This window comes from Mangifera indica, chromosome 1 (assembly GCF_011075055.1).
Source record: "Mangifera indica cultivar Alphonso chromosome 1, CATAS_Mindica_2.1, whole genome shotgun sequence".
Taxonomy (NCBI): Eukaryota; Viridiplantae; Streptophyta; class Magnoliopsida; order Sapindales; family Anacardiaceae; genus Mangifera; species Mangifera indica.
In genome coordinates, this window is record NC_058137.1 from 26453586 (window position 1) to 26721557 (window position 267972).

Consider the following 267972-nt stretch of genomic DNA (forward strand, 5'->3'; position numbering starts at 1 on the left):
AACGGAACCGGAGAGGTCGCCGGAGATTTCAAAACCAAACCCTAGGGTAAAACTGCAATTTTTTAAAACTTAGGCAGAGGAAAAATTTCAGTTTTTAAAGTTTAGGGGGGCAAAAGGAGATAAAATTTTCAAGCGTTAGGGTTTGGTTAAATCTAACCGGCCATGGGTGGGTATTTGGTATTTCCATAGTTAAAAGGGGGACTTTTGAAAATACATCAAACCTTGGGTGGGAAATAGTCGTTTGGCCCCCAAAACATTAAAATCTTCGATTTAGGTTCCAACAAACAAACACTTAACACTGCGCATTCAAAATTCTTATAGCTTCAGGATCTTTGCTCTCTTTAATTCATAATTTCCACAATTCCAAGAAAAAGAAAGGGTTTTATCAATTTCGATGCAGATTAAGAGGGGACTTGACAGATACCCGGCACCAAATTGCTTTAATTCACAAACCTAACTCATCACAATGTGTGGCAATATAGCACACAACTACGATGGTGACTAGACAATTCCCTCTAGCCCCACCTCTTAACCTCCACAAAACGCATCACATAAGACATCCTCCCAAGAATCATCACCCATTATTTCACTTTTCAAGCAGGCAGCCCAACCTCACAAGACTATTACATTAACAAATCAATAATACACACATAATAGACCCATTTCATTACTATCCAACTGAACTTCAAATTACAACTATTTATCATTCATCCAACCATCTGGGTCGGCTTCGTCTCCCCAGATTTTTTTTTTCTTTTGACAAAAAAAAAAAGTAATTATATGTATAATTTTTTTTTTAATTTCTTTGTTCATTTTCAAAATAACTTTCGTTTTGGTTTTTTTTTTTTTGGCCATGTCATATTCTCCAGTCTAGTCGGACCTCGTCCGGCCCTGTGAAATGCTGACTAGGCTTTCGGAATGATACGATGTGGCTACTCACCATGAAGGCAGTTACACGCTTCGAAACCGTGATATCTTCCATTTTTAGTTCTTGTAATCGCCGGACATATTCTGGTACGTGTAGTAGATCCCACACGATGCCGATGCCACCGGGCTTCAAAACCCTGACCATTTCTCCTAAAACTCTCATTCTCTCGGCCGCGGCTTCCACCGTCCGGTGGCCATACTCCTTCCCCACCGTGTGGAAGAACACAGCCGACACCACCACGTCAAAATAATTATCCCCAAATGGCAAACTCCTCACGTCTCCTTCCCTGCATGTCACGTATTCTTGTACACCTATTTTCCACATCATATTAACTATGTTACTTGATTTATAATATAAATCTGTAATTTAATTTTAAAAAATTCCATTTTTGGAAAAGGATGATAATAAATTCTGGGAATTTTAAGAAAGTGAACAAGTAGTAACCAGAAAGGTTTCGAAACCCAAGATCAGAAAAAATCTGATTCTTATGGACAATACAAATCACAAATTGATGCTTTCAACTTAAAATATATGTTTTCACTATAATCTATAACTTCAAATTCTATTTTTATTCTGTGACAAATCCATAAAAAGAAAAGAAATAAATTTTGGAGAGGAAATATTGCAACGATATGTAACTTTTATTTCATCATGAATTTACTAATGTAAGAGGTTTCCATGAAAAGAGTTTAATTTAATTTTTAACTGATAATTTATTTAGAATTTAAAAACTACCTTCTATATTAGCTGTACGCAGAGTGGAGAGGCTGGTGCGTTTAGAGCGGTCCAATCCGACGACCCGACCCGAACTCCCAGTCTTCTTAAGCTGAGTGGCTACCGTATTCAGTAAAATCCCCCTCCCACAGCCAATATCAAGCGCCATCTTCACCGTTGACCAATCGTTGACCGAGCCGACCATGCGCTGGGCCATATCATAATGCAACGGAACAGCGGAATAGAAGAAATTCCCCGCCGCGAAGAACAAACACACCGCCGATAAAGCCAAGACCGCGCCACCGAAACCGGCGGCAAAACGCGCCGCGCCGAGGCTAAGATAGGAGTGAAACATCACGCATATCGGCTCGAAATAGACAAGGAAAAGAACCGATAACGCCGAGAACAAAATCGCGTGACACAACAAAAACACTAACGTCTGCCACTGCTCCATCCCGTAGATTGCATAGATCTGCCTCCACTCTCGATTGCTAGTCGTCGACGTCGTTTTACTCCCCATTCTAGTCTAATATTTAGAAAGCTAAAACATCCAAAGTCAGTGAATCATATTCACTTCATATTTTCATCAATTGCTCAACCAAGCATACATAAATATAATCCACTTACCAGATCCAACGCGTACACTGAAATTAATGCGGTATCGTTTGGTTTGAGTAGACGGATAGTGAAGAACAAGTGAACAACTGAATCAATCGTTTTGGCCAATGAAATAATAATAATGTGTCAGAGAGGCTTTCGTAACAAAAGAAGAAGTAAGAAGAAGATGATATCGATGACGATCTAGTAATCGCAGAGGCAGAGTGCTGTCAGTGCCATTTCACGCGCTTCTACGTCGTTGCGTTGTGTATTTTTGTTCTTGCTTTTCAAATTTTTATAAAAGGAAGTGTTATTGAGGCAAGGCAGCTAACTTTAGAGTGTCGAGGTTGTTTAGTGTGTACGGAGAGGAAATTTGGTTAAATAAGGTAGGGATAAAATTGTCAATATTGAAATTCTAGTTAAAAGTGAGATCGTAACCGGCTTGTTTGTTTGGTAGGCATTTTATACCATAAATTTATATATGAATATTATTAATTATATAATTAGATATATTAAATAATTTTAAATTAAAAATAATATAATATATAATTTTATAATAACATATTTTATTTAATTATACATTCATAATTGTTATATATAATATTTCTTTAATTTATATTTTACAGAAAAACATTTTTAATGGATGAGATTTTATTCTTTTATTTTTTAATCAGATCTATCATATACATTATTTATTAAAAAAATAATATATATATATATATATATATATATATATATATTTTAAATCATTGATACAAATTGATATTCAAATAAATGTTAGTCAGTAGAATGAAATTTGGGTTTTGACTAAGGTGAAGGAAGTACAAATTCAATATCAATTTAACTTGGGCACCGTCACATTTGACTTAGTTTAAATAAATAAAATATTAAACGACACTATAGAGTATCTTAATATCTATCCTAAAAATTAATGTCCCGGCGGGTGAATTTGAAAATTAACAAAATATTCTAACATAATTTGATTTTAAATTATAATTTTATCAAAAATATTTACCTTGAACATAATCTATTAAATGAACAAAATGATACCATTAAACCCAAACTTTATTATTGTAAAGTTTAATTGATCTGTTTTGATTACAACTTTATTATATTGTCTATTACTTAGAAAGATTTTAAATAAAAAATATATATAGCTTAATTAATTTACATACATTCACATATATGTGTAATAAAATTATTTAAATTTATAAATATAACAAAGATAATTAAGAAGCACATCAATTAAACATTATATTACACAAAACATAATTTAGTGTCAATGCATGCATATTTTGAATTGATAAATAAATTATACAATATATATTAATTTGCAAAACAAAAAATTATCTTATTTTATTAAATATTTAGATCATGTTTAGGTTATAAAAGATTAATTTAAACATGACCTAATTTGCAAACGGGATAACTTAAATATGACCCAATTTATAATTATTTAAAAAAAATCAGCATTAATATAATTTTGTGTGTATTGTGTTTGGTTAATATATCAAAATAATTAAATTATTTATATATGATAAAAATAAATATCCTGAAAATATTGCCAAAAATGTAAACAATATAATTATAAACTAAAAATAAAAATAAAATTTGAGATGTTAAATAAATAAACAAATCTCGTAAAAGCGAAAAAAAAAAATAGAGGGCTGATAATCAATCTCCGCAAACAACGGAGTAAGATAATTATGCCGTACAGTTGGGCAGTGGACCCCATTGATTTTGAATTAATTGAAAAGACTTTTACGTAGAGATTTTTTTGAGCCACCACTTAAACACTTCACCGTCACCGTCGCCATCACAATGCCATCGCTCATGGCTGGGCTGTCGCCCCTTGACATTAAAGCCAGCAAAGAATTTTCTTTAAATGACCGAACTACCCTTCCTTTTTGTCAAGTTGTGTACTTGTGTGCTCGGTGTGGGCTTACGTATATAAATGTGCTTGGATTTTTCAACATTGAACGACAAACTTACCACTATTGTTAGTGGCCAAGTACATAATAGGAGACAATCTTTTCAACCCAACGTAACGTTAGTTCATATTTTTCTTTTATTTATATTCAATAAAATGTATGTATAAATGGGAGATATTTTGACTAAATACAGTAATACATCATGTAATTGATCTTATCCACACACTATATCGTGTTATGATCCACTAATTAGTAGCCTTACAAGTTGTGTTGGCCAGTGGCATGCAATGCTTGGGCAAAGGTACGATTTAAACCTAAAAATTGTGTCTCCACTAGTCAACTTATTGTGCTTTTATTATTTCCTTTTACTCTTATTGATCGAGCATATCTTACTCTAAGACTTTAGTATCATCTATAATTTTACGGGTTATGCCTTTATAAATCGAGTTACTATTAAGTAAGTCGATCATCTTTTAACATATTCAATTTTGCTCATCATAATTTATATCATTTGGGTATAATATGACATCATTACTTGTTGACAATTTTTATATAAAATATTTTTAATTAATTTAATTTATTTTTATTAATTATCCGGGAGTTTAAAATATCAACTTCCAATGAGTTTATTATGATAACAAATTTTGGTTTAAAATATCAAAATTTTTTTCTTATTTATTAATGAGAAAAGTGACAAATTATATTATAAATTATTTTTTACAAATTAAAATTTAATAAAGAAGTTATTCTATTTTATAACTTCAGGGAAATTTTTATAAATTAATCAACTTTTTAAAAAGATTAATATCATTATTGTAAAGAATTTTTTATTTAAAAAAAAAAAGCGCTTCTACGCGTAGGTAAATATATTTATATAATAAAAAGAATATATAAAAATACATAAAGATAAAATTAACAAAACAAGTGAAGGTGAGTTGGCCTGATTTGATTGGGTGATATGTCATGAGATGACTTTAGAGTCACATGGCGCGTCACAAACAAAACAAAAGGGAATTAATAGGATAGGAGGAAGTTGGTAATAGAAAATAGAAAGAATTCCATATCCAAAAATCAAGATTTTTAAATGGAGGTGGGAGTGGGACCGTCAATGGGTCCCAGTTTGTAGAAACGCGGGAACCCAACCGAGCGAAAGTGACGGGTCGAGGAAGGCACGAACTCCGCCTTTTTATTTCTTTATTTTTGATATTGATGACAACGTCACCGACTCTCTGCCCACCGTGAGACCCGACCCATATCATCTACTTGACAATGGTGATGGTAGTTTTGCTCCAAATTTAAGATTTTCGATCCTCTATATTCTTTACAGAGAGGAAATTTTTTGATAAGAAGAGGGATGATAACGAAGACAGAAATAAAAAATATCTTTAAAATTAAAGATAGAAGTGCAAGTGTTTTCTTTGTTATTTTATATTAATATTTTTATTTAAAATATTAACATATTTTTATAATTTTAAATTATTTATATTTTTATAATTTATTTATATTTTTGTTGTATATATTAAAATAATTAATATATATTATTAGTGATATTTAAAATAATAAGTTAATTTTAATTTTAGTTAATTTTATTATTTAAAATGTTTATCTTATACTTGGAGAGTAAAAAGAAGAGATTATTTTCCACAAGTATGGGAATAGGGAAGGATTTGTTCACATAGGTAGGGGATGAAAAAAACAAAAAGAATCATTTTTATTCCTGTAATAAAAACAAATAAGAGACAAAAATTAATATCCTTTATAGGGACAAGAATGGGGAATGAGGTATTTAGCCCCGTTCCTCCCCATTTTCATTCTTATCTGACATAACTTTTTAATCTATTTTAAGATAATCATCAGTTTAGTAAAAAAGTTGGTTTAAGTTAATAGAGTCAAATTAAGTTACCGTTTACTAAATATTTAAAATAATTTTAATTTATTTAATTATTAAAATTATTTATGACACATATATTAATACATTCATAAGGTTCGAGTTTTAGTCACGTAGTGCTTCTGAACTCGAACAATAGATGAGACTCAAACACCATGGTTAAAAAAAAATTGTTTATTTTTAAATTGATGTTATTCCAACTATCAAATTTTCGAATTACAAAATTAACTATCGAATTTTCGAATTATAAAATTAATTGATAATTTAAAAAATGGCGAGTTTTTAATTGTTGAGAGGAAGAAACGATTACCGTTTTGTTTACAATTTTCAAACCAAGACTCAAAGTTGGACCATCACTTTACAAAGCCTTAGCGGCAACTTTATTCCATTTTGTTTTTCTTCCCTTCATGATTTCACCAACTTGAGAATTTCGAAAACGCTAATTAATTATTTTACTAATTGATCATGATATTACAAAAGTAACCCCCTATCATTTTATGGTAAATAATAGGCATAAACATTGTTTAGTGTCGGCACAACTCTCAACTCATGTTATCAATAGTCATTTTAACCTAACCCAATGTATGGAGGTGGGTTCCATCCGAGTTAATCTAATTCTAATATTCGGTTTGACTCAAATAAACATTAATTTAATAATTTAATTTAAGATTAATTTATTTATCTCTTTAGTGATATTAGCGCTTTCACTGTTCAGACTCCCTTTTCTTCTTATGTGATGCTCCCTTGTCGTAGACTTACCATGCTTTATGTCTGCGACGTTTTCGTTAAACTTTTATCAATAAAATTTTGATGGTACTTTATACAAATTTATTTAAATTGAATATTATAAATTTGATTTGAATTTGAGTTGACCCTATACTTGTTTTCGATCAAACTTTGAGGATTTATGACAACTTTGAATAAAATGGCGAAAAAAACATTGAAATATTATAACAAAGTCCATGAATATGGACAATCAACAATGTATAAACAATTGCCAAGTTGAGAAAGTCCAAACAAAACCAAATTCTAAAGTATTATTATCTAAAACATAAAATGGTCAATCTTAATATCAAGTGGGCAAATTTATATAACATTTTTGTTGAATTAGATTGTTATGCCGATGAAATTTCTTCTCAATCGAACTTATAAGCACGACATTCATAAGGGTTATTAATGACTATCAAATCATCATTACTTTAGCCGGTGGCTCAAAGAAGAAGTTTCACACATGATATAATCTCTTTTAGAAGTCACAAACAAGAAATAAGGACGCTTTAGAAGAAGTCTCACATATGATACAATCTCTTTCGTGGGAATTTTGATAGGAACTCAAGAGAAGTAACCTTAGGAGTCTTCTCTTTATCTACAAGTCCTTGTCTTGCTTCTTTTTTACTATCCATCCCTTACATAGGGCGAGCTTAGGTTATTTTACGAGTTTCGTTTTAAACCCTTATATTTTTTAATATTTTTTTGTTTAATAAAAAAAGGAATAAGGAGACCAAACTTGTTATGACTCCTACAATTCATCCAACAATAATTAATAATTTTCTATCGTAAAGTATTACTCTCTTCAATTTCAACAATTGTAATTAAAATGTAATTGTTCTTCGATTATATCAAGATCACGACGACATATATAAAATCACTAATTTTCATATTTTATAAGGTAATTATACATATAACCTTAATCATTATAAATTTTTAACGGTAAAATGATTGGAGAGAGGGATTATAAACATTCAATCACCACTTTTGCATTACAACTTGTAATATCATTCATTGTTTCCACTATTTAAATAATAACATTATCGTAAATATAGATTCTTAGCATCTTTTTTATATTTTTTACATCGAATTCCACCAGAATTTGAAATGGTTTTCATTTGTGCAAACTTTCACACCAATTCAGTTTCATCATGTACATTTACCCATCCCCATTATTATTGCAGTATTAACCCTAACACTGACTTCAATGAGCAATGAGTCAGTCTCTTGATTCAATGAAAGAGATTCTAATTCACTATTATTTATGAAAGTTTTGAATTTGCCTGCACGTATTAATTTTTCAACCCTTGTCCAGCTGTGGGTATGCAGACAAATGGTCCTGGTTTTGGCTTCCTAGCCTCCGCCTTTTATTTTTTGTTGTTATTATTATTATTTTATATTTTTGTTTCATGTTTTAGGCTTACAGCTGTAATTTTTTATTTTGTTTTTCTGTGATGAAGAATCTTACGTATGCTTAATGTGCTGTGATTGGCTGAGTAGTCCATTCATTGGCCTAATCCTTTCTTAATAAAAAATTAAGATATAAAATTTCTTAACAGAAAAAAAAAAATTAAAACAGATATAATTCTACAAATATCATCTGAAATTGTTTTGAGACTAAAGGGAAGAGTTATGTGTCCTATTGTCTGCAGGATATGATCACTAGAAGGACTTTTCAAAAAGTCCTCTAGGTTGAAGCAACCCAGTTTTCAAAATCGCTTCATATCCAAAAAGGGCAACGTCCCTTTTGTCAAATGACATGTTTAAAGCCTTTTTTCTTTTTTCTTTTCAAACAAAGATAAGTGTCATCAACTCCAGAAGTCTATTCTTGAAATGGGGTACAGAGAGTGGAAAATGTGCAGAATGTTTAGACTGTTAAACATGCTAACAAGATGTTCAAGGGGAAAATTGAAAGTTAAAGTGCTGCAGTTTCACTGATGCAAAACTTAGAACATAATTTAATGACAACTATTCATCACAGTGAATACTAAACTGAGAGTTTTTTTCATACTCAAAAAGCAAGACCAGAGTTTTGTATAGGCTGAGCACCATATATAAAATAGAGCAAGATTTACCAGTTATTATGATTTGTGCCGATATGATGAAACTCAATCTGAGAAACAAAAACGTCTTACTTTTATTTTTTCAATAAATAAAGATTATATTAGCGAGAAACAGGGAGTCCTAAAAGGGGATTCGGGGAAAATCTAAGCCCACCTTGCCTAAAAGGGAAGGGCAACAAACAAACCAAAGGAGGCCTGACCTGCATGAATACATCCTAAGTAAGGCTAAGGAAGATAGTACTTAATCTGACAGCACCGTATATAGAGAAATAAAATTTTCTTATGACTCTTCCATAGAAGTTACGACTAAAAACTTTACACCAGCCAGATGCAGCAAAAGTAATGCTGGATATGCATCTATGAAAAATATCCATGAAGAGATCATCATAATTGCAATGTTGCTTTCAAAATATAAATGATACTTACTACAAAATTCAGATGACACTCAGGTGCTTCTATTGTTCCTGTGCAAAATAATATTTTGGCAGCAGTTTGTATCCCTGAACTATTGAGTCAACTTAACCCAGCACTCCAAAATTATATGGATCAATACTGAAATGAGTTTATGACCTTAGTCTGACAACCATTCAAGAAAATTCGGTTCCCCTGAAAAGGTTTGAAGAATTCCAAGTAAATAAAGGATTTTGAAAAATATTAATAAATCAATGAGAAATTTGAGACAAATATACTTTAAAAATCCTAATATCTGCCAAGAAAGTGACATTATATGAGTTTCAAATCCTTTGATCTGCCTGCATATTCCAAATTTCCACAAGTTATTTAAGTTTCCAGCAAATTAACTTAGAATTTTCTCATTTCTCAAACTACAAATTAATGAACCCAATTTTTTCAGCTTAGTTAAAAAATACTATGAACCAATAAACTAATCAAATTTGTTCAATGGGTTTAAGCTATGGTAAATATATGATAAGACAATAGAATTTGACGTATGCAAAACACTAATTGCTAATATAATCTTACCTTGCCAAATGTACTGAAATACTGCCACATCAGTGTATGAGCATGATAACGAAAGTTTCATAGATTAGAAGCTTCCCAACTGGCATAAACAGCCCCAATTATTTTCTCATGAAGTATGGCACCGCAACAAGCAAGAATGCCTCGATCAAGACCTTCTATATACAACCCCCGGGAGAAATCTAGGGAATGCCCCCCTGCATCAGTTACTACACCACCAGCCTCTTCTACGATGATAACACCAGCAGCATGATCCCATATTTTCTCTTTGTACCCTGACCTTGCAAACTTCATGAAAATCTCAGCATCTCCACAAGCAATGGCTGCATATTTGACCATACTATGGACACGCATAGGTTGAGTTCTGCCGTTACAGAGCAAAAGGAAAAGTATGAGGAGCAAATTAGAATACAACTTCAGCAAACTAGACAACTTCCAAGACCTCCTACTGCAAGAGGTAAAGGCATCTTAAGAGATTGCATCATTCCAGAAATCAAGCCCTACTGTTAATTATAACTTGGGAAAACAATGACTAATAGCATCATAATTACAGCTGGAAACATTCTACTATATATATTGTCAGACGCCTTTTATCAGTGATAGCATCTTACCAAGAAACTACCTCAGAGCAAGGCAGGGCAATTTAGTTCAACATAAACTTCTTTTACTCTGTGAATAGTCCACTTCACAGATCTTGCTCAAATGACAATTATCTGAAATTCCTCCACAACCTAAGCTTCACTTTCTGTAGATTTTGTAACTTCTGTTACAAAGGAAATTGCATATCCTTCATAACCAGAACTTCTAATTTTTTTATTTTACTTCAATATATCCTCACACATAGAGATTTCTTCTTTTCATACCCATTAAGTAAAGAGATAGATAATTTATCTTTTTTCTAGTATGATTCTATAGCTAAGGAAACTAGTGATTGAAGCGTTAATCTTTGTTTAGTATTTCTTTTATTCTGTCCTCCCAGTGCTCATGCTAACTCAATGTTTGACAAAACCACGCTTTTAGCTTTGTAAGTAAATTAAAACCATGTGAACAGAGAGCTAAATTAAGAATTAAAACATTCGGTAACTGTGAGAAGAGTTTTAACAAACCTGAGTCCCATGGTCTGAGTTACTCCTGCTGTAAAGGAATGGTTTGAATTTGCCCTCTCCACTGGTTCACAAACTGTTGCTAGGGCTGGATCAACACAAGGAGAAACCCTGATTTGTCTAGCAGAATTTGGCCACTCAAGCTTTTTGTCTCCATGGATTAAAGGCTGCATCCAAGCCTCACCAGTACCTTTCCTTGCATACATCACACATCCTTTTTCCCGTGTCTCAGATGTTGATAGAGATGGTGTTGAAATAGTTTGGTTATGCTTATGAAGATAATTTAGCAACTCCTTCTTCAGAGGGTAATTAGGGCAACCAAGAACTCCAAGTACCACTTTACCATCCTCAATCAAGGCTAGAGCAATAGCATATTGATCTCCACGTACAAAACCCAATGTTCCATCAACAGGATCAAGCACCCAATGTCTTCCTGTAGGGCCTCCAGATGAATTGCATCTGTTGATGGCTTCAAGAATCTGTGAAGTCCCAAGGGCTCCATCAGGAGTCCAAAGACCATATTTTGGTGCTTCAGCTAAGCATTCGTTTACAGCCTTCACAACAGCAGCCAACAAACCTTCTGAATCAGCCTTCGAGAGGGTTTGGACATCTTCTTCAGCAACGATAGACACATTTTCAGAACCAAAGGTTTCTGAAAGTATCAAGCTAACAGTTGCCTGGACACTCCAATCTGTTCTCGCAGGGTAGCAAGTAATTAGCTAGTTTAGTGAAATGACAGTTACCCCATGGATAAAAGCAATACATCAAAATGAATCAACACAAGCACCTTTTACATAGAAATTTTCACTCATGACTCAGAAGAGTAACCAATAAAAACCTGCAAGGACAGTGCTAATAAATATGGTCATGGGGAAAGGAAAGCCAGGAGGATCCAATCTTCAAGTTAATGACTTAAGGATCACACATGGAATGCTAGAAACCCTCTATAGACCCTATTCTTTCACAGATTTAGAATCAGACAAGAGAGTACCACCCTTAATGCTACATGTCTCATCCCCCTACATTGGAATGTAAGAAAAGCAGTAATATATTAAGTATTGAATAATCTCGTTATCCTTTCAATTATATAACAAACATTACAAAAGTTTATGCACAAAGCTACAAACATGGTATGGGCAAGTGTGTTAAGTTGGCTTTTATTATTTCCACCTTGCAAGTGTGTCTGTGCCTCTGTGATTATTTCCACCATGTATAATTACACCGCAGGTTGAATTTGGTAAAAAGAAAATGAACATGTTCTCCCAGGTAATGTTTGATTGAAAATAACCACAGCCCCAACACAATAAACTGTGCAAACAAAATGAGACAAGAACCATTCCCACAAGATTTAAGAACACCAGCAATTGAAACAATCTGGCAATTTTAGCAGGACCAGTTTACTCCCAAATCTCAAAGACAATTTTTGGACTCCTTAAAATCGCACATCTTATACATTCTTTCCATGCTACAGATTAGTTTCTATTTTCCAACCAAGCTATCTCAAACTACATTGAACTCAATTTCTCTTCCCTTAAAATATTCACTTATGAATCTTCTATTTCAGCATTTCTTCCTTTATAAAAAAAATAACCGGAAATATCATTAATAACACGCATCAGAAAAGAGATTCTTACGAGTTCTACATCACATCATAAAGAAAAAAACTGAAGGCTTTAAGCATTATAGTCACCGATTCAAAGGACAACATTGGACGAATTCAATTCAAACAAAGACTAGAGATATGCAATTCAAGAAACTAAACACTCCCAACTTGTTCACAAACGCCAAAGATTGCTAAAAGAATATGGGAAAATTAAACCCAAGGAAAAGTTATGCAGCTTTATTTTAATGTCATCTGGTTTGTTTCTTTTCAAAAATACTTTAGCGCTAAATCATAATCATTCCTCTTCGATCCTGCATTTTCTCAAAACGAAACAGACAGACGAAAAAGCAAAACAAATGCAACCCAAACCGTTACGGAACACTTAATCAAAACACACAGAGCCCATCTGGGAAATTAAAAAGAAAAATTGCCCAAAAACAAAGCAAAATGGTCGAATTGAAAATCAAAATCCACAAACCTGCAACAGTAACAGGAGAATCATCATCCTTAGACTTTACATGACCACCACCACCACTATCAGAAACCAACTTCTGTTGCAGTCTTTGGCACAGTGAACACACCATGATCACAACTCTCACCGCCACTTCTAACTCTTCAGCGTACTTATCATCCTTCCCCATTACAAAACCAGTCTCGAAAACAAACAAACACACACAACCAAACCCAGATTGGAAAAAAAAAAACCTTCTTTTAAGACACCACCTCAGAAATCGCCAAAAATCCCAGAATAAACTCTCCTACATTACTGGAATGGAATCTGATGTTTATAATGTTTGTTTTTTTCAGTTTTTTTTTTTCTAATTTTCTTCGCATTAGGTTGTCAACGCTGATTGCGTGTAAAGTCAATTGAGATGTACTAGCGATTTGTTTGTTAAAATTTCTGAAAGAAGTAAGGTAAAGCACGAAAGCGTGGCGAACTTTGTTCCCGTGGACTCTTTTTCGCTTTCATGGCTAAACTTTTTTGACTGCACATTTGGGAACTTTGTTTTGTCCACCCAGATTCTGCCACGTCATCTTCTAGATCGATGTAGGGTCCATCCGATTTTCATTGGTAATAGACTCGAGTATTTAATTTCGTTTGGATTGAGCCACTGAGAGATTGTCCCATATAAATTGTGATGTTCCCAAATTTTGGTGCATAAATGTATAAATATCATATGAGATTATGTAATTAAAATTATATAATGATATATTATTTATGTATTAATTTTTAAATATTTATAATATAGTTTGTCTCAAAAAACCATCTTGTTTTATTTTTTAATTTTTTATTAATAATAAAATTATGTGTATTCATTTTTTATACATAAAAATATATACTTATATATATTATTATATGATTAAATAATTTTGAATTAAAAATAAAATAATATCTAATTATATAATAATATATATAAGTGTATAGATAATTATATACTCAAAATAAATACATATAATACTATTCTTTTTTCACACTAAATTAAATATTGTTATAAAAACTATTAATATAAAGATAAAATAATAATTTTATCGTCCATTTTGAAAAGAAATAACTGTCTTATGATAAGATTCAAACGATTTAAAGATGAAAATTTAACCTTAGAAAATGTTTTAAAAACTCACGAATTAATAACTAAAATATTTTTGATACCTTGTATATTTTGAAAATGATTAAAGTCAATAGTTTGTAATATGAGATTTACATTTATAATTTATTATATTTTATTCAATTTTTTAGGGTATAATTATTATTTTTGAAACTGTTGGAAGGTTTAAAAACACTTTCAAACTTTTTTGAATTTCCAAATCCCTTCAAAATTTTTATTAACACTACTAATATTTTTTAAAATTATAGTTTACCCTAAAATATAGAATTATACCATATTAATATCCTTATTTATATAAAGAGAGGAAGAAAATGTGAGGATAAAATAAAAGATAAATAAATGAGTTAGTATATAATTTGATTGTTTAAACTATTTATTATTATGTTATGTTAATCTAGATTATATTATAATTTTAAAAAATAAAATGATAATTTCATTTTATAATGTTATTTTTCGTAAATCAAGATAGATTTTAATTTTAGATGAAATAATGTTATTTATGTCAATTAGAGGTGGAAAAGTATTTTACGATCAAAACTCGAGTGGTAAAATATAATTCACTCTTTTTCTAATCAAACTGACCAAACTTTTCGATTTATCTATTAAATAGACTAAATTTATATTTTGTCACTCAAAAATATACTTAATCTCTAATACCATTAAAAATTAATAAATTTTTTTAAAAATTTTGGTTCACAAATGATGATTAAGATAATTTTAAACTAATATACAGTATTTGTAGTTGATTGATTTTTATTAATTGAAAATTTTAAATTTTCTATTTTGTAATCAATTATTTTTATTTATGTTAAATCTTGTTTCATTTTATTTTTTTAATTGTATTTTTTTAATTTAAATTCTTTTAATTAAAATGATTTTTCATTGAAATCCAAAAGACATTATATTTTACTATTAACCATGAGCTCCGTGCTACGCCCAAATAATAAGAAATTTTCAAACTTTCAACTTTAAAAAAAAAAAAATCTCACTATAAAAAACTAAACAACAAATTGATCCTGAGTTTTGTTTATTATGGGAAAATTTTGTTTATCATGAATAAGGTTATATTCGAACCGAATAGAATTTGAACTTGATTCGGTTTACATATATAGCTAAGATCAGGTTCAAACTCGAGTTCGTGAAAGCCAAGTTTTAACTCAATTAAAATTCGATTCGACTTATTTTTTATTATTAAAATGATATTATTTTAATACATATTAGTCGAAATGACTTTGTTTTGTATTAAAATTTTTAATTAAAAAATTTGATAAGTAGCTCGAGCTCGACTGAGCTCTTGTATAACTGACTTATTTCAGATTCGATTGAGTCAAATTAGAGCTCGAATGAGCTCAGTTTGAGTCCAACCTTAATCATGAACGTATTTTATGATTTTTTGTGAAAATATATTTGAGAAAAAAATATAATTTTATGTTTTTGTAGCCCATAAATGATAACTTCAACACACACAAATGTACATGGCATTAAAAAAATGTCCACGTCAACATTATATTAAATAAATAAATAATATTAATTTAAAATTATTCAATATACATATCAAATATATATTTATTTATATATTTAAAATAAATATATATAATTTTATTTTAAAAAAATCAATTTATTAATACTTAATGCCATTCGAACGCTAGTAATAATTCATCGTCTTTAATATAGCATAATAAAGATTTGACCTTTTTAATAAAAAAATTAAAAAGTTTGATAATTTCAATTAAAAAATCCAAAAGTTAGTTAACGGTAGTTAATTATCCTGGGGTGATGTAACTTTAAATGAATGAACATGAAATTAATCAATGGAATTTATATACGAGTAGTATATGTATATTTAATTTTGAGTATTTAATTAAATATTTATATAATATATTATTATATAATTAAATATTATTTTATTTTTAATTTAAAATTATTAAATTATATGATAATATATTATCTAAACACTTAATTATGTATTTAAAATTAGATATATATAATTTTATAAGTAATACTATGAGCATCTATTTTAAATATACAAATAAATATATATTTATATATGTTATTACGTGATTAAGTATTATTTTATTTTTAATTCAAAATCATACAATCATACAATCACACAATAATATATATCAAATATATACTTACGTAGACACACAAAGCTTTATTATAATTTTATTGTTTCTATGTATGTCATATGAAAATGATAGTAATGTAGAGAAAAATAAATAAGAAAAAAAATATGTAAGCAACATAATTTTATTGAATTAAAATATATTATAAAATTATGTGTATATATTTTTAAATATATAATTTGAATAAAATAATATATCATTATATGATTGATTGATTTTGAATTTATAATAAAGTAACATTAAATTATATAATAATATATAATTTATGTACTTAATATATATATATATATATATATATATATATATATATATATATATATATATATATATATATATAATATTGATTTAAAATATAAAAAACGCTACTTTACATTTTAGAGTAATATTTATACATATATATGTATTTTAAATATATAATTAAATACATCAATTATATAATTAAATATTATTTTATTATTACTTTAAAATAATTTAATCTATTTATTTGATTATATAATTAAAAACGCTCGTTTACGAAATTTTATTTGTACACTTTGCCCCGAGTTAAAAGCGCGAAGGGAAAGATGAAATGACCATCTGGCTACCACATTTATGTAATGCCTGCCATGCCAACCAGCCCAATTGATGTGTGCCATTTTGCAATTGGCATTGGGAAAAGCACTATTCCCACCCAACTTTTAACTCATTGTCAAGGGATACCATACTTGATGAAAAACTCAAATATTTATCCATCTCCAAACCGTCATTAAGTTTTCTATTAAATAGAAAGATAAAATCATCATTTTACTGTTTATATTCCAGTTATATAATTTTATCATATATTTTTTTTCTGATTTTAAAAATAAACTTTTACCGTCATCCCTGAACTTTGAAAAGTGATTTACCCCCCCAATCCTTAATTTTTTTTTTCACTTTTTCTCCGACCACCAGTGACAACGTAGCTGAAAGGAGAGTGACAACCATCGTCTAGATTTGGACGATGCTCGTTGACCTTCACTGGACGACCCTCGTCGTCTATTCTCTAGACGATGCTTGCCATCTAAAGATTTGGACGTTTCTCGTCATTCAGATTTGGATGATAGTCATCTTTTTTGGATGACAATCATTGTCCAGAGGTCATTGTCGTCCAGAGATGGTCGACCTCTGGACGAAAACTTTTTCACTATCGTCAGAAAAAGTGACTACATTTCAGGGGGAAAAAGTGAATTTTTTAAAACTTAATTCAATGACAAATATTAGTTTTTCAAATAAAAAAGAGAAAAATGAGTTAAAATTTTAATTATTTAATATTATTGATAAAATGAAGAATTTACCCCTTAACCTTAACAGAAAATATATGAGTAGATCCAAACAGATTAAACTTTAGGTGAATATTTAGGCTTTTCATCAGGGATGGGTATACTTTTGAGATAAGAGTAAAACTTGGGTGGGAAATAGTCTTTTCCCATTGGCATTTGACAAAGTCTCCAATTCACGATTTATTATCAATTGGTCACTGTCTGACATAACGTGTGGCACACTTGAATATTTGGTACTTGGTACTGCCACTCTTCAAGGACATTTTTAACCAAATATTTGAAAATTTAATCACAATTATTCTTCTTCATTAATTACTTGATTAATCACAATTAGTCATTCATTTTGATTTGTGAATTATCATAACATGTTATGGTAGTTCTCGTGTACACGTCGCAACCATCCACACCATTAAAATGATATACTTAGCAGGTTTCCTGCTCAAAATACATGGAAAAAAAACCCTAATAACACGTGGCAGTCATCAGATGGTTTACAGCTCGATCAACCCTGAGCATGATCATACCCAACTGTTATAAATATCTCAATAATACTGTGTGGATAATTTTGTATATAATATTATTTTTAATTTTTAATTATTTAATTTTATAATAATATTTTATTATTTATACATATAAATTATACGTATAACACTACTTTTCCATTAAGGCTACAAGTTCTGTGTAGGTTAACCGAGGACTTACTAAAATTACGAAGCGAAGGGGTGGTGGCTGAAGTAGTCTCTCTCTGTGGAAATGGTTTGTTTATGCTTTTTGGTGGACCAAAAGAGGAAGATTAGCAGCAGCAAGCCGGCGGCCGGAACATGTTCACGTTGCCGGAGTGGAGTCAGCGTAGCCGACATGAAAACCGTCACTCGGTTTTGTTATCTTCCCTTCTACAGCAAGTCCTGGAAAGCTATCATCTGTACGTTCTGTGGAGCTTTTCTCAAGTCTTACAGATGATAACAAAAAAGATTCAAGTACGTTCAGCTTTAGCCTTTCTTTCGTCGACTAGAAAAATAGTTTCAAGACCGACAAAAACAGTCAAAATGACCGAAGGTAGTGATTAGTTTAATTACAATTATTATTATTTCTTAATTTAGATTATGGCTATTAATTATGTCTAAATTTACTAACTGAATTGATGTTTTAGTCGTGAAGTTCTTCTGTGACATTAATTATTGGCAGTTTCATCATTAGAACCGTATGTTTAATATCTTCTGATTTCAATTTTCATGATTTTTTTTTAATGTAAAATGATATTTTTGTTTGTTCATCTTTAACATATCCACATATTAAGCGTGACTTTATGAGTTTAATTTTTATATAAAAATAATAATATGATATTATATAATTAGATAATAAAAAATTAAAAATAAAATAATATTTAATTATATAATAATGTAATGATATTTATATATTATTTAATTTTCCAAGGTGTGAACTAAAAGAAAGATAGAGATTGTCGTGCTTTTATTTATGAGAATATAATTTGTTTTAGGAATTACAATAGTCACACTAGCGAGGATTGGAGAGAGAACCAATTTATGAGGATTGAAGTGCAAAATTAAAACTCATCGTGTTAGCGACAAAATTCTCGATGAGGAGGTTCGTAGGAAAGATTTGGACGAGACGACATTGAATGCTTTAAATGTTGAACCAAGATGTAGGGCTAAGATAAAAATTCAAATAAATGCAAAGATGTAGTATTGGTATCATGGCAATAAAGGGCCATTTACATAGGAATTGCAAAGCGCCAAAGAAACAGAATAACAATAGTGATGGTACCACTGATATAAATGAATGGGTACAAGTTGCTTTCCTCTTTCTTTTTTTAAAATAATATCATGTATATTTATTTTAGATATATAAATATGTATATATTTATATATATTATGATATAATTAAATATTATTTAAAATAATTTAATCATATGATGATATATATAAATGTATATATATTTATAAACTCAAAAGAGGTATATATTTCATCTTCTAAAATTTCAGATTCATTTTTAGAGATAAGATTTGACTTTCGTCTCAGAATGATTCTAAAGCTCTTGAGTTTAACCGTGTTGCTGCTCTGCCTCAAAGAGAAAATAGAGACAGCCGCAGCGTGATGGCATCATTCGAAACTCCATTAATCTTGAAAGTGTCACCAATCTATAAAAATCTTGATAGATACGCATGTAGTTTTTTTGTCCCTGCTCCTCCAAACTAATTCTGCTGGATCATTTAGATGATTGCCGGCTTCATCTCGAATTTATTTGGTATCACAATAGGTCTGACAATACTTGAAAACCCATCATGACCTCTGGGTACAACATAGTCTTAAAGTGTTATCTTATTGATAATGTTTAGCTGGTTATTTTCCACATCTATGAGCACGTTGTCTTCTTCCTCTTCTTCTTACTTGCGCCTTCGTAGACATTGAATGGTTCTTTTAATTTTGGCCAAATGACTATTTCCCACGCAAGGCTTAGTAAAAGGACAATTCTCATCTATTAATTTTAAAAAACTCAAATACTCACACTTATCAATTAAAATATATTGTTGAAATTAAGGGTACGATAGTTATTTAGCTAAAAAAAATTAAAAAACTAAAAAATTATCACATTTCGTCCCTCTAGATTTAAAAACTAACATTTCCCCCCACTCAGGGTTTGAAAATTCGCTATTCCCCCCTAGGAAATTTTTTTCCAACTTATTTCGATGAGTAGAGCTGGCCTTCCCTATTAATCTTCCGTCGATGGCCAAAGAAGAAGGTTAATGAATCTCAACTATGAGTAGAAGCATTTCCTCGACGTCGTCATCACGCTATTCATCTCCCTAGAGACGTCGAGCGATTGTCTCCCCGGTGTCTCTTTCATTGCATGATTTGTCTCCTTGACGTCTCTTTCATCACATGATTCATCTCCCTAGCGTCGTCATCGTACGATTCATCTCTCCAATGTCTCTTTCGTCAACATTTGGTCTCCCCAGCATTGTTCATCATTGATCATCATTAGGGTTGAAACCCACTCGTGGGTTTTGAAGTTGTTAGTAGGGATGGCAATGGGGAGGGGCGGGGAGGGGATATCAATCCCCGTCCCCGTCCCCGTAGGGGATATCAATCCCCGTCCCCGCCCCGTCCCCGTTGCAGGGATAAAAAATAATCCCCGTCCCCTCCCCGCGAAGGAAAATCCCCTCCCCATCCCCTCCCCATCCCCGCCCCGCCCCGCCCCGCCCCGTCCCCGCGGGGAAAAATCCCCTCCCCATACCCATAAATATAAATTTTAATTCTTTTATATATTTCAATAAATAAAATAAATCATATTTTTTCAAAATATCACTTGCTACAAGAGCTATAAAATATTCTTTGTTATTTTAGTTCAAATATAAAGTTTTCATAAAATCTAACAATATGCAATAATTAATCTCTTCATTAGTAGCTCTTCATGTATGTGATTTAGGGTAATTTTATAATAACATTAAACTTAACACTTTTCATTGATTTTATTAAGTTTATAATTTATTATTTTTTGTGTGTAAAACCTAGTGGATTGACTAACTAAGTTTTGAAGTTGAAATAAAATTAATTTGGTGCATTTACATTTTATGATAATGAAATTCTAGGTTTTTTTTAATATATTAGATTAATAGTTTAGAAATTAGTAAAAGCTAATAATTGATAATTCAAAAATTAGTAAAATTAAAGTTATAGTTTTAATAAATTATAATGTAAAATTTTCTAGAAATTATTAAATTAATATATTAGATTTAGGGGGTGGGGAGGGGAGGGGCGGGGAGGGGAGGGCGGGGCGGGGCGGGGACACATGTATCCCCGTCCCCGATTACGAGGATTTTTTTTGTCCCCATCCCCGCCCCTTTCCCCGTTTTTATCGGGGAATCCCCTCTCCGTTAGGGTCGGGGCCCCTAAAGTCGGGCCCAAATTGCCATCCCTAGTTGTTAGTTATCAACGATGGAAATCAACGACGTTTGGAGGGAGAGTGCTGGGAAGAAGAGATTGACGGAGACGAAGACGACGATAGAGAAGCTTGCTAGAAGAAATTGTAAAAAAATTCCAAACCCTAGGGGGGAATGGCGAATTTTCAAACCTTGGGTGGGGGGAAATATTGGTTTTTAAACCTAGGGGGCGAAATGTGATAATTTTTTAGTTTTTCAAATATTTTAATTTAAATGACCATTTTACCCTTAATTTCAATAGTGAATTTTAACATATGAGTAGGTATTTGGAATTTTAAAAGTTAACGGGTGGTAATCGTCATTTCACTAAACCTTTGGGGGGGGGGGGGGGGGGGGGGAGAAATAGTCCTTCGGCCTTTAATTTTTTTCTTTTCCGCTGATGGGCTTAGTGACTCATGGGCCTTAGATTAAGGAGTTTAATTACATACCATTGCACTCCTTGGAATTCTAGAGAATTATGTTACTATGAATCAAAGAAAGATGTAACCAGCTGATGGAGAAGCTTTAAACATTGTAGGTACGAGTGATATTAGGTTGAGGATGACAAACAAATCCCTGTGAAAAATTCGAGATAGTTAGCATGTACCAAGATTGATGTGAAATATGATGTTAATAGGGCAACTTGATGATCAAGGGCATAATGTGTTGTATATGGGTTGCAAGAAAATCACTAAAGGAGCCATGGTGGCTTCTCATAGGAAAAAAATTGAAACTCTCTACATATAACTTTTAGTTAGAAGATATTCAATTGCAGTCATACATACTATCGTTACTTTAAGTTTGTAATATTATAGAGGTGCATACAAAGGTGAAAAAAATTGAAAGAATTTCAACAAAAAAAAAAAACTATGAAAGTTTAGTCAAATGATCACAATTTGTTTGAAAGTTGTATCTTTGGTAAATAGAGAAGGGTGACTCTTTCCACAATGGAAAGAGAATCAATGGCGAAGGAATTGGAGTTGGTTAATACAAACATGTGGGGACTTGTTCTTATGTTTTCCTTCGGAGGCTCTAAATACTTATGTAATGTTTATTGATGATGTGAGTAGAAAAGTACGACTATTTTGACACATCCAAAAGAAAACCATGGTCAAAATGGGACAAATTTAAGGATAAAATGTTGACGCTATGAGGAGATTACATTCATAAAAAGTTCAAAAAATATTATTTCAATAAGCGGGCTAAGATAGAAAAAGACAGACAAAACTATTCCAGTTTGTAACTTCTCAATAGAATAGTGTTATTAAGAGAATAAATAGAATTGTAGATGAGTGTGCGTAGGGTTAGATAGAAATTGAGTTGATTCATATTCGAAAATTGACTCGATTTGATTTAAATTTATTTACTTTGAATATAAATTAAATTTGAGTTAAAAAATTCAATTCCTTTTAACACCAAGCGAACTTGAGCTATAGAGGATTCAGTTCGGTTTGACTCAAGAGCTAAATAGATGATTTGATTCGATTTGAATTTGACTTGTAATTTGATTTAAATTATGTTAAATAATTGTTAAGTGATATCGTTTTATCAATGAGTCATTAATTCAAATTACGAATTTAAGCCATATATTCGAGTCATGAATTTGAGCCATAAATTCAAATCATGAATTTGAGCCGTAAATTCGAGCCAAACTAAAATCAAATTTGAGTTGTAACGATTTTCATTCGAACCGAAGTCGAACCACTCTTAATATTGGGTCTATGAATTCAAATTGAATTCTAGTCAAACTATTTTTATTTAAGTCGAACTCAAACCAAAAGGTATTTAGACTCGGCTCAATTCGTATCCGCCTCTAAGTGTGCATATATTATGATACATATTATGATAATTGACTACCATTGTTTTTTAAGCAAATATGATACATATGATGTAGGTCACCTATGAGTTTTAATGAACACGTGCTTTTGACCTAACTCAATTATAATAATCAATAAAACTATACGTATAAATAATAAATACAAACTTATGTATAAATAATAATATATTATAATATAATTAAATAATTTTTTATTTAAAATTAAAATAATATCTAATTACATAATAATATATCATTATTTATGTATTATGTTTTTGCACGTACCACATTGATTGGGCTACTGCCAACCATTGACTGAGCTCACTTCTCTAGGCCAATGAGTTGAAGCCCAACCTCAATCTTTTTGCCAACATCTTTCATCTTATATTGAGGTTTAGTATTATTTAGAAAAAAATTATAAATATTCAGTTTATAGATATACACTCAAAATTTTAACAAATATTTATATTTTTTAATTATTTTGGTTAAAATTATAAATGCTTTTAGTATCTTAAAAAATATGAGAAGAGATAAAATAATAGATAATTATATAAAAAAAATTATTCGCTTTAAAATTTTAAAGGAATATGAGATATAAAAATCAAAAAGAAATATTAAGTTATAATAAAATTTAATTTACTTATGAAATGATAAATTCTGATTAATCTAAATTATTTTAAATTTATTTATTATGAAAATTCAAAGTTTGAAGAAAGTGTTTTTGCCATACTGTCACTCTAAATTATAATAGACGATTTCTGTGAGGTGGGCTCTTGTTCAATGGAGATACTTTTAAAGCGGCCCCGTTTTCGTAATTTGCCATGAGAAGATTCTTTCACAAGAGCTTACGTGTCGTGAGTCTAATCAATGAAGAAGATGACATCACCCACGTGGCATTTTGCCTGACAGTTCATGCACTTTTCCGGTATGTCGTTTTCGCCCTTCTCTTAAAATTTGTTTTACTCGGTTTGATCTTATAAAGGGCTACTAAATTTACAACTTTAACCAATGTCGCAGTTCCCCTTTCTTTTCATTTAAATGTGATTTGAAATGTCCTTATATGTAATTTCGTCAAAACTACGTGTGGATTGGTTAGTGAAATTTCCCTAATTTACGGGGGCAAATAATCTTGAAATTATTATATAAAAAAGTAAATGTGCAAAGATCATAGCAGGTAGCTTCGATACCAACAGCATAGTTGACTTAATTCATTCTTAGTTAAGCAGACAAGTTTATTAGTTGACTGATGTTGCCCCCGCTCACAACTCAAAATGTATATAATCGAAACGACACCGTCGCTCCGCTGTATGCACTGACTCAACGTGACTAGCGGTGTCTTCAATTACAATTTTTGACACAAATAAATAAATATTTATGCACATAACTAACCTACGACATGCAAATCGCTCACACAAGAAAATTCCATTTTCCACGTATAACGGACACGTGGCATGAAATAATTGGTCTGTTTTGAATAATCATGTCTCGCTTGTCTCTTGTTGGTTGATATTTTAATCATATTTATAAACCATTTTAGAAAGTTTTTTTTTTAAATTATAAAAATAGCGACAGGGACGTGTGTGCTCGTGGAATCGTGGCCATTTGCCGAAGAGCGGCGCTTCACACACATATTGTCGTCAGTCATAACGGTCTTTTCCTTTTTAAATTCTTAACGTCGTTATGACGTACCTCCTATATTTAAAATATAAATTTACGCAAATTATAAACGTCAATGTCAAAACGAACCCCACAGAGCTATCCGACCGCTGTCCCAATCGGTCGTTATGAGCTGTAACACCGTTTACTTAGACCGTCAACTCGGCTTCTTCCGATTCACATTACAAAGCCGCGTAAAAGCGGGTCCCTATTGAGGGTTGGTCCAGATTTTCCAGCTCACTTCCCTAGCATTTATTCATATGTTTATATTTTTTCTATTTTCATAAATGCGTTAATATTTCTGAACAACAGACACATGTGACGTTATGATATTACCATAATTGGGAGATTTTTTTTTTTTTTAAATAATCATATAAATATCATAATTATGCATGTTAAGTAGAATTTACGACAGTAACGTGCCGTTCAGAGTTCAGAATTGGGATAATTAAAATAGAAATTAACAACAATGTAAAGCTGAGTTGCAGAACTTTCATGGCATCTTCTTGTTAAAAAATTTTCCAATGTATGCTGTATCAGAATCGACCCTACAACACAATATTTAAATTAACAGCTGGGTTTGGATTTTAATGGGAAGTCATTTTATCTATCTGTCTACCTATGTATGTATATTTATGAGTGCGACTTTGAATGAAGTTGTTCTAGTGGGGTCCTCTCTTTTTTCTCAGTTGTGAGTCTTGTGACAGCCTAATCAACAGGCTGGAAAGGAGGGTGGTTGTATGTAGTTGCACTAAAAAGATCTTCTTCTTCACCTCTGATAGCGGCATTCTTGTTTCCTTGACTGGGTTTTCCCCTTTCAATTGAACCTAGTTCGGCTTCTAGTTTACTCGAACCATTTTAGCTCTCTTCCTGAGGTGAGTGTATTCTCAAAGCTTCCGTTTTTATTCTTTTATATGAAAAGAAGTTCGTAAGTTGTTTGTTTTCATATTTTTTCTGCAAGTTTTTAGATATAGATGTTAGTTGGATTGGAATTGGTTTGATAGATCTGGAGTTTTGAAAATATAGTTTTGGTGAATTTGGCGTTTCTGAAATTGTGCTTTTCAGATCTCATTATAATAGAAGCTAGGCTGAATCGACAATGATGAAGATGAAATCAGGGAAGTGGAGGTCTATAGTTCTAGCTATTATTCTTTTTAAGTTTGTGTGTCAAAGTTCATATGCCTCATTTATTCCAGCTGATAACTACTTAATTTCTTGTGGTTCTTCACGAAATGTTACCTACTTGGGGAGAACTTTTCTTCCTGATACAACTCAGTCTTCTCTTGTGCTGAAAAGTGCAAATTCTGTTGTTGCTAGTTCCAATTCTAGTGTTCCATCTCCCGTATACCAATCTGCCAGAATCTTTTCAACCACATCTTCTTACAAGTTTCAAATTGAGCAAAAAGGCCGGCATTGGGTCCGACTTTATTTCTATCCTCTCACGAACTCTGACAGCAACTTGAATTCTGCTTCGTTCTCTGTAGCCACTGAACAATTTGTGCTCTTGAGCAATTTCACTTTCAAAAGCTATAATGGTTCTTCTATGTTCAAGGAATATGCAATTAATGTGGCTTCTGATAACTTGATGCTTTACTTTGTTCCCTCGAACAATTCGGTTGCCTTCGTTAATGCAATTGAAGTTGTCTCCATCCCAGATGCACTCTTCCCTGACCAGGCATTGGCTCTAAATCCGTCAGCCCCTTTCAGTGGTCTTTCTGATCTTGGCTTTGAAACTGTTTACCGGTTAAACATGGGGGGTCCATTGATCTCTGCACAAAATGATACCCTTGGAAGAACTTGGGAAAATGACGAGAAATACCTTCATGTAAACAGCTCTGCTGTTAGAGTTGCTGTTAATCCTTCCTCCATCATATACACAGCTTCTGTCACAACTGAAACAGCTCCAAATTGGGTTTATTCCACTGCTGAAGCCATGGGGAATGCAAATGTTGCTGGAATGAACTTCAACATAACCTGGGTGTTCCCTGTTGATCCAAACTTCAAATACTTTGTTCGGGCACATTTCTGTGATATTATGAGTGCGTCTCTGAACAATCTTGTGTTTAATTTATACATCAATGATGATATTGCTATTGGAAGTCTTGACCTGTCAAGCTTGACCAATGGCCTGGATGTCCCCTATTACAAGGACTTTGTCTCCAACTCATCTACAGATTCTGATACTTTGACTGTTAGTGTTGGTCCAGACACTATGGTAGATGTTACTAATGCAACTATGAATGGATTGGAGGTTATGAAGATCAGTAACGAAGCTAAAAGTTTGGATGGGCTTTCTTCTCTTGAGGATCTCCTTCCTAATACACCCTCTAACAAGAGCAAACTTGGAATCATAACTGGCCTGATTGTTGGAGCTGTAGTTACAGTGGTGTTGATTGTTGTCTGTTATTGTTGCTTAGTAGCCCGAAAATCAAAGACTCCTCACCAAGGGCATCCATGGTTACCTTTGCCCTTGTATGGAAACTCTCTGTCCTTGACAAAGATGTCCACTACTTCTCAAAAGAGTGGGACAGGGAGCTGCATTTCTTTAGCTTCCTCTAATCTTGGCCGTGTCTTCATGTTCCAAGAAATCCTAGATGCAACCAATAAATTTGATGAGAGCCTGCTTCTTGGGGTTGGTGGTTTTGGCAGGGTCTACAAGGGGACACTTGAAGATGGGACAAAAGTTGCCGTCAAAAGAGGAAATCCTAGATCTGAGCAAGGCCTCGCCGAATTCCGAACTGAAATTGAAATGTTATCTAAGCTCCGCCATCGCCACCTTGTGTCTCTTATTGGTTATTGTGATGAGCGGTCAGAAATGATTCTTGTTTATGAATACATGGCCAATGGGCCCCTTAGGAGCCACCTGTATGGAACAGATCTACCGCCTCTATCATGGAAGCAGCGGCTTGAAATATGCATTGGGGCTGCTAGAGGACTTCATTATCTTCACACTGGTGCAGCTCAAAGCATTATCCACCGAGATGTGAAGACTACAAACATTCTCTTGGATGAGAATTTTGTAGCGAAAGTTGCTGATTTTGGCCTCTCAAAAACAGGTCCTGCTCTTGATCAGACCCATGTCAGCACTGCTGTTAAGGGAAGTTTTGGTTATCTTGATCCTGAATACTTCAGAAGGCAGCAGCTTACAGAGAAATCAGATGTGTATTCATTTGGAGTAGTTCTGATGGAAGTTCTTTGCACTAGGCCAGCTTTAAATCCTGTTTTGCCTCGGGAGCAGGTTAATATAGCAGAATGGGCAATGACCTGGCAAAAGAAAGGTATGTTGGATCAAATCATGGATCCTAACCTGGTGGGCAAGGTTAATCCAGCTTCTCTCAAGAAGTTTGGGGAGACGGCTGAGAAGTGCCTTGCTGAGCATGGGGTTGACAGGCCATCGATGGGAGATGTCTTGTGGAACCTTGAATATGCTCTCCAGCTTGAGGAGACCTCTTCTGCTCTCATGGAACCTGAGGATAACAGCACCAATCACATCCCTGGCATTCCATTGACACCACTTGAGCCATTTGACAACAGTGTAAGTTTGATTGATGGGGGGAACTCCGGCACTGATGATGATGGTGAAGATGTAACCACAAGTGCTGTATTTTCACAGCTTGTAAATCCTCGTGGAAGATGAGAAGATGACTCCCATGCGGCAGCAATCTCAGTCACCCTTCCTAATGAAAATTTGTGTCATCATGGCCTTGAGCATTGTTTGCAATATCCCAAGTGAACAAATGAAGATTAATTATCACATTTATTCTGTTCCTTCAATTTTCGCCCATACAATATTCAGTTTGTATTATAGTTGAATGATGGGTGCCAATTAATCCATCAGATATTGTATGTAAGTTGCCTCAAAAACTTCTGTTGTTGCCTTGATTTAAAATTTAGCTGGATTTCAGTGTCCAAATTATTTTTACAGAATTACCTGATAATGAAAAATTTATTGCTTTATTTATCCTTTTATTCACTGCAGCTGTACAGAAAATAAAGCATTCCTTAGTGTGTTGTGATTTCATTGATTTGTGTAGTTACATTGTCCATACTTTCTTTTTTTTTAACAATAAAATTATATGCACCATCATTTTTATACCAACTTTGGTACTTCAAATAGAGTGCACATTTTGCTTCTTTTTTTTTTTTAAATAAGGGCAAAGAGTAGACTTTTTCAGCCTTTCTGACCATAGTCTCTTTACATTTAAGTTCTGCAATGCAAAAAATTCTAGTATGGTAGGTAAGGAGGGGATTGATTAGAAAGATACCTATAAGCAAGGAAACTGGAAACATTCAATCACAGAAAAGAATTAACAACAGTTGAAGAACAGAATACTATTATTCATAACAGAGCAAAATCCATCTCGTTTTTATTGGCAAATCTTCAACAATTATTTTGTAGAACCAGAAGAATGAATTGTTCAGTGAGTATTTTACATTTCTCACTCTCATTTCCTGCATACTATTCCATTTCCACTGGTGGCACCACCATTACAGTCCAACACGCCGTAATCCTTCAGCAATGCATTCTCTTGGTCAAAAGCTCCATCTGGGTTGAAGAGGCAAGAATTGCAGTCTGAAGAGAGAAGTGATGAGGTTCTGTACTTGTCTTCACCTCCCACTACTGGCATTGCCACTCCTGGCTTTGCAGGATTCTGGAAATCTGGCTGGTAAGTCCTGCCAAGTATCCCTTCAACTTTTGAGGATAAGCCACTGAATCTAAACTGTATCTCCAAGTGAGGAAAACAGTTATCAGAAGGAATCTGGTAGTTATGAATTCTATCATCTTCCTTTGTCACAGGCACTATGTTAACTGAAATTTCGGCGACATCTGGGAGGGTGACCAAGATACTGTTCTTGTTTGACGTTCTCTCAACTCTCAGGCTGCCTTCTCGAGATTCCCAGGAAGAGCGATGGCCTTCAGTTATGACAAGTTCTTTCCCATTGTAAGTGAATTTCAGATGGTCAACTTCTTCACTCCATGTTGCTGCTCGAGTAGCCTCGAGAGAGAAGGTGTTGGAATCAAAGAGAAAACCAAGGGCTTGAATCCAAGTGTAGTCCCTGCTTCTGCCTGCCGGCCTGAGGCCAGTGAAACGAGCATTGATTTGAAGATTAAGATCGGATACTAAGCTGTAATGCTCATCTCTCTTTCCATGGAAATAGAACACAATGCCGTCTCCACCAATGAACCGGGGATCCAAGCATGCTGCTCCAGGGCTATTGCAGTTTGGTTTACGATCTGCAATTGCCAAAGCATAATGGGTTAGTTCTTAAAGCTCTTCATATAAAAAATTATATGCTGAAAACATTACAGCTACAATATTAATGATCTTACTTCTGCACTCAGCCTTGCATATGGGAGAATCACAGTTGACATAGCAAACTTTGGCCTTAGGATCGCTTGGTGTTGGTGATGGGCATTCGAATGGGCAAGTAATCTTCACAAGAAAGCACGGGCTTGTTCTCAAGCGACAGGTCAAACTCGCTGCATTGATTTCTACTGCCACTGAAACTGCAACTAGAAGAATGATCAAGAAACCATTGCTGCTTGAGACCTCCATGCTAGCTAGAAGATGCTATAATTCGCTGCAGAGGAACTGGCTCCCTTGGTTGCTCATTTTATAATACTCAAGTGGGATTATTTATTCTTAAAGTATTCTTTTCAACTCTTGGAAGTAGTCTATCTTCAGAAGATTCCAACTTCTGTCAGGGAATTTGTTGGTTACTTAAAATCTTTTGCCAGATAGTTAATAATCTTGGTCAATGCTTTGGGGCTTGTAGTTCTGATTTGAAATTGGCAAGTTGACATGTTGCCTTTAGCCTCCTAAGATCTCCGCAAGAGACTATAAAAAAACTTTACAAGATCCAACGTTTCTCGGGGCCATAAGCCACCTACAAGCACATGCAGGGGCGTAATTTTCATTGCCACAAAAATGCTAAGAAATAGCATTCCAATATCAGTTTATTACTGCTAAGAAATAGCTAGCCATGCCATCTTCTAAGTTGTTATTCTTCTCAGCATTTTGATTGCGATGATTCTAAGTTTCTGCAACATTGTTTACTCATTAGAGAAATATATGACCATCATATGCTTCTTTTTACCTTATTACCAAATGGTTGTCTGGATGTTTGGTTATTATTTTGGAGATGATGAGAGTCCAATAAAAAAGCTAATGGAGTCATGAATCAAGAGAAGGAAAGTGGTGGTATTCTATATGGCCGAGCCAAAAATTAAACTATGAGGAGGGTAAAAATAAATAACGTTAAAATATAGAAATATCTAAAGAAGTAATAAAATATAGGAGATTAATAAAAGTTTTAAGAGTTTTATTAACATTTAACATATATTATAGTAAAATTTTTCAGAGTTAAAGGGGATCAAATTCTTAAATTTTCTTATTAAAATAATTAAATTTTTAGATATTTTTATATAAAGGACCAAACTTTTAAATATTTATATATAAGAAGTTAAACTTTCAATTTTTCTAATTGAAATACCAAACAAACATAGATATAATTGTTTGTTTCTATTTGTATTGAACTCAAAGTGATTATTCTCTTCAATAAAACAAACAAATTTTGTTCCCTCTAAAAAAAAGAAACAAAAACAATAGTTTCATACATCCTGATGTCAAATAATTTAATATAAAAATTTACATAAAGCAAATGACAGAATGGAATCTATTCATATGAGTTTACTGCCTGTACTACATAAAGAAAGATACCATTTTATCACTCATTCTAAACAAGCACAACTTTCTATCTATATATATATGATTCTATCAGTTGGCCTTGTGAAGTTGTCTTTGTTTCTGTAAAATCACTTCTCACAAAATTGTACTGGAGAGGGGCATGATGAAGGAAGTTAAAACCCAGGTAAAGGCTGGTGTTGACATGGGAGCAATCTGGAATGCTCTGACTCAAGACATGAGATTTATCATTCCAAAGATTGTCCCAAATTTAGTGAAGGAAGTGGAGGTTGTTGAAGGAGATGGTGGTCTTGGTTCAGCCCTGCTTTTCAAGTTCGGCTCTGGTGAGTCTTTGCATGCAGCTTCGTTCTTAGCTATATGTATTTCATTGTGATGATTTTTTTCTTTTCTGATGTTTCCCTATGGTACAAACTGTAGATGTGTCAAGTATGAGTTACCAGAAAGGAGAAAATTGTGGAGGTTGATGAGAGTTTGCATAGATTTTCACTGCAAGTGGTTGAAGGAGGTCACCTGAATCTGGGTTTTTCTGCCTATAAAACAACTTTCCGGTTGACTGCAATTGGAGAACAGCAGACTTCAATCGATGTCATAGTGGCATATGAGTCAGAAGCTCAAACTACCAACCCATCAAAGACCACTGCTGCTGCATTAGCCTTTATCAAGTGCCTGGAAAATTATCTATTAAAAGGAGCTTCCTAGATTTTCTTTAATTGTACACAATGTAGTCTCATCACGTATCATATTATGCATCAAACACCAAAATTTTTTATTGTCATGTTATCATCTTAAAAAAATCACAAATATTTTTAAAATTTTGAATTTTTAAAATATATCCTTATATATTATCATTTTTTCTTAAAAAGTGTATCAATTTATGTTGATAATTTTATCAATACAATACATCTATTATATTGACCAGTTTTTGATATATCCTAAAATATATATTATTTTTCATCGTATTGTATTATACAAATTGTAAATTCTACTATTCATGTACGATGAATCTTTGATGGGTCTAAAACCTTGATCCTTCTGCTTTGTACTCCACCACATGAAGAGATACAATTATTGTGTTTGGTCTGTGATTTCTGTACTAGTTTATATGTTGAATAATGTTATATACATTTAATTTTAAATATCTAATAAAAGATTTAGATGATATGATATTATATTATTAATTGTTATTATATATTTAATTTAAATTATTTAATTATATAATAATATATCATCTAAATTTTTAAATCTGGATATATGTAGTTTTGTTAAACCAGCTGAAGTCCACAGAGAATCTGCTGGGTGAATTGATAATTTTGATTGGAAGAATACTTTATCTTAAAATAAGTTCTACGAGTTGAACGAAACCCAGTAGAAGATACTGAACTTTGCCATAATAATTTGCAGGTTTTAAGAGTACAAACAGTTATTCGAGTAATGAGGCTACCTCCATTATTCAGTTGTATAGGAAGAAATTTTTTCAGTTTTCATTTCTTGCAAACAATTCCGTAACCTGAAAAGGACCTGCGGGTGCAGTCCAGAGTGCCATACTCTGTCACTTCTGTGAGTACTTGGTCTGAGCCACTACTTTCTGTTGCGAACACACAGGTATCGCATTCTGTGGAGAGAAGGGATTCGGTTTTATACTTCTCTTCGCCTCCCACAACGGCCATTGCCACACCAGGCTTGGCTGGGTTCTCGAAATCGGGCCTGTAAGTCCTGCCGAGAACTCCATCTACCTTGGCGGAGAGATTGAAGAACCTGAATTGAACCTCAAAGTGAGCAAAGCAGTCACCAGCTGGAATTTGGTACTTGTGGATTCTATCATCTTCTTTGGTTATTGGCACCACATTAACCAAGATTTCAGCTGTATCCTTCAGGGAGACAATGACACTGTTCTTGCTTAAAACTCTCTCCACTTTAATTTCTTTTCCTTCGGAGTACCAGACGGAGAGTGGACCTTCCGGGATGTCCAAGTCCTGGCCATTGTTGGTGAACTTGAAATGGTCAACTTCACTGTCCCATTCAGCGGCCTTGGTGGCCTCAAGAGAGAATTTTTGAGACTTGAAAAGGATACCCAAGTCCTGAATCCAGGTGAAGTCCCTGGTGCGGCCGGCTGGGCGGTGGCCAATGAAACGGCCATTGATTTGCATATTGGTGTCAGAAACTAGGCTGAAATGCTCATTACTCTTGCCATGGAAGTAGAAGAAAATGCCATCGCCACCAATGAAACGAGGATCATAGCATGCTGATCCAGGCTGTCACAGTTAGCCTTCTTCTCTGCAGAAAACAAAAACAAAAACATAAAACTAATTCCACAACAATATATCCAAATACCATTAAGTTCAGTTGTAAATATGTCAATTGTGAACTTACGTTTGCACTCAGCCTTGCAAACAGGTGAATAACAATTTACATAGCAAACTTTTGCCTTGGGTTCTGAGGATGAAGTGTAGGGGCATTCATCTGGGCACTCTATTTTCTTGCCATGGCATCGACTTGTTGGGTATGTGCAGTTAAAAGTACCAACAGCCTCTGAAACTTGTGCAACACCTGAAACCAAAACCATCGCAACAATTACTAAGAAGCTGATTCTGAAGGTCTCCATCGTTTTCAATGGTATAAAGAGAGACTAGAATGAAGCTGAGAGATGCCAGGATTCAGTTTCAGCAATGGTATTTATAGGAATCAACAGCAGGTTATTGTTAAGATCCCAAGTGCAAGGTATGGGACTTGGATCCCACATTGGAAAGTATGGGCAACTAGTGTGGGGTTTATATGGCCTTGGGCTCTCCCATCTCAATAGCTAGCTTTTGAGGTGTGGTTCTCCTAAGGTTCGTATCATTTGGTATCAGAGTCATCACCATATCTCTCAGTTGCAATCGTGCGGCGCGGGTGGTGACGTCGACATTGCAGTGTTCGCACGGGGCTAGCAGGGAGCTAGCGCACAGCCAGCCCGCCTGGGCGCCAAGGCTGCTTAGCGTGGTGGTATGTTAAGATCCCAAGTGCAAGGTATGAGACTTGGATCCCACATTGGAAAGTATGGGCAACTAGTGTGGAAAGTATGGGCAACTAGTGTGGGGTTTATATGGCCTTGGGCTCTCCCATCTCAATAGCTAGCTTTTGAGGTGTGATTCTCCTAAGGTTCGTATCAGTTATCTTCTTCGATTATTCTTCTCTAATGAAGGTTATTATCTTTACTCAAAGTTAAAGCAGTAACATGGGACTGCTGGGTTCTTCAATTATTTCAGAGTACTTAATGGTGAAACTAAAAAACACATGCCATTCCTTTATTCAGAAGGCTACACTATCACTGCTGATTATTGATGCCTTGACAGAGCAAAATCGCCTCCCGGAGGATTGCCAGAAGATTAGGAAATTGAATTTTTAAATGCAAATGTGACTAGGATAAAGTTCATATTGCAACTTTCATAGTTTCTGGAAGAAGAATTCTCTAATAGGAATCACGTCACCCAAGAAAAAAATCCTTAAATTTAAGACAAATGGATCATTGAATTGCTACATGGGGAAGTGTTTATCTGTTGGGCTGGCTTTAAACTGGCTTGAACTCGGTTGCCAGTTTGGCTTAAACTCGTCTGGAGTTCGGTACCCTGCAAATTAACTGCATTAAAAGTAATTCAACTCAATCAGGTATTAGTTTTCTGGGATGAAGAGAATTGGAAGAGCAAGTTTGGCTGCATTCAATCCTCTTGTTAAATCTAAATTACCCATAGAAATGTTAAATCTGAGATTATTCTAAAACCAACTATTTATCCATAGGTGCATGTTCTATAACTCAGAAAAATCTCAATAATATTTGCAGGGTAGCTTTTCTGATCCTTTTGTTCTTTCATTTGGGGACTTAACAAATCAGAAACCTAGAAAATCAATCAAATTTTTATAATATATTTTGGTAATGTAAAATGTTTAAAGTTGAGTATAAGATGTGTTGTTGAAAAAGGATACAGCCATATTCAGAAAAATTGATGCCTCCAGATAGAATTTTGGGTGCTCCTGGATGGTTGGCTGGGGACCAGAAAAGTGAATATTTAGAACTGGAAAAATAAGTGTAGTATAATGGTGATTCAAATTTTGTAAGGGTTTATCTGAATTTAAGAGGTCTGAATTGGAAAAATGAATTTTTAAAGAGATCAGTAATAGTAACAGAGAGATTATATTGATCTTTCTGAATATTAAACAAATACAAAAGTTAAAACTTTGTTTGTATTATAATCTAATCGAACATAGAGAGCATGACTTGTGGATTGGAACGACCTACCATTGTGTGAGTATGACTTGTTATGAAAGTGTGACCTACAAGTACAGGTGTCAAGCATACATCAACTAGGGAATGTAGAGGGAAAATGTTATAAAATAAAGCGAGCTAAAGAATTCTCACAAAGAGAAAAATAATCTTTCCTTTATCCTGTAATCTTCAAATAATGGCTAATACTACTCTGGAATCATATAATTTTTATTTGCAATGAAAATTCAATAACAAAACTGTTATAGTTTTGGATTTGCTGTTACACCAGAAGGACATATCAAGATTATTACGCAGCACAAAAAGGGTACAAGGTGCCATATCATTTGGCAAGCAGAGAGCAATTATTCCAACAATCAGTTGCAAAGAAAGCAAATTTTTTCAGCACTCATTTCCTGCAAACGATTCCGTAACCTGCACAGGATCTGCGGGTGCAGTCCCGGGTGCCAGACTCCATCACTTGGCCTGAGCCGGAGCTTTCCGTTGGGAACACACAAGTATTGCATTCTGTGGAGAGAAGAAATTCTGTTTTATACTTCTCTTCACCTCCCAAAACCGCCATTGCCACACCAGGTTTAGCCGGGTTCTCGAAATCAGGCCTGTAAGTCCTGCCAAGAACCCCATCTACCTTTGGCGGAGAGATTGAAGAACCTGAATTGAACCTCGAAGTGAGCAAAGCAGTCACCATCTGGAATTTGGTACTTGTGGATTCTGTCATCTTCTTTGTTTATTGGCACTACATTAACCAAGATTTCAGCTGCATCCTTCAGGGAGACAATGACACTGTTCTTGCTTAAAACTCTCTCCACTTTAATTTCTTTTCCTTCGGAGTACCAGACGGATAGTGGACCTTCCGGGATGTCCAAGTCCTGGCCATTGTTGGTGAACTTTAGATGGTCAACTTCACTGTCCCATTCAGCAGCCTTGGTGGCCTCCAGAGGGAATTTTCGAGACTTCAAAAGGATTCCCAAGGCCTGAATCCAGGTGAAATCCCTGGTGCGGCCGACTGGGCGGTGGCCAATGAAACGGCTATTGATTTGCATATTGGTGTCCAAAACTAGGCTGAAATGCTCATTGCTCTTGCCATTGAAGTAGAAGACAATGCCATCGCTACCGATGAAACGAGGATCATAGCATGCTGATCCAGGGCTGTCACAATTAGCCTTCTTGTCTGCAGATTACACAAAAAAACATAAAATCAATACCTAAGCAAGATTTCCCAATACATTTATGTTCAATTATGATTTGTTAATTGTGAACTTACGTTTGCACTCAGCCTGGCAAACGGGTGAAAAGCAATTTACGTAGCAAACTTTTGCCTTTGGGGTCTGAGGAGAAAGTGGTGGGGCATTCATATGGGCACTCTATTTTCTTGCCATAGCATGGACTTGTTGGGTATGTACAGGTAAAAGTACCCACAGCCTCCAAAACTTGTGCAACACCTGAAACCAAAATTATCGCAACGATTACTAAGAAGCTGATTCTGAAGGTCTCCATCGTTTTCAATGCTGGAAAGAAAGACTAGAACGAGGCTGAGAGATGCCACAACTCATTTTCTCAAATGTTATTTATAGGACTTAACAAGCGCGTTGTCTTCTTCAACTAATCTTCTCTACGGAAGGCAGAGAAGGCTATTGCCTTCACAAAAAGCAGTAACACGGGATTGGTGGGGCGATTGACGTAATCCCACCCTAAATTTGGAGTAAAAACACATTTTCATTTACTTAATGTATAAATCACATTTTTCTATACAAAACTTATCTCTGTTTAAAAAAAAATGTTAACGATATTGAGATAAAATAGTAATTTTAATATATAAAAATTTTAAAAAAAGTTAAGAAGAATAATCCCTTTACAAATCTCACCTTATTGTCAAAAATATAATAATTTGACTATTTTATTAGTTGAAAAACTAAAATTCATTAATTTATATTTAAGTTAAAAAACCCTAACTACCATTTTTTTATTAGAATCTCATCTTCATAGTCAACTCAACCACCTTCATTTCTTATAACAACATCATTGTCTCTTCCATCTCACAATTGAAAATCTTTTACAATGTCTTCAATGTCACAACAATGTCAATTGCAACCATCCCGTCACATGTGTTGTCAACCAACTTAACATCATTTATGCCAAATCTTGTGATAATATGCCTTTTAAAGGTGAAAAACAAGACTATTGTGGCAAAAAAATGTGGATCATCAACTGCATATGACTTGAACAATGAGTGGCAAGTGGCAACAATGGCTGACTATAGTAGTGGGGGCTATTAGTTAGGACAAAGAAGGGATAGGTTAAGTGAAGCTACATGCGAAAAAAAGATAAAATATGATAGGTGCAAGAGAGAGGGTGACTTGCAAGACTGAGAGTGTGAAATGACTTGTTAAAATAAAGAGTTGACGGTAATAGTGGTGATTAGGGTCAATCAAACCATTTAAAAATAAGATCGTAAAAGTGAAAAAGATAAAAAAAAAAAATGTTATACAAATTTGTTTATTCTAAATTATATAACAATTTTAAAAAGTGAAATAGTTAATAATAATTTGCTAATTTAAAATTACAACATTACATTATAATTATTTTTCCACTAACGTAGTTAGATTTTGAACGAAAAAATATGATTTATTTCCTCTAATAGGTGAAAAAGCGTTTTGAAACCAAACTTTAGGGAAACTGTTGATCACTTAAAACAAATAACTCATGGCACACCTTTATCGAGACAGGTCTCATCCTTGAGAGTGCAAATTGAGTATTTAATGTAAATGTAGGTGGGAAAATTTTAATTATGAAGCAATTTGCAGAATATAAGAATAGGGAATCTCTGACAGGAATCATTTTATTCAATGGAAAGTCAAAATCCGATTCATTGTATGTAAATGAAATACATAATTTATGTCAAAGTCAACTTGTTAAAATTGAATGGTTGCTAGGGGTCGGTCGGTAGTGTTTTGACTTTTATCTAATGTCAAAGTCAACTTGTTCAAATTGGAAGGAGTTTGTTTACTTGTTTTGCCTCGTTCATTCTTCTTCTTGAAATCTTAATTATCCAAAGAAATGTTGATCAACTTTCTGATAACCCTGAATAATCTCAATACGCTGCATTGCTGCTAGCTTTGTGATTCTTTTACGGTCAAGAAGAGGAGATGAGACACAAACGATCATTGATGATTACATATCAGTTGACCTTTTGACATTAAAAAACCAAAATGAAATGCGATCATCGATGATAACAGGAGTGATGTAATTAACAAGAAGAAGCCTCTGTTTAAAGGGAAAAAGGCAAGGGGGAAAATGATAAACGAAGAGAATAAAGGATAAAAGATAAAACAGAATGAATTAAAAAAAAAAAAAACCTCTATTCCATATTCTATAACAATTAGCTGCGAATGTGCTTCAAACTAATTCATTTCCAAAATTCGACCCTTCAAGGTGAATCAACGCTTCTATTTCACGTACTTTTCGTGTTTTTTAATGCCATCTTTATTTTAATTTTAGGGGTATCTTGGTAGCTGCTTTTGGTTTTAGTTAATTTGTTAGTTTGTTTGACTTTATGGTGTTTGATACGAACTCAAATTTGAGTGAAAAAGACAACTGGGTTGCTTGAAATGCGTTCTTGTTTCTTTTTGTGGTGAAGATGGACTGCATTGTGAAGCATATGTGTAGATTATTTGCGGAATTTTAGTGGAATTTTCAAGAAAATGAACACCTATTTGGCTATGTTAGTTTTGAGCTGATGTAGGAGTATAATTGGGAGAGATTGTTAAGTTTGTTTCTGGTGGTTTGCCAGATTGATGCCTGTGGGAAGAGTTCACAATTTTTTGGTGTGAGAGTTTGGTTTGTGATAAAGTAGAATAATGGAAACCCCGATGTCAGATGGTTCTGTTTCAAGGACGACATTGAGGAAGAAATTGGGTCCGCGAAGTTATAATGAAAATTTAATGGATGAGTGGATGGAGAAGCATTTAGGTGGTATATCAAAGAAAAAGAATAGAACTAATAAGAATTTGGAGAAGGAGATTGAAACTGAGGCTATGATAGCATTATCATTGGGGTTTCCAATTGATGCTTTGCTTGAAGATGAAATTTTAACTGGGGTAGTGAGAGTATGGTTCCAAAGAGCAGAATGACTAAATTGTTGTGAGGAATCATATTCTTTCTAGGTGGAGAAGCAGCGTGAGATTGTGGCTCACAAAAGAAGAGATAAAAGAAATTGTTAAGTAATTAGTAAGAGCATTTGATAAGCTCAGCTTATGATTTTCTTCTCTATAAAGGATTTATCAATTTTGGGGTTTCACTGTCATTTACAGCATAAATGCCTGGGGAAGTAAATGAAGGAACTGTGGTAATTGTTGGTGTTGGAATCGCTGGGTTAGCAGCAGCTAGGCAGTTTATGTCATTTGATTTCAGGGTTGTTGTTTTAGAGGGTAGGAGTCGGCCTGGGCGTAGAGTGTATACACAGAAGAATGAGAAAGAAGGGTAAATATGCAGCTGTAGATCTTGGTGGCAGTGTTATAACTGGACTTCATTCTAACCCTGTTGAGGGTTCTGGCTAGGCAACTTTCTATGCCCCTTCATAAAGTCAGGAATAAATGTCCTTTGTACAATCCAGATGGATGTTAGGTACCTGAAGAGTGCGTCTACCACTCAGAGATCCCTCCTCTTCAGCAGCTGCAGCTGGGTTCGTCTTCAGGCTAAGACTATTTCGTGAATGCAGTTGTGTAATGGTTTTTTGTTTTGATGTAACAGTGAATAATATGGAAACAGAGCAGGAAATATTTGCTTTAGTTGTTTGTATCATTAAGGAATAAAACTGATTGACATTACTCTAGAGTGTTTCTGTTGGCGCACAAAGCAAATGACAATCCCACACAAAAACAACACTGATTCCCCACCCAACCGACTAATGTTTCACAAGGCAATTACAAACAATCTAAGCAAAGAACACAAAAGACTCAACACACACAATCTAAGCAAAGAACGCAAAAGACTCAACGCACAGACTTGACACTGCTCCAGCTTTCGAGAGGCTGTATCTCTCCCTGGTGCCTTCCTTACTCTCTTTTTCCTCTCCTCTTTCTCTCCATTCTCCAGCTCCTATTTCACTACATCTCACTGTCACTTTTCCAATCCTTGTGTGCCAACTCAGCATCCAGTATCCTCACAGTTTCTTCCTTTCCCAGCATGTCCCTAAACTTTTGCTGCATGTCTGCTGTCCTTGCTACTTTTGGAGTGCTGCCATCTGGGGCTCCCAAGGGTTGCTCACTAATATGATCAGCACCATTATCCTCTGCTTCAGGTCTGCTGCCATCCGCTTCAATAACTTGCTTCTCAGAATTATTATCACTGATGCCTTCTGTCAGCTTTCCGTTTTGCACCCTCAAGTTGGCCTTTCTTCCTCCTTTCTTCCTCTTCACATAAACCTGAGCTCTAACAATGGAGCACCTGTTTCTAAGGAATTTGATACCAAGATTGAATTTATCTTCAACAAGTTGCTTGACAAAGTCATGAAACTGAGAAAAATAATGGGTGGATTGGCAAATGATATTTCTCTGGGTTCAGTCTTGGAGACACTCAGGCATTGTGGCCAGAAGTACTGATGGAGGGAAACTGCTTGATTGGCACCTTGCTAATTTGGAATATGCAAATGCTGGATGTCTTTCAAATCTGTCAGCTGCCTATTGGGATCAGGATGATCCTTATGAAATGGGGGGAGACCACTGTTTTCTCACTGGAGGGAATGGGAGACTGATAAAAGCATTATGTGAAGGAGTTCCCATATTCTAATACCTTAAGATATGGAAATGAAGAGGTTGAGGTGATTACAGGTGACCAAGTGTTTCAAGCAGATATGGTCCAATGTACTGTGCCTCTTGGAGTTCTGAAAGGGACAATAAATTTGAACCAGAGTTACCTCAGAGAAAGCTTGCAACCATTGAGCGATTGGGTTTTGGACTCGTAAATAAAGTTGCCATGGTTTTCCCACTTGTATTTTGGGGGGAACAACCTGGATACGTTTTGATGTCTAAATGGTCATAGCAATAGACATTTCTTGCTTTTCTTTCTTATAAAATGCTTCCTTAAATCTAGCTTCTGAGTAAGTTAGTCTCCTTTTTTGCAGGTATATATAAACCAAAATGTATTAATTTGCCTAATCCCATACAAACAACATGTACAAGATGAGGAATTGATCCCTTTTCCTACGGCTCATACTCTCATATCAGGGTAAGGTCATCAGTTAGTGATTATCATATACTTTCTGAAAGTGTGGGAAGCCGGTTGTTCTTTGCTGGAGAGGCCACAACTAGGCAGTATCCAGCCACCATGCATGAGCGATATGAGTGGCTTAAGAGAAGCTTCACGCATTCTGGGAACTACAAGAAGTCATAATAATAGTTTTAGGAGGTCTTTTCAGAGGAATGTTGGATCAAGCAATGATATACTGGTATATCTATTCAGGAGACCAGCCATTGCAGCTGTAAACAGTGTTATCTTGCGATCAGGCATATGAGCTGCAACAGATGACCAGAGGGAATAAAAGTCAGCTGTCCTATCTTATTAATAATTTTGGGTTGAAGCTAATGGGATCTAGTGCCTCGGTAAATACATATAATTCTTTAGTTGCTAATATTGCTGGTGCACGAAGAGAAAGGAGGTGGAACCACATTTCTGCTGTACAACAACTTACCATGTAGACACGATTTTAGGTAATTTAGGTAGTTCTCAATTTAGTATGGAGTCTAATGATGTATACATGGGCTCCATGAAAAGGATTCTGAAAGTTGGTGTCTTTCCCTTCACAGGTGCAATTTTTTTTGTATATAATTGATCCAGTTAGGTTCATTAACTTCAAGAGAGATAAGTTCCTTGGAGTTTGACTGGGAAAGCTCATTAGTATGTTCGTTGTGGAAGATTTTAGGCTGGGACAGTGACCAATATGTCAAATGGTCAATATAGCTCTAGTGAAAGGGTGGTTGTAGCTCAAAACTTCATTGTACGAAAAGTATTGTAATTTTTGGTTTGTCCAAACTCATCTTGTACCATTACTTTGACTCACATTGCTTTTTCTTTTCTATATTTTCTCTCAGTTTCCATAATGCTTGACTTTACCCCTAATCTACCACAGCACATAAATCAAAGTGAAGAAAACTTGAGAAGCTGATTACACTAAACTGTTCCCAAGTCCAACCCATCAGCCTATCAAATGAAGGAAAGCCAATTATAACTAGTTCAGATCTGCTGAATGAACCAATCATCTCAAAACCGTCCTGGAAAATCTGTATCATGCTAAAAGCAATAAAATAAACTTAAGATATTCATTTGATAGCAACCATGAAAACTGTCAAGGTTTCTGAAGTTGAGGTGGGCTAAAAAGAGCAGTTGCCCACCATGTCCATTTGGTCTCCGGGAATGAAGGTAAAAGCTGAAAGTTCGATAATTTTATTACAACCAGTCCATAACAGAAAAGCAAATTTCCTTTTATTTTAGATCAATTGCTTTTGTGAAGCAATTCAGCAGAATTGGTGATGACGAAGGGCACTTAAGGCTCTGCATTCTGCATGAAATCAACACAGGAACGGCACCTGCAGTCCTTGAAGCAGCACTTGAGGCAGCCAACACACACACAAGATGTGCAACCTTCACAGTTTGGAAACCGAGGACAACCCCTGCTGCTTTTGCGACTGGCCCTCTCCTCATCAACAGCACAGGTTATTCTGAAAATTAACAAACATTTTTCTTTATTAGCAAAGACAAATGCATTTGAAATGCTTCTGCAGATTAGTATCAGTTAAAAACTTACTTGTCATAAGGCCTGTCAACACATTTCCATCGCTTAGCAGCCAAAGCATCATGATAAATCCTGCATTCTTCTTTGGTTCGAAGACGAAACCTGCGCTCCTTCTTGCATCTCACACAGCGAATGAACTCATCACGATGAAAAGTTCGTTTCCCACGGCAGCTTGCTGACACTTCATTTGCCGCATGCTTGTAGTACTTGAGCAGCTCAGTTTTGTACAATGGCACTTTATCTTCATTGATGTGCACCCAGATGTGGTATGTCCACTTTCGGTTCCCAGGCCTTCCAGAGTGCTTCTCAAAATCATACGGCGTCAATTTCCCTAATTTTCAGGAAAAAAAATGCAAAGAAGATTTTTACAGTTCAATGTCATAGAAATTTTAGAAGACTGGAGAAAGGGAGAGGGATTACGTACGTTCGGTACACCTCCTGGAGCATTGACAGTCGATAACAAATTGGCCATTTGAGAAAACCTTCAGCTTCCCAATGATATCTCCATACTTTTTGTTTGTGCAGCCACAGTCCACCTCGATGAAGTCGGGTCCTCTCCTTAGACCCCTCATTAAGTTCAACTCTTCTTCGTTAAACATTCTGGAATTGCAGACTAGCACAAATAATAAATCTCCTTTCTTCTCTATCAATCTGTGACATGAAAACACACACAACCCACAATCAAAAACCTTCAACTTTGAACAAAACGCTGGAAGATTGACGTTTTATATGTCCTAAAAATTAAATGCAAACAATGTATGGGGGAATCCAATTCCTGTACAAATACAGATACAAAGAAACCGAAACACATTCTTTGAAGAAAAATATGTCGAAAAGTATGCATTGAGTGGTGGCCAAAACGTGAGATCGAAGATGATGAGAAAGATGGGCGAGTGAAAGAAGATAGTTCAGGCTCCATGGTTTCGAGTCTAAATGTAAAGGCTTAAATTCCGGAGGAGAACAAACAGGTAGTTGCATGCCATGAAAACAGACCTTTTATTCAAAAATTTTACTATATTTTACTATTGCTTCTATTATTTCCCTACGACACTCATTTGCTAATTATAATTAAATACTTCCCCAAGATGATCGACTTCTGTTTTTTTCTAGTATTTCTTCAGTTTGCTGTCTTCAATTTCCATTGAACGTCCTCTTTTGTATCATTAATGAGTAGTTAACAACTATTTACAGTGCTCTAATCATGATGCATTAGATAAGTACATGCATGAATCTCATAGTAGAAAATTAAAGCACAAGTATTTATCTAATAACAATAATTAATTAACTGATAATATTGAATACCAGAAACAGGGATAGGATTGAAATAAAGAAATTAAGACATACATAAAATAAAAGAGTAACAATATGCATATCTATTTTGAGCATATGAATGAGTATATATTTATGTGTATTATTACATAATTACGTGTTATTTTATTTTTAATTCAAAATTATCTAATCACATATAACACACATCAAATATGTACCTATTTATATATTTAAAATGGGTATATATAATTTTATTGAAAATAAAATTGGACATATCTAATCAATTTGTTCATTCAAAGTGTAGTGATTTTACTTAAACATGAAGATGGAAGACCCTCTTGTTAGAAAACCTAAAAAAAAAAAAAAAATTAGTTTTAGAATTATAAAAGGAAAAAAAACAATATTATATACTAACAAAATAAATATTAATGGTTGACATGCTATCATCTGATTAAGTGGGTTTTAATAAAAATAAAACAAACAATTAAATCATTTACTCATACAATAATATATCAAAATTACCACTGATTAATATCTATTGATTATTCTGACCTGAAATTGACACGTGAAAATTGACATGCATTAATTTCTATACCATCATCTAACACTACATATTAATGATAGATTTGAATTAGTTACAAATACACAAAGTGAATCTCCTTTTACTCTTTATTTATGATATTCTACACATAAGATATAAGTAAAATATAGGAGAAAACTAATCAACTTGTACCCGCACAACCCTTAGCGAAAAGAAAAAAATATATAATAGATTTACCCAATAATTATTGAGTAAAACTAAATTAGTTTAATAAAAATACATATTTAAATATATGTATTTCCTTGAAAAGAAAACACAAGCAGAAAGAAAATTTTCTCCCTCTATTGTCAGCACCGATATTTCATACATCAACAAAATAACAAAGTATATATTTTAATCTATTGATTGTACGTAAAATATAATGGAGTAAAAGAAAATAACCTCGGAACATTCACTTAGCAAGATAAGATGTTGATTGTGAAGGAGATCATGAAAGAGCTCTTAGTATTGAATGTCAGAGACCAGTACTCTTTTATTTACAATTTTGAGTGAAATCATATGAGTTTTTACCCTCTTGTCAAAGTAAGGAGGTTCTTATAAACTAAAATGCATGAATTTTAGAAAAACTAATTTTCTTATAAATAGAAAAAGTATTAAATTCTTTACCTAACAAATCAATCATGATAGGTCAGAATAATTTTTTCTAAACTGGTTGGATACTGTAATTAATGATTCACACGTCAGCACGAAACGTGCGAGAGTATTTTAAATATATAAAAAGTTTGCTAGGAAAAATGAAGCGTGTACTCAAGTGTATCATAAGAAATACGTGTTGACATTATATTTGTTGATCTATGTATTTACAAATAAAGAACTCATGATAGTGAACTTTATGATATATATTTTTGTTTGCATATGGTAATCCTCATTATTAAGATGTGGTTGAGTATATAGGATGATGATTTTATATGATTTTTCATTTTTAAAAAAAAAACTGACTTATATAATAATTTATATAATGAAAAAAGTGACTTTTATCAATCAAATCCTATATCTTTAATAAAAATATATTTTTAGAGAAAAAATAGTTATAAAATCATACTTTTGTTTTTTGGCAACAAATAATTTGTCCTCAATTTGTTATAATTTATCTAAAATTAAAAAAAAAAAAAAGAACCAAATAATGTTAGTATTGGTCACTAGGCATGTCATGAAACTTAATCAATGGTCTAACACTAACACTGGTTACTATGCTCTTGAATTTCTTCAAAAAAATATTATATATTTAAGTTCAACTTTAAATGTTTGAGTCGTATTTGATTAATTAAAAAAACATATTTTATCGTTTTTTTAAATATAACGATGACATGTGTTATGGAGAAAAAGAACAAAATAAAATATTGATCATTGAATTATCATTGTTATTCTCTTGTAACACATCTGTATAATAACTATAAAATATCTCTATCAATAACAATACCTTGGATGTACGCATTCTGACTATCTAGTTACTCATGTTAATAATCATTTGTCTTATTTCTTATCTTCATATATCTTCCCATTTAATTTTTTGTACACTATAGCATACGTACCTAGGTCTCTTCAAATTATGATCCATGCTACCATAACATATATTGTTCAACGTTTGAAATTGTATACATTAGTTAATAACAATAAATGCAATAATAGTTTGGTTATAAGAGGGTCACAACAACATTCCATCTTGACAATTTTTACGAATCTTGACAATGACTTGTGGTAGATGACATAGAAAAAATCTTAGATAACTAATTTTTAGAAGACTCAGAGAGTAATTCAAAGCCTCTTCATTTTGCGGAATAAATCAATTCACCTTAAAAGGTTGGCATGACGCAACCTAAGTAAGGTATAACTCCTTAGCCTAAACCAATTACAAACAATCTCCTTAATTTAAGTCATTAAATGAGTGCATAGCTCCATCCCATTGTCATACACACCACTAAAAAAGCCCACCTCCAAGAGGGAAATAATCACAAAAATATTTGTACCATACATAAAGACTTCTCACTCTCAGTAGAGACATACAACAGTGATGAATCAATAATCAAAGGATCTCAAATCCTTCTCGACACCCCTTATGCCCTAAATATGTTGGCTCTCAGCAAAGACCCCTTTCCCTTTTGATAGAGAATACATAAAAGCATTTTGATGTATTAGTCATCATGTCAAGCTCCTTTAGGAAGACACTTTAGGCCAACACCTATAGTCCTCAAGATTCACAGATCTAGTTATCAGTTGATAATGGAATAAGGAAACAAATTTGTCTAACCTCGAGGCCACCAAAACATGACCACCATGCCCACTAGGAATTTCAAGAGAAAGTGGTTAGATATGCCCTAATACACATCACTCAAGCTATTGAACATGTTTCCTACCCTAATAGTCATGTTCATCAATCAATCTCTTAAACTAGCTTGTTGTTTGGTTATAACAAGTGAGGTGATCTAAGCCAACCAATTGGGACTCATAGGCTACAAATGTCTAAAGTAGGCCTACAAACATTTAGGGTAAGCCTCTTGTCTATAGAATAACATTTGCTCAATGTCTAAGGACACTAATACTCAAGAGAAGATGACTAAACATACTTCAACCTAAATCATGTTGAGAAGCTTCAGCGTGTCTTTTGATATCTTGATTACCTGATATCCATTTAATGAACTAAGCATTAGGGGAGAATACATTCTTCTAGACCATTGATCGAGTAACAACTTCTATCAAATCCAAGTTGACTGCTCCAAACTCCTTACTGATCGACATAGGTGGCTCAAAAAGGAAAACTGATAGAGAACAACAACGGGATACTAAGAAATCTAGAGTGAAGAAACCTAGGATTTCAATTTGTATAACAAATTTATCTAACCAAGAAGCATAAAAGTTTATTCTCACAACCATGAACAATGAAGGGAGATGAGCTCGTCAAGATCACGAAAAAGTCTACCATTATCAACATAATATAGACAATAATACCAACAAATGTACAAATCCTCTAAAAGCCATAAAAGACCTCATTAATAGAGGATTCTTTGATGAATTTTTTAGTAAGACTAATGTGCCCATCTCGCAAAAATAAATAAGTAGGAAGAGTTAGCTGAAAGGGTAGATATCACCCTAAGTGAAACTCCTACATTTGCAAAAAGACTAGAACGTAGGCTAACCTAACCCTATTAGTCGTGTTTCTTTAGTTTGATGTTCATTTGCCAGTTAAATATGATTCAAGTCAAAGAAAATTAATCATGATTAGTCATGTTATTACCTCTACAATTAACATATGTAATACAAGTTAGTCTCAAATAGTATTCAATTACTTACAGTATGTATATATATTGGTAGCGGAACTAGACAATAACATCAAACTTCAAACATTTATAAATTATGTATTTTATAGAGGTCTGATAAAAAAAAGGAATTATAATATCCCTCTCGAGAGATTTAATTTTACACCATCACCTGACTCTAGATAATAATGATATATTGAATTAGTTACAATTACACAAGTGAAATCTTCATTTACTCTTTATTTATGATGTTCTACATATTGGATAGATGTAAAAGATAAGAGAAAAATAATTAATTTCACCACACTTAGCAAAAGAGAGGAAAAAAACATACACTAGGTGCAACTATTAACTTTTGAGTAAAATTAAAATTAGTTTTAGAAAACATACATACTTAAAATATATGTATTTCTTTAAAAAGAAAAACAAATAAAAAAAATTTCTTTCGTCAACAAAGTATATATTGTAGTCTCACTAAAAATATGATAATTGAACATAAAATTACATACTCATGATATATAAAATTGTCCATCAAAGTTTGATTTTCTTGTTGTATTTATCATTAATGTTTGAGTCACTGAACATAAATAAAAAATAATAAAGTAAAAGAAAATTACCTCAGAGCCTTTACTCGACAAAATAAGACGTTGATTGTGAAAGAAACTGTGAAGAAGCTTTTTGTATTGAATGTCTAAAACCAATACTCTCCAAGTGAAATCTATTGATTTTTCACTCTCCCATCAAAGTATTTAGGTTTTTATAAACCAAAATGCATGAATTTCAAAAGACAATTGTTTCATTAATTGATTTAGAATTAAATTATTTACCTAACAAATGAATCGAGTTAGGTAAGAATAATCATTTCTGAACTGGCTGATTATTGCAATTAATGATTTACACGTCAACTTGAAACGTCAAAGTGTTTTAAATATATAAAAAAAATTCACTGGAGAAAATGAAGTGTGTACTCGAGTGTATCATAAGAAAAAAATATGAAATACGTGTTGACATGATATATGTTGATCTTAATATTTCCTAATAAAGAACTTGTGATAGATTACATATTTTTGTTTACATATGATATTCCTTATTATTAAGATATGCTAAGTAAATATTATTAGGATTCTAGATGATTTTCATGCAACAAAAGGAAGACAAAATCATATATTTTTGATAAAATATTTTCATAAAAATAAAATTATATATATAAATAATTTTATCCATAAATATTAATATGTTATCATGTGATTAAATATTATTTTATTTTAAATTTAAAATTATCTAATCATATAATGATATATTATTTATGTACATAACATTACTCTTTTCGTAATATATTTGTTTGTTGAAAATTTTAACCAAATATATAAATCTTGAAAGATAGTGTAAAATTGAGTTTGGTCAAAGGAATCAACAATGAAGTAAAAAATTTCAAAGTTTGGAATGGGTAAAGTTGTAATTTAAAATGAATAAAATAGAAATAATTTTTATTAATTAGAGTTAGTAATCCCCATGGAAAAATTTCCCGGTTCCTCTGCCCATTTGAAGAGGAGCGGGCTGGTTTGATGGGCCAAATTGGGGTTCTTAGGAATAAAATTAACCTTTAGAATTGGTAATAATTTTGAATTTTACTTAGGGTTAGTAATTTTATTAACAAAAAAATGTAATTTTTAATTGTGTTAATTCTGGATAAAGGTTCGACATTGCCCGTATGAACCATTTCGTCAAGAGTAAGTTTCATTCTCTTTGAATTGCTTTGTAGAAGAGATGTGGGTCTTATCCTGCGCCATCCCTTCTGCTTATCCTCTACGCCTCCCAATGGCTTCATTATTCACATCAACTACTGTTCGTTCAAGCTCTCTACTCTCTGTTCCAACTCTTGACCACCCTTTTGTTCCTGAGGTAAAACAAAGACACCTAATTTTCTGTTTAGTTTCAGTGAACCAAAAAAAAAAAGAGAGAGAAAATTTTAAGTGTAAGATTGTAAAAATAGCTTTTTTGCTGGGTTCTCTTTGGTTGAATTTGAACTGAAAACACATTTCGTTCGTGGAAATTTCTTATAAAACCAACTTTTTAAATTTGTGGTAGTTCTGTTTGGTTGCTGAGAAAATGCAAAATAGATATTCAAGCTTTTCTAGTCTCTTGAAACCCAGAACAGTTTTCTGGTCTTCCGCTTGTTGGAAAAAGTGTGGAAATGATGACTGAAGAGAAAAAATTTGGTCATTTTTAGCTGCAATTCTTAAACTCGTGTTCATGTTGGTCATAAAATAATTTAAAAAGATTTTCAGTTCATAGTTAAATTCTAGTTTTGGTTTCTTGTGAATTCAGATCCTAATACCTGTGTGTGTTCGTATATGGTTGACAGTAAGAGTTGCTTCTTTTCTTTTTTACAATGCAGGTTGTGAAGGCTCTGGATTCCTTGTATCCTGAGTTCAGAGCTGTTGATAATTTGGTGGCTTGCAACACCTCCCGTGTTCTGAAAGCTTTTCAGAATGCTAGGGTTGGATCTCATGTAATTATATATATTTTTTCTTGTAGATTGATTTTAATATATGGAATATGTTTTTAGTAAAATTTTTCTAGTGTATTTTCAATGGTTCTTCTTGTTCTTATGTGTATAATCAGCACTTTGGTGGAAGCACTGGCTACGGTCATGATGAAGCTGGGGGACGTGAAGCACTTGATCAAGTTTTTGCAGAAATTGTAGGAGCTGAATCTGCAATTGTTAGGTCACAGGTTTGCCATTTGTAATTAGTGTTGCTTATTGTTATAGTTATTTGGGATATTTACTATTTATTATACTTGTTTATCTGCTTCTCCTCTGCCATCAGTTTTTTTCAGGTACCCATGCAATCACTTGTGCTTTGTTTGCTTTCTTAAGGCCAGGAGATGAGGTGAGCTATCATTTAAAATTCATACACAGGATTCCTCTACTGCAGTTTCTCTTGGTAGATAAATAATATACTGTGCTCACTTCCAAGCAAATATGGTTTAGACTGACTTGATGACCAGCTGTTGGCAGTTGCTGGTGCTCCATATGATACCTTAGAGGAAGTTATTGGAAAGAGGGACTCTCATGGGATGGGTTCTATTAAAGATTTTGGAATTGAGTATCGAGAAGTTCCTGTATGTTACCAGAAACCAGGCAAAACAAGATATGAGTTTCTATTTGTGGTTGTTTTTTCCCCTAAATTCCTATTGTTTCAGCTTGCTGAAGATGGGTCTCTTGACTGGGATGCACTTAGGAGTGCTTTGAGACCTCATACAAAATGTGCACTGATACAAAGATCATGTGGTTATTCATGGCGACAGAGTTTAAGTGTAGATGAGATAGGGAAGGCCATAAAGATTATAAAGGTATGGTTTTAAAAATGAAAAGTTAAAATGCCTTAAGTTCTTTTTAACATATTACTGTTGCTTTTTTTTTCTTTGAACTCTGGCACAGTATTTTCATCTCACCAAATCATGCCCATTATATGTATACAGATGCAGAATCCTAACTGCTTGGTCATGGTGGATAATTGCTATGGTGAATTTGTTGAAATGATTGAACCTCCAATGGTGGTATGTGATATATTTGACATTTCTTTTGTCTGAAGGTGGGTAACATATTTTTGTTAATGATGGGGCAGGGTTCAGATTTGATTGCAGGCAGTTTGATAAAAAATCCTGGTGGAACTATTGCACCATGTGGTGGATATGTTGCTGGGAGGAGAAAATGGGTAGAAGCTGCAGCAGCTCGTCTCTCTGCACCAGGACTAGGAATTGATTGTGGTTCAACCCCTGGTGATATTATGCGAGCTTTTTTCCAGGGTTTGTTCCTTTCGCCTCAAATGGTTGGTGAGGCAATCAAGGTAATGGCTTCTGCTCGTTTGGAGTTTGCATATTTAGTAACTTGGCAGTGAAACATTGTTTTCTTTAATTTAAGGGAACCCTTCTGATAGCTGAAGTCATGGCATCTAAAGGTTATAAGGTGCAGCCACTTCCTCGTGTTCCTCGTCATGATACAGTGCAGGCATGTTTTACTTTTAGTTTATTTATACTGTTTTCACCTAAACTCTGATAATTAATGTGTTTGCTTCAACTGAAACTCTGATCATGTGGTTAGTTGCCCTTTTTTACTGAGTGCATCTAACTGGTAAAGAGATTGCTTTCTTTTTAATAAAATGTTAGGTGAACATTTTGTTGCCACAGCAATTTTGATCAGCTCGTTAATAATTTAGTTTACAACAAGAGGTGAAGAAAATAACTACGGAATTATCTAATTTTTCCTTTGGTGCTTTTCAGGCAGTACAGCTAGGAAGCCGTGAGCACCTTCTTGCCTTCTGTGAGGCTGTACAGAGAAGCTCCCCAGTAGGTTCATTCACTAAACCTATTGCTGGTACAACTCCTGGATATGCATCTGAGGTCTGGTTTTTGTTTCGTCTTTCATTCTCTTCAAGATATTGCTTATGAGTTTCTTTAGCTGCAAGAGCTGGCCTTAAAAATTTAGGTTTCATCAGGTTCAAACACAATTTGACTTTAAGTGCCTGCATCCACCGCTGATGTTTCACTTCTCTATAAGCTACAAAACTTCTGTTCAAAATTTAGATACAGTATAATCCGATTTCACACTTGCAAGTTAATAGCCTCAAGTAACTTACAATGAAAATAATGTCACTCAAATTGTAGTTTGGTATTTGTTTTTCTTTAAATTCCTTTTTTGTTCTAAACTAGTATAGAAATTCTTGTATATAATATGTTAGGTAATATTTGCTGATGGAACCTTCATTGATGGGAGTACAAGTGAGCTCTCATGTGATGGACCACTTCGAGAACCTTTTGCTGTGTTTTGCCAGGTTTGTGTTAGTTACTTTGTTCCTTTTTTCTTTCTTCTTGTCATGTGATTGCTTGTTCTTGATGCTAGACAGAAAATGTCATTAGATAATAAGCTTATTTCATATCCCTAATACTATTTTGCTTGGATTCTCAAATGCAGGGTGGCACCCATTGGACTCAGTGGGGACTTGTTCTAGGAGAGATTTTGAAAACCATATAATCCATTACAGATTTTGGTTTATAAGGAGACACAAGGTGTTGCAGTTATATATATAAAAAAATGTTTCCAAAGACATAATCATGTTCTACTAATCACTATGGAATTCAGAATAACCATACAGTATCAGTAGTTTCAATCCTTGCCAGAATTATTTGAAAAACACTGAAGAAGGCACTAAAAACTTTCTTTCAAGGTAGTAGTAACTGAACACATCATACTTTTGGCTCTTTAGTTCACTTGTACTGGCTACCTTGCACTTCAGTCAACCTTTTTTTTTTTTTTTGAACAATTCAGGAGGGGAGATTGTCTGAGTTTCAGCCGATTTTGATCGAGTGACTACTTGGTCATGTTTCAGGAAGGTTCATTACTCGTCTTTTGGGATGGCTGCTACTTGAATTCGCAAGTAAGGAAGTTTCGGATGCTGCATCTGAGCAGAGATTTATGCTCCTGTGATTTTTTGAAATACTATTGTGTTTTAGTAGTGATTGTATTTTCACTATTTTATTTTACAACATTTTTTAATCCTGCTAATTTGATGCTTATTTTGTAATTTTGAACCAACTTTCCATGAAAAGTAAGGCGCTTTCTTGTTTTTCCATATTTAAAAGCATTTTCAGAAGAACTGAAGATCGGCGCAGGCTGTAGAAAACGACACTGTTTCATAGTTTGATTTGATGAATTGAAAATGTGGAATGTGAGGAAACGTAGGAACGACAAAACTCTAGCTAGACGTCGTCGTTTGGTGAATTAGAAAGTTGAAACATGCGGTGAGCCTGAAACGAACACGCGACCTTTAGATCTTCAGTCTGACGCTGACCCTTTTCTCTTTTCATAAAATTGCTTAATAATATTCCTGTAACATCTTCTGTTTCCATAAAACTTAAAAGCTTACAATATTATTTGAAAGGGGCAACGGACTATTTTCCACCCAAGTTTTAGTCAAAATTTTAATAGCACATCTATAGCAATTTAAAAATCCAAATCTCTACTCAATTAATTAACTTATGTTATAATTTACTGTTAGAGGTAAGAGTAAAATCGTCATTTTATTACTAAATTTTAAAATCTTAAAAATTTATATAATTTTTTTTTTTAATTTAGAAAATTAACATTTTTTCCCCATAACAAAACTTTGAAAAACTGTAATTTTTCCCTAAGGGCTCAATTTTTCAGGTGAGTCACCGATCTACTAGAATTCGATGGCTCAACAGCCCAGAGAAGTGTCCAGGAACATTGACACTTTTGGACAATGATGTGTTGTCCAAATGATGCTTAATTGTTAGAAGCATCGATTTGCATGATGATGAGCTTTTGGATGCTTCTCCGTCGCCATTGAGCCACCAGATTCCGGTGGATCGGTGACTCACCTAAAAAATTGAAACTCTAGGGAAAAATTATAGTTTTTCAAAGTTTTATCATAAAAGAAATTATTAGTTTTCTAAATTAAGGGAAGAAAATAATATAAATTTTTAGAGTTTAAAGTTTAATAATAAAATAACAATTTTACCATTGTCTCTAACAAAAAATTTTAATAGAAGTTAGTTTATAGGTGGGTATCTGAGTTTTTGAATTGTCATAGATGTACTATTGAGATTTGACTAAAACTTGGGTGGGAAATAGTCGTTTGTCTTATTTTAAATAATAAAATTATATACACAATTTTTATATATAAATTATGATATGTTATTATAAGAATTTTGTGATGAATTTAATAATGTCCGACTAATATTAACTCTTTCCTAGTGACCCATACTAACATTATTTGGTTCTTTTTATAATTTTAGAGAAATTATAACACACTGATGACAAATTATTTGTAACAAAAAAATGTTTGATTTTAGAAGTATTTTTTTCTCTACAAATATATATATATATATATTTTTATCAAATATACATAATTCGGTTGATAAAAGTTTTTTTCTTTTGTTATATAAATCATCTATATAAGTCAAATTTTTTCTCTACAATTTGAATATATGTTTTATTTTTCTCAGTGAATTTTTTTATACATTTAAAAAACGTTCACATGTTTCACTCTGATATGTGAATCATTCATTATAGTATCCAGCCAGTTCAAAAAAAAAAATGATCTATCATGATTCATTTGTTAGATAAAGAATTTAATACTTTTTCTATTTATGAGAAAATTAGTTCTTCTAAAATTCATGCATTTAGGTTTATAAGAACTTAATTATTTTGACGGAGGAGTGAAAAATTATAAGATTTCACTCAAAATTATATATAATAGAGTATTCGTTTTAAACATTCAATACTAAGAGCTCATTTATAATTAACACCTACTTTTGTCAAGTGAATGCTCCCAGGTAATTTTCTTTTACTCTATTATATTTTACATATGTTTGATGGGTTAAATATCGATGGTGAATATCAACCAAAAAAAACAAATTTTATATTCAATTTATATATTTTGTATATGTAATTTTTTGGATTATTATTTTTTCATTTCCATATATATGGAAAATTATCATATTTTTACGAAGATTACAGTATATATTTTGTTGATGGAAAATATATCGGTGCCAACAATAGATGGAGAAAAAAATTCTTTTCTTTTTAAGAAAATACCCATATTTAAGTATGGATGTTTTTAAAATTAATTTTAATTTTACTCAAGGGTTAATAACAAAATCTATTATATATATATATTTTTTTGCTTTCCTATATTTTACCTCTATCCACTGCATAAAACATCATAAATGAAGAGTAAAAAGTCCGTTTAGTAAATTTGTAACTATTTCAAATCTTAAAATATAAAGTTAAATGATGGAGTAAAAATTAATATATGTTAATTTTTATGTTTATATTATTACATGATTTAATGATTTATTTTATTTTTAATTACATATTAATCATTGATACTGGTTTTTGTTAATACAATAAGTATTATTTTTTTCTCCGAAAAGGGCGGTCTTCAATCTACATGTTAAAGTAATTGTCTCTGTGTCTTAATTTCTTTATTTCAATCCTATGCCTCTGCCGGGTAATCAAGTTTATCAATTGATTAATTATTTATATATAAATATTTGTAATATGTATGATCTCGTATATGAAAAAATGGTGCAAAGTTTAAGGAAAATTTTAATATAAATAGATGAACACAAAGTTGTTTGGTAGATGGTTTAATGCTGTAAATATAATTGATTTTCCAGCTTTAATTTTCTACCGTGCGTAATTAACAGTGAGATTCATGCATGTATTTATCTAATGCATCATAATTAGAGCACTGTAATTAGTTTTTAATTACTCATTAATGATTCAGTGGAGCACTTCAATGGAGATTAATTATAATTAGCAAAATGAAAAGTGTCGTATGGGAAATGACAGAAGCAATGGTAAATTATAGTAAAATGCTTTGAATAAAAGGTCTCTTTTCATGGCATTCAACTGCCTGTTTGTAGTGTTTTATATATTTTCTTCTCCGGAATTCAAGCCTTTATATTTATACTCGAAACCATGGAGCCTGGACATTTGTCTATCTTCTTTCACTCGCTCATCTTTCTCATCATCTTCGATCTCACGTTTCGGCCACCACTCAATGCATGCTTTTCGACATATTTTTCTTCAAAGAATGTGTTTCGGTTTCTTTGTATCTGTATTTGTACAGGAATTGGATTCCCCGTACATTGTTTGCATTTAATTTTTGGGACATATAAAACGTCAATCTTCCAGCGTTTTGTTCAAAGTTGAAGGTTTTTAATTGTGGGTTGTGTGTGTTTTCATGTCATAGATTGATAGAGAAGAAAGGAGACTTATCATTTGTGCTGAGTCTGCAATTCCGGAATGTTTCACGAGGAAGAGTTGAACTTAATGAAGGGTCTAAGGAGAGGAGCCAACTACATCGAGGTGGAGTGTGGCTGCACAAACAAAAAGTATGGAGATAGCATTGGGAAGCTGAAGGTTTTCGCAAATGGCCAATTTGTTATCGACTGTCATTGCTCAAGACATTGCACTGAACGTACGTAATCCCTCTCCCTCTCTCCAGTCTTCTAAAATTTCTACGCCATTTTTAATGACTACTAAGATTCGGCTCTGTGCCTGATGATAAAGAGTGCTTTCCCTAATCTGAGCTTTAGAAAATGCAGCAATGTAACAATCTTCCGTGCTTTTTCGTTTCTTCTGAAAATTAGGGAAATTGACGCCGTATGATTTTGAGGAGCACTCTGGAAGGCCTGGGAACCGAAAGTGGACACACCACGTCTGGGTGCACATCAATGAAGATAAAGTGCCGTTGTACAAAACTGAGCTGCTCAAGTTCTACAAGTATGCAGCAAATGAAGTGTCAGCAAGCTGCCGTGGGAAACGAACTTTTCATCGCGATGAGTTCATTCGCTGTGTTAGATGCAAGAAGGAGCGCAGGTTCCGTCTTCGAACCAAAGAAGAATGCAGGATTTATCATGATGCTTTGGCTGCCAAGCGGTGGAAATGCGTTGACAGGCCTTACGACAAGTACCTTTTTAACTGATACTAATCAGCAGAAGCATTTCAAATGCATTTGTCTTTGATAATAACAAAAATGTTTGTTAATTTTCAGAATAACCTGTGCTGTTGACGAGGAAAGGGCCAGTCGGAAAAGCAGCAGGGGTTGTCCTCGGTTTGCAAACTGTGAAGGTTGTACATCTTGTGTGTGTGTTGGCTGCCTCAAGTGCCGCTTCAAGGACTGCAGCTGCCGCGCTTGTGTTGATTTCATGCAGAATGCAGAGCCTTGAGTGCCCTTCATCATCACCAATCCTGCTGAATTGCTACACAAAAGCAATTGATCTAAAACAAAAGGAAATTTGCTTTTCTGTTAATCTCATCTGTCACTATGTTTTTGCTTATTGATATATTCAAGTAGCTGTACAACAGAGCCAAGAACTTAGTCACAATAATTTGCTGGAAATCTAATTAGTATTCAACTATTCCAACATAAATTCAATTACCAGTGTTAAGAAAATAGGCCAAAGAACAAGTTTACTCACCAATGCCTCCTAACATTCCTTAATAGAATCCAGGAACATAAAAAAGGCTTTGCTTCCCTGGAAATCCAACAGACCAATGCAGGAATCAATAGCAGAAATAGGTGCCATAAGAATGATAACTATTACAGCCTTTTGCTTCTTCGGCTTCTTCCAACAAAGTAGACGTTCTGAGAGAAGATCTATTGAGAAATGAATTGTAAGCATCACACAGAAAGTGGAAGCCACCAAAGTAACTTGCCCAGGATTCATTGTAGATGTAAATATTTTTTATTACAGAGAAGTTCACAACAGGACCTGCAGAATGATGCAGCATTTTCAGGACGTAATCTTTACATCAAACCAAAGTTTCCTACAAAGCAAGTTCCAATGCGAAGAATTGATAAATTTTTTGAAACATATTAACAGAAATTATTAATTTATTATCTTACCACACAGACATAAAGCATATGCAGAATTTAAAGATGACAACCATCTGAAATAAGGCTTTCAACTTCTACCCTCCTAAATAAGTCACTCTTCTGTCAATAACATCTAAGGAATCTTAAGAAAACTATTCAATAAAATTCTGACAACAGATTTTTCAGAATATTTAACAATTCAAAGTGATCCAAAAATAAACAAATCAATGAAACCAAATAAGGGTCAAAACCTGTTTAATAATCCAAGGCTTGAAGCATGTCGTTAGTAAGGTGAGGCATGTAATTAAGAAGATGTTAAGAGGGAAAAAAGTGTGGCCGAAGAAAGTTAGTAAAGTGAAGGACAAAGACAGTAGAAGTTGATAAATTTTAAACAAATGAAAAGTATGTTGTTATATGTTATAAGATTTGCATGTTTAAATATTCCTTTTTATTTTGTGATATGAGGCTTAATATTGTTAATAATTAAGCCCAAAGTATGAGACTGAACTTGAGTGAAGGCAAGGCCATGTAAGATTTATCAAAGTAAAGACATCAAGGAAGAGTGCCAGGGTTATTAGTAATAACATTGTCGCACAAGCGGAAAGGATATCAAGCGGGGATAGCTCAGTTGGGAGAGCGTCAGACTGAAGATCTGAAGGTCGCGTGTTCGATCCATGCTCACCGCACTTTTCACCTTTCTGACTCACCAAACGACGACGTTTAGTACATTCCACAATTTCAACGCTGGTTTTATACATGCAAAAACATGAAACCGCCTTTCTTTTTCTATAAGATTGGTTCAAAATTAGAAAATACAAATATTGCATGGTGCAGCCGACTGTGAAATTTTATGTCACATCGGTAGAAGGATTAAAAATTGTTGTAAAATAAAATGAAGAGAATACAATCACAATTGTGATCTTCACTAAATCAATATTTGGACTAGTTTCACTATCATCAAACCAGATTAAAGAATTCTCCTAAAAAAAAGAGGAGGATGTCATCGTATAGATTCCAAAACTTTCCCACTTCCCCACCGTCCCCACAGCTTTAAAATGTAAAGAAGAAGACAGTGAGTTGAGACCCTTTTTATCATCAATAAACTTTCTAACTTCAAACAACCATATTCAAAGAACATTGAATTCTCCGAGTTTATCGAAAATTTTCAAAATCCCATTCATAAAAGGAATCGTTCTGCCACTGAAGATATTGGATGTTGGTACGCAAATCCCATCTAAATTGAAGGATTGAAAAATTAAACCACCAAAACCTCATGGTTCCATGATCCATCCATTATTATAACTTTAACAAAAGGTTCACATGGTAAATTGAATTGTCAACGAGACCACAAGAAACAAGTTATAAAAGAAGTGCCAACATTCATCATCAGCCCGGCATCTACGGCTGAAACTGCCCACAACAAGGAAATCTCATAACACAAAACATCCACTTTCACTCCATATATATTCTGAGACTGCCAGAAGCCTAGTGAGATGTCTCTGCAACCTTCTGCTGTGAAATATTAAGTAAAAAAACTACGTCAACATAGGCAAAAAGGACATTGCAATATAGCCTTCATTCAATTCATGTTAAATATCATTTGAATATGATATAAAATTCTATAGGTCAAGCATGTCAAGCCTTATTTAGAGACTTGCACCACAAGATGAGCAGCCACTGCACAATTTCTGTTATTTTTTATCCTTTTCTACCAGAAATCCCTCCTATTTACTAAATTCTAATGGCCCCATGGAATGAGAACCCTTTACCTCTTGCTTATAATTAAGGCTCTTACCACTTATTATAACCCTTGGAAATCACATTACTCACGGACAAATTAGATGAAAGAGGATGACGTAATTACCTCTTCTGTCTTGTCCTTCTTCCCTCTAGTTAAGTACTTGTAACTACCATAAAAGATTAAGCCCCAGCCACTTAAAGACACAATCACAAACTGCACATGACAAAAATCTTATCAAATCACCATATATCACTTCACAACTTATATTATCAACCATTTAAAAAATCGTGCCACATCTTAGAAAGAAAATTTTGGGAATTTATATATCATGTGTGACACTAGCTATTTGCCGATCGAGATAAACTATAAAAGCAAACTTGGAACATAACAATAAAACAGGCTGAAATATGAATTTTTCTCTACTTCTCAACAGGACCAACCTTATATTCATAGTTTTCTTTGACAGAAATGTGACATTCTTGTCAGCATAGACCTAAAAAAACACAAATTGATGATTCCATGAAATGGTCTTCTTTAAATATTTAACTGTGATTGTCTTCTTTAAATATTTGACCATGAAAATGGAAATGAACACAATCTCAGATCAATAACAAGTTTATCCGAACTTGAATAAATAACAAACCACTGGACATGCTGAACATGTTTAAGTTTTTCCTAATATTATCAACTAATAATTGCTCTCTCATTACTTGAGACAAAATTAGGCAAAAAAACTCACATGATGTTCTTTCCACTTAGATGGGCTCAGTGGGTCTTGCCAACAGTTCACCCTTGGAGGTCCATGATGGTCTGCAATTCAATCAAAATATGCAACACAAATTAAATAACTATAGCATAAAATTTTCATTTTCCATCATCAAAATTGTCATTTTATGTGTATTAAAACACAAGAACTCTAACAATACACAAGAAGTTACCGCAATTCACCTTTTCTACTTTTTGCTTCTTCATATATAAGTTAGAAACATTTCTACTAACAAGGCATAAATTATTTTCATTACTTAATACTTCTAAAAAATAATACAAATATATCAATAATAATCTGTCAGATTAATTAATTTTTCACACTCACCCACGTAAGTGCTCGTAAATGATAAAAACTCTTCCTTGTTTTATTCTAATTCATAATATTTCGTTTCCAGAAATCAAGTTTTAGAGCTAACAAAACGGTCATTTATGAAGGTAACACAGAATAATCAATTAAGAATTCACTGTCTTTTTCTTCAAATGATAATGAATAAAATTGCAAATTTAATCAAACAAAATCATAATAAGAAGCATTTCAAGATCTACTGATTAGAAACGTATATGATCATGAACAATTTCAAGATAATAATTACCGCCACCGGCGCCGGCCAGACCGCGCCTATGGATGAGAGAAGCGGCTTGAGAAGCCGAAGCCGATTTTGCGGAGGAAAGCCGAACCAAATTAGCAGCTTGGCGAGCCGTGGCTGTCAACGCCGACATGACTGTGAGCGATTTTGAGAGAGCTCTACTGAGTGTGTGGAACCTTATAGAGACTACAAGCTGATCACAAGGAGAACGGCCGAAACGTGAGAGGACCGAGGGTTAAATAAGTTGAATGAGTTGCCAATTTTACCCTCCAACTGTTACCGTTATTACTCAGACACCATTTCAGAGTCTGATTTCAGTGTTGAAGGTAGGGCTGGACTAGAACCAAGCCTATTCGAGCTTGAATTCGGTTTGAATAAACCTAAAACAAACTAACCCAAAACAAACCAGCTCTATAAAAGCTCAATCGAGCTCGAGCGATTCGCTAAATTTTTTAATTAAAAATTTTAATACAAAACAACATCATTTTGATTAATATGTATTAAAACAACGTCGTTTTAATAACGAAATAGTTAAAAAACTTGAACTCAAAACAAACCAAATCAAATTCGGACTGAATTCAAACTTGGCTTCCACGAGCTTGAACTCGAACTCTACTATATATAAACCGAACCAAGCTCGAGCTCGGCTCAGCTCAAATCCAGCTCTAGTTGAAGGCTCCAAGCTGCAGCTTGTTTACTTGTGTTAATGAAATTTCAACTTACTATTTTTCTTACCCAACTTGGAAGAAATCATGTATGAACTGAATCAGTTTAGGGTAATTTGCAGTTATGATCCATAGCATAAACTTCAGTAAGAGCAAAAATATGGAGGCAAGATACAAATAGTGCTTTAGCCATCTATCAACATCACATTATTTTTACACATAAACTTCAACTACATTTCTAAATAGGAAATTGATATTTCTTTTTTCGTGGGAACTCAGGTTTGTGAAATGGGCTACATTTTCTACAGCCTGGAGCGAATAAAGACTCTTTTCTCGTTGGTTCTCAAAAGATCTGATCCCTTGATGCCTTCATCGGGTATCTTCTTCTGAGGTTTTGATCCTTCTGATAGTTTCCCTGCTGCCTTACTTTGTTGTTTCACAACATTCATGTCTTCCTGCATTTCTTCCATCTTTGTTTGCATCTCCTCCATTGATTCAATACCATTGAAATTTGTTTTGTCGCTTACTGAGCATGAAGAGGGCTGAATCTTGAATCCTTCCTGAACAATCTTGTACACTTTCCTTCCACCTGCATGATCCAAATGAGAAATGGTTTAACAAATTCAGAAACAGGAGAGCATCTCTGTGAGCATATGAATACCCAAAAAATGATTATAGAGATGCTGTTAACAAAGAGTATAGAAAGATATCTTTCCACAACAGAAAGTATCAGGTAAGTAGTGGAACAAACAACAAATTTACAAGCCACCAAACACAATAACATAGTTATTTAAATTCATAATTGTGCTGTAGAATGACACAAAACCAGAAGATTATACAGAACCAAGTTTCAGCCAATATAGATCATGGTATATCTAAGTAAAACAAGCCTAGACCATAGTTTGCACAAGTAAATTTTGTAAGAGTTAAGCCTAGTCTTTAATTCTCAATCGTACACTTTGTGACAATTAAAATATGATAACACAAGATGGGGCCGATATAAGTTCTTGGTTTATTAAAGCAGAGTTATTCTTCATCTTTCTAACACAGCCAAAACATGAATCTGCTTAAGTAATGTTTACAGCATTAAACATACATATAACCAGTAATCAATTGTATTCATTTGCTTGCATAAGTACAATACAATAATTATGCAAATATCGACTTTATTAGCATGTGAAAGTATCAAAACAAATTTACACAACCACCTCAATATATTTCTCGTATATATGTGTAACAAGACGTTGTTTTATGAAGTTTCCCATTTGTGTGTTTGGTAAAGGTCTAACCTTAACTTTCATACGAATGCTTTAATACAAACATAACAGAACATGATATTCCCATGTGTTTGAAGCCTGCAATTTCATTCAGAGAACCAGCATACAGAATCATAGTAGTTGAATGTCAACTGTAAATTGTCATAACATCATTTGATTTATTCCATTCAGTGTCAGTTCCCCAACTCACTTTCAAAGCAAAGATCCTTGATATTAACACTACACTCACAAAAGCTAAAGCTGTTAATAAAGTAACAAGCTTTCCTGATTCAATGTCAAAGAAAGAAACCCATTTCAATCCTTAATAAAATTGCAATAGAACAGAAGTATACCGCCAAAAATCCATATAAAATCATAAATTCAACAAAATAAACTTCTGCTGCGCCCTACTCCTCCATTAATTAAAGGAAATTATCTCCGGTATATAAGTTAAAACAGATAACTACCAAAGCACTTAAAATGCTATTACCAACGACGCCTTTGAAAGAGACGTTGACGGCGGCATCGACTGTAAACTTGGTGAAATTCGTGAGGAATCGCCCGATCTTCCCGCGACGGTATGGGTGGAGGGCATGATCATCTCTGTCAATTTTAAATACGTCAGCCATCCCCAAAAAGGGACAAGAAACGGGGAACCGTAACGGCTGCAGGTCGTGCTTTGCAATTTAGCGGCAGATTTAGCCACCAACCAAACGAAACTTCAAACCGGACCACTATCACAGAGAGATTTTTTCTGAGGTTTTAATCTAAAAAAATTCTCTATGGTATGTATTATGTAGGTCCAATCAGAAGCCTAAATTAGGTTGTTTAGTGAACGATTGGGGGGTTCAAGACTTCAAGTTGTTCCAGAAAACGACAGATCGTCTCATGTATGACCCACCTGTGGTTTTCATTATGAACGACGCCGTTTATGATTTGTAAGAACGGCTTCTATGATATTTCCCTGGGAAATTAAAGTAATTGGCCATTTTATCTTTTGTTAAGCGAAAACATCCCTTTTTCTTATTTCTAAGTAGATATATTTATTTTTTAAATTTTTAAATAAAAATATCTTAAATATTTTTTAAAATATCAAAACTAACTTTTATCTTATTTATAAAAACCTCTCACTTATATATATTTTTCATATCATTCAAATACTCAGTTTTACTCTTATTTTCATTCAATATCAATTACTACGGGTTCATTTGAAAGAAAAAATTCTTATTTTTAATGCAAACTGAAAAAAATAATTCATGAGAAAAAGATATTTATACAAATTTTAACTTAAAATTTAATTTTATTTGTTAAATCTAATTCGTATGTTATGTAAATAGAGTATTTGAATATTTGATAATAATTTAACGGTTAAATAGAATATTAAAAAATATGAGAGTATTTTGATTTATACAATGTATGAAAATTTTAAATAAAATGTTAAAAATATATAAATGTATTTCCATATAAGACAATATATGAAAATACTAAATGAAATATTAGATAATTATAAACATTAAATGAAATACCCTAAAATATTAAAAATTAAAAAATCGTTCAAAAATTTGAAAAGTACAAGTCAAAATACATGAAAATGAAAAAAATAAAAAAAAATCTTAAATTTCAAAAACTAAACATTGAAATAGTTTAAAAACAAAAAAACTGAAATATCAATCTAAAATTCAAAATTTACATAAGAAAATGGGTCTAGAAAGCATAAAAATAAAGTAATAGATCTGAAATTCGAAAACTACATGTCGAACAACCATAAAATAAGAAAAACAGACATAAAATTAAAAAACTATACATTAAAATAATTTAATTTGACAAAAATCAAAAAATCGATATGAAATTCGATAAATACATCATAAAACATGCCTAAAAAAACATAAAAATTAAGAAACAGATTTTAAATTCGAAAACTACATGTCGAAGAAGCTTAAAACAAGAAAAACAGATATGAAATTTGAAAATTATACGTTGAAAAACCTTATGAGTGAAAAATTATCAATTTGCCCCCTTATATATTTTTTACTTTTACATAAATCTTATAGTTTCCCTTTATCCTCCGTGGGTTCCCCCTCTTTTTCTCGAGTTCTAACTGTTTCAAAAATTAATTCCCCCCCCCCCCCCCCCCTTTTCCACGTGACATCATTCCAACCTGTGGGAAATTTATTCATCCTAAGGAATCCTAAAGTCTTTTGGATTAGATTTTTGACTAAATCTAATGCATTTTTTGGCCAAAAATTATCATTTTGGTCACCAATTTCAATACAAATCAAATCAACACATCCTATAACACAATAGCCCTAAAAAAAATAAACCAAAACAATCAAAAATCAAGATATTTTATGTATTATTCAAAATCGAATATCTAAACATTTAACATTCAAAATCTTTATGAAATCGTAATAATCATAATGATAAATTAATTTAAATAAGAGTAATAATGATATACTAACTTTCTTTACCATTTTTTATCATCGAAAAAGTCGACAAAAATTTGAAGAAAATGAACGAACGCAATACCTGTGGGAGCCCCGTGATTTCAATAGTGATCCAAGGAAAATTTGGATAGAAGTATGTCAAATTTTTTTATTTATATATAAGGGCATTTGATCATTGTAACTAAAGATTGTTATGAATATAATACACAAATATAAAATGATAGATAGATTGAAGAAGAATTGAGAAGAAAGGAGAGGAAAAGAGCCAAAACACAATATAATTTCTGGAGAAGAGAAGCAAATGTATATCTTTCATTAGGAGAGGAGGGGGGCATTTATAGGAAATTCGTCGCCCTCCAAGTCAACAAAAATGGCTTTCTTCCAAGCCAAGTTTCTAAGGCATTTAATGCCTTTACATGACTTTTTGGCCAAAGTCAAAATCATGTGGTGGAAAAATCTACTATGTATAATACTCCCTCTAGGATTTTCACAACTTACAGATAATTATATTAACCTTGCTAAGGAAAAACCTAGTGAGATAAAAACCAAAGCAAAGAAATATAATTATTAAATGTTCTGTAAGTTGGCGTTAGACGTGCTTAAACTGTCTTGTTAAAAACCTTACTAGAAAAACCCAGTGGGATAAAAACTAAAGCAAAGGAATATAATTATTAAATGTCCTATAAGTTGGCGTTGAACGTGCTTAAATTGTCTTGTTAAAAGCCTTACTAGGAAAACCCAATGGGACAAAACCTAGTGAAGGAAAAAAGAGTACAGTGCACCTTTTGTCCAAAATTTGCTAAACTTCAAAATTTTGCCTGATGAACACTCCCCCTCTATAGTAGGATTAATTTGGTTGTTTGTTGAGCCGCCGCATACCGATGTTATACACTAACTTCTCAAATGTTGATGGCGGTAGTGTCTTAGTAAACAAATCTGTAAGATTCTCACTGGATCTTATTTGCTTGACATCAATCTTTTTACTCTGCTGAAGCTCATGAGTGTAAAAGAACTTCAGTGAGATATGTTTGGTTCTATCTCCTTTGATGTATCTACCTCTAATTTGGGTAATACATGTTGTATTGTCTTCATATAATATAAAAGGAGTGTCTGTTGTAGAAAGAAGACTGCATGCATACCGAATATGATGGATAATATACCGTAACCATATACATTCTCGGTTGGCTTCATGGAGAGCTAAAATTTTTGAATGATTTGAAGAAGTTACAACCAAACTCTACTTGGTGGAGTATTATGATATAGCTGTGTCATTATAAGTGAAAACATATCTCGTCTGTGAACGAGCCTTATGGGGGTCAGAAAGATAACCAGCATCTGCATATCTAACCAAACTAGGATTTTTAGGGAATTTGACAGAATAAAATAATCTCAAATCTCTAATTCTACATAGGTAACAGAGTATATGTTTAATTCCGTTCCAATGGCGACAGGTTGGTGCAGAACTAAATCGGACCAATAAATTAACTGCGAAAGATATATCTGGTCTCGTGCATTAGGCCAAATATAATAAGACTCTAATGACATTAAGATATAGCACTTCAGAACCAAATATCTTTTCATTTTCTTCTTTAGGACGAAATGGGTCCTTTTTTGAATCAAAAGACCGAACAACCATTTGGGTGCTCAAAGGATAAGCCTTATCCATATTAAAGCATTTTAATAATTTTTCAATATACGCTGATTGATGGATAAATATTCTATTTGAATTGTGCTCGATCTGTAGGCCGAAACAATTTTTTGTTTTCCTCAAATATTTCATTTCAAATTCTTTTTTAAGATATTTAGCAGTTTTTTAGAGCTCTTCAAGAGTCCCAATTAAATTCATGTCATCAACATGAACTGCTACAATAGCAAATCCCGATTCTGACCTTTTGATAAAGATACATGGCATATAGGGTCATTCATATAGCTTTTTTTTTTCAAATATTCACTGAGGCGATTGTACCACATACATCCGAATTGTTTTAATTCGTACAATGATCGTTATAATTTAATTGAGTACAAGCCTCCTGAATTGACCACCCTTTTTGCTTCAGACAATTTGTATCCTTCAGGGAGTTTCATATAAATTTCAGTGTCTAAATTTTCATACAAATAAACAGTAACTACGTCTATTGGATGCATATCCAGTCCTTCAAAGACTATCAAGCTGATTAAATATTTGAATGTGATTATATCCATCACAGGTGTATATGTTTCATCAAAGTCTATATCGGGCCTTTGGGAAAACCCTTAGGCTACAAGCCTTGTTTTATATCTAGCAATTTCATTTTTCTCATTTCTTTTTCTCACAAATACCCATTTATATCTAACAGGTTGTACGTTTTGAGGTGTTGGAACTACAACCCAAACACTTGACGTTTTGCTAGAGAAATTAATTCTGCTTGAATTGCTTCTTCCCATTTAAGTCATTCATGTCTTTGTTTGCATTCAACCACAGTACGTGGTTTAAAATCATCATCATTCAGAATTTCAGTAACTACTGCAAATGAGAATATATCATCAATTATAATTGTTTCACAATTCCACACCTCTCGTGTATGAACATAATTTAAAGATATTTCAATATTCTCATTTTCTTGTTCTTTAGGATTTTGTACCACTTCAGGGGTTTGTACCACTTCAATGGCTTGAGTCTCTTCAGGAACCATAACCTCTTCTGGGAGAATATTAGAGAGTGTGAATTTTTCAATTATTTTAAGATCATCATGATTAATATTTGTTTGATTATTTGCTTTTTCTTTTTCGAGGAACAGTGTCCTTCGATCCAATAGGTCTACCACGCTTCTAGAGTGTAGTAAACTGATCAGTTACGGTTCGAATCGACTGTTCAGTAGTCACATTAATTTTTGCTGGTGCATTAGCAGCTGGAACATGTGATCTTGTTACTTTTGTCGTATCTACAAATGCATCAGGTATTTGGTTGACAATAATTTGTAATCGCACTATCTTTGCACTTTAGTTTCACTTTGAAATGTGCGAGGATCTAAATGAGACATGATAGGTACATACCAAGTAAGTTCATGTCTAACTTCAGGAGGCATTTTCTTTTTCCCTAAAAATGAGAAAGTTGTCTCATCAAAGTGTCAACCTGTAAATCGTGCAGTAAAAAAATCACCTGTTAATGGTTCTAGGTATCTGATAATAGGTGGTGAATTATATCCAACATATATTCTCAAACAACGTTGGGGTCTCATTTTTGTGTGTTGAGGAGATGCAATAAGGACATATACAACACAACCAAATATTCTCAAATAAGATATATCAGGTTGGTGATCAAAGACCAATTATAGGGGAGAATATTGATGATAAGAGGAAGGTTGCAAGCGAATTAACACTGCAGCATGTAATATAGCATGTCCCCACATAAAAGTAAGTAATTGACTTTTGAATAATAAAGTGCGTGCAATTACCTGAAGTCGTTTGATAAGAGACTCAACTAATCCATTCTGTGTGTGAACATGTGGGACTGGATGTTCAACCTCAATCCCCATAGACATGCAATAATCATTAAATATTTTGGATGTAAATTCACTAGCATTATCTAGTCGTATTGACTTGATCGAATAATCTACGAAATGTGCCTTTAATTTGATAATTTGTGCTAACAGTTTAGCAAATGCAACATTTCAAGTAGGCAATAAACAAACATAAGACCATCATGCAGATGCATCAATTAAGAACATAAAATAACGAAATGACCCACTTGATGGATGAATGGGTCCACATATATCTCCTTGAAACCTTTGCATGAATGATGGGGATTCACCTCCAATTTTAAAGGGAGATAGTCTTATTACTAATTTGCCTTGAGAACAGGCGATGCAGAATTGTTCACTGGACAATAAAATTTTATGAGAATGTAATGTATGTTCATGTGAATTTTCAATAATCCTACACATCAATGTAGATCCTGGGTGGCTTAAACCATCATGTCAAAGCATAAATACTTTTAAATCAACGAACTTCTGGTTCGACACTACGTAGGTTTTAATTGCCTTTATGATTCTATAATACAATTCAGATGATAAAGCATGTAATTTTTCTAGTATACGGCTTTTTCTGGAGGTATTACTAGTTATACAGATGGAATTTTGTACCATTTTCACTCATGGTTTCAAAATGATAACCATTTTTTTCTTATATCTTTAAAACTCAGTAGATTTCTTCTAGATCTACTTAAATATAATGCATTATTGATGTTTAATTTGATCCCGTTGTTTAACATAATTGTGGCTCTTTCGGAGTCTTCTATCTGATCAATTGATCATAATATAGTATTTACTTTAGCTTCAATTAATGCTAAAGTTAAGAAAAAAAATTTTTCCTTGAGAATTGTGTGTGTTGTTGCACTATCCACCAAACACATGTTTCCCACATCAACTTTTAAAGTCAACGCTTCAATTTTGGAGTTCATTTCCTTTCATTTAAAAATTATGTTAGTTATAACGTATACAAAATATTGAAAGGAAGAGAACATGATACTGAAAAACAAACTAATATTTATGACTCCAAAATAAATATATATGATGGACTTATGAAAAATCTTGGACATCCTTATCACTATTCAAGTGACCCATATTGTTATTCTTTGAAAGAAGATTTGAAACATCAGAATTATTAGATCGACAAGATCTAATTTATCAAAAATTTAATTTTTGTGGATGCTTAATATAGATCCACCCAATGTTTGTGTGTACTACAGGTACACCATCAATAACATTTATAACCACATTTATTATTTTGTGGTTTACTTTGCATTATAATTTACTTCGTCTCAGTCGTAGTCCATTTCTGGTGATGTGACTAAGATTTTCTATTATTTCTTACAGCCATAATAATTACTTCTGGTAGTTACGTTCACTTCAGGGAACGATGTAATACTTATGGGGTGAGTTACTCATACTCATGATAACTACTTCTAGTAGTTGTGTTCACTTCAGGGAACGATATAATACTTATGGAGTATTATTGACTCTAATGTTCAAATCTATCTTTCAAATTTCTCCACAAATTTAATAGATTTATCATTATATCCATATTTTGGCTTGCAATCCTTCAGGGATATGATGCCGAAAAATAATAGCTTTGTATTTATCATTCTGGGACATTTTATTTAGTTAGTCTTTCAAGACTCATAAATTCTAGGTGGAGACTTATGCAAAAAACCCATTTAATATTATCCATCCAATTTTAAGAACTACAAGTTCAATTATTGTCATATTTACAAAATTTTTGGTTTTGTAAACAATATTTATCAATTAATCTTTAAAACTTCAAGTTCAAATATTATTTCATATTTACAAAATAGCTGATTTTATAGGAGAAATGTTGAGACTAATTTTTAGAAACTTCAGATTCATAGTTTATCCCATGTTTACAAAACTTCTGGTTTTGTAATTAGTATTCAGAATATTATAATACATATTATGATTATATTTTAAACTTCAAATCCATATTTTTCACACTTTATGCAAATTTCAGGTTGCAAAAGTGATATCATTATTCTAAAATAAAGACTTTGATGAAACTTGAGACTTCCGACCCATATATATGTTTTTTCATGATTTTATAAATTTCAAGTTGTAAATCGTAAAACTTGGGACTTCGGCTCATATATATATTTTCATTATTTTACAAGCTTCAGGTTATAAATCAGATATAAATAAAAATAAATATTCAAATAAATAAAAATACAAATAAATAAATATTCAAATAAATGGAATACAATAAAAATAAATATTTAAATAATATCAGGACTTCTAGTCTAGATTCTTGGTCTTTGTAAACTTCAGGTTACAAATGATATTTATGACTTCAGGTCTAAATTTATGATTTCGTAAACTTCAAGTTACGGATGATGTTTAAGATTTCATATCCAGATTCATGATATTCAACATTGTAGGTCCAAATTCATAATTTTGTAAACTTTAAGTTACAAATAAGATTCAGAACTTCAGATTTAGATTTATGATATTCTAGACTTCAGGTCTAGATTTAAAAGTTTCAGGACTTTAGGTCCAGATTTATAATTTTGTAAACTTCGGATTGTAAATTTGATACAATTATAAAGAAAACTTAAATAAAAGCATAATAGAAATAAAAAGATAACTGAGATATCACAACTGGGATATTTGTATTTATAATATATAAATAATATAACGACATAATAAAAAGATCATAATATATTTGAGTTGATCGTCCTGATAATATGTTATGAATATAATACACAAATATTAAATGATGAATAGATTGAAGAAGAATTGAGAAGAAAGGAAAGAAAGAAAGTCAAAGCACAATATAATTTTCGGAGAAGAGAAGCAAATGTATATCATTCGTTAGGAGAGGATGGGGGTATTTATAGAAAATTTACTGCCCTCCAAGTCAACAAAAATGGCTTTCTTCCAAACCAAGTTTCTAAGGCATTTAATCCTTTTACATTTCCAAACCAAGTTTCTAAGGCATTTAATCCTTTTACATTACCTTTTAGCCAAAGTCAAGATCATGTGGTGGAAAAATCCACCATGTATAATAAAGACGACCTTTTCGTTTAATTTTTAATTTTTTGTTAGCCCACTATTGTTTTGGCCAATTACTTTAGTTTCCCCATGTATAAAAAATGGCTTTCACTACTTGTGATCACTACTCGGGACTTACTTTCTTCTCCAGAAGAAAATGGGGATTCTGGATTACAGCCGTGCTGCCATTACAAAGATCCATAATGTTTTCACAGAGCACTGTCCGGATGAAGACACCAGGTCCAAGATCGCCAAAAATTTTGCCGTCGCCGCTGTTAAAGAGGGGCTTGAATTCGTCCCTGGTGTGGTGTACTTTTCGTATTTCTACTTTATTTGTCATTTACTTCTTTCTAAACTGGATTTCTACTGCATTTCAGGTGGATCAAGAGTATATAACATTGTTCATCGATCACTCAGCCATGACAAGAAGCCCAGGGGCCATGAAATTGAGCTGCAGGAACTGAAAGATAAGGTACGCGGACTGGAGAAAGAACTGAGTGAACATAGGAGATTAATTGTGCAAACCCAGATACATAGGCCAGTTATGGAACTAGATTGTAACAATACCCTCAGTTTGAGTCAAAAACCTGAAGACATGATCAGAGTTTTCATGATGACCGGGTTCGTGAGTAAGCATTTGCGGGATAATCTGATAGTTCCAGGGGTTAGGTCTGGGAAGCCAAATACTAAGCGTGACCAATAAAATGGTCTCTAAGATTAGACGCTATGCTTATGTAGGTTTAATCAGGATTTGAATCCTTATTCTTATGTTTACATTCCTGTTCCTTTGGGCTTGTTATTGTGACGTTATTCTATGCTCAGATACTGCTTGGGATTTTTGTAAATGAATTGAGTATGTGATATTCAATCATCAGTTCTACAAGTTTCCGTAATTTTTATGCTTTTATTCTTATCTTGTTTTCTGCTCCTTTGTGTACGGTTCCCATTGTCTTTTCTGAAAATACAACTATGAGACAGCCTGTAGGCTGTAAATTGAATGATCATGAAATTGAATCTAGAGGACTCAGGTCATATACAAATTTTAAGCTTAGAAAATAAGGCCATTTTCATACTCAACAAAGAAGGCAGAAAGAAAATTACTTAAGAATCAAAGTTCAGGATCAAAAATCAATAGTATGATATGCATAATATTATATTGTTGTAACAGATTATGTTACAACCACCCAAAGATTGTCACTCAAACAAACCTGGACATGAAAATCCCACAAAACCCAAACTTAAAGGACACAACAAAAGATATTCATAGATATTAATCTCATCATCGTAGAGACATATTTCACATTGTGTACAAAGTTTGGGGTCACTTTGGATCATCTTTGCCCAGAGAAGCACAAGTTTCTCCATTGATGTCAGTAGATCTGCAAGAATAATGGTTCACAATCCTTTTTAGATAAATCAGCAAGTATTTTCACCAGATTTAAGATCAAATTATTAAATAAAGGCAAATTTAGCAAGTTTGATAAGCTTTAGTGCTAAACTAATCATGTACAGAAAAAATTTATTAAGCACTTAAAGCCTTCTGAGAAAGAACTTTAATAGTTGCTGATCTCTTGCTTCCCCATCATGTTTCAGTCAGCAAGGAACTTAACCAATTGCCAATTGTCCAACAGAACTTTAATTCTTAAAAATAGAACGAGCAGTCATACAGGTGTAGAATAAGAAATTATGAACTCTAAACTACATGAATGCTAATTGCACAAATCAATAAGCAAAGATTCTCAACTAGTCAACTACAGATTTATAGCCACGATAATGATAGTCCAACATAGAAGGCTGAATCAAGGTAGAAGATAACTGAGTTTATAAGTCAAATACAGGATATAAACTAAATAAGTAGTATGCAGCAAGAAGGGAAAACAATTTAATTGATCAATGATAGATGCGCCTAGGAACATCGTAATACAGTAGAGACTTAATAATGTTATGTCAATCAAGCTCGATCTAGGCGAAAACATGACGGTGACAATAAGATATCAGGGCCAAAAAATAAACCAAGATTTAGTAAATATTATGAGAATGATCACAGACAAACATAGAAGTTTCGCAATATAATTTACTTTACCAATATAATTCACAGAGACAGCCCAGCAAAGAGCAACTCCAACTCCTTCTCCTGCGAAGTAGTTCTCTAACAAAGATAAAAAGACAAGAAAGCATCAAATTCTCTTTCACTTAAACAACAAATAACAAAGCTTTCAAACCTAATGAAACAATATAATTGTACTCATTGTTGCATACCTGGAGCGATATTAGTTGAAGAATCTTGTTGAGAACACGCACGCGATGAGTAACATAAGTGCTGTTTGGAGGAAGTTGGTTCATTCTTTTCAATTCTTCATGAACTGCAGCTTTCCTCTCTTCGTTTCCCATCTCCTTCCTTATATCTTTTAACTGTGCTCTTGCTCTATCCTCCATAACCTGTTCATTATTACCACAAAATTTGCTATTCAAATCTTGTTCAAATAAGAAAAATTGAAGCTCTAATTTCATACTTCCGAATACGGCTTAAGAGAATTTGAATGTGTTCGATTTTAAAAGACGAATTGAAACTTTAAATTCAGAAATATAAAAATAAAAATAAACCCTAGAAAACGAAGAGAGGGAGAGACTTACAGGGTGCTTTCGGGAGACGGCTTGATTGACAACCGTAATATTTTCATGAAATATTGAATTTTCACGACTTAAAACGCAGCGTTTCAGTAGAAATCGACGTCCCGTGTCATCTTTTCAGGGTGCGGCAAAAGATCCGCGATGTGTTTGGGGGCCCATAAAATGCTGACGTGGCAAAACTTATGTCTCACCTGACCAACCGCACTGGAATAACCTGAGAGAACTGAGCTGAAACTTTGAATAAGACCGCCAAAAATTCACTGCTCTGTCTTAACGAACTACTCAACTAACCATCCAACTTTCAAAAATCGCTTCACCCCTAAACTGAAATTTTCAATCTTTCTTTTCTTTCTCACTTAACATCGTTGTTGAAAATGGATTCATTTCCAAAATGTGGAATGCCGGAGGCCAAGAAACTAGCTGTGGAGAAGTACTTCACTGTGGAAACGAAGTTTATGGCGGCTGAGGGCTATTCAGAGAGCAAAGAAGCCATTCTGCGAAGAAAAGCTCTTGCGTGATAGTTGAAGTTAGTGCTGTTGTTTGCTTGATTTTTGTTCTTTTTTGGTTCAGTTAATAGACAATGATTTTGTTTGGATGCTGAGAGAACAGAGTCGAAGAAAAGAATTGAATATGTTTCTTTTCCAAATTCTGTTTGGTTGCTAGGAAAGTGAACTTCATTTTATCACATTAATATAAAATTCTTGATTAATAAATTGAATTTATGTTGATTACTTAATGTATTGCGAAATACTTGACTGTTTTAATCTTTGATTAATTCCTGAAACTTACTTCAGAAATCAAGATCTCAAGAATATGATCCATGTGGAAAATATGATCTGTACATTGCTATATCATTCAGGCTTGGTGAAGGAGTCAGGGAAGGGTCCAGAAAACAAAATCGATAATGAATTTTACAGAAGGTTCAAATTTGTGCTTAGCCTCTTATGTCAAATGGAAAGATAACCAATAATATGAATCCTCCCAAGTTTAGATTAAGTTCTAAACAAGTAGGCAAATCATTCAATAGACACCTCTGAATATGCAAAACCTGCATAGAGGAAAAAGGTGATACGTTACTGCATTAATTAATTCAACTGTAAAAGCATAGAAGAGAAGTTATGCCTTAGCAATGCTTGAGGCAGGTGCAGAGTCTCGACGTCATACATTTTCCTGAGGAATATACAAAGACAAGGAGCACAATCACTAGGGCGAAAAGAAGATAAGCCTACATAAACATCATTCAAATTTGGGAGATGAGTCCCTGAACTATGATGTGACCTACTAAGAGAATTCTTGCAGACTAGACAAGACTACAAGATTAAATATTCAAGATCTGGGCTGTTGGAGTGTTGATGGGTAAAGTTATCATGCAACCCACCATAAGGTAGAATAACTGTTGGAATCTCAAGCCCGGAGCCCTGTGAATGTGGATGTCACATGGATGTGACCAACCCATTACTTTTTGTTAAAGTTAAATTCGAATCGAGTTTAACTCAAACGTGCCTCAAACGAGCTAGGTTTAAGCAAATTCAAGCCTAAGAGTTTAATATTTTCAAATTTGAGCTCGAGCTTAAACTTTAAGAATGTTCAGCATGTAAAGCTTGAGATCCTAAACAATTTGATATGAGTCATCCAAACGATAATGTTTTGATCAAAACGTACCAAAATGTTTTTGTTTTAGTATTGAATAGAATTTAAAGTTTGATTTAGTCTTAAACTTGAGTCAAACTTGAGTTTAGTATCTCTTAAACGAGTCAAACTAGAATATTTATAAAACGAACTCGACGAGTTTGAGTTCGGCTCTACGAAAGTGAAGTCAAACTCAAGTTTAAGTGAACTTGAGCTTAACTTTTTTCAAATTTAACCCTTATATTTTTTTGTCATCTCTCGTGTTTTTACCAGTGGAGATAAGTAGACTGCCGCTATGTATATATTTTTCAACTTTTTGTTTTCATTAAAATAGTCAAAAAAAATTTCTAAAGAAACCCAATTCATAATTTTCAACAATAGAAATAGTCAAAAAAAAATTTTATTTATTTTTCTCATATTTAAATAAATATTTATAAACACAATAAAATTATGTGTTTATATTTTTAATATACAATTAAATACATAGTTAACTTCATGATTGAATGATTTTAAATTAATGAAAAATAATATTTAATTATATAATAATATATTAATTATATATTCAAAAAAAAGTAGATATAACATTACCCTTATAAAAAAAAAATGCTCCGAATGCTTTGATAATTTACCAAACCACACTTCCAACCCGCCAGAATCATGGCATTTTGCTCCCGATTTTTCCATACATAATCCATCCATTGCATTTTTTAAGATATTGTTTTTTAGAAAATAGAAAATAGTCTGTCTTTTCTTACCCTCTATTTAGCGGCTGGTTGAAAAGATTATTAAAAGGAAATACCATTTATAAGTGTAATATATATCAGGCCAAAAGGACTATTTTCTACGAAGTTTTAATATAGAAGTTTTAATATAAAAATAAATATATATTTACAAGATTTTAAAATTTTAAAAATTTATCTATAATTGAATTATTATTAAAATTTTATATTAAAAATAAGATAAAATCATCATTTTATCATTAAACTCTAAAACCTTAAAATTTTTTATCTTTTTTCTCATTTAATTTAGCAAAATAATAATTTTTTTTATTATTAAGTTTTGAAAAATTATTTTTCTCTTTAAGGTTTCAAAATCTTTTTTTAATTTTCCGACAGTTGGCTTCAACCAAGCCATTTTTTTCCTTCGTTATCAATGATGGACAACAGCACCTTACTAACTCAATCCTCCAACAATGAATGCAGCAGAATCAAACGATTCGTCTTTTGGGTAGGGGATTGCAAGGTCTGGATCTCCACCGCTGGCAACAAAAGTAGCAAAATTAGATGAACAGTGGAAGTGCTGTCATTGTTTGATTCTGCTACTTTCATTGTTAGCAGTGGAGATCCATACAGACGGTGGGAAATTTTGAAACCTTCAGGGGGGAAAGGTAAACTTTTTAAAATTTAATCATAGAGTTGGCTAAATTAAACAAAAAAAATTATATAAATTATTAGAATTTTAAAATTTATTAATAAAATAATAATTTTATTCTTATCTTTAACAAATAATTTTAATAATAGTGAGTTTATGGATTGGTATTTAAGTTTTTAAAATTTTATAACTGTATATTTGTTTTAATAATAAAATTTGAGCAATACTATGTGTATCCACTTTGGATACATAAATATATACACACTCATATGTGTCATCATATGATTGGTTATTATTTTATTCTTAATTCAAAATCATCCAATCATATGATGACATATATAAATGTGTATATATTTGTGTATCCAAAATGGATATACATAATTTTATTGATAAAATTTAGATGGGAAATAGTCATTTGACGTATAGATTAACTTTATTTTTTCACTTCCAAGCGTTAATTATTTAAAAAAAATGATTTCAAATGACTGGAAATTACAAAATAGGATATTTGCTAAAATGTATAATTTAATACCCGTCCCCACCGGAACGTGTCATGCAGCACATCAACATTCATCTCACCACCACCAACTCTGCTCACAAGTACGACACCAGCAAAAAATACTAATTATAAATGGTAAAGGAAAATAAAAAAAAGGGAAAACAAAATAAATCTCTCTGTATAAATACTAATTCTTATTTGAAGAAAAACAGTCAAATTAAGCCAGAGAGGGTCCTTCTTTCTTTGTTTCTCTTTTTCTCTTTTCTCTTCTTTTTTTCTCCCAATCAAATAATCTGATAGAACGAGAGGGGAGAGGAAGTGAAAAGACCAGTTTGCCCTCTCGTTTCTTTCAAATTTTCATATTACTCTATTCCATCAGGTTCTGATTCTTTGTTTCGTCACCATGAACGAGAAGGCCAACGTCTCTAAAGAGCTAAACGCCAGGCATAAAAAGGTCTTTTTTCTTTCCCCACTTTCGCCTATATCTATTTTCCAGATTCAATTTTCTCTATACCTGCATCTTATGTCTTGATCTCTGTCCTTTCATTCCGTAAGTTTTCGTTTTATCTGATTTCATATGTTGATTCGTTAATTTATAGTAATTGTTTGCTTCTGTTGATTTATTTAGATAGCGTTCTGGTTTGATCTAATTTTGCGTTAAATGAGCAAATGAATAACGATGGTGAAATTGAGCTTCTATGTATAGATGTGAACAGCTCTGAGCTTAATTGAGATTCATATTAATATCTATATTTGTTTCCGTATAATTATCTGTTTGTGTGTTATGTATAGCTTAATCGATATTGCCGTTGATTTGTGCAATTATGTGTTACCGGATTTGGTCATTGCCGACTGAAATCTGGGGTATCACGTTAGTGAGGGTAGTTGTATATAGATTGGTGCCTTCTGGATTTGTTAATGTGCATTGATTTGTTAATGGTTTTGGATGATGAAATTTCATTTACGTGCTGTAGGATTGTGAATTTATCAGTTTGCAAAGTCATTAGATTTTTCATTATTTTTTTCCATAATTAGTTTCAGAGTTAGAGATTTTCAGTGTTGTTGATCTTCCTTTGCCTCTGTTTCTCAGCCTGCAATTTGTAGTCTTATCTTTTCTAGATTTATTTGGTTGCAGATTTTGGAAGGACTTCTTAAATTGCCAGAGAATAGGGAATGTGCTGACTGCAAAGCCAAGTATGTCTTTACAGGAATTGAAGAGATGATATGGATATTGTTATATTGAAGAACTGAATATATGAAATTGAAATTGACTTAATTATGATGGAACTTCTGATGTCTTCTTTTATGAATGAGCAATTTATTGTTATCTTGTTACTTTTTGTATCAGATTTGTTGCTAAAAGTTATTTGATTGACATGCAGAGGTCCAAGATGGGCCAGTGTGAATTTAGGTATCTTTATTTGCATGCAATGTTCTGGAATCCACAGAAGTCTTGGGGTACACATTTCAAAGGTGATGTTCTGTTCTTCAAATTCACGCTTCTTTGTTTGTTAAAAAAAGTATATTAGTTTTATAGAAGAGGTTGAAGCTGCTTTAAACTTCTGATTGCAGCTGTCCATATACCACTCATATTGCTGGCTGGTTGCTGGCCATAAGAAAAAAAAAGATGAACTGTCCGTTGCATGCTTTTAGTTGCATTTCTTAGGTCCTCCTTGGGCTTTCGTGTTCTGTGTAGCAATAAGCATATTCTATATTATCATTGTATTGTTAATGCTTATGAGAATTCAACTATTGTGACGCTAGGTCACTTCGGCTATCAATCAGTAACTTTCATGTAGTATAAGATGTAATTTTGGCTGTTACCCATGGATTTGACTTTCTTAGTTAGTATAATTTGGTTTTTTCTGGTTACGAAATATTTTTTGTTTCCTAAGCTTAATTCCTAATGATTGAGACATCATATACCAATGGGAAAGTTGACCTATAAATTTATATTTCAATTCTCCTTAGAATTGTAATGAGTGGAAAACCAGTTATATTGTGAAGGCATTTATGTATTTCTACTGGTTCTTCTTCAGGTTCGATCTGCCACCTTGGATACCTGGCTACCAGAGCAGGTTGCCTTTATTCAATGTAAGCCTGTCTGTTAGGTTACGGATTTGTCTTTCTAGTTGATATGGTTTATTTTAAGATTGAATTTATAACAGCAGAACATATGACAATGGCTTATATTATCTATACAGCAATGGGAAATGAGAAAGCAAACAGTTACTGGGAGGCTGAGCTCCCCTCCAACTATGACAGAGTTGGAATTGAGAATTTCATTCGTGCGAAGTATGTCTTCAGTTAGTTGTATCTATTGTTTTGTTATATGTTAAAAGCCCCCTTTGCATTTGGCTACTGGTTTGCATTCTGTCTCTCATCACTGCATTTTCTTACAGGTATGAGGAGAAAAGATGGGTTGCTCGAGGTGGACAGGCAAAATCACCTCCCAGAGGGCTAGAAGAGAAGGCTTCTGTTCATTGGCAGAGACCTGTTGAAAGAAGTGGGCATGCATACACCAGCAATGCTGAAAACTTATTTCCAGAGAGGAAGCCTGTTCAAGCGCTAAGTACGAGAGTTTCTGTCCCTGCTACAAGAATTAGTCTTCCTGCACCCCCTAAAGGACCTGAACAGGTATTTTTTTTATTGGCTTCTGCTAGTTGGCTGTTTTCATTTTGGTACCTCTTTTTATTATTTCTTTACCCATGTCATGATTCTTTAGATTTTCTATAATGCATTATTTGTCAGGAGTAACGGCAGATGTTCGAATACCCACAAACATGTAACATATGAAAATATATAGATTTCTAAGGAGATAAAAGGAGGAAAAGAAGGAATTGTGAATTAATGAAGTCCTAAATATGTACAAATGTAATAAAAAATTATTATTATACTAGTGCTTCACAATGCAGACTCTAATTCTATCAATCTGAAATTGACCATATAATCTAGATGTGGACTTTTATCTTAAGCACCATTTTTAAAAGCACATCTGATCCTAGCTGTTAGCAGGACTGGTTAGGTTTTCTATGCTAGTAATATTACATGTTTTTGATCTCCTTAAATGATATCAATCTAGTTTTCATTGGTTTCTTATGCTTGTTTCTTTTCCTGGATCATGTTAACAGCCCTTTTTGGTTTGATCGATTTTTCATGATAGGAAGCAAAACTTTTCTGTCTTCCTAAGGGTCTTATACACACACACACACACATATTTTTATATATACGTGTTAAAAATAATGATGAAACAATCTATCTTTCACTAAGCTTGCTGGATATTTTTATTTTTTTGGTGATCTGGATAAGAATGTTTCTTTTATAGCTCAACGGTTTCAATGGAATTAACTTATGAAGATTCTTCAAATTCTATTAAAAAAAAAAATCAGAATTAGATTGATTGATGTAGCTGTATTTTTATAGCAATACAAAACTTACTGAAATCATATGAAAATGCTTCTTTTGAGTTTTTATTTCATCATGAGGACCAATCATTCTATTGGTTACTATCTTCAGGGATCATGAATTGCATACATAGTCAGCACACTGACATAACATTTGACAATATTTATGAAGTGAATTCGTAATTAAATTATTAATTCTTAGTGTTTTAGAAAAGATGCCTCTCCTATAGTTCGTAATCTTTTACATATGGAAATTGGTATTAAACAAATTTATTAATATACAACATGGCATAAATGCTTATGAACAGGTTACTCCTGTTTCAAAGCCTCAAGAGGTAGTTCAGAACACAGAGTCAACACTGGCACCAGCTGAGGCAACAAAGCAGAGCACAAATGCTACGCCTGTCACATCCCCTCCTAAAGTTGATTTTTCTACTGACCTTTTTGATATGCTATCCATGGATGATCCATGTGAAAAGGGCACAGAGGCTAGTTCTGCTGATGATGGTCTTTGGGCAGGTTTCCTGTGTATGTCTCAAGACTTAACCTGAATTTTTACCTACTAGGAACCTAACAAGTTTTTACTACCCCCACTGTCTCATTTAAATTTTGTCAATGTGCTTCTTGCTTCTTTAAATTTGTGAGAGATAATTGTTATTGCCCACAATTGTTATTGACTTGACCCTTATCAAAATTTGCAGCTGCTGGACAATCAACTGGAGAGAAAATTGATACAACCAAAGCAGTTGAGAGTAAGCCCCAATCTGCCTCAGGAATTGAGGACTTATGTAAAGATTTACTACCCCCACTATCTCATTTAAATTTTCTCAATGTGCTTCTTGCTCCTTTAGATTTGTGAGAGATAATTGTTATTGACTTGACCCTTATCAAAATTTGCAGCTGCTGGAGAATCAACTGCAGAGAAAGCTGATACAACCAAAGCAGTTGAGGGTAAGCCCCAGTCTGCCTCAGGATTTGAGGACTTGTTTAAAGATTCACCTTCTCTTGCAACTCAGCCAATTTCAGCACAACCCCAGAAAGATGTGAAAAATGACATTATGAGCCTTTTTGAGAAGGTATACGCGGCTATTTTTTGTTTGTCTGACCTTTTGCCTATAGCAACTGCATACTGTCTGTCTTGTTTGTCTGAACCATAAAATGTCTTTGACTTGTGAGGGGAATCCCTTTTCACGAGTTTTGCCTTATATTTATCTCTATTTTGGCCAGTGAATACCTTTTGATTTCAAATATACTTTGTTTGACACTTGTTTGGATGTGGTGCAGTCCAATATGGTTTCGCCCTTTGCTATGCATCAACATCAACTTGCTATGTTAGCACAGCAACAGTCACTTTTGATGGCTGCTGCAGCTAAAGCGGGAGGAGGAGATCTAAAATTCCCCAGTAGTTTTCAACACCCTGGGTCCAATGGTGCCAATTTGCCCACTCAGAATTTGCCAAGCTTTGGCAACCAAATTCCTGGAATGATGATGCCAGTTGGAGGACAGGCTGGCTTGCAGAAGCTTATGCAGGTAGAATCCTTAATACTTTTTATCTATTAATAATGTCTATTAATAATTCTATTTGCTGATTTTATATTGTACTAAATTTTCTACCGAATTAGGCTATGGCTCAAGCACAGCAACCGGGGGCTGGATTTCCATATCCAACATCCAGGTACCTTTTCTGAGACTCTATGTGATAAAATCATTTAGCCAACTAGCTAACAGCCTGGGTGGAAAGGAAACCACCACCTTTAAGTTTATGAAACCATGCAAAAATTTCTATTCGTGTTACCAGCAGTATTAATAAACTGAATTGAGGTTTATTTACGACTGACGGGATGATGTGGGGATTTACAGAACTGCTAGAGTTCTAACAAACTAAAATGCCATTAAATAAATAAATTTTCTGACTCAGGGTTGTTATGGCACCGATCTGTTAACAATTCAATGGCCATGAAGGGGTTTTTATGTGTGTTATGATTTTTTTGTTGTTGATGTATGAATTTTAACAGTTCTTATCGTCTCCCGCTTGCAGCTTTTACGCCATGCGTCAAGCTACCCCAGCTAATGGCATGACAACCCCACAAACTGGAACTAGTAAACAACAGCCTGCGGCATCCCCAGTTTCATCAACACCAGCTTCACAAACGGGAAAAGATTACGATTTTTCCTCACTAACACAAGGAATGTTTGCGAAACATTGAGTTTTGTGGGGTTGGTACTACTGGCATTGTCACGCAATAGCACTGAAATGGTTATATTACAGGGAAATAGCAGCACACTTTAAGTGTGCTGGGGTTTGTAAGTTGTAAACTAATTATTTGTAGAGGCATTTTTCAATTTTCTCTTCATATTTGGGTGATGTCTTCATCCGTATGAGTAGATGTAGATGTATCCAGAAAAATAAAGATGAGTTATAGATTCGAGTGGACTGATTTTCTTTCTTTTGGTTTCTTCTTTTTCAACATAATTAAGCATGAAATTTGGACTAGGATAACCCATCTATATCCAATGATTTTATTTAGATCAGCACGAAACACGTGTCACTGATTAACCACTGGGCGGTTAGATCACGTGTCACTTACACAACTTCTCACCGAGTCAAAGATGTTCGTTCGTATACATCATCATCTTACTTTTCAACTCAAAATTTGCCACGTTTTCACCTGAAACTGGAAGGATCAAACAGTGTTTCCTTCGAGGGTTTCTAGCTTACACAGACTTGTATCTTGGATGCTGTAACAAAAAACATGATGCGTTGGATAAGGAAAATATCATATTATTATTTCATAATTTCTTGAATTTAAATATTATTAAACTAAAAAATTAATGATATTTCGCAGGAAATTTTGATAGAGTTTTTATGACTTATCTTAAACAAGGATATGTATCAAACTCAAAATCTTTTTTATTATTTTTCGGGATTTTACTTTAGGATTTAGAAAATAATTAATAAATAAATACTCTTTTCAGTCTTTCTTCCCATTCCAACCCACCTGTACTTCTCTTTTGCATCTGTCTCTTTCTTCTCCTTTAACAAAACGAAATCATCCACATTCCTTAACATTCGATGGATGACCTAACGGAGTCCTTCACGCTGTCCGCCGCCACTGCCATACCGCTCTGCCTGTCTCCGTTACCTAATTCCCAGAGTCGGAGAAACGGGCAATCCTCTACTGTCGATGACGATCTCAAAGCTCTCCCTCATAAAGTGTACAAGTCTCGCAAGAATTATTTAAAGAAATTACACAAGGTCAAGAAGGGACCTGCACCTGTCACCTTCGTCTCTTCCAACAGAAGAAACAGCCTACTTCCTTGTTGGCTGAACATGAACGCCTCAGTGAAAGTTGGAGAACCGGTGAATCTTCTGAATAGTACGCTGGTAAAATCCCTGTACACTTGATCAATTAATAAGAACTCCGTTTGAAAATTATTCTAGATTTTTTATTCTAGTAAATTTTCCTCTAGCACAGGCCATGGAGAAAGTGGCGACGGGTGTTCCACGTCCAATATCCAGGTGGTATTTAAAATTCACCACCGTCTTTTTAGATTTTGAAACTATGCATATAAAATCTATTTTCGCTTACAACAATGGCATTATCATATTACAATGTACATATTTATTTAAAATATTTAACAAAATCAAGTTAAAGTTAAATTCTTGGTGTGTGTTGCTTGCAGCTTTTATGGTATGGAGCAAGGTAAACCAGGTAATGTCGTGACGACGGCAGCAACTAGTAAAGATCAGGCCACAGTTTCTGCATTGGTATCAACACTGTCTTCACCGGCTGGATCGGGTCACGGTTTTACCCCGCTTCCGTTATTTACCCCTCTACATTTCCGTCTAGATTGCTGTTGCGAAGAGCTCCTTGAAATTTCCTGGAGCGTAGAGGCCACTATTACTCTCATTGAAGCCTGGGGCCGCCGTTCTATTGAGCTCAACGGAGGCCACTTCCGCCCAGAGGATTGGCAACATGTTGCGGACGCCGTCAACGCTGTTCACGCTAATTCTGAGAAAAGGCAGCGTAGCCGTTTTCAATGCAGATTTCGCATGGATTTCATCAAGAGAAGGTACAAAAAAGAAAAGACACATGTCACCTCCTCGTCAAACCAAACCCAGAAATCTTCATGGCCGTTTTTCGAGCGCATGGATGCCTTGATGACACAGGCTGATCTGCAGAACCTTATGCAGGTAAAATCTTTTCATAATAATTAATTCTGTTTAATAATATTTTCCATCGGGTGATCTTTGATGGTGCTGAATTTTCTAGGGTTTGAGCATTGCACCAGCACAGCAAGTGCCCGCAGTATCCCCAGTTTCATCAACACCGGCCTCACAATCCGGAAAGGATTTCAACTATCTTTCACTCCCCATTGCATTGCACCATTAATTAATTGTTCCCAAAATAAACTTTTTGGATACCATTATTTCGTATGGTTAATTAGTTTTACATATATTCTATGAAATTGTTTAATTAATTTGAATAATTAATATTTTGCTATATATAAAGTTAATTCTAAAATAACCTGTGTATATATATATGGAAATTTGGTCACCACGTTGATAAATTGGTATAGCAATAGTCAATTGTGCTTTAAGGGATACAATAAAATAAAATTGTGTGCACATTTTTTTTATATATAATTTAGATATATAAATTATATGTTATAATATGATTAAATGATTTTAAATTAAAATAAAGTAATACTTCATTACATAATTAAAAATATGTATGTGTATACAAGTTAAAAATAAAATAATACTTAATCAAATATCATTTTTTAATTTAAATTATATACCAAAATTGTATTAATGTAGCATTGCTATTCCACATATTTTAGCGGCAATTCACACTAATTCCAACTCTAAAGCCTGCAATGTTTGTGGAAATAGTTGTTCGGCCCAGTCCAGCAGGGGAAAATAAAACATAAAATGAAAAATTAAGCAAAAAAAAAATACTTTCATAATAAAAATAATAATAACAAAAGCTTTGACGGGCTCACAAGTTGCCACGTGCACAGTTACCTGCCTATCCTCTGAAACTTTTTGTTCTGTTAGGCAATGGAGCAGATTTCAATAGCACACAATAAAAATGCCCACCAAAGTTAGGCATTGCATCTGGACTTACCGAAACTCTTTGAAAAACACCATAACCGGAGATAATATTTTGTTATATCAAGATAATCATTACACACGTGTCACTCATCCAACCGCTGGACGGTCGGATCTGGTAGTACAAAAGAAGATAGTTTCTCCATTTTTTGATTTCGCCTCATCATCTCAACTTCGACAGTCAAAAGTTGCCACGTGTTGACTGAAATGGTGAGATTAAATCAAGTGAATATGATAATAATATTATTTCATAATTTCTTGTCTTAGAAGATTAGACTCATTGAGTTCTGTCACTCAACTACTTCCATCCATGTAATAATTTTGCTTGTGTCATGTCTCAAAATTAAGATTAATACTGATTTTTTTCATTTAATTATAAATAATGAGAAATTAATTGATAAATACAAACCAAAATGGCTTGTTCATACGTACAAGTAACATAAGCAGCACAAATAAAAAATCCAGCTTATGCCATAAAATTCAAAGAGCCTACAATTAATTTGTCAAAGAATTTAACAACTCAATTTTGATACATATTTTTATTTGCCAATCAAAATCACAATCTACCACCCACGGTGACCTTACAATTTGGATCATCAAGCTTAAACCAGATTAAACATCAATTTAATAAAGAGAGCGATTTATTATACTGATAATAAGAACCATTAATTATTTAAAAATAATATTAAATAAAATTTTGTATAATTCAAATTATTTTAACATCAAAATAAACTTAATTTAATGATATATATACTCAAAACCAATCAATAAGGTTTTGGGTTTAAGTTTTAATAACGAATTTTTAATGTTAACTAGAACAATATCAAATTTTACCTAGTTAAACTGATTTGTTCAATCTAATTTAACTCTAAAACAATTTTCAAATTAATCAAAATTGTTTTATTGATAGATAATGATTCAATTAATCAAACTGATAGATTTGATCTAATTGTTAAAACAATGGTTTCGGTTAGAGTTGTCACTTCATTTGGCTTTATCATCGATTGACCAAATATATGAGAAAACAAAATTAAGAAATCGAAGATGAAATTGAGGCCAATGATAAGGTTGGTTGTGACATTATAATCACAAACAATTCTGTAATTCAATATATTTAACTTTAGAAACAATTTTTAAACTAATCAAAATCGTTCTGTTGATAGATAAAGATTCAATCAATTAAATTGACAGATCCGATTCAATTATTAAAACCATGACTTCAATTAGAGTCATCACTTCACTTGGCTTTATCATCTATTGACCAAATATATGAACAAAGAAAGTTAAGAAATGGAAGATCAAATTGAGGCCAATTATAAGGTTTGGTTGTGACGTTATAATCGCACACAATTCTGTAGAAATGTCAGCTTCATAGTAATAATAATAATAATAATCATGCATGCAATTGTTTTGCAAATTGCTCGATCACCGTCTGGCTTGACTAGGAGCCACCCAACACTAACAGGACAAGTTTTTGATACTTGAATTTCTATTTTATTGGTAAAGAGAAAGCTACAACTGACCATACAAAATCTCTGTACTTTGCGTATTCAAAAGGCTCAAGTTTTCTGCGTGCATTGCTCACAAATTTCGTGTCATTTCCCTCCATGAAACCTTACACTTGTTTATATTTAGTCCATGCAAACCCAACTTTGCCAAACCTTTTTTATTGCTAGGAGTTTTCTTTCCGTTGGCGCTAGATATGAGCTCGAGTTTGTATAGATCGAGTTTGAGTCTAGCTTGAACAAAAATTCTAGGGTTGGTTGGTAATCAGATCAAATTTAAGTTGAAAAGTGATTGATTGGGTCAAGTTTGCATTAACTTATTACTTATATTGAGTCAAATAATTATTAAAATAATATCATTTTGAAAATTATAAAAACATTATTAATATAATAATAAAAAAATATCATTTTAACCATTAAAATGATGTCGTTTTAAGTGGAAAAATCAAGTCATAGACTTAAATCAAATGAACAAGTCATTAATACAAATTGAGTTTCGAACTTCAAACTTCGAACTTTCCTATCAATCGGAGCTTGACTTTTCTTCAATATATCCGGATGAACTAAAGTCATCCTATTGTTTATTCAAATCAACCTATGTTTAGACTAGACTCGACTAAACTAGTATCTAACCCTACTTTCCATTTAACTATTTTTCAAAATATTGCAATGGATGCTTTTACAAAACATGTGATGAAATTTACTTTTGTTTTAATTTAAACTCATTATCAGACAGGAGGGCAAATGTCCCATATTCTAACTGGAAAATGAAACAATGTGTCTGGTCTGAACAGGCTATTTATTTTGTCACAAATTGAAGCATCATAAGATAGTATATTCCTCTTAAATGCAATAACTAATAATATTTATTCTTTTTCACTTAATGTAAATAGGTTTATAAAATGATCAACACATGTGCAACCGACATGTCGTTCAATTTTTATTAATTTCTCTGATTTGTGGGCATAGAATCTAAAACGTAGTAAGATATGGAGCATATTCAACCCACTCAAATGCCGTATCTTTTCAAGTAAAAAAATGAGAAACCAAAAAACAAAGGTGTTAACGTGACACCATTGTTCTAAATAAGACAAAAAAATTCATACTTTTGTCATCACCATTGACTTGTTCTAATATTATAAACATCTTATCACCTCGTCCGTTTCTTTAATGGCCGCACAGCCGTGTTTACCACATGGGAGCCACCACCCCCGGCCGGGGATTTAGGATCCAGAGATCTACCTAATTCTAATAGTACGACGTAAGTTGTTGTTTTGTCTAGTTTCTCTGGCAAGATTAGTGTGAGTAAGCTTGATTATTATAGGTCAATAGCCTTTAAAACAACGTCATGAGACGTCTAGAATCAACATGGAAGATGGGAACATTTCAGATTCTCCATTAAATTAAGGCCATTGCTCCAAATGGTAAAAGAAAATGATAGTTGGTGAAGTGAAGTAGAGCAGGCTCTACTTCCAATACATGGCAGCTGAAAGACAAATTGTTTGAAGCCAACTTGAAGTGTAGATCAAAGTTGTTTTTATTTTTAGCACTTTGAAAATATTTCTTTATCATGTGCATATATATATATATATATATATATATATATATATATATATATATATATATATATATATATATATATATATATATATATATATATATATATATATTTATTTATTTATTTATTTATTTATTTATTTTTAATTTAAAATTATTAAATTATATAATAATACACTGTCTACATAATTGAATACTTAAAAATTCAACAAACATATATTAAAATTTAAATTAAATGGTGATTGAGATAAATGGTTTAAAAAAAAAAGATAGCCAAGCTACCCTACACTAACATAAGACCCTTTAACCTGCTCTTCTAATAAGATCCAACTACCACACACTTGATGTAAACCCATCTTAATATTTTTTTAAAAACAAATATCTGTTGGAGTTATTATAAAAATATAATAATGTTATATGTTAATGGTAAATCTTAGATAGATTCTATCTAATCCGCTAATATTTGGTTTAAATTTGAATTAATATGTGATATTATCGAAAAATTGTTAAAATTATTAATTAAATTATCAAAAAATTAAGAGTAATATTATGTGTACCCATTTTAGGCACACAAATATATACACACTCATATATGTCATCATATGATTAATTATTATTTTATTCTTAATTCAAAATTATCTAATCACATGATGACACATATAAATGTGTACATATTTATATACCCAAAATAGGTATACATAGTTTTATTGAAAAATTAAACAGTAATATTGATGGAGAATATTATCCTATGAACAATTATGTTGATCTTGAATCTTGTTATTAGACAAAGCTTTAAACTCAAGATTAATTTATTTGAACCGAATCATGGATTGGGTGGGGGTTAATTTGGATCATATATCTACCCCGGGTAAAATAATATCTCATCACCAACAAGTGCCATGTGGGAATAAGCCAAATCACCCACCCCTACCAGGTGTCACCTTCTGATCCAACTGGAACACCTTCCAATAACCTTTTTTACCAAATCCAATGGCTGCCATCAATTTCATCACACGTCCTTCCCCGCTTCCCCACAAACCCTCTATTTAAACCCACGCTGCCCATTCGTCGTCACCTTCATTTTCTCTCTCTCTCTCTTCAGCCTTAACTTCTCAACGCTCTCCGCTTTGACACTTAAATCTTCAAACCTGAAATTCTTAAACTTTTTATGTTAAAAACCAAAAGAATGTCAAATTTTTCGAATTTTGGAAATCTGATACTAACTCTTAAAGTGGGTTTGATTTCAACTGGTGTGTTATCGGTTGGTATTCTTTTGAAAAATTCAGCTCCATTGATTTCAGACTTTGTATCATCAGATGTTCCTAGTTTTTGGAACGTTATATTGCAGTGGTTAAAGCCACCCTATCTTTATCTAGTAATCAACTGTATCATAATCTCCATTTTTGCCTCCTCCAAACTGCAACAACACAAAGAAGATAATCTTTCAACTGTTTCAGCTGAAGTTTTGGTGGATACTCAAGAGAGGGTGGTAGTATCAGACGATCATGTACAAAGTGGGTATGTTCTTGGCTACGGTGACATCAATCCAACGGCGGAAAAAGAGGAGGAGAAGAAGATTATGAGTGAAGAGACACCGGCGACGATGGATGGCGGAGATGAAGTGGCACGCGTGATGGCGCCAGAGAGGAGCGGGTCCATGGAATTGTTGGATTTTTACCAGAAAGGAAAAGAAAGGCCGCCGATTTCGTCAAGGTTTAGTCATAAGAAATCTGTGAAAGCAAATCCTGAAGGTAACCTAATTAAATTTTCTTTTATTGAATCAAAATTTTGAAAACGACTTCGCTTTCAGAAACGAAAATTAAAATTATGAAATTTGATTGTTCAGGTGGGAAGGTGGCACTGAAAGTGTCGAAGCCGAAACGGCAGGACACACTGGAGACAACGTGGAAGACGATAACGGAGGGGCGAGCAATGCCGTTAACGAGGCACCTGAAGAAGTCGGACACGTGGGACACGCACCTGCGCCATCAGAAGTCGCCGCCACCTGCACCTAAAATGAAGAAAGCCGACACCTTCAGCGACGGTGCAACAACGGTGACAAACGGTGGCAACGCGGGAGATAATTCGGGAAGGGCGCTGAAGAGAGAGCCGTCGCTGGGTCAGGACGAGTTGAACCGGCGTGTGGAGGCGTTCATCAAGAAGTTTAACGAGGAAATGAGGTTGCAGAGACAGAGATCTTTGGAACAGTATAATGAAATGATTCAACGTTGAGCTGTTTAGAAATAATCACGATTTTGTCTTTGACCTACTAAGAGCTAATCATCACCGACGATGAAGATGATCATAATCAACCACAAATCAGGATCGGTACAATTTGTGGAAAATCCTCCATATGGATACGTTTGGTTCTCTGGAAAGTTGCGTTCGGAGCCATTCATGAGAGAAAAGTATGTTTTCCATTTCAATAAAATAAATAATATTTATTTTAAATACATAAATATATATATTAAAAATAAAATAAAATAATATATTATTATATGATAACACATATAAAAATATTTATAATTATATATTTAAAATAAGAATACATAAAATTACTCCTTCCATTTCACTGTAAAATGAACTTAATGTTAAATATATTTTAATGGTTTAAAAATAATATAAAAATAATTTTTATTAATTTATTATTAAATATATAATACAAATTTTTTTAATATCAATTTATTATAATCACTTAAAATTCATAAATAAATAAAGGCTTGAATTCAAATTCTAAAAGTAAGATTTAAAAAAATAATTTTTTATATTTATTAATTCAGTTAAATCTGATATTTTATTTTATTTAATTAATTGAATCAACTAATTTGATCCAATTTTTAAAACAATTATTTCTTTGTGAGTTTTGTTAAGTAATAAATAAAGAGTATAAGTATTCTAAGTTTATTTAAATAATAAAAGATTAATTTTTTAATTAAAATTAAATTTAATTAATTAATGACAAAATAAATAAAGTTCAACCAAGATAAAATACACCGAGGCATATAAACTCACCAAACCAACCAACATAAATTTTAGATTAATATGTTTTCAAGCTAATGACTACATTAGCCTTGTACTCATGTGACAGGGTGTTTTCTACACTTATTACGTTGCCATTTTTCTAAATTTATTAAACCAAGGGAAAATGAAATAAACCTTTATTATTTTAAATATATTAATATTTAAATAATAATTTTATTATTACAATTAAAGATTCTATTAATTTTAATAATTCATAAATAAAAATTTTAATTTTAAATACTTAACGGATATAAGTTTAAGTTTTCACGAAACCTTAGGTGAAAATAAATATTTTGACCTTTTTCTAATTTATTCAATATCTTCTCTTGAGTTATGTGGAACCTATTTTCACTATTTACCCTACTCTATTTCTATGTAACTTCAAAGAGACGAAGAGCATAAAATTCTATGAGATTTCCTAGTTAAACTAAGCCTTGGGAGCACCTCATGACAAAAGTTGCATGAATAATGTTTGCCCATCTTTGTCTTTATTTCAGTCCATGATAAATGTAATTAGAAACTAATTATCCAATGCAAATCATTTAAAAAGCATCTAGTACTTTCCTAATTGTCACAGAAATACCAGCTTAGAATGATAAGCCACTTGACTTTGACTGCTGAAGTGGCCATATTGCTTCTGCTCAGTCAGTGTTGTTAGCGTTGCCTCTTCGAGTTCAGGAGTATGATTGATCTTATCTGTTTCCCATGTCAACTGATGAAATCTTTGACAAATTTGGTTGAAAAACAGCTGGCTCTTGAGCTACTAATACTTCTTCCAGGTACTTCTCCAGTTTACATCACATCAGAATCTTACCAAGTTTCTTTTTTTACTTTACACAACAGGCGGTTGGTGGAAGATAAGAACTACAATATAAATGAACGCACAAAAAGAACAAAGAATATGGCAAGGTATATTCACGTATCCAAAACAATCCCCATGTGGGTGTTTTTTTTTTTTTTTTGACTGTTCAAATATAACTACAAGATTATATAATATCTAATTTAAATTTGATTCAAATCCATAATATCCATCACAAATTCAAATATAATCGAAGTGGTGTAAAATGTCAAAGAAAAGTCATCAATGAGATGAATAATTTTGGTTCTAGGGTAAACAGTAACATCAACAAGATAAACAAGTATTCTGAAATGATAAATAAGTTAATTTCAAGTCAAACCAATTTGGCTGGAATCCATCCCTACATTTGGGCTCACCGAGTCTAAGAGAAAGATCCTTTGAGCTGATATCTGATAAAATAAATCAATTCCACTAGTGGGCAACATAATTATGGTGCTGGTGAAAATGCTAAAAATTGTGATATTATATTTCTTAATTTAACATTTTTCTGTACAATCACTCAATAAAGCAAGAGACTTATCTCTACATTGCCATCGTGGGAGGGAAAAGCCTATCCAAGAAAGTGTAGACACCTCCTCCCAAGAGAAGTGCACCACTGCAGAAAATAGTAATATAAACCCTTTAAAAACAAGGAATTTTGGAGATGAAAATGAGGTCATGTTTCGTGACAAACAGATCCCAATTGTAAGCAACATGAAGACCATGAAAACATTACTAAGTGCTGAAAAGTAAGAGTTCTTATGCAACAATGCAGAATATATTAAGCGTACCTCACTGGATTGATCCATGAGGAGAATTTGCGGAATGAAAGCAGGCTCTGAAGAAACATACACATAGAAGAAGTTATTTTTAGCTATATACACATATTCGACAGCTCAAACACACAAAGCAGGTTGAAAAGAGATAAACCCACTAAAATAAACCAAAAATACTAGACAGAAAGTGGATAAGAGAATGCCAACGAGATAATGCAGCTGTTTGGAGGAACCATAATAAAGAAAATATTCAAGTCAGACGAACTGTGGAAGCTTTTGCTATCTTATTCCAACAGAAATTAAAGGGAAAGAAAAAGACAAGTAAACAGCCATGAACCTGCAATGCTCCAGCAAAAGATGCAGCAAGAAGCAGAGGTGCAACATAGCCAGTTGTGTACGTCAATAGTAAGCTTCCCCCGATCACTGGGTCCTGTCAAACATGTTACATTGCCATCTCTTTAGCCATATCAGCAAAAGTGAACCACCAAACAAACAAATGAAGATGCCTATTTGCAAATGTGGGGTTCACCAATGCTTTAATTAATGAAATAGATTAAGGGAGTCCATGGCATCTCTCTAGTCCTTGCAACATTTGCAGCCACCACCCACAATTTTATATGAGATTGGCTCTCCCCAACATTTATTCCACATAAACTCCAGAAACCATCTAAAATGTCAAGGGAATAGAACGAAAAATCATCCAATAGCATTTGATCAGTTCTCCATTCCAAACAGGGGAAACATTTTGTCTTTGAAAAACCCAGTCAGCCAAAACCTACAGCTCATTTATGTGCTGAATCCTCCTATCAATTCTGCTAAATACATAGCATACATAAAAAGGTCTTGCTCAGTCGAACCTCCTAAAGGAGGGTGGGCCTTAGAGGGGTGTTTTGGTTACTGTCCTATCATTCAGTATTTTACATAAAATGGTTGCTTTGAGTAATTGAACCAAAGCATTAGGTTTATTAGGCATAGCAAAGCATACATCAGACACAGTAGCAAAACCACTTTCTTTTGCAAAGGGGAAGAGTGTTTACGTGCATAAATAGATAGACAGCAATCCCACCAAACCAAACTACCATTTATGTATAAATTATCAGAATTCAGCAATTCAGAAAATGCTCATAAACTAAATAGAATATCAGACTTTAAGGAAATATGAGTACCTTGGATGTAGCCACATATGCCAGAAGTGTGGCCAGCACAGGTGTACTGCAAGGTGAAGCAGCTAATGCAAAGGTCAAGCCAGCTAAATATGCTTGCACACCTAACATTTCAAATATTTTGATTGGAAGTTGTTAGAGCTCTTAGTCAATAGGCTTATGAACATTAATTTTCTTGCTAACTAGCATAAATGATAAAGTGATTACTTGATGGGAAGTTCGCAGCAGCAGCACGGGGATCAAAGTTGTCAAAAAATGAGGGGAGTTGTAATTCAATTATCTGAAAAAATTCCCATTGAATTAGTTGACGAGAGAAAGGGAGAATTAGATAAACTAGTTAAAAAAAAAGAGAGAAAGATATAAAGGTCTTAATATTCATTTATATTTTACTAAACATGCAGATATATTTTAGTCTTTTTTACCCCTTCTTGAAATGTATATAATGTATGTGATTGATATAAATGTTATGAAGAAGTAAGCATCTAAGAGGTAAAGAGTTTAAAAACCAGCAGAACATTTATTAACCAGTACCTCAAGAAGATTCAGACCCATAACAACAGCCAAACCAGAAGCAGCCAATGGTAGTCCCTTCCCAATTTGCCCGTACGCCTTCCCAGCAAAGGAGGCTGCTACACCTAGGAGTGCAAGTGTAGTTGCCAATCCTAATGCAAATGCAATGGAATCCCCGATGATCTGATCAAAAAGAGTGTTTATTATATATGAGACAGAGTATCACATTTTAGCCTCCATAAAAAATGCACAGTAATCTGTAACTAGAAAGATATAGAATTTATACAAAATTAAGAAAAGCATGTAGCAAAAGATGGCTGTGTTTTTGTTTAAATAAACACTTAGACCGTTCTAACTTGACAACTTTTTATTTTCTTCTTTATAAAGGATACTGTTGCCAATGATTTTGGTATTGGCAGTAAAACATCATTCAGTTCTTAAAGTTTTTTGTCAATAGTACTTTCTTCATCCTTCCTGCAGTTAAAAAAATAAATTTCTTTTTTTTTCCCCCCCTTCTGGATAAAAGAATTAACACTTTGACATTAACTTATAATATTTCTAAGCTACCAACACTTTTACAATGTTCCAAAGATTTCACAACAGTAGTCAGGAATTGAAAAGAAGCATAGCTGTATGGGAATAATAAATAAGTCATTACTTGTGCTCTGCTTTTGCCAGATCCAAACGCACCTGATTTGTTTCAGCCAGTCCATAAATCAGCGACAAAACAAGAAGACAGTTACAAACAATAATGGCAAATAATTTGTGAAAAGAATAAAAAATGTTGCAGTAGGTTTTTTGTAAATGCATTCTTACCAATATAACCAAGGGTAAGTGGTAACACACTAAGTGTACAAGGAGAAAGGCTGGTCACAAGCCCAGCTCCAAATATAACTGCCAAACTATGAAGAGGAATAAGAGTGAAACATAGAGCACACAGAAAACACGAGTCACTAATTTACTAGAAAAAATACACACACACAACTGCACTTAACAGACAATGTGCAAAAGCAAACCTAGTGAAACTGAGAGCTGATAATTGGTCCTGAACAGCTTCATTAGCCTGCTGTCCAGCAGAATATAGGAAGCCACCAAACAGATCTCCGAGGCTTCCATCGGCCATCTCATAAACAGAAGCAGCTCCTTCCTGGCTCGAAGGAAAATAATTCTAATTCCTGAGATTATATGCAAGAAAAGTAAAACCGAATTACAAAGTCTTAAAATACTGCATGGTCTACTACATGGATACCAAAACTAAATTTTAAACCATATGCCAAAAGATAGATTTCAGGAAAGAAAGAAGATCAATGTAAAACTCCAGGGGGACTTCAGCAACATTAAGAAATCAAGAAAGAGACTAAATTGGATTTCAAATGCACCAGTTTTCAAATAGGAAGCCCATTGGTGCAGGAAACTCTGCCAAATGCGGTAGGAGATTTTTACAGCAAAGCATTTGAGACCAATCTTAGCTCATTTTAACAGACTTAGATTGATTTACATATAAAAAAATTATGGAATGATTCAGTGTAAGAAGCTAAATTATAAAGCAAAAACTTAAAAAAAAAAGCAAAAACAAGCACATAGAACGCTCACCATGACTTTCTGGGTGGTTAAAGCCTTCGCACTATCAATTGCAGCCAAATTTGTCACTAAATGCACAACAAAAATCAATAAAGTTTTCATAATAATTAAAATTACCACAAATATCCCACACAATCTCTATTAAAGGAAAAACATAATTTTACAATCTTCTCAGCCAAAAAGAAATTGTATTTCGTAATACCTGCCAAGCTACTGATAAATGTACTAATGTGAAAGCAGCTGTTTTGCTGATGTTTAACAATGGGCACCATACGTCTGCCTGTTATATAAAAGTTTTAAACAAGTTAAAATAATTTGTGTCACAAACTGAAAGAACAAGTCTCCACATAAAAAAGCTACTACTAAGGGAGAAGAAAGTGGCTGCGACTTACCTTGAGTCCTGCAGCTTTGTTGAGGCTTGTAATTTGAAATTGTTGAAAAACGAGAACCATAACTACTGTAGTGATTTGTAACCAAACTCATCTGCATCATATTCAAAGAGAACTATGGAGAGAAATTTTAAAATATAATTTTCCTCAGTTTTCTCAGGAAACAGACACGGCAGCGGGACAGATATTTCAACAGTGATAATGCTAATTTTATTTATTTTTTCAAATTAGTATAATATTAATAATGGCTTCCAGGCTGATCTTGAGATATTGGGCTTTTAGTCTCCCATGTTTTTGAACCCAGGAAGCCCACAACATTACGGCATTTTATTCTCAATTAATTACTTTTTATTAGTACCGGTGTTTGAAAATATTTTTATAAAATGAATTGAGTTCAAATCGATTTAAATATTTAAATTTTAATTAAATTAAATCAAATCCAAAATTTAATATTTTTGTGCCAAATTCAAACTTTGACACATTGATCTCAAATCGATCTTAAATTGAGTTTTATTTTAACTACGTTCGAATCAAATCCAATCTTAATCTCCATACCCTATTGCAGTTCAAAAGTTTCCAAAACAAGTCTTCTTTCCAAATTGAATTCCTAACACTCCATCTCTCTTCCTCTTGCTCCAGCATTCAGTCCTGCTCTTACTCTTCCATCAGAACTGTTGGCTGTCCTCTATCACCACCACCATTGTTTCATTGGTCAAATTAAAACCCTCCCCATCTCTTATCCACCAATCTGTCATCTTTGACCACCGCTGTTGTATCTTATAACCACAAAATATTATGAGTGAAGAAGAAGATATACAACAGCTGCATCTTTTAAGGCTTGGACAATATCAGCTACCATGGAATAGGAAGTGATCGGGGTGGTGGTTGAAGACTATGGGCAGAAGTGTTGGTGGAAGATGACAGATTATCATACCAGATACTACCTGCCATCCTATTAAGTTGATAAAAGTCTCCACAAATTATCTGATGGATAGCTGGGTGGACTGCTGACAACAGGACCTTCACTGGGCTACTTCATCTGCTCTTACTAAGGTCCCCTGCAAACCATCTTCAGCAACAACACAACATGCAATGGAATAGGAACAATAATACAATCATAGAAGATAATGAAAATACGTATTGTATTGAATATTTTCCAATGAAGTTTATAAATCAATTTTCCAATACAATGACTATTTCCATTTACCACTGCTAATCAATTACAATTTCAGCAACAGTTTAATCACAAAAAGATTACACAAAAACTCAGTTGAGTCCCTACAGTGCATGCTCAGCGTTCGAGAACCACTCTCTCCCCACTTTCCCTTAGTTGTCTCACCTACTTCTTTTTCCAACACCTGCTCTCCTTTTTCAACTCTTTCCACAACTACTTCTTTCTCTTTTTCCCCCGTTTTGCCACATTTCATATTTTTTGTGGCTGGTTTTGCATTAGAACAGCAGCCTTCTGATTTTGCATTTGAGCAATAGCCTTCTGAATCCTTTCCAACTGTTAAAATTCCTCCCTTTTATACTCTCTTTTTTCTGCAGGAAATGTATATATGAATCCTAACATTATCATACCAGAATTTAATGGATTCTTCATGTATGTATCCTGTAAAACTCATACATCTGTAATTCATAAAAAGAACAGTTAACAAGAAGACAAAGGTATTTTCGATAGCATTAGATTTCTTTAGGCGATAAATAAACACAAAACGGCCGCACAAGGATGTCAATGATATTTGTAGCATAACTGTGTATCACATATGGATTAAATGGCAGAGAAATGTTACCTTGAAGAATTAAAAAGGAAATGTTCCCTTCTGTTGCCCATCTCATAACATTTCACTTTTAATGCATCTGCGCAGTCCTTCAAATATCAAACGTTCCTCGTGCCAAATTATACTACAACACAAAAAGAAATATCTTCCAAAACCAATACAGTTGCCAACCCACACCATCTCCAACATCTTTAATATGGTACCAGATGCAGACAACACCAATGAAAAAGTTTCCTTGCAACTGAAAAATACAAGAATAAGTGTTCCACTGTTTCAACATCTCACATGCACACAACACTGGTTAGCATAAAACCCTCCATCAAAAACTCTGCCTAGAAAGAAGAACCACCAAACACGTGCAGTCGTCCATCTAAAAATCCCACATTCAATAGTGCACAAGTAAACAGAGTACTGATCCCAGGGGCTTCACTACCTCTACACCCTTCAGAACCTTAGGTTAGGACTTCACCTGGTACTTCTAGGCTTAAATTCACCAGAATACCATAAATCTTATTAAGCTAAAGAATAAACCTTCTGATTCCCAATCCCAAAGAGTACACAAAAATTTAGGATTAGGATTTCAGAGCAGAACCTATTGAACAAGCAAATCCGACATACTTATTAACTTCTATAACACCATAAAAACAAGACTGAAACTTTTTACACAACCTCTCTACATGAGATAAAGCCAAAAGGAGTTCTAGTGCCTTTCCTGATGACTATGGCAAAATATCGCACCCAAACTCGGTGCTTTTCCACCCACATTCACATAATGAACTCAACACAATTGCTGTAAGCCTGAAACACACACCCTTCCATAGCCTCCATTGAATCTTCTTTTAAATGTCTTCTCGGCTAAAGAAAGCGAGCTAGATTGATCTTCATAGGTATAAACTGAGAACAGCTCTCTGCAAGAAAATGTGGCAGACCTAAGCCTCAAAAATGACTTCAACAGTATGATAACTCACCAGTTCATTTTCATACTAAAAAAGGCGATCTATACAACTTTCAAGAATCTAACCATGAAGAATAAAGTCACTATTCCATAGTGATAACAGAGGCACCATTCACATCATTCTTGAACGTACTCATATAAATGGTTTAAGTATAAAATCAACACCATGAAAACAAGATCTGTATGGATTAGGATTTTATATTCCTAAAAAAACAAGGAAAAACATATACAACTCAAGTGCAAAGAAGGAAAATACTGTATCTAATAGCACTAGAAATATTTCAATCCAGTAAGTCACCACAAGAATACCGCATATCACATGGGAAATAAAAAAATAATCTGAAAAAATGAGAAAACCTTCAAATGCGACCTCTAACCTTTTAAACTTCCAAAGAAAATTCTAAAAACAAAGACAGATTAAATATCAAGGAAGAAAGCATTTTGAACATTTACCAAAATGAGAAAGAGAAATTCTCAAGATAGACCAAAGTTATAAAAAAGGGTGAGTCAATGAATGAAAGCAAAACTATCTAACAGATGAAGCTAAAATTGCCTGGTCAGACTTACTAAAAAGGCCATCAACTGCTAGTAAACTGAACTTCTCATGACAACAAAGACTTCAAAACTAGAGCTCCACAATGATCATAACAATAAAAAGAAATTAAAGGAAGAAGGAATGGTATATTATTCATTTTGATTGCAAGAGATACACATAACCAAGCCTGTTAAATACTTTTAATTAGCCAACTCAGCTTCCTGGTTTCTGTTCTACAAGTGTAAATATTGTATAAATTTTACAATATTATTAAGAAAGCAACAGCTATTAAAACTCTTGCTGCCTTACAAGGCATATTTCCGTCTATAGAACCCAATTTTAGTCAAATATAGTCTAGATTTATTTGCTTCTATTAATAACTTAAATGCAAATAAAGACAAACTCTTAAATGCCGTCATCAACTTAATGAAAGTCTTGATGCATAAAATTAAATGTTTAATAAGAATTAAATAAGTGATATGCAGCCAGGTAAAGACTTGGATTTAAATTTGGCACAATCTACTAGAATCATGGAACAACCAATCTAAATTAGAATTCCCACCAGACCAAAATGAAAGAAAAACAGATTATTGTGAAATGAAATAACTATTGAGTTGGCTAAATTTTACAGCAAAAATTCCTTAGGCAGCGTCAACCTCTCTAGGTAAAGAAGGGTTTGCTATCACTTCTACTTTCAGCTTGTCCATAACTGCCAAATCTTCCTTATAAAGATAAATATTTGTTGCTGCATGCAAATAATTTGAACCTCACATAAATCTTCACTTTCAGAATTCCATATTCCCAACTTATCAGTTTTCTACAATATTTAAGGCTCAAGGCACAAGTTCAAGAAATACCACAACCGAAGAACTAAATGATTTGATTTATTGAATACAAAGAACCAGACCCAAGGAAATTCCAATTGATTATTTGACAATCTTTCCATTCACCATTTACAAAATTATGTCTTTTGATCTATCCTCACATCTTCCGTTGACAAGAGCACCTTTAGACAGCAATAAAATGTAATCTTGATAGCATAGCAGCAAATTCAACAGAACAAGTGGCTAAAGGATTTCAAAAAGTAGTTTGCCTCTTTGATTGTTATTCATGACACTATGAGATTACAACCTTAAGTCTTAATAGATTTTCTAGATTGATTAAAACTCATCATTGATGCACTGCAGTCTGTGGGCATGCAATCGTAGGTCTAGTAAGACTAGCTGACTAAATTTAATACAAGAGTCCTACAAATTAAAGATTAAGCAATAAGCTATAAGATTACAACTATGTATATCATACAATCTATAAATATTTTAAGCAAATCGAATATCCCTTAATTTTAATCATTCCCAAATGACAAATTTGTTTTAGGTGGAACATTTTGGAGGCTTAGGACTGTTCTTTGCTTGGTGAAGATTACATATCCATTATTTGGAAAAAAAAAAAAATCAAGGCCATTCGGTTCAGAGTTACACCTTGTGGTATCTTCTGTTCATCCAACCTTGCCCATTATCAACCCTAGATAAAAGTTTGAAAGAAAAACACAGAATTCCTAGTGTCAACTGTCAACAGACACAGCATTCACTAACATAAGAAGATCTATTTCATATTATTGTCTACAGATTCAAGTTTCCTGCACTTTTTGCTTTCGCATTGTATATGTTTTTGAAAAGAGATCAATTCGCATTTGGTGCAGCTATGGCTGTATTGATTGATAATTTATACCCAACCAAACAGAGGGTTTTTATTTTATACTTTGGTTCACCAGTATAGCTTCTTAACAGCCTCACCTTTACTAATAAAATGCTTCCATTACCAATAGAAACCAAAATTTAACATAAATTTTTTCTATGAAGGCAATCTGAGAAACTACGAAATGAAACAGAAAACTTGTTTTACTTGTAAATAGGCAGTTTTCATAAATAAAGGGAAAAGGATAATTTAAGTTTACACAGAAAGACTGGCTTCAGTCTCACGCCAAGAATAGCTTCACTAGCATCCATGGAGAGCACAAGATTCACAATAGTCTTGAAAGGACAATAATCCTTGTTTTGGAACATCATTTTGAACTCTGGAAAAGAGCACAAAATTTCAGAATAATTAATTTTTTACATTGGCAAATGAAAATACAAAAGTAAACTACTGCATATAACATCACAAGTCTATAAAAATTCATGTATTTATGATTAAATGAAGAGTATTTACCCCTCTTGTTCTCAGCATGTATTGCCCATAACTCTCTGGATTTTCTGTTGGATGAAAATAAATCACTAAAATTTTAGATAAACAATTTCGGGTAGTAAGAAATATACACATAATGCAGAATATAATGAAAGACAAATGAAAACATTTCAAGAACTTGAAACATAGTTAATGACTTTGGAAGGAAATAGGTCAACTAAGTACTTCATAGAGCTACCAGTCATCTGTTACTTTATATGCTACCAAATGGTAGCATGACAAATTACAAATATCCGACACCATGATCATATTTCTCTCGTTTATAATCAAAGGCAACAATGGAAAGCATTAAAATAAATAGTTCCCCTTAAATGTCTTGAGCCATGTACTAAGAGGGAATTGGAAGTCCATATCCTTATTAAACTCTTTTTTGGTAAATCCAACATCACATCCTAACTTTCTCTGAAGTTAACCAAAATACTCTAAATTTGGGCCCTTCTGGCTCTAAAGGACCCAGGAATATCGTTACTCAGATATTTATCGGTTACAACATCCCAAGTATTTGGCCCCAAGGGGAATGAAACCTGACTCTAAGTGAAACCAAACGTCTTAACCACTACATCCTAGCCTTGAATTTATGGGCTAAGACAATTTATGCAGAATATCAAAGCATCATCCCATCAGCCCAAGGATATTCCATCTTAATGTGGAGGTCACATCAGGCTGATGCTTTCGGATATTGAAACCAATAAAGAAAAATTTTCCTTTTTTAACCACCCACAAATACCAAGACACATGGCAGGACCCTTTCAGTCCAATTATGTCCAACAAATTAACCATGGATAATTATTCTACGAGTCAATGGTCAAGCAATCTCAAATCTTCAACTTGCATAGTTTGGGTCCTCCAAGAAAAAGCACTGTGTGTGTGTGTCTCTGTGGGTATAAGGTTATGTTTACTTTAACCCTGGGTATTTGTCATTCAGCTACAATGCCACTGAATCAACTTTGACCTGTTATATTCAAAGGCTGATAAAAAGATTTGGTTGTTTCAGAATGCCATACCTCTTGATCTGATGTACTTGCTTGAGCTTTTTTCAATCCGATGACCAACTGTCCTTCTGGATCTATTCGATAAAATGTAACTGAAAAGTCACACAACTCTTAGTTTCTATAAAACACGAATCATATGCTCATGGGTAGGAATGATCTCATAAACAAACTGGAATACACACTTCAAAAACTTTCAAAACATTTCCCAGACACAAGAAAGTATTAGATGAGTTAAAGATGGAACTTGAATGACATTTGTATCATATATAAAATGACTCAACTATGTAATTCTGTGTGAAGCACCAGGATATTGATGCCCATAGACAAAAAACTCAACATCTGTACAGCTGTACTAATCATTATTTGGAAGCTAAAAGAATAGGATGAAAAGACAATAGCAGTATAATTGAAATGCAAATTCAAATATGAATAAACTAGTTGACAGGCATAATTTGTCAAAAGAAAATAACAAGCTAACCATAAATGCACATGGAATGCGATTAAGTACCTTTGTCACCTGGTCGGCATTGATTCTCAGCCACGTAATCTCTAGTTCCTTCTAGAACATACATTGTGCTGTTCCTATTGGACCAAAACCGGTAGCTAAAATTCCAATATTTTCCGCTTGTATCTTGGATTTTAATGGGAATTCCTTTGGGCTCAGAGATTTTTGGAAGATAATCCTGTCCCATCATCAATAACTATTAGCAGAAACCTTTAAACGCCAAGACTCCAGTACAGCGAATATTAAAAAAAACATTAAGCTTAATTTTTCCATTACATAATAATATGATAGCAAAAGTAAGCTTTAAACCTTAAATAAGTTTTAATTAATTTATCTCATTTGTAAAAATTATTTGAAAGATATTCATGGAAAAAATTTTAAGTGGCACAAAATGATAATAAATGTTGCAAAAAACAATGGAAGCATAGAAATTGTTTCACCCAAAAATTCAGTAACAAGACTCAAGCCATATCAAGGGTACATCATCTTCGTGGTAAATATATAAAAGTAAAAAAAAAAAAAAAAAAAACAGAGCACAAGATAATCTGCCTATCTCAAAACTTAAGATATCACCCTTTACATTGCACTTGCAAAAACTTTATAACAAAATATAGAAACAGCACAAACTTTCAGAATTGATAACATTAAGAAAACCATTCAGCTTGAAAATTGTCAAAGCTACGGTCTTAAACTGCAGAAAGTGAAAAAACTCACCCATGCACATTTTTTAGGTATTACCAGACGCGAATTCTTGGGATCTGCATCACTGGTAGTCAATTCCTTTTCAAACAAAGGAATGACAACAGACTTTGAGCTGAGATGTTGTCAAGGATCATGTTCATAGGAAGACAAGAATGAGAAGTATATGACACAGATTTTGAAATTAATTCAAAAGAACAAACTAATTAGTACATTTATCATACTGCTTATACAATCGTGACTATCAAATTCCTAGTTAATTTTTTCATCTAAAAAAGTACATAGTGGATACTCTCTTTGGATATGCTGCAGATCTTCATCACTTACCTCAGGCAAGTAATGACGATATGAATGGATTTTCCTAGGACCATCACCTTGACACTTCTTATTAACAGTAGAACTGTCAGGTATATCATCAGGTGAATTAGGGTACAATTGTTCTCTACTTTCACATGAAGGAGCATCTTTTTGTGATGGTGTTCCAGTGGTGATCCCTACAACAGGCATGACTGGCTAGGTTCAGTAATCACTATTTGTATTCTAGTCAAAAACTAACATATGCTAGAATAGAGAGAGAAAGGAATCTAAATGTTGCTGTGCATTACATTTTTGGTCTATGAGCGATAAAAGAAGAAAATTTCACATTATGCAAAATATGAAGCAAAAATTTTTCAGGAGAAATTAGGTACAAGTTCATCAAAGAAAAGAAATCAATTAGCTACAACAATAAACTCATTTATCAGTTACTTTCCAAGTTCATAATATATTGACAATCACCAGTGGTCACTTTGCCCAAGTCAACATATAGTTTAATTTCTGGTAGGTCCCGCAGAGTCCTGGGACGAGTATTCTTGAATTCAAATCTGCTTCTGTGTGCTCCCTGTGATACAACATTTGGACTTAGTATGGCACCATTTTATATTTGTGAACTAAAATAAACAGTTTTAAAGTAACACATTCCCGAGTAACCAACAAATTTCGATTGAAATTGAATTTGGTAATCACTTAATTAATTAGAAGCATTGTGACCTTTCTCAATACTGAAATATCAAATTTATAATCTAATCATTATGAATAGCAAATTTCCTCCTTTAAAAGGATCAGCCGACATTTATGCTGTTCTTGTCAGGGTTACAGGAAAATTATGTGCTTTTGCAGTCTATCAAATTACTTATCATGACTTTCTCCAAATAAATATTTGTAATACACTGAAGAAAACAACAAAAAAAATGACAAAAGAGATTCTCAAAACTACCAGATATATGCATTACTAATAGCTAATAAAAGAGATGCAATACATTTCTAACAACCCACAGAAAAATATGAAAGTTAAAGTGAAAAAAAAAAAAATCAGAAAAGCAACTCATGAACAGGTAATTGCAGAAGGTATCCAATAATCTCAAACAAAAGATGGTCAACAATGAAAATAATTATAAATATTAGGTTTATTAAGTGAAATATAATGTATATATGTGAAAGAGTGTCTGAAGAAAATGCTAGAAAGCGTTGCCAACTAGTGAATTGATGATAATGAGTGGAATTAGATCCTTAAAAATAACAATAATTTAAAAGATAAGGGACAAATAGCTGATTCATACCTTAAGGATTTCATTTGCTATGCATTCAGTACATCTTACACCTCCAGAATCCCATTCAATATGTGTATGGGTTGACATGATACATCCACAGTGAACAATCTGCACAGATAACTATAAGTATGCTTGAACAATTTAGCTTAGTTCATACTAGTAACCAAAGTGATGTCATATCCAGAAATTACCACATAACCACCTGTATAGGTAGAAAAGAATGTAGGTGGGAAAACAACTTATCAGGTAAAAGGAATGTGCAGAAGTTTTCAGCTCACCTTCTTACAAGTAACACAATCTCTCCAACCACTGACATCCAGGTGAAAAATATTGCAGAATGTTCCTTCCTCATAAGCAGAACTAGATTTGAAAACTATTAGGTCAGTTATTTGTAACAGCTAGGAATAAAAAGTCAGGTTAAGTATTTTTAAGATGCTTTTAAATACACAGGTTTACTACATCAATCGAGAATGGAAAAAAATGAATCAATATAATCTTAGTAAAATTTAGGAGCCATAAATACTCTAAGCATATTGAAGTTGCAACTTTGCCAAAATTCCAATCAGATAATAGTCATCATTAGCCAATAATAATGCATAAAAGAGAATTTTTCATTACTAGGAAAATAATATTAGGAAACTAATTAATAAGCCTATATAGTACTGGTATATTGAATTCTCTATTCTAACACAACTATATGGCATCGGTATATCCACTTCAATAATATTATTTATCCATAGATAAAATGTGCATATATTCTCCAAAGTTGCGAAAAAAGATAGAAATCAAGAAAAAAGATTTCAAATCAGAAAATGTACATAGGGGAAAAAGGCCAAAAATGATGAGTTGGATACAAGTTATATAAAACGACGTCGTTTTAATATGTGAATCCAAACTAACATTATCTCACCTAAGCAAGCAACGTTGTTTTAGTCTATGATGCCAAAATAACATTATCTCACCTAAGCCATAGAAGGCACAATAGTATGTGGCTTAACTCACGCGAATCACTTCTTTTAAGGTGAAAAGATCCAAACTGAAGCTCCTAAGGAATATATTCCTCAATGTCAATCTTAGGTTGTTTTCAAATTGCATTCGTCAAGACACCACTAAACCCAAAAACTCAGGCTGAAAAAAGTATGTTGATAATGATATTTAAACTCAAGCATGCCCCATAATGTGAATTATCAAATTTAATTACGTTTGTGTCATATGGATTACGCTTAGAAAGTCACATGGATAAGTAATTCCTTCTTTATCTATATATTCGCCCTTACATGGATAAGTAATTCCTTCTTTATCTATATATTCGCCCTTTCTCATTGTAAGGGAAATTGCTTCATAGCTTAAAATGTTTACCAAAACTGAGAAACTCTATGTCCATAGTGTGAGACAAACAACCCAACAAAGATACAATTTCTGAGTCATTTCATTGTCTACTCCATATTCCTAGTGTGAGACAAACAGCCCAAGAAGCATATCTAGCAACCACAGATCCACAGCGGGTGGTTAACATTGAAGAGAAAACTAAAACACTTAACGATACGAAATTATATGCTTAAAACCCACCGCTTAATTACTTTCCTCTGTCAGATAATGTTACGTAAAATGGTTCCTAAAAACTAGCTCACAAAATTGTGCATTTACAAAATTGAAGAACGTGTTCAATTACTTAAAAAGAAAAACCTTCAAAAATAATGACAATAACAGTGCACGCTGCTAGCATTTAAAATGAAAGAGAAAGGGAATAAAAGCCTATGAACTATGAAAAGAGAGATAAAAGTGTTACACTAGGGAAAAAGATAGCAAATATGCGAGGTCCAAACGAGGAGAGAACAAAAAGACGGGTAAAACTAGAGATGGTATAGCCCTTTGCAGCATGTTTTAAAAATTATGCAGCTGTATTCTCCAAAGACACAAAAAAAAGCTCTTGCACATTTTCAAAAATGGCACTAATTTAGTGGAGTTGTATCCTATATTTTCAGGGACAATATTTCACACACAACTAGCCAACACGCACATGCATATTTGGTGTTGCAATGTAAAAAATTGTCTTCCCAAAACATTAAATGAGACCAACAAAAAAGAAATTTGAAATAAAATTGAACACAAATTTTTTTACATAGTACAATTTCATAATGGAATTAATTTTTCACTGTGCAAGATAGGCACTCCATCTTGAACTCCTACTTAGCAGGTATGGTGCATCATTTAAAGATTTCAGTATTCTTCAAACAATGGATTCCAAATGAGTAAAATTAAAATTTGATATTAGTACTACAGAGAAATAATTCCACATTATCCTCCAAGAATCAAAATCTCCCAGGTTAAGGCTAATTTCAATTTTGTTTATGTTTTCAATTCATTTAAGTTTCTCAGTGTGGTTGTTTGGCATACAATAAAACATGACGTCTTTTCAAAAAAATTTCTTCGTCTTCAGGAAAGAAGATTTCTATCATAAACTTCTTTCCAAAGAATAATCTATTGCATTGATAGTTCTTGAAATTGCAAATTACAAAACAAAAAAAACAAGGGAAAAAATTAAACAGAGATATAGATTGTCGAAAGAGGAATAAAAGCAACGACAATAATAATGTAGCTATATATGCCATAGAGGAGAGCAAAGAAAATTAAATTTTACTCCCTTCAATTGCCTTTTGTATCTTTTTTCTTTATAAAATCTTCCAGGATCTCTAAATCTTTGTGTTTCCACAATGACAACAAGCAAAGATTAGCCGAAAGGCCTTCAATAGTGGCAGTAGAGGCCTTCTCTCCCCTTCATTCTTGATCTTCGTCTTCAACGCAATTAAAAAGGATAGCATTAACTCCTTTTAGGTGTTATTAAAGATAGAGTAGTGATCATGAACTAGAATAGTGAAGTTGAACAAATAAGTTTCCAAAACTATAGCTCTAAACTCCTTATTGATGTTAACCTTTAAACCGAACCTAACAAACCTTTTAAAAATTCATGTTTGTTTTATAATTTTTTAAAACAAAAACCAAACTATCATATTGGCATATATATAGCAACAGTTAATGAAAATTAACTGTTATTGACTAACGGCATATGTCTCAATTTTATTGTTGAAGCATGACGATGTCAAGAACACTCCCATATTTTAATTATTACTGTTAGATTAGGTTTGAACTTAATTTTGATTTAGTTTGACATTTGTTAAGTTTTTGTTACCCCTTGGCTAAAATTCTAGAAATTCTCTCAAAAATAGAACAACAAATACTTTTAATTTCTATGGATGATTGATATATGGTAAGAAAATTTTACATTAAGTAGAATAATAGAAATGTCACCATCTCTAAACTAATGATTCACTCCACAAAAGGAACAAAAGAGCATATATCTTAAAGACCTTAGACGCTCTAGTACTAGAATTTTGACTATTGAAGGAAAAAGCTACATTTCCAAAATCTAAACTAGTCACAAGAAGATTAAAATATAATCAAGTACAAAAAAAGCAGATGATGGGAGTACAAAATTGCACTACTTAGAAAAATTCTTTGGTAACCTTTCTCTTGTTCCACTGATTATTCTCACCTGAGATAGAGACATAGAGTCCAATTCCACTGTAATTTTACTTAACTTGTATATCTAACACCACTCCCTGAGTCTACCAATGACCCAAATGGAAATAAATGGTTTAACTTATCTCTTCTCCTCAGTAAAACACAAAGAACAACCAGCTGCTCCCGTTTGAAAACCAATGATTTTAAGAACTCCTTATAATGAAATTTAAATGAAAAATTGAATTTTTTAAAATTAAGATTAGCGTACGCGTTTGATGGCATATTTGAAAATTGAAACGTGGCTCTCCCAAACGGAAAAATAAATGACTTGTATCAAAAGAGTTGTAAACATAAAAAAAAAAGGGAAGAGCTAGGAATGTTTTTCAAATGATTACCAAAAACACAAGAACCATCTTTAATCTTTCAGCCCCGCTGATCTAAATTACATGCACTTTTAAAAAAATAAACTTTTTGTTTTATAAATCTCTCTCTACAGTCTCTTCAGTCTAATAATAGACAAACTCTCATACTTTGAAAATTGAAATGAAACTCTATTAAAATATTAAAAATCATCATGAACCCACTTTCAAATTCATCAACACCTCCCAAAAAAAGATTTCACAATATATCAAAAGCATGCCCTGAATGCCTATTTTCTGCCTCAATTATCCAAGCACAACCCCAAAGGAAAGTTGATTACTACTCTTCTAAGTCAAAACAAAAAATTAAAAAAATGGCTATAACAATGAAAGATGCATGTTAAACCATCACCATCCCTATAAGTAGCAACATTACATTAAACAACAGAGATGAAACATGCATCAAAAGTTGTATTAAAAGAAGATGCAAAAGAGCATACGCGCAACGGATACAAAGCAAAGCAGAGCCGCCATTCTGGAGGGGCCAGCCAGGCCTGAGGATGGTGCAGACAGTCTTGCAGTAAAAGCAGGTCCTGCTCATGGATGCTGATGAAGAAGAAGCCATTGAAAGAAGCTTGGAGAACTCTGAAGTGTTTTGCTTTTACTGAATACTAAGAAGAATTAGAGTGATAATGACAGTGATGTAGTGACAACACTAGACAAATAAGACAAGTTTAAGAGATAGAAACAAGCTGCTTCAACGGTTTTGTATGATGTTATTGCCAGAGTTTAGTCAAGAGATCCGAGACAAAATATGGTGTGCTCGATCACATCTATAGAAGATCCTTTCATGAAAAATAAATAATAAATTAATTATTTTAAAATAATAATAAAATAGTATTGGTTTTAGATGGAAATAAAACTTTCAAATTAAGGTAATTAAATTACAACCAAGCAGAGAAATATAATGAGTGAGTTATGTATTTACAATTTGTCTCTTTCTTTCAAAATTTTAGACAAATGCATGCATGCATGCCGCCTGTGAAGTTCATACAGAAAAGCCAGAACATAACTGAAAGACCATAACAAATATGCTTTTCCATTTTAAGTATTTTGCATTAAATATCATTATGAGTTACTAGATTAGGCTTCAATTAATTCTTCAGGGGGGCAAACATTGTCTTATTGTATTCAATGCTTCGGGTTTGTTAACCTTACCAAATTTTATGAACATTGAGAAGAGAACATAAGTCTAGGACTCTCGGTGACTCTTCTATTTAAAATATGGTAATTGAGGGATGTTGGTCTATTTCTTTATTCTAAATAAATGAATATATCTTTATAAAATTATTTTTAATATAAGTAAAAAGGGAATATTAAAAAGACAATATTGAATTTTGTAAAGGACCATTACTGTGATACCCCAAACTGATTTTCAAATTTTTAGTAACCCAATTTTTGTTGAAAAACAATTAAAAATTCCTCAAATAGAAAAACATTTGGTATGAATATTAATATATATATATATATATATATATATATATATATATATATATATATATATATATATATATATATATTAAATCCCATTAAAAAGTGGATATTTTAATGAGGTTTGGAAATATTAAATAACAATAAAATTCAAATCCTACAAGCAACAAAAATAATTGCTCTTCTTTAAGTACTTCATCTGTTCAATCAACAGTGCAACAAAACATTATTAAGAGAGAGGAATGTTCATCTCATTGGTCTTGTTGATGAATTAAACAGAGAGAAGGAACATCTGATCGAAAAAGACAAATAAGATTAAGCTTTCTCTTACCCAAAAGTTTTCTGAGTTTGACATGGTATATGGGCAATGTGTTCAAAATTCCTCGAAAGTAACAGACTTTTAGTTGGAATTTGTAGAGCCCACAGCCCAGAATTCAACCCAGAAGCCCACTTCCTGGATCAAGTTTAGCTTCATTCTGGAGGGCTGACCAAAACACAAAGGCTTGATATAAGGCCAACTTACACAAGTTTGTTCTCCACTTGTTAAAAACAGACCAAAATTTAGATTAACTACAGCAATATAAAGGTAAAAGAATAGATTAATATTCTGCAGCATCAATCACTGAGAGCCAAGGGAATCAAGCTTAGAACAACATAAATTTTGATTTCTGTTCACTGTGATGTCTCCTACTACAAAATTGTGAATTGGAAAATGCTCATGCTATACATAGAAATCTTTTAGGATATTGACTGAATCGAAATGAAAATTCCATTAGTTGGATACTTAAACAATCAACTAATTATACAACCCTACAACTCGACTAATAAAAAAAAAAATACTCTGGCATTGTAATCACCCTCAAAGCCCCTTTCACAGAGATGATCTTGATAAACCAGAATCAATCGTATAGTAATTTAGCTGATTGAGTTTTCAATGATTTGCTTTCTTTCTTCAAACTCTTCTCCACATACTTTTCATTTTTTGATATAGCTTTTTCTATAGCTTTCTTCTTTCGCACATTCTTTGACCTCTTCATTGGTCTTCCCTTCTTGATCCTTCTGCTTCCACAAAGGTTCAGAATTAGTCATCATCTTCTCTCATTGGACAAATGAGATAGATACAATTTTACAAACAGGATTAATCCATAATATGTATCACAAATCCAAAGAAATGACTACTCAAAAACATTGAGAAATGAGTGTCCATAGGGACCCAAATCTCAAGCACATTATCATATTATGCCACTCCTATGGTCAACATTATATAAATTCTATAGTCCTTATCTCTTGTATGTTGAAGAAAAGAGTTAAAGAAGAATTTTACAAACTCCATCAACTATTCCCTCCAAGAGTTGAGATGTGGATTTAAGAAAAATGCAAACGTGTACACTTGAGGACATTCATTTATTTTGCAAAAATTCAAACCAGATTGGAGAACATTCATATATTTTGCAAAATTCAAACCTCGACTCTCTAATAAGAGGGCTATAAGACAAATTTTACAAACTCCTATAAGTCCTTCCCTTTAAGAGTTCAGATATAATTTTGTGAAAGAAAAAATACAAACATCAACCCTAGAAAAAATATGTATAAATATACAGTCATATCTTGCAGACATCATAGAAGATATACGCTACATAGAGTAGGAACGTACAAAACTTTTTTCCCTAATTAAGTTCAAATTGATAGTTTAAAGAAAGATCAGAAACTCCTATTACTCAAAGAATCATGAACCTCAATACATATTAAAGCGCTTAAGGATGTCGTTACTGAACAAAAATTCTGCAGTAAAAACAATTTATCTCACCATTAACAACAACCTCCATCTAATTATTTCAAGTCCTTTAAATGATGAATTAACAACACAGCCAAAATCTATCAGGTGCTTATTTGCGAAGAAAACTAATAACTATTGCTAGTATTAAGAAACAATGCATACAAAATATATATAGTTATTAAAAGTAGAGCAAAATCTTACATATTGAGCATACTAGAAGCTAGCTTTTGACTTCCAGATTCCGATGTGTCCATTGCTGCAATTTATATAAATCGAAACAAATTAAAATGCCACCAAACGAAGACAATCAAAGCAAAGAAAACAACTAATAGAGCTAAAACGTTCATATAAAAAATTGAGAGATATTATAAAATAGGTACCTTCAGCCATATCTGAAACGGTTGGTTCGGTTATGTCCATCGACACGGCTCCATCTCGCTTCTTCTTGTTTCTGTTCTTCGCCATTTTGTGAGGTTTCTTCAGAGAAGAGAAAAAAGATTAAACCCAAAACCCTAAAATGGCAAATGATTAAACATCCTTTGGTATCAAAAATGGGCCGGCAGTTGAGTTCGATTTGGATACCACTCGGCCCAATCATGCACTTCACTAGCAAGTTGGACAAATTTATTAATTCGAACTTACAAAAGATAATTTAAATGACAAATGGATAAAATTTTAAATATAAGAGTAGAGTAGTTTAAATGATAAATAAATAAAATTTCAAATATAAAAATTAGGGTTTAAATTTATTTTGATAATATTTTAAAATTAAATTTTTGAACTCAACATTTTACTATCTTGGTCGGATCAATTCAATTTTAAAAGAATTATTCAACCCAAATAGTTTTACTCATTACCAAAAATAATTTTGAATTTATTAGTTAGAAGCTACATTGTTATGTACAGCAAGCCAGTTTTTTCCTTCAAAAAAGTGAAAATTTTGAATTAGTGGCCCATTGCTGGACACTAGGCTATATTATGCTTGTCACATTCTGACCTAAGATTTAGTTGGTATTGTCTTGTTTAAGAATGTCTTTAGGGGGTAGATTCAAGACAAAGCTTAAACAATATTCAATTTAAATTTAATTCAAATCTAGAATAGTTAGCTCCAAATTGAGATTGACTTATTTAATTAGTAACGAATTTATTGAAAAAATTGTTTAAAAAAATGAGGGTCTTCAAAGATGAAGAATCAAAGAAACCAAAAAAAAGAAAAATATCAAAAATGATGAAAAGTCATCAAATAAAATAAATATATAAATGACTTTTTTGATGGCTTGATTAAATCGAATTGTCTCAACCCCATCTCAAGTTGGGTTACCTTTATCAAACCCAACTCCTCCAAACAGAGTCTAATCCAGCTCAAATCACTTTCAGTGCGACATGTCTTGAATCAGCTGTTTGCACTCATTGAGAACTACTGATCTAGGCCCTACTATAAGGTTGGGTGGGACTGCGACTCAACCCATTTACCAAATTTTTGTGTTTCTATTCGGGTGCTAGTTATACTTATTAGGACTGAATGGAGTGTGCATGATGGAAAGCAATTACACCTACTCCCAGTATTATTATTAATGGACAAAATGAACTACCAAACAGCTTTAGCTTTTCTCTTTCACAATCAATGGCTATATCTTCTCATGGCCCCCAATTAAACGCTCCGTTTGGTACTTAACTCTGTTTTACTGGACCATGACGTATTTAAGGAAATATCATATCTGAATTTTGGGGAGCATGTTCAAGGTGTCCTTCATACCAAAGGTTGTGTTGTGGCAAACCAATTCAAGAAGACAGAATTGCCCCTATACTTTGTCAAACTAATATTACCCCCATAGTTTAGCAAATTGCAGGATGACTCAAGGATTCTTAGCTAAGATTGTCTAACTTGGGAGCTACTCAAGGTACTATAAACAAGGTAGGAGAGAATTATTAAGCGGCAAGTTCTAGAGGAAGTGTAAGTATTATCTTAATCTTTCAAAGATATTATATATAAGGGTGAATCTGACTCAAACAAGTTCGAACTAGATCTATAATTCAATTCAAATGAGTCAATTGAGAATAGATAACTCTATTCGAGATATTTATTTATCTATTTAATAATATTATTCAATCGTTTCAGCAAATTTGAGACTTGACTTGACTATTGTTGAATCTACCCCTAAGTGTGCCTCACTCTCTGCCTCAGAAATAAACGCCAACTCCCTACAGTTTGTACTTAAATCTTCCCACGCCCATACCATAATGATGTCCCCTGATTTGAAGCTCAGCCCTTCACTCTTTGTATTGTTCACGTCTAGGTCCTACATTCTTTAAGCAATTGGGCCCAAGGCCTATTATTAATTCTTGAATCTGATAACTCAAATACAAACACGTCTAATTTTATATATTTAATTCAATAATTATATAATAAATAATATTATATATATAAATAAATTATATAAATTTATTTATATAACTTAGTATAGTAATATTTAATTGAATGATGCTAAGTAAAAAAAAATAAATAAATAAATTATCTAATCATAAATTACTATTTTAATTTATACAATTTTATTTATACACATGATTCTATTCTTTTATAACAAACGGTTGTGACTAACACATATAATTAGTAATAATTTTAATATTCAGACGGTACATGAACATGAGCACTTGTTGTAGTTGTAGCTTTATAAATCTTCTAATCATATATTATTTTTCTACATAAAATAAGAACTTACCAAATCATTAATTAGAGGTTGGGGCGGTTAGCGACTAGCAGCTATGAAATATTGGTAAAACACAATGGAGATGAACATGAAGTAATGATTTGATTGGCCGATAAAGAAGGCAGATAATTAGACTAGGATTAATGCTAATTAATGTTGTTGTTAATAATAAACTAGCCTTTCATTTAGGTAATTACTAATGAATTAGTAATGATCATATTCCAGACAAACTTTTTGGCGCAATTTTTTTTGGGTTCCATTCTGGGAAACATTATCATGAATCCTTCCCTTATTATGGTTTGGACTTTGCTGATCCAGAGAGCAGAGACTCTTCTTCAAAATACCCACCAGTTTTTCAAAGCTTTTGGAACTTCAGTATCATTGGTAAAAGCAAACTTTTGCATAAATACAAATAAATATATATTAATAATTAATTAATTTTAAATTAAAAATAAAATAATTTTTAATCATATAATAATATTTTATACATGTAATCATTTATATATATAAAAATAGATACATATAACATTATTTTTAAATAAATTAAGGAGAGTTTATCTTGAAATAATATATCAATGATTTTATATTAGATAAAATGGTAGTTTTGGTTGGAATAAAAATAAAAAATTATTTATAAAACCATATTATATAAAAACATTAATATATATAAATTATTATTATATTTAATATAATTTAGTATATATAAATAATTCAAATATTTGGTTATATTCAAATATTATTTTAATCAAAAGTACTATTATATACATAAATATTATATTCAAACTTTAATATAAACGATAATATATTATAATGTGATTAAGTGTTACTTGGTTTCTAATTTAAAATCACCTAATAGTGACACATCATTGATTGTGTTCAAATTTATGCACATAATTTTATTGTTTAATTCTTTAAATATTATTAAATATAAATTATTTTGTGTTTGATTAAACTAATGTATCTTGTTAATTATTTGTTTTATATATTTTTTTAAATATATTCTATTTGAATAATATATTATAATTTTTCCCCTGCTATTAATTTATGAAATTAATTAATTACATTATATTTGTCAAGTTGTTATTCAATATATTTTTTGTATTTCTTGCTATTTTAATTAAAAAGTTTATTACCTTTGTCTAAACAAATTAATAAGTAAAAATAAAATTATAATAAAATAAAGGTTGAAGGACTATTTTCCACCTAAAATATCCTCTAATCACAAGTTCTCACCTCATAACTTTGAAAATCTCATTTATCCATCCACAAGAGGTTAAAATTAACGGAACTCTAACTCTTTAAATTTTTAACTCTTTAAATTTTTATCTTTTCTCCCCATAAACTTTAAAAACTAAAAGTTTCCCTCTAACCCAAGTTTTAAAAAATGACAGTTCTCCCCTAATGTTTAGTTTCCAAATCTTTGACACCATTACGATCGGCCTCTCTCTCTAGAAGCTTTTTTTTCCTTCTGATGGTCTTTTTCTACTCAATTGGATGTTCAATCGATGTCTAATAAAGCTTGGGAGACGATGAGATATGAAGAGCTTCGTCTCTTCGTCTTCACAGACGAAGATGAAAACCCCATCTTCGTGTAGGAAGACAATCGTCTTCCCAAACGTCTTATTCTGGGAAGACGAAGAGCTTCGTCTTCCCGACAAAACTCTTTGTCTCTCCTCATCTCCCAAGCTTCATCTTCCTAATCGGACGTTTAACTAAGTGAAAAGAGGTCATCGAAGGGAGAAAAAGCTTATGGAGAGAGAGGTCAACCGCAATAGTGTTGGAGATGACGTCGGAGATGACGTCGGAGATTTGGAAACAAAACCCTAAGGAGAACTGTCATTTTTTAAAACTTGGGTTAGGGGGGAAATATTTAGTTTTTAAAATTTATAAGAGGAAAAATAGATTATATTTTAGTTTATTTTTAATATTACAGATAAAATGATGATTTTATCTCTAGAACCATTAATTTTAATCAGTTATGAGTACGTATTTGAAATTTTAAAGTTAAAAATAAGAAACTTAGGAAAACAAGATACTTGGGGGGAGGGGGAATAAATCCTTTGGCCTAAAATAAATATTATATTGATATTACCATAGTATTACTACTCACATAACCTCTTGCAATAGAATATTATAATAATTTTTTATTATTAGACAAAGTATCAAAAATAAAAAAATGAATTACTTGAACCGTATTCACAAAATTTGTGTAAAAATATATACACTTTTCCATAAAGATCGACATTAAATTTATTTACCTATTTTATTTATTAATTATAACATCTAATTTATTAAATAATAAAATTTTGTGTATTCAATTTTAAGTATTTAATTAAATATTTAAATTAGATATTATTAAATAATTTTAAATTAAAAATATAATAATAAACTATTATATAACGGTGCATTCTCTAAATAGGTATTAGATACTTAAAAAAATAAAAAACCAACATTGCTTTTTATTTCTTACTCATGAGTTTTGGCGTATCCAGGTGCCCTTTTTAACAACACAATAAATATTTTAGTAATTTTATTTTTCCAAAATAATTTCTGTCGGGATTAACCACTATTTCCACCAAAAGAATTTTGTACCGGTTTAGTTTTAATTAGGGCTAGAATTGGTTTTAGCTTAACCCAAACAAGGCTCAATTTGTGAGTGCTTCCAATTTTAAAAAATAAGAGCAATGAGTTGAAACTCAAAATTTGACTGAAAAATAATTTTATTTTAAATTTGACTAAGTTAATTCAAAATCAAATATTCAAATGAATTCAAATTTATTTTATTTTATTTTATCAGTTATTTTTCAATTGAGATTTGACTAACTCTTTAATACAATTAGATCTTCGTGGAAAATAGAATTGGTGGGATCTCAAAATGAATCTGACATAATAAATTAACCTATCCAATCTTACCAACTAGCTTTAATTTTAGAATATTGGTCGAACAAAACAATTACAAGAGTCCACTAATTGGTTCAACTTCAACTAAAATGGACCCAAATGGGGGTCCCAGTGTCACTAACGCAAATTATAAGGGAACCTTTTAGTAATAACAATTTGGAATAAAACAGGCATTAAGTTCCAAATCTCCGGCATTAGTTGGCTCCAGTTCGGCCCGACCCGGCATTACAGGGCGCGTTTACAAGTTTGTTGTTGACTTTATCCATGTCTAATCTGTCTTTACCTTTTTCTTTTCAAGCCCCTTGAGTGGCGGGGGCCACGTTACCGTTATGGTTAACCTCCCTCCGTTTGAATGAGAACTCTTACGTGTTTGATTTAATTATTTGAAATTACCAATATACCCTAATCCTTAATTTATAAAAATGTACACATTAATATGCCATACTCTATTTATTTAATACGAATTTTGGGTACATATTAATGTACAAAGTTTTTAATTGGATATGTTATTAGTCAAACTTCAACCTATGCAGCAAATTATTAAAAAGTGACTTGCTATAAAAGTTATTAAAGTTCGATGTATGAATAAATTTTTTCTCATCTTATAACGTAATTTATTTATTGATATTCTTTTCATGTCACTCGTTCACATTAAAAATCATTAATTTTTTGTTTTATAAGTCTCAATCGTGATTTTATCTCAAATATATAATGAATTAAAAAATAATTATTTGAATTATAATTTAAATATAATTGATAAGTGTGTGACCAACTTTATTGAAAGAAAAAAAGAAAGAAAGAGAAAGAAGTGGGTGTGTAAAGTTAACATCTGACATAAAGTATTATATAAATTTTATCATAAGCTAGATGAGAGACCACTTCTCCAAAATAAAAACAGTTTTTTTTTTTTTTTTTCAAGAGAATGCCTAGTATTTTTTTTTTCATACTTTGTTGGACAACTTTTTGAAAAATAATAATATTATAATTATAGATATAAACTTTTAAATAACAGGTTAATTTATTTTAAAAATTATTTCGTATCTAAACCTTAATATATATATATATATATTATCTCTAATTGTAATAAATATTGTGATTAAATAATTATTTTCACTATTATTATCATAATTTAATTTGTCTAATGTTTTAAGTTGTTTCTAATATCGGTAATTCTTAATAACAAAATTAATAATTAAATATTAACCCAAAAATATGTAAATGCAAAAAATAATAATAATAATAATAATTACGCAATTGTACATTAAAACTGTTAAGATATTTATATATGAAAATAACAGAAAATATGTGTTGTAGATAAATATTTAAAAAAGACGTGAATCATAATTTTATTCCAAAATGGACAAACTATTATATTAAAACATTTATGATTATTAATTTAAGAATATGTAATTAATGGGTAATGTTGTAAATTGGCTTATAATTATTTTTTTAAAAATTCCCTCCAATAAATTCAAAAATCAAAACCAAAATTATTTTTATTCATGTGAGCCGCATAATTCAAAAACAATAATATAAATTATTAAATCAAGTCAAATTGAACAATGTTTCAAATAGAAACAACCATGTTTCGTCGTGTGGTCATTCGCTGTCGTTTTCGCTGGGACGACGATGGATTGTTGCGCCAGAACCACCGCTTCTGTTGATATGGAATCTTTAAAATACCCTTGGCTTGGAAGGAATTTACAATCTTGCCATTTTTTTTATATAAAAAGTGCAATACCCCTGAAATACTACGTGATTATTGAGAGGGACCGGTTTAAATTTGATTCTATGCCTTATGGTCCATGATTAATAATGGTTAAGTCTTATTTTCTAAAGTTAAGTCATACTTTGAGTCTAGAAAGTTAAGTTTTAATTACATAATTTATGTTTAAGAAAAAAGTTATTAAATATAATAAAATATATATTAAAATTTATTCCGTAGAGTACAAGGTTTGTAAAATTTTGAGTTAAGACTGATATTTCTTTTATTTAAGTTATCATAATATTGTTAAAAAAGAGAGTGTTTAAAAGGCATGGGTATTTGTAGTTTTTATTTATTCATTCATCAATTAGCCGAAATGTCAAACTATCAATAAAATTTCTTATTTTAGTTTCATTTTAAGAGTTGTTTTACAATATTAACATTAGATTTTTATATATTTTTCGTATTATTAAACGATATTAACACAATTTATTATTGTGAACAAGATCACAAACCCATAAATACTTGTATCTAGATATAATAACATAGGTAGGTTGCCCACGAGTACATGTTTTAGATTTTTACACCCGTACCGATATAAAATTAATTTTTGTGAGTGAGCCGGGCGTACCCGTAATAAATTAAAAATTGAAAAAGAAGGTTATAACTTTTAAGGATAATTTATACTTAGAATTAATGTGGGTTTGATAAATTAATGGTGTTATAGAGATTTTTATACTTGAGTATTCAAACAGAACAAGCAAGTAGACTTGGCAAATTGCTTTTAATGGAATTAGCAAAACTAGATTATTGATCACATAAACTTAGAATTAATGTGGGTTTGATAAATTAATCAATTGTTATATACTTATCTTTATTATGTAAGTGTTTTATTATTATGTAAATCAAAATTAATAATGTTACATATATTATTGTGTTTCTATGATACCAATATATCTTTTTATTTACAAATTTAAAAGTTAAAAATAAAACCTCATCAATTATACTAGTAACTTGTTGGTCAATCCGTATCGCAAAATCAAGTATGAGTTTTCATATTCTTTATCTATTTGACTTAACATATTTTTGATTCGTACCCACTTTGACTTGATTTGTTTCTAGCATGACCAATCCATCTACTAGGTCTACTCTAAACACTTCAATATTTGAAACAAACAATAACAAACCCTTGTTAAGACTTGATTCAATTTGAATTCATACATTGCAACGGTTATATATATATATATTCATTAATTGAATAAAATTTTATGTAAACAAATTGCGTAAATTTTTTCGTATAAATTGAGGTGACAATTTGTAATTTAGTGATATAACTATTTACCTTTTCTTTCACTTTAAATATACCCAATTCAATATTACTGACTCAGTTTGTATATATAATATTACTCTACTTAGTTATTCGATAAAATAATATACATAAACAATTATTACAACTCATTATCTATACACATTGTTTTATTAATACTTTATGATATTCTAAGTTAAATATGGTCCCAAAAATCTTTCTCTTTATAACTATCCCAAATAAGTATGATTATTAATTAAATTTGATCTAAAATTTAGTTTAATTTGGCCCTAAATCTTAATGAACCTGTTTAAAATAGATGCTTTTATTTTTATTTCCACCTTAATATTTTGAAGCTACTGAATTAATAACTAAGATTCTATATTATAAATTTGTGTTATAATAATTTAAACAAAAGCTCAAATTCAATGCATTTGGGATAAAATTAATAGGATTATGTACACTTATAATAAATACCAATATCAGTTATACTCACAAAGCTTCCAAGTTTATAGCTCCAAAGTTCGTTGGCTTGTATATAAAAATCTGTATAATTTGTTGTTCTTAGACAAACATGTTTGTATTATTTGCACTATGGATTTTGTTAATCTTTTTGTTATCCTTTTGAGTCTTATCTCTAAAAAAACTTTGATAGTTATTTAAGAAATGTGACATTAGATCACGGTGTTTACTAGTTTTACCTTTATTTTTTTTTGTTATATTACTTTTTAATAGGATACGTTTAGATTGTCATCAAATGTCTTTTGTGGGCATGTTTTATTTTTCCTCACCTTAATACATATATTTGGTAATAATAATTAAAAAAAAAGCATACCTTAAAATTTACTCAATATTTTATAATATTATATTGCTAAGACACCACGTTACCAAATTGTACATTCGTATCAGACAAGCAAACCCCAGAAAGGGTAATAAAGGAATTACGCTTTAAATTTCAAAACGGAGGATACCAAAATCGTAATTATCTTACAAGATCTGCCCTTATTTAAAATATTTTCATCCTTTCATGTCCCAAGAAAGTACTTGTGTTCTGTGATGTGCTTCTCCTTACCTTAACGGGCTGAGGTCTTCTTCGTTGTCTTTCCAAAAAAATAAGAAGAAAAAGCACTTCTATTTTATTCGTTTTTCACGTTTCAGAACAAAAACATTTTTCAAATTCGCTTAATTTTCAAAATCCCTTATCAGATCTGCACCGTTTTCTCAAGAAACTAACTTGGAGTTCCCCTCGCACCGGAAATTTCGAATATATTGCAGAAACCTTAAAGCAACAACAACTGCAAACGGAATAGAAACAGTAGCAGCAAGAGAAGCAAAAGCAAATAACGGCAGTGGCAATTATATCGAGGCCACAAGTTTGGTTTCGAAATTATGTTTTGGGAAAAAAAGGAAACCGTACTGGTAAGGTTTGTTTTAGTTTCAGTTTCCGGTTTTTTCTTTGTAAGAGTTTGTTGTTATCTTATCCTCGCAACTTTCGATATTTAGTAATCAATTCAAATGCGGCCTCTTTTTTGGCAAATTTTATTTTAATAGTTGGTCAGTTTTATTTTTTAATATTTATTTAATTTTTTGTTTATGTGCAACACCAGAAGAAGGAAAACAGAAGCAAAAACGAAATTGAAACTAACACATCGTTCTTTTTTTTTTTTTTTAAATTTCTACATTTGCTTTGCGTCTTTGTGTTCAGTTTTCATATTGATACGTAATTTGAATCTTAATCAGGTTTTTGAGCTCTGTTTGGACAATGCGAGGTCGAGTTTGAGGAATCAAGGGACAAATTTGCAATTTTGATTGAATTAAGGGTTTTGTGCTTATTTTATAATGATCCACTATTTGAAAGCTATCACTAATGAATTTCTTTTGTCTGCGAAGACAGTTTGAGCAGAGATATAGCGATATTTTGGTTTAAGTTCGGTTTTTCTAGTTCGTCTGCACAGTGTTTGGGAAGAGAAGAAAATTGATTTGAGTAGCAGTATCGTTTTTTCTTTCTGTGTTTATGTTGGGGTTTTTTGAGCTTCGTTTTTTTAAGGAACCCGAATCAATGCAGAGAACTGGTGATTGAGTGACAAATTTGTAATATTTCTATTTGAATCAGGACTTTGGAGCTCTGTTTTCAATGATGCGACAACAAATATAATCTTTGGGTTTTTTTAACAACAGCGTTTTGAGGTGTATTTTAAAAAAAAATAATTTGAGGGTTGTATTATAGAACTGCATCCATAATGTTATCAACGGCACCATCAATGGTGGCTCGTAGTTCATTAGAAGAGATGTTGGAATCGTTACGCAGGCGGGACGAGGCTGAGAAGCCCAAGGATCTGCCTCCAGCCTTGCCTGCACGTCCCACTTCGAGGGCAAGGCTTCCTTCAGCTAGGAAATCTCTGCCCACTGGCTTCAAAATTGAAGAAGAGAAAGATGTGGAATGTTGCATAGAAAGTGTATTGAAAAGGACTGAGTCTAATGGAAAGGAAGAGGGAAAGAGGAAAGAGAAGGATTTTGGTGTGAAAAGAAGCAGCTTCGGAAGCAAGAAAATGAGGAAAGAACAAAAGGATGTGGATTCACCATATGATGGTGGGGTAGCGGTGGAGGAAGAGAAGAAAAATGAAGCTTTTGAAGTGAATGCGTTGAAAGCAGGCAGGAACGGTGAACTAGAGTGGGATGATAATATTGGTTATTTTATCAAGAAGGTAATTACTTGCTTAGATGTGGGTTTAAATTAATTTTGTATGTTTGTGGTTATGATGGTAGCTCTTTTCCAGAAACTACTAGTCTGGTGTCCTCTCGTGAATGGGAAGTGGGAGTCTGGAAAGATAGAATCCACCTCAGGGGATGAATCATTTGTTTCTCTTTCCAGTGGAAATGTAAGCTCATATGCTTTGGATATTGCTGAAAACTATTAACAGTCTTGTGTACTAATGTTGGTGTTTGGTTTGTTCACTTTTGTTTGGTTGTTATTTTAGGTTGTCAAAGTGTCAACTGTAGAGCTCTTACCTGCAAACCCAGATATACTTGATGGTGTGGACGATCTTAGACAACTTAGTTATTTGAATGAACCATCAATTCTTCACAATATACGATATAGATTTTCTCGGGATAATATTTATGTAAGGACAATATTTATCTCTTTCGTGTGCTGCTCTACTACTCTTAGAGTTTTTCCTCCATTCCAAAATTTCCTTCCACTGATTATTGCATTCCTCTCTGTAGAGTAAAGGAGGACCAGTTTTGGTTGCTGTCAATCCTTTTAAAGATGTCAAAATTTATGGAAATAAGTTTGTCACGGGTTATAGGCAGAGAGTTATGGACAGTCCTCATGTTTATGCTATAGCAGACAATGCTTATAATGAGATGATGAGAGGTGAGTGGGAGGTTTTCTCTTCTCTTATCCTTTTTTGCCTTTTTCTTTTTAAGTTTCCCGTGCAAATATTAAGTTCCCTAGTTTCCATGTGTAAATTGTTACCAACACGCTTTTTCTTTCGCTGTAAATTTTATATGCAGATGGGGTAAATCAATCCATAATTTTAAGGTTAGTTTAAACTCTTTTCTTTTCAATATTCTGTTAAGTTGGATTTTTTTTCTCTTCCATGCCATTTCAATTGATTTTCCTATACTGGACTTCTTGTATATTTGATCTTTAAGCTTTTCTTCAATGTCTTACAAATAGTCTGAATGCTTAAGTGGCATTTTTTTTTTTATGTTGTCTTGCAGTGGAGAAAGTGGAGCTGGGAAAACTGAGACAGCAAAATTTGCAATGCAGTACTTGGCTGCCCTTGGTGGAGGCAGTGATGGGATAGAGCAAGAAGTCCTTCAGACAAATTGTGTACTTGAAGCATTTGGGAATGCAAAAACATCCAGAAATGACAATTCTAGCCGATTTGTAAGTTCTACCTTTTCAGTTATATTGGCCATAAAGGAATCCCTTGGTTTTTTTTTTTTTTTTTTAAAGATCCAATGGTATATGAAGTTTATGAACTTATCAACTAACTATTAAAATTGTAATGGGTTCAGGGAAAATTGATTGAGATTCACTTTAGCACCTCGGGGAAGATATGTGGCGCTAAAATTCAGGCTTGTAAGATGCTTCAATTCATTAAATGCTGTCATTGTTCACTAGTTCATGTTATCTGTTAATATGGCTGCTGACTTGATCTACTGACAACCTCATGCCTATGTTAACTTCAATGCACCAATGATCATTGTGTGTAGTTCTGCTAGAAAAGGTAACTAGTTGCTCTGTATAAAGTTAAGCTTTAAACCTCTCTGACTATCATGTGCCATATCTTATATATGGTCCTGTCTCCTTTGAGCAGTCAAGAGTAGTGCAGTTGGCTGCTGGTGAAAGGTCCTACCATATCTTTTATCAACTTTGTGCTGGTGCTCCATTGCTTATGAAAGGTATTACATGACAATATTTAAATCCATGCATGTTTCACGAAGTTTTGGTTGGATGATGTGTGTGTTATCCATAAATATTGGCAATATGACTATATTGGTTGGTAACAATACGTGTAGCAAAACCCTATACCTTCTATCCGATTGTGTGTTGTCCTGGTATTGAGAGTTAGCATTTCTAATATGCGAAAGTAAGCACATGAAAGCTTTTAGATTCTTAATTCTTACAACAATTATTCTTGTCACATGGTTGCTTGCACATGATTGGAACATGTAAATGATACTCCTTGTAATTTTTCAAGTCAAATGTTTTAGAAAGTCAAACTATATATATAACTAAAATAGTGTAATAATCAAACTGTTTGTTCTTTGGACAATGGATCCTTTTGCAGGACAGTTTAATTTCATTGTTGCCTCTGTAACAGAAGGCCTCAATTTTAGTTATATAATATTGTTGGTGATTGACAGTCTTTATGGCGTTCCAGTTTTGATATGGGATATTCTCAGATTGTGGTTTTGAGTTTTATGAGATACATTTCTATTTCATTGAGCAAGAAGCATCCACCATTCTTTTCTCTAGTAGACATTACATAGTCCATTATCCCAGTATATGTATAATTTAATTTCTTGAAATCTCATAAGACTAATTTCTTATACCGTGGCTTACTCAATGGTTACTTTGCAGAGAGACTGAACCTTAAAATGGCTTGTGATTACAACTACCTTAATCAGAGTGAATGCTTGGCGATTGATAATGTTGATGATGCTAAAAAATTTCACAATCTTATGGTAATTTGAAAGTTAGACTCTGCCATCTTCATCTGTGGGAGCAAATCCCTTTTCAGTTCATTTCTGTATCCTTGTGAACTCTTTAAAATTTTTCTTTTTAATGTGGGTTAATTCCCAATTTCTACAGGAAGCTTTAGACATGGTTCATATTTGTAAAGAAGACAAGGAGAATATATTTGCTATGCTTGCTGCGGTGTTATGGTTAGGGAACATATCATTTCAAGTAATTGACAATGAAAATCATGTGGAGGTGTTGGCTGATGAAGGTAACATCTATAAACTAGACTTCCATGCTATTCTTTTTTTGCTGGAAGTCACTCGTCTATGCTGTTTCAATCATTATTTGAAACGAGATCTGCAGAAACTAATGATCTGTGAATTATTTTGAAAATTTCTTTAAAGATGACACTCCTATTTAATTGTGTAATATGTGTGTTTCACTGTGGTGCTTAGTTCTATTGGTCATACTTAGAATTATTACTACAACAGATGCTAATGTGAATTAACTCCATCAATATTTCCTTTTGGCAGCTGTAACTTCTGCTGCTAGGCTGATGGGTTCCAGTGCTGAGGCACTGATGCTAGCTTTATCTACCCATAAAATTCAAGCTGGAAAGGATAGTATTGCTAAAAAGTTGACACTGCAGCAGGTTTGTTTATCAGCTCATTAGCAGATTTATCATTTTATTCCACACAATATGTGTGTGCATCTATGCTACACCAAATAAATCATCTCTTGGAACATTAAAACTAATTGCTTATGCTTTATTTAGGCGATTGATAGCCGGGATGCATTGGCAAAATTCATATATGGAAGCTTGTTTGATTGGCTTGTAGAACAAATTAACAAATCACTTGAACCGGGCAAACAACAAACAGGGAGATCCATAAGTATCCTTGATATTTATGGGTTTGAATCTTTTAAGGTATACTAGTTGTGTTTATATTTTGCTGGTGCTCTGTAGAAATTTAAGAAGGCACATCCCCTTCTCCATTGAAAGAAATGTTATTATCTCGCTTATATGTGCTATGATGTGCATCAATGGTGATAATTTTCTCATGTGCAGAAGAATAGCTTTGAACAGTTTTGTATTAATTATGCAAATGAGAGGCTGCAACAACATTTCAACCGGCATCTGCTTAAACTTGAGCAGGAGGTTGGCATGACAAATCTAATCTGGCTTTACACCCTTATTTTCTTTGGCACTGACTCTCATTTCTAGATGCTTTTTTTTTTTTTTCCTTTTCCTGCTCCACAAGTTTTCCTGTAATTTGAATTATCAATGGTTTTATATAGTGCTGTTACAATTTACCATTTCTATTGTAGGAATATGAATCAGATGGCATTGATTGGACCAAAGTTGAATTTGAAGACAATGACGAGTGTTTGAATCTAATTGAGAGGGTATTCCAGTCAATCAACCTCCACCTGTCATCCATGTTGTTTGTTATTGAAGAGTTGCTTGAGTTTTCTTGACTGCTTCCTGGACCACCGAACTTGTGTGGATATTCATTAAAATTTCAGTTTACCTTAATATTATTTTTGTGCTATATCTTACTAAAATCTTGTTCCATCTAGTCACTCTAAAGATTAGATTGTCTGAGCTGTGGGATCTAATTGTTTCTTTAGGTTAATAGATTGTGATTTATGTTTGTTTTCACGGTTACTCTTTTTCTGATAATGTGGTACTTTGTGCAGAAACCATTGGGGATACTCTCTTTACTAGATGAGGAATCAAAATTTCCAAAAGCCACTGATTTGACATTTGCAAATAAACTTAAACAGCACTTGAGTTTAAATTCTTGCTTCAAAGGAGAGAGAGGCAGAGCTTTTGGCATTCGGCATTATGCTGGACAGGTTGGCTATTTCTTTTTCTTTTTTTGTCTTTTTTTGGGTGCTCTATAAATTTATTTTTCACATGATTTAACTGCACAAATTTAGAATTCAAATAACTGACTTTGGAATCAATCTGGCTTTTTGGTTTGCTGATGGAGGCCTAGTACCTATTATGGATTGCATGATTTTATGAACTTATGTGAATAATTGGCATTTAAAGTTTAAGAATAATATAGAACAAACAGAAGCAATATCAGTGTGATGAAAGCGTAGCATATATGTGCAGGAGAGAAATAATGAAAATTCTGTGAGATCTGAAACCTTGATGGTACAAAATTGGGAAGAGCCAAACTTTTTCATGTGAAGTGAGATTTTACATATTTGCTTCTATTTACTTTTTTCTTTCTCTTTTTCTGTAATAAAGGATTATTGTTGAACCAATTGTTTTTCAATTTTAGACTTATTTTTAAGGTTCAGAATTTGCAAATTCTTGAATTTAGTGAATGGCAGATGTTTCCTTAATGGAACCTTGAAGAGCCTTTATAATATTGTTCATCTTGCTGTGATTTTAACAATGAATGAAATTGATAATGAAGGTAAATTTAAATGATTTAATGTTTCCTTATTCTGAGTTGGACTATTTCATTAGGATCACCCCATTAAAAATTGTTGTGTACCTATCTGAAGTTCCTGTAGAAGACAAGTTAAAATGAGCTTAGGTGGTGGGATACTCTTTACAGTTTTTCATCTTATTCTTGCTACATTTAGGATGAAACTATTGCCTTTTTGCTCCTTGATGCATCCATAATGCATATATGAATTTAGTAACATTTGGAATCTTATCAGGTTTTGTATGACACAAATGGCTTTCTGGAAAAGAATCAAGATCCTCTGCACTCTGACCTCATCCAATTTCTGTCATCATGTTCTTTCCAACTCTTGAAGTTGTTTTCCTCCAAAATGCCTAGCCAGTCCTATAATACAGCAAACTTCTGTTCATTGGAGACTAAAAATCAAAGTGTTGGTGAGAAGTTCAAGGTAAATTCACTCGATTCATATATTCATATGAGTACATATATGGGTGTAATTTTTTGAATTACTTGAAGCTGGATATGAAACTTATGACAGTTTAAGGTGATTATTTGGGATGATTTGAAGAATCAACCATATTTTTATAATTATATGTTTTTTAACCCTCAAAGTGTTCTACTTATTAATAAGTTTGAAACTGAGGACAACAGCTAGAATGTATGACCTTGGTAGTCTGAGAACTTGTTCCATATAATATTCAAAATTAGTAAATCCAAGCGAAGTTGAATCCCTGATTTGGAATCAAAGACCTTTACAACTCAACCCAACTGTTCAAGTTGAAAATTACATCTTTTTTTAATATAAAAAGTACTAAATCTGTTGGTACTTTCAAATTTCATTGAATAAGTTCTGTAATTCTGATGTGCTTTACTGTTGCTTAAAGGCTATGAGAATGTATCTTTTACTTCACGAGTTCTTAATGTTCATTTTATATATGCTAGAGAAATTTCTAAATTATGTTTTGCATAATCATAAAGGGTCTCTTGCGTGTTTATAGGGTCAACTCTTCAAACTACTGCAGCAGTTGGAGAACACAACACCTCACTTTATTTGCTGCATAAAACCAAATAATAAGCGACTTCCTGGTATATATGATGAAGATCTTATTTTACAACAGCTCAGGTGCTGTGGAATTTTGGAGGTGGTTAGAATCTCAAGATCAGGATATCCCTCTCGAATGACACATCAACAGTTTGCAGGAAGGTAGAGCAAGAGTAAATCAACCTTTGCTTTTTTATTAATGTTTTGTTTTAATTCTTGGTTAATTCTTCTTGTGTTAACTTGCATTTATTTTAGGTATGGATTCCTGCTCTTGGAGAACCATGTATCTTGGGATCCATTAAGTATATCAGTGGCTGTTTTACAACAGTTTAATGTTCTTCCTGAAATGTATCAAGTTGGTTATACCAAATTGTATATATGTTCTGGGCAGGTAATTTCCTGAATTTTGCAACGAGGTTTGAATTCTTCTTATATCCTATCTATCTTTACAAGCCTTCTATTACGTGAACTGTTTCATGTCACCACAGACGAAGTTTTAAGTACATTTCTAAGATTTCATTGGCTTACTTCTGACTCTCTTTGTATTACTGGGTATTCAGCCACAGATATTGACTGAAAACTTGGTGTGGATCTTTGACTGAAAAATATATTTCCAAAATTGGCAGCTAAGAAAAAGGAAAAAGAAAGAATCAAATTTATATTTATTGAAGATTTTCAAAATCAATCATAGCAGTTTTTTTTTTTTTTTTTGTGTGTGTGTCTGTATGGATATGTACCTGATATTAAATTTTGCATTTATATTTAATTGTATAAAACCAGTTTCTTATAAATCTCTTGTTTCAAATGAGAAGAAACTTAAATAATTTTATCAATCTTTTAACTGTTGAAGTTTTTCATATGATCAATATCAGTTATGAACGCATTATTACTTTAGATATGACATTTTAACTCAGCTTAGAGAGGCTGTCAGGGTAGATTAAAAATATTCTTTTAGATGTCTAAGAATTTTGATGAATTTTAAGCATATTGGTGCCTTTAAACTTTTGCACTTGCGTAGTCATCCACTTGAGGACATTAATTTAGCAAAGAGATTCTACCAGTATTAACATTTTCAGGCGGATCATTTATTTGGACTGAAAATATGATAATTTCACAATTTAACCTAACCTGCTGACTTTGGGAACAATGACTCAGAACATATTTTACTCTGTAATCGATTATCTTTTGAACTGGATTAATTTATTGCATTTTTTCACGGTTTCTTATCTTATAGTTTGGTATATTGGAGGATAAGAGAAAACAAGTTTTGCATGGAGTAGTAGGAGTTCAAAAGTTCTTCCGCGGCCGTCAGGCTCGTCATTCTTTCCATGAACTCAAGAAAGGAGTCATAACATTGCAATCATGTAATGCAGTTCTTTTTAATACAGTATTATTGTTGACTGGATTTTGCTTCATTGTTTCTGTTACTTATATTTTCTCTAGGATCTTTTAATTTTTGCTTACTGAAAATGCATATTTATGACTGTATAATCTGAGAATATTTTATTTTGATGTTTAGTGTTATTTAAGTTTTTTGGTCCAGTTATGTGATGAAATTTAGTTATACAATACAGTTGTTCGTGCTGAAAAATCTAGAGTGAAATATGCTAATTTGGCAAAGAGGTGCACTGCTACTAGTGCTCCCCAATTGCTGGATGAGCAGTTGATGGCAATCATATTTTTGCAATCCGGTAAAGTTACTTCTTGGCTGGTCAGCTTGTGGTTCTTTTCATAGCATACAGTTTTTTATTCTTTGTTATTTACTGATTTCTGTGCAGTAATCCGTGGGTGGTTGGTTCGGAAGCATTGCATGCACAACTTAAAACAGTCAAATCTTGTGAATACAAAATCTAAAAAGAGGCCTAGCTGGAAAATTTCAGAAGTGAAGGTACTCTTTATTATGCCTTTGTTAATTTGTGGGATATCGATTCTGCTCCTGAATGTATTTTCATTTGTTACTCTTTTGTAATTAGTCATTAGTCTCTCTGCAGGCATATACATGTGAATTTTTCCATTTGTTTTGACTTTTTTCTTGGTTACTTCTTAATGATACTAGACAAAATTTCTATATTGGGCTATAGATTTTATTCTATAATTGATTTAATGTAAACTTTTGTGAACTGAAGGGTTAAAGATGCGATATTCCTAAAAGTTTTTCATCTTAAAAATGGCTGACTGACTTTTCTCTTCCACAAAGGACAGTAGACTTCTTTTCGCCAACAACAATTTGCTGAATTTTATTCTAATCAGTAAAATATGTTCACCTCTATGTTTTGACTATAAATTATATTATTCTAATTAGGAAAATCTTTTGCTGCCAGTTATAAATTTTAAGGTGCTCCAATATATTGAGAGAAAAGTCCTTTAGTTTCACTTAATTGATGCATATTATGAGTATTTTTTCCTTGTGCAGCAGAAATAATAATACCAAACTTACAGGAAGCAAAATCTTGGCAAATCCCTGAAAATTGACATTTGTTGAAGAACTTGGGCAATCATTATGATGCTCACATAGGCTTGCCCTGACTATTTGATATGTGTGCTTTAGCTCATTCTAGCTTCTTACATAGTGCTTAATATGCAAGTTACATTTAAAATGCATATAGGTCTATGGAACATATGTTGCATAAGTTGTATGCAGCATTTAGTCACTGAGATTTGAGATTAACTTTGGATTGTTAGGAACAAGTATGATACTGTGGCAAACACTAATGTTGTTAATGCAATTTTGAGATCTCTGCATGTATATAATTAAGCATGCCTTTTCTTTTTGCTTCTATTTGTCATTATATGTGTAAATTTGAACAACTCACAAAGGATTGAAAGCTGACTTTACTTGTTGCCAGGATATGTCACAAGAGCAGGCCCACCCTCTGCCTTCAGCTTTGGCAGAGCTTCAAAGGCGTGTTCTTGAGGCAGAAGCAACTTTGGGCCAAAAGGAAGAGGAAAATGCTGCACTGCACGAACAATTACAGCAGTATGAAGCAAGGTGGACAGAGTACGAGGGAAAGATGAAATCTATGGAGGAGATGTGGCAAAAGCAGATGTCATCTTTGCAAGTGAGATTGCTTCTTTTTTTTTTAATACACAATCTAGTCATTAAATATGTGTATACATGCATGCACACCTGGTAGTGGGTGGTGAATGAAAGGTGTCCTGAAAACTGTGAAACTAGTGGAAAAAATAATATGATATGGATGGTTGCAGCTCATTTTATTAAACTAACATATATTTTCTTATTGTAGATGAGACCTGTCAGGTGTTAGGCAATGAATTTTTTTCCGTAAGCTGACATATTCTATTTGTATAGCCAGGTCAAAAGCATGTGCAGATTCTTGGTTTTGGCAGATATCTAAACTGTTTGGTTAACTATCTCTAGCTGTTATATGATCCATTAATAGGGCCCATGTAGAATTGTGCTGGTAATTGTGATGCCCATCTAACCGAATATAGCTCTACTTAGTAACACAGCTAGCTTTTTAAGCTAGTGAACATACCCTGTTGTTGGTCAATTTAACATTAAATGAGGTTCTTGGCGTGTCTTTGGTAACTTCCTACTGTCTTTGCCAGGTGAATTCAATTTAGCTTCCCTTGGTTACCTGTGTGACGGTTTTCCAAAATTTGTCAAAAGCTGCAGATGTGATCTATATAAGACCAATATATGCTTATCTTAATATGCATGCACTGGCTTAGGAATACTTGTAGGATGTAAGAGTTGTGTACCTTAAATGATTAACTAAGACTCTTGAGTTTTCATTGTAATTCTGATGCAGACAAGTCTTGTTGCTGCCAGAAAGAGTCTTGTTGCTGATAACGCTGCAGGTGAGACTGGAAGAGAAGCATCTGCATCACCTCACTTTTATGACTCTGAAGATGCAACATCTATGGGGTCTCGAACTCCTGGTGGAACTACACCTGTCAAATACTCAAATGCCAATGCTGTTGGAACAGGCAGAGGGTCTAATGGCAGTTTGACTGCTGTCGACAACCTGGTCAAGGAATTTGAGCAGCAGAAACAGACTTTCAATGATGACGTGAAAGCTCTAGTCGGGGTTAAACCAACAGTGCCACTTCCTAATTCTCCTGATGCAGAGCTTCGAAAGCTGAAAGCAAGGTTTGAGGCATGGAAAAAAGATTACAAGACAAAATTAAGGGATGCTAAGGTAAGGCTTCATAAACTTGCACACTCAGAAGTTGATAAAAGTCGACGCACTTGGTGGGGAAGGTTAAGCTCAAAAGTTTCGTAGTATTCCGCATTTATTAGCATCACTGTTTGTGTTAAGACGGAGGTGATGATTTTAGGATTACAGGCAGAGGAAGAAATATTTCCATAAGTATGCCGGCTGAGCAGTTGCTCTGTGTCTATGGCAGCTGCTTGGGGTGTTTATATAGTGTGAGGGAGAAATAATATATGTATATCTATCAATTTTCTTTACTTAGGTGGAATGAGTAATGAGCATCATGTCCATAGTCCTATAGGGATTCCTTAGGATCAGTATATATATATTGTCTTGTTAAAAATTGTGTAGTTTGTGTATATTATGTTGTCTTGATGTAATGTCAAGAATTGTAGTACCAGCATGATGTGATTAGGTAGTTTTAAATTACAGGTAAAGTAATATTCAATCACATGATAGCATATCATTTTTTGTGCACAAAATTGTATATTAGTTGTGCTAAGTTTTAATGTTATATTATATAATTTGTTCACAGTTATTCTGCCTTCAAATAAGGGAAAACAATTATTTCTCACCTGTCTTAAAGGTGAAAAAGAATTTTTATATGATAATTAGATACAAGGTATTAAAGCAATTTTAAAAAATAAAATATTATTTTTAATTTTTTTTTTTATTTCTTGATATCACTTATTTCTTTTTTCTTTCTCATCTTCTTCCGCACAACCCATGCCTCAAACCCTTGCCACAACAATTACAACTTTCAAAATTCGTAATCTTTTCCTCCGGCAACAGTCCCTCCTCCGTCACTTGCATCCCCACAACGTTGTTTCAATCCAGCCGTCTCATCGCCAACTCTGTCATCCCCTTCATGTCTTTCGACTACATTGTCCCCATCTCCACATCATCTTCGTGTCCCACCTCCTTAGACAGTGAGGATACCCTCCGTGACGAACTTGACATCCACCCAAATCAAATTAGGAAAAAACCAAACCAATCTTTAAAACCCTTTTCGAGTCAAGCTAAATGTCCACAAAGATTCGGATCTTTTCAGCCTGAGTGTTCCTTACCTGGCTTTAAGACTCTATCAACTTCTTGTTAGCAATCTCTAATTAGGATAGTTCGGTTCATCGTGACATAGGCAATGAGGGTTTCAACAAATTTAATGGTTTTGCTTCCATATTATTTCTTGAGGATGAACATCAATTTTTTTTTCTCAGAGAAGATTGAATTTGAAAGCAATAAAGTTATGGTTAATTGGTGTTTGCGACTTTTATGGGAATTGTTTAGTGCTTATGAAGAGAATTAGAGAAGAGATGGATTTGTTGTAGACGAACAATATTATTCTCAAACCTTGAATAGTTTGCCATTCCTTAATAATATTTCTAAACAAACAAGATCAATGACAGCATCAAGTTAGAGATAACAAGGATGCATCAATAGCGTAGAGTCTTTGCAATCTACATGTTCACACGAAGCAATAATTTGAGTAAACGATAATCAGTTTACGAGCCGGGAACAAATTTGGTAGCATAAACCCAAGCATTGTTAGCGACAGGGTTGTCGAGGTGATCTAGGAGGTTCTCCAGGGGACCCTTGCCTGTAACAATGGCTTGGACAAAGAAACCGAACATGGAAAACATGGCTAGCCTGCCATTCTTGATCTCCTTCACCTTGAGCTCGGCAAATGTAACAGGGTCATCAGCAAGGCCAAGAGGGTCAAAGTATTGGCCGCCAGGGTAGAGATCGTTGCCCTCGCCAACTCCCGGAAGACCGTTGATTCTGAACCCTTCGACCAGCCCCATGAGGACAACCTGAAATCCCAGGACTGCCAGGATGCTTTGAGCATGAACAAGGTTGGGGTTGCCCAAGTAATCAAGGCCACCTTCTGAGAATATTTGAGCTCCTGCTTTGAACCAGACGGGCTCCTTGAAGTCCACTCTAACCCATTTCTCAAGAGCTTCAGGGGTTATGCAGCCTAGAGCTCCAAGCATAGCCCATCTTCCATGGATTACCTATTGAATATTATAACAGAAGTTTACCAAATCAGAAGGTTTTATTTAAATGTGACACCCCTATGACACTGTATCCTATAAGAGATGAACAATAGACAAATTCTATATTAACAAAGTACAAGAGAAGTGTTAGGTATATGTGTACATCTTACAACCCTTGAGAATACTAAAATATGATTGGTTATTAAGCTGTCAAAACACATTTTGATAGCAAAATCTAAAAACAAAGCTATAATAAATTGTGTGTAAGTAGAAAATATCTTGACAGAAAACAAGAATGTTACAAACGGTATCAAAACCACCTCAAGAGCTCTGTTCCTGGCAAAGGCTTCTGGATCAGCTGACAAACCAGCAGTGTCCCATCCATAGTCTCCTGGAAACTCACCAGTCAGATATGATGGAGTCTGAGCTGAAAAGGGTCCCAAGTACTTCACTCTGTCTGGTCCATACCACAATTCATTTCCCTGTACACAAACACAAACTCAACTCAACCCACATTACACACACAAATAAACATTGATTTGAATGGAAATAAATAAGAGTTTGATTGATTAGAACTTACCATAGTGTACTTGGCATTGCCCATGGAGACAGCATCTCTGAGAGGGTTAACACTTGACCTGGTTTGGCCAAGAAATGGGGTTGGCCTGAGGGCAGTGCTGGAGCTCAGCATCGATGACATTATAGTAATCTTTTACAATTATTTTGTGTTGAAAATTTGATGTTAATGTGTGCAGAAAAGGAGATGAAGTTTTATATGTAATAGAAAATGAGAATGAAGAAATGGGTTGTGGTTGAAATTGCAAGAGGAAATTGCAGAGTCTGGTGGGGAATGTGAGTTTCGATTCAGCCAATCAAATGGCCGCTAAGGATTTTGAGGTATCTCCAACTCATATCTTTCTATCCACATAATCTAGTTCTTGTCTACTCTTGCCTTCAGATTATTTTTGCACTTGGGAAAAATCTTCGTGTGTGGTGTATTGGATTATTGTAGTTCAGATCGCATGATGTGTCGAAAAATTATTGGATAAGGTGAGTTTGTATGATGTGCCTTGCATTGATTGGAGAGAGTGAGCTTTTGCCATGGACAAAGGCTTGTTCAATTAAAATGCTCTCAGTTTTCGGCTTTTATTTGTGATGGAAATAAGTTAACGCTCTGCACGACGTCGTTTTATGTATGTACCCAAAACATTCTTCACAAAGCTTATGTCAGCTCTATTCTACATACGTCATGGACCTCCTCAATCTTAGGAAAGAGAAAAAATATCAAGAAATAGGATTTGTCCTTCACCTTAGCAAACGACAGGCCGGTGAAATTATCCCAATGCCAATATTTTGAATCCTTTTAAGTTCTAACGGTCATTTGGCTCCATTCCAGCACACTAGTCTCATAGTAACTTATTTTATCATAAGCCCTACCCCAGACTTTAAGATCAATCTGAGCTATCCGATTAATAATCTCATACCACTAACCAAACCCCGAACCATTTAAAATTTATCGAACGGTCGAATTTCATTTCCAAGACGACGCCGTTCGTCCGAACCTCTCTTCATCATTTCGACACAGTGAGCCAATTTAGATGAAAATGGAGAAACTGGAGCGTCATAAAATCGTCAAGAGACGAGTTTTCTTGATTTTCAAGTGATTTCATTCAAAATCCTGATTTGAAAAATCATACATGAAGATGATTCTCAAGACTAAAGATCACTGGGCTTTTTTGGTAAATCCGCATTTCTTTTATCTTCTTCTTTGTAAATGTATAGTTCTTGAATTCGTCTCTGAAATGCTCTGTTTTTTGTTTATTCATTTATTTGATATTGTTGTGCATAATGTCGATTTAGTTCATTGGATTTATCATTTTCAGTCGCTGTTTTTTTCTCTTATTAGTTTTTTTTTTTTTTTCAAAAAGAAATTTTATCTGCTGTTGCGTTAGGTATTTTTGGTTGACTTGATTTGGATGTGTTGGTTGCTGAGAAAATGAAGGAAAAAATTGGGAAATTCATGTGGCAAATATTAAGAATCAGATTACGCGTATGTTTTTCCTTGTTTATTCATTTCAGTAGGGGAGGGGATCCTAGACTTCTTAAGATTACTATTATGGTTAATGTACTAGGATTTGTTCTGATTGTAAGACTTCTTGCACTCACTGGCTACTCATTGTTGTTTTTCAATTTGCTAATTTTTATGTAGGATGAGATTGAGGCACCAATGTGGGTCGATCTTACCTTAGAAGAAGCTAAATCTGATAGCCAAGACTGGTGAGTTTACTTCTGCAAAATATATTGAGTTAATGAAATTTCAAGTTTTAGATATTTTTATTTACAAATTTACTGTCTGCATGATTCGTTGTGTAATACAAATTTTGTTATATTTGCAGTGATGATGAGTGGTTCTACACAAGCCACCTGTAAGTATGTTGCTCATTGAATTAAGTTACATTTGCCGGTGAACCATGTGAGGTTTGGAATTTCTGTTATTTAGATCATGGAATTGCACTGGTACTAAATTGGTGTAATTTTCAGGTTCCACCAATTTTCTTCTCGTCAGTTAAAGGCTGCATTTGCTCATGCTGGTGAGGAGAGTTTAAATCCAGACTTTGGCTTAAGGGGAACTTCTCCGAAGCTTCCATCCTCTGTATCAAGATCTAGAGGTAAGGACTATAGGAGCAAGAACTGGAGAAGAGACAATCATGATGTCTCATTGAATAAACCACACCCTGTCAAGCTTTTAAGTGGGAAGTCTTCATTAGTGGGTTTAGGATCTGGTAAGAAGATGAAACCTAGGCCAAGCTTTATGAAGCCAAATTCTTTACAAGTTGGTTTGGGATCCACAGAGGAAATAAAACCCAAACTGAGCTTTGTAAATTCAAAAGGAACGTCCAATTTGAAAAGAAGTTTGGTTTGTGAGAGGAGTTCAATTAGTAATGCCCAGGGAAGCTCTTGGATACCTATATCAGTTTGTGAGGGTTCAGAGAACAGTTCAAGCTCTACGGTGGATAAGGGAGGTGAAAGCAATCCAGGAAGCACAGTTACATCTGAGAGTAATTTGCTAGGTCAGCAAAAGTTCCTTGAGGTATCAAGTCGAGCATTTGGTCACACAAGTGACCTACTATCAGCAGTAAGGATTACTCTTAGGAAAAGTTGTATTACGAGACAAGCATCAAGAGTGGAGACAAATAGTGATCGGAAGCAGTCAACAGAGACTAAAGATGATAGGAGGCAGTCAAAGATAGAGATCAATAAAGAAGGATGTGAATCAAGAGACCGTAAATCTTCTTCAAGCAAGTCTAGTGTGGGGTCATCTTCAGTCCCTGGCTTGGATAGTAAGAGTTCAGAATTTATATCAACCAGGAAAAAAGAAAAAACCCCAGATAGTAGACATGTGACAAGAATGAGTGAAGCACGGGCTATCAGAGTGGATGTCCCTAATGTGTCCAAGGATTCTACTGTTCAATTTAAGGAAGGAACTATGAACTCTATAAGGGGAGATAAGACTTCTGTTGCAAAGTCAAATTATAAGCAAATGACAAAATCAAAGGTGAGGACCATACAAACAGTCCCTGGTTTTGATGGTAAGAAGAGTTCAACACTTATATCAACAACAAGAAGGAAAAAAGAAAAAACCCTAGGAAGTAGACATGTGACAAGAATGAGTAAAGAACAAGCCGTCAGAGTGAATGTCCCTAATGTGTCAAAGGATTCCATTGTTCGAGTTAAGGAAGGAACTATGAACTCTATAAGGAGAGATAAAATTATAATTACAAATTCGAATTATAAGGAAATGGCAAAATCAAAGGTGAGGACCATACAAACAGTAGATGCTCTGGTGTCAGTCCTTAAAAAATAATTTCTTGTTTTTATGAGTATCCTGAATATTGGCAATTAGTTCCTCTTATTTGCAAAACTCATAGATAACCCTGCAAAATTACATGTGTTGGGTACAGAACACCATGAGCATAAAAAATCATCTGAAGTTTCTTTAATGTCACAGGTTCAATCTCTTCATGCCAAATCTTCGCTGCCGCTTAGAGTTAATGAACAGAAGTCTTCTTCTGGAGATATGAAAGCTAGAGAGAAAGTGGAATTGGGGGGTCTCAACAGAATGGTGGGTAGCGGAAAAGAGAATTCAACAGTCAGAGTGTCTGCAAGTCAGAAATGCAATGACAGGAAGAATCCTTCTGGAAGTATTAGGGGTCCAACTGGTACAAAACATAATGTACCACAAAAAAGTAATACAAGAGTATTGGCTGGTCCAAAGGTACAGACCTTCAATTTCGATGACAAGGCTTTGATTATGTCAATTGTGGACTTTAGTGAAATAAATATCTTAGAATATAAAACCACTCTCTTTTCTTAAAGTTGATTCACATTCTGAAGTGCCTGACTAAGTCCTTTTTATCAGGTATTTAAGATGACATTTCTGATTGGTTACATAACTATTACTTTCTTACACTTCATAGGGGCACCTGAATGTCTCCTTTCATGCAATAAACTTTCTATTGCCAAGGAACCTTTTGAAGTTGTTTTTACATAAATGGGAAAAGTTGAAAGTTCTCAATAACAGCTGTTGTTGGAATGTAGAATCTAAGCTTTGGAGTTGCTTCTTTAATGTGTCTTAGTGCTCCGTAGAAAGAATGATATTTCACTTGTTGCAACCCTGTTTTGTAAGCTTTAAACCAAAGTTGCAAGCATAGGAATAGTATTGTCTAGTTGGAGTTGAACGTGACCTTTTGAAAAGGTAAAAATTTTTCCTTTCAATGACACATGGACCAAATTATTTGATGTTTTTTAATATTCACATAAGCTTCAAATAATCTTTGGTTGCTTTAACAGTTTACAACGTGTTTAAATAGGTAAAAATGTTACTGTCTTAGTCATGGTTTCAAAGATGTTTTCATAGTTAGCATATATGTACTTTTGAAACTTTTTTGTTATTTGTTTATGACCGAAGTGGCTCCTAACTAAGATCAGTATGTTTCTGCATAAATTTTTAAGCAGGTAAAAATCAGTGATCGAAGTGAAGGGATGAATGAGAGGGTCTACATCAGATGAGGGAGAATATATATGGTTTTAATAGCACAATGGAAAAAGCTGGAGTTATGTGAGGCAAATGGCTGTGTTTCAGCTTTTATCCCAGTATTTGGTGGTAAATTTTGGTCACTTCTTTGACAAAGCTGAGACCCAGATGATTTTTCTTCACATTTTTTTTGTTAATGTTTCCATACAAACTCCTTGAACTTGGAATCATACATGAAATCTTTCCTCACAGCTTTCAAGGATTTCATATTCTTTTACTTGGCAGCTTTATATCTCAACTTCTACGAAGTTTTTGTGACATATAAACTCTTTGAACTTGGAATTATACATGAAATATATCCTGTAAAACAGGCAGGGTGCGTTAGATTTTAAGGACTATGAAGTGAGTTTAAATCATGGGAAGTTTAAGAGAAGAATACTACATTAGGTATAATGACAATTTTGTCCACATGGTTTTGGTAATACTAATGTCATCATGCCAATTTAAAATCAGTTTTAAATTATAATAATCGGTATCAAAAATTTAATTTTTTATATTATATATTATATTATATAATACGTTTATTAAAAAATAAAATAATAAAAATATAATTAACACGTTATTATTTTAAAAAATATAATAAACATTACTAAAATTTTAAAAAAATTTATATACAATATTACATTATCATTTTCTTTTAAAAAAAAGTATCAAATCATATAAATAATATGTATTATATTATATAATATATTTATTATATCACATTAATTTAATACATCTTAAATACATATTATTTTTCACATTTTTTATCTATAACGTATATCATAAGACATTAATAATTATAGTTTGAATTTATTTATCTATTAAAAGATTTTATTTAAAATCGTAAATATTTTAAATTTTTTTAAGAATATTTGATTAAATTTTTGTTTCAAAAGCGCCTTCTGAATGATTAAATTTTATCTAAACTCGAAGTTATACTTCGAGTTTTTTCTCATAAATCTTTTTTAAGTTTACTGAGTGTTTTAATGATTATTATCATTTTCCATCTGAGATTAATCTAATTTTTTAAATAAAAAAATTGAAGTAAAAATATTAGAACTCATAAAATGTAAGAAACTGTTAGGCGCCTTCTGAATCATCCCTCAAAAAAGCCTTGAATTGAAGCTCACATTACAGGCAAAAGACACTTGCGCCAATAATGTACAATAAAAATTCCAGTATGTACAAACTGACATATTGACAAGACCAAAATATAAGCATCATACACATAGTCTTCACTGCAACTGCAACACGAAAACAGAAATTCCTAAAGCTCTTCATACTCTCTAATACACTCTACTCATGAATAGATTAAGAACACATTTGAATCTTTGCCAGACACGACCAAGACCAAGCAGATTGCATCAGTGTTATGAATCTCCATTGTAACTATCTTCTCAATGCCCCGTAATTCCTTGTGACCTACAAATTGGGAGAGGAATAGCCAAGTAAAGCTACAGATAACTTGATAAGGAAAAATGCCCAGAAACAAAATCTTACATAAGATTGCCGATAGACTATGGACTAGGAATTTTTCTGAATCCACGTCATTTAATAGGAGTTTAAGGGATCAGTTAACCGTATTCAACTTCTATTAATAGTTTAACAATGAATGAATAATTTGCCTGTGATATATGTTGACAATGATAACAGGCTCCTGAAAATGCAGTTCAGTAAAGGAAGTCTCCATCACAAAGAAAATGAGCAATGAATGAATTAGAAATACTACTTTAGTTTAACAAAATTTGCATCAAATCAGTTCCACATGTTCTGTATTTGCATAAGGCTATAGATCTTAGGACAACTAACTTAGTAAATTTTCGAAACATGTCTAATGTTGGAAGAAAAATGAGAACATACAATGACATTAACATATGGTGGGAGTTGCACCTTAAAAAGACATTTTCAAGCCATTGCTTACATTAAACTCCTTGGGGAAAAAGATGACATTTATATATTCATATGACATTAAAGTAAGGTTAAGGTCACAAACCCGAGGCTGAGACTTGTTAAGTCTCTTTGCAATGTCTTCATCATCGTCATCATCATTATCATCTTTACTCATGAGCATTCTGTGAACTGAAGAGTTATCTGACTTCCGGCCCCGCTTAGAGGGTGTAGCAGCTTTGCCTCGTCCCCTTGGTGCAGCTCTTTTGCCTCGTTTCCCTTGAAGGCTTCCATCATCATCCTTCAAGAGATTTAATGAATTAGTTTCAGATCATGTAATCACTATGTTGAGGCTCGAGTCAATCTCTCAGACAAATATAATACCTTAACATGCCAAACACAGCTAATATTGCAGCCATAAATTCATCAACTACGCCAGAAGTGATTCCACTTTTTAAAGGTTATTCAACACCAAATCATTTCAAACATTAAATTTTCTACGGTGAGGGGCACAAACGGGTTGCACATGTGAGCATGAAGTGGCTTAGATGTAACACCAAAACTTGATATCTTAATTGAAAGCTGATCTTTATTATCAGTCTATATCATCAAGTCCTCAATGCTTATAGAATCACAAGGACAACAGAACAATGGAAAAACCAATCCTGACTCGATGCACCAATTTAAAAAATTAATACTTACTGAACTGTTATCAACTTCATTGATTCCATATTTTCCTGCATCTTCACTAGAGGCAGAATCTACATTATCCTCCTCATCAACAAGACTCTGAACAGCAGCTTTTGCAGCAACTGATGCCGACCTGCAGAAATACTAAGAAACTTAATTCTTATTTTGGTTCTGTATATACAACTCCCAAACAACACATGGGTAAATATATTTTTAGTTGCTTATTGATTTGTATCTGCTGTGGTAAAAACCAGTTCCATCTTTTCTATTATTTTATGTAGGTATGTACTGCCCCCTAGTATATCTCCACTTCTTATTTACATATTAGCTGTCACTAATCACCCAACAGATACTAGGCTTGTATGAAAGCGAGTCCGTGATGAAGATCCAGATCTTTGATAGCTGGCATTGAGTTATTCTCACTTGCCAGTCCTAGGGCAGGCTTATTTAGACAAACTTGTGCAATTTAAAATATAACTTTGCTTCAAGAAATAATGTAATGATATTTATCAAACTATCAATAATCAGGACCAACAAAAACCTTTGAGATTGACGGAACCCCAGGGATGCATCAAGCGTTGTCTGCTTCATATTACTAGAACCCCTGCCTCTTCCCCTTCCCCTTCCCCTTCCTCTTCCTCTTGTCGAAGTTTTATCAAGTTGCGAAGCTTCATTTGATGACCTAGCTGCCGTTGATCCTTTTCGACCTCTAGTGGCAGACTTCTTGCCAGATAACTGTGTTGTGTCTTCATCATCACTAAAAGAAACACCACTTCTGATTCCTGTGGCACTTTTACTCCCAACATCCTATAAGGAATACAAGATGATAACTAAACTGCAGATTACAGTTAACATATTGGAAAAGCCTATACATTGGTTTGAGACAAGGAATTACACACCGGGATTAAATAAAACCAATTTATGAAAAAAACAAAAAAGAAAGAATATTAAAATCACCTCCAGAGATGGTGCACTAAATGTCCACTGTGGGGTATCCTTAGAGTGCATAGACCTTTCCTTGACACGTTCCTGCATGGATTATATCATCAACAACATAAGATACTGCTTGATGGCAAGTGAATAGGATGCTTTGTCTTCCCCAAAATCTCATTCAGTGACAAATGAAGTAATCAAGAACTGCTTAGGAAAGTTCTGTAAGGTTGTATAATCAATATAAATACATAATTCTGAAATCAAGAGGCCTGAAGAATAAGGGATAAAATAGCTGGAACATCTAAAAGTGTGCAAGTGAGGAAAAAAGTTAGGAGGAAAGTCCTTTCTTTAATGTAAAGTTAGCTCCCCACAGAGGTTTCTGTAATTGTGTCTCCTGTGCATTTTCTTCTGCTGCGTGATGCAGCCTATCATGCAGAATATCAGCACCAGCAATATTAGGAAGAGTAACTAAAAACAGCTCAAGGACCCTGTAGGTAGGTAGCCACTATAGATTCTAGGTGAAGACAATAGCAACTGATGAGGTTCGCTAGCGCTATATTAGATAATGTTAGACATCTCAGAGCCTTCATTGGAGGAAAAAAATTATTCTTGCCTCTAAGCTCTGTCCAACTTTATGTATTAGGTCCTCCTCTTCAAAATTCATTGTATCAGAATCCTTGGCAATTTTGTGCTGTGAGCAAAACAGTAAGCAATCATTAGATTAAGAAAGTGAAAGAACAAAATAAACAGTAATTATCAGCAAACATATATAATGAACACAACGAAGCAGGCACTACTCAGTGAACCTAGAATCAAACAAGATCCTCAACAAAATTCTTTCAGCTGTGAAGAAGATATCTGAAATACTTACACGTGTTTCTTCAAGATTGTATTTTACACAAGAATAGAAAGCCAATTTATCATCCTTGTTAACAAAATTGTGTAATGCAACATCCAGATCATTGACTGGAATAACCTCCATTTTCTGCAAGGAAGACATTATAATGAGTATTAAGAACTAAACAGGTTAGATCTTATTATTTATTTACAGGTTTGTGAGTGTTTCTATTTTCCTTTTGAAGATCCATCTAGTTGGGTATACCACAAATAAAAACATGAATTTAATAAAGCCATCCCCCATAAAACTACTAAATCCATGCATGAAAATCGATATTGCCTGTATGGTTCGCTAAAAGACATAAAAAGTGTTCATAGAACAAATTTCACTAGAGATCCTGATGATTTATTAGCATACATAAGGTAGAGGTACCCTGTACAAATTCCAATACAGTAAGAAGCAGCCACAGGTGCCATATATGTGATACAATGACCAATAGGAAACAAAGAAAATAATAGTTAAGTACCAAATTGTTTTCAGCAACTAAGGCCTCTATGTTTTGTTGATTAAGCTCTTCTGGGCGAAGCCTTTCAGAATCATCAATTTTAGCTGCAATCCAGAGTAGAAACTTTAGTTATAGCATCAGCTTCTAACATCAACACCACACAGTTATAACCTATAATTATTATTTTTTCAAGAAGAGATACTCGATTCCAAATTGGAATCAAGAATGTTTCATCCAACAAAATATATATAGGCATAACATCAGATTTTCAAATAGTAAAAAGCAACAGAGAAATCTGACATATAAGAAATTGATAGATTCTAAGGTCAAAGACTCAGTGTAGCATTGCAATCACTATACTAGTCATCTAATAATACTGGAAACAAAAAAGTTAACTTCACTCTCTCTCAAACAGATTTGAAAATTCTCTGAAAACCATGTCACTGCATTCTGTTTGCTAAACTGGAATTTTCATACATGGCCGAATTTTTGGCCCTAAATTCATCAAATGCCGAAAACAGATATTTAAAGAGTGTCAACTCCACACCAGGCTAGTGGTGCAATAGCGACGATAGGTCAATTTAGTTCCAAACATATCCTAGATAGCATAAGATATAAGTTACAAAATAACAGGGTAGAGCAGAATCAATGTCAATAGTAGTTGACTAGTGATCCAAATTGAATCAAACAATCAAAGCCAAATATATTGCTAACATTAAAGAGTTTACTTTACCTTCACTCCGACCCTTTCTAGCAGACTTCGAGAATATTAGAATGTCTTGGGGATTTGCAACCTGCAAAACTTTAAGAATGATCATTTATATTTCTCTATCTAATGTAATACTAAATAAACAAGCAGCTAGTTCCCAGTCAACTAAGTTATAGCTGGAGATACCTTTCCCACATATTTCTGCCCAAATCTTTGAGGATTTATTGTCATGAATCCAGAGTAATCCACCTGCCAAATCAGCCAGAGAAGTTAAAGGTCATTCCACTTGTGTGTGGGTGTGCCGGGGTGGGGTGGGGGTGGTGGATGTTCGTAAATAGATCAGCTACATACAACAAATACGAACAGATATCTAAGAAAGTTCTGTATGTGGATAAAAGGATCAAGCAAAGACATCATTCACAAACTTTACATGGAACCTATGGCTCTAACAAGAAGATATGGTTTGTACATACTAAATCAAGTAGTTAAGAATAACACTTTTTTGAATTTATGACTGCAGAAAAACTAGAGACTACCGCTAGGAAATAGTATATGCTGACTTTTCATACACAGAAATGTGGGCGAGGGAAAAACAGATACACTGATATCCCAAATGTAAAACAACCTAAACAGTGGTATCAACCATACATATGGGAAAAATTACCTTAATTCTGACCAACGGTAATTTGGTCTCTGAACTGTTAGCAACTTTCTTGTTAGATCTCTCTATTAGATTTCTGACCTAAAATAGAATGAAGTTATAAGGATACAGTTAATACATAGGCACATATTACATAGCCTCCAAGAATCACATCACAAATTGCTATTAGAGGACATAGAAACCCAGACAGTCAAAACAAACATTACCACATTGTCTAAATGTTCGAGAATTGAATTTTGATCATTGGGATCTATGTCAGATTCATCCTTCAGTACAACCTGAAACACAAAATTTGAGTAAGCTATAGAAAGTTCTTCAAAAGATGAAAAAAAGAAAAAAAAAATTACCTCTGTATACTCAAAGGGCCTGACAGAAGTCAAAGGTATCTTGGTTGGACGATACTGATTTCCCTATAAAAGATGCTTGCATATTAACACGGTGAAGACAAAGAGAATAACAATACTGCCTATTAAAAAGGACAAATTAAGGTTGTTCTCCCCATAAAAACCTTTATTTCTAAGAGAAGCACATGCTTTGGCTTTGATTCTCCATCAATCAATGATGTTGCTACTGAAGAGCCTGGTTGTGTAATATGAAATCCCATTCCTGGTACTTCCTTTTGAAATCAAAATACACTTCCAATTTAGTGTTTTTATCCAAAACAAGTAATATTATGGAAAAGGAATTATGGTGTGAGTGAGACCTGAGGATCAATAAGACATTCATGTTCATGTCCCCATACTATGAAATCGAGGAAGCGTGGTAAGAAGTGTTCATTTATTGCATTTTTTGGGTTTGTCTTCACTCTGCAGATGGCATCACTAGGTAAGAATACAAAATATTCAGAGTTTTACACTACAGACTTTGTAACTGGCCACAGCTTCTAGGTTGGCGATAAACCATGCCCTAGCACAAGCACACAACCTGTTCTGATGAAGCACCAGAATGTTGAACCAGTCTGACACTTGACAACCTTCTTGGGCTTCAGGCCGCATCCATTGTACCGCATGTGGTGTCTACAAGATAGAAAAAGACAATAATCAAGCAAACATAAGTTCAGTTCTTAAAAATATGCATAGCAAACATTCAACTAAGAGTACCTGAAACATTCTATTTAACCGTTCATCTCTAATGTTCCCAAGACCATAGAGAGCCACGGCTGTTGAACCCTGCAATATATAAGTTATAGGTCAAAGTTAAAAAAAAATATAAATATTTCACAAAAAAAATAAATTACCAACCTTTCTGATAAGAATAGGGTAGAGAGTGATCTGACCAACACCAGATCCCCCAAGAACCATTTTCCCAAAATAGTTCACAAGATTACATGCTGACAGGATATCAACTGCAGAAAGGTTGTCCTGTCACCATTGCCCATAGAATATAATAAAACAGTCAGAGTGATGGACACCCAAACAGATAAAGTACAGACTTTTAAAGAAGAACAAGAAATTACTATTGTATGCCAAATAACCCTCAATAATATACAATCAAAAGGGAACTCCCCTGCCATAGGACGTTTGCTTACCCTTTTCTCTCTAAATATACTTTTCCTCTTAATTATCAAGATCTTGAAAGTAAGCTTTTCCACTTGGAAATATACTTGTGCTAACACTCTTATTAAAAATAAAATATCCTTGAATTAACATATAAACGATGTCACAAACATCACGGTACAGGAAGTTATATGTTTGATCTGACTGATAACATTAAATTTTGTAGACAAACTCAAGCACCCATGACCTTCCAAGCAAATTGAAGGTATAAAGCATCTCAAACAAAAAAATAAAAATTACAGCATGTCATTACAAAAAGCATACCACTCCAGCAGGATCATCATGGTTTCCATGGATACTGAACACTGGCAATCCAACATTGAAGTGGGGATCTTCATAATTTACATGACCAAATCTGTTTAGAATGGCAAGTTATGCACTGAAGACCTTTTCTGAGATTGGCATATTGATGTTTGTATAAGATTGCATATAGTGATGCATTAGTGTTTTATGTGTGTGAATAGATGCATGCAACTATTATGAGCTAAAATTTAAGATTTCATGAAAGGTTATTTCCAGAAAAAATTAAGATTAAATTAACTAAAGAATAATTGTGCACTTTAACCAAGTCACATGTAGAATGATGATGCAAAAAAATGTGCAAAAGAAGGAGAAAAAGGTTTCAAGAGATAGCAAAAGGTTATCAATAACCTCAACTTATTGACACAATCGAAATTAAATTCATTATTTGAGTCACGAAAGAGAAATAAGAAATGTCCATAGCAAATCCCCTGTCAAAGAAAATACATGCATGTGCCCAATCTGAAAATGGAGACAACATTTTAAAATTGTAGAAATGAAGTATGCTTAAATACAAAATAAGTCATTACATATTTTGAAAATTTACAGTCTGGTCACTAACAACTTCGAACTGCACAGGTCGATCATTAAGGCAATGGCGACGAAGAATCTCAATTGCCCTCACTAGAGTTGACCTTGAGGGTTTGTTCTCATGGAAAAGATCACCACCAAGGAGTAAGAAGTCTACCTGTACTAGATAGAAGTTAGATATTGCTGAGTTGCAAATATTTAACAAGGTCCGTAAAAATAAAGTATAAATTCCTTCAGACTGAGGTTTTCCAATAAAGATCAATTCAACTTGAGAATCGAAGAACATACTTGTCACCAACAATATGAAAGAAAGATATCCATTTGCAAGAGCAAAAATTAAATTTCCCTAGAAATTAACTAACAGGAAACAAACCTACAACTGAAGGTAGCAGAGAGAAAAGAGCAGAGTAGTAAGTTCATCATCACCTTTTTTTGCTCTGCTACTGAACATATCTCGTCAAATGCCTGAAATGAATCATGTCGTCGTATTTCATCCTTCTCCATGTAGCCCAGATGGCAATCCGTAGCAACAAGTATACGGAGTGTACTGGCAGTATCCTCCCTGAGAAGTTCATTCATCATATACATGAAAATGATTTGGTAGATAGAATTACATGTTGCCAACTACTGAACTTCCTCCTACCCCATGCTACATAAGAGATTTCAAAAAATTGTAAAGTGATCATGTTAGATATGGGCAAAAGAGATACAGGATATGTGCCACAACTCAACAAATTTGTTGAAAATCTACTGAGAAGGTGTTCACAACAAAATTCAGTGTGATACATGTTAATACATTTTAAATTTAGCACAGCTGTTGCCAAGACACTTTTAACACTTAAAATTTTGGTACTCAAGATTCTAGTTCTGAGTTCTGAATTCTGATGCACCTCAGTACAGAAAACATCACAAACTCTAACAGACAAACACAAAATACATCATTCAATGCTAGGAATCAGCACCAAAATAACTGACTGCTGAAATACTCAATCAAGCAAAATGGATCTATTTGAAAGTATATAATTAGAGCTTATAAGTACTTAGCTCAACTTAAACAAGTTAACCAATTTAATTTTAACACTATCACTAACATTTACCTCGACATTTCGCCAATGATGCTCCAAACCTAAAAGAAAGAAGCATATAACAACAATAAGTAAAATATGAAACCCTAATACCGTACACCGGAAAACACCAAAAATAACGTGGAAATGCAATTAAATTATAACTTCTCAGTTTGGTTATTTAAAATTCGTTGAGAACGATAAAAATACCGTAAAATATTAACAACTATTATTGGTAAACCTTCGCAGTCAAAGATTAAAAGTTTTATTTAGCTTGAATCCGATAGACGACAGAGAAAAACCTTTTACAGTGTTTATGCTTAGAGAGAGTGACGGAAATGCTACCTTGTGTTGATGAATAGATTAAACGCTGCGTTTTTGTTGGTGAGAGCTGAGCTACTGGAGAGCTTAGTGAGAAAGAGACGGATTTCTGTGGCGGGGAATTTCAAAGAGCGTGCAAGAAAATTTGGGAAAATTGAGGGGAGTTTTTTTGAAGCCCCTAATGTTTCAGTATTTTCATAAAGACCCTATACTCTAAAAAAAGTAAACGAGGTAAAGTTTTAACTTTTAAATATGATATGCGTATTAAATTATTTTATTTTTATTTCTCCATTAATATTAATTTTTATATTGTGTAATTTTATTATAATTGTGAGATTATTTGTAATGATTTTTTAGCTTCAAATTTTTAACCTTCATTTTGTTTATCTAAAACCTTTTTCATATTTAAAGTAATATTATATATTCTAAAAACAAATATAAATATTGGTATTTTATTATATAATTAAGATTTATTTTATCTTTTATTTAAAATTTTTAATTATATAATAATACGTGAATCAAAACTTTTAATTATACATAATTTTTTTTTTTTTTACCATTTAAATTACCTTTTCGACTTAGATGCCTTCATGTTGAATTGTCACAAAGCAAATTATTGATGATTTTGGAGTCTTATGTACTGATTAACAATTAATCTTGACAAGCTGGCCTCCTGATTGAGAGCAATTTTTTTCATCAAGGATGCCATATTGTTTCCACTTTTTGTACATTAATTGAAGGCCAAAACCTTCTATTTATTAATTTTTAAAGGCTTAAATATTCACTTATATGTTAAAATTTATAATTATAATTAAAGATAAAAATATTATTTAGTAAAAATATTAAAAAAGTAAAAATTTATTATTTTTTTTAAGGTGAAAATCTAATAATTTCTCCTACTTAAAAATTGGAAAGTGATGATTTCCCTTTAGGGTTTCAATCCTTCTCTGATAATGTTTTCGACCAATCTCCTATTTGTTGACACTCTCTCTAACCTCCAAGGCAATGACTCAATCACACAATGAGTTCCAATGCAAAAAGAGATTAAGTAAGATTACTAATAGTTACGTTTCTAAAGAAGAAATCACGTAAGGGTGAAACAAAAAGAAAATAAGAGAGTTCCAAAGCAATTTTGATTTTAAGGTCTTTTTGATTTTTTTAATTATGGGTTATATGGTAATTTTAAAGATAAAATATAAAAGAGTAATTTTATTTTCCTATTAAAAGAATTTAATTTTGAATAAAAAAGTATTATTTATATCATATAACAACGAAATAATAATTTTTAGGCTAGCCTTTGGTGCAAAAAATGTAATTTACTCATTAATTTTTAACAGAATTGTCATTAAAATTGTTTTGTTCATACCTAACTCTATTATTCAATTACCTAATATGATAGTTAAAAAAGTGATGGACATATACATAATAGGGAAAGCACAATTTCCCACCTAAGTTTTGTTGAAATGAAAAATATATATCTATAGTAAATGAAAAATACAAAGACCCATTAAGTTTTAATATGTTAGGATACACCTGTAAATTTTCGATTAGAATGAAGGGGTAAATTTATCATTTTATCAGTAATATTAAAATAATTAAATTTATATTTCATTTTCTTCTCTTAGTTTCAAAAACTAACATTTTTTTCTCCTGAATTAAGTTTTGAAAAATTCACTTTTCTCTCATAAAATCCAACAACTTTCTCTGACGAACAACCGATCAATGACGAAGAAACAAGACGAAATCGTCCAAAGGACGACCTTTAGAAGATGACTATTATTCAAATTTAGACGATAAACGTATTCCAAATTTGAATGACGCTCATCATCCAGCAACCAATCGCATCGATTGCCGAAAGCCGAAAGGCGAAGTAAAGAAAAATTAGGAATTTAGAAAGAAAAAAAATCACTTTTCAAAGTTCAAATATGAGAGTTAAATATTAATTTTTAAAATCTAAAAAGAAAAAAATTATATATTTTTTAATATTATCATTAAATAACAGTTTTACCTCTTATATTGAATGAAAAATTTAATAGTAGTTTAAAAATGGATAAATGGTTAAATTTTTTATCTATTATAGATATATTTGGAATTAAATTAAAATTTGGGTAGGCCATAGTGATTTGCCCAACATAACATGGGCATTCTGTTGACCGGTACCTGAAAACACTGTTGTTGTGGTCAACTGTCCATGTTAGATAATTAATGAACAAACAAACAAGCCAACGAAGGTGCATCGCACCTGCGTTGCTTAAACTTATGTGTGATTAAGCCACACCACAATCTCTTCCCTAGCCGCCTTAATTGCTTTGCTGCCGTAATCAAATTTCATTATAATTTTCTTGCTCATGTCCATTCATACATTGTCCTCTCAAATGCATGCAATTGTTTTTCTTTCTTTTCCTAGCATTCTCTCTTTTCAAGATATGAATCATTAGGCATTTTGATCTGGGAATTTCGCTAAAATGGCTTCTAAGTCACGTTAAAAACAAAAATCCAATCATGCTCCATTATGATGTACAGGACAAAAACATGGAATTCATATAATATTTTGAAAGTGTATATATATTACCAATTGAATTATATATTTTTAGAGACTTTAAAGACTAATAAAATTAATAAAATATTAAAATTAAAAAAAATATATTTAGATTCGAATCTTTATCATACTTATAAAACTAAACTTTATAATAAAATTTCTATACATATATACATATATATATATATATATATATACATATATATTATACGTAAATGTTCATCTTATTTCTTTTGTAAAGTATTACACTGCTTACCACCATTCATAAAAGAGTGAGTTGAACTTATAAATATAGAAAAAATTAAGAACATGTATAACACTTCTCTTTATAGTTATTAGAATCTTATTATATATGATATATATCTTATAATATAATATAATATAGATAAAAAATAATACATATTATAAAATATAGAGAAATTGAAATTTTTATCTTTTTTTTTTTACCGTGTACACATATATATTACTCATTTCAAAGCTTAAGTAAAAATATCATAACAATATTTTATTTTTTTAAAATACTTCTATTGATATAACTCATGTAGAAAGAGAAAATATCATCTTTTTTTTCCTTAATATTCTAGTGAGGCAGGAATCTCTGGAATATAAAAAAAAAGTTTTCAATAGAGAAAACACATGATTGAGCAATAAAACTTGTATATTATATATTTTCTTTATGAATAATTGAAAATTAAATAATATATGATAGATTCAAGTTTATGACTTTATATTATTAGATTGTTTAATATTATTATTTTATATTATTTAAAATTATTATAATATTATATTAATAATTATAAAATATAAAAATTTAAATCTAAACAATTTTTAGGCGAAAACTAGGTTGACAACCCCTTGATGTTAACGGCAGTCCCCACTAGATTTATTTTGCTCTTTAGTTTCTTCCATGCAATCGCCAACTCCTACTGAATTTATTTCATTTTTTGTTTTCTTTCATGCAATGGGCCCCATTGCATGAAAGAAAATAAAAAAAATGAAGTCATTTGTAATATTTTATTTTATTTTATATTAATTTTTCTTTGTCTACAATTTAACAAATGCATTTTTGAATCCGTTTTTTAATCAAACTTGTATAGGTCTTACTATATGAAAGAAAACAGAAAAAAAATATTTTAGGGGGTGGTTGGCGACACCAACCCCTTGGTGTTGTCGCCAAGAGTTGATGTTAATGCCAAAGGATTGGTGATACCAATCTGTCCTTCGTCTAAAAACTTTTTAAATTTAAATTTTTATATTTTATATCAATTAATATGATATTATAATAACTTTAAATAATAAAAATAATATAAAATAATAACATTAAATAATCTAATAATATGAAATCACAATAAAATTAGATTTCACATGAATCTATCCTATATTATTTGACTTTTAATTGTTCGTAAAGAAAACACATAATATACTGACTTGAATGTGGATAATTTTGTTGTGAAATCTTTACAACAAATACTAATTTCCAAAATAAATTTAGTAATTTTCATCTCTCCCTCACTAAAAAGATGAGGAAAAAGAGAGATATATTATTCTCTCTTTCTGCATAAGTTACATTAATAAGGGTATTTTATATAAATAAAATACTGTTGTGGTATTTTTGTTTAAACTTTGATATGAGTGGTATATATGTATATATGATTAAAAAAAAAGATAAAAATTTCAATTTCCCTAAAATATATTAAATTAATATGATATAATAACTATATTATATAAAATAATATATATCATATGATATGATATATATATTATAATACTATATATATTGATATATATTTTATAAAAAATATGATATTATAAAAGGTGTATATAAAAAATTTTATAGTATTTGTGATTAAATAAATATTTTATTATTTTATTAATATTTTATTATTTTTATTTTTAAAAATCTCTTTATATATAATATAAAATCTCTTTTCTACCATGTAATCGTGCTAACACTTAACTCATTACTTTTTCCTGGAAAAATGGGTAGATAATTACCAAATGCCAATAAGCTTTTTGTTTGAAACGATTAATTATTCTCTTCATACAGGAGGCGAAAGAGTGAAAATGACTTGTTTTGCAGTTTTTGTCTTATCTTTCTTATCATCTTATGCGAGTTGCTTTGCACGTACAGTTGACTGGTACCACTTAATTTGTTTCCTCAAAATTGTGTATGCTTGATTTAGATCCACTGATTATTTCCAACGTGAACAATGATGAATCGGCGATTTTTCATTCTTGTAAGTTTTGAAGAGTCCAAATTTCCTTTATTAGTAAATACCCCTAAGGGAAGGGAAAAGGTTTTTTTTTTTTTTTTTTTTTCTCTTCTAACATTATTCCTTTAATGTTTCATTTGTTTTCTTCTAAACATTGGTTGTTCTTCAATCTATTCTCAATCAATTTCCGTTAAATATGGTCTTTAATAACATCGATGTCTCTCTAATTATATTTTGTCTCTCTTTTTTTATTATAGTCGTGTTCTTTTATTATATTACAATTTCTCCATCTTTTATTTTACTGTAAATCCTTTATCTTTATCGTGGTTGATATCTGAAAATTTTTTCAAAGGTTTATAGATTTTTAAGCTGATTAGGGTTTTTTTTTTTTTTAAATCTAAGTAATTAGTTTTTAAATTGGTAAGAGTATATTGGTGATTGACATTCTTGTTAAATGCTAATGGTCATTTCATAATTTTAATAAAAGGATAGAAGAACCATTTTTGGAAAAACCTAGATGACAGTTGAGATATTGGATTTTTCAAAATGGGGAGGCAAAAATTTGTTTATTTTTTTAAAATCAAAGTTTGGGTGGAAAATAGTTTTTTGGCTCGTGATTTATGCATCTCATGATGGAGATCCATACATGTATTTGGACTTTTATGATTGAGACAATAAAAAGATAAAAATACTCTTCAAAACTTTAATATTTGTTAAAAATAAATAACTTCTTTAAATATGTTTTCTTTGTAGTTTTGTAAAAATTAAATTTTAAAATCGAAAATACATGTCATTGAAAAAATATCCTTAACGATGATTGAAATCACATAAGATTGATGTAATTCTAATCGGAATTACTCTTTAAAATAGTGTGATTCAATTGTAATTACACTATTTTGGTGTGATTTTAATAAAATCATATTAAAACAGTATAATTCAATGAAATCACATTATTCTAGTATGATTTTGATACGAATCTATCCTTAATTTTAATTATAACGGATGTGATTATAAATTTAGGATTGACTAGAAGTAGAATTTTAATTTTTTTAATTGAAAGTAGAGATTTAAATAATTAATTTTAAAGTTAATGAGAGAAAATATCATTTATTTATACTTTAAGAGTATATCTTATAATATTTATATTTTATAAATACGAAAGTATATTTAATTGTAAAAATTAATATTTAATTTTTGGCAAAAGGAGATAAAAATATCATTTTTTTAACTTTAAAAATCGGAATTTACTATTGTGATATAATTATAATAGAAAATAGTGATTCTCCCCTGATTAATCTATAATATATATTATTTCTCAAGTGATTAACCAAAAACATATTGAATCTTCTTCATCTTCACACTTGAACGTTCATCAACTTACTGTTCTTAAATCTGGCTTGTTACTCTTGTCAATTCTAACTTATAGGCCAAGCTTTCAATATGTTTTAAAGCAGTTTTTGTTTGAATCAGTGAACCCTTCTGAAAATCTTATGTACCGTCTATGGCTTAAGTATTAATATTTCTGGTTAACTGGGGAGCTCTGGCTGAAAGTACTCCAGCTCTTGACACTTTCAAAAGTTTGGAATCGTGGGGACATAAATTAAGGGGAAAAAGCCAAAAGGGCAGTGGCGTTTCTAGCTGGACAGTAAACGAGGAAAGATAGTGGGATTTGGCGGAACGTCACTGTTGAAGTAGGGTTAATTTAACAATTTGTTTGTACGCACAAACCTCTTGTTAACTTTTTGCGATGATGCAATTTCATCGGGTTGTATATATGTGGCAGAGAAAATTTTTCTTGGATTGATAATTTAGGTGACAAAGACAGGACTGACTCTATCGCTTGTTAAGTTATTACCATTTAGGAAAAGCAACTCAGCCACATGCTAAACATGACGCCTGGGAGAGTCAGGCTGATTAAAGTATGAAAGGGAAATGGACTATTCCCTATCAAATTTTAGTTAAAATTCAAAATTATATCTACGGTAATTAAAAAATTTCAACCCTCACCTATAATTTAATTTTTATTAATTTTTTCTATTAGAAATAAGGATAAAATAATTATTTTATTATTTATATTAAAAATATATAAATTTTATTACTTTTTCCCTCATAAGTTTTAGAAACTAACAATTTTACTATTATCTAAAGTTTTCAAACTTTAAAAAGTAATATTTTAACCCCAAAACCTAGGGTTTTCATGTTTTTCAAATTGTAGCCGCCCCTTAGAACTTTCAAAAATAGCAGTTTACCCATACTCTTCAACTTCAGCTTCTGACATCCTCTCGAACCTCCTCCTTCTCCTGAGTCGACGGTAGGGGGGAGACGAAGAGATTTTCATCTTTTTGTCGCACCATCGTGAGACGAAGAGACATTTTTTCATTGTACCACTATGCAACGAAGAGACATCTCTTTGTCGCACCACCTACCATTGGCTTAGGAGAAGGAGGAGGTCGAAATGGATGTCGAAAGCTGAAGTTGAAGAGTGGGGGTGAAACTACTGTTTTTGAAAGTTATGAGGGGTTACTGAGTTTGAAAAATATGAAAACCTTAAGTTTGAGGGTGAAAATATTATTTTTTAAAGTTTGAAAACTTTAGACAATAGTGAAATTATTAGCTTCTAAAATTTAGGGGAAAAAGTAATAAATTTTATATATTTTTAATATAAATAGTAAAATGACCATTTTATTCTTATTTCTATAAGTTGTGTTATAGGTGAGAGTGAGTTTTTCAACTATCATCGGTGTAATTTTGAATTTTAACTAAAAATTGAGTGGAAAATAGTCCTTTTCCGTTTTAGAGTTTTAGGAGAGTTTTGCTTTGAAATTCATCTAATTAAAATTGTTGTTTGAAAAAAAAAAAAAAAAACAAGATCATCATATGAATATTATTTTAACCCAAAAAAAAAACTTTATTTATATCTAATCCTCACTCTAATTAGATAAAACTTTAGCTATATTAATCGAGTTTATAACTTTTGCATGCATGCATATATATATATATATATATAAAACATTGTGTACCATTTTAAGTACACAAATGAATATATATTCAATATATATCAGCATATAATTAAATAATCTTAAATCAAAGATAAAATAATACTCAATCTCATGATAACACATATAAGTATGTACCAATTTATGCACTCAAAGTAGGTATATATAGTATTACTCTCTCTATATATGTATATATATACACACACTTTAATGGTTAGAACCAATTTCTCCTGCATTCTCATATAGAAGTGTATATAAAATGGTTCAAGCTGTAAAACTGTATCAAACCATTTTCATGGTTTGGTTTGAGTTAAAAAACGATTTCTTTAGGGCTGAAAATATATATATGTATATATATACACACACATACACATATTTTAGAAAATGAAATATATTTTACAAATTTGGTATAAACCATAGTATATTAATGATATATTATACAAAAAGTCTTTTGTATAAAAACATATAAAATATATTAAAAAATATAATAATACAGCATATTAAAAAAATATTTGAAAGATCATATGTTATAATACAAACTTTATAGTCAAAATCTAATAAGCTATGTGAAATGGGAAAACATGGGGACAAAAAGGGAAAAAAATGAAAATGTATAAACAATATTAAAAAACATACATCTCTACATTTCAATCTTTTAAATTATTTTCACTGTAAGAAAACTATATATTAAAATAAATATTCATCGAAAGTTAGAACATTACAAATAAATGCACCATGATTTTTTTGTACATTCTTACGAATATCAAAATCAAAATACATATATATATTTGACATCAAAATACAAGATCAAATATTTATTATCAAAGAATAAAAACAAAATATGTTTTTTCTTAATTAACAACAACGTATTAATCAAATTGGATATGAAAAATTTGCCACGACTCATCAAGATTTAAAAAATTTTCACTATATACATTTACGAACAATTCACCTTACTTATTTATAACCAACAATATATTTAATTATATAAATAATAACGTATAGTGGAAATTTTTTGTGTATTAAGCTTGAGAAAGTATTGATATTAATGATAATTCAAATTTAAAAAATTAATATAAAAGAATAAAACGTTGAAAATGTTGATTTACCGTGTTTGACTTTTTGCCCAAAAACCGAATTTTTAATTTGGCCTAAAACTTTTACCAAAACAGGTAAAAACCTTATTCTTTATGTTAATTTTTATAATAATGAAGCTTCCAAGGGGGTCTTGTCAATCTTTTCACTCGGGCACATGTAAAGAAGTAAACAAAGTTGTATGTGTTGGCGATTACCACTTAAGTCATATCTAGATCATAAAAGCACTATAATTTTAACATGTGTCCACAGTCTCTGGGCTTAAGCACATTTCACAAAAACAAACCTTTTTTGGCCAAAAAGCTGATTCCCCCCAAGATTTGTTGATGATCCAATTGGTATCACTAAATATTAAAAATTCAAACTTTGACCTATAAATAATTAAAATTAATAAAATCAATTAGTTTTAGAGATAAAATTATTGTTTAACTAGTAATATATTAGAAATAATAAATTTTTTTATTTCACTTTTGATTTAAAAAACTAATAATTTTTTTAAATGATTAAACTTTAAAATATTATATTTTTTCTTTGTTTTGTTTCTTTCCCTCCGGTTAAATCCTCAAGCATTCTCTCCCTCCAATAATGGAATTCCCTTCTTTGGATGAAGACTACATCCACCTTAATTGTCAACAAAGTAGACAGTACATCTTCGCCAAGATTTCGCTAAAGGAAGAAAAACCAAATAGGTGTGAAAATGTAATATTTTAAAATTTAATCTTAGGAAAAAATTATTAATTTTCTAAACCATATGGGGAAATGAGACATAGTTTTATTATTATTGATTAAATAATGATTTTATTTCTAAAAATAACTAATTATGTTAATTGTAATAACCCATGAGTAGAGTTTAAATTTTCAATACTTGGCATGTATCAATTTGGGAGTTAACAAACCCTTGAGTGGGAAAAAGTCCTTTGGCCAAGTTATTTTAGGTTAATCAATGCAAGGGCAATAATGTAACTTCACATAACTTGCCAAATTCTCCCCTTTTCCATTCTCCCATTGTTATATCCTCTTTGGACTCGTTTCAATCCAAACCTCTCAGTTTTTTTCTGTACAAAAATTACAGGCCAGCCATGGCGACTGAACAAGGGCTCTCGTCACGTGCAGCCCACAGACAAGATTTCACGGACGTCGATTCCGATGACGAAGAAGAGGAAATGGTTAACGAAGAAGAGGAAGACGAAGAAGAAGGAGAAGAAGAAGAAGAAGAAGAAGAAAGCTCATCACATAACAAGAATTATTGCACGAGAATGTTCTCCGAGTGCGGTGGTGGAGTTCGAAGAACCCGACGGGGTTGGTCTTGTGGTCAAGTTTTGGACCCGAGAGCCAAATGGGTTCAAGAATGGAATAGGATTTTTCTCCTGGTTTGTGCAACGGGACTCTTCGTGGATCCTCTCTTCTTCTATGCTCTCTCTATAAGTGACACGTGTATGTGCCTCTTCATCGACGGGTGGTTTGCCATCACTGTCACCGCTCTCCGGTGCATGACCGACGTGTTACACGTATGGAACATGTGGTTGCAGCTCAAGATGGCCAAGCAAACCTACGGTGTTGGTGTTGCAGCCGCCACAGCTGCAGGCGGTGGCTCCTTTGGCAGTTCACGCTCAGTGGCTCTCCGTTACTTGAAAGCCAAGAAGGGCTTCTTCTTTGATCTCTTCGTTATTCTCCCTCTCCCTCAGGTACTATTCAAAATTAATTAACAAATATTTTAAATTGCTTTTTTTTAAACCCAGTTTTCTACTGTCCTACATTCTGAAGTTTAAAAGAAACCAAACAGTTCTAAGTTAATGCCATTTTTTAGGTTTTTTTTAAATGATTTTTTTGGGTAAATAAATTTATAGAGAGGGAAGTGGGGGAAGGTGACAAGTGGAAAAGAAGAAATCAGCCGTTTTCTGCATGCAACTGAGATTCCCCTTACCCTTACACTCTGCACTGGGCACTTGCATGCAGTGCAGCAGTAGAGTACCTAACATGTGATGGAACTATGTCGGTTCTATGTTACAAAGGGCATAATAGGAAAGAACGAAATAATTAAGAGGGTCTGTTCAGAGACTCCATGGAACTTTGTCTTTTATGGTAGAGTGGTAGTTGAAAGTTGAAACTCTTCCTCCACATATGATAATTTTTTCAGAAAATATCGTCATGGTAATTATGGAAGTTACGTCGGCTACGGTGTCTATATACGTATACAAAATCTTTACTAAGAAAGTCATGACTACTGTAACCAGCTCTTTCTTAGCTTCACTAGCTAGCTGGCATCACTGATTAAAGGTAGCGGTAAATTAGGAGCCGATGTTCTTCGATCCAGCTCTTTCTAAGCTTCACTAGCTAGCTGACATGTTATTCTCTCTGCTTTTCTTTTCTCGGGAAAAAATATTTGAGAACATGGGAAGTAAATTCTGCGTCTCCAAAAGTTCAAATATGCATGTCTTACTGATGTGATTTGATTAGAATCATTTTACTTTAAAGTTATGTCTTTTCAGTTTTGAATATTTAAATTAAACATATAAATAATATATCATGTAATTATATAATATTATATCATGTCTATTCAAACAGTTGGGTTTAAAAGTATTGGTGAGTGAATATTCAATTGAAACTTAAGATTTAGACAATCCATGGTTCACGGCGAAGGGGGATGACAAAAAAGAATAAAATTACGTCAACTTTATTGCAAAGACAACCTAGGAAGCTTGGCCTCTCTTGTTTGTGCCCTGATAAAGGTATGCAGTAGTCAGATTATCCACCGTGTCACTTTATTAGCAGTCTCAAGAATGATAATGACACCACTGAATTGGAATCTGTCGCCAGTTTTTAACTATTCTTTTTAATGATTTGTTAAATGAACGTTTACAGGTTGTGCTGTGGGTGGCCATCCCGGCTTTGTTAGAGAAAGGTTCAATAACTCTAGTGATGACAGTGTTCTTGATTATGTTTCTGTTTCAATATCTTCCGAAAATCTACCACTCTGTGTGCCTCTTGCGCCGCTCGCAGAACCTATCTGGTTACATATTTGGAACTGTTTGGTGGGGTTTTCTTCTCAACATGATAGCTTATTTTGTTGCCTCACACGTAAGTTCATCTTTTCCAGTGCTGAATCTTCTAGCTTTTAACACTTTTTTATTGAAAGTATAATCCCTTTGGAGCGATAGATTTTTGCACTAGGGTGGTTCTATTATAATAGATTACTATACAAAGGCCTACAAACTATGGCCAGAACTTGTTCAACTCCACAGACGAAAGAGAAGAAAGAAAAGACAGAAAGAGAAAAATAGAAATTTTCCCATGAGGCGAAATCACAAGCAATAAAATTATTTGTACCCAATTTTGCCAATAATGTGTGTGATATCACAATTTTGAATTAATGATTAAAAAAATGTCACATGGGTTCTCTCTCTCATTCTCTAAGCAACTATTTGCAGGCAGCAGGAGCTTGTTGGTACTTGCTGGGAATTCAGAGGTCTGCAAAATGTTTGAGAGAGCAATGCAGATTAACAGATGGCTGTGACCTTCGCTTACTGTCATGCAAAGACTCTATTTACTATGGCACAACGTCAAACATTATGAGAGATAGAGCGAGAGTGGCCTGGGCAGAGAACAAGCAAGCCAGATTTATATGCTTAGACGGTTCCAGAAACTACAACTATGGTTGTTATGAATGGACTGTTCAACTTGTCGCCAATAATAGCCGCTTGGAAAAAATTCTACTTCCCATATTCTGGGGCATAATGACTCTCAGGTACTATTCTTTTCACCCTTCTCCATTCTTTTCACTTTGTTTTTTTCTTCAACAATGCTTGTGTTGTGTAGTTACTGACTTAGATTAATTATTATATTTCTACTTTTCTGTCCAGGTTTCAACAGACATTTCTTTGTTATTAGCAGAATCGAAGCATATAATTTTGATATGATAATTAGAATTAAACTGGATTTTTGTCTCTATGTTTTTAAGTTTCTTCCACTAACAGATACTGTTATGAATTTAATCTTCAGCACTTTCGGCGGCTTGCAGAGCACACCAGACTGGTTAGAAGTTGTTTTCAACATTATTGTTCTAACCAGTGGACTTATTCTAGTGACCATGTTGATCGGAAATATCAAGGTAATTGATTTATTCTAATTAACCTCATATTTGTTAAAATTAACTGATAAATAAGTGAAAATATGTAATGGGGTTTGTAATATGACGGGCATGAAGGTGTTCTTGCATGCAACAACATCAAAGAAACAAGCGATGCAGTTGAAGATGAGGAACATAGAATGGTGGATGAGGAAGAGGCAATTGCCGCAAGGGTTCAGGCAGCGAGTCCGCAACTATGAACGGCAGCGATGGGCGGCCATGCGCGGCGTCGATGAGTGTGAGATGATCAGGAATCTCCCTGAGGGCCTTCGGAGAGACATCAAGTACCATCTCTGTTTGGACTTAGTGAGACAGGTCCCACCAATTTTTAGCTCAGTCCAAATCTTAAAATCTTTCATAACTTTTGCCACGAACGGAGACCAAAAACAAAATCTTTTAAAACATTCAAAATCATGATTTGGGCCCAACAAAAGTAATTTTTATGTTGTCAGAGAAGGCAATTGTCGGATAGCATCGCTTACTTTAATTTCGGTCTTATCATCTCACGGTAAAATTTCCTTCCCCATTCTCTCTCATTCCCGTGGGGCATTTTTTCTACCCTTTCTATTCCCCATTCCCTCCACAAAAAAATAATAAACAGGCGAGATGGGAACGGGATGTATATTTATCTCCATTTTCAATTCTAAGATTTTGATCATTATTTTCCTCGTTTTCATCTTTATTAAAAAATCTTTTCTTCATTTAGGTTAAACACTCAATTTTATGAACTAAATTATCATTTTTATTGTAAGTATGTCATTTTTTATTGGGATTTACTATATGTTTCAGGTACCATTATTCCAGCATATGGACGATCTAGTTTTGGAGAATATATGTGATAGAGTAAAGTCTCTGATATTTACGAAGGGAGAAATTGTGAGATATCCAATTTCGGTTGTTTCTTAATTGATTTCACTAGTGAATGCTTTTACTAAAGACTGAAGTAGACTTACATGAATGTTTTCACGTAGATAACAAGAGAGGGTGACCCAGTTCAGAGAATGTTATTTGTGGTAAGGGGACATCTTCAGAGTAGTCAAATTTTGCATAATAATATAAAGAGTTGCTGCATGTTAGGCCCTGGAAACTTCAGCGGCGATGAGCTCTTATCCTGGTGCCTGCGACGGCCCTTCGTCGAAAGGCTTCCGCCGTCGTCATCGACTCTAGTGACCCTGGAAACCACAGAGGCATTTGGCCTGGATGCTGCTGATGTAAAATATGTTACACAACATTTCAGGTACACTTTTGTTAAGGAACAAGTGAAGAGAAGTGCAAGATATTACTCTCCAGGATGGAGAACGTGGGCAGCTGTGGCAATTCAGCTGGCTTGGAGGAGGTACAAGCTCCGATTATCGCTCACTTCATTGTCGTTTATACGGCCACGGAGACCTTTGTCGAGGTGCCCGTCGTTGGAGGAGGATAGGCTTAGGCTTTATACTGCTTTGTTGACTTCTCCAAAGCCAAATCAAGATGATTTTGACTTCTGAAGAAAAGTTACGATGAAATCATGACCGGAATATGGAATTCATTTTGTTTAATTTTGTAAATTCTCTGTTAACAAACCTTGAACGTCTTTTAATAACTTTTTATTAAGCTTCAACATTTTCACCTAAGCTAGATGTTTAAGTGACAAACAAATGAGATTTTCGTGTTCTTTTCAAATCTCAGTAACTTTCTGCTAATGGATATTTTATTGATTTGTTACTGAGTTTGTGCATAGAATAGAATGCTTCTAATTGTTAGGTAGTACGAATGGCAGGCTTCCGAATTTATACTCAGGAATTTATCTTGACGATTCCTTGAATAAATGCATCTTCGATTCCAGGAAAATTAAATGGAAAAGAAAAGGTGAATTCGATGCCAGGGAGAAAGTGAACAATGTTTCCCAGCAATTGGTTTCGAATAAATCCTGTGAAAACAAATTTCTAACTGAAATTCTAATCTTCGCTTCAAGCTAACTTTTTGTTTCTCATGCTAGATAGATTCAATAGTCTGAATGGTTCCAGATACAAAAATTGTTAAAGCTGTTGGTTTCCCCGATAATCAAAATATATTGTCAGGGATCTTTACTTTTTCCTAGAATTCTTACACATACATTTAAGAAATCACCAAATCTACACGACAATTTCTCTTAATCGACTCCTGAAAGTCTGAAAATTGTCCACTTTCTAATGCCATCAGCTGTGTGCTAAACAATACAATTTCCCCACAGGCCAATACTGAAAAAGGATACAGAAAGTGAAAACCAGGATACAAGATTGAATTTGGACCCTTCTATATCTTTCTTTTGGTGATCTTCTAGTCTATACACAACTAATAAAGACATAATACAATAGATCGATATTTCAGAAAACGGAAGTATAACTAAGAAAATTATGCTTTCACAGTCTCGAAATTGGCAAACTGGTCTGCCGCAGGTTCATCAGGCTCTTGACAAGCCGCCGAACCCCGGAAGAGCAAAATCGCAAGGCTGCTGATGCGAAAATAGATGAAGCACCCAAAACAGTGTGTCACAAATGAGCCAAAATCAGTTCCCACAATGCATTGCCACCCAGCTCCGTAAGTCCGATCGAATTCCTGCATATCATCAGACAAAAACAACTTCAGTAATGAATTAAGCCACCACAATTGAAGCACGCGAGAATTTCAGTAGCAAAATAATTTTAGTACCTTTTTAATGAAACGGGCAATCTCAGTGGCCTCAGTGACATCAAAGATATCAAGGGCTTTTGCAGCCAAATCAAGTGCATCTTGCTGCAAGGCCTCGAGCATATCGGTCTCGCCGATGACTGCTTTGCCTTCCAACATGGCTAATACAAAAGGGTTTATACAAAACTAGATGATTTCTTCAAATAAGTAACCTAGTAGCGAAGCGTTATGGATGAAATGCATGAGCAGCTGGTGGCGGAGATTATATATAGAGTCAAGCAGAAATGCTCAGTGCCAGTGGCCCAGCCACGTATTTATTCTGTGTTTGTGGTCACCAAAAGATGCCATGGCATCGAGCCAACGACCGATTTGAGTCATGTGACATTGACTGGCCCTGTGGACCCTTTTGGTTTCTGCAATTTATGGAAAAAAATTGAAAACTTCACTGTAAGAAAACAAAAAAGCCATTGATATGTATACGTTCTACTAATTAAAGAGTGTCATATTATATATATCTATATATATACACGATTTTCTAGTGATTAAAGAGTTGCATTTTGCCACCATTGGAGATAGCAGGAAGCACACAGAGGTGAGGTGCATGAGATGCTGCTTAAATCTGGGAAACTTACAAGGATTATTTGGACCCACTTTGTATTATTCATGGACACGTGGTTCATTTTCTGTAAACGATGAGTATGAATTTGCCAAGTGTTGACCGGCGAGATTGGTCGGAATGGCGTGTTTTGTCGAGTTCCTACTGTGTCCATTTGATGTGTGAGGTTGAGATTGAGAGGGTGAGGCTATGACGAAGCAAAATTTATATCCATACGCAGAGGTTCTCATGCGATACTGAAAATTATTCTATAACAAAATGAATCAATATATATCCTTGAGGTATAATAAAATTGACGAGATATTAAAACTTTTAAAAGAAAATCTGAGTTTAAGGCTCAATCACGTTTATACTTGAGCTTATATAGTATAATAATTATGAATTCGATCACTCTATTTCAAATTTATTCATTCAATAAATACAGTATATAAATAAATGATTAGAATATTTTTTTTTATTAATTTGACCAAATGCACCCACAAGTTCCTTTGATACATGATGATCAGATTATTACAAGGGAAAAAAAAAATGTGAGAGCATTTACCTATCAATAATCAAATTAAGCACAATATCAGTTGCATCCCTTAGTAGAGGTGCAAATTATTACGTGACTGAACTTTAATCACATTTTATGTGATTTTGAAATCTAGATCAGATTGGTTGGTTTGATCAAAATCTGTTGTTCTATTTAGTTTGAGAGAAGTTGTAAAGTATTTAAGTCATTAAAGTGTTTTAAACTACAATAGAATTAGTCGAACCACATCAGATCGAAATTCAACTACCACTAGTTCAATCCCAAGTTAATACAGTATATTAGTAGGGTGTATATATATATATATATATATATATATATATATATATATAATATATATATATATATATATATATATTATATATTGTAGATATATATTAACAATATTAATGTCTTAATCTGACTATCAGACTAATGGATCATACTGAAAAAAACCTCACAGGACTTTTAACTAAGTTAAGTTGAGCCCAACTCAAATATAAAAACATTCGTCCAAAGATCTCTCTGGAGACTCAACCATTTAGAAAGCTGATTAGTACACATGATATAATAGTGATTGATAATCACAATCAGAGAATAAATCATGGCCATTAAAACTAATAGATCACAAATTTCTCAGGGAAAAAAAATTCAACAGAATTGAAATAAAACTTGTCTTATCAGTGACAAGGCGGGGTGGAGTTAGGGCAGTTTTCGACTGGCTCAGAATCATTGTAGATTAACTGCCACATGTTACAAATTGGGTATTTGTCTTGTCAGTAGGTCTTGGTGGTGACTCTTAAAAGGACCAAAATGATTTTAGACGTGGCTTAGTGGCCACCATGACTTTCATCAATCAGCTTCAGACTTTTGAGAAAATCAAAGTCCAGTTTTCCAGACCTTACGTGCACATTTTACTTTGTCACCAAGTCTCACCGCCCAAGCCAGGCCTGCCTCTGAGTCAAATATCGAGCGGTCTACATTTTTACTTACCAGCTTCACCTATACATTTTTCAAGTCTAACTGAAATACAAAGTATGCAATGATTTTCTTTAAGCAACTACCAAGTTCACTAATTTCATTTTTGGTTTCATGTAATTATTTTCATTGAAATCAAAGTGGATCGAGAAGAAATGTATTTTTTTATAAAGTAATTTCATCAGATTTCAACAATATAGCTGTCATTAAATATAGGCCAAATGAATATTTCCCGCCCAAGGTTCGATATAATCTTAATTTTTTATCTATTAATTATCGAAAATTATTATTATTATCGAGAGTAAAATTATTGTTTATTAAAATATTTAAAAAAATTAAAAATTTATTATATTTTTTCACCCCTATCTTAAAAGTTTAAAAATTTAACAAATTTTTTTCACTCAAAATTTGAAAAATTAACATTTTCTCTTAAGATTTTTTATTCCCTTGTCAAGTGATAACTTTGCCAGTTAACAACCAAGGTTCCCACCCATTCTCTTTTTCGGCCAACAGCCGACAATTCCAGATGAACCAAAGCATGACAACAATGAAGATTTAGAGATACAAGTGAAGAACAAGAGACCTTGAGATCGGTGCCGAAGATGAATTTTCATTGCACTCTTGAGCAATGGCGCTTCGTAATGCTCCCAAAAGACTACGCTTTGATTCTCTAGGCTGTCAAGCGACAATGTTATTGTGTTTCCAAACGATGACACTTTGTCGCATTAGCAAGTGATGATGCATTGGCCAACGAAATTGTTGCTGAAGAAAGAGAACAAAAATCTTAAAAAAAAATATTGATTTTTTAAACTTCAGAAAAGAGAAAATTTGTTAGATTTTTAAACCTTAAAAAAAAATATAATAAATTTTTAATTTTTTAAATATTTTAATAAATAACAAATTTATTTTTATAATAACAATAAATTTGACTAATGAATAAAAAATTTAATTACACCCAACCTTGTGTGGGAAATAACCATTTGGCCTTTAACGTATGCTGATGAGGACGTCTCAGACTCTGAAATGAGATTAAGAAAATAAACCAAAGACGGCACCAGGACGTAAATTTCCCTGACAAAGAAAGCTACCATCTAATTTAACTACCCAATTTGTCAACAACCAGAAATAGAAAGTATTGGAGAGAAAGATTCAAGCTTTCCGTCTTCTTTGCCGCCTTTCTCTCTTCAACACCGACTCTTAATTTCTTTTGTTAAAGCCCTTTTGTTTTCTTCATTTTTCTCTCTGCAATAACTTTGTTTAAAAATTTCTTCACCACCTGGAACTCATTTTTCAGGCGAGGAGACGCCTCGCCGCGTAAACTTGATAAAGAACGAAATGGGGCGTCGTCTCTTTGCCTGTTTTCGCAAGGGAAAAAGCAGTGATGCAGGTACGAAGATATCGCCGAACCATGCGCAAGAGATGAAGGTGACGGCGGATGTGTCAGCGGAGGAGCTTAAGCGGGGCGGGGCAGTTTTAGTGGAGCTGTTTTCTTCACAGGGTTGCAAGACATCTCCGGGGGCGGAGGTGCTGTTGTCACGGCTGGGGAGAGGAGACTTCGAGCTGGAGGTTCCGGTGATTTTGTTGGCGTATCACGTGGACTTCTGGGATTACATGGGGTGGAAGGACCCGTACGGGTCCAGCCTGTGGACTGTTCGACAAAAGGCTTATGTGGAGGCCTTGAATCTTGACACTATGTTTACGCCGTTGGTGGTGATCCAGGGGAGGGCCCATTGTCAAGGGAATGATCAGGATTCTCTGTTGGCTGAGATTACTAGAGCACCCAGATTCCCTTCTCCAACCTTACAGGTGATTATAGCTCTTTTCTATTTGTATATATGCATATATTATCGGGCGATGTTTATGATTCAAAATTATCAAATTTGATCATTAGAAATATGTAATGTTATTTGTTATATGATCTAAGTGCATAACTTAAGGATCACCACAGAAAATCAATATAAAAATTGATCCAAATACAATATTGGTTATTTTAATGTTAAGACTTGTCAGAAAGCGACATTTGAGCAACTTTTGGATGCCAAAAAATCCCCTTATCTTCCCAGAAGTCAACTAATAGATGTTATTTGTCCTTGCTAGGGAAAAGAACTGCATAGTTTTTGATGATTTGCCACAGGTTTATTGTCATTCTGTATATTTATAGCATTAAGAGGAGCAAGGATCAAGCAATTTTGATGTTGAAAGAAGTGGTATCCTTATTCTTATGCAGGCAACTTTCCAAAGGTCAACACCAGAATCTTTGCAAGTTTCTCTAACAGGGGCTTTGAGGAACAAGGTGGACAATCAAGGTGCCAATGTGATGGTGGCTCTATATGAAAGTGGACTGGTGACTGATGTTCCAACGGGGGAGAACAAAGGGCGTGTCCTGTCGAATGACTATGTTGTTCGCAAGCTTGAGAAACTATGCACTGTCAAAGACATCTCGGCAAAGAAGAATGTTTCAGGAACTGTAAATTTCCCTCTATGGCAAGGCTTCAATAGTAGCAAATGTGGTGTTGCTGTCTTTGTTCAAAGCAACTCTTATCAAATGTTGTGTTCACAGAACTTTAAGTTGCCGGATAACATATGAAACTGGATTTGAGTTTATTGTATAGTTTCTTCAGGCCATTATGTACAGAATGTGTTATGTTTTAGATATTGATTTCTCTTCCTTCTGTTCATTATTGGACTCCTCTTCTTTGTATTTTTTACTTTTCTTTCTTATTGTATTGTTACTACATGCAGAATCATATTTTGTATATATGGAGAGAGATGTTTGCATTAATGTCATTAGTCAATCTAAGAATTTATTGGTGATCTTTGCATTAATTTCTGAACAGAGGTAGGCAGTGCCACTTCTTGTTGATAAACACATTTTCTTTTTCAGGGCCCAATTTCCATGATAATTTTAGGCTTAAAATCTGGAACTTTGTTTGCCCAGAGAGATGATTAGATTTGGATTAACAGCTCTCTGAATCTGTGAGGCCACTCAATATTTTCCCCAGCAACTCATATAGGTCAGCATCCTCAAGGGCTCCTCGGTGGCTTGACGATTCTGATTTGCAGACTGGTGAATCTTCTTTGATCCTTTAAAAGAACCTGAAACATGTTTTTCTTGCAACATTGAAGAAACAATTGCAGTCCATTCTGGCTTAAGATTCTGCGATTTTGACTTGATCTATTGATCTCTTCTCAGTGTAACAATCACACAAGCCTTGTTTGTAAACCTCATATTAGCTTCAAGGAGGAGAAGGTTTCAAGTGAATTTCAGTACTGTCTAAGAAGATAAATGATGTATGAACATATAGACAAGTAAAGCAAGTCTCCATTTGCTAAAAGAAGCAGATGCAGACCCTTTGTGGAGAAAGACAGTGTGCCCATATGTGAGTGGTCACAATTTTCTCTTCCAGTTAAAATTTTCAGTTTGACAAGATAGGGAATATTATGAGATGCAGAGTACGTGGACATCAATAATGTTCCATTCCCTTTTGTCATTATTTCTTTCATGACTTTTCCTGAAGCAGTCTTGCAGTAACGGGTCATTCTCATTGTGTATTGTGAGCACTCGGAAGTCCTTGCTCTTTCAGTCACTAAAAAAGAAATGAAATGGTGTGGTGAGGCATGTTAAACTTAGAATGGGCCTCAAATTATATGAAGATTGAATATAATGCAACAGTCAGTTTCACCAGAATCCTAGTAGAGTCTGATCAGCTAACAAGGTTCACCCTGTTTTTAAATGAAAGGACACCTAGATAGGGACCTTAGAACTGCTTCAACTAAGTAGCATTTGAACTCTAGAGTTTTCCATATTTAATTTTAAAAATCTAATTAAATAACTAAATAATATATTAATATTATCAATTCAAAATTAACCAATCACATAATGATATATCATATCAATATCGTATTAAATACTCAAAATTGAGTAAATATGGTTTTGTTGAAATGTAAATCACTCTACGATTGTCACTAATAGTTACAACAAATTACACAAATTCCTAACAGACCCATTGTAAAGACAGGTCCTTTGTATATATCTTCTCGTAGCCCTATATTTCTCTTACAAGGAAAACATCTAGTCACTTGAATAAGAAGGGAATACAAACCAGTTTCTAAAATTGACTCTTGGTTGATTTGCCATCAGCAACGTTTCTCAATTAACAGCGACACTGACACCAAGAAGGCAGTTGACAGAAATTATGATACATCAAATCAGTTAGGAATACGCCATAAATGAACAAATAAAATCTCTTGTGATTTTGGAGGTGGTTGGGCTATTATTGCAGTCATTATACAGAATATGAAAGAGCCATTTGAGTGCACCTCTGGTCACGAGAACAAGAAACACCAAAAACTCCGGTGAAATCATTAAATATCATTTAATAAAATATTACACTCGAAAAAAAGGAGAGGCCAAAAACCGGACACAATAAGCACTCAAAAACTGAAGCCTGAAGGTATTCAAAATGAGGTGATCATACATTTTCACATCTACATTTTTATCATAACATGGCAAAACAAAAGCATTATCTACAAGAAATGGGCTCACCCAAATATTTAGCACTGTGGCTCTATGTAGCTCATTTACAGGCATGATAATTTTTTGTACACAAAGCACTAGACCACCTCCTCTCATGAAAAACTGAAGATCGAGGGGTTAAATGATCCAAGTTTCCCACCTGGATAGATAAATCACTTTCAGAAGTAGAATGACACCTCACACTGAGTCAACTGCTTCAACCTGTTGCCGAGCAAGATATTTCTCTCTCCGCTCTTTCTGAGAAGGTACAAAAAATGGATATGCAATGTTGGTGAGAAGAGAAGATTCAGAAAGTTGAGCATTTATTAAGTTGGATTCAATATTCATACCCATTCATCTATTACAAGACCTTCCCCACCTACTCGGAGACCTGTATCTGGTGTAGGTGTCTTTCGTGCTTCAAGAGCAGCGTCAGCTTCGGCTAACTGACGCTTCAGTTTCTCCAATGCCTTCAGCAGACCAATTAGTAGCATTGTCATTACCAGACATAGTACACCATCAATGGAGTCAAGAATTGGCTCAGTTGTACAAAATTTCTGAATTATTCGATAACATGAAATACCCAAACAATACAAGTTGCACTTACAGGATTATGACGCTCTGCATCTAGAAATACAACCCGCAAAATTCTCTCAAGGGTCACTGATCCCTTTGTTCATCAAACTGCAATACAATAGGTCAAATAAGAAAATTTGGGTTATGTTCAGGCCATATCAAAAATAATATGATTATACAACCAAGACCACAAGTACACCCAACAAAATGCTAAAGTATATAATCAACTTGAATCTAATATAGTAAAGAAATTCAAACTGTAATCTTATTCCCATATACATAACCACAAATAAAAAATCAGCATAAATGAAAGAATTATAAGAAGTTTTATCAACTCTCTGCGACTCCACCTGATAACATTCTAAGAATGTACTACCACTCAAACAAAATTGACAAAAATCTTAATTATTAGCAAAACACATGATTGCCATCACAGAAACTCAGATAAACTTTACCATTTCTACATTGAAATTTGAGATAAATAAACAATGAAAAAGTCAAAACCAATTATCCGAAACCGTTAAATAGCTTTTCTTTCCATTCAAAAACAATTTTCTCAATCCAATCATAACAATCTATAGAGGCAAAGCAACATTGTAGCGGGGAAGAAAAAAAACCAATATCACCCACCAGCTCTGGCACATAGTCTATTCCTGATTTCACTTTCAGACTCATGATCTTAAACTTATCCCTGCTCTTCTGATTCAGTGGTTTTCTTTCATTGTTCTCTGGTGCTCCACAAACTTGAAAACTATACACCATCACATTTACATGACAAATGTAAATGTGAAGAACAAAAACCAAATCTTTAATAAGCACAACAAAATTGAACAACAATCACAACCTCAATCCACTTCAAACTCTAAATATACCAGTTGCAATAATGCTTTCTCCAGGCGCAAGTATGCCCCCAGGTGGCCTCATGTAACAACTCTTTGGCGCAGTTGTTTGAAACTAAACCAGCAACCAACGAAAAAACAATCAGAAAAAAAAAAAAAAAAATCTACAAAAGATATGACGCCAATTTATATTTAATTTTTAAATTCACAGTTCCAGCCGTAAATAATTGCAGTAAGTAACACTAATGCGAAGAAACCGGCCCGGTAACTTTACCGAAACGGTAACATAAGATAGTACAAATGTGTTATAGTTAAGTAGATGAAAAATACCTTGAAAGCCACATGGGACCTGCTAGTATTCTTTAACCTTATCGCACTTCTGGCCTGCTTACCAGGTTCATCTACACATGAATGAAAACAAATTTCGGTTTTCAAAAAGCAACAAAAAAGTAGTTCCAAAATGCTAATCAATCTCGAAAACACAAAAAACCAAAGATTAATTAACAATTACTCTCACTAAAAGATTATTTAAAAAACTCCAATAGTCAACGCTGACCAAGAACGTCAAGACGTACAGGGGAAGTAGAGATGGCTCGCAGGATCAAGGCGAAGCCGATGCCGAGAAGGAAGGAGGGATCTGGCTATAAACGACACTGTTTTAGTGGACCTAGAATTGAGAGCTGCAGAGTCCACGTGTCGGCTACCATTATTAAGGTGGTTTGTGGACGACGAAGAAGAGGAGTTCGTTCCGGCTTGCCAAAACGTACAGAGCCAAAAGAGTTTCATTTCGGAGTTTGACTTTTTCCGGTCCGCGATAGCCATGGTGACCGGAGTTAGTTCAGATTTATATAGAATGGGAGTGACAGTAGAAAAGAGTGAGAGAGAAGAGCCGCCTCACGAGTCACGGGTTTTAAACTTAGCGGATTTGCAAAGTATCTTAAACTATAATTAAAATCGATTTTGTCGTCCGTGCATCGAGGTTGTTGTACTTCGGATAAAGGATAATGTAAGACGGAAGGTACAAATTCCAAATAAAAAAAAAAAAAAAAAGGGAAAATTCCATATTTGTGTTAACCTGTAAGTTTTACGCACTAATGAATTATAATGTTAAGGTTGCTCATGGTACAACTGGTTAAAGCGTCAACTGTAGTAAATTAATGACAGTTGGATCAGATGTGTGGGGCGCGTGGGGGAGAGAGAGCAACGGCATTCTTCACTTAAGGGGAATGGTTTAAATTATGCATGTACGCCTGTGTCGGCTGGATTTGTTGGCGTGGGGTTTGGGTTAGTTGGAAAGTTAGGAATTAATTAGGTGAATAATGAACGTGATTATCACTAAGCATACAAAATTAAAAATAGGTGATAGGTCAAAAGACTATTTCCCATACAATGTTTGCAGAAATTCCATCCAAACCCGCCACTAGTTTCGGAACAAGCTAAAATATATAAAATATTATGGATATTAATGAAAATTTTAATATATTTTTTAATAATTTAAAAAAATGATAATATAATCAAAACAAAATTTATTAAAATATAATATTTCAAAGTTAATTAGTGTTTTATATTTTTAAAAGTTATAATAATAAATTTAAAAGAAAACAGATATCAAATGACTATTTTTTTATTTAAGGGTTGATAAAATGACGAATTTTTATTTTTTAAAATGAAAAAAATTAATTTTTTTATATATTTATCAAATTTTTATGATTTAAAAAATATGTTAATAAAATTTTGGGTTTTTTGAAAAATTCAAAAAGATTTGACCTTGCAGAAAAAAAAATGACCTCTCAGCCGGTGGTTCCCAAGATGAAGACAGCGATAGTGTTGAATATGAGCACGAGAAAAATTGGAAAGAACAAAGGAAGTTTGGCTTTGCTAACACTTTCAAAATTCCAGAAGGGGCGGATGCAGCTAATCTCAGCTAAAATTCAAAGCAACCTCAATTTTTTTTTTAGGACAAAAGACTTCTGCCCACCTAAGGTGTAGCAAAATCTTAAAGTTTTGTCCTTTTATTTTTAAAATTTTAAATACTCATTTATAAGTAAATTTTTATTAAAAATTTAAATTAAGATTAAAGATAAAATCGTTATTTAATAAAAAAATTTAAAAAATAAACTTTTATCATATTTTCTTTCTTTAATTTGAAAATCTCACAATTTCTCTTTCATATTTTCTTTTAAAATTTGAAAAGTGGTTATTTTTTTCTAAGTTTTTTCTTCTCCAACGACTTACTCTTCTCGATTATCGGCCAACCTTTTCTCATTTATCTCCCTCAATTGGTTGTCTCTTCTTGCTTTGATTTTCCCTTCATCAAAGACGAGAGTGTCCATCTCTAATGAATGATGGAAGAAGGAAGCGACTGATCAAGGGAGAAGAAGGAGAGAAGACCGGATGATGGCCAGAAAGAAATTGATCACTAAAGAGAAAGAGAGAAAACCCTAAGGAGAAAATTGTCACTTTTTAAATTTTAAAGAAATTTCGAAAGGAAAATTATAAAAATTTTAAATTAAGAGGAAAAATGTAATAAAAATTTAGCTTTTAAAATTTTTTGTTAAATAATGATTTTACCTTAACCCTAACTGAGATTTTTAACAAAAATTTACTTATAAGTAACTGTTTAAGTTTTTAAAAATTAAAATATAAAATTTTAAAATTTTACCATACATTAGGTGGAAACAAGTCTCTTAACCTTTTTTTTTTTTAACTTTACAAAAACTTTAAAAAATTTTGTTAACACCACAAACTTTTTTTTAAATTATCGAATTTCAGTAAATTGATAGAAAAGTGGAATTTACAAATTTAAAAGATGGAAAAATTTCCCTTTCATTAAACCTTGCGTAGGAAATTGTCATTTGGCCTGTATTAAATTATTTTCTAGAAATGTAAAACTTTTAAAGCACTTCTCTTTATTATAATTTTTAACCAAGCCAACAATATTGAAAGGATATTTAGGTTAGATAATATTTTATTATTAAAATTAAAAGTTTATCATAAAATTATATTATTTAAGATAAATAATTATTATATTTGATATTTGATAAATATAAATAATTATTGTATTTAGTTTGATAAAATAAAAATATTAATATATTATTTTACTTAAATATCTTTAAGTATAATTATTTTAAAATTTTATTTATGTTGTTTGTTATATTAATTGAAAATGAGAATATTTTTATCTTAAAAAATTTAAAAATTAGATATAATTGTAACAATATCAAAATTACTTATTAATATTTTAATTCCATAAAAAAAATGATAATTAAATCATTTTACTATTGATAATAAAATATAATCATAATTTTTTTATTAATTACAAATTATATAAAATAAAATTAATAATAAAAAATAAATTATTCAAAATAATTTTTGTTTACAGCAACAAAATAGACCCTTCAATAAATGTGTCTAATTCATTGTTATAAAACTTTGACCACAACGATCAAATGAGATTGACAATTAGATCTGGGTAATCCTAACTAGGGTTGGATTCGAGCCAAGCTGAGCTCGAACTCGATTCGGTTCATATATGGGTGGCTTGAATTCGAGCTCAAGCTCGACTCATTTTGGACTCAAATTCAGTTCAGTTCGACTCATTTTTCGTTATCAAAATGACATTATTTTTAATATATATTGGTCAAAACGACGTCATTTTGTATCAAAAATTTTAATTAAAAAATTTGACGAGTAGTTCGAGCTCAAGCTCGACTAAGCCCGACTCGTTTCAAGCTCGAGCTCGAGCTCGAGCCGAGCCCTAATCCTAACCTTTAGACTCAAGAACTTAAGCCTTGCCATTGGGCCAAATTCTTTTATTCAACATATCTTTTGAATTTTTTAATTGTTGAAGTTTCAACTTAACAACTTATCAATTAATGTGTTAATAAAGTTTATATATATTATTATACCGAATTTATTTGTATATTAAAACAAATTTAAATACTATTTTAAATATGTATATTTATAAAGTTTACATATTCAATGAGCAATCAACGTTCGGTCTGATTTTAAAAATATTGTGACGATATTTAAACTGAATTAAAAAAATTGGTATCAAACATTTTTTTGATTTTCAATAAAAAATAAAATTAAATATGCTATTCGTTTAAGATTTAATTTCAACAGATGAACAAATCAATGGGGTCCCCAACAAATTAAGTTGAAAAGAATTTCATCTTTCTCTTGTTTTCTCCTCTTCTTCTGATCTTCGCTATTAATTCTCTTCTCAGCCTGATTGTTAGCACCACTCCACTTGTTGACAGAGGCAGAAGCAGGTTGTTCCACAGAAGCACTTCTCCTTTGTTGCATAGACTTCATTAATGCCGCATCAAACTTGGAAATCATCCCTCCATTACTACTCATCTCTCCTCTCTTTATAATCAGCTAGAAAATTAAAGAGAGAGATTATTGCAGAACTTCAGTGTTGTTGTTGTTGCTGAGTGTAACCTGCCAGCTCTGGTGCATGCATTTTTATAGAGGAATGAATAAAGAGACTTCAAATGGACACTTGGAAAATAGAAAACTGGGGACTGGGTTTCTGTCTGTTTGCTGAGAAAATGCCAGTGGTTTTGGGAAAACTGGGGTTGAAAATGGTGGGAGTTAGCTCCCGGATTTGTGGATTTCGCGTGGAGGCTATTAAAATACAAGGGGTGACGGAGAGTGGAATTGACAAGTAGCGGAGTGTTTGGTAGTAGAAATATGTGGTGGAAAGTGTTTATTTTGTTAAGCACTAACTTTTAAAAAAAGCACACGGTTGTGGACTTTTTCTCCAGGGCAAAAAGTCATATTTTTCGCCGAAAGTTCAATTCGTGTCTTAGTTTTACTGTTTCACAGGGTAAGGAGTGTTTTTGTCGGCAGTGTTTTTAAAACAAGATAAATATTCGAATCGATTATCTCATTATTTTCGATTATGCTAACTATATTAAAACATAATTGTATTGGGACCCAACAACTGGAATGTTAACCTTTTCCATATAATCCTTTGATTTATTTTTGTAATGGTTGGAAAATCTACCTAACTTTATTAGATAAATAAATTCAAGAGTATTAGATTTATGTTCATTGTATTAGATAAATCAGATATTTATTTTATTATAGTACATCATCAGTCAACTCCCAAACTTTTTACATATAAGAAGTTATGTTATTCGAAACTGACCTGATGAATCCTTTGGTCTGTTCATGTCATTGAATTTCATGAAGATTTCTCGAGAAGGAAAAGCAGAAAGTAAAATTCTTAGGTTACTTTTGCATCACGAAGAAATGACCTTAAAATAGAATTCCATCTGCAGACTCAGCTGGATCTTTAAATGCCTCCACTGCACCGAGACTTGCTGCTACAATCCAGCGTTTTCTTGCCAAACTGACGGCGGGTTTGAGTTTTTCCGTAGACAAGAAGTACTGTTTGTCTGGAGTTTGGTTCATTTGGTAAGAAACCACTGGCTAACTGTTTCGTGTTTCTGGAAAGAATCTCTCCAATTTGGATACCGACTTTTAATATATAAACTGGATTGACTCCGTGGAAATATAACCAGTTGACCAAGTATAATTAAATGAAAAATATTTTATATATATATATCCATAACAAGTATTAAGTTGATACTAATAAAAAAATTAATGATATTAAATTATTTGATTCAAAATTGGCTCCCCTATATATTTATCCTACACTTCTTATAATTTAAATATTTTTATCATTTTATATGTTAAAATATCTAAACTATCTTTATTTTTAATCTTATAAAGATTTCATGTAAAATACCTAAATTATCTTATCTTTAATTTTATAAAGATTTCATGTGAGATATAATTTACTATTGTTTAATATTATGATTTTATATTATTTTATTATTTAATATTGTTATAATGTAATTGGAGTATTAATAGTTAAAACTAAAAAAGAGTCGATGAAGATTTAAATCTAGATAAAAAAACACACAAAATATGTTGGTGTTAATGCCAACCAGTTCTTTATGCATTTCTAATAAAAAAACACATGATGCCAATTTCAACCCATTTTTCATGTGTTTTTTATTTATATTAGATCTTTATTATCTCATTTTTAGTTGTAACTATCAATACTTTAACTATATTATTATAATATTAAATAATAACATTAAACAACATTAAATAATAGTAAATTATATTTTATATAAAATTATTAATATACAAATCTTTATAAGGTTGAAGACAAATAATTTAGATATTCTAACACATAAAGTGAAAAAAATATTTAAACTATAAAAAATGTATTATAAATATAAATATAATATATATATATATATATATATATATATATATATATATATATATATATATATATATATATATATATATATATGAGTTTATTTTGGGACAAAAAATTTAATATCTCAAAAAAATATTATATAATTGCATAAATTTAAATTAATAATAAGATTATAACCATAAATTACCATTAATACAAAAAAATAGGTATTTGTTACACGTGTATATAAGATTATTAATAGTTAAATATCTTAATATTTGTGTTGTTGAGACAAAAATTAGAATAAACTTTAATAGGCTAAATGCCAATTTCAACTAGACTACGAGAAAATGAGAAATACTATTTTTACCTTTAAGTTGGAAAAGTTTATTTTTGAGTCTCTAGGTCAATTTTGTCAGTGAATTTGTTAGGTTTTATAATAAATTTGTGAAAAGACGTGAATAGCCTTTAAAATAAGAAGGCAAACACACCCCTTTAATCTCTGTTTCTTTCGAAGCCTCTGCTGCAATTTTCATTATCAGTTTAATTTCCTCCTCTTCTTTATCAATATCACCACCTTTGCCAGAGGAATCGACATTGTCTCGATAGTCAACATTGCTGCTGCCACCATTGTCAATTTTCGGATCACCAATTATATATTATTCTCCATTAGTAGCCTTTCAAAAACCATTGTCTTCGACATAGAACCCAAATTGACACAATGGAGTTTTAGAAGAAAGGGCTCTATCTGAGCTCTACCGTTGTAAAGCTACAACTCGAGAGGTTTCTCTACTTTGGATAGCAGAGACTAATGAAAGTGAGATTCTCCTCTAGTGAAGGCTAAAGTGTGCTACCAAACATTCGCTATATTTTCAGTTTATCCTTGGTAGCAGCATGGATGGAGATCAAATTTCTAGTACTCAATTGAGCCTATGGTTGAGAGGGGTTGAGGATCAATGGAGTTTGTCGGAAGTAATGCCTTGACCTTACCAGAAAGAGAATTCAATATTATTGGTTTCTTCAGCCCTTCTTGAAATGCCAATATGTTTCTTCAGCCATTTGATGATTCTGTTTTTCTCTGGAATATTACTGCTTTCGTTCTTGCTGCAAATTAATAAGATTCCCAGGCAATTACTCATAAATATTTTCTTATTTCTTTCAAAAGTTTAAGAACTTTCTTGCAAGTTCATATTCCAGTAATTTTCGAACATAAAAAAGAAAAAAAAATCTGTAACAATATTTAGCATATATTTCCTGACTACCATTTATAAATTAAAATCTAACAGTACTCGGACCCCAGCAGTTCAATTCCATTACTTTATCCATCGCAGCTTCTGATTTCTTCACCTTGCTAAATCCCATCTCTTCATAAACGTTCTTCTTGGAAGAAGAAGAGATTGTTTTAGCCTGACTAAACGACTTCAAATTGTTCTTAGCACGTTGTTGAAGCGACCTTATAGCATAATTCCACCTGCAAATTCCGACTTGATCCTTCAGTGCCTCCACTGTACCGATACTCGCCGCCACAAACCAAGCCTTTCTTGAAGGACTCATTTTTTTGATGATTTTCTGAACTGGGATTTTCTTAATTTGATTGATTTATTTGTGAGTGGAAGAAGAAAGATTGTTTCGTGTTCTGGTTGAGTTGGGTAGGTGAGTTCGACGATTATATAGTGGTGTGAGTTCAAAACCAGAGGCAGGTTTAACTGGGAACGGGCAAACAGCAATATTTCAGGAGCCACGGTTTTGGAAGTAAAACCATTGGCTTTCGCTTGTTTTTGTTTTTGGGCCTAGTTTTAACACGCGAGTATTTGCTCGAATTTGCACGAGTAGTTGGGATTCCAGTGCGGAGACTCAAGAAAGACGAATAAAGAATACAAAACAGACGACGATGACGATGGTTTTGATTTCTTCTTATATTTTAATTTTGAATTGGAAGACTGCGGCGACTTGACAGTTTGTCAGTGCTTTTCTTTTTCCCGTTGAACTTTTGAAAAGCTTTTAGAAGCCAACGGGCTATTTTTTCTAAAGTCGAATTCCCATAGTTTTAAAAATTCAAAATCCTATTCATTTGATTAATTTTTTTGGTTAAAAAAATATAAAATTATTATTTTATTAAAAATATTAAAAGTATATAAAATTTATTATAATTTTTCTAATATTAAAGTTTTTAAATTTTTCCCCCTCCCCAAATCTTAAAAGTTTTTTTTTTCTTTTTTTTACCATCATCTTTGATACGACAATTTTTTTTCTCTATCCTAAATAATCAAAAATAAAAAAATTTATTCCAAATTACTTTTAGTGTACTAGCAAATAGTTTAAGATGAAGAAAAAAGATCATCGATACTAAAAATGGTGATCAGAAGGGTGAAAAAAAATTTTAAAGGAGGAAATATGATTTTTTAAAATTAGAAATCTTTAGACGAAATGAAGTTGTTACGTAAGGAGAAATATAATGAATTTTATATTTTTTAATATTATTAGTAAAATAATTTTATCTTTACTTTTAACATAAAATTCTAATGACAATTTGGCTATAAGTGAGATTTTGAGTTTTTTAAATCTTACAAATATAACTTCGAGTTTTTTAAATTTCACAGATGTAATTTTGAAAAAGTATTAAAACTTAAATAGGAAATAATCTTTTAACGTTTTTCATATTAATAAATACAATAAAAACCTGTGCTTTTATGATTAAATAATAAAATAATACATATAAATATATATTTAAAATAGATACGTAGAATATTACTCTAATAAAAAATATTTTTTCTTTCTACTGCTAATTTTAAATGTTTAATTAAATATTTATATAATTGAATGACACATCAGTAACTTGAAAATTTATTCGTCTTTCAAGAATTACTTCACCTTCTTGAATCCTGAGTATCGGTTTCATCAATGCAACACAAACATTCAACTCTGTTCAGAAGGACAAAAAAAAAAAAAAAACCATAGTCCTTTCGGCATAATTTATTGGTGAACACTGCTTATGACCCTTTTAGGCAAACCATTGTCCTGGAAAGTTTTACAAAATTTAACCTGCAAATTTTGGTAATAATCAGAACTTAAGAGAATGATTAAACCAACTTTGGACGCTCAAAATTCTGTGGAGCATTAACAGACTGATACACAAACAATCTAATCAAGATTCTGTACACTCGACGGATAGATAACTCTGTTGTAATCTGTATAAGATGAATTGTTTTCATTGGAGTGTAAATATAATGAAAACCGAACAAATTTGGACTGGTCAATGTGCAAAAGAGCACTGGCAAGATGTTAGCCGGGAGAAGGTGGGGAAACAAGTTAAGCTGTCAGTAGTTCAGCTGAGATGAGCTATATCAACCCCATCTGGGATTTTGAAAGTGTCAGCAGAGCCAAACTTCCTTCGTTCTTCCCAATCTTCGTCATATTCATCTTCAACACTATCACTTTCTTCATCTGGGGAACCATCAGCAGAGAGGTCGTTTATGCTTCTGGACCGGCAACCTGGGATGGCAAGCATACTCACTTGGCGTAGGTGAGAAATTTCCACGACTACGGTGTCATCATCAACTGGGAGAGGTTGTTTCCAAGGCTCACCATCAATTCTCATGAACGTATAGTCAGCAGCACCCTTGTGGAACTCAAAACGGATTCTGTTTGCCTGCATACAAGAATGAAAAATAAATTAATGCACATATATAAAGAAGCTAATTTAAAATGCAGCACACCATATATTGCAGCATAGAGCCATGCATTATGAGCTTGGAAATAGAGTTATGCTTTATCTCCTACCTGAGCAAGACGAGTTCCATGTCCATTTGGAGCAAGCAATATGAGTCCATGCCAAGCATCTCTGAAACCGACAATCTCAATAAGGCCGTCATCTACATATGGAGGAGTGAAGCCCCTCTGGAAGTCGAAATTATAGAGAATTAGTAACTAATTGGTGAAATTGTGTTTCCACTTCATAACCCAGAAGTTATATTAACAGTCAGAACTAACCTCGCGTACTTTCTTCCTTAATGGTTTTCCCCAAGGATCAAGTCCACCAGAAAAACTGGGCAAGTTGAGGCAAACAATAGACCTAATTCTGTATAAAAAAAGACAAAGTGTTCATCAAATAAAATTGACTGAAATGAGAGATGAAATGTTAATCTTAATAGATTGAGTTCAACAAAGTTTTAAGATAAGACATTCAACACTTTAATGCTTTCCTGTTCTTTGTCACTTGGAATATCCATCTGACTCAAGTCAGATCAATTAAAATTGAATGATCAAAGCATGTAATCTCACCTGTGAGGTATGTTGAGGTCCTCCCATGTGCCCTCCTTTTTCATGATTTTAACTTTGGCTAGCTGTGCTATGTTCCTGTATTGAAATCAAGTGGTTCTCATAAACATTGACAACCAAACAAAGTCCAGTAACTTGAAGGATAATTAAAACCATAAGCCTCAAGAAGTTATAAAGCACATGTTAAAAAAAAAATTAAAAGAAACCAGAAAAACCAAAAATATTTATTTTATTGTCAACTATTAATGTAGTGTGACAAATAGATACAGAAAACAGAATGCCACTGGAACACTTCGCTAGAAACCGAGTGAACAAACTTCTTTTTTCGTTGAGTGAACAAACTTCAATGTTCACAGAAGTAAAAAGTTGCTCTGTGTTATAATGTTATACAGTCTGACCAATTGATATTATCTGAGAGGTGTAGTTCATAACATTCAGCCTTCAGGCACGTTCTTCTCAATAGACTCAAGTATGAAACAATTAATATATCTTATATAAGCAATGTTAGTCATTAATCGATTGACTCACCGTGATTGTGAAGAAGGTTGCGAAAGAGAAGCAAAAAACCATCCTTGAGTACCAGCAAGCTTCAAATAAGTACTCTGCTCCACATAAAAGAAAAAAGGTCAGCAGTTGGAGAATGTCATCACAAGGATTTAATTAAAGAGAACACATGTGAAGCACAGGTCATAAAAATCTGAAATCCTGACTTTGTATGAAATGATTCAGAACACAACTATAGTGTGTACATTCAAATTGGTGCAGTGATACTAAGTTTACTCAAAAGAAAGCAAAGCTATACTATTCAATTTTTATTAAAAGGCAGAAGGGAGTCAAACTTAGGGAAAGAATATAATTAAAATGAACGAAATAAGAGTTGCTTGTGCTAGAAAAATGGGATAGCATGGAGATATTAAAGAAATGTTTTGATATGGCATGTTAAATTTATTGAAAGATTTGATAACTTTGCTCTTTGGACTAGATTAGTACTGTAATTAAGATCAAGCAATGTTTGACCATCCTGTCTGACATCCAAATACCCAAGATATTTATACCTGATTAGCTAACTGATTTTGGAATTTTTCTGGGTGTAACTTCCTCTCAGAATGAAATGCGTATGACACTTGAGCATCCATCCCTGTACAAGAGAAACTTATAGGTCAACAAACTTAGCAGCGACACTGATGTACTAAGAAGTGGTTGCCACCAAACAACAATTAAGTTTTCCTTTCAGACATCATCAATAGATAATCTGCATATGATTATAGAAATTAAAAACTAAATATGTATGGGAATGCTCATCCTTTACAAGCATCTGAATTACTATGACATTAAATTCATATTTCTTACCTATGCTGAAGTAGTTCCAAAAGCCCCCACGAAATGTGTGGCAACCCTCCTGAGATCATCCAACAAACCATTTGTCAGTAAGCAAGAAAGATCAGAATCGCATTATATGAATTAAAAACACAAAATAATAATAATAATTTAAATAATAATGGAAATAAATATAAAAGAACAGACTTACGACATTGAGTGCATCTTTTTCAGAGATGCGATGGAATGCATGCAAAGAATGGGGTAATTCAAGAGGTGCAATGGGATCACAAGATCCTTGTTTCGGAATCCTCATTCTCATAAGAATATGCCAGCTGAAATTTGATGAAGAAAATATAAAACAAAATAAAGATAAATTGAGCTAGAAAAGAATATAGATTTCCCACTTTAACCACAAAGGTGGGAAAATATAACTGGATGTGAATACAGGAAAAAGTGTAGTGCACTAGATTGTTAAATGGTGATTCCATGAATAAGTAACTTTAATGGTATATAGTATATGCCATCATGGATAAATTACCTGTCAATTTTCATTTCTTTTGCATTCTTTACTTGCTCCATGAATGATAGCACAGAGTGACGGTCTGTGCTTGGATTTTTCTTTCCCTGAGAATTATCCAAATATATGGTATAAGAATCATCTAAACTGACAATTAGACACTGACATCAAGGCAGAAATCCATTACACGCTTGGCATTATCTAAGTTCAGCTACAAGAGACAGGTAAACATATAACCTACCCAACCAAATGCGAATGGTAGGTTGTTTCCAGTTCCCAATGGTACCGTAGCAATTGGCGGTGGATAAGGTAGTTTAAGATCAGAAACAACTCCAAGAAGCCAGCCGGCAGTGCCATCTCCCCCGGCAACCTGAATTTGTGATCACTTATTAGAGACATATATAAAAAGTGGTCTAATCAAGGACATTTGGAAAGAAAAATATGTTAAAATCATTATTGATATCTGTATGCAGAATATTATTTCTGGCAAGCCTACTCACAATTATTCTCAATCTCTTCAGAATTTCATCAGCCAAAACATCTCCAGCATACCTTAACTTTTCTAAATTGGCATAAAGTTCATGTAGTACTTTATCAGGGGCCTTTTTTCCTAAATCAAAAACCTGAAATTTGGATCACTCTACCATCACTCCACTGAAAACAAACATAATCAATAACACAAATTTACAAATCGTTCAGTTACCTGGTTTTCATTAAGAAGAGAACTATAAGTGACAAGAAGTTCCCCACCCAACTGACCACCACTTCTGGAGTTAATGAACACTATCACTGGACAAGCAGGAATGTGTGAAGCACTAGTGGCCTCGGATCCAGCTACAAGAATGTAATTTGGAATATAATAATCGTTTAAATCGCTTTCGGATACTGAATCAGGCATTGCTTTGTCTGAACTGCATATTATACCAAAACAATACATCAAATACAAAAGTTTATAAATCTGACACAAAAAGTGAATCCCCAACATTCTTTCTGGTGATACACACATTTCTTTTATGCAGTTTATAACTCTGAGCAGAGCCTTAAACATTTTAGAGAAGCTAAGGGTCATCAATATGCACAAACGTTTCTGGAAAAAAATTAAAATCAAAAGGCAAATATCAAGAAGGGTAAAAAGCCAAAGATATAAAACCCCATCATGAAAATTCTTCCTCTATTGTCTCGTTAATGTTATTAAATCATCAAGGGAAGTACAACTGAAAGCTTAATATTCAATCCACTATATTTTAAGCTACTTTATTCCTTATACCAGGACTATAAAAGACGCAATATAATAAAGTAAAATAAAAAGTTCACAAACCAGAAAAGAATTTGTCAATTCAATTCTCAAAAAAGTAAGAATTATATCAACCTCCAGATTCCTAGTCATTTAGATCAGATCAACTGTACACTGCACAAACCTACAATAATCCTAATAACTCAACCAGAAGAAAAGAAGCACTAATTCGATATTCTCATACCCATTTAGTCTCACCTTTTTGATAGAAGATCATGAATGGGTCGCAAGAATTTCCCAGACCCAGAAGAAAAATTGTTAAGAGGCTCTTTTTTTTTCCGTATACTCTCCATGGTTAATCTTAATGAAGAAAGCCTTACCAAATCTCTCTCTCTCTCTCTCTCTCTCTCTCTCTATATATATATGTGTGCAATGACTTAGCCGAGTTGAATTAGTTGTATGGAGAGGCGGCTATGGGCGTAGCCATGACCCGCATTTAAAATATGATCTTTCTCCTTTTTTTTTTTTTTTAAATAGGTAATTTTTAATATATAATTTTGTTATATAAATAATATATTATTGTAAAACTAAACTCTTTATTTACTTAAAAGGAAGAATGGTCAAGTTTGGTGAATTGCCTTTACTAATTCATATAATAATAATATATTATATATATATTTAAATTGTATATAAAAAATATATATATAAAACATATATATACATATTTTATTATTTTAAAATTATTAAAAAACAAAACAAAATATCAAATGATAGTTGAAAATAGTTGTGCAACGGCTACTCTTCAACGGTTAACTAATTTATTTTATTTTATTTTTTCCTAAAATTTTCTTGGAAACACAAAATTCTTATTTTCAAACCTTTCAATCAACTCTCAAGTCAAGTTTACATCATCTTTAAAATTTTCAATTATTTTTGTTTTTATTTTATATTAATATTTATTTAATTCAATTAATTATATTTCTTTTTTTGAAATTTATCTCAAATTAGATTATAATTCAAATAATTTATTTTTTTTTTTTCAGAAGGAAGAGACAATTGAACAGAAAAGAATATGATTAAAACATCGTATAGAAAGACTGCGAGCTAGAGGCAATTCTCCGAAGCTCCCCTTCTTGGAGTAATCTTTAAGGAAGGACGCGGTATTGAAGAATATGCAAAGAAGCCAAAGAGACCACCACAAGAAACGTGGAGTGGGAAAGCGTGAAACCAGAAGCTTCTCTTTACTGTTGTTTTTCAAAGACATGTTTTGCTTTTCTTTTTCACTTTTGTCTACCATTTCAAACGAGGATTCAGAAACAAGCCAATCAACTAACTGCCTCTGTCTCTTTTTCTTTTGGGTTGTCTCTGTGTTTATATTATGTATGGACTTGGATTAGGTAATTTGGTTAGTTTTCGAGGCAAAAGTGAGTAGATTATTCAATGTAAGCCAAATCCATGGAAGTAACATGTTTGACGTAGCAAATGAGATTGCAACTTTGCATATGAATTTATGTTGACTTAAACATGATAATGAATCGTATTGTATTGAATATGGTGCAACTATTATGTCTATAGGTCAAGTCATGTTATGACTTGTCAATTGATGGGTCTTTGAATTATATTGATTTATAATATAATAAAGTTTGATATATGACTTAAATCTTTTGAGTTGTGTTTTTATGAGCCTTTTGATGGGGTATAAGTGTTTTTGTGAGCCAACCCATTTTTAATTATTTCTTTTATAAATTGTATCGAATCAACCTATAAACTAGGTCCCGAAGTCCTTAGCATAACCTATATGACTTGCAAATTTAACATAACCTACAATTTTGTAAATTATGTCAAAATCGAACGGACCAAACTGTGCCATGAGCCGCCTGTCTTTTTATGATTATCGGATTAGAATACGTTTGGAAGATCACAAATTTAATAATATACCATTATTGTCCAAGTTGTTGAGAGAACAAACAACTGGGCTCATAGTTGCAGGGGTCCATCAGGGTCATTCTGGGCCTCCATCCTTTGAATAGGTGAACTTTTGTTGATTGGGTTCTGTAAAGCTGAGCCATGAAGCCCCAGCTCAAACAGAAATAGTACATTTTGATACGATGGTTCTAAAATAAAATATTATTATAGTTTTAAATAATTTTAAATTAAAAATAAAATAATATTTAATCATATAATAATATTATTTAGATAGATAAAATTAGATACACATATGTATATTATTGTTCTTAAATTAATACAATATATAAAAACTATTTATTGGAACAACTTAATAAAATTATATAACAATTTTATTCAAAGTTTAATAAATGAAGAAATTGAATTTAATTATTATTTTATAATAACCTAAAATCACAATTCATAACTAAAATATTTAATTTGACAATGTAAAAAATTTTAATATAAAGTTAGTGTTCAAGAAATTACAAAGTTCTTAAATAAATATATTATATAAATAATTAAATATTTATTAAGTTAATTGCATACCTTATTTCTAGATTAGCAAATGAAAAAGGCTACAAGAAACCAATTTGAGGTAACAAAGGAATAACATTCTCAAGAGGAATTTGGATTATTATTTTCGAATCTAAATACAACCCATCTCAAAATTTTTACTATCCAAATCAACCCAGCTCATTCAATTTTGGCTGGTGGGTTATATTTTGCTATTTATTGGGCAGGATATAACTGCCCCTAATAAATTTACAAGTAGCTATTTTGAATATTAAATTAATTATTTAAATAATATATTATTATATAATTAATTAATTTTAACTTAAAAATAAAATAATATTTAATTACATAATATATATTATTTAAATATTTAAAATTAGATATATATAATACTGTTTAATTAATATTGTATTAGTGAAAATTATAACTATAAACTATTTGGTAGTCCACTTAATATAAAAGTGAAAATTATGATAATACAATTTGGATACTTAGTGTATAGAATAAAACTTATTTATTTATTTTAAAAATATAATTATATATATTTATATATGTTACTTTAATATTAATTTAAAATTATTTAATTATATAATAATATATATATATTTATATATCTAAAATATATATATACAATTTTATTGTTTATTAATTATCCAGTGTTGACTAGAATTTGTAAGTTGGCTTAATTCACGAATCTACGCCATGAGCATTGTATAGGTAGGATCTTATCCTATCTCATCTCCATTTCTTTTTTTTTTTTGGAGAAAAGGATAATTTTTCATCTAAGTTTTGATGGAATGATAAATATATATTTATAGTAGATTAAAAATTTAAAAATTTATCTAAGTTTTAATTTGTTAGGATATACCGTAAAATTTCTATTAATGTTAAGAGCTAAAATCATTATTTTATCAGTAATATTAAAATAATTAATATTATATCTTATTTTTCTTTATTGGTTTGAAAATTTAAATTTCCCTTTTTGATTAAATTTTCAAAAATTCATTTTTCTCCTCTAAGATATAAAACCTAAAATTCAATCACTTTCTCTGATGAATAGTAGACCAATGATGGAGAAACAAGATGAAGTCGTCTAAAAGATGATCGTTAGATGATAATCGTTGTCTAAGGATGGCGATAGTTGTCTAGTAATGCGTCGCATCGGTCGTTGGTGGCTAAAGAGAGAGGTGAAGAAAAAATTTAGGGATTTGAGAGAGTCACTTTTAAAAGTTTAAGTATAAAAATTAAAGTTAATTTTTAAAACCTAAGAGAGAAAATAAAATAAAATTATATGTATTTTTAATAATATTATTAAATAATAATTTTATCATTAAATATAATAAAAAATTTAATAATAATTTAAAAATAAATAAATATTTAAAATTTTTATTTATCAGAAATATATTATTGAAACTAAGTTAAAATTTGGATAATAAATAGTGTTTTATTTATTTATTTATTTTTTTACTTATTAATTTTTTTCTGGGTCATGGTTCTATTCTATATAAGTCAAAGCATGATACACGTGAATAAAATAATTTAAATAAGCAGCCTGTCTTCTCTTTGTTTGCGTCGGTTACTTATTTTATTTCCCAGTTTCGTGTAGACCTTGGCTCTTGTACACATTTAATGTTTTTAACCATTAGCCAATGACAAGTGAATCAGGTAACGCTATCATTTGCTGTCGGTTCAGCATCACTAGATATATTAATATAATTATCTCATTTTTTTTAATAAAAAATAATTATAAATTTTTATATTTATATGTATTTGTACAATAGGAAAAGTAAAATGAATTATTTCAAAGAAAATTTAGCCTACATCATATTAAATTATTAACGATTTGGTAATCCACCTAATGCAATTTTCTTTACCCCACCTTAATTGTAAATAATAAATTACTAATGCAGATAATAAAGGCAGTCAAACCCAAACTCTTAATATTCAGATTAACTCTTAATATAATACTCTTGTAACGAAAATCTTCAACATTATTAACATGGAACATCATCATAATTCCCAAAATTAGCATAATATTTGCTTGATGATTAACTATAATTTGAAACGATATATAATTACGTATTGTCGGAATATATATTATGTCTATAAATATAGATATTAAAATTCATATTACACTAAACTAATTAGTTTATATTAAAATTCAATCTCTTATACTTATATATCAAAATATATATTAGACCTATAAGTGTGGAGATCGAAACTTACTTATATTATACAAAACTAATTAATTTATAATAAATTTTAATCTCTCACACTTATATATCACTAATTTAAATTATATTTATTATATGTGTGACTTTAACTTGCAACACGTGTATAGAAAATTGAAGACGATGACAAGTGATCATACGTGTTGTAGTAATGCCCACCAACATCAAGCTAATCAATATGTATAATATTTTCATAGACGTCATCTAATTGAATATTAACAATTCTTTACATCCACACATGCTTATACGAAATCACACGGCTGTTAATAATAAACCCTAAAATATATAAAACAATGTTAAATTTACTTGGTACAAGTATTCAATTGAATATCTAAATAATAAATGTCTCAATCATATAAAAATATATTATTTAAATAATTAATTAATTAAGTATTAAAAACTGTGTACAAAATTTTATTAAATTATATAATCATTTAATCACACAATATTATTAAAACTTGTTAGAATAAAAATATATTAAAAATTATCAAATCACATAATAATATATTATTTGTTGACTTATTTTGTATATTTAGGGCATGTATACATAGTATTACTTATTGGAAGACACATCATAATATAAATATTATACACATAATAATTAGGGCTGGATTCGAGCCGAGCCTAGCTCGGCTCGCAGCTAGCTCGGGCTCGGCTCGGTTTATTTATGAGCGGCTCGAGTTCGATTCGACTCATTTACGGCTCATTTTTCATATCAAAACGACATCGTTTTGTATAAAAAATTTTTTAAAAAAATCTATCGAGCCAATCCGAACCAGCTCAAGCTCGATCGAGCCGAACAGAACCCTGCTCGTTTTGAACTCAAACCTAGCCGAACCGAGCTAGAGCTCGAACTGACTCAGTTCGAGTCCAACCCTAATAATAATATTTAGATAGTTTGTCAGAGTATATCTAAACCGTGATAATTATAAACTATCATACTATAATGAGAGGCTATAATAAGTCAAGATTTCATGATCGTAATAAAGATTCGAATCCAAATTATTTCTCTAAAAATTTTAATATTTCATAAATTTTACTAATTCTTATAATCTTTTAATCTATTTGTTAAGTGTTACATTATTAACATGGGACGTTGAAATTTGTAGTATGAAGTTGGAATCTGCAATATATATAGAAAATGGTTGTCGTTTATGTGGAATAAATCTAGCACAAGCTTATCCGATAGTAGGCATCGTTTAACCAATAATTGATTCTTTACAATTCCTCTTCCGAAACTCGTGCGGAAAAATAATAATAAATAATATTAGGTGTATCATCTGCCAAGACTTTGAACCAATTACAATATAATAGTCTAATTTTGTATTTTATCATATATTAAAAATTTAATTTTTATATCATATATTAAATATTATATTATATAATATCATTTTTAAAAAATAAAATAATAACAACAAATTTTAATTGATAGACAATTATTTTAGAAAATATCATAAATATTTTAAAATTTTTAAGATTTTTTATATGTATTCTTATTATATCATATTTTTTTAAAAAATATATATCGATCTGTATCAATAAGATGTATTATATTATAAAATATAAATTAATATGTCATATCATATGAATGGCAAAGCCATGGCTAAGATGGATTAGCTGGTTACATAATTGGGTTACTTTTTATTTTTAATAATATGAATTATCTATTAATATACAAGTTAAATAATTAGGTGGCATTATTGATGGCCACAATTTTCCTTTTGAAGCACATGCAAGTGCTGACCTTGGAAATTAAAATGGAACAAAAATGGGATGGCCAATGTTAGCCAATTTTAATTTAATTTCATTGACTAGTTGATGATCGAGGAAAGTAAATAGGGAAGTAATCTTGATTTATTCGGCTTTCAATTTCGTTAATTAATTGTATTGTTGAATTTCTAAAAGGGGATCATGACTTTCCCTCTATATCTATCTAATAATAAATAGAGTCACTTCAAAAGTACTGTTTTGAGATTGCAATATTAATAGATTTACTGTCAATTTGACCAAGACTGTTCATTTGAGACCAGCTACAGGTTGGTTAAAATTTATTTATTTTTTTATTGGAATAAATTAGATATAATTTTATATTGAGGCCAAATGACTTATTCCCACCCAAGGTTTATTCTCTAGCCAAAGTTTCATGACTAATTTGTAAAAACTGAAGTATTTAACCATTAGTTGTTAAAATTAATAAAATTTTTTGGTTTTAAAAGTAAAATTATTATTTAATTAGTAATATAAAAATAAAATTTTATCTTTTTTTTTATTTTTAAATCCTAAAAACTAACAATTTATTTTATATCAAGTTTTAAAAAATAATATTTTCCTTGAGAATTTATTTTTCATTTTCTAGTCGCTCTCTCCGGTTTCATTTTCGACGTTTTCTCTCCCTTCAAATGTGTCTCTATCCTAAGGTTTTGTTAACTCTAATTGTTCATCTTTTGGGACAAAGATGAGACAAGATCAGATCTCGTCTTTCCAAACAAAAATGAGATCTCATCTCATCTTTCATCTCAGAAAATAGATGACTGGAGCGAGCAAAACTTTGAGAGAGAGAGATTGTCGGAGAGAAATAAAGCACGGGGAGGAAGAGATTGTCAAAGAGAGGGATTGGAAAATGAAAAATAAATCCTAAGAGAAAATATTATTTTTTAAAATATAATTTGAAAGAAATGATTAGTTTTTAAGATTTAAATACAAAAAATAAAATAAAATTTTAAAATTAATAGATTTTATTAACTTTAACAATTAACAAGTAAAAATTAAATAATAAGAGTTTGGGAAAAGAAGTCTTTGGCCTTATATAAAAGATTCATCATTTATAAAATGAATTAAATAAGTTTCGCAAGGTTTTAAAATATCCCATGATTATGTGCAAAAATTGAAGGAGCAGATTCAGAGAAATGTAGGATGATTTTGAAAGCTTAAAAATGGAGGACGGTGTTCCTGGTTTTGAAATGAAACATCAAATGGCAGGACTGGCTTGAGTCAAAATAAGATCACATGCATGAAAGCTGTTATCCTCTTTCTTGTCTTGCCAAATTCCAAGCTTTAGTTGACAGCCAAACAGTGAAACGTCCGCCAATCAAACTCCATGAAGTGACAAATGCAGCTAATCTAATAAATATGAATACCTTCCGTTCAAATTTAATTTAAATTAAAAATGGTTTAATTTAATTTTGGTTTTATCTTGCCAAATTAAAATCAAAATTGATTCAAGTTTAGTTTAAATAAAAAATACTTTGATTCGGTTTATCTTGATATCGGTTTAAATTTTTTATTCAAATTCATCACTTCAATTTGAGATTCAAGTTTGTAGTTTATTTACAAAATGATATCGTTTTGTTATAGATTCGAATTATAAATTTGAATTGAACTTGAGTTGAATACCGTTTGACTTGAATTCAATTTGGTTTAAAAAACGAGCATATTCTTCTTGCTTAAGCTTGTTTTAAATTTAAATTAAATAAATTCAAACTAAACCGCACCAAACTGAGTAGACTTTCAAGACCAAGTTTGCTCAGTTTGAAAGCAATATGCACCTAATTTTAAGTATAAATTTAATAACCAAATATTAAATTATCATATAATTAAGTGATTTTAAGTTAATAATAAAATATAACGATATATCATTTAAGTATTCAATTAAATACTCAAAATTAATTACAAACCGTATTACTTAGTGTAGCTTCAAACCAATTATTCATATAAGTCAAATCGATTCAAGAGAGACCAATTTGGATTGTTTACTAAGAAAGTTTTAGTCTTCATTCAGAGCTCCACCTTCATTCTCACTGTGCATACAATTTTAGAGTTAGGTTTCAATAAATAGACTGTTACAAGTTCATTTTTAATTCGTTCTTTGCCGGGTCTCAAGTTTGAATAAAGTGCTGTTCTTTGAAAAGCACTTCTGATTGAACTAACGAATTCCATCTACTGGTTAGGAAAATGTCAATGTTGCATGGGCCTTTTGCCTTGATTTTATATTCCATTTTAGGTTAATTTCGTTTGGGGTGAAGAGCCGAGTCGGCTGCATCTCCAGTGGCATGGAGCCATGCATGCATAATCAGTGTGGGACAGCTAATCCGGTTTGGAAAAGTAAGAATGTTGTACAGGAAGCAGCAGGTGAAAATTGAAAGAGATTTCTGAACGTGTCAACAACCTGTTCATGGATTTGAGTTGAGACACGCACCAAAATCAAAGGATTGAGCTTACACTTGTGGATGATGGAATTTCTCAACTGGCCTATCACTCTTTGCCACTTCACTTCAATACCTTCCTCAGTCAAACCCAATTGAATTATTTCTTAAAAATTGTTGCTATGATTTTGGATAAGCCAAAAGACTATTTCCCACCCAAAATTTGAAGTAAATCTAATTATTTATTTATTAACTATTAAAAATTTAAAAATTTATTTATTTATTAAAATTTATTATTATTATCATAAATAAAATTATTATTTAAAAATTTTATTTAGATTTAGATTTTAAATTACTCTAAAATTTTAAAATATTTATTTTTATCTCTTAATCTCACATTTTTCAAATTTAAAAATTGATTTCTCTCCCAAGCCTTAGTTTTAAACTTTCATTTTTTTTCCCATTACAAACACCCCCCGACTTTATAAAAATTTCAGTTTCACACCTTTTCTTCCCCTCAATTTTAAATATTTAATTGAGTACTCAAATAATTTGTTATTGAGTAATTCTAAATTAATAATAAAATAACATTTAATCATATAATAATACATAAATTAAATTTTCAATTGAATACTCAAAACTAAATATATATAACATTGCTCTAAATAAATTATTAACAAGAAGATAAACTCATATATATATATATATATAATTTTGAATATTTAATTAAATACTTAAATAATATATTATCACGTGATTGAGTAATTTGAAATTAATAATAAATTAATATTTATCATATATTGATATATCAGTTAAATTTTTAATTGAGTAGTCAAAACTAATTACATGTAATATTGCGCAAATCCATTATTTTCAAATTCTTTTTCAACCATCCTTCATTTTTCTTTCCAACGGTTGTCTGACAACACATGACTAGTTTGACCTCTAATTCACTTTTTTTTTTTTTAAATTCAAATCCACCGATTTGATTCTCATTTGGGCTCAACTCTGCTATACTAAAATCCACTCCTCACAAGCGTATGGTTGATATATAAAAATGAACAGTTTTCAAATACGCAACCGAGAATGGCATGTTGATTACGTTATACTGATGAAACAAAGACACCAAATTGAATTTACTTTTACAATTGAAGGTAGAAAAGAGCGTCATTAGGCGTATAATTTTCTTCAATACAAGACACGTACCTCAACAGGGCGGCACCAAATCCCATTGACTTGTTAATTTCTTCTTAGCTTGCTTCTTTCTTTGCCTATTTATACAACCCACCAACCAGCTTCACTCTTTGCTCCAAAACTTCAACACAAACACATTCTGTAAAGCTTCTCAGCCATGGGAAAGTCATCAGGCTCTGACAAAAATGGGCTCAAGAAAGGTCCATGGACGGCTGAAGAAGATCAGAAACTTGTTGATTATATTCAGAAACATGGCCATGGCAAATGGAGAACTCTTCCCAAGAATGCTGGTATATTGTTATTATATTCATTTCTCCATTAATTTTTCTTTTTTCTTCTGTGTTTTGTCGTAATGTTATAAACTTTTAATGGGTTGTCTTTCTGTTTCTGTTTTGCAGGGCTGAAAAGATGTGGAAAGAGTTGCAGGCTTCGATGGACAAACTATTTGAGGCCTGACATCAAGAGAGGGATGTTCTCAGTTGGAGAAGAAGAAACTATTGTTCAGTTACATAAAGTTCTGGGAAATAAGTGAGTACATTTTCTATCTTTCAGTCTGGTAAAAACTTGTTTCATACTTTTTTGTAAACAATTTTCTGCTCTTTTAGGTGGTCTGCAATTGCTGCTCACTTGCCTGGAAGAACTGATAATGAAATAAAGAACTATTGGAACACTCACATCAAGAAGAAACTGTTGAAAATGGGAATTGATCCAGTGACTCATTGCCCTCGCCTTGATCTTCTTCAACTGTCTTCGTTTCTTGCCTCAAATTTCTGCAATTCTTCTCAAGTTAATGCTTCCAATTGTCTTGGTCTTGGGCCTTTTCTCACTCCGGATTTTCTAAATTTTGCCACCAGCCTCTTATCCTGCCAACACAGAGCTCAGGAATTTAGTCCTGAAAATGTTCAAGGGCACCTCAACCAAATGCTATCCTTTCAACAAAACTTGCTTCAGTGCCCTGTTGAAGCCTGCACAAAGCCGGCTAGTGAGTCAAGTGCTCAATTTCTGAGTGAAACCCAACTCCTGCAAGCCAATTTGGAGCAAATTTCTCAAGAACCCAGCAACTTTGGCTGGCAAAATTCCCTAGCAAACTTGAATCAGGATGGTGCAGAGTGTTTCCAAATGCCAAACGGATCTACTGAAACAACAAACTATGGCTATCAGTACAGTTACAGTGACTCTCTATCACACAACCAAGCAAAAATTTCCAACATAAATGGTGGCAACATCCCAAAAATGAGCTTTGGTTCGATTCTATCGACGCCTTCTTCTACCTCAACTCCGATGAATTCATCATCTACAACCTATGTCAATGGTAGCACTGAAGATGAGAGGGACAGTTACTGCAGCAATGCATTGTTCGACAGATTGGATGCCATTGGACTTCTGTAAAACAAATTTGAAATCCGAAGAACTGTATAATCTCTGTATTAAACTTTATGAGCATTTAGATTTTAGTGCTTGAAACAAAAGAAGAAAAGAGATCAAGGGCAAAGGTGAACAATTAAAGCTCAAGTCATCAAGAGATTGCGTGCGCATATCTTGTTAGCACAACAAAATGTGGAAATAAAATTAGCAAAAATTGTTCAAGCATCTTCAAAATCATCTGCAAAATTGTGCACTTACATTTAAATCATCTGAATCTGAAGCCCCTGGTAAAACATAGATCAACTAAAAATCTGCAATTAAAAAAAAAATCTTTGAATCAAAGTTAACTTGTTGGAGATGAACACATTCGAAAATTTTCCAGTTGCACATTGCTTTCATGATTCCTCCCGCTGTTATTCCGATAGAGCTAAACTCTTCAACCCAGTTGTTCTGCAACCCTGTTGAAGCCATTGCTAGCCTTTCAGCAAGTAAAGAAGATGGTCATCTGAAATTTCCATCTCACTGGGTAATGAGGAATCCCATTCAACTTAGACTGCCCTTTGAAGTTGCACCAATCATACAAAATAAATAAAACCCGGTACAGTCTACCTATTAAACCTCTTTTGTGTCCAGTCTACCTATTAAACCTCTTTTGTGTCCAACAGAAGACTTGCCAACAGCCTAATTGCCATGGCTGGCACACTGAAGTGACATTGCCAGACAAGTAAGAGGACTGAATATTTTCTGAAGGTGATCACGATTCATGTCCACCCAATTCCTCAAGATGAAAACGATTCTTCCATTTTTTCACTTTTACTACATAATTAACTTAATTACCATGTTGGTAATAAAAAAAAAAAAAAAATAGATGCAATATTTTAGGGAGTTTTTATAAGGCCAAAGGACTATTTCCCACTTAAGTTTAGTTGCGTTTTTTTAAATCATATCTATAGGATTTAAAAAATTCAAAGTTTTATTCATTAACTAACTGGGGTTAAAATTTTTTATTAGAGGCAGGCGTAAAACCATCATTTTATTAATAATACTAAAAAAATATAAAATTAATTCATTCCCCCCCCTAAGTTTTAAAGTCTAACATTTCACCCTTACCTAGAGTTTTCTATCTTTAAAAAGTTATATTCCTCCCCCTTCCCCCCCAAACCTTAGACATGTTTTCTTCTCCCCTCCAATGTCGACGACCTTCTCTCTCCACCTTAAACCATTGATCGATGTACGAAAAATAATCTAAAACAAATTTTTTTGGTAGAGGTGAAAAAATCATATCTATTCCAGACCTCTTCATCTCGTCATTGTCTCTTCAACAACAAGACGAAGAGATCTAGATATCTTTTTCTCTAATGAAGAGATTCTAGATTTCTTAGTTGCCAGATCTCTTTGTCTTCGACAAAGAGATTCGAATAAAGAGATTCATTTTAGATTTCTTCTCATGCATCAACCAAAGGTGTAAGGTGGAGAAGGGAGGTTGTCAACGTCAGAGAAGAAGGCTGGAGAGGTGATGAAAAAAATTAAGGGAGAAAATATAACTTTTCAAAATTAAAAAACTTTAGCCATTAATGAAGTTGTTAGTTTTTAAAATTTAAAGAGAAATAAATGAATTTTATATCTTTTTAATATTATTAATAGAATGATTTACTTCTGTTTTTAATAAAAATTTTTAATAATAATTGCGTTATAGATGAAACTTTGAATTTTTCAAACTTTACAAATATGATTTTTATATGCAACAAAATTTGGGTGAGAAATAGTCCTTTGGCCTTTTTAAAACCTAATTTCATGATGGGTTTTCTAAATTGGCAATTAGAATGATGAAAAATCAGTACTTCATTAATAGTATCATTATTATTATAATTATATTTCCTAATATTTCTACTGTCAATCTTAATAAAAATAATTAAAAGCACCCTCTAATAATAATAAATATTCCTTATCAAGTTAAAAGGGTAATTCTAGAACTAAACTTGAAGGTCAAGAAAACCCTTTTTTCTCAAATAAATGGGTATTCTAACACGTGTCATATTCTGATTACTGATGCACGTAACCTGTTTTTCTGCCTTTCCTTCCGTCACGCAGAATCTAAGAGACGTATAAACTGTAGACTTCTCTCTGGTTCTCGAGAGGAACAATTACGTTACTGTTTTATTTGTTGGTTTTACGTCTCTTCCTCTTCTCCGTCGTCGGCTTTTTCAGGTGCTTATATGTTTACATTGCAACTCAATAACTGTGCTATGAAATTATAATATAATTTGAAGTTTTGCGATGTAATTTGATTATTGTATCACTGAGTTTTTTATTTTTGTTTTGAACTCGCTACTCATCATCAAACTAGGTATAGTATGGAGAATGAAAAGCAGTTTCAATTAATAGACTGAAGTTTAGGGTAGAGTTTTTATTGTTTGTTATTTCTAGACTTGGAACTAGCAACATATGCAGTAAGTATTGTTCTTTAAGAGGTTTTGTATCTCATTATTTGTGAAAATTACCAGGTAGACAAAAATCATTAGGTTGACATTGATAAGCTTCAATTGTAGATTTATTTTTGACTTAAATTTATTGCCCTTTCAAAAACAAAGTGACAAAGCGATATGTCTGCATACAAACACTGTTTGATACATAAAGAGATTTTAAGGAATATGGTATTAGCTTTAATTTAGGGTTAAATGTCGGGTGAAACAATGGAATCTGTAACTTATCCAACTTTATTTTGTGCGTGTCTAACAAGATATGGTGATGTTGATTGAAAGTTCTGGTGTGTTTGACAATAATATGTAATTGTCTTTTGCAGATGAAGAAGACTGAGTTTGAGCAAAAGAAGATTTGTGGTGAGATGAAGGAAGGGTCCTTGAGAAGATGGGAGGATTTAGATCCTCATATTCTCAAGAAAATATTTTCCTTCACAGACTTGCCCGGTAATGTTTTAAGAGTGTGTCAATCATGGCGATTATGCTGTTGGGATATCTTGTTTTGGGAGCAAAATGAGATTGATTTGAGTCCTATAATGGCCGCTCTTAGAAATGTTGATTCTTTTTCTGGAATATCATTCAAACTTCGCCATTTGACTCCTAAAAATGTCCAGTTATTGGATGGTTTTAAGGATATAGATGTCGAATTCATGAAGCTATTAGAAAGTATATTTTTCGGCAAGGATGCATTTGGGATTTCTTTGGAGCATTGGAGATTGTCCATAAAGAGTATTTTAATTCCAAAATACCTCGAGATATCAGACCATCATCTTCTTTACATTGCAGAAAGGTATTTGATTCAATATTCTTTCTCTGTTTAAAAATTTTTACAGTAGTACTTATCACTTTTAATGGAAATTTCATGAATAATTTATGCTGTATTACAGAATACCAAGACTTGAAAGTTTAACTCTACTTGGCACCTCAAGAATAACCAACGGAGGCTTTACAAATGCAGTTTGTAACTGGAAACATGTTAAACACATAATTCTTGGGCATATCTTCTGTAATCAAAGCTTTATTTGTATATTAGAAGAGATTGGCAAAGTCTGCCATGAACTTAGAACACTAAAGGTAAGTGGGCGCCTCCGTTTGCAGGCAAGTATAGCATATGGTGTAAGTAAGAACATGGAAGACAGGGAAAAGCAGAAGTTTGAAGTTGCATTCTTACTCAGAGAGGTTATGAATATTTTCTTGTCCAACTGCCCGAAGATGGAAAAGATTCTTTTTAATGATTGTTTCATAGACTATGAATTGACTGATTTACTTGAATGGAGTCGTTTGGTTTTCACCATTAAATTTGACGAAAGAGCGAAAGAAAGGCGGTGGCATTTTGCAGCTGGAAGTAAATACATTGAACAAGCCACTGAATCTTACTTGCTGAAGGAGTTTAAGCTATGGAAGGATGAACAACCGCCATGGATGGAGCTTCATTCGTGGGCTATATTTAAACAAATTAGCTAGTTTCCAGGCCGAAGGCCCTCTGAATTTCTGTAATCCCGTGTCAGTTTCATCTTTCTTTCTCAAAATACATTGTTCATCGTATTCTAGTACATTATGTTAGCTCATATTTACCTCTTTTGTCTTAATGCTTGCTGATGAACCGTCTATAGCTTTCTCAAGCGTTGCCTATTTTATCCCAGATTTCAGTGGAACTTTGTTGGAAACTTGAACGTAAGACAATTGATTTTTTATAATATGGATTTCATTTTTAAACTTCTAAGCCTAATATATTTCTATATAGTATTAGAATCTAAAACTAAATGGGTTGACCTAATAGCTTAAAATAATCTTGAATACCAAGTGCCAAAGCACCCAGTCGAATGGTGGGTTTAATGGCCTATGGTAATTAAACGGTGGACTTAACAATCTATGATACCACATGAGTGGATCTAACAATCTAAAATAACGACGAGTTTAATAGCTTATAATAATTACATTTGAGAGAGAGTGTTGAAGACTAAAAAATCCCACGTCAAATAAAAATAATATAAATAAGTGATATATAAATGTGATAGATTGAACATTTACACAAGTAAATTAATTTTGAGTAATATAAGTTTTGATCTCCGTACTTATAGACCTAATATATTTTTACAAACTTGAACTAAACAAATTACTACAATAGATTGTATGTTCCATTAATTTGAGAGAACTTGCAAACAAATTGTTGTCATACTAATAAATTTCACCCAGCTAGTGCACCATTCACTATGTTGGTCACCCAAATCTTGACATTGCTTATCCTATTGATAATATTGGTTAATGCATTAAAGAGTTTTCAACAACTAGTGATAATATTGTTTATCACATTAAGGAGTTTTCAACAACATTACAAACCAGTTCGCACAAGTTTAAGTTGAATTTTAAAAATTTGAACCAAATTTAAATTAAACTTAGATTCAATTTGACTTGTTCGGAATTTACCCTTAAATGCAATCACAAATGTTCCCATAATTTGTCATAGATTTTTTCTTCCGTTAGGATGCAATTTTCCTTCACGTTTCTCCCATCCGAGAAGCCCAATCTATATTTAATTCTAAGCTTTATCCCAATTGAACACCAACGATTAATAAACTACTGTTTCAATTATAAATATAAATTATATACTAAAACCTTACTTTTAAATACCCGAGGCGAATACAGAACTTTGAGAGGGCAATTGGTTTTTGCTGCCTTTTCTTTGATTTTCTCCAGAAACAAACAAACAATCATGAAGATGGATTACAGCCCAGATGATCCAGTGGCTGGTTTCCAAGAAAGAGATATTGAGAAGTGCAAAGAAGTGGAAAAGCAGTTCATGGCTGCCATAGGCTATGCGGATAGCAAAGAAGTGATTCTGAGAATGACAGCTACGCGTGTGATCCTTGAAGTAAGTTCTTCCGATTTTTTTGCTTTCTTTTTCCTGTTTGGTTCCCCAGAGAAAGTAAATGAAAATGTTTTTGTTTCTTATCGTTTCTTTCCCATAATGATTTGAAGTTTTGTACCAATCTTTAGTCAATTCGTGAAAGATCTTACATTGTTTACTTGCAGAACTCTCGATGTGAGAATTTTGATGCGTATATGCCATATCTTGCTATGAACTACTTTGATTCCTTCATTTCAAGGAACCCTCTTCCGGTAATTCAACATCGAAACCACATAATTCGGAAACTAAGATTTTTAGAGATTTTGGTTTTTAATTTCCAACTTGTTTGATTATTCAGAAAATGCTAAGGCGTGTGGGAGATGACATTGCCATTGCTGCCAACTGTTGCTTAATGCTTGCTTATAAGACGAAACCTGACACCTTCAATGTCCATGCCTTTCTGGTAAATTAATCAAATTTGGAGTATAATTTTAGAATAAACACTCTTTGTTAATTTTCTGATTTATTCGATCAACAATGAAAGGCAAAAACGAAAATGATAGAGCATGAGAGACATGTACTGGCAGTGGAACTTGTAATTCTGAAAGCACTCAAATGGAACTTGGAAGCTGTAACAGCCATATCCTTCATTGATATGGTGATTCCGAGGATTCCTGAAGCAGAAAACATCCAACGCAGAGTTGTAAACGAGATCATAATCCAAGCACAAGCGGGTGCAAAACCTTTAAAATATAAGCGATTTCGTGTATGTCTTCTGTTGTTCTCTTTATAATTTGCGTAAAAATACATGGCAGATATAACTTTTACAAAGTTCAGGCCTTCAGTGATTGCTGCAGCAGCTATTATCACAGCATGTAGACTTACACTTCGCGAAATGCAGCCCATTTGCTATAAATGGATTGTAGATGCCAAATTTGTTAACGAGGTAATATGTCAAAACCAGTTATCCTTTTTGGTATTATCTAAACGAATTGTTGAATAAACCTGGGTTGCTCTTCAGGTTGATTTAGAGGCTTACTTCGTAAAGACTGGTCAAATGTGCATAGATAAGAAAATCATTAAGGAAACAGACGGGCAGAAGCCAAAGAGTCATCGGGTTCGAGCGGCCTCACGCAGACGCAGTTCAGATGCAAATACAGAGAGAAAATTTGATAGGCCTGTAAAGGAAGAGATGTCTATGGCGAGGACAAAGAAGAAGGTGTTAGCAGTACCAGAAAACAACATAGATGATTCAGAGTCAGATGATGAAATGAACTTTGAACTGAAGTGAATGCTGTGGATTACTAATCCTGAAGAGATAGAGGTCGATCCGCTGCGATTTCGACCAGCGGCGGCGGCGGCGCCTACAACAACTTCAGCTAAAGATTACAAAGCTCCAGTCATGTCATCACCGGTAATGCCCTTAAAGTTCCATTAGAGAAGGCTACAAAAGCTTAACAAAAGAAAACGTTTCGTTGCTTTGCTTAGCTTTAAATAGTTTGGATATTGGAAATCTAGTTTAATTAATTTAGATAATTATCCATATAATCCATATTAAAATTTGTCATGCCACATGTGGTGTCAATGACAAGAATCTAAGAAGAAATGGTTGATCGTATACACTTTATTCATCTAAATATGATTATTCAGTTTAATATAATAATGTTATTCTAAGTATTAATAAGTTTTATATTAATTATAAAATCATATGATAATAATTGATTTGATTAATAATTAATTATAAAATATTTATGTATTTAAAATATAATTAAAGTCACAAAAACTATAATACAAGTATCGAAAATAACTTGATACAGTTGTTTCCCGATAATAAATCACATAATCAATATTATCCCTCACGAATATAACACAAATGATGTCGTTTATCTTTTATAAATTTTTATTTTCATATAACGTAAATTACATCCGGTCTTATAAGATTTTTTAAAGAAAAAGATATCAATTCAAAAGTAAGAGGTAGCGTGATGAATGAAATGATTCGGTTGATAAGGTTTGTGTTTAGGTTTATTGCTAAATAATTTGCTTATTCTAAAAGAGAGAGGCAAAAGAATAACTTTTGATAATTTAAAAGTGAAAGTTCATTTGATAATTGATTGTTCAATTTAATAATTTAAAAAAAAAAAAAGGTTTGCAAAAGGGTAAAATGGTATTTTACTACAGAAATTTGTTAGAATATAATTGAAAGTTAAAAAAGATAACATTCATGTCCAATCATTAATAACTTTGGAAAATAATCATCAACTTTTGGACCTTCATGCTTTGGTCTTTTTGGCATAAATTCTATTATATTATTATTGAAAATGATTTTTTTTTTAAATTTCAAATGAGAAATTAAATATATTAATTTTATTTATTTATTTTTCAAATATATTATTACATATGTTGCTATAAAACAACACAAAAATGCTTTTATATTTTTATTTTTTAATCCATAAATAATTAAAAAAATTAATTATAATCTCTTAAATTTCCAAAAAAAGGTTTTAATTTATGTAATTTATTCATACAATCCTCAAAAGTTCAAAACGCACTAGTCCTGCGCTTCACTGGCACTAACTCTTCTTCTTCTTCATCTTTCGGCGCATATTAGCTTTGCGTTTACTTCCTCCCAACCCAACCAAATATTCTGTCTCTCTCTCTCTCGCTTTTTCAATTCAAATTTCAATTTCTTCAAGCAAATTCTTCAAATTAATTTTTCTATTGTAGCTAGAGATGATAAACCCTATGGACCTGCTCCGATCCAATCTCTCTCGGGTTCGGATTCCCGAACCAACCAATCGCATCTTCAAGCAAGAATGTTGCATCTCCTTCGATACTCCGGTATTTTCTTCTCCTTTTCTTGCGATTTTCCGTTTGTTTCTCGGAAAAGGTTTGGAAACATGAAAGAAGTAGCTATATTGTGCTGCTTGGCGTGAATGAAAAGACATGTTGGAACCAGCATATGATAGTTTGTAACCGGAAATCTGTTGTGTTAAAGTATTGTACATGTTTGTTTGGCTGCCGAGAAAGTTGTGGAATATAAAAGAGAGAAAATTCTACGAATTCCTTGGGCGTGGCAGGAATGAAATTTACTAGCTCTACTATTTATAGACAGTACTGCTAGCTATGTTCTTGTTCAATTTGTGTTACTGTCGTCTTTTTGTTTGCATTGCTTGGAGAAAGTGCGTAATGAAAGGAAAACGTTGGTTTTTTGTTAATTTTAGAATTTTCTTAGTTGTAACGTAGAGCATGTAGTTCAATAGAGTTTTTTTCTTTTTTCAATTTGAGTGTTGCTTGAGAGTTTTCTTAAATCTTTTATGTATTGAAATACAAAATGGAAATTGAATAATAGACCTGTGATAGAAAAACCAACGCATATAAATGAATTAACTCACTTTTACTTCATTTGACTTGCCAGTTGGGGAGGGAGTTATGGTTTCTATGTTCAAGCTCATTCTTTGGTTCTTCATGCTTTTATATTCTAATTGTATCATTGTGATGAGATTACCTGTTTGAGCTATAGGAAGTTTATAGTTTGCCAAGGCTTGTTTGTCTTCAATTTTACTCAGTTTAATTGGTAATATGTGATTTCAATGTGGTGCATTATGTTGATTCTGGGGATAAATTTCAGAGATCTGAAGGTGGGTTGTTCATTGACATGAATACATTTCTTGCTTATGGGAAAGACTGTGTGAGTTGGAACTTCAAGAAGACTGGAAACCCTGTTTATTTGCATATAAAGCAAACAAGAAAGTTGGTTCCTGAAGATAGGCCTTCAAAAAAACCGACTCTTTTGGCTATAGGTATTTAACAAGATGCTCAGCTCTATAATTTAGTAGTGTTCTAGGGTATGGGTGTTATTTTTTTTCCATGGTTCAAATTTATTCATTTACACTGCCTCTGTGTTTGTAATGCTATATCTATTATTATAAAAGAAGGCCATTCTTGATCAATTGATTATACTTCCATTAGTTCTTGGTGGTTTGAGGAGAAGTATATGGTTTCTGTGTGGTCTACTTTTAGGATTTGAAGACAGGCCTTCAAAAAAAGGGACTCTTTTGGCTATATGTATTTGAACAAGATGCTGTGTTCTATATTTTGATAGCATTCTAGGGCCGTGAGTTATAATATTTTAGTGGTTGAGATATGTTCATTTATTCTGTCTCTGTGTGTCTAATGCTTCATCTATTGTAAAAGAAGGTCATGCTTGATGGTATTGATTATACATCCAAAGGTTATTGGCTGTTTGAAGAGAAGTATATGGTTTCTTTGTGGTCTACTTCCAGGCATTGAAGGAGGATTTGACAACAGTGAAGCTGAATATGAGGAAACTCATAACATAGTCATATTGCCTGATTATGTAACACTTCATTTTCCTTCGGTGGAGTTACCTGAGAAGGTAATTGTTGTTTTGCTTTCTTGTTATTTTTAATGTAAAATTGTTGCTACCGTCTCAAGCAAAGATCTTATTATGATTGTTCCTTGTGAAACATTACAGGTAAGGTTGGCAGTGGATGCCATATTAATGGCTGAGGGTGCTGAGCGGAAAGAGCAAGTTGCAGCATGGACAGCTGATAAGAAGCAAACCAGTGCATGTGCAATGAATTTGCAACAGATCGACAATGGTGTTATTGTTCCGCCATCTGGGTGGAAATGTGCTAAGTGTGATAAGAGGGATAATCTCTGGCTGAATCTTACCGATGGAATGATCCTTTGTGGGAGGAAAAATTGGGATGGAACTGGTGGCAATAACCATGCCATTGAACACTACAAGGAGACAGGCTACCCTCTTGCTGTAAAGCTTGGGACAATTACTGCTGATCTGGAAGGAGCAGGTAATGCTTCTGTGCAGACTGGGAAACTTTTTTGTAAATTATTGTTTACATGTAATTTTGAGCTTGTTCATACTCTAATTGTCTTTGATGACATACCAAAAATCTTACTGTGAAGTTTATTTATGGTTTCAATGAGAGCAATTTTCTTCAAACTTTGAGTAAGCATTAGGTAATTAGTTAGCCATAGTGTGAGTTGCCTAGCTGATCTGTTTAGCATATAAGAGAAGGGAACAATGCTGTTCAATGTATGCTTGGTCTGATGAGAGAAATCAAACTTTAAATTGCTTGAAGTTTTATAGGGATGCGCATTTTAGCTGTCTGAGAGGGGAATATGTTTCACTGAGGTAAAAAATAGGCTGTTGCAGATGCCTTATACACTAGGTGGTTTTTAAATTAGGAAGTGCTGCCTAGCTCTGTAAAGCACTTTGGAGTCTGAAATAAGCTGAAGACAAAATGACTTTTTGATAGTTTAATTTTCCTGATGCAACTGATTTTCATCTAATTTGTGCATTAATATTTGTTCTGAGATGTATTAAAAACTTATCATGGTAACTTATCGTGGCAGCTCAGATGTTTACTCATATCCAGAGGATGATAGTGTTTTGGATCCACTTTTAGCACAGCATCTGGCATTTTTTGGCATTGATTTTTCATCACTAAAGAAGGTAAATTAGTTATGTGGAACAACATTTAGGGCCTAGTAGTTGTTTAAACATGGTGTTTTCATTATTATATCTGCAATGTAATAGTATGTTACTTGAGAGACTTGCTCATCGAGACATTCCAGTATCATTTTATCACATCAATTGTTAGTCTAAAGAAAAACTTATATATGCATGTGTGTGTGTGTATTTGGTGAGTATTGCATGGTCTCTACTAAATAAAAGATTTTTTTGGCTGGAAATTTTGGTAAAATTAAAGATCCAGATGCATTTAAAGTGTGTAGATTTATATAATTTTTATATGTTTTTGTTCATAAATATTTATGTTAAGTAGATAATCATTTAGGCAGGATGGTTTTGTCTGACTGTGAAGATTGGTTGGTTTTCAGTTGGGGGCAATTTGGGCTGTGCCTTAATTTGGTTTTTGACTGTTTTCTTCTCTACACTATTTCTAGGAAGTCCTCCCTATAGACTTACTCTTCACCATTTGTATTTGCCAGTGTAAAGCAGTGCTTGAACTATTCGTCTCTTACAGTAATTTATTTCTTGATTATTAGCCTGTATTTCTACAATTATAGTTGAATACATTTAGCATTTTGACACAAAGTATAGCTGTGCTTTATCATGTAAACGAATTAGATCTTATCAAAAGTCAATCTCACTTATCTTCAGACTGAAATGACAACTGCTGAAAGGGAGCTTGACCAAAATACCAACTTTGATTGGAATCGTATTCAAGAAAGTGGACAGGAAGTGGAGCCCCTTTTTGGGCCAGGATATACAGGACTTGTCAATCTTGGAAATAGGTAATGTGCTTCCTGTGAATTGCTGCTATGGGCGGTGTGTTCATTGAAATAATTTGTTTCCTGGCTTTGTTTTATTGCAGCTGCTACTTGGCAGCTACCATGCAAGTTGTGTTCTCAACACAGTCTTTTTGTTTGCGGTTAGTTGCATTTACTAATATTTTCATGTACCGTTGTCTTGTTTGTGGATATATACTATCCACGCTTCCATTTGGAAATTGTTTATGCTAAATCACTTGATTTTTATTTTGGTGTCATAATGCCATCAGTTACTACATGAACCAAACTTTAAAATCAGCTTTTGAGGCTGCTCCTGCAGATCCCACTGTGGACCTCAATATGCAGTTGTAAGTGATCAACACCCTATCGCTGCTAATTTTTTCTAATTTGTTATGTGATAACTAGGTTGATATTTGTATTAGTAATTGCATCTTTGTTCCTTGTGATGTAGTTATTTGCAATTCATTACAAATTCTAGGACTGACATGTCTCCTGTTTGGTATACTTTTTGGATAATTCTGAGTAAATTTTATGGTATTTTCTGTATCCGCTTTCCGAGTTCTCCTTCCTTCAGTGAAAGACATCTAATATGAGTTACAGTGACTGAAATTTGGGTTGAAGAAGTTAATTGGCAGTTTTGGATTTGTCATGTTTGTTCTAATTTGTCCTCATTTTGTGGCAGAACAAAGCTGGGACATGGTTTGCTATCTGGAAAATACTCTATTCCAGCTTTGGAGGTAACCATACAATCATAATATGGATTTCAATACATCATTTTTTTCTCTCATTTGCCCAGTTGATTTAGTTTTGACTAACTTCTTTTTCAGAAAGAAGATAATGCCAATGCTGCAACTACAACGGACACTGTAAAGCCTTGACTGACCATTCTGATCATATTCCAAGTTTGCTTGTGCCTTTTAAGATTCTTAAGTTGCATCAGGGAATTGCCAATGCGTAATTGATATGATTATTTCTGAGACCCTGTTTTAATTCAGTCCATGGTTTTCTAGAAATCAAATTCAACTTCCTTTTGTGCAACTTATATGTGTTTAATCACTTCTACCTTCATCATCTATGATATTTTGCTTAGTTATATAGTATGATTCAAAGAATTGGTGGTTGCTTACCCAATTATTTCTAAGTTGAATTTTCATTCACACATCTTGTTAGTATTTTATATATCTATATATTGACAATCATTGTTTACTTTTAATTTTTTTTCTTTCTTTTTTCCCACCTTCAAAAAATTTTAGAAACAGGAAGGGATACCTCCTCGTATGTTCAAAGCAGTTATTGCATCCAGTCATCCTGAATTTTCTTCTATGAGACAACAGGTATGTTAACAATATCTGTATTGCTAAATCTTTCTTGATTCTGGTCCACTTTTGGCCACACGCTTGTAGTATCTACTTACATTTTATGTACATAAATGATTTAAATAAATACCATATGGTATATGAACCACTTAATTTGTTGAGACTTGGATGCCTATACTTTGGATGGACAATAGATTTTGAGGGTAATCTGTCCAATGCTGTTGTTGCTCAGCAGTAAATCAGCATCAATTGGGGAGGATGCCATAACCTATGCCCATCATAGTTAAGATCTTTTGCTTGCAGGATGCTTTGGAATTTTTTCTCCATTTTGTTGATCAAGTTGAACGTGCTCATTCTGGAAAACCTGATTTGGACCCCACAAAGAGTTTTAAGTTTGGCATTGAAGATCGTATCGCGTGTTCATCTGGCAAGGTTGCTTACAATAAAAGGCTTGACTACATTCTTTCATTGAATATTCCTCTGCATGAAGCTACTAATAAAGGTACTTTTGGTCTTTTTCTTTGAGACATACTTTCCAGAGTTAGCATTCTAATGATTCTTTTGTTACACAATTCAGAAGAAGTAGAAGCTTTCCACAAATTGAAAGCGGAAAAGATTTTAGAAGGAAAGGACGTGTAAGTTTAAATGGTTTAAAGGTCATGCTTTTATTGATTTTAGAATTATTGCTAAGCATGCCTGCTTCTAGCAGATCCAGTGATGAGATTGTACGTCCAAGGGTTCCTCTAGAAGCATGTCTAGCATCCTTTGCAGCTCCCGAGGAAATACATGATTTTTATAGCACTGCCTTGAAAGCTAAGACAACTGCAATCAAGTAAGATTTGTGATCTTTCACAAGCTTCCATGTTAATTTTAGCAAGTTATGGTGACAGTTAATATAAGATAGTACAAAATTTACCATGTGCCCACGCAATTTTACAAGGAAGGTTATAGGTGCTTAATTTAATATGAATTGAGGTCAGAATTCACCATTTATAGCTCCTAAAATGATTTTTTTTTTGGGGGGGTTCTGGGTTTGTCACTATGTTAGGATGCTTGAGGTTTGTTCAAGCGAATCCTGTAAAATGTTCATAGTCATACTGACTTGTATTTGGCAATGCAGGAATGCTGGTTTGACATCATTTCCTGACTATTTGGTATTGCACATGCGAAAATTTGTAATGGAGGAGGGCTGGGTGCCTAAGAAGCTTGGTATCTTGCCTATAGCTTCATTACTTCTATTGCCTATTATTATTATTTCTGTTTTGTTGGCACTGTACTTGACTGTTCCTATATGTATCACATATGCCCTTCCAGATGTATATATTGACGTTCCAGATATCATAGATATTAATCATATGCGCAGCAAAGGCCTTCAACCTGGGGAGGAGCTGTTACCAGAGAGTGGTATGTGATACTTCACAGAATTTCTGAAATCATTGTGTTTGCAGTCTTCATTTATTCTCTATGTGCAGTTGTGTATGATCATGTAAATAGAACTTTGACCAATTAATTAGTGCTTTTTTTTTCTCTCTATGAATTCTGCAATATCGCATAGTTTTAGAGATTATCAGTTGTATCCACACTACAGAAAAAGGCTTCCCAGGTTTGATACTATGTCTTTTTTCTAATCTACATTAACAGGTCCTGAGGATGAGGCAGAATCAAATGTGCCTGTTGCCAACGAGGATATTGTTTCCCAGCTTTTGTTGATGGGATTTAATCATCTTCATTGCCAGAAAGCTGCCATAAATACCTCAAACACTGGAGTGGAAGCAGCAATGAATTGGTTACTCTCGCACATGGATGATCCAGGTATCTCAATGTCAAAACTTTCATACCTCACAAACAATCACGTAACACGGACTGTAGTATACTTCTGTGAATGATATTGGTGTAATTTTTTTTTTTTTTTTTGGTTTCAGACATAGATAGTCCTCTTTCCCAACAGTCACAAGGTGCAACAATAGACCAATCAAAAGTTGACACTTTGATCTCATTTGGTTTCCAAGAAGCGATTGCACGGAAGGCTTTGAAGGCATCGGTAAGATCTTTATTGCTTCTTATTTACTTTCAGTAAAGGTACATTCGACAAAATTGCTTCATGTAGTAGTAGAAGGATTCTTACTGTTTCTTATGTCTTATGACCTTCTACAGGGTGGTGACATTGAGAAAGCAACAGATTGGATATTTAACAATCCGGGTGCTTCTGCTTCATCAGATATGGATGCTACCTCATCAAGCATCGCACAAACTCCTGTTGATTCTGGTCCAACAGATGGAGGAGGGAGTTAGTTTCTTTAATCTCTTCTTGTTTATTTACTTGTAGCCATTATAGCTCGTGGTTTGCATGATGAATGTGAATATTTTGGATTGAATATGTACTACTGAGCTAGCAATGTGTTGTCCTAGGTAAGGTTAAGTAGTTTCAAAAATTCAATATTAATTTGCCACTAAATTTTGTATGCCCATCACAAAAGAAAATCACAGCAGTATGTCAAACTACTTGTTCATTTTAGTAATTGCTAGATTGTTCTGATTATATCGTTAATAGTGTTACTTCAGTTGATGACTGTTGAAACACTTTGTTATTGGGAACAACATTGCTCCGTTTTAATTATATATGATTAGTTTGCTTTGTTTAAACTGCTGTTACCTTTACCTGTTGCAGAATACCGGCTGTTTGGAATAGTGAGCCATATCGGAACCTCTACACAATGTGGTCACTACGTTGCTCATATCCTTAAAGACGGTAGATGGGTAATTTTCAATGATGACAAGGTTGGAGCTTCTGTCAACCCCCCAAAGGAGATGGGATATTTGTATTTCTTTGAGCGGCTTAACAGCTAAAACTTAGGAGGCAGATCAGTGAAAGATAGGAAAAATTCAACTGCAGAAGACATAGAATAGGATGTGATTCTCAGAATCTTTGCAATAGCCAAAGATATGCTCTATTGGTGTCATGAAACAATTTTCTGCCCTGCTGCAAATTTCTAAAATTGCTTCTGCGGACCAGGTATACTTATGGAGTGTACCTTATCCTTGTTTACTTTTTGCACATACTAAAATTCCCATGGTACTTCGACTTTTGAAATAAGAAAAAAATTTATGGACAATAACTGGTAGGATGACCATTTGTTGTTAATTTTGTACTATTGGCTGACCACTTTGCACCATTGTTTTAGATTAAAAAGGTCAATTGTGCTGAGTTTAGAAATTTATTTTCAGATGGTTTGTAGGGGATATTTGTATAGGGTATGCCGTATAACTTATCCCTAACATGACGTTAATTAGGGTTGAATTTGAAGCGAATTGGCTCGGGGTTGAAAACTAGTTAGACTTGGTTTGACTCTATTCAAATTCATTTAATTTGATTTAAACTGAATTTTCGTAAGGAAAGTTCGGCCTATTTTAAAATATAATCAAATTTAAATTAGAGAAAGTTTGGTTTGATCTTATTTGTGAATTGGGTAGATTATTTTGGTTCAAACTTGATTTGTGGTTTTATTTGAATTATATAAAATAATATCGTTTTATTAATAAGTTATGAATTTGACTTAGAAATTTAAACTAAAAATATGAGTTATGAATTTAAATCTTAAATTTAAGTTAAATAATTTTATTTAAGAATTTGAATTATTCTTAATTTTGATTTGATAAATTTGATTTAAGTTATTTTTTATTTTAATCGAATCTGAATTAAAGAATGCCTGAGTTTGATTTGGTCCGATCCGTATTTACTTCTATCGGTGTCGACATGAAGTCAAACTCTACAATTTAATGCGTCTGATCTTATACTCAAGGTTTTTAAAATCGGATCGGAATAAAAATCGTTTTAAGTACTAGTTTCGATCAGATCGGTGGAATTGTTTGAACCGGTCGGTTGAACCGGAATTATAGTTTAGTCATAAAATCTGCATGTGTATATTATTGTTTTGCTTGCTGTTTTTCGTACAAATACTCTTTAATTCTTATACGTATTAATAATAAATCTATTAATATTTTCAAATTGAGTTCACTTCACTGTTCACTTTACTACTGTGCAACATAAACTCATAACATGCAGCTTTAAATTTGGAACTTTCAAAAGTTTTCACAGTCTTAAGCAATTGATCCAAAGAGTTTTCAAAGCCTTACAAAACACCAATTTCCCGTAGTTGCCTGAGAAGTCGCCGGTCACAACAGCAACGAAAACTCGTCGTCGTCAGCCAACGTCTGAGTCGAGAAGTCGCCGTGAAACTTGCAAATATAGCCGTGAAATTGCTACCTTGTGAGCCTGCAAACCAACACCCCTCGACGATAGTGTCGTCGTCGGTCGCCGTCTTTCAATTGTCGTCGGCAAGGAATAGGAAATTCGTCGGCTACAGCAACTCAGGATTGCGTCTGCGTGCACTGCAAGGAACAGGGGAAAAAAAAAAGAAAACAGTGTTTTATATGCAGCGTTGAACAAGGATTTGACTGGACCGGGTTGGACCGCGGTCCAATCTGATTTCAACCCCAAAACGGTTTTTCCTTCATCTATACTCGGCTATAGTGTTGGTTCACGAACCGATCGGTTCAATCGGCCGATCCGGTTCGGTTTTGAAAACCTTGCTTATATTTTTATCAAATAATTAGGAAATAAGACAACTCTAATAATAACATCAAATGCAGCTGGATTATTATGTCTATTCTTTAATTATTATCGTTATCAGATTTTCCGTTTTAACAGTTACCACTAGTATACTTAATTTTGAACGGACCTTCCTAAGAAACGGAATCGCCATCCTCATGAACACCCCTCCTTTTCTCAGATTTTTCCTCCTAAATATTCTCCCCCCACAAACAAAATTAGTCTTCTCTCACAACCGCCACAAGTACAGTCTCACGTTATGAACTCAAAAACCACCACCAACTTCATCACAAGCAACGATAAAAATAACTGCCAAGCCAACAGGAACTTCTTCTTGTGTTGTACCAGGCCTCCGGGGACTCCGCTTCTTGCCTTGAACAAAGATGGGTCAGTACGTTCCGTCGGGGGCTGCACGGACGAGTTAAAAGAGCCGGGTTTTACGCACGTTGCTGTTGGAGAGAATCAGGGCATCGTGTTTTCGAGGGTAATGCCGACGGCGGCGGCCGCGGTGGATGAAGGTGGTGAGTATGGTGCGGGAATGAAGAAGAAAGGCAGTAGCAAGAAGCTGCTGCGCATGTTCAAGGCCATTTTGTTTGAAACTTCACTGGTGCTTTGTTTAATTTTTTTTTTTTCATGTAATTTTGTTGTTTTCCATTATTGATTTGTCAGGTTATATGTTATATTTTGTTTGTTGATGAACAGGCGAAGAAGATTAAAAAGAGAAAACGGATAAAGAAGCAGAAGCAAGCATCAAAAGGGACGCTGTCAGCAAATCCTGAAAATTCTGAATTATTCAATGGAGGTTCAATTACTCAAGAAACGATGGACACTGGAAGTGGAAGAAGTTCTTCTTCTTTAGGTTTTTCTTCGAATTTGTCTGGAACCACATCTTCCACACGTTCTTCATCAGTTTCCTCCAATTCAAAGTCTTCCAAGTCATTTTCCGATTTAATCAAGTCATTATCCGATCGAACCAAATCGTTTTCCGATCGGAACAAGTCCTTGTATGACAAAACCAAAGCGCTTTTCGATCGGAACAAGTCGTTTCGGATAAACACATTTGAGAGAATGAAGCAGAATAAGCAGGAAAACATGCCAATGCAAGAGAGTGGAAAAGGACGTTTTGGCCCCAATGTTGGGTTGTGTTTTCTTCTAATGAGCCTCTTTGTTTTGGTCTTATGGGGAAAATGTTGTGCCATTTTCTGCACTGCAACTTGGCTTTTTTTGGTGCCTTGTTGGTCTACTGCAAAAACTCCGTCACAAAATCTCGTTATCCATTCAACCCACCTTGATTCTACATTAAGAAGAACATGATTGATAGATTTCTAGAGAGCCACAATCCGCACGGTCGATGACTCTGTACAGTCGGATATGGAAAATTGTAATTATGAAAAGTGAGTTTGAGCTGCAGAAGTTGCAAAAGGTTCAACTGTATTTTTATTACTAGTGTAGGTTTGATTTGTCTGTTTAGTTTCAGGTTTTTGGCTCAAATGTAAAGTTGTTTTGTTTGAATGTGTAAAAAATTGTAAAGAAGTGGAAAAGGCAGAGGTATTTTGTCTGATAAGTGAATCAATATTTTATCATCTGCATTTGTTCTTCTTTTCCTTAACTGTATTTTTTTGCAGATTTCAACTAGGGTTTTTGTTCAGTCAAAAGCACTTCATAGAGTTAAGGTGAACTCTAAAATTTCTTTGCAAGTTGGATTTTATTCACATTGATTGATCGATAAGTTTTCACAGACCAACAATATCTACTCATCTTTTAATTGGGTGTGATTTGAGCTTAACAGAAACTGAACAAGGGTTTATTCTTTTTTTTGAGTTTAACATAGTTAATTTGAAATTAAACTTAACTCGTTCGAATTATTGATAAGCTCGTAAAAAAAAAAATTGTTAAAGAAGGGTGATAAAGATTAAAAAAACTGATTAAAAAGGTCGTCGTAAGAACAAAATTTGTTTAAAAAGATGAATTTATCGATAATTTTTAGGTGATTCAATTAAATTAAATTGACTTGATTCAATTTTGTGTTACGACTAGTCCTATTGGAGCTTAATTGTTTAAAACCGAAAATGAGCTGATTTGGATCGAATCTAAACCTATTTTTAACTATGTTCTTAAAATTCTAACAAAAGAAGATTGGCTGTCTTACGAACCAGCCAAAATTATCATTGCTCTAATAACCAAATGGAAAAGGAATTTAAGCCGTAGGGGTGGTCAATCCAAGAGATGTACTGGTGCTGTATTACAGTACCACGCCCGGTACCAATACAGTGGGAATTATCTTTCTCACTGCTTCACTGAATCTTAAACCCCGTCAAAACCCCCTTATCCATAACCCGAAAATGGCCACAACCAAACTCTTCGTGAGACCAAACCCTCTCCCTTCCTCGATCTTCTCTTCTTCATCAATTCACCTCCTCTTCGCCAAACCAAAATTTGCTATCACTTTCTCTCTATTCTCCGCCCTATCTAACGCCGCCGCTGCCCCTGCCCCCGTCGCCATCACGAACCACCCCCTCCCTTACGGTCCTTCCCTTCTCAAAGGCAAAACTACAGAAATCCCCAAACAACTGCAAGATGAAGCTAATCCTGTCTTCGATGAATCCCAATTCACTAGAATTTTCGACATTGCTGCCCTCCGTGTCCCTGCCAAAGACTGTTTTGCCCTCGAGTCCCGCCTCCGTGGTCACCTCCTGAACTGGCCACGTGTCCGCAACATTGCTCGCGTGCCTGGCGATGATGTGGATACTCAATTTATCACTCTGTTACAAGATAATAGTAAAAATGAGATTGATGAAGAATGTTTAGATCCTGTAAATTCTGTTTTGTATAGGGATAAGTTAGTTAAGAGCTTTAACGTTCGCGGTTTTGTTAAGTTTCGGAATTTAGCTAAGATTTCACGGCCGAAAAGGAGGAAGAAGAAGGAAAAGAAGGGAGAGGCAGAAGAGAAGGGAAATGGGAGGAAAGAGGAGATTTATGTGGTGAAGGTTGTTGAAGAAGAAAGTGAAGAAATGAAGGGATTGTTAGGGGAGGATTTTAGAGGTGGAGAGAAATGGAAAGGAGCAACAAGATTGCTGCTTTTAGATGAAGATTTGGCGGATAAAGACGTGGAGGAATTTCCTGAAGCAATCAAGGTCTCTTGTGAGTTCATTTAATTGTGAATTCGGTTTTTATGTTGCTTTAGGTTATGCATAATGTGTTGATAGTTCTAGAATAGAAGAGCTTTCATACGTAACAACAGGATTGGTGCCTTGTTTTCTGTGCCATGCTGTTGGTTGGTAAAGAAAGAGCATTTCAATTGTGAAAGGAATTAGGGCCTTTTGTGAGTTCACTTTCATTTCGAATTTGGTTTTTAATCGGTTTTGTTTTTGAATGTTGTGTTGATAGTCCTAGAATTGAGTGGCTTTCAATTTGATGAAGATTATTTCAACTGCGACTCTTATCTGAAAGCTCTACAGCCATTTTCTTCAGGAAGTTTTTGTTGGCTAAGTTCTGGCTACTCCTTGATTCAGTGGCTAAAACTTGTGGGACATAATCATTTTTAGCAGTCTGTTGTCTGCTTTTTGGCTTCTCTTTTGTTTATTTGTTGTGAGAAATCCTTTAAGGATTATTGCTATTACTGCTTATCTGTTTGTTGATGGTGTTATATGTAATGCTATTATCTGTATTTCAGGTTGTATTTGAAGGAGATAAGAGGGAAAATGGGGTACCAGCTTTAGAGCTTGTGAGATGCAGGCTCACATTGTATTATGATTACTGGCTAATGGATGAGGTATTTCAATCTGAAATTTCTCTGTGTACATTTATATAATATTTCTTTTTTCTGGTTTTCCTTGCTTTTATCATTTGAGGATCAACATTGTTCTTCTGTCATTTATGACAGTGTTGTTAGTCTGTTAAAGTGATTCACATAATTATGTCCAGACAGAACTGATGACTAAGGTCCTGTTTCAATTTATAAATTTAAAGATTAAAAACCATCAAACGGTTGTATGTATATATATTATATATATGGTAATGGCAAAATATGAATGCACATGAAGTTGCCATTGACATCTGCACATTAGATTTTAATAATTGTTCATTTGGGTTGGATAAAATTGGAACCTTTAATTGTAGGCATTTTTCTTCTAACTGTTTGGTTTGGGTCAGTTTCAGTTATGACATTGGTAAAATGTTTACCTTTTTGGTTTCGATCTCTCCTAAAATCTGAATGTTGTACACTTGTATCTTCAATCATTGAAATATCACAATTTCTCCATAGACCGAAGCTTTTGTAAGTTTGTATCACTTTCTGCTTTAGGATTCTGCCACTAGGAAGATATGGTATTTGTTACATTGAGAAACGCTGAAAGATTGAAATGATGGTGAATTATTAACTCCTGTTGTTACATGCAGGTATTGGAGGCCTTATTACCGGAGGGTGTGATTGTCCCGTCATCTTTTGAAACAGTTGGGCATATTGCACACCTGAACCTTAGAGATGAGCATTTACCTTACAAAAATCTTATAGCAAAGGTGTTTACATTTAATTACATATTGTTTACTGCTTTGACCATATGGTTTTGAGAAATGACTTCTAAAGAAGGTTTTGCTCTTATTTCAGGTAGTTTTGGATAAAAACAAGCCAAAAATAAAAACAGTTGTCAATAAAACTGATGCCATCCATAATGACTACAGAACCATGCAACTTGAGGTTCTAGCTGGAAATCATTCCCTTGTGACTGTTGCAGTTGAGAATGGACTGCGATTTAACGTTGACTTAGCTACAGTGTATGTTCTCCTTTCTTTTCAAGCTCACGAAAAAATTCATCTCCCTAGTGAGCATAATGTCATATCGTGACTCAAAAATTGCAGTGTTCTCTTTCAGCAAAGCAAGCCCATTTAACAACCAGGGTCATGCTTTGTTCCTTTATTTGAGTCAGGCATCCAATGCTGCCTTTGAGTGACACATGTATAGCTAAATGTCAATTCATCTTCTTTGAAGTCTTTGTGTGGCACCTAGTTGACTGTGTTTCCTGTGTCGCTTTAATATATTGGAAAGAACCACTCGTCCTTTTCATATACCTTAAATGTGATTTCATATTGGTATCGTCAAGAAATTTTGTGTACTTCATGACATCAATAGATGGCTAGCAGCACCTCTTTCGGTGAGTCAAAGATGTGTCTCATTATGAATCTGTCAACTACAACCTATGTAATCAATCCTTTTTAGTGTCCAAAAAATAGAAAACAACAAGTATCTTATGAATCCATCTTTCATGCAGATATTGGAATTCAAAGCTTGCAACTGAAAGGCAAAGGCTTCTGAATGGTTTCAATCACAAAGATGTGGTTTGTATGTTTTTATCTTGACTGTTTTACTCTGGTAGCTTGCAGAGTATTGTTGATACTCTGCAAACATCATGGTCTTTTTGACCTATTGTTATGTTTCTGGGGTGGAGTTTGATTGCATCTCTAATCCATACATTTTTGGTCATATTTTTGGGTTGTTCTTACTATATGTTATATTTTGGTTAATGTTCTCATATCTAATTTTCCTGTGACCTCTTCTGTCTCCCACTGTATCTTCTTTATAAAAATATTCTGTAAGACCACAACTAAGATGCTTAAATGTGTGCACTTATTCTCCTATGTTTCTTTTTTCTGATTTGACAGGTGATGTATTTGCTGGTGTTGGCCCAATTGCTATATCTGCAGCAAGGATAGTGAAACGTGTATATGCTAATGATTTGAATCCTTATGCAGTCGATTACCTGGAAAGAAATAGTGTCCTCAATAAACTAGAGAGAAAGATTCAGGTGTGGTTTGGAAACTTCTATTTGTGCATTATATTGTGAGAATGACTTAGTTTGGTTTGTTAAACAAGGGATTAGTGGTGAATCAATGCTTTGAGTGAAGGATCTTGTATATTACTTTTTAGGTCTATAACATGGATGGCAGGAGGTTCATTGATGCTATGTTTGCCAGTGACAAAGCTCAGTCCATAACACAAGTGGTTATGAATTTACCAAATGATGCAGCAGAATTTTTAGGTATGCCTCCAAACTCATTACGAAACCGCCTTTCATTCTATACTCATGAGTAAATTTGGTCAGTTTCAATTACAATTTGTGTTGGCAAAATTCTTGAAGTGAGCCTGCTGTCAATTTTGCTATGGCTGTTTTGGTACATCTTCTTACATTAGCTGCAATGTGCTTATCTAGAATGTTTTGTAAAAGGAGATTGCTTTTTGAGAACCTTACCCAGGAAGTGATCTTTTGGTTGATTAAGGCAATTGCAAAATGATAAGGACAATTATCAACTCAAGTTTAATTCAATTATGAAGTTAAAAGGATGGAACTGTTTAATGCAAACTTTTGAACAAATCTCTGCCTCTCCTTAGGCTTTCACCTTTATGAACAGATGTTTTTAGAGGAATATACAGAGATAGACGCAAGGACTCAAAATTCACATTCCCAATGATCCATGTTTATGGATTCTCTAAAGCTCGAGACCCTGAATTTGACTTTCATGAGGTATAGTGCTTAAATTCATCATCTGTGTCTATTTCTCTGTTTGTGAATTACCCAAACGCCAAGATCATCTCTTTCTTCTTTCCCTGATGTTTTTGTTTCTTTTTTATTTTTTCATTTTTCTGTTTCTCCAGCGCATAAGAATTGCTTTATCAGAGGTTGCTGTTAATGTAGAAATGCGAAGAGTAAGGCATGTTGCCCCAGGAAAATGGATGTTATGTGCATCATTTGTTCTACCAGAGAGTGTTGCATTTGCAAAAAGTTCATTAAATATGTAAGTAGATCACATTAAAAACTACAATGCTGTACCATAATAATCAATTTTTGTGTGCCTCATAGTTCTATTTCTTGTCCCTCTAGCTACTTAGCCAACTATTTTTTATTGTTCAATTGTTATACTGCAATGTGGAGTAACCAAAACTGTATATGAGGTGAAATTCTTCAGGAAGGTGACCGAAACTTTTTACACGATTGGCGACTTTTCCTCCTATATACCTTGCATAGACTTGAAAAATATTAGTCAAGTATAGTTACTGGTTGCTTTGTACTGTTCTTGATAAAAGATTTTATGTTCCGCAGAGGGATCAATTAGGAGGTTTTCAGAAATATTTAGGTGTTACTTCTTTAACAGAAGATAGCAGGAAAATATTTCTCTATTGTTGTTTGCAAGATTTTTACTTTCAATTGGGTTCTTGTTGATAATTTATTTAATCAAATCCCTTTTAAAATGGATTTTCTAGTTATTGTTACACTGTTTGAAATTATAATGACAATTTTGGATTTTTGCAAAGCAGTAACCATTCATGACCTTCAAAAGTATCATGCTTCTAATGTTATCATCAGTTTCTTTTCAAGGGAAGGAACAAGTACCAAGGACTTGAGCAACACATTTTTTACTAAATTTGTGTTGGAATTTGATGTGACCCTAATTTTATAATTTAACATAATTAATTTATTTTAAGTAAAAGATTTCATCATGAAAAGTTGTTATTCATACTCTTTTTATACAACTTTTTTATACAAAAAGTTTCTCCTTTTCTCGTTCAAATTACTTTTTTAGGCATAATTGAGCATAATTAAGAATTAAGTTAACTAACATTGAACTCTTTTGAGTTTCCATAAATTACTTGGTTTTCTTTTCATTTTTATCAAAAAGGGTTTTTTTTTTTTTTCTCATTTAATAACTTAATATATATATATATATATATATATATATATATATAATAGGACAGGGTAGGATAGGAATGAGAAAGTAGGTGGGTTTTGGAGGGCCAGACATGTCACAGACATAAAAGAAAATTATGTCTGTCTGTGTTATTTGTTTTGTACTGTGCTTTGCTTTTGTTTTTCTGCAACACAACTAACGGATGATAGTGACATTTTCATGCATCAAATTACAGCCCCAATGTGCACATAAATGCCAACCCCCAGACCCCAATTCCGAATATTTGTTGCTCAGATTTTGCCCCTTCCCTTCCTTTCAACGATCCTGATTTCTCCTGTCCCCTCTTGCAGTGTACTTTTTCTTTCCTGTGGGGCTGCTTGGTAAGTGGGAAACTCTGAGAAAATAATGAGAGAAAAAGAAAATGAAATCCCAGTTGAGATTGTGATCTAAACACATAATTACATTGTTACATCTTGGATGCTTGTGTTTCTTCTCTCTGTGGTCCATCCATATATATTTGGAGATTTGAGAGGGATTGTGATCTTCCCTTTTTAGTTACATCTTTCACAAGTTAGATAAAGCTAGACCTAACAGTTACTCTATCTTTCCCCTTCCTTTATATCAATTTTCTCAAGCCAACAACGACTCTACAGCCCTTCCTCATTCTTCCTTAATTCATTTTTTCTAATCAATGGATAATTCTTTTTCAACAATATTGAGGTTCCATGGAGACTCCATTTCCCAATGAAAGATTTTTGTATCATGAAAAACTTTACATATGAACAACATGCTAATGCATGGATAGTGTGCATCTAAGAAACGGTTGAAGCTTTCTCATCCAAGTTTGTCAACGTCAGGCCCTTTGTGCCAAGACTTCCTGGCATTAAGTTCTTTAGCAATATTATATTTATCTAATTATATATTTAAATCATGTATTATTATATGATTAACTAATAATATAAATACATAAAACCTTTGGGAAATCTTGACTCAGATTCTAGTCAAGCCTTGTTAGAGAAAAAAAAGAAATTAGCCGAAGTTCCATCGATCAATTTTAACCTGCTCACCAAGGCAAATGAGAAAATTAATTCAATGGGATCTCGATTCATCAAAAAGTCCAATGAGACTTCATAATGCAAAAAAATGTCTCTAGAACTTATAAGTCATACTTTCATTATCAAACAACACAACTAACATGAATATAAGCTCTTTCAGTTATTTTATCTGAGCTCTTTCAGTTATTTATACTATTGTATAATGTCTTTTACATATATTATTTAGATCTTTAATTAGGTTTTCAAAATCTGCCAACCGTAAACCCAATTTTTTATCTTAAAAAGTAGATTAGATCCTTTGCTAGTAATGTGTAACACGGGATAATACATTATAAATGAGATTTATATTAATATAATTATAATTATAAAGCTTGACCACTTGCCTAAACGGTCCCAATTGTGAAGCAAATTCCAGAATATTTCCTCAGCAAGTCAGGCCTCTAGATTTTGAACTTCAAAGCCGCACATTTCAATCCACGCTCAAATCCCAAAAAGCAAATAAATAATAAAATATCAATTAAAAAAAAAAAAAAAAAAAAGAGCTAACCATTCCATGCAGGGCACAATCTGCTTCCCAGAACCCAAGAATCCCTTCATGTCTGTCCCAACACTGCATTTTTTCGCACGTGCCAAACCCCGACATCGGCCGCCCACTTCTTCCACGCGGCGTTTTGGATTATTATATCATAATTTCGCTGTAATTAACAATTAATTATAATTAAGTCTTAAAGTTCAGTTAGTTGTACGGAAAAATTGGACTTGCTTTGTTGTTCCGTGGAAAAGTAGTGGGGCCCACAGAGGAGATAAAAGCACGGGTTTGCTTTAATTTGTTGAATTTGTGTGCTATGGGCTGTAGATGTTCATTGAACTCATGTTTATGGTGGTTTGTTTAATCACACTGACTAAATTTTTAGACTGATGGATAGCCGGGTTTGATTCCAACTAATTATATAATTAACAATTAATTATAATTGAGTCTTAAAAGTTCAATTAGTTGTACGGAAAACCTTGGATTTGTTCTGTTGTTCCATGGTAAAGTAGTAGGGCCCAAAGAGGAGATAGAAGCATGTGGTTTGTTTTAATTTGTTGAATTTGTGTGTTAAGGGTTGGAGATGTTCATTGGAATCATGTTTACGGTGGTTTGTTTAGTCACACTGATTGAATTTTTAGATTAATGGATGATAAAGTTTGATTCGAATTAAGTTAAATACGAAAACAATTTGGTTTATATCTGAATCAAATTCTAAATAATTATTTAGAACTTGAATTCACTTGAGTTGGTTAGAGATATTATTAAAAGTTATTTACGTGATAAATAGTATTATCATTAACATAAACAATATTATCGAGGAAGTTCATTGAAATCATGTTGATGGTGGTTTGTTCAATCACACTGACCAAAAATTTCGTTAGCATATTGATGGATAGTAAGGATGAATTTGAGTTAAACTGAGTTTGAATATGGGTTTGGTCGAATTCAAATAAAATCTTAAATAATTAATTTGAGTTTATCTCATTTGAACTAATTGAATAGATGATCGAAATTTGTTAATAAAATATATAATATTATTAATAAAATAACCAGTATAGTTAGAGGGGGATTGAAACCAAACTTAAACCGAACTACCCAACTGAAGCATCAACTCAAGAATTAAAAATGGAGCAGCAAATTGGATAGTGGTGAATGGAGGCTCCAAAGTTGACTTAGAAGGAAGAATAAAGCACCTTCATTCTACAATTACCAATAATTAATGTCAAATCTCTCATGCACATAAATTCAATGAAATCATTTAATTTTGTTTCACAATATTCATTAATATCATATGCATTAATTTCTTAATTAAAATTAAAAAATAATTATATATAAAGTGGAAACATTCTTTCTCAATTGGTTCAAGGAAGGATTTGTCATATTACAAGTCACCAAACTTTATGATAAAAATTTCTATAATAAGAGAGAGTATGATTGCTAGGCTACACTATAGGGCAGATCATAAAATCTTACTTAATATGATTGATTTTGGCCACCTGATCAGCTCAAAATCCCTTTTCATCAGAAGATCATGGCCATTAAAAGTGCATAAAATAATGTGAAACAAATCTTCTTCTTCTTCTTCTTCTTCCTTTTTTTCTCATCAATTGAAGAAAAAATTATCAAAAGGTAAACAAAAAATAAAAGACCCTAATGATTTTTTGCTAATTTTTGCCATAATTTCTGACACTCTATACTTAGCTTCCTTCAATGTGTTCATCCACTGCGCCTCAGAAACTGCATGGTAGAATTGGAGAATCATCTGGGTTCTTGACACCTGTCCGTAGGTACCATTCTAGAGACTCCGTCTTCACGCTTCCCTTGTAGCGTGTACATTGCACATACATAATCCGTACTTATAGTTTTGGAGCGTGGAAGCACGCGCTAGAGAAAAAAGTGCGGTAAATCATGGTGGCAATAAGAATAGTATTTTGCTCAGAGAAAAGCTATGGTTATGTTGAGGCTAAAATTACAAGGGGAGTCTCGGTAGAGACAAGTTGAATTGAAAATTGGTCTTGAAAGCACGTTTTGAAATAGCAAAAAATTAACACTTTCAGAAACCCTAATTCATAATTTAATAATACAAATAAATATGTATGAGAAGCACTTTTTGGGACATTTCCAAACACCAAATTCTATGCACTGAATTATGAAATGAATTATTTAATAAGCTCTCTTTTTGTTTCAATATAATACTTTGTGTTCTCTGAATCTTCTTGCTCTTTATAAACCAACCCAGCCTTAGCTTATTCATGGAGAGTTTCAACAACGCAATGCAAGAGCCCAGCTTGGTCTGCATTGCATCTGATCGTGAGGGAGAGGCGAAAGGTGAAGCTACGAAGAGCTGTAGAGGAAGAAAGGTGGGCAGCAAAACCGGTGCGTCTCAGAAGAAGAAGCCTCAGAGAGGCATGGGAGTGGCTCAGCTTGAACGTTTGAGGATGCAAGAAATTACGTGGAGGAAAATGGGTGAAATGCCCCCTTTGGAGGCTCATCATCTTCACCACCACCAACACTATTACTCTCCTCACCTTGCTTTAATGAAGCCGATTCCCAGTATTCCCGTGTTGCACGGAGCAACAAGCTATGCTGCGTCCGTTCTCGGTGGAGTTGGAGGTGGGTCGTTGTTGGGTTTGGACCAGACTGCTTTGATGATCCAAAGCACTGGAAATGATGGTGGATCAGGTCATCATAACCCGGATGTGACACCTAGTCTGGGTTTTGTTGAGACCTCAAACGAGCACTCTTCAATACAAAAGATTCAGCCTCAGTGGGCTCTCGCCTCTGAACGCTGTGATATTTGCTCAAAGGTATACTTTTGTTTTTTCCGTTTGGTTCTTCAGAAAAATTACATAACTTTACTTTTAACAACAACTATGTCATTCATGAATTTTAATAAGTGTTTTTTTTCAATATCTTTTCTTTTTTGTTATTAATTAGATCTCAACTTGACTGGGCTTAAAACAAGTACGATTCTATGAATGGTTGTGTTAAGAAGAAGAGTTTGAGTTGAGATCGCATATGCAATTAGTGCAAGATCTTTTATTTATCAGATGACTGAATTTGAATGTAAAGTTTTTTAGTCCTATGTTTGCCTTTTTTCACTTTTCCAATATTTTCTCCAGCTGGTTTACTAGCTTTATCTAATCCCAATGTTTTTATATATGTTGAAGTGCTTTTTCATTTTTGCATATGATGTTAGTTTGACATTTTTTTCTTCTTTTTCTTGTAGAAGAAGCGCTTCCATGGGCAGAACACAGGATTCAATGGCATCAACACCGCAGATATTCATGGCTTGAATCAACAAAACAACATAAACTTCAATGAAGGGTTAAGTGATTTTGGTGCAAGAGCAGCAAGAAGTGCTTTTTATGCAAGTCACGATCTTAATCATCATCAGGTTAATCATTTAACCTTGATAAACATCATGTTTAAAAGCAAAAACGATTTATCTTCACGTATAATTCTTAGACTAATTTGCGTTAAACGGGTTTTAACTGACAGGGTGTAGAAGTGAAGACAATACACAGAAATGGTAACTCAAGGGGTGGAAATGTGTTAATGGAGTATGATTTTTTTCCGGGAAAAGATGGGAAAAGCACTTCTTCCAACGAGATGGAATTTATGCCAACAGAAGCTTCAGTTGCAGTGGTGGGTGATGAAGCTTCTTTTCTTACTTCTACTGTTTATGGTGTTAATGAATCTTCTAATTCTGTTGATTTGTCCCTCAAGCTTTCATATTAGAAGCAAGCAAAGATTTATGTTTGCATCAGATTAGGGATGTTAATTATATATATGGACCAGAACCCAAACTACAGCTTTTTGGTTTCCTTTTTGTTGTTAATTAACTCAATCTTCATCAAAATAGAGCAGTATTTGTTATGATCTCAACCCAAGATTGTGTCAGAAACTGTTTTAATATTTTTTTTCATCAGCTTTATTAATGATCTTACTATTATTTCTCATGTTGTAATCTATCTTGTGCTCTTATCAATCTTTTCTGAGTCTAGCTATAGCTTAACAAGAGAATTCTAAGACTCATTTAATTGTCATTAGGCATATAGATGCCCCCTAAGCAAATTCTTTGGATCCAAAAAAAGAAACTGAAAAAGGTTTGTCTTCCAAACATATGAACTGAAGAGCTTTAGGCAATGCAGTAGTACATAAATTTGCTATTATTCTTCTGTCTCTTAATGTTAAATGAGTTTAAATATGCAAACAAAATGGTGGACAACATATACAAACTTCTTATAAATAGCCTGCAGAATGGAGGAGATAGCTATAGGCTATAGCTTTTACTGTTGCATAGCTCAAAACCCTAGCTAGCTGTCCACAGTGTTACTCTCTCTCTCTCTCTGTTCCTTAATTGTTTTTACCGGAAAATATGAAGACGGGATTTCCATTCTAGAGTCAGTGAGCATCTTTCATGGACTGAAAACCTCAAATGAGCATATCAGTATTCTGTATATGGGAGTCAAGCATAACGCCTTTAAGAAGTGCTTAGAAAGATGTGAAAAAAAGTTAGAAAAAAACAAAAAAGAAAGAAAAACCAAGTCCGCAAAACTAGTAAGAAAGCATGTAACCTTCTTATAACGACACTAATTTATTTGATGAGTGAAAATGGCAGAAGGCTGCATAATTTGCAGACAGAGCAAGCAGGCAGGCAGCCAAAGCCAAAACACCAGTACAGTACAAATCTGTAATAAGTATAAATATAAATATAGATGCAGGTGAAGATCACTGGGAGTCTGTGTTAGTTTCAGTAGAAGTAAAGGGCTATGTGGAAGCTTTTTTCTAACTCCCTTTTGATTGATTGGATGCTCAGTCATAAGCTTGTCTTATTGATCCTCAGTTTTTTGTCTTCCTCTTTCTTGCTATTTTACTTCTGTTAACTATAAAGTAATAACCCCTTGTATTATTTTTTTCATCTTGGTAGCTTTCTTCACAGCAATGCATGAGACCATAATCACAAGTGTCAAATATATGATTATTTATCTTCTTCTACTTTGAATAAATATATGATAATATAATAGCATATTGGAGACCAGATTAAGTTTATCATATCAGAAAAGTGATGCTACTGCTGGTCCTATAGTGGAAGTTCTGCAAAAGCATAGGTTAAATATTTTCTTGGGTTTCAATCATCCATGTGATTATGCATATATGAAACTCTAGAAGTTCCAAGAAAAGTTGTGATTATTAAGGAAAGTGTGTAGGACAGTTGGAGAACGGTGAGTTTAGGTAGGTAAACATACGTATGAATAAAAAAGTGTGCTGGCTAAAAATTGTTTCATTCAAATGATTTTGGTATTTTTCATAAGCTCAAATTCAGTCAAGCTACTTTGAAAGGCTGCTGCAGGTAAGAAGGTTGAGTTCACAGAAGTCCTGAATCGTTATTTTATGTGGGTGGTGACCTTGACTTTGTTTATATTGTGAAGTTTTGACATTTTTATTAATAATATAGAAGAATTTAACAGTATAAATTACATGGTAAATGCTAAAATTATTATGCAAGGATGTATTATTTCTCCTTGTAGTTGCTGGTTCATGCAAAGAAGAAACTCCAAAGCAAGCTGGAAAGTGGAAAGCCATGGACAAAAAAGGAGCAAAAGGCGTGGACGGCAGGATTCGAACCTGCGCGGGCAGAGCCCACATGATTTCTAGTCATGCCCGATAACCACTCCGGCACGTCCACAAATTGCTGTCACAGTTCACCAAGTTCTTTATTTCTTTTCAAAAGGTTGTGTTCTTATAAAACTCTTTCAAAAGATTTGCTTTCTCTACTTTACCATTACCTTTCTGGAAATTATAATGTACCCACAAAGTATCAAAAACTTTCCTATTATAATATTTTACCTTAAGAATTATACATAAGTTACTGCTTTTCAGGAGGTTGGCCACAAGGAAACAATAAAATCATATATATTTATTTTGGGTATATAAATATATACATATATATATATATATATATCATCATTTGATTATGTGATCTTAAATTAAGAATAAAACATTACTCAATCATGTAACGACATATATAAGTTATGTATATATTTATGTATCTAAAATAAATATGTATAGTATTATTCATATAAAAAGGTTATTGCTTTTTCTGAGGTTAATAAGTTAAATAATTGTAATAGCCTCATCATAAAAGTAGTAGGATTAGATTTGAGTTGAGTTTATTAGAGTTCGAAAATTAATTCAATTCAAGTGAATTGCAGTTTAAGTTTGAGCTTATAGAGTATTCAACATATCAAATTCACAAATTTAAAAAAAATTAATACAAATAAACTAAAATAATATTATTTTAATTAATATATATAAAAATATTATTGTTTTAGTCATTTTGGCTTGACTATAATACTTAATTTAGCTCAAAAATTGACTTAATTTGATACTATAATCGAACTTAAACTGAATTTTAATTTAGCTACTCTCAAATAAGTTGAATTTGAATTTATACTTGAGCTCATCTCATCAAGCGAAGCTAATTTCAAATTAGCCTAAACTTGAGTTGGGTTCGACTTGAACTCAGCTCCAAAAAAGTGGTTATTTTTGTTATTTACAAATTTATTTTAATTTTTACAAAATAACACGTGGAAATGATCCACAACCTTTGTTTTTAAATTTTAGACTTAAGAGTTTATTTGGGCCTAAGTTTGGGCCAAAACAAGCCGCATCCTTCTAACTTTTTTCCGGTCTCTGCCAAACAGAGCCCCGGTTACTTCCACCGTTTTCAGATCGTTTTGCCCTCCAGCCAATTCAACACAGACTCAAACGCTACTCAAATATAATGAATCCTCAACAAATCCCACCTGATTCTGACCACCCCCACCTCCCAACCATCAAGATCCGTCACCCCGCCCCCGCTTCTACCTCCGCCTCTTCCGCCGTCTCCGTCGCCGCTGCTACCCCTACTCCCACCTCCCTCGCTAGACGCAAGATCGGCGTTGCTGTTGACCTATCCGACGAATCCGCTTTTGCCGTCAACTGGGCTGTCGACAATTACCTCCGTCCCGGCGACGGTGTCGTCCTCGTCCACGTGTCTCCCACGTCCGTCCTCTTCGGTGCCGACTGGGGCCCACTCCCCCACCACCAGGAGAACGCTGATGAGAACAGTAGTGATGGTAGTTACAGTTACAAAGAACGTAAAGAGCAGCAGATGGAAGATGATTTTGACAACTTTACGGCGACCAAAGCGGCTGATCTGGCGAGGCCTTTGAAGGAGGCTGGGTTTCCGTACAAGATACACATTGTTAAGGATCATGACATGAGGGAGAGGCTGTGTTTGGAGATTGAGAGGTTGGGTTTGAGTGCAGTGATAGTGGGGAGTAGAGGGTGTGGAGCTGAGAGGAGAGGGGGTGATGAGAAGTTGGGGAGTGTAAGTGATTATTGTGTGCGCCATTCTGTGTGCCCTGTGGTGGTTGTTAGATATCCTGAGGATAAGGATGGCGGTGAGCCGGTGGTCAGTGTTAAGGCACCGGAGGAGATAGAGGAGGACCGTGAAGTTGAGAAGCATAAAGGTTAGATTTTTTTTCAGATAAGAACAATTTTTATTTTTTATTTTTTACCTGGTTTGTGTATGTATTGTTTGTTTTGTGAGTTGTTGAACGATGGATTTTTTTGCAAGGGGTGAGAAAAAAATCAAGTTGGAACCGGAACCACGGGTACCCAACTTTCATAATTAATGTTGCATATATTTTTGCTTGAGGGAGGATATAAGAAGCTTGTTGGTGAATTTGGTTGTAAACGATGTAGTTCTTGCATAGAAATTAATTGTGTTTTTATTGTTGAAATGCAAAATGAGTATTGTAGGGAAAAAAAAGAAGTGCTTGGATTTCTGGGTGTTTTATAGTGAAATTTGTGTCTGTAAGATTGATTTGTGCTTATCACAGAGAATTGATGATTTTACAAGAGTTTGGAACAGAGGATATTTAGGGAAGGTTTTAGTTGTTGCAGGAAATTTATTGATTGCATGGTAAATAGATGGCTTTTCCAGGAGGTTGGTGCTAACTAGTAAAGCATCATTATTTTCTTCAATAGGTATTGTCAGTAGTTCAGTCATTAGTAGCAATGTAATGGGACAACAGTACTAAACATGTTTTCATCAAATTGAAGAAGTTTATCTTGTTGTAGTGAAGTTACTAGTTTTTATAGTACAAATTTAGTTCTATTTTTTTGGCATCATAAATATCTATTGCATCATCGTTTGGATGATTTGAAATTTTTTTTTTAAATTTTTATAACAAATTCTGATTAAATGACATTCTTAGTAGTGCCAGCATTTAGCTGCTTGTAGACACTTCAATTTTGATGAAACCACTATTTGATTTTGTAGACAACTTTATACATTGGTATTTGGCAACAAAATTATGTTTTGATTTGATATAACATGAAGAATATAAGGATTAGACTTCTTTCTTTTTCAGTTAACAAACAGATAATACGTTTTTTTCTGAATTGTATATCTTGAAATCTTATTCTTAACTGGCCTCTTAAGTTTATGATTGATAGGATGAATTCTGTCCACATCTTAAACATGTATTTGTACATCTAATTCACCTATCACTGAGAAATGGAAGTGTCTATAAACAGTAACCATTAAGTTTTCCTAAATTAAAGTCATAACCCTTCAGATTTCAGTTAGTATGTGTACATGCATGTAGCCTGATAATTTTGATAATGCAATTTCTAAAAGCCTATTTGTTGATCTTGGGAATTTCACCCATACTTGGAATCTCTGATTTTCTTAGTGTCTCCTTAATCCCTTTACAATGTTTTCAAAGTTTGTGAGTCACTTTTTTATTTTTATTTTTTTATGAAGAGGATGTAAGATGCTCTGAATAGAGATTTCTGAGGTATATTCTGCAACCACATACTGAAGTAGTATCATGTCAAAATTATATATACGATCTACTCATGTGAGGCATTTGCTACATCACACGGTGTTAGATATTCATCTTAGCGTAATTTGTATCAGCTCTTTGTTGTGGTCTACTCTTCTGGTTTTTGTATTTCTCTTGTATGGTATGCTGAAAATTAGGGAAACTTTCATCTTGGTGTATTATTAAAGCTTTTGATAATGTAGCGTTCTTGCAAATTGAAATTCTTTGATCGGTAGGTCTTTAATGTGGCTGTTTGGATGCTTATATTGTTTGGGTGCACTTTTTGGACTCCCTAATCGCCAGGGTTCTTTCTCTCTCCCTATAGTTTTGAATAGATGCTGACCTAATTGTTATTTTATTTTCTGTGGGCTTCTGTAGCTAAGGCCCCTTTCCTGTGTAGTCCTACTTAATGAAATGGCTAGAAAGTCTGTTAGGACAGATAGGTGGAAATCTTGAATGGGCAAAAGAGTGATGTAAAGTTGATTTAATAAAAATTGTTTATTTTGGCTGTTTAAATGTCTATTAACCAGAATTATTCCATTGAGGTAAAGAGGTCCAGGTGCCATCTACTTCTTACCAAATCATCTACCAGAACTCCTGGTTTCTTAAGGATATGCTTGCTTACAAAATAGTTAACAGTAAGCAAGATGTTGAAGTAAGAACTGCATTTTTGTCAAAATGCTTTGGTGTGACTTGCCTGGGTTGAAATATAGAATATTCTTTATAAAGTACCCTGGTTATCTTGCATGAAGTAGGGTTTTCCCCTGAAAAATGCATGTTGAGTGAATTATGTGGCAAGCATATTTTCTGCAATGACATGAAAAATGAATTATAGTTAGTATTTCTCCAGCACTAGTACAGGATGTTATGATTTTGTTGCATCGGGCATTTTCAGAGATGCACTTCATTACATATTCTTGGCTTATCGATTCTCATCGGATTGATTTTGTTTGAAGAATGTTCAAAACCACATAATCATCTGCATTACTGTTTCTTTTGAGTGACCATCTTACTTTGTGCTTTATTTCAATGAAATTTACTCTATATGTTGGGCTTGATTATTATTTTGGTCCTAAATCTAATATTTGTTGCTGGTTAGCCTGGTTGTAACTTTGTTGATTGGCTGTGTTTCATGGCAGATGCTTAGTAGCCCCTGGGGTCATGGCTTGACCCTCTCCAGTAGGAGGTAAGAATTGCCCTAGAAAATCTCCATACTCTTTATTCTCATTAAGTTTTGCAAAGCTTATCCCATTTGATGAATATTTTCCTTAGTGTACATGCTTTTGACTCACAATTTAGATACATAGATGATGTGTTATCAAGTGATTGAATGTTACTTTCTCTTTAATTCAAAATCGTATAATCGTATGATGACACATCATCTATATACCCAAATTATGTATATATAATTGTATTGATATTTTCCTTATATATTCAACAGGATTTTCTTGAACGTCACTATCTTAAATGTTGTTTTCAAATGTTGTAGATGACCTAGAATCAATCAAGTCGACAGTGAAGAGCCGACATGTACGCGTCATCAATGTGATCTTGCTAATCCATAAGATGTTAGGAATTCCATGCTTGCCATGCCTCGTTTTTATTCTGAAAACATGGTTATTCATGTGTGAACTATGCAATGCAGCCGTTGACGAGGCTTTAATTTACTTTAATGCCCGTTTGCAAAACGTGTTTGACTGCATTGTGGTATATGCAGGATTTCTATGACTATGGAAGACCCTTTCCAGATCATCATTTGATGTCTTATTGCAAATTCCTTGGTATTATTAAAAAAATAAATGTCATCGTTTGAAGGGATTAATAGTTTTCGAGAATCATCTTTGAGAGTCTATTTAGCTTAACCCATCTAAAAATATTTGTATTAATAAGTAAATATCTAAATAATAATTGATATTTAATATTAGTATACATTTTAAGTATGTAGTTTTATATTTTTGTTTTTGTTTAATGATGACCACCATTCACTGATATGTCTTGAGTTGGATCTAAATATTTTTTTATTCAAATTTGGTTCGAATAAAAATGATTTACTTTGAGTTTAATAAACTAAAATTAAGGATAGATAAATTTAATTTAAATAAAAAATAATTTAAATTGATTTCAGCACTAATTTATAAATTGAATAAGGCTTGAGTGAGCGGTCCACTGACAAAGTGATTACCTAATAATGTATAAAATAATTTTATTTTATTTAATAATATTTTATCTAATAACATTATTTTGATGTTTGTTTAATATAAATTAAATCTATTTATGAGTTAGGGTTACACTAAATTAAATTATTTTTCGGTTTGCTTTTAAAAGTGAGCCAACTATTTTGACTCACATTTAAATTAAATTAATCCAACCTCATTAGAATCAAATTTTCAAATCTAAGTTAACTCAATTCAGGATAACTCTAAGTATAGCCACCTGTGGAGATGTTAGAATTCAACACCAACCGAACGCTTGTCTGCCATCCCTTTTAAATGCTCTAACATTATGGTGTTTCCCAACAGAACCCAAGCCAAAGTTCCCGTTAGGTAGTTTCCTTAATTATCAGACAGTGAAGTTTGAAATAATTGTTTAATATATAAATTTTTTAATTTAGCTGTTAGAGATGCTTTTATTTGATACCGATGATACCCATTTCGTGGTGTGAATCATTTGGAAATGGAACCACTACAACTAAATTATTGACACCTCAGTCAACTTGATTGGATGTCACATATTATTAATTGTATAATTTTAAGTGATCCAAATTTAAAATTTACCCAAAGTTCCAAACAAATGATAGGACTAATTATTCATAACCCAAGATTTTTATCCTCATCTAAGTGTGTGAGTAAAGAATTATAATCACCCAATATCACCAACACCCCCATCACCCACCAACTTGATAATGAAATTGTCCCCTAACCCATTTGGAGTGAAGCAAGAGTATTGTCATTTTCATATACACATCCGTCTTCACTAACTAATCAGCTCAACAACAACAGCCCAAGAAAAGCATATTTCTTTCACTCACTCAAGTTGGTTGTTGTTTTCTACCATCCATTCTTTGTTTCTTTCACTCTATTCCTATCTCATCACATCAATAAAACTGGTGTTACTAAAAATATGCCCAAAGAGAGAAAAAATAATAATAATAAAGTTTCGGAGTACAATAATTATGAGGGTTTTTAGTTATTTATTTACTATTATTACTCCGATCGAACTCCTCTTTTTTCTCCTACGGTGACTCAAGATCTTCTATAAAAATCTAAGAGACCTAGTCAAAGGAACCAGTTACTATGACAAAGTAACAGGATTTAGTTAATTTTTGTTTTAATAAAAAAAAGAATTTTTTTATTTGACCGTATCGATCACAATCACATTCATTCCAAGACAAAGGTCCGGGCTTCCTAGCTAGCCAATGAAGACAGAAGATGAGCCCACATTACCCTAACCAAGCCATGAATGACCATAAATTTTGAAACCCATTCACTTTTCCTATTCCTACCCCCACGTTTTCACTTTTCTGAGTTATCTCTACTCTAATGTTCCAAAATGCAATCCATTCATCTTTTTTTTTCATCGTAATCTTCACACATAAAGATTCAAACTAGTGCAATACAGAAATTATATCCTTAAAGACACCAATTAACAATAGAAAAAAATTACATGCACAATAAGTACACAAATGTACCATTTGAAGGAACAATATGATAACAACATTTTTTTTAAGAAAAAATAGACAATAAACAATAAATAGGCCCCATTGATCTACACAGAGTTAACTAAGGGTACAGAGTTTTAACATTGATTAGTAATAACTAAAGAACAAGATACCTCAAAATGTAAGGTTAGTGGAAGAGAAATCATTGGTTCTCATCTCTGCTGAGTTGATGGATCCCAATAATTGTGGCGGAGGCGTCCCGGTCGTTAGTAATCATCTGTTTTTGGAGTCTGTGGAGAGAACTAACAACAGCCGTTGATCTTGAATCTGCTTGACCACGATCTTCCTCACCTGTTTTTCTTGCTTGTTTCAACGGTCTAAATGAGCTCGGAGAATAGTTTGCTTCCTCGTTAGCGGCGGCTCTAGAGCACGGTTGAGAAGTCGAACAACCGATTTCATCCTGCATTCGTAAAATTTTCGAGAGAATCAAAAGTCTGTTTGGTTGCCAAGAAAACTAAATAAAACGAAAAAAATTGAAAATATCGAGACAGACGAAAGCTACCACTCAAGCATTTATTTGCCTCCGCTTCACTAAATAAACAATTGATTTGTTCAGAAAACACAAAACAAACTCTGTTTTACTCATTGATTATAATCGGCACACAAAACAAACATTTATTCTTTTTGGTTTCCAAATCACATTTCGCCAGATCCACAGAAACAGAGCATCTATTAATACGAAACGAAACAAAACAAAGAGATTGAACAAGCCTTACATCAGAGTAAAATTCACCGAATCCGCGACCTCGTTTCAATGAAACCTGATCTTCTTGACAGCTACTACTACATGAAGAACTCACTACAGGAGGAGGAGGAGGATACTGTGAATCGCCTGACCACGGAACCACTTGATTTTCATCATCTTCCTCCTCGTCATAATCCACCTCGATATCATCATATTCCTCCTCCTCCTCCTCGTCGCCGTCCTCCTCATCATCATCATAATCATCCTCATCAAGATCATCATCGCCGCTTGTTCTTTCACTTTGATTATTCTCACGTTTAACAAGTTCAGTATCATGAACTTCACAGTGAGCAGAAGTGACGCACGCATCGCACACGGATACCGTCGGGCCCAGCTTCGGGCCGGAGGCTTTCCACGGCGTGAGAGACTGACAGACATGACACAAGAGACTCCTCGAGTGTTTGGCCACAAGAAAATTCGCGCGGTGAACCTTCTCATCGCATTCCCAGCACAGGTAAGCTTGGTCCGATTCACAGTACATTCTCGGTAAACATTCGCACAGCTCACACTTTCTCATTCTTATTTTCTCTTTCTCTTCTTCTTCTTTGGTTGGCTTTGGCTCTTTCTCTCCAGCAGTTGAAATGGAGAACACAGACGAAAAAAAAGAATCTCAATACTTGGAACCGATTTATTGAAGCCAAAGAACCCTGATTTTCAGCATTTAATCAAGTTAATTCGAAGGGTAGTTCAGTCATTTCGTTCAAGTTGGACGAATTAAAATCTTCTCGGGTTTTATCCGTTGTGTGAACGAGCACAACAAGTATTTTGCAAAATACTGGAAAATAAGATTAGATTGTTGGAAATATACTCGGAAATACTTTTCAGAAAAATATCTCTTAAGAAAATTGTATGTTTAATATAACTTTTGTATTTAGTAAATATTTTTAAAGATACGTACGTAAGTACTCCTTCAAAGTAGAAACACTATCACAATCACCGTACTACCAACGGCTGCCAAGACACACTGATTCTACGTGGCGACAGATTAATCCGTGTTTTGCGTCATCAAAAGTGGTTCGTGTACACCTGATCCGTCCTCCGTCCTCCAATAAAGCAATTAATAAAGGATTCTCTAAAAACCATGCCGCGTGGAAAGTCAGTTACGGAGGAATACGTTGCGTGTGTAGCAGCAATTACTGGGCATCTACAAGATATTTTCATGAGGGGTTGGTTGGGTGATGATGTGTCAACTAATAAACCAAAGGCGACGGCAGATTCTCTAGTCCATCCTACGTGGACAATTTCAGTCCACAATGGGGTAGAGCCCATGTGATACGCACCTGAACTGTCGATTATGACTCTTACGTGTCCTGTGGGCCCCTAACCCACGCTTATCCATGACTTTGCTTTTCCTTCTTTTTAAGGTAAAAGTTTTCTAATCGAAAATAATTATCTTTTTAACATTTTTTTATCTAAAATAACTGAAAATGTCATTTTAGTAATTACGTATCAATATTAATTTTCTGATTATTAAAAAGGGATGAATAGAATAAGGCCGAAAAAACGTATGGGCAGGAAGAGATTGAGTGGAGGTGGTGGTTCAGCGATCATCACCAAGTCCAAGACAAATTGGGGATTAAACATTGTTGCTTTTCATAATTGAGTTGAGCAGAAGCCATGTGAAGATATCCGAGGTGGCAAGCGGTGGTAGGAGGGAAAGAGGAACCACTGGTGAAAAAATAAGTGGACGAGAAAGGAAAGGGTGAGTGTGTGGGGGAGGAAGAGGATATAAGGTTCTTTGTACGAAGACTGATGGGAATGAATATGAGTTAAGCTTGGGAGTCGAGGGAGGAGATTGAGTGAGTGACGAGTAGAGTGATGTCACCGATGTGATTGAGAGATCAGCATGCTGGGTTTTGGGATAGTTAGGCCAGCAGGCATTAGGACCATGACTAGCGCTAGTCACTGCTTTGTACATTTAGTTTGACGGCCAAGGGACTATTGTCTCTCCAAATTTAGTTACGTTCGTAGATTTTAAAAAATTTAAAATTTTATTGATAATATAATTATTGTTAGATTTTTCTAAGTTAGGTATAAAAATAAAATTGTTATTTTTTAATAATATTAAAAAAATATAAAATTTATATATATATTTTTTAAATTTTAAAACTAATAATTTTATTTTTATTTAAAAATTTTTAATATTAAAAAATCATATTTTCACTCTCAATTTCTTTTTTTTATTTTTTCAACTTTCATTTTCAATTATAATGATTTCTTCTTTTTATCTTAAACTATTGATCGACATACAAAAAACAATTTGAAAAAGGTCTAGATCTTTTCATAAAAAACCTTAAAATTTGAGAAGAAAATATTATTTTTTAAAATTAAAAAATTTTAGGTAAAGATAAAATGTTAATTTTTAAAATTTAAAAGAAAAATGTAATAAATTTTATATTTTTTTAATATTATTAATAAAATAATGATTTTACTCTTATTTTTAATAAAAAATTTTAACTTTAATTAATGAATTAATTAGATTTTAAATTTTTTAAACCTTATAAATATAACTAAAAACATGTGACCACACTTGGGTGGAAAATAGTCCATTGACCTTAGTTTGAACTTTGAACTATTAACTAAAAGTCCAAATTCAAGAGTTGAATGAAGAGATAAACATGAATTGATTGGAGTTTGGTTTCATTATCTTAAAAATGTATTTGGTAAAGGATACAAAATTATTATAATAATATAGAATTAATATTATTAAACTTAAATTTAATTTTATTATAATTTTATCTTAATTTAATAAATTTAATTTAATATATTAAAAATATTTAAATAAAATAATTTAAAATATTATTTTATTATTACAATTAAATATAATAATTATTTATATATTCTATAATAATACATTTTTACAATAATTTTTTAATTTTGATAATAAAAGATTTTTTAAACCTATTATAAAAGTTTGAGTTTGCGCTCTTCGAATGGATAATATCTTGGCTTGAATTCGACATAGAATTGATAATTCAAATATAATTTAAAAATTATATTTAAACCACTTAATTTTTATAATATTTATACTTAAATTTTGTAATTTATATATTTATCTACTATCTTTTATATTCAAAATTAAAAAGCAAAAATTTAATAATATTAATGTAATATATTAAACTATTATAGGTTTATTAATATTTTATTAAAAAAAAAAAAAACTAGACTCACAAAATCATCAAGTCATGCAAAACGACCTCAAACATGATTTAATTGATCCGAAAAAATAAGTTGTTAGCGAGAAACTTGCCTTATTAGGTAAATAGTAGAAGTTTTAAACTTTTAGATCAAATATAAATTAATAATAAAATTGATAAACTCTTTCATTTCATATAATTATTGTCATGATTTCACTTTTGTCCTACTCATTCTTAATTTCTTCCTCTCTGTATCTTTTGATGAGAACGAGCACTATCCTCCTTTGGAAAGGCCCTTTAATAAATAAGCCAGAGGCCCATAATAAGCTGATTTCAAGTCAACAACTCTAGGAGCTAAATAAAAGGGCCGAAATGAGGCACAATTTTGTAAATGATATTATTTAATTCAATAAAATTATGTATTTTTTTTTTTGAGATATATTTATATCTATCATTATGTGCTTATATAATTATAAATTAAAATAAAATAATATCTAATTATATAATAATATATATAAATATATATTTATTTGTGTACATAAAATAGACACGTATAGTTAGACACGTCAATTGAGTCGGATCGAATAGAGGTCTGACACAAAGCATAAAAAAAAACATGGTTCAAGAAGACCCAGTCTGGTACTGTAGCATAACGGGCTAGGACCTATGGGCCGAGCTCTGGCTTTAATATTAAGCACATGGGTTGGTCTGACCCAACCCTATATTGTTTAAAAATAAAAATAATTTCTTGCCTTGTGTGCTTCCTTTTGCCTTGCGGCAGAAGACTTCTGCTACAAGGCAAAAGCCTTGCTTCCCTCCGCCTCGCCGCAAAAGCCTTGCCCTCCTTAATTTTTTTAAAAATTATTTTTTTCTATATAAATTCATTCAATTTTTTATTTATTTTTACTTTCATTTACAAATCTCTTAATCTCAATATTTCATTATATTTTCAATCTCATTTTCTCTCATCAACTCTTTTGTAGAAAATATCTGAATTCACAAATAATAATTCTTTGTGTTTATAATTTTATTTTTATTTTAATTTTATCATTACAAAATATTACAAATAGATCAAGTATTAAATGAATTCAATCTATTTGAATATTATCATAGTATATATTTATTTATATTTTATAATTTATACAGTATGTAAATTAATTTATTTATACTATATTATAATTTATAATATTTTTCATCATGTAACTACAGTATTCCTTCGTCATAAGTGAAAAATTATAAATAAAATATTCAAGGTACTGTCCTCGATTTTAATAATTGAAAAATAATTTGTGTTTAAAAATTTTAAATAAAAATTCTTTTAAATATTGATTAAATGGGTTGACCCATTTCGACCCATTTTTATATAGGGTTGGATTCGAACCGAGTCAGCTTGAGCTCGGCTCGATCGAGCCCAAAACGAGCCTGCTTTAGCCAAGCTCGGTTGAACTCGAGCTACTCGTCAGATTTTATAATTAAAATTTTTGATACAAAACGACGTCGTTTTAACTAATATGTTATGTATTAAAACGACGTCGTTTTGATAACGAAAAATGAGCTGAGCCAAATTCGAGCTTGGCTTTCAAGAGCTTGAGCTCGAACTCGAGCCAATTATATGTGAACCGAGCCAAGCGAACTCAAGCGAGCTTAAGCTCGGCTCGACTCGAATCCAACCCTATGGGTTGGGCGTTGGACCTTTATATATTAATGAGCTGACTCGACCTGAAAGCCTATTACTGTTTGGGTATCCGACCCGACCCGACCCATTAGCTTGATTAGCCGAGCCTGTGTCGGCCGGCCCAACCCATTGACACATGCGTATAGTATTGCTCTAATTAATTTTATACACAAACAATATTATGTTATTATATGATTAAATAGTTTTAAATTAAAAATAAAATAATACTCAATCATATAGTGACATACCATTATTTGTACAAAAGTTGTGCATATAAATTTATGGATATAAACATTTCACAAACTTATTCATACAAAAGGTAGTATGTAATTGGTTGGCGTGATTATTTATTTATTTTTCATTTCAAATAACTCAATCATATGTTATTATATCAAGTTTTATAAATACGTTAGTAAAATTTATTTGTACATATAATATTACTTGTTTGAGCTTTTGACTTTGATCATAATACAAAAAACAATCAATAAAATTATGTGTACACACTACACAAAATAGATACACAAATAATGTATCATCAAGTGATTATATGATTTTAAATTAAAGATAAAATAACACTTAATCTCATGATAATACATTAAATGTATATTTATTTTATATACTCAAAGTATGTGCATATAATATTTCTCAAAATTATAGCAATTAAATTTTTTTAATAAAACTGTATACCCATTTTATGCACATAAATAAGTATACATTTGATCTGTGTTATTAAGTGATTAATACGCATGTAAAACATTTATCAAATCTTTTCCACATAGGAATACTGAGGTTGGAGACTCGGAGTAGTAAGTTAAAATAAAAATGAAAAATGTTTTTCCATGAGACAATTAAAGATTTAATAGTACTAAATTAAATATCCAAAACTACAATTAAGTACTTTTTCAAAGCCAAATAAAGCTCAGAATTGAAGCTGGCTCAAGCAAAGTATTTCAAACACACTTTGTACCAATTAGAATGGACTTAGTAGAAAACTGACAACCCAGAAAATATAACTCAATTTCTTTACGCTTATGCTACACGCATTAATGCATGTGATTTACAATTTTATATAGTGAGCTTAAGTTTGCATTTTCATTCACAACAATATATACATATAAAGCCATTGCATGCATGCAAAATAGTGTATAAGTTATGTTGAATTTACATTGCAATCCTTTCCTTATGATACATACAAGTATATGTGCGAAAATTTTTTTATTAACAAAACTATATTCACCCAGTTTTAAACTTTTAATTATGTATTCAGATGATATATTATTTTGTGATTAATTGAATTTAAATTAAGAATAAATTATCTAATTACATATTCAAAACTAGATGCCTGTGACATTACTTTCTAAGTTAAATCAAAGACAATAGTTTGAGTATGCCAACATGATTATTTATGAATATATAATTCCAATATTACAAGCACTGATTTCTTTGTAATTTTGAAATTATTATAAGATCAAAGGCATGCCCAATTGACAGATTTTACACATACAAATCTTCCATCATCCACTGAGATGGACCATCCAGTAATCCTGGACTTAACCTAACCATCAGAATACAAAACTCCATTTGATTAAGAGCTCCATCTCCGTCAAGATCACCTTCGCTTAACATGCACACAATCTCATCATCCATCATGTCGTGCAAGCCCAGAAGAAAGCTGTTTCTCTTCAAGCTCTCGAACGTAATCAACCCCTTCTCGCAATCCATCAACAAACGAAACCCGTTGCACAGCTCGCAGATAAACCCTTCTGCTCCCAGTCTCGTTATCATCGACGGAAAGAAGTCCTCGAAATCCGCCGATTCATCTAATAAAAAAGCCATTCTCAACTGATAATAGGTTGAAAAATACAGAAAGAGTGTTAATGGCTAAGTCGGTGAATAGGAGAAGTGAATTTGTGATGAGAAGAGAGGAGGGAGAGATGGGGTTTATATAGGGGAATTATTTGGAAGGAAGAGAAGGGATCTTCGCGGAAAGATCAGTGAGACTGAAGCTAAAAGATATTAAAGAAAGGAAAGATGAAAATTGGGTTTTTGTGGTGAGTTTCTTGCAACCTTTCATTCATGAAGGGGTCTTCTCCTTCCTGGAAGCTGCATGAAACATATAAGATTCGACGGATCTGAATATACCACAGTGCAATTATATAATAAAATAAACCCTTTTTCTTGTAGTGACTGGTGAAACTTAAGTAGAACTACTGTTGGTAATTAATTAATAATTAATTAAATTATACCTACTATATTTAATATATAATTTAGTTAAGTAGATTATTATATAATTAAATAATTTTAAATTAAAAATAAAAATACTTAATTATATAATAATATATTATCTATATATTTAAATTATACATAAAAAATATATACACATAATATTATCAGTTAATAATATATCCCTCCAATAAAATCTACTCATATATTAATTATTTTTTAAATTAATATACCTAATTATTGTTAAGATTGCTTGTTTTGAACATACTTAAATGCATATGACAAGATTTTATTGAATAAATGAATTAATAATAAATTAAAATCATACATGTATTATGTATGGATACCTACAAATAATAGAATTTTTTCATAATAAATTTTATGTACATCCAATTTTAAGTATTTAATTATGTGTTATTATATGATTATGTTATTTTATCTTTAATTCAAAATTATTTAATTACAAGAAGATACATTATTTGTATATCTAATTATATACTTAAAAACGTGTACACAGAGTTTTATTGTTTTTCTTTTGAAAAAGACTATATATACATAGTTTTAAGTATTCAATTAGGTACCTAAATGATTATATAATTATATAATGATGTATTATTTATATATCTAATTATATACTTAAAAATACATACACACAGTTTTATTATTTGTCATTTGAGATATGCTATATGTGCACAATTTTGAATATTCATTTGGGTATCAAATGATGATATAATTATATGATGACACATTATTTGTGTAACTAATTATATACTTAAAAATGTATGCATATAGTTTTATATATAAAATTATGTGTACTTATTTTATGCACGTAAATATGTATACACTTAAATATGTCATCATATGATTAAATGATTTTGAATTAATGATAAAATAATACGTAATTATATGATAATATATATAAATATATATATAATTATATACCTAAAATAGGTGTATATATAATATTATTCTAGTTTTATTACTTTTCTTTAATAAATACTATATACACTAGTATATTATTGTTTTTTATTTTTGTTTCATGAAAACAAAATTAAAACTATTGTTGAAGAGTAATATTATATATATAAAAAATAATATATTATTATATAATTAAATAGTTTAAAATTAAAAATAAAATTATATTTAACTATATTATAATACAACAATATTTATATATAAAATTGTTTATTATTTATAATATAATATAATCAATTGTTTAATGAGCTAGCTTTCACTTACCTAACTTAAGATGTTGAAGTCACTAGCAGATAGCTAGTTAGTAGTAGTGCATAAATTCAACATTTAACGCAAAGTTCGAGCAACTTTTTGGCCGAAAGACTTATTCCCACCCAAGGTATAATAAAATCTCAAAGTTATATTCTTTAATTTTTTAAAATTAAAATACTTATTTATAAGGTAATTTTAATTAAGATTAGAGATAAAATTATTATTTAATAAAAAAATTAAAAAACTAAACTCTTATAACTTTTCCCCCTCAATTTTAAAATCTTACATTCTCCCCCCAAATTTTCTTTAAATTTTAAAAAGTGGTAATTTTGCCTTTAGAAGACATCGATTGCCCTCTCTCTTGCCTTATCTCTCTCTCCCGACCTCTCTCTGATCACCAATCTATCAAAATTGTTTGGAAATCCAAGTGAAAATTGCCTAAAAACGTTCCAGACGACTTTTGTTTACACGATGATGTCCAAACGAATTGTTTGGAAGTGTTGTCGTCCATATGAAAATCGTTTGGATTTCTAGACGACTTTCATCTAGATTTTTAGACTGCATTTGTCTAAATTTTCATACGATTTCCATTGATCGGTGGCAGGAGAGAGGTTAGGAGAGAGAAATAAGGTGGGAGGGAGAACGACGATGATTAAAGATGATAGATCCTCACTGAAGAAAAGAGAAAAAAACCTTAAAAAAATTGTCATAGTTCAAACATTGAGTGAGAAAAAATTATAAATTTTTAAATTTGAAAAGAAAAATATAATAATACTTTAATTTTTTAAAATTTTTAATAAATAATGATTTTAGCCTTAATTCTAATTGAGATTTTTAATTGAAATTGTTTTATAGATATGAATTTAAGTTTTTAAAAATTAAGAGATATGACTTTGAAATTTTACAATACCTTAGGTGGGACTAAGTCATTTGGCCTAACATTTTTGAGAAAAACAATTTAGTTAAACAGTATTTAGAGTTCATGTTACAAATACTGCCAAAAGTTAAAGCCATCCATCATGCATGAATCACGATGAGGTGCTTTTTTTTTTTTTGTGTTTACATTTTATATTATAAAGGTTGATTCTTGTTTTCAGAAATATAAACAGTGCTAATTGAGAATGCCAAGGCAACGGTTAATTTGTCCACAACTCTATTATTCGCTAATGAAGTATCGACAAAATTTGTACCCTTTCGTAAAAAATGTTGGTACAATTTTCGTACTCTCTACTTCTTTCTATTCCCACTTCACTATCTTAGATATTACACCATTGCTTTAAAAAATTATGTTTCTGTATGTATTTCTCAATGTCATTTTGATAGAGATGTGACATGAGAAAATTGACTCCAGAAGCAAGCTTGGGCGATGAAAGCATAAATTCCTTTTGTGAAAGATTAAAATTCAAATAATATGAGTTAAAAAAGATATTCTTGTAAAGAAAACTTAAATTAATTAGCTTAAGATTGAATAACGATCATGTAAGACGAACTTCTGACAAATCTAATATAGTGATTATGAGTTTGATTATTGTGTCTCAGGGTTTACTGGTCCAACAAATCGAACAGTATTCCTTGGTTACAAAAAAAAAAAAAAAAGAAGATGAGAAAATTAATATAGTATGCTTTTATTTCATGAATTTTTTTTTTAATTTTAGTTAAAATAAGCCCAAAATCCTAAAGGTAACTAGAAGCTTTTACGAAAAAACAAAAGCAATTCATAAAATAATAAGAAAAACAACGAAATATGGGGCGTCTTTGGTTAAAGATTCAAAAATAATTTTTAAAAACTAAAATATGATTCAATTTTTGCATTTAATCATTATTATTAAGAAGATCTATAGACCTCACATTTATACATGGATATGTAGCTTTGGTGCTCAAGATGATAAGAGCAATAGATTCGAATGATTGAATTATTTTTTCATCTTTCGAAGAAGACAAACTTTATAAATTGAAAGGAAAAATAAATGTGATGATAAGAGAGTTTGAGGGCTACGTTTCGCAGAATTTTGTTGCGTCTTCAAGACAAAAGGAAATTTCAGTGCAGCTTCCTCACAATAAAAAAGGACAAACTAGAGTTAACCCTTTTTTAACCATCTCAATCCAACTTATGGATAAAGTTTTCAAAAAGATGCTTAAATCCCATGTTCTCTTGTTCATAAATATACTTGTTTTCAGGGATTCACACAAAAACTGGTTAAAAGTGCATTCATTTGTTTGATTAAATTACACCCACGAATTGTGATTCCTTTATTTAAGTGGTTTAGTTTGGATTTATCCTTGGAAAAGGGATAACAAAGGGATATCTTAACAAATCTTGTTTGAAATCTTAATTTGTTTTGTTGTGGGCATGATTAATTTTTGAGTAAAACCATACTTACCCATTTTGAATACACATTTATATGTATCATCACGTGATTAGATATTATTTTATTTTTAATTCAAAATCATTTAATTATATGATGACACACATCAAGTGTGTGTTCATTTGTGTATTCAAAATGGGTATATATAATTTTATTGTCAATTTTTAGACTAATGGAGAATCTTTTAATTAAACATTCATAAATATAAATGAACAATGCTAGATATGCACTGTTTTGAGTATTTAATTGGGTATTTAAAGAACATGTCATTATTTGATTGAATATTGTTTTATCATTAATTCAAAATCCTTTAATAATAACAAATCATCTAAGTACCTAATTGAATATTTAAAACTAGATATACATAATTTTCTTGAATATAAATTTAAGTGAGACTATTAGATTAACCATTGCAATAACTTAAAATTGCTTTGTCGGTATAAAAGATTAACTAACTTTAACTTTTCATTCAAATGGGTTGAATTTGTGCACTAATAATTAATATTAATTTATGAATTAATAATAATGTATTCTTGTGTGATTGAAAGTTACTTTATCTCTCGTTTAAAATCACTGACTAATATGATAACACATTATTTATGTACTCAAATTATTATTTAAAATATATGCATATAGTATTGTTCAATGTTTAATAACAGATGACAATCGAACAAGTTGTCTGTAACATAGAATCGACAAGCATGTATAGGATTAGCATAATTCACGAATGAACTAAAGAAGCTATGTTGATTATTGAACTGAACGACAGTGGTTAAATGTCTCCTGAATTGCTTGAGCTTGTTGGCGGAAAGAAGAACGTTGGTTTCATCAATCTGACTCTCTCAATCTCTAGGGTTAACTGAAGCAGTATCTTCTGTGAGTGTTAAAGACTCTAATCAATGACACTCTTCTACTGGGTAGATAATTCAATCACTTTGCAACGATTTCTTCTTGGCTGCCTGGCCTTTGTAGGATCTACTTGTCTAGCTAGGTTTGATGCTGGCAAATCTCTGACTTTCTCTCTAGGAGCAACAGTTTGGTTGAAAATTTTGCACCACAAACATCAACAAGCTCAGTCTCAGATGGTGGTGATGAAAGCAAGCTTTTCTGGTGTACAAAGGATCTAAACTGTAGAAAGCATTGTCGTAAAATTGTGGGGCAATTCTTTTCCACACCATTAAAAAAGTCTTGAGCAAGAGCATGTGAATACTTCAATATTTGCGGAAGCCCGCCTTCAATATTCTCGCTCTTAAATCTTAACTAGGCAACATGCTTTCTGGGCCTACTTGTGTTTACTTGACTATATGCTTTTTATGGGAATCCAACCTTTACTTAATATTAGGTGAGATATTACATTTTGGATATAGTTAGATTCAAATCGAATTGATTTAAACTCATTTATTAGCTTAACTTAGATGAATAAAAAATAAATTGGATTTAAGTGAGTTTAACTCTAAAAGTTTTATATTGTTGAACTCGAATTTGAGTTTAAAGAATGTTCAGTTTGTCGAATTTGTAAATGTAAAAAAATTCAATTTGAATTAATTAAAACACTATTATTTTGATCAATATATATCAAAATAATGTTATTTAGATTGATTTTGGATAAATTATAGTATCAAGCCGAGTTTAGCTTGAGTTTGGTTAATAGTGTGACCAAACTCGAATTAAACTCTAACTTGAATTCTTTTAAACAGAACCGAATTCAAACTAGTTTAAGGGAAACTTGCCGAGTTTAAACTTATATTCGAACTTAACTTTTTTAAATTGAATCAAACTTGAACTGACTTAAACTCAAACTCTATTCAGCTCAAATTTAACCTTATTTTTGGACACATGTAAGAATTTCATCATATGCTCCAACATAGTCTTAAAATTTTTCAGCTTTTCATGCTGATCCGAATTTGGTTGTTGAGGAAGAGAATCACGTTGTGGTTGTAGCCCTTGAACCTTGGTTTGGGTCATTTTAGTGCTTTCAATGAAGGTTTTCTTCTCTTTTGTCAACAGTCCTTTTTTTTTTTGAAGTGGGGGTCAAGTCATAATCGAATAAGATAAATGTAAGACGAATTAAATAAATATGTGATTGTTAAAATTTACGAATAACTAAAACCAGGAAAGATCTTGTTCAAATAAAAACAGAGGATCGAATGGCTGGGTAAAAGAGAACCCATTATTTAATTCATTACAAAAAATTCTCCAGACACCTGCTTTGAACCGTCTTTTGAATACAGAAGTGTTTAGCCAATATTTATATGGTATTTTTAGTCAAACGTTGTGCCAAATGGGCCATTTAAATTTGCGTAATTGGCCTAAGACCTGACAGCAGCCAGGCATCAGCCGTCTCCGGCTTAAAATATTGACATTGGACTTCAGCTTTGACCAGAAACGGAGGTCTTGTAGCCCAAAAAAGAGATAAAAACTCTTCAGGTTTCAAGGGAAGTTTGTCATTAGGTGAAATAGACAGGACTGTGATCCATCATAAACTACGTATTAAGGGTAAATTAAGCTGTCAATTACTATATAAATATTATCTGCTTAATGTTATTTTAATTCAGAATGGGAGGTTGAATTTGGTGGACATTTTTGTCAATTAATATGCTGTTCATATTTCACGTGCGGTTCAAACTTGATGAGTGCCTTAACCCCTAATCTTTGCCGGTCTTGTATAAGGGATACTTTCATTCATACCCTTAAACTATGATTAACTATCTGTTCAATTTAAACTGAATTTAAACTAAAGTTTCAGTTTGATAATTTTATTCGAATGTTTGTTTAGGAATACTATTAATCATATCAGTGATATTATTGATTTTATTGATAATAGCATTCATTTTGTTAATAATCTTCGGATAACATCTTTGATTAACTTATATTCAATTCGAGTTAATTTAAATAGCTTCAAATCAAACTCTAATCATTTTATATTCGTATTCTATTCAACTCAAATCTCTCTTTATTTTATTATTATCAAGTGACTAAATTAAACGAGAGAAAGAAAACATTCTAATTTGTTTATGACATAAATTCGAAAGTTTACACGGATTATAATGAATTAATAATTTATATTTTTATACTGTTATATTCAAATATTGTTGAATAATGTATAGGATAGAAAAATAACAAGTCTTTGATGAAATGTTGAATAGAGGAAGAGCAATATGATGGTTTTGTATGCATATTGAAGTGGGATTATCTTTAATAATAATTCTTGGAGTCCTAAGAAGACACAAAGGATTCCCTAAAAAGGTGTCTTTCTAAAACATTCTGAAACCAAAGATGTAAACATTTAGTAAAGCATAGTTTAGGGGTATCTGGGAATTATCCACAATAAAGATGGTCACTTCGACGAAACCTATATGTTTTCCAAGAGAGTCTGCCCAGTTTCTTACTTTCCCTCTAAGCCTAAGATTTGACCGCAAATCTAGCAAGATCAATAAATCTTATTGTAGATAACACTTACAGCTAAACATTCTTCTGCGAACAACCAACATACAGAGATTCATGCAATATTTTACAAGATCATTGTGTTAATTATTTCAACAATGGACAACAACCTTCTTTTCTTTTACTACTGCTTCAGCATTTGCATCTTTTTCTCAAGTATTAACTTGTTATTAGCAGCGGATACCATAACTCCAGCGGGGTCCATCCAGGATGGTGACACATTGGTTTCTTCTAGCCAAAGATTTGAGCTTGGCTTCTTCTCGCCTGGAAATTCAAAGAACAGGTATTTGGGAATATGGTACAAGCAGATCACTGAGACAGTTGTGTGGGTTGCAAATAGAAACAATCCTATTCTTGATAACAATGGGAGTTTAGCTATTACTGATGATGGAAACCTTGTTCTTCTAGATGCATCGAACGGGCTTGTCTGGTCTTCAAACATTTCTGGCAAATTAGAAAATCCAGTGGCACAACTGTTGGACAATGGAAACTTTATTATCAAGGATAGTTTTAGCTCAAATGCTTCTGAAAGCTATCTTTGGCAGAGCTTTGACTTCCCAACAGACATATTGCTACCTGAAATGAAGTTGGGATGGAACTTGAAGGCCGGTTTTGAGCGTTATTTAACTGCCTGGCGAAGGGCTGATGATCCATCTACTGGAGACTTTACTTTCAAACTCGATATTCATGTGTTTCCTGAAATGGTCATCTACAATCGATCGGAGAAGTTTGCTCGTACTGGACCATGGAATGGAGCTTTCTTTGGAGGCATTCCTATAAATCCAAACTTGCTGTTTGAGCAAATTCTGGTGAATAATCAGGATGAGTACTCTTACAGCTATGAGTCTTTCAATAATCCTATTGTCGTGCTGTTAAAAGTAAATAATTCTGGTATGATGCAATGGCAAATATGGAGCGAGAGGAGTAATGGGTGGGAAGTTGTGTCCTCTGCGCCTGAAGATTTCTGTGGATATTATGGGCATTGTGGGGCTAACAGTATTTGCAACATTGACGAGACTCAATTTTGTGAGTGTTTGAAGGGGTTTGTGCCCGATTCACAATCTAATCAGACTTCATTTCATGGATGTGTGAGAGGTTCGCCGTTGGATTGTAAAGGTGGAGATGGATTTATGAAACTTGATGGGATTAAATTGGCTGACTTGGTAGATGTTTCTCTGAATGAGAGTATGAGTCTTAAGGAATGTGAGGCCAAATGCTTGAACAACTGTTCTTGCCAAGCTTATATTAATTCCAATGTAACTGGTGGAGGCACTGGCTGTTTGATGTGGTTTGGTGATTTAATCGATATCAGAAAGCTCACTGAGAACAGTGGGACACAGGAAATCTTTATACGCTTGCCTTCTTCAGAACTGGGTATGTGTGTTTGAGCTCGTTTGTTTGCTCGACCTAACTTGGCAATCAATTTGTGCCTTTAATATGGTGAATTCTTGGAGACTGTCTGTTCTGATCTGGTTCATTGTTTTTGCTTTACAGAAACAAACTCAAGCGAGGAAACCTCTACATATAACAAAAAGGAAGGAAAGAAAAAGCATATATGGATAATTGTCTCATCAATCCTGTCTCTGGCAATGGTTATTTTAGGTTTCCTGATTCCTTATATGAGGAGAAACATCAGAAGTGAAGGTAAAACTTTTCACAGAATGGGTTAAGCTGTATCTGGCTAAATTTTCAATGCCATAATATTGATTTCTTTACACATTCAGGGGAGGATCTGTTGCAATTTGATGTTGGTATGGGGCTAGATGATGATCATGCAGAGCTTACTGAAGTGAAGAAGCTTGGAGGAAGTAGCAGTAGAAAGGAAGTTAAATTGCCATTATTCAGTTTTGCAAGTGTTTCTGCTGCAACAGATAATTTCTCGTTCACAAATATGCTTGGTGAAGGGGGTTTTGGACCTGTTTACAAGGTAAGATTTTTATTTCCTTGGCAGCAATGCTAAAGCTGATTAGTGATTGGTGCCAGATTTTCAAAGTAAAACTTTGTCAAGTTAATGAAAAGTTATGTTTCAGGGAACACTACTGAAAGGGGACCAAATAGCCGTGAAAAGGCTTTCAAGAAGATCTGGACAAGGATGGGAGGAGCTAAAGAATGAAGCAGTACTCATAGCCAAGCTCCAACACAAGAATCTAGTTAGACTTTTGGGCTGCTGCATTGAACAAGATGAAAAGATTCTGATCTATGAGTACATGCCAAATAAGAGCTTGGATATCTTTCTCTTTGGTTTGTAATTCTCACAGTTTCATATACATATTCGACTGTATATTTCTGGTGTTTTCTTTCACGGAGTCAATTTTTTTCTTGGCTGTTTATCAGATTCTAAGAAGCGTAAGTTGCTAAATTGGACTACATGTGTTTGAATTGTCAAAGGGATTGCTCAAGGGCTTCTCTATCTTCATGAATATTCTTGATTGCGAATTATTCATAGGGATTTGAAAGCTAGTAATATTTTGCTGGATAAAGACATGAATCCTAAAATTTCTGATTTTGGAATGGCAAGAATATTTGGAGGGGATGAGTTACAAGCAAACACAAAGAGGATAGTTGGAACCTAGTAAGTAAATAATGCAACTAAATATAAGACTCCTATGTGCCACATTGAATTCCTCTTAACTTATGTCTGAAGTTATTATCATGAATTTACTAATTTTCCCAATGATTTTTGAGTTGCAGTGGATATATGTCCCCAGAATATGCCCTTGAAGGTGTCTTCTCAGTAAAATCTGATGTCTTTAGCTTTGGGGTGTTGTTACTGGAGATTATTAGTGGCAAGAAGAATACTGGTTTTTATCAGGCTGGCTCTCTCAATCTTCTTGGTTTTGTAAGTAACAAAACAGACCGAAACTTTTTAGGTCAAATTATTTTCTTTGCAAACTGATTTTTACTGATGTAATTTCTCATTTGTGGATTTAGGCATGGGATAAGTGGACAAGTAACAGGGCATTGGACTTGATGGATCCAGCATTAGAAGAAGAAGCAGCAGCCTCCAGGCATATATTGCTAAGATATGTTCATATTGGGCTGCTTTGTGTTCAAGAAAATGCAGAAGATAGACCCTCCATGTGTGATGTAGTCTTCATGCTTATGAATGAAATTGCAACACTATCTTCTCCGAAACAACCTGCTTTTGCACACGTAAGAAGTAGTTCTGATTCACGATCATCAACCAGTAGACCGGAGACCTGTTCTGTCAACAATATAACTGTTACAATCATGGAAGGCCGATAGTGTTGAGTACTTCCACGATCAATAGCAAGCGTATATATTTTGCTGTGTATGTGTTGAGTTGAGGTAAATTTATACATACAGTTCAGTTTGGAAGAAATACCACATTTATGTATAGAAAATATTTTTTGGGCTCAAATGTCTTTGATCTGACTCATCATAAACTTTGAATATTGAATTATGTATTCCATGGGTTGAATTGTACAGTTAACTGCAAAATAATGCAATCAATAATGAGTGGATGGTCAACACAGTTGTGCTATGAAACTCACAGCTGAAATGAATTTCCTTGTCAAATTTAATGATAAGTCTTTATTATTTGTTTGCTTGCTGTGCTGGATTTCTTTAGTATCAAGATTAGTTGATGCAGATGTCACTGCAAAATTTCAAACAGTATCTACCTTCTAGTTGTTCTTATTTTCATCAGCTGTTTTGTTGCACTCCTGTCAAAGGCTGCATTCAAGGGAATATATGCCATTACCATAAATAATAGAGTAATACTATGTGTATCTAATTATAAAATTTCAATATATTTAGTTTTAAATATCTAATTAGATATTTAGATAGTATGTCATCATATGATTTAGTGTCAGTTCATCCTCAATTCAAAATCATCTAATCAAATGATGATACATTATCTAAATATCTAATTGATTACTCGAAATTTGATGGACATGACAATTCTAGATAGTATTGATATGATTATGGCTAAGAGTTAGAATTGCCTTTTTTACTCTGGATTTGTTATTTTTTTAGGAAGTACATAAACTTTTGTAAAATTTGTTATTAGGACTCATGTTATAGAATAAGTAATATTTCAATTTGAATTTCCTTCATGTTGCAATTGCAATAATTTTCAAAGCAGATTACTTTAAAATTTGGGAAAAAGCTGATTAAACTTAAACTTCAATAACCCCAAATCAGTCCTAAGTCAAGAAACACGGAGGGATTCCTAAGATGCCATTTGGATTTCATACTAGTCAGAGATGTCCAATGTTTGCTCCTCAAGCATGGGAAGGTTTAAGAGTGAAGCCAAAACCAATAGAAAACCTGTGAAATTTCCCAGAATAATGGCCTTGTAGAGATTTTCTTGGTACCCTTTTGGAGGTCAACTCTCTTGGCCCTTATTTTTATTTCATAGTTAATTAAAAAAAATCCAATTGCTTGGATTTCCAAGTCTAAACCAAAATCGAATCACTCCACAAGGTCAAATCCAAAAAACCTTTATTTTTGTTTGACTGCCACTTTAGATGCAACTATCCAAGATACATATACAGAAGCTATTAATTTCTTAGAAGAGACAAGGAAAATCCTTACCAAGAGATTAAGATGGAGAAAAAAATAATTAACAAACCAGTGATTGTCAGAAAGTCATTATATAAAACTATATACAGAAATATAGTATTATAGTTAATAGACAACCAAAACTAAGTCAACAACCCTCTAAGAAAAAGTCAACTACTTGAAAGTTTATGCCATTGCTCGAGAGATCCTAGATCAATATGCATTCAATTTGCAATTTTATCTCTTGAAAATGACAATGAAGTGCTTCTCATTCTTCACCTTCTCTTGCTTTTCGATGTGTTTTTGGGAACTGTCATTTGCAGCTGACATCATAAATCCTGGGCAATCCATCAGAGATGGGGAGACATTGATTTCCTCATTTCAGAGATTTGAATTAGGCTTCTTTTCTCCAGGCAACTCCAACAAAAGGTACTTGGGGATATGGTACAAGTTTAGTCCTAGCACAGTTGTCTGGGTTGCCAACGGAAAGAATCCACTTGCTGATGAGTATGGAAATTTAACTGTGAGCAATGAAGGAAATCTTGTACTTCTCAACCGAGAGAACAGCATCATATGGTCTTCAAATGTGTCAAGGGTGCCAGAAAATCCAGTGGTACAGCTCCTAGATTCCGGGAACCTTGTTCTTAGGGAAAGTACTGACACAAATTCTGATAGTTACATGTGGCAGAGCTTTGATTACCCATCAGATACATTGTTACCAGGAATGAAGTTGGGATGGGACTTAAAAACTGGTTTAGAGCGTTTTCTCATACCTTGGACAAGTGCTGATGATCCATCTCCGGGGGAATTTAGTCTTAGCCTTGACATTACTGGGTTACCTCAATTAGTTATTAGCATGGGATCGATAAGACAGGCCCGCAGTGGACCATGGAATGGTCTCCAGTTTGGTGGCATTCCCAGGATGCACAACTCGGTCTTCATACCTATTTTGGCACAAAAAGAAGATGAGTTATATTTTACATATGAACCTTTCAACAATACAGTGATCACGATATTACAAATGAGTCAATCAGGAAAAATGCAGCGTCTCGTGTGGGATGCGATGAAAACTGAATGGAGGGTCTTGTACTCTTGGCCATTTGATGTATGTGACAATTATGCAGAGTGTGGTGCTAACGGAAACTGCAGAATTAGTAAGACACCTATTTGTGAGTGTTTAAAGGGGTATGTAGCGAAATCACCAGATGAATGGGAGTCAACTCAAACAAGGGAATGCGTAAAGAAATTGACATCAAATTGCCAAAGTGGGGAAGGGTTTCTAAAGCTTCCGCGAATGAAATTGCCTGACATTGATTGGTTCAACGGAAGTATGAATCTCAAAGAATGTAAAGCAGCATGCACCAAGAATTGTTCATGCAGAGCTTATTCGAATTCTGAAATAACAGGAGGAGGGATTGGCTGTTTGATGTGGTTCAGGGACTTGACAGATATGAGAGAGTGCTCAAAACAATACATCTGGGGACAGGATATATATATTCGAGTTCCAGCATCTGAATTAGGTATGTGTGTTATTTGATGTAGGGCTGTGACCTGTTACATTCATTTTGAGGCTATGGGGTAGTTCATCCACAGCACCTTTACTAGCACAGTTAAATATATACCAGCTGATACATGTAATATCAATAATTTGTGTTTGTAAAAGCATTTAAAATTAGGCTACCAAAAGCAGCAGTTTAAATTGGTATTCACATACTTGAGAAGCATGAAATAGAAGCCGATTGATTAAACGGAAAAATAATAGTTTCTAACAAATTTATTTTCTTTATGTCACTGACCTTGATTCAGATTCAAATGAGAGGAAAAGACTATCAATCATCCTAGTACTTTCGATTATCTCTGCAATTTTTATCATGGTCCTTATTATCATCATAACATTGAGGAAAACAAAGAGAAGAGGTAATAGTAATCATCTGGTCTTACTGTAGTGATACTTTATGCAGATATAAACACAGCACATCAGTGTACTATAAATTGACTCTGTTTCTTTCCATTTAACAGAACAGGAAAGCATTAAAGTAAATAGTGAAGTACCTCTATTTGAGCTGTCTGTCATTGTGGCAGCAACTAACAATTTCTCTCAGGAAAATTTACTTGGAGTTGGTGGCTTTGGCCCTGTCTACAAGGTGACGCTCTTTATATCTTCTCTTGCAGTCAGCTGAAAGTTTTTTGTCCTTTCAGGCTCTTATAGCAAAAACTCTGGTGCTTAAAATCATTGCAGGGCAATCTTCCCACTGGTGAGGAGGTAGCAGTGAAAAGGTTGTCAAAGAATTCTGTGCAGGGAACTGAAGAGTTTAAGAATGAATCAATTTTAATTGCCAAACTTCAACACAAGAATCTCGTATCACTTTTTGGGAGCTGTATCCAGGGCGAAGAAAGGTTGTTGGTGTATGAGTATATGCCCAATAAAAGCTTGGACTATTTTATCTATGGTTCGAGCCTCTTTACCCTTTAAGCATCTAGTTGGTCATAAAGATTTTGACTCATCAGACTTAGTGCTATCCTTTTTACTAAACGAAGACTTTATATGGGTGGAATTGATGTGCAGATCTAGAGAGAAGAAAATTATTGACATGGCAAAGACGCTTCAACATTATTAAAGGGATTGCAAGAGGACTTCTTTATCTTCATCAAGATTCTAAGCTTCAAGTTATTCACAGGGATCTAAAAGCTAGTAACATATTGCTAGACGATGACTTGAATCCAAAAATTTCGGACTTTGGGCTGGCAAGAATCTTCAAAAGTGATGATGAAGCAGCACAAACAAATAGAGTCATGGGAACATTGTAAGTTCTATGAACTATGACTATATTTTTTTATCGGTATGATTCTCTCTTACTTGATACTGGTTTTGTATCGGCAGTGCTTCTTTCGTTGAAGAAACCAGGTTGTCTCGGGTGAGATAAAGTTGCTCCTTTGTTTGCCAGCATGAAAACTACAGATGACATATCAGGCCTGTCCTCTGGGAACTTTTGAACACATAATAACCCCACCTGAAAACACTTTAGTACTTGACATTTGACAAAAGAATCCTCCAAACATGAATCCATCAGTTCCAAGGTCCTGGTTTGGTTCCACAGTAACCATGCCTGCAGAAATGCAATCCGTTTACAGAAAATGCAGTAACCATAACTATGATAGAAGGTAGATAAATAAATCAAGTGATGTCAATTACGAATATGTGACTGAGAGATCAATGTACATAAAAGATTATTGGTTTTCTAATCTATTGCGAACCCAATAAACTCTACAAACAACCAATTGTAACAATCAACCAATGTAAGAGTCAACAAGGAAAGTAAGCATAATAAACTATATTTATATTGATTTTTCTGCAACATTTACAACTATATTTATTTGTATGCAACTTTTTACACAGCAAAACAATGGCAAAAGCAAAAACGATCACAAAATATTCCCTGCCCAAATACAATAACAAATAAAGGACCCCGCTCTTGTCTGACATTTGAGAGGGTAGACTTTCTCCGTCAATCAACCAAAGCCTGCTCCAAAACCCAAAATTATAATGTTTTCCCCTTTCTTAAGTGAGTAATAACATAATCCATGCAATGCTTAGTAATCTTCCCTTTCATTGTATTTTGTTTAATTTGACAATGAGAACCCTAACTATATGCAATCAATTTGTCTTTGAAGTTTCACATTATCCTCATGACTTAGAAACTTACAATTTAGAATATGTATTTTTTTTTTTATAACTGAAGACTCCACCCGTATTTGTTGAATTGGTAAACCAAGAGTACAATAATCGAATTCTTAACTATTGTATCAGATAAGTCAAAGTTTTACAAACGTGACCTAAATCTGAGTTCGAGCCTCTATCAGACTTGTGAAACCTCAATTTACCTAATGTAATGATTGTGAGTCTGGTCATTGTACTCTGAATTTATCCGTCTAATAAATACGGATAGGATCCTTGGTTATTAAAAAAAAAAAGAAGAAAGAAAATATATATTTTAAATTGTCAGTTTCTAAGTCAGCAGGATAATATAGAATATGTATTTTCATGATATGTTTTATGCTCATTTTGGCATTTAACCGACTTCAGTCAAAATTCCAATGTTTCATTAAAATAAATTAATAAAAATAAGTAATAACCAACAATATGACGCTGGACAAACAGAAGTAGACAACAAGCACACATACAAACATGAAATTTTACATGATCACCAAATATTAATTGCCCAGAGGTTGTCAATATCTTTACATGCCCAAAAAAATCCATACAAGGAATTCTTGCCTCATTGTTTAGCCTTCTTATCTTTTAGAGCTTAATCTTCCTAACCTTTCTATTTTTGTTTGCTACTAACATTTCCAGTTTAAAACTGTCCTCTTTGAAAAGTTTATATGGTTGATGGTTTCCTTAAAACATAAGAACACCCCAGAAAATAAAGATACTCACAAGGACAATACTGGACATAAAATTTTCTGACTTTGTTTTCTTCAAGGAAACAGATCAAAAGTTTCTACTACTTATGCATAACAACTTTAGTTATAATTCTCTATCATTTCTATATATACAGAAGTTTAACAGATAGAATGAGTAAATTCTGCTGCCGGAAGAAAATTTCTTAGAACTAATTTGATACAAAATTAGGGTTACATTACCATAGGGTTTGCATTATCTTGAAGCTGGGCCCATGTACAAGCATATATCTATTATTGGGGGACTTTCAACATCAGATTTGTCAAAATCACAATCTCTTGAACTTTCTATAATGCTTTAGTCCTCCAATTCCCTATAAACAATGCTACTTGTGATCTCCAAATCATAATCTCGCTAATTAAGTTAAAGACTTGTTAAATTGAATACTTTTGGGCTTTTTGTGGGTGTCCTTAGTTTATTTTGATTAAATTTAGCTCAATTTGAAAAAAGTTGAACTCAAGTTATCAGTTTAGGGTTTCGTTTGATAGAACAAATACATCTAAGCTAAAAGTTACTAATATCATAGCCAAATATATACATTTTAGAAAATTACAACGTGAGGGCATGAAGATCGAGTCTTGTTAGAGAGGAGAGGTAATTTAATAAGGGAGAAACTTTGTGTAGGAGAGAATTATTTGAGAGGAAGACATATAATTTTCATTCATACTTCAAATACAAAACCACTAAGATATATATAGGTATAAAAATGACTTTTTAAATTTTAAATACATGAACTAACATTGAACTTATTTATAAACCATTAATAACCTAACATTGAATTTATACTACTAACATTGAACTTGTATATGAATCATGTAAGAACATGACCTTATGCTATGAACATCATTAATGAAGTTGTGTTAACATTAAACTTGTGTATCACATAAGATGCGCCTAAAAATCTTCAACACTCCCCCTCAATTATGAGATGCTCATAATTGATGAAAACCTTCGTAAACCTTTTGTTTTGCAAGCAATTCCTTAAGGTGTACTACCTCATTTTCAAAGTCACCTTCATAGAAAACATATGAATCTCATAATTATGTGCTTCAAAAAAAAAAAAAAAAAAAAGGAAAAGCAACATGTGAAGCAAGAAGAAGAGATGAAGAAAGAAGAAGAGAGAAGGAAACTAGAAGAAAAGATGAAGCAAGAAGAAAGAAGAATATTGGAAGATGAGATGAAGAAAGAAGAAGGAAGAATGTCGGAAGAAGCAATGAAGACAGAAGAAAAAGAAAGAAAGATGCTAGAAAACGATAAAAAGAAGCAAGAAGTAGATAAAAGGAAGCTAGAAGAAGATAAAACATAGAACATTGTGCTAATTAAAAAGAAAAGTAAAGAATTTGAAGTCCATCCTTCTTCAAACTCCTTACTTTTCTTTTCAATTAGCATAACATTCAATGTTTTATCTTTTTCTAGCTTTCTTTTGTTTGCTTCTTGCTTTTTTTTGTCGTTTTCTTGCATCTTTCTTTCTTTTTCCGTCTTTATTGCTTCTTCCAACATCCTTCCTTCTTCTTTCTTCATCTCATCTTCCAATATTCTTCTTCCTTCTTGCTTCATCTCTTCTTCTAGTTTCCTTCTCTCTTCTTCTTTCTTCATCTCTTTCTCTTGCTTCACATGTTGCTTTTCCAATTCCACAGTACTCAAAACTAAACTTTACCACTTATAACATCCTTGTAAAGTGGTTCATCAGTTTGTAGACACCATGCTCTATATTTAACAAATGCCTTATAAGTCTCCTTCAAAGCCTTTTTATATGCCTCAAGGATATTTGTCATAACATAAAGTTCACACTCAACTTATAAAAATCAATTTGCCTTTTATGTTGTTCTTCCAACTTCGCCTTA

At 32.7% G+C, this 267972-nt stretch overlaps 38 protein-coding genes, 2 non-coding genes and 5 pseudogenes across 57 annotated transcripts; 25 read left to right on the top strand and 20 right to left on the bottom strand.

The window, feature by feature from the left end:
- Positions 1-640: 640 nt before the first annotated feature.
- LOC123210515 lies at positions 641-2606 on the bottom strand. The gene is made up of 3 exons (XM_044628918.1): positions 2270-2606; positions 1664-2183; positions 641-1239 (listed from the first exon to the last, which is right to left on the bottom strand). Exons 2-3 carry the CDS (start codon positions 2160-2162, stop codon positions 857-859), a joined length of 882 nt encoding a protein of 293 aa, XP_044484853.1. The 5' UTR covers positions 2163-2183; positions 2270-2606; the 3' UTR covers positions 641-856.
- Positions 2607-9154: 6548 nt separating this feature from the next.
- LOC123211110 (PAP-specific phosphatase HAL2-like) lies at positions 9155-13534 on the bottom strand. Its single transcript, XM_044629651.1, has 4 exons — positions 13052-13534; positions 10974-11661; positions 9871-10231; positions 9155-9495 (listed from the first exon to the last, which is right to left on the bottom strand). Exons 1-3 carry the CDS (start codon positions 13212-13214, stop codon positions 9928-9930), a joined length of 1155 nt encoding a protein of 384 aa, XP_044485586.1. The 5' UTR covers positions 13215-13534; the 3' UTR covers positions 9155-9495; positions 9871-9927.
- A 4728-nt stretch (positions 13535-18262) lies between these two features.
- On the top strand, positions 18263-18817 carry LOC123195119. The gene has a single exon (XM_044608734.1). The coding sequence runs from the start codon at positions 18358-18360 to the stop codon at positions 18562-18564; it is 207 nt and encodes a 68-aa protein (XP_044464669.1). The 5' UTR covers positions 18263-18357; the 3' UTR covers positions 18565-18817.
- A 6738-nt stretch (positions 18818-25555) lies between these two features.
- On the top strand, positions 25556-28974 carry LOC123192039 (receptor-like protein kinase THESEUS 1). Its single transcript, XM_044604515.1, has 2 exons — positions 25556-25892; positions 26083-28974. Exon 2 carries the CDS (start codon positions 26117-26119, stop codon positions 28652-28654), a length of 2538 nt encoding a protein of 845 aa, XP_044460450.1. The 5' UTR covers positions 25556-25892; positions 26083-26116; the 3' UTR covers positions 28655-28974.
- A 398-nt stretch (positions 28975-29372) lies between these two features.
- Positions 29373-30575, bottom strand: LOC123229757. Its single transcript, XM_044655727.1, has 2 exons — positions 30350-30575; positions 29373-30253 (listed from the first exon to the last, which is right to left on the bottom strand). Exons 1-2 carry the CDS (start codon positions 30573-30575, stop codon positions 29463-29465), a joined length of 1017 nt encoding a protein of 338 aa, XP_044511662.1. The 3' UTR covers positions 29373-29462.
- A 1294-nt stretch (positions 30576-31869) lies between these two features.
- LOC123229830 (phytohormone-binding protein-like) lies at positions 31870-32423 on the top strand. Its single transcript, XM_044655846.1, has 2 exons — positions 31870-32069; positions 32165-32423. Exons 1-2 carry the CDS (start codon positions 31870-31872, stop codon positions 32421-32423), a joined length of 459 nt encoding a protein of 152 aa, XP_044511781.1.
- A 782-nt stretch (positions 32424-33205) lies between these two features.
- On the bottom strand, positions 33206-34326 carry LOC123210232 (annotated as a pseudogene).
- A 1858-nt stretch (positions 34327-36184) lies between these two features.
- Positions 36185-37497, bottom strand: LOC123221103 (annotated as a pseudogene).
- A 1866-nt stretch (positions 37498-39363) lies between these two features.
- Positions 39364-43011, top strand: LOC123217415 (annotated as a pseudogene).
- A 240-nt stretch (positions 43012-43251) lies between these two features.
- Positions 43252-46105, bottom strand: LOC123217402 (protein ULTRAPETALA 2-like). Of its 2 annotated transcripts, XM_044638437.1 has the most exons (4): positions 46023-46105; positions 44196-44422; positions 43784-44102; positions 43252-43697 (listed from the first exon to the last, which is right to left on the bottom strand). In XM_044638437.1, the coding sequence occupies exons 2-4, from the start codon at positions 44368-44370 to the stop codon at positions 43523-43525; spliced, it is 669 nt and encodes a 222-aa protein (XP_044494372.1). In that variant the 5' UTR covers positions 44371-44422; positions 46023-46105; the 3' UTR covers positions 43252-43522. The 2 variants fall into 2 exon arrangements, with proteins under 2 accessions (XP_044494372.1, XP_044494364.1); XM_044638429.1 differs by lacking the exon at positions 46023-46105 and having other exon boundaries at positions 44196-44718.
- Positions 46106-50597: 4492 nt separating this feature from the next.
- On the top strand, positions 50598-54531 carry LOC123214656 (uncharacterized protein YnbB-like). The gene is made up of 13 exons (XM_044634576.1): positions 50598-50797; positions 51294-51407; positions 51521-51631; positions 51727-51789; positions 51908-52021; positions 52103-52252; positions 52382-52459; positions 52528-52749; positions 52824-52910; positions 53183-53302; positions 53641-53733; positions 53874-54126; positions 54228-54531. Exons 1-12 carry the CDS (start codon positions 50663-50665, stop codon positions 53931-53933), a joined length of 1347 nt encoding a protein of 448 aa, XP_044490511.1. The 5' UTR covers positions 50598-50662; the 3' UTR covers positions 53934-54126; positions 54228-54531.
- Positions 54532-57416: 2885 nt separating this feature from the next.
- Positions 57417-58819, top strand: LOC123214611 (protein ULTRAPETALA 2-like). Its single transcript, XM_044638190.1, has 3 exons — positions 57417-57909; positions 58082-58400; positions 58486-58819. Exons 1-3 carry the CDS (start codon positions 57735-57737, stop codon positions 58658-58660), a joined length of 669 nt encoding a protein of 222 aa, XP_044494125.1. The 5' UTR covers positions 57417-57734; the 3' UTR covers positions 58661-58819.
- Positions 58820-59923: 1104 nt separating this feature from the next.
- TRNAF-GAA lies at positions 59924-59996 on the top strand. Its single transcript has one exon. It is a non-coding gene; the product is annotated as a tRNA-Phe (tRNA).
- A 569-nt stretch (positions 59997-60565) lies between these two features.
- On the bottom strand, positions 60566-62640 carry LOC123212585. Of its 3 annotated transcripts, none has more exons than XM_044631780.1 (4): positions 62413-62635; positions 61791-61861; positions 61175-61264; positions 60566-60819 (listed from the first exon to the last, which is right to left on the bottom strand). In XM_044631780.1, exons 1-4 carry the CDS (start codon positions 62537-62539, stop codon positions 60796-60798), a joined length of 312 nt encoding a protein of 103 aa, XP_044487715.1. In that variant the 5' UTR covers positions 62540-62635; the 3' UTR covers positions 60566-60795. The 3 variants fall into 3 exon arrangements, with proteins under 3 accessions (XP_044487715.1, XP_044487707.1, XP_044487700.1); XM_044631772.1 differs by having other exon boundaries at positions 60566-60822; XM_044631765.1 differs by lacking the exon at positions 60566-60819 and having other exon boundaries at positions 61198-61544; positions 62413-62640.
- Positions 62641-63176: 536 nt separating this feature from the next.
- Positions 63177-65128, bottom strand: LOC123209053. The gene is made up of 2 exons (XM_044626784.1): positions 64818-65128; positions 63177-63660 (listed from the first exon to the last, which is right to left on the bottom strand). Exons 1-2 carry the CDS (start codon positions 64954-64956, stop codon positions 63374-63376), a joined length of 426 nt encoding a protein of 141 aa, XP_044482719.1. The 5' UTR covers positions 64957-65128; the 3' UTR covers positions 63177-63373.
- Positions 65129-73392: 8264 nt separating this feature from the next.
- LOC123228487 lies at positions 73393-74217 on the top strand. Its single transcript, XM_044653916.1, has 2 exons — positions 73393-73612; positions 73688-74217. The coding sequence occupies exons 1-2, from the start codon at positions 73468-73470 to the stop codon at positions 74011-74013; spliced, it is 471 nt and encodes a 156-aa protein (XP_044509851.1). The 5' UTR covers positions 73393-73467; the 3' UTR covers positions 74014-74217.
- Positions 74218-74424: 207 nt separating this feature from the next.
- On the bottom strand, positions 74425-76064 carry LOC123215462. Its single transcript, XM_044635567.1, has 4 exons — positions 75945-76064; positions 75570-75749; positions 75394-75459; positions 74425-74689 (listed from the first exon to the last, which is right to left on the bottom strand). Exons 2-3 carry the CDS (start codon positions 75744-75746, stop codon positions 75403-75405), a joined length of 234 nt encoding a protein of 77 aa, XP_044491502.1. The 5' UTR covers positions 75747-75749; positions 75945-76064; the 3' UTR covers positions 74425-74689; positions 75394-75402.
- A 3542-nt stretch (positions 76065-79606) lies between these two features.
- Positions 79607-85291, top strand: LOC123195175 (ADP-ribosylation factor GTPase-activating protein AGD5). Of its 2 annotated transcripts, none has more exons than XM_044608820.1 (12): positions 79607-79894; positions 80576-80634; positions 80823-80913; positions 81480-81534; positions 81645-81735; positions 81843-82077; positions 83153-83372; positions 83546-83632; positions 83745-83920; positions 84129-84374; positions 84467-84519; positions 84883-85291. In XM_044608820.1, exons 1-12 carry the CDS (start codon positions 79844-79846, stop codon positions 85049-85051), a joined length of 1533 nt encoding a protein of 510 aa, XP_044464755.1. In that variant the 5' UTR covers positions 79607-79843; the 3' UTR covers positions 85052-85291. The 2 variants fall into 2 exon arrangements, with proteins under 2 accessions (XP_044464755.1, XP_044464763.1); XM_044608828.1 differs by having other exon boundaries at positions 79608-79894; positions 83546-83596.
- A 517-nt stretch (positions 85292-85808) lies between these two features.
- Positions 85809-87351, top strand: LOC123216930. Its single transcript, XM_044637600.1, has 4 exons — positions 85809-86229; positions 86321-86364; positions 86529-87039; positions 87119-87351. Exons 1-4 carry the CDS (start codon positions 85918-85920, stop codon positions 87236-87238), a joined length of 987 nt encoding a protein of 328 aa, XP_044493535.1. The 5' UTR covers positions 85809-85917; the 3' UTR covers positions 87239-87351.
- A 4747-nt stretch (positions 87352-92098) lies between these two features.
- Positions 92099-93475, top strand: LOC123215441. The gene is made up of 2 exons (XM_044635534.1): positions 92099-92773; positions 92869-93475. Exons 1-2 carry the CDS (start codon positions 92191-92193, stop codon positions 93252-93254), a joined length of 969 nt encoding a protein of 322 aa, XP_044491469.1. The 5' UTR covers positions 92099-92190; the 3' UTR covers positions 93255-93475.
- Positions 93476-95110: 1635 nt separating this feature from the next.
- Positions 95111-99506, bottom strand: LOC123210355 (cytochrome c-type biogenesis ccda-like chloroplastic protein). 2 transcript variants are annotated; one of them, XM_044628661.1, is made up of 12 exons: positions 99304-99506; positions 99114-99191; positions 98924-98979; positions 98347-98477; positions 98147-98232; positions 97989-98020; positions 97352-97513; positions 97028-97100; positions 96824-96924; positions 95995-96087; positions 95673-95719; positions 95111-95497 (listed from the first exon to the last, which is right to left on the bottom strand). In XM_044628661.1, exons 1-12 carry the CDS (start codon positions 99401-99403, stop codon positions 95425-95427), a joined length of 1032 nt encoding a protein of 343 aa, XP_044484596.1. In that variant the 5' UTR covers positions 99404-99506; the 3' UTR covers positions 95111-95424. The 2 variants fall into 2 exon arrangements, with proteins under 2 accessions (XP_044484596.1, XP_044484587.1); XM_044628652.1 differs by having other exon boundaries at positions 99114-99194.
- Positions 99507-100425: 919 nt separating this feature from the next.
- Positions 100426-116288, bottom strand: LOC123228641 (B3 domain-containing protein Os07g0563300-like). 4 transcript variants are annotated; one of them, XR_006504743.1, is made up of 15 exons: positions 116130-116288; positions 115951-116005; positions 114304-115031; positions 112982-113145; positions 108879-108960; positions 108610-108708; positions 107789-107891; positions 107304-107505; positions 107027-107126; positions 106316-106490; positions 105820-105899; positions 104780-104823; positions 104526-104645; positions 101094-101989; positions 100426-100842 (listed from the first exon to the last, which is right to left on the bottom strand). XR_006504743.1 is itself a non-coding variant. In XM_044654098.1 (13 exons), exons 4-12 carry the CDS (start codon positions 113104-113106, stop codon positions 104791-104793), a joined length of 999 nt encoding a protein of 332 aa, XP_044510033.1. In that variant the 5' UTR covers positions 113107-113145; positions 114304-115031; positions 115951-116005; positions 116130-116288; the 3' UTR covers positions 103073-104645; positions 104780-104790. The 4 variants fall into 4 exon arrangements, 1 of the variants encoding a protein (XP_044510033.1); XR_006504741.1 differs by having other exon boundaries at positions 100426-100929; XM_044654098.1 differs by lacking the exons at positions 100426-100842; positions 101094-101989 and having other exon boundaries at positions 103073-104645.
- A 9121-nt stretch (positions 116289-125409) lies between these two features.
- Positions 125410-137615, top strand: LOC123219854 (myosin-2). Of its 2 annotated transcripts, none has more exons than XM_044641829.1 (25): positions 125410-125793; positions 126110-127074; positions 127147-127248; positions 127348-127491; positions 127595-127745; positions 127886-127913; positions 128096-128264; positions 128396-128459; positions 128594-128607; positions 128698-128782; positions 129465-129568; positions 129696-129834; positions 130100-130218; positions 130342-130494; positions 130636-130725; positions 130896-130973; positions 131268-131426; positions 132252-132443; positions 132994-133199; positions 133293-133428; positions 134272-134401; positions 134612-134728; positions 134816-134925; positions 135884-136096; positions 136811-137615. In XM_044641829.1, exons 2-25 carry the CDS (start codon positions 126610-126612, stop codon positions 137282-137284), a joined length of 3642 nt encoding a protein of 1213 aa, XP_044497764.1. In that variant the 5' UTR covers positions 125410-125793; positions 126110-126609; the 3' UTR covers positions 137285-137615. The 2 variants fall into 2 exon arrangements, with proteins under 2 accessions (XP_044497764.1, XP_044497763.1); XM_044641828.1 differs by having other exon boundaries at positions 125410-125788.
- Positions 137616-138553: 938 nt separating this feature from the next.
- LOC123210272 (chlorophyll a-b binding protein 3, chloroplastic) lies at positions 138554-140093 on the bottom strand. Its single transcript, XM_044628536.1, has 3 exons — positions 139790-140093; positions 139530-139691; positions 138554-139227 (listed from the first exon to the last, which is right to left on the bottom strand). The coding sequence occupies exons 1-3, from the start codon at positions 139907-139909 to the stop codon at positions 138718-138720; spliced, it is 792 nt and encodes a 263-aa protein (XP_044484471.1). The 5' UTR covers positions 139910-140093; the 3' UTR covers positions 138554-138717.
- Positions 140094-140677: 584 nt separating this feature from the next.
- On the top strand, positions 140678-144548 carry LOC123216338 (micronuclear linker histone polyprotein-like). 2 transcript variants are annotated; one of them, XM_044636778.1, is made up of 6 exons: positions 140678-140948; positions 141419-141486; positions 141606-141635; positions 141751-142765; positions 143219-143485; positions 144226-144548. In XM_044636778.1, exons 1-6 carry the CDS (start codon positions 140907-140909, stop codon positions 144277-144279), a joined length of 1476 nt encoding a protein of 491 aa, XP_044492713.1. In that variant the 5' UTR covers positions 140678-140906; the 3' UTR covers positions 144280-144548. The 2 variants fall into 2 exon arrangements, with proteins under 2 accessions (XP_044492713.1, XP_044492708.1); XM_044636773.1 differs by having other exon boundaries at positions 140680-140948; positions 141751-143023.
- An 834-nt stretch (positions 144549-145382) lies between these two features.
- LOC123195537 (double-strand break repair protein MRE11) lies at positions 145383-154449 on the bottom strand. 4 transcript variants are annotated; one of them, XM_044609317.1, is made up of 23 exons: positions 154306-154449; positions 153994-154022; positions 153323-153458; positions 152896-153053; positions 152330-152420; positions 151751-151870; positions 151610-151678; positions 151434-151525; positions 151213-151315; positions 151018-151125; positions 150857-150919; positions 150716-150787; positions 150513-150590; positions 150035-150097; positions 149873-149933; positions 149161-149243; positions 148668-148781; positions 148410-148487; positions 147821-147892; positions 147405-147670; positions 146876-146996; positions 146280-146474; positions 145383-145708 (listed from the first exon to the last, which is right to left on the bottom strand). In XM_044609317.1, exons 2-23 carry the CDS (start codon positions 153999-154001, stop codon positions 145676-145678), a joined length of 2184 nt encoding a protein of 727 aa, XP_044465252.1. In that variant the 5' UTR covers positions 154002-154022; positions 154306-154449; the 3' UTR covers positions 145383-145675. The 4 variants fall into 4 exon arrangements, with proteins under 4 accessions (XP_044465252.1, XP_044465245.1, XP_044465260.1 ...); XM_044609310.1 differs by having other exon boundaries at positions 153323-153545; XM_044609325.1 differs by having other exon boundaries at positions 154263-154313.
- A 9722-nt stretch (positions 154450-164171) lies between these two features.
- LOC123217317 (cyclic nucleotide-gated ion channel 4) lies at positions 164172-168928 on the top strand. Of its 2 annotated transcripts, XM_044638278.1 has the most exons (8): positions 164172-164809; positions 165987-166202; positions 166553-166869; positions 167124-167232; positions 167329-167565; positions 168040-168126; positions 168222-168263; positions 168488-168647. In XM_044638278.1, the coding sequence occupies exons 1-8, from the start codon at positions 164204-164206 to the stop codon at positions 168500-168502; spliced, it is 1629 nt and encodes a 542-aa protein (XP_044494213.1). In that variant the 5' UTR covers positions 164172-164203; the 3' UTR covers positions 168503-168647. The 2 variants fall into 2 exon arrangements, with proteins under 2 accessions (XP_044494213.1, XP_044494203.1); XM_044638268.1 differs by having other exon boundaries at positions 168222-168928.
- A 362-nt stretch (positions 168929-169290) lies between these two features.
- LOC123194840 (dynein light chain 2, cytoplasmic) lies at positions 169291-170291 on the bottom strand. The gene is made up of 2 exons (XM_044608285.1): positions 169921-170291; positions 169291-169827 (listed from the first exon to the last, which is right to left on the bottom strand). The coding sequence occupies exons 1-2, from the start codon at positions 170056-170058 to the stop codon at positions 169624-169626; spliced, it is 342 nt and encodes a 113-aa protein (XP_044464220.1). The 5' UTR covers positions 170059-170291; the 3' UTR covers positions 169291-169623.
- Positions 170292-173136: 2845 nt separating this feature from the next.
- LOC123223262 lies at positions 173137-174786 on the top strand. Its single transcript, XM_044646402.1, has 2 exons — positions 173137-173810; positions 174232-174786. Exons 1-2 carry the CDS (start codon positions 173340-173342, stop codon positions 174589-174591), a joined length of 831 nt encoding a protein of 276 aa, XP_044502337.1. The 5' UTR covers positions 173137-173339; the 3' UTR covers positions 174592-174786.
- A 1673-nt stretch (positions 174787-176459) lies between these two features.
- On the bottom strand, positions 176460-178848 carry LOC123223271 (annotated as a pseudogene).
- Positions 178849-185292: 6444 nt separating this feature from the next.
- Positions 185293-185923, bottom strand: LOC123216852. The gene has a single exon (XM_044637466.1). It carries the CDS (start codon positions 185713-185715, stop codon positions 185434-185436), a length of 282 nt encoding a protein of 93 aa, XP_044493401.1. The 5' UTR covers positions 185716-185923; the 3' UTR covers positions 185293-185433.
- Positions 185924-187328: 1405 nt separating this feature from the next.
- LOC123229796 (diacylglycerol kinase 5-like) lies at positions 187329-191921 on the bottom strand. 3 transcript variants are annotated; one of them, XM_044655756.1, is made up of 13 exons: positions 191769-191921; positions 190980-191187; positions 190777-190899; positions 190518-190646; positions 190298-190383; positions 189968-190091; positions 189790-189838; positions 189495-189577; positions 188968-189041; positions 188443-188517; positions 188152-188239; positions 187942-188058; positions 187329-187810 (listed from the first exon to the last, which is right to left on the bottom strand). In XM_044655756.1, exons 1-13 carry the CDS (start codon positions 191861-191863, stop codon positions 187487-187489), a joined length of 1575 nt encoding a protein of 524 aa, XP_044511691.1. In that variant the 5' UTR covers positions 191864-191921; the 3' UTR covers positions 187329-187486. The 3 variants fall into 3 exon arrangements, with proteins under 3 accessions (XP_044511691.1, XP_044511701.1, XP_044511709.1); XM_044655766.1 differs by having other exon boundaries at positions 190980-191182; positions 191769-191914; XM_044655774.1 differs by lacking the exon at positions 190777-190899.
- A 9721-nt stretch (positions 191922-201642) lies between these two features.
- On the top strand, positions 201643-203127 carry LOC123214026 (transcription factor MYB41). The gene is made up of 3 exons (XM_044633714.1): positions 201643-201827; positions 201936-202065; positions 202143-203127. The coding sequence occupies exons 1-3, from the start codon at positions 201695-201697 to the stop codon at positions 202924-202926; spliced, it is 1047 nt and encodes a 348-aa protein (XP_044489649.1). The 5' UTR covers positions 201643-201694; the 3' UTR covers positions 202927-203127.
- A 1859-nt stretch (positions 203128-204986) lies between these two features.
- On the top strand, positions 204987-206971 carry LOC123214035. Its single transcript, XM_044633725.1, has 3 exons — positions 204987-205110; positions 205706-206172; positions 206270-206971. The coding sequence occupies exons 2-3, from the start codon at positions 205706-205708 to the stop codon at positions 206844-206846; spliced, it is 1044 nt and encodes a 347-aa protein (XP_044489660.1). The 5' UTR covers positions 204987-205110; the 3' UTR covers positions 206847-206971.
- Positions 206972-208101: 1130 nt separating this feature from the next.
- LOC123229898 (putative cyclin-D2-3) lies at positions 208102-209521 on the top strand. The gene is made up of 6 exons (XM_044655957.1): positions 208102-208254; positions 208416-208502; positions 208589-208693; positions 208775-208964; positions 209046-209176; positions 209252-209521. Exons 1-6 carry the CDS (start codon positions 208102-208104, stop codon positions 209519-209521), a joined length of 936 nt encoding a protein of 311 aa, XP_044511892.1.
- A 1247-nt stretch (positions 209522-210768) lies between these two features.
- Positions 210769-218959, top strand: LOC123226924 (ubiquitin carboxyl-terminal hydrolase 14-like). The gene is made up of 20 exons (XM_044651502.1): positions 210769-211071; positions 211862-212033; positions 212517-212629; positions 212729-213065; positions 213636-213730; positions 214400-214533; positions 214614-214670; positions 214800-214877; positions 215213-215267; positions 215358-215396; positions 215784-215864; positions 216150-216348; positions 216424-216481; positions 216556-216678; positions 216967-217055; positions 217161-217250; positions 217488-217658; positions 217769-217887; positions 218001-218133; positions 218515-218959. The coding sequence occupies exons 1-20, from the start codon at positions 210964-210966 to the stop codon at positions 218691-218693; spliced, it is 2430 nt and encodes an 809-aa protein (XP_044507437.1). The 5' UTR covers positions 210769-210963; the 3' UTR covers positions 218694-218959.
- A 1467-nt stretch (positions 218960-220426) lies between these two features.
- LOC123193236 lies at positions 220427-222019 on the top strand. The gene is made up of 2 exons (XM_044606089.1): positions 220427-221062; positions 221158-222019. The coding sequence occupies exons 1-2, from the start codon at positions 220715-220717 to the stop codon at positions 221767-221769; spliced, it is 960 nt and encodes a 319-aa protein (XP_044462024.1). The 5' UTR covers positions 220427-220714; the 3' UTR covers positions 221770-222019.
- A 603-nt stretch (positions 222020-222622) lies between these two features.
- LOC123209085 (tRNA (guanine(37)-N1)-methyltransferase 1) lies at positions 222623-227438 on the top strand. The gene is made up of 9 exons (XM_044626843.1): positions 222623-223589; positions 224129-224227; positions 224854-224973; positions 225062-225228; positions 225723-225793; positions 226114-226256; positions 226379-226490; positions 226861-226973; positions 227105-227438. Exons 1-9 carry the CDS (start codon positions 222798-222800, stop codon positions 227246-227248), a joined length of 1761 nt encoding a protein of 586 aa, XP_044482778.1. The 5' UTR covers positions 222623-222797; the 3' UTR covers positions 227249-227438.
- Positions 227439-231947: 4509 nt separating this feature from the next.
- LOC123229970 (protein SPOROCYTELESS) lies at positions 231948-233463 on the top strand. Its single transcript, XM_044656076.1, has 3 exons — positions 231948-232529; positions 232952-233119; positions 233224-233463. The coding sequence occupies exons 1-3, from the start codon at positions 231975-231977 to the stop codon at positions 233461-233463; spliced, it is 963 nt and encodes a 320-aa protein (XP_044512011.1). The 5' UTR covers positions 231948-231974.
- A 1869-nt stretch (positions 233464-235332) lies between these two features.
- Positions 235333-235414, bottom strand: TRNAS-AGA. The gene has a single exon. It is a non-coding gene; the product is annotated as a tRNA-Ser (tRNA).
- A 959-nt stretch (positions 235415-236373) lies between these two features.
- LOC123223385 (universal stress protein PHOS32-like) lies at positions 236374-240442 on the top strand. 2 transcript variants are annotated; one of them, XM_044646557.1, is made up of 3 exons: positions 236374-237242; positions 239744-239790; positions 240046-240442. In XM_044646557.1, exons 1-2 carry the CDS (start codon positions 236513-236515, stop codon positions 239749-239751), a joined length of 738 nt encoding a protein of 245 aa, XP_044502492.1. In that variant the 5' UTR covers positions 236374-236512; the 3' UTR covers positions 239752-239790; positions 240046-240442. The 2 variants fall into 2 exon arrangements, with proteins under 2 accessions (XP_044502492.1, XP_044502483.1); XM_044646548.1 differs by having other exon boundaries at positions 236377-237242; positions 240094-240442.
- Positions 240443-242225: 1783 nt separating this feature from the next.
- On the bottom strand, positions 242226-243865 carry LOC123223399 (zinc finger protein CONSTANS-LIKE 2-like). The gene is made up of 2 exons (XM_044646569.1): positions 243039-243865; positions 242226-242722 (listed from the first exon to the last, which is right to left on the bottom strand). The coding sequence occupies exons 1-2, from the start codon at positions 243582-243584 to the stop codon at positions 242465-242467; spliced, it is 804 nt and encodes a 267-aa protein (XP_044502504.1). The 5' UTR covers positions 243585-243865; the 3' UTR covers positions 242226-242464.
- Positions 243866-249373: 5508 nt separating this feature from the next.
- Positions 249374-249715, bottom strand: LOC123230051 (calcium-binding protein KRP1-like). The gene has a single exon (XM_044656188.1). It carries the CDS (start codon positions 249713-249715, stop codon positions 249374-249376), a length of 342 nt encoding a protein of 113 aa, XP_044512123.1.
- Positions 249716-257237: 7522 nt separating this feature from the next.
- LOC123230137 lies at positions 257238-260385 on the top strand (annotated as a pseudogene).
- A 1424-nt stretch (positions 260386-261809) lies between these two features.
- LOC123230212 (G-type lectin S-receptor-like serine/threonine-protein kinase At4g27290) lies at positions 261810-264474 on the top strand. Its single transcript, XM_044656394.1, has 4 exons — positions 261810-263186; positions 263686-263810; positions 263906-264116; positions 264233-264474. Exons 1-4 carry the CDS (start codon positions 261917-261919, stop codon positions 264472-264474), a joined length of 1848 nt encoding a protein of 615 aa, XP_044512329.1. The 5' UTR covers positions 261810-261916.
- Positions 264475-267972: the final 3498 nt, after the last annotated feature.

Bases quoted from the DNA above. Each gene is read 5' to 3' on its own strand.
- LOC123210515 (XM_044628918.1), bottom strand. From the start codon at position 2,162: ATGGGGAGTAAAACGACGTCGACGACTAGCAATCGAGAGTGGAGGCAG. The intron at 1,240-1,663 runs GTAGTTTTTAAA...TGTGGAAAATAG, and splicing joins GCGTACAGCTAATATAGAAG to GTGTACAAGAATACGTGACA.
- LOC123211110 (XM_044629651.1), bottom strand. From the start codon at position 13,214: ATGGGGAAGGATGATAAGTACGCTGAAGAGTTAGAAGTGGCGGTGAGA. The intron at 11,662-13,051 runs GTTTGTGGATTT...CTGCGAGAACAG, and splicing joins TTCTCCTGTTACTGTTGCAG to ATTGGAGTGTCCAGGCAACT. The intron at 10,232-10,973 runs GTTTGTTAAAAC...CTGTAACGGCAG, and splicing joins ACTCAGACCATGGGACTCAG to AACTCAACCTATGCGTGTCC.
- LOC123195119 (XM_044608734.1), top strand. From the start codon at position 18,358: ATGGTTTGTTTATGCTTTTTGGTGGACCAAAAGAGGAAGATTAGCAGC.
- LOC123192039 (XM_044604515.1), top strand. From the start codon at position 26,117: ATGATGAAGATGAAATCAGGGAAGTGGAGGTCTATAGTTCTAGCTATT.
- LOC123229757 (XM_044655727.1), bottom strand. From the start codon at position 30,575: ATGGAGGTCTCAAGCAGCAATGGTTTCTTGATCATTCTTCTAGTTGCA. The intron at 30,254-30,349 runs GTAAGATCATTA...TGGCAATTGCAG, and splicing joins ATGCAAGGCTGAGTGCAGAA to ATCGTAAACCAAACTGCAAT.
- LOC123229830 (XM_044655846.1), top strand. From the start codon at position 31,870: ATGAAGGAAGTTAAAACCCAGGTAAAGGCTGGTGTTGACATGGGAGCA. The intron at 32,070-32,164 runs GTTCTTAGCTAT...ATGAGTTACCAG, and splicing joins GAGTCTTTGCATGCAGCTTC to AAAGGAGAAAATTGTGGAGG.
- LOC123217402 (XM_044638437.1), bottom strand. From the start codon at position 44,370: ATGTTTAACGAAGAAGAGTTGAACTTAATGAGGGGTCTAAGGAGAGGA. The intron at 44,103-44,195 runs GTACGTAATCCC...CCTGAAAATTAG, and splicing joins CTCCAGGAGGTGTACCGAAC to GGAAATTGACGCCGTATGAT. The intron at 43,698-43,783 runs GTAAGTTTTTAA...GTTAATTTTCAG, and splicing joins GTTGACAGGCCTTATGACAA to AATAACCTGTGCTGTTGATG.
- LOC123214656 (XM_044634576.1), top strand. From the start codon at position 50,663: ATGTGGGTCTTATCCTGCGCCATCCCTTCTGCTTATCCTCTACGCCTC. The intron at 51,790-51,907 runs GTGAGCTATCAT...CTTGATGACCAG, and splicing joins TCTTAAGGCCAGGAGATGAG to CTGTTGGCAGTTGCTGGTGC. The intron at 52,750-52,823 runs GTAATGGCTTCT...CTTTAATTTAAG, and splicing joins TGGTTGGTGAGGCAATCAAG to GGAACCCTTCTGATAGCTGA.
- LOC123214611 (XM_044638190.1), top strand. From the start codon at position 57,735: ATGTTTCACGAGGAAGAGTTGAACTTAATGAAGGGTCTAAGGAGAGGA. The intron at 57,910-58,081 runs GTACGTAATCCC...TCTGAAAATTAG, and splicing joins CTCAAGACATTGCACTGAAC to GGAAATTGACGCCGTATGAT. The intron at 58,401-58,485 runs GTACCTTTTTAA...GTTAATTTTCAG, and splicing joins GTTGACAGGCCTTACGACAA to AATAACCTGTGCTGTTGACG.
- LOC123212585 (XM_044631765.1), bottom strand. From the start codon at position 62,539: ATGTCGGCGTTGACAGCCACGGCTCGCCAAGCTGCTAATTTGGTTCGG. The intron at 61,862-62,412 runs GTAATTATTATC...ATTGAATTGCAG, and splicing joins TCTGGCCGGCGCCGGTGGCG to ACCATCATGGACCTCCAAGG. The intron at 61,545-61,790 runs GTGAGTTTTTTT...GTGTTTTTTTAG, and splicing joins CTAAGTGGAAAGAACATCAT to GTCTATGCTGACAAGAATGT.
- LOC123209053 (XM_044626784.1), bottom strand. From the start codon at position 64,956: ATGGCTGACGTATTTAAAATTGACAGAGATGATCATGCCCTCCACCCA. The intron at 63,661-64,817 runs GTAATAGCATTT...TGGATCATGCAG, and splicing joins CTCTTTCAAAGGCGTCGTTG to GTGGAAGGAAAGTGTACAAG.
- LOC123228487 (XM_044653916.1), top strand. From the start codon at position 73,468: ATGGGGATTCTGGATTACAGCCGTGCTGCCATTACAAAGATCCATAAT. The intron at 73,613-73,687 runs GTGTGGTGTACT...ACTGCATTTCAG, and splicing joins GGGGCTTGAATTCGTCCCTG to GTGGATCAAGAGTATATAAC.
- LOC123215462 (XM_044635567.1), bottom strand. From the start codon at position 75,746: ATGGAGGATAGAGCAAGAGCACAGTTAAAAGATATAAGGAAGGAGATG. The intron at 75,460-75,569 runs GTATGCAACAAT...TATCTTTGTTAG, and splicing joins TTCAACTAATATCGCTCCAG to AGAACTACTTCGCAGGAGAA.
- LOC123195175 (XM_044608820.1), top strand. From the start codon at position 79,844: ATGAACGAGAAGGCCAACGTCTCTAAAGAGCTAAACGCCAGGCATAAA. The intron at 81,535-81,644 runs GTAAGCCTGTCT...TTATCTATACAG, and splicing joins GCAGGTTGCCTTTATTCAAT to CAATGGGAAATGAGAAAGCA. The intron at 81,736-81,842 runs GTATGTCTTCAG...ATTTTCTTACAG, and splicing joins GAGAATTTCATTCGTGCGAA to GTATGAGGAGAAAAGATGGG.
- LOC123216930 (XM_044637600.1), top strand. From the start codon at position 85,918: ATGGATGACCTAACGGAGTCCTTCACGCTGTCCGCCGCCACTGCCATA. The intron at 86,230-86,320 runs GTAAAATCCCTG...CCTCTAGCACAG, and splicing joins ATCTTCTGAATAGTACGCTG to GCCATGGAGAAAGTGGCGAC. The intron at 87,040-87,118 runs GTAAAATCTTTT...TGAATTTTCTAG, and splicing joins ATCTGCAGAACCTTATGCAG to GGTTTGAGCATTGCACCAGC.
- LOC123215441 (XM_044635534.1), top strand. From the start codon at position 92,191: ATGTTAAAAACCAAAAGAATGTCAAATTTTTCGAATTTTGGAAATCTG. The intron at 92,774-92,868 runs GTAACCTAATTA...TTGATTGTTCAG, and splicing joins TGTGAAAGCAAATCCTGAAG to GTGGGAAGGTGGCACTGAAA.
- LOC123210355 (XM_044628652.1), bottom strand. From the start codon at position 99,403: ATGATGCAGATGAGTTTGGTTACAAATCACTACAGTAGTTATGGTTCT. The intron at 99,195-99,303 runs GTAAGTCGCAGC...ACTTTTATATAA, and splicing joins ACAAAGCTGCAGGACTCAAG to CAGGCAGACGTATGGTGCCC. The intron at 98,980-99,113 runs GTATTACGAAAT...TTGTGCATTTAG, and splicing joins ATTTATCAGTAGCTTGGCAG to TGACAAATTTGGCTGCAATT.
- LOC123228641 (XM_044654098.1), bottom strand. From the start codon at position 113,106: ATGGCTTCTTCTTCATCAGCATCCATGAGCAGGACCTGCTTTTACTGC. The intron at 108,709-108,878 runs GTGAGCTGAAAA...TTATCTGTGCAG, and splicing joins ATTGTGTTACTTGTAAGAAG to ATTGTTCACTGTGGATGTAT. The intron at 107,892-108,609 runs GTATGAATCAGC...GTTGTATCACAG, and splicing joins TAGCAAATGAAATCCTTAAG to GGAGCACACAGAAGCAGATT.
- LOC123219854 (XM_044641829.1), top strand. From the start codon at position 126,610: ATGTTATCAACGGCACCATCAATGGTGGCTCGTAGTTCATTAGAAGAG. The intron at 130,974-131,267 runs GTATTCCAGTCA...TACTTTGTGCAG, and splicing joins GTTTGAATCTAATTGAGAGG to AAACCATTGGGGATACTCTC. The intron at 133,200-133,292 runs GTAGAGCAAGAG...CATTTATTTTAG, and splicing joins CATCAACAGTTTGCAGGAAG to GTATGGATTCCTGCTCTTGG.
- LOC123210272 (XM_044628536.1), bottom strand. From the start codon at position 139,909: ATGTCATCGATGCTGAGCTCCAGCACTGCCCTCAGGCCAACCCCATTT. The intron at 139,692-139,789 runs GTAAGTTCTAAT...GTTTGTGTACAG, and splicing joins GCAATGCCAAGTACACTATG to GGAAATGAATTGTGGTATGG. The intron at 139,228-139,529 runs GTGGTTTTGATA...AATATTCAATAG, and splicing joins CCAGGAACAGAGCTCTTGAG to GTAATCCATGGAAGATGGGC.
- LOC123216338 (XM_044636773.1), top strand. From the start codon at position 140,907: ATGAAGATGATTCTCAAGACTAAAGATCACTGGGCTTTTTTG. The intron at 140,949-141,418 runs GTAAATCCGCAT...ATTTTTATGTAG, and splicing joins AAGATCACTGGGCTTTTTTG to GATGAGATTGAGGCACCAAT. The intron at 143,486-144,225 runs GTACAGACCTTC...ATTTTTAAGCAG, and splicing joins GAGTATTGGCTGGTCCAAAG to GTAAAAATCAGTGATCGAAG.
- LOC123195537 (XM_044609310.1), bottom strand. From the start codon at position 153,484: ATGTATATGATGAATGAACTTCTCAGGGAGGATACTGCCAGTACACTC. The intron at 147,893-148,409 runs GCAAGAATAATT...TAATCCATGCAG, and splicing joins AAGTTGGACAGAGCTTAGAG to GAACGTGTCAAGGAAAGGTC. The intron at 147,671-147,820 runs GTGATTTTAATA...TATTCCTTATAG, and splicing joins TTAGTGCACCATCTCTGGAG to GATGTTGGGAGTAAAAGTGC.
- LOC123217317 (XM_044638268.1), top strand. From the start codon at position 164,204: ATGGCGACTGAACAAGGGCTCTCGTCACGTGCAGCCCACAGACAAGAT. The intron at 164,810-165,986 runs GTACTATTCAAA...GAACGTTTACAG, and splicing joins TTATTCTCCCTCTCCCTCAG to GTTGTGCTGTGGGTGGCCAT. The intron at 166,203-166,552 runs GTAAGTTCATCT...AACTATTTGCAG, and splicing joins CTTATTTTGTTGCCTCACAC to GCAGCAGGAGCTTGTTGGTA.
- LOC123194840 (XM_044608285.1), bottom strand. From the start codon at position 170,058: ATGTTGGAAGGCAAAGCAGTCATCGGCGAGACCGATATGCTCGAGGCC. The intron at 169,828-169,920 runs GTACTAAAATTA...GATGATATGCAG, and splicing joins TTGCCCGTTTCATTAAAAAG to GAATTCGATCGGACTTACGG.
- LOC123223262 (XM_044646402.1), top strand. From the start codon at position 173,340: ATGGGGCGTCGTCTCTTTGCCTGTTTTCGCAAGGGAAAAAGCAGTGAT. The intron at 173,811-174,231 runs GTGATTATAGCT...ATTCTTATGCAG, and splicing joins TCCCTTCTCCAACCTTACAG to GCAACTTTCCAAAGGTCAAC.
- LOC123216852 (XM_044637466.1), bottom strand. From the start codon at position 185,715: ATGAGTCCTTCAAGAAAGGCTTGGTTTGTGGCGGCGAGTATCGGTACA.
- LOC123229796 (XM_044655756.1), bottom strand. From the start codon at position 191,863: ATGGAGAGTATACGGAAAAAAAAAGAGCCTCTTAACAATTTTTCTTCT. The intron at 190,900-190,979 runs GTAACTGAACGA...TCCAAATTTCAG, and splicing joins CTCTTCTTAATGAAAACCAG to GTTTTTGATTTAGGAAAAAA. The intron at 187,811-187,941 runs GTAGGAGATAAA...TCTTGTATGCAG, and splicing joins ATGGAACTCGTCTTGCTCAG to GCAAACAGAATCCGTTTTGA.
- LOC123214026 (XM_044633714.1), top strand. From the start codon at position 201,695: ATGGGAAAGTCATCAGGCTCTGACAAAAATGGGCTCAAGAAAGGTCCA. The intron at 201,828-201,935 runs GTATATTGTTAT...TCTGTTTTGCAG, and splicing joins AACTCTTCCCAAGAATGCTG to GGCTGAAAAGATGTGGAAAG. The intron at 202,066-202,142 runs GTGAGTACATTT...CTGCTCTTTTAG, and splicing joins CATAAAGTTCTGGGAAATAA to GTGGTCTGCAATTGCTGCTC.
- LOC123214035 (XM_044633725.1), top strand. From the start codon at position 205,706: ATGAAGAAGACTGAGTTTGAGCAAAAGAAGATTTGTGGTGAGATGAAG. The intron at 206,173-206,269 runs GTATTTGATTCA...GCTGTATTACAG, and splicing joins CTTCTTTACATTGCAGAAAG to AATACCAAGACTTGAAAGTT.
- LOC123229898 (XM_044655957.1), top strand. From the start codon at position 208,102: ATGGATTACAGCCCAGATGATCCAGTGGCTGGTTTCCAAGAAAGAGAT. The intron at 208,965-209,045 runs GTGCAAAACCTT...AATACATGGCAG, and splicing joins CATAATCCAAGCACAAGCGG to ATATAACTTTTACAAAGTTC. The intron at 209,177-209,251 runs GTAATATGTCAA...GTTGCTCTTCAG, and splicing joins ATGCCAAATTTGTTAACGAG to GTTGATTTAGAGGCTTACTT.
- LOC123226924 (XM_044651502.1), top strand. From the start codon at position 210,964: ATGATAAACCCTATGGACCTGCTCCGATCCAATCTCTCTCGGGTTCGG. The intron at 215,268-215,357 runs GTAACCATACAA...CTTCTTTTTCAG, and splicing joins ACTCTATTCCAGCTTTGGAG to AAAGAAGATAATGCCAATGC. The intron at 217,888-218,000 runs GTAAGATCTTTA...GACCTTCTACAG, and splicing joins GGAAGGCTTTGAAGGCATCG to GGTGGTGACATTGAGAAAGC.
- LOC123193236 (XM_044606089.1), top strand. From the start codon at position 220,715: ATGAACTCAAAAACCACCACCAACTTCATCACAAGCAACGATAAAAAT. The intron at 221,063-221,157 runs GTGCTTTGTTTA...GTTGATGAACAG, and splicing joins TTTTGTTTGAAACTTCACTG to GCGAAGAAGATTAAAAAGAG.
- LOC123209085 (XM_044626843.1), top strand. From the start codon at position 222,798: ATGGCCACAACCAAACTCTTCGTGAGACCAAACCCTCTCCCTTCCTCG. The intron at 224,974-225,061 runs GTGTTTACATTT...CTCTTATTTCAG, and splicing joins ACAAAAATCTTATAGCAAAG to GTAGTTTTGGATAAAAACAA. The intron at 226,257-226,378 runs GTGTGGTTTGGA...ATTACTTTTTAG, and splicing joins AACTAGAGAGAAAGATTCAG to GTCTATAACATGGATGGCAG.
- LOC123229970 (XM_044656076.1), top strand. From the start codon at position 231,975: ATGGAGAGTTTCAACAACGCAATGCAAGAGCCCAGCTTGGTCTGCATT. The intron at 232,530-232,951 runs GTATACTTTTGT...TTTTTCTTGTAG, and splicing joins GCTGTGATATTTGCTCAAAG to AAGAAGCGCTTCCATGGGCA. The intron at 233,120-233,223 runs GTTAATCATTTA...TTTAACTGACAG, and splicing joins ACGATCTTAATCATCATCAG to GGTGTAGAAGTGAAGACAAT.
- LOC123223385 (XM_044646557.1), top strand. From the start codon at position 236,513: ATGAATCCTCAACAAATCCCACCTGATTCTGACCACCCCCACCTCCCA.
- LOC123223399 (XM_044646569.1), bottom strand. From the start codon at position 243,584: ATGAGAAAGTGTGAGCTGTGCGAATGTTTACCGAGAATGTACTGTGAA. The intron at 242,723-243,038 runs GTAAGGCTTGTT...TTACGAATGCAG, and splicing joins TCGGTGAATTTTACTCTGAT to GATGAAATCGGTTGTTCGAC.
- LOC123230051 (XM_044656188.1), bottom strand. From the start codon at position 249,715: ATGGCTTTTTTATTAGATGAATCGGCGGATTTCGAGGACTTCTTTCCG.
- LOC123230212 (XM_044656394.1), top strand. From the start codon at position 261,917: ATGACAATGAAGTGCTTCTCATTCTTCACCTTCTCTTGCTTTTCGATG. The intron at 263,811-263,905 runs GTGACGCTCTTT...AAATCATTGCAG, and splicing joins GCTTTGGCCCTGTCTACAAG to GGCAATCTTCCCACTGGTGA. The intron at 264,117-264,232 runs GTTCGAGCCTCT...ATTGATGTGCAG, and splicing joins CTTGGACTATTTTATCTATG to ATCTAGAGAGAAGAAAATTA.